The following is a 288,358-nucleotide window of genomic DNA, read 5'->3' on the forward strand; positions in this document are numbered from 1 at the left end:
GGCCATGACAGTTACTGACTTCATATCCCTCACAGGACATATGTTGCAACAAACCCCTTTACAATGGAAAATATATGAGTTTGGTGGTGCAACTGTAGTTTTGTCGTCTCACAGCAAGAGGTTCTCCCATTCAATTCTCGGCTAGAGCGCTTTCTGTGAGGAGTCTGCATGTCCTTCCCGCGGTCGAGTGGCATTCGAAAGACATGCGTGAATGGGTGCTCCTTAGTTGAAGGTTGGGTGTCGGGCTGGCACCTTGACACCATAAAAATTGACTGCCAATCATTAGTGGACTGGAGTTCCGCTGTGGCGACCCCTAACCGGGAAAAGCCGAAAGAAAAACAATCACAGCAACATGTCTATACTGGCCCTGTGTATGTGCTGTCAGCCACACCTCTGTCAACCTCTGTACATATGGAGTGCATGAAGTGGTGCATATGTGCTGTACACCATAAATAGTGGCATCATATCTGATAACAAGCCAGTGATATATCAGATTGCTACACATGTCATGTACAGTAGGGGTTATATTTCATGACATAAGCTGGACATTCTGTGGATGTTTGTACAGTACTGAGGTCTGTGTAGTGATGGTGAATGTCGGCAGTGTATGTATTGTTAATATTTACTTTAGCCTGTGTACAGACTGTGGTAGATGTCATTGTTCTAGCTCCCCTTCTATCAGATGTTACATGCTGCCCCACTGTATGGTATTGTTTTGCCGTACATGTTTGTAGGGCCATACACACAAACACATGTCCCATACCACAGACAGCCATCAGACCAAACTGTGTAGCAGCCCAGTATATATAGGGTCAGTCTGTGAGTGGCACATATGAGGATGGTGTAGGACAGATAGTCCATATACTGTAATATTATGCTAGCTTACCATATGTGGCTGTGGTTGTGTTCACATTGGTTGTGGCTGTGCACTATCACACAGGTCTATCTTACCTTGTGCTGTGACATGGCTGTTGAGCCTGCTATATATGCAGGCACATGTGCATTCCCCCATACGAGATGTAGGCCAGTGTTGAGCCAGTCTGCCTATAGCCTGCACAGTGCATTGTTACATGCCTAGCAGCTTAGTGTACTTAACCAGTGGGATGTCATGTGCAGATACATGCCAGATGTACTGCTGCTGGGCCTCCCTTAAAAGTCATGTATGTCAGACAGAGCAGTGGGATGCTGTACAGATGTATGTCAATATCTAGTTGGTAGTATGTGTCCATGGCACCCCTGTACTAGCAGTCATTATGTGTCAGGCTAGACAGGAGTGCGTGAATCCAACACCTATGGTGCCAAATGCATACCAGTCGTTATGTGTTATACCCATCTACATGGCTGTCAACATGCATATTGTCAGGCCTGGTACACATGTTGTGCATTAAGGGATTATGTGTATACCACTGGACTGTACAGGGTGTGTCCGAAGTTCCACATATAGTGTCCAATATCTCTGCTGCACTCCACAGAGGCATTACATGCTAGCAGCAGTACTTTACAATGATTTCCTTAGGATGTCTGTCAGTAGCCAGTGGCACACATGTAATAAGCAGATGTCACCTTCCACACACACCATGTCTGTGAAGACAATCCCAATGACAGTAGCAACAGTCTAGCAATATACCTGCTATACATACCTGACATCCCCTTTCTATACAACATTGGGACTATAGGGGCTGGGGTAGAGCTACACTCCATGTCCAGGACATATGGTGTAAATATATGCACATATACTTATCCAGATAGCTATATATATATATATATATATATATATATATATATATAAAACTACACATGTGTACTACTTCCAATTATCATTGTCATGGCAACAACCCACTACAAATCCCTACAGCATGTGGGCGTGGTCCCTTTACATTTCCTGTGTGATGGACATCCTTCCTGTGTGTGGGCATCAGTGTTACAGACAGCAGGTAGCAATACCTCTTACAGGAGAACCTGCACACTCAGAGTGGCCACATATTTTAGGAGGATCAGGAACTACAGGCAGACTGTGAGTAGAGTTGTGTTATGCTTTGCATAGTACTGGTGTTACAGGGTGTGTGTGTGTGTGTGTGTGTGTGTGTGTGTGTGTGTGTGTGTGTGTGTGTGTGTGTGTGTGTGTGTGTGTGTATACATACTAGTGTACCTTGGAATGCAGTCTGTCTGCATAGCTCACTATTGTGGGCCTATCCTCTTGCTGGACAGAGGTATGCCTATCATGTGTTGTCCATCCACCACACAGGTCCTATGTCAGATATTACACTGACAGTGTGTGTGATGCATGCTATTAGTACATGGCTCCATCCATTTCTATTTCTAACCTCAATTCTCTGACTAAGGGTATGTTGCAGACCATCCTGTAACACCAGCACCTTGCTTAGTGTATGGCAACAGTGTTCCACATATATGCCTGTGTTCCAGCCTCTGTCGCCCATCTACATACCAAGCTTTACGAATATGTGATGTTGTTGGGGGTTGTTCTGTAGTGAGCTGTGAGTATATCACACTACCATTGCTGCCATTAGTCCACTGCTGTTTTATCTCCCACACATACAGTGGGGCTAGGGCCATATATGTGTGGACGTCACCTACACATCACATGTGTGCCCTTATGCACTGCAGAGGCCAGTGTATGTAACAGTGGCATATGGGCCTGTATTATTGAGTCTAGGTGGGGAGCACCATAAATGACCTAGGCTGTTACAAACTGTGGGGGTATCAGGGGTAAGCTGCACAAGGTATCTGGATGTACAGTACCGTATACTTCACTTATATTCACATTACTTACATGAATTGGGGTACTGCAAGCCTACTGCCTCCTGCCATACAGACTGTTCTGTTTGTTATGCCTTGTTATGTACCGGTTACAACCCTATGGAGTTTGTACAGAGTGTAGATAGAGGCTGCAGAACTACACACCTGCAGTACATACTGTTGATTGTGTGGTATCCTGTGGCTCAGTCTGTCTTCACTATTGTACATTAGGAAGTGCTTGGCCTGGACAGCACAGTTGTGAACCTTTCCAGCATACTGTATTAGTGTAACTGTTTCACAGTTGCAGTACTCTGTTTATATTGTTGTCAGTATCTGTATAGCAATATGACATGGAATATAGAACTGTTATAGTACACAATTAAGGGATTCCCATTTCTGTAAACCTGTGTGTGGTGTCTTTCCTATGACCTGCCCGTGGGTATATGTTGCAGGCAATGATTGACAGTAGGGGTGGCCCATACAGTGTCCAGTTGTTCAGGTGTTAACTGTAGGCATAGTGGCTGTTCCATATTGTGTGCACCTTCTACATATGTATCTTACTGTACAAATATCTGTGTGTATGTGTAGTCACGTGTATATATATATATATATATATATATATATATATATATATATATATATATATCTGTATCTGCATATCTGTGTCTGTGCGTCTGTATCCTGGGGATGTTGATAGCTTCCACATATTACATGTCCTGTGGGAGGCAGACTGTACTTGGTAGTGTTTTGAAGGGCACATATCTTTGGCTGTGGAGGGGTTGCCTATTCGTACAAGACGTATAGTGTGTGGGGCCTCTCAACCCCATTAATGGTGCATGTGGACATATTTGTATTTGTTAATCTGCAATTGCTATCTACATATATATATATATATATATATATATATATATATATATATATAAAACTTCTTCTTCTTCTTCTTCTTTCAGCTGCTCCTGTTAGGGGTTGCCACAGCAGGTCAACTGTTTCCATTTCTTCCTGTCCTCTGCATCTTGCTCTGTCACACCAGCCACCTGCATGTCCTCTCTCACCACATCCATAAACCTTATCTTAGGCCTCTCTCTTTTCCTGTTACCTAGCAGCTTCATCCTTAGCATCTTTTCACAATATACTCTGCATCCCTCCTCAGCACATGTCCAAACCAACATAATCTTGCCTCTCTGGCTTTGTCTCCAAACCTTCCAACCTGGGCTGACCCTCTAATATACTTATATCCTAATCCTGTCCATCCTCGTTACAACCAGTGCAAATCTTAACATCTTCAACTCTGCCACATCAAGCTCTGACTCCTGCCTTTTTGTCAGTGCCACTGTCTCCAACCCATATAACATAGCTGGTCTCACTACCCTCTTGTAGACCTTTCCTTTCACTCTTACTGGTACTCTTCTCCACCCACTCCATCCTGCCTGTACTCTCTTCTTCACCGCTAACATATATATAACTATGTCCGTATATACCTACATAGATATATATCTGTGTACACATAAGTTATGTGCTGTGTATATGTAGACATATATGTGTCAACACATATATGTGTCGATTTAGGCATATGCATGTATATATGTGCATATATAGTGATATATATGTATATAGAGTTAGTAAAAATATATATATATATATATATATATATATATATATATATATATATATATATATATATATATATACATATATAGATATGTTGTATCTGTTTAGGTTTTAATATAGTTACACACACAGACATCTAGATGTTGGTAAACATTCTCTGTACTGTTGCATGACAGGACTAGATGATATGTTTCTAAAAACATTCAATTTCTGTGTATCTGTCATGGCTTAGTGGTACATCATTTTGTCTAGGGTGTGCAGGGTCCTTGGTTTGAGCCTTGTAAGGGCTGCTTATTTTGTTGCTGGGCAGAACACAGCCCGTTGGATATAGAGTGATTAAGGCACTTTAAAGCAGTTGTAAGCAGGTTTACGTGGGTTTGCGTGGAGCTAAGCATTGCCTACACAGGTCAAGCAATTTAGAAGCTGAGTGTATAAAAACGTAACCGGAGGTTAGCAGTGCTTACCATCCCACAAACCCACGCAAACCCACTTACAACTGCTTTAAAGTGCCTTAATCACTCTGTATCCAATGGGCTGTGTTCTGCCCAGCAACAAAATAAACAGCTTCTGCAAGGCTTGAAACCAGGACCCTGCACACCATACAAAAAGTGATTTACCACTAAGCCATGGCAGATATGCCTAATCATGATGTTTTCACATACATATCATCCAGCCCAGGTACTCAACATTACAGGGAATGTATTCCACCATGTAGATGTATTTGTGTGTGTGTGTGTGTATATATATATATATATATATATATATATATATATATATATTTATATATTCATATTTAAATAGATATAACATATCTATATATCTAGATATAGCTATAGAAATATATATATATATATATATATATATATATATATATATATATATATATATATATATATATATATCTATATATATATATATATATATATATATGCCAATATATACATATATACATAGATACGCATACATCTATAGATATATATGTATACATCCATATGTCCACATATATACAGCACTAAAAATGCATACATGTAAGCATATATATGGTTCACCTTTCAAAGAGAGAAATTCTTATCTCCGAAAGCTGGAAGGCTGAAAGTATGTTTTCAACATTGCACAGTCTTGCAATTAATGCATCGAATGTGCAATGAGCGAATGTCACTATGCATTAGCTCATTGCAGATTCGTCAATTTGGGTGCGGATGGCACTATAGTGGGGATGGGGAATATTTGCCTATCCCCACTGTAGTGCAAACTTGGAGTTAGTATATCACAGTAGGGGAGTTGTGGAGGGCCCAGCCCCACCAGATGGGGGGTTCAGGGAGGTGCTTTCCCCCCTGCATTACGATATGTATTCCGACTTGCAGTTCGAGAATCAGTGAAGCTGCCTTATGATTTTCTGTGTTTTGAACTGTGGTGCAATTAGAAATGATAGATTGGTCCTTTTGGTTTTCAGAAAGGGCCTTTTGAAGAAATGAGTGTCTCCCTTTCAAAGGTAAACACATATATATCTATATAGGTATATATGGACATACATCTGTAGATGAAACTGGGAACATAACCACAACATATATGTCCACATGCACCATTGATGGGTTTGAGAGACCCAAAAACATACATCTGGCACGTACAGGTATTCCCCCCCACAGCCAAATATGTCTGGCCGGCAATACACTACCAACCATAGCAGATCCCATAACCAGGACCCTATACAACAAGAGCAGTACATGCTAAAAGAACTCCATCCCACCTGTAGGATATCACGCTGGTATTAATAACATATCATGCAGTACAGTCAAGTGAAGTGTCATGCTTGGGTAAACCACCTGGGTAGGCGCAATACATAGCTGGGATCCCTCATACAATCCAGTAGGCCTATACCTGACAATGGATTCACCAATGTTGGCAAGGACGACCACAAATCCACCATGTCAACTGGGAACTACCACCCAGTAGCCTGATGACCCTGGTCTGCAGGGACATGGAACATATCAATAATGAACCCATGGCCAATACCACTGGTAATCTTAACACACGGGACCCTGCCAATGTTGGACTTGTCAAAGGCAGAGAATACAACCTGAACCTGGTATACCTCCTTGACGCAATCATGACAGGTGTAGCTGAGGGTTAGGAGGTGCACAATGCCTATGTAGATCATAGCAGGCTTTTGTACACCATTCCACATGTGGGAATGTGTGTAGATGTTAAGGGATCTACCTCCGTTCACAGAATATGTTTCCATCAGGACTGCTTGACAAATGCCAACATTCCACAGGTGCCATCCTGTGGACATACAGTCCTTCACAGGTCATAGATGTGTTAATGCCCTCCTCCACACTGTAGAGGTGTGCAGCACTAATGGGGTTGCTAATACTCACTGGGTGTGGCTGTTGTGGACACATCCGCCATCATTGCAGTTACTGTTGCATCTATCCCCCCACATAGCTGTCTGTAATACTGTACAGTGTATGTAATCAGGTTGTTAGTTGTTGTTTACACCATTCACAGTAGTTGAGCACCTCACACCCTCCTAAGGGTAGGGCTATGCCACCGGCATTGGCACACTCATGTTACTGAGGTAAGGATCGCAGTAGAGTGGGGAAAGGGACATACACCCTGCTGTTAGCATGTTCAATGTCATCCACATTGCAGACTGCATATATAGCAATGTGTGGTTGTGCCTATCCTGTCTTGGTGGGATTACATGGGTAACAGATGTGTTATCTGCACAGGAACATACCTCCATGTGTACAGTCTTGTACTTGTACTGCATCCAAACCAAAGGCTCTGCATGTTGTACCCATCCATGTCATGTGTACCACCCACTACACTTACTGGTGTCCACTGTAGAAGGCCTGCTGACACCACTACACCATTCAGCCATGTGGCACATGGACAAACACAACACAATCAGAATAGATAATGGTGACAACAATACAACATTGTTAATTACAGCTATGATGTATCATGGCTGCACAGCTACACCTTCCAAAATACTAGCATTTCAGTTTACTGCTGACAGCATGCTACACATCATTCCATTGCTACACTCTTGTACAGTCACCCTGTGCATCAGCACCATGTTAGCCTGTCCCTGCATCGATGTTACAGATGTCAGGAAGTGGCACAGGTATCATCATATGCACAGGGTGTGTTGTTGGTTTGCCAGGGGCCTAGGCTGAGCCTTACAATTGACAACATGTGTGTGTGTGTAAGGGGGCTGAATACCGTTATGGGCCAATGGTGATGTTGTGTGTGCAGGTATGTGGTTGCCCTAGGTTTGTTGTTTATGTGTGTGTGTCTGCATGCACACAGTTCCACCATGTGACTGCCTTATACAGGGATTTGTGAGATAGCTGCAGACTGTACCTGGCAGGGTTTGCACTTCGCCATCTCCAGCCATGGACACGGGACCTGTGCCTGGCAGGGGTGCTACAGGCAGTATCAGGTACAAAGCCAGATCGAGTACTGTCTCCTGAGTTTGACAGACGTCCACTGGATCCAGGTCCCTCCTGGGACTGGCCAGGGCCATCTGCACGTGGTCTGCTATGACAGTCTGTGGACAGCACCCCACCCCAAAGTGCTTGGCCTGGTACTGCCACTACGGGAGCGGCTGTGACTGGTGGGATGTCCATGGTGGCCTCCAGCTGCTGGTGTTGCTGGCATACATCCACGTGGCCATCGCAACCATCTCACCCTGTCCTGAAGCATGGACATGACATTGTGGATGAGATCCAATGTCTCACCCCACCGTCTATCCATGACCTTGGTGTAATTACAAATGGCACCTGCTAGGGCACGGATGCTGTCAGTTACAGAGGTGTAATGAGCCCTCTGTCTGGTGTAAAGTTCCATTCATGCATGTGCCTCCACGACAGCCTGGAACATGCGTGTAGTTGATATAGATGTGGCACGTCTGCCAGGGGCATGATGATCAACAGTGCTCCGACGAGCACCCCTGAACATCTGCCTATGTGATACCCCTCCAGACATCTGGCTATGGCTGCTGTGTCCTGACACACTTGCCATAGATATCATGCTGACCTGACCAATGTCGACCATAGACTTTCCCTCAGCTAAGGCCAACGGTGATAAGGTATGTAGAGGCAGTGTGACTGTGTGCGTGAATGGGGTGGATACTTGTGCGTTGTCAGTTGGTGGCCCAACAGTATCCCCTGACGACCCTGCCTGTGCCTCAACATACCTATCCTCATGGTCACAGTCTGTATCAGTGACGTCAGATTCCCTGCAGGAGGGACCCAGTCCCACCTCACCACCTGTGAGGGGAAAACTGGGAACAGACTGTAAGACCTGTACATCACCACTGAACAGTACATACACACACACACACACACACACACACACACACACACACACACACACACACACCCACACACACACACCCACACACACACACCCACACACACACACACACACACACACACATGTGTGCAGACATGGCCAAACACACATACATACACACATGCACTCGACATACATGGCAACCATGATACTCCACCAGACAGCACCTACAAACAGCTCCAGCACCCCCATAACACACACAATAGCAGGTGATGGTGCAGTACAGAATCACACACAAACCTGTAATTACACACATGTCAGCATGCAGGACATGTGGTGCTCAACAGCATGCAGTGCAACTGTAGTCAATCCCCATTACCAACATTATACATGGCTGTGATGTATGGCTTGTGTTAGTAGGTGATGGCCCTCCCCCTGGAACACACTGCACCCATGTCCTCAGCATTGCTGTGCATCTGTTAAGCACCCTGGCATGTACTGTGCAGCATACCTCACAGGTGTACACATCATTGCAGGATGTGTATCTGTGTGTCAGTTGTGTTTCCGCTGCTGCTCACAGCCTCTGTGTATTTCTGGATTACATGTGGACACGTATTTAGTGAATGCCTGATGTGTATTCATAGATGTCATCATCAGTGGTGCATGTATGAGTTATAGACTACCATTAGACCGACCATAGACACAATGTACTGTACCTATGGTGAGTGTAGTGAACATTATTGACCATTATTGAGCCCTGGCTGATGTTGCCTGTGGTACACATATGATCATAGGTGAGTACTGGTCTATTGGTCCTAGGGCCTACATAAGCCTAGCCACAGGGGTTCACAGCCATGCACCACCCAATAAAGTTATTACCCTGTGCCCTGTCAGGCTGTGGCACAGACATACTACCCAGGGTGAATTCCACATTTCCTATCCAGTTATCAATTGTTTTTGTAATGAGGGCCAATGAGTAGCATTGCCTGACATGAATGGGTAGTCCATTCCAGAGTGTGAGGATTCCCCAGGACAGGGCCCTATCCCTCCAGTATGTTCTGTGTAATGTGCTGATGAGGTTTAGGACCCTGGAGCGTGTGTTTGCAGAGAGAGTGGGATTTCTTTATATGTAGCATGTTCAACTGCTCTGTGTATGACATAGCTGTGTATGTTAGGCAAATGTCAGCTGTGCCTGGGCAATGTGCACTGAAGTGTAGCTACAGTTGTCTGAGATGGTGTGTGTATTGCATGTGTTTGAGGTTGGTAATCCCATTAGTGAGGTGTGTGCTGTGTCAGTGAACATGTACAGCATGCATTATGGGTAGGTGTGTTAGATGTGTACATGGCCTACACCTTAGCTATGACATGCACAGTGAATTGCCAAGCATGACCTTAAACCATACTCACCGGCATTTGGCCACTGCCTTGTTGGTGTCCCAGAGGTACCTACATTGAGATGAGATAGAATTGATGTCAGTGGCCACAGCTGTGGCATTGCTACAGGATGGCTGCAATATTACTGTAAAACAACAGCTGAAGTCCACAGTACTACAGATTATGCATAACTGCTTATCAGTACTACACAGCAACAGACTCCACATCTCACATATCCATGATCTACCTGTACAGATGCATACACAACAGTGGTCTACTGATATACCCTGGAACCTTACCTGCATGCTCCATGTCTGGTGTGTGTGTAGCACCCACCTCCATGACTGTATATGTCTGTAGCTCTTGTGGGTGGGCAGTTTCTACTAGGCTCATGAGCAGCTCCTCCACTCTAGTGATGGGGGATGGATGTTATGGCCCCCCCATTGTAAGGTGGTCACCCCACATGGCAGCTGCACGGCGACGTACATGGCTGAGCAGGTCACTGCAATGATGGCAGACCTGTTCATATGTATGGCTGTGCATCCCCACCTCATTCACCCTGTGGCCCACATCATTCCACATGGCTGTTTGCTCATGCTGGTCCTGGCTTGTCCATGAGAACAGCAGTTGGTAGTTCTGGATGATGCTGGTGAGTATTATGTCATCATCAGTGGTGCTGTAGATGGGATTCCTCAGGTGCGCCATACTCCCTGAAAGACATAAAGATGGAAATATGTCTGAGCAACTCATATGGCACGTTTACCATAATACAATACACATATCAGTCTCCAGCCAGCATATCAGCTCCAACTTAATGTTCACACAACGCAAGTGTTATGTCTCCGATATATGTACCATTGGGGCATATATTGGATTGTACAACAATTTCTGCTATGTGTTTATAGACATGCTCCCTGTGGGGACACTAGAGTTGCTGGGCTGTTTCAGAGTATTTCACCTGCATGCCATTGTCACTGCCACTATGTTTCCACATATGCATGTGGTATGCTTGCTATGTGATTGCGACACATCTGCCATTCTGTGTTATTGAGGATATCTATACATGCTGTTGGACATGTTCTGGGATTGTGTGGACTATTACAACCCACATATGTTCCATGAAAGTTACACAACAGTATGTGTAGGGGTTATTTGTCAGCAGGAACACTACTCCCACCTAATGTGCACATGTTACCAGTCCACATCACATCCATGACCCACCATGGAACCTTATTATCTACTGTTCTGGCACTACCTTCATGTGGAACCACCTCAGTGGATGGTGCCCCCCCATGGAGCACACACACACAGACATATGTCTCTCACCCAGTTAGGTCCAGGGTCTTGTGCATATGGAGCTCCACAGAGACATGGTGTATGTGCTACATCACCTGGAGGCATGCAGTACACATACACAAGGTTCGACATGCATGTTCCTCCTACTCAGACCACAGCTCAGGCACCTTTATGACCATGTAGATGCTGTAGTGACTGTCCAAGGATGGGCACCATGTTCCCTTTGTTCCCATATGGGGGCTCAATGGCCTCCACATTCCAAATGTAACTACCCATCCATAGTGTTTAACCATCACATGTGTCATATACCAGCCCTGTATGCTGTCTTGTTTGTCACCCAACCAAACCTACATACCAATATGTGTCTAATACCCTTCACCAACATATATATCCCACCTTCCCAATCAATTGCGATGTGTTCCCAACATCGGTTATACACCACACTCCACACTCCATTTTGCAGCCATGTACTGGTGTGTCAATATGTTGTGTATTGATGTGTGATGTTCTGTCACACATGTCATGGCAGGGGACATGTATTGACATATATATATATATATATATATATATATATATATATATATATATATATATATAGGTTTACTTGAAAACACTGACACGTCAAAACACCGATGACGAGAAGACCGAGACCAGGAGATCGACAACTGAGATGACCGACAGTTTAAAAGCATGAAACTTCACATGCCCGACAAACCACAATTCCAACAATCAACAAAACAAAACAAATACCTTTTCTGAAAAACACACACACAACACAAGCACACCAAAAATCTTACAAACCTACACTAAACTTTACATACACAACTATCTATGCACTAACCTTAACTCAAACCCTAAACCTAAGGTCCGTCACTATCGCACACTCACCTAACCCGCACCCTAACCCTAACTCACTTAACCCGCCCCTAACCCTAAAGTCTGTCACTATCACACACTTACCTTAACATGTCAGTGTTCTTAGCATCGGGCTTTTAAACTGTCGGTCATCTCAGTTGTCGATCTTCCGGTTTTGGCATGTCAGTGTTTTCAAGTAGACCTATATATATATATATATATATATATATATATATATATATATATATATATATATATATATATACGCACACATATATATATATATATATATATATATGTGTGTGTGTGTGTGTGTGTGTGTGTGTGTGTGTGTGTATATACCTATATGTATCAGTATTATGTATATGTGTGTATGTGTCTGTTTATATATATATATATATATATATATATATATATATATATATGTATACACATATGTGCATATGTGTGTAGATATCATTATGTGTTGTTTATATACCTATATATATATATATATATATATATATATGTATAACTGTCCGAGGTTCTGTAGACATACACAGCTGTGAATATGTATCACACATATATGTATCTGTATGTGGGGTGCATACAAACATCTAGTCCACACTCTTGCAACTCTCTTTACTTTACAGCTGAACTGTTCTGCCTTGCTGCAACACAGACAGGTGTCACACGTGAACACAGACTGACAGTAGGGGGGGTATATATGGTGACAGATTTTTGATAAGCATATTATACTGCTATGGCAGTTGGGTATGCTATGCTACACTTTAACATGACTGTCCTGCAGGTGGTTTGGTCTTACACCCATGTGTCTATCATGGTAGTATTAATACCCCCACCAGCTGTCGGCCACAGCAATGTACAGAACACAGATATCATGGGTCATATCTTTGCCATTCACTGCTGCTCTGCACAGTTGACAGGTATGTCCCACTGCCCACAGGGACTGACACTACTGTCCAGAGCAGTTGTTGAGCAGAACATCATTACAGGAACAAGTACTGATGGCACATATACATCCTTTCACATTATACATCCTATTAGTCTATGCCATATACTACATGCAAGTAAATGCATATCTTTTCACATACCTTTTATGTTTTTTCTGCTGTAAAACAACCCTGAGCTTTGTTACTTTTATTAAAGTTGTTTTTTTTTTAATTCTCTCTCTCTCTCTCTCTCTCTCTCTCTCTCTCTCAGTCTCTCCAGTAGAGTGATTGAGCTGGTTTGAATAGATTGCAGCATGCTTTTTTTGGTATTGCACATGATCAGGTGGTGGCCTCTGCACCAGTCAGTGTCCAACAGTTGCTAATTGCATGCAGCCTGCTGTGGAATACTTCGGATAACCACTGCCATGACAACCCTGTACTTTAAATTGCTGACTTCTGCAGGCATTGTCCCTTCACCTTTCCAATATGGATGACATTCTTCCCTTCCTGTGTGTGGACATCAGTGTTACATACAGCAGGTAGCAATACCTCTTACAGCAGAACCTGCAGACACAGGCCAAATACACATTTGGGTAAGGTTCCAGACCTACAGACAGCATGAGTAGTGTTGTGTGCATTGTATCTTGCTGGTCTTACAGGGTTTCTGTGTACATGGTACTTTTGCATGGAATGTTGTCTGTCTGCATTGCTCTCAACTGTGAGCCTATCCATATGATACCAGGGGGATTGGCTGTTAGGTTTTGTCTATGCACCACACAGGTATTGTCCCAGATACATCAGTGGCATTATGTCTGTGGAGTGCTATCAATACATGGCTACATCCATTTGTATTTCAATGTCGTATTCCTGCATAAGAGTATGCTGCAACAAATCCTGTAACACCAGCAATGTCCAGGGTGTGTAACAGCAATAATGCAAATATGGCCCTATGTTCCTGCCTCTGTCCTCCACGTATATGCCAGTGTTTGTCCTGCTGTTAGGTAATGGCCTATCATAATTTACTGCTAGCATTACTGCTATCATCCCAGTCATGTCACGGACTCCCACACCAACTGTTGGGCCAAGTCCATATATATGGGGGCAACAGCTGGAGAACACATATGTGCCCTTGTACATTCCAGAGGTAAGTGTGTGGTACACAGTGTTCCTTGCCCTTGTACAGCCTTTTATGGGGGGGGGGGGGTTCAATGCCATTAACCTAGGCTATGACACCTTTTCAGGGATATAACTATTAAGACGAGGGTCATTCAGTGTGATAGTGAGATGTTAGGTTAAACAATATGTACAATATACTGTGACATTAATACAAGTGCTACTTTTCCCCCCTAGGGCTTGACTACAGGGTGCAATTGGAGGCTGCTGAACTACATCTGTAATTGTTGATTGTTATGTATCTTGAAGGCAAATCCTGTTTCTACTGTTGTACTAATTGCAGGCCTTGGCCTGGACAGTATAGTATGGTATATATCCACATTGCTTGCATCTACTGTTTTGTGTGGGCCTTGCATTCATCACTGATTACATATTTCAAACCTTATGTGGTGTAAGTACTGGCATACATTATTGTATAGTACACAAATAAAGGTTATCTGTGTATGCATACCTGTGTGTTGTGTCATGTCCTTTGAATTGTGGGTGGGTATATGTTTAGTGTCAGTATTCTCATTTGTGGGAATGGTTCCCATACTACACATTTCACAGGTGGTAGTTAAACGGTTTGTGACAGAGGAATATACTTTGCATCCAGTACTTCCACACTACTTCTACATATGTATGGCTACTAATAGCTTTTGTCTGTGTGCATGTGTATGTACCTATATATATCTCATATAGCTATATCTATATATATGTATATATATATATATATATATATATATATATATATATATATATATATATATATATATATATATATATATATATACATATGAACATATGTATGTATCTATATACAGTTGATGTTATATACTTATTTGTGAGTCATACATAAATATATATATCTACATATAGCTGTCTATCCTTCTACATTTACAGATATATATCTGTTCATATGTCCATGAATGTTCGGCTCATATTTTGGCCTGCACCTCATTCTCTTGGCAATTGACATGGATGATCGCAGCAATGAAGTCAGTAACTAATGCCGACACTGTTGTGTATCAGACTTCATCTCCTTCTACATATGTGTTCTAATACATATAACTGTGTAACTAGCAACATTTTAAGTGTATTAGAGCATTAGTTGACATATATCCCTATTTGTACCCACAGTGTGGCATACTTTGTCCAGAATTCTTGCATTAATAGGTTGTGTGGTATGATATTGATACATTTCCTGTACTGTTGACTGATTGTGCTGGATGATATGTTTGTGAAAGCATCAGGTTATGTGTATCTGCTATGGTTTAGTGGTAAATCAGTTTGTGTATAGAGTGCAGTGTCCTGGATTCGAGCATTGGAGAGGCAGTTTATTTTGTTGCTGGGCAGAACAATAGACATTGAATACAGAGTGGTTAAGGCTCTTTTAAGCAGTTGTAAGCGTGTTTGCATGAGTTTGTGCGACAGTAAGCACTGCCAACCTCTGCTTATGTTTTCCTACAGTCAGTTAGCTTCGGAATTGCTCAACCTGTGTTGGCATAGCTTACCATCATGCAAACCTGCGCAAACCCGCTTACTGCTGCTTAAAAGTGCTTACTGCCACTTACCCCCACACTAATTTCTTTAAAAGAAAAGAAAAAGGGATTGATAGGAAAGTGGTGAAAAAAGGGGCACAAAGAGGGAAAGACAGTAGGGAAAATAGCTAGGCATGTGCAGGAAGGGTATAGGAAAGGTCCATAGCTGCCCATTTCTTTTACAGCAACAGCTGTGCATATACACTAAATTTGTAAGTACATTTGGACCCTCAAACCCCAGGGAGAGGGGTGAGGACAACATATATTAATTGTGATGCCAATTAGACCAGATTACATGTGTCCAGTGGACTTGTGTGCAAAATGGACAACTATGTATGGGGCAAGATTTTTTTGTGGGAACAGATTGCCTTTTTTTTTCAGGTGATAGTAGGATGTTGGGGAGGGATAGTATGTATATTTGGGGAGGTAGGTTGGGTAGGTTAACAGACAAGACAAATGAGATGCATACAGAGCCAGTATATGACACATGTGGGGGGTAAACACCTTCTACGGGAGGGGTGTTTGGAAGTTGCAAGTCCATGAGCCCCCAACTGGAAACAGTGGGACTGAGGTCCCCACCCATGGGCAGTCACCACTGCACCTTCACAGCCCCAAAGGTTGCTGTGCTGGGGGCTGTGTAGGAGGGGCAGACTCACCCTCTAATAGTGCCACTCAGCCCTCAAGCTGGCGTAGCCACTCTCGAGACTCCAGATCAAGCTCCCTATGTACCATGGCCCAGACCTGTTGATGGGTGACAGGTTTCCCTCTGTGCCCACTTCGAGGGGGGGTATGCCCCATCCCCTGCAGTGGTTCCACCCAAAGGTGACGCAGGGCCCATGGAGGAGGATGTCCCAGGCTGGGCCCCAGATGTGCTGGTGCCCAGTGCCATGTCCAGCTGAGATGGGACAGGTGGGTCTGCTGGGACCGGCCTTCCCATACGAGCTATGTTGTGACAGGTTTATGACAGATATGGGTTAGTAACAGTCAACAGCATTCAGGATTAGTTATAACAGCATGCATAGGTATTCCCATTAACCCAAAATACCAGATTTAACACAGTTGCAGAGCAAGCAGAACACATGCATATATGGAACAACAGTGGCCATTACAGGAACATGCAGGCTTCATTGATGGCAACAGGCCACCAATATTGGTGTATTTTAACATGGCACATGCATAGAAACAAATATGAATATTTATAAACCATTAGGACATATGTCCCAACAAAAGTTTGGAGTGTACACATACCAGTTGAGGAGTGTCATTGGGTAATTTTGCACATATGGTAGGGGTGAGAGAGAGAGAGAGTTCAATTAACAACTAATATATTCTTGTAGTTTTCACAACATTCTTAGTCACTGCAGTGATCTTTCCCTTACATGTATTATTACACTACCCAATGGTCTTATATTGGACACTGGTATGTTTATAGATTATTATATACGTGACCTGTGTCTTACATACAGGTGTGACAAGATGCAGGTGTTAATACAACACATGTTGAGAATTGCTGTCATACACTTTGGGTGAGTTGCTAGAATGACAGGTTTGTTTTCATATACATTCCATGACTATGTAGATATTTGACTATCAGTTATGTGTCATTAACAGCTGCCTACATTTCTTGGATCATCGCAGTGATTTTTCATGGGAACAGGTTACCAGGCTGGTGATATTGGCCATTTATCTGGACATGCTGGACAGATTGGAACAGTTGTGGGGTATGAATGTGCATACAACTTTCAATTTGAACATTCTAGCAAATTCTGTACAGTTGTTGGGTGTGATTATGCATACAGCTTTCTATCTGAACATTGTAACAAAATCTGTACAGTTGTGGGGTATGCTTATGCATACAGCTTAGTAGCACTCCCAGGATTCAAAACCCTGCTGTGTGTGACACTAAGTTATAGCTAACATCACAGTGCACTGTGCTGTCAGGGAAATGATGTCAAGCTTTCAACTGTTTTCTAAGTCTCTCTCACTTGTACAATATGACTGACCTCTTGGCACTTCCAACATTGCTATGCAGGACTTCATACACATTTTATCTGCGTACCACACTGTGGGTGACACTGCTTAAGATACAACAGTACTATTTATAGTATGCATCAGTTCCCCAACATATGAAAGAAGTGTAAACAGAAGCACTCCAGGGGTTATACCTTTATTCACAGACTATTACACATTTTTTTCTACTGTTACAACATTTCTAAGGCTCTTATATTTATTTGTTATTACAGTACATGTAGACTAATTACTAACCTGCCTCGCAATGCAGACTTTTCAACCTAGCATCATGGGCTTGCTGGTTTGCAGCCTGCTCATCTGCAGTTGCCAGAGAAATACAGTGATATTTAGCCATACCTATGCATAGTATACACAAGCTAGGCAATTATTTACTACTTAGTAGAATGGGTACTTAGTACTGGGGTGTTGGGCATCTGCCAAGACTCCTGGATCCACTGTTCCAGTACATCCCCCCTCCACCGCTTCAGGACAGCATGGTGGTGCCTGACCTGCTCACCAGTCCAGGGGATACCTGTGGCACTGGTGAGGTCATGGGAGAGACTGTCCCAGGCCTCCATTTTATACTGTGAGCCCTGGTACTAGCCCTGCAGTAGTCTCTGTTCATGGTGTTTTCCAGGAGCTATACCATGATTTTTTACTCCTGGATGCCCCGGCGCTGTGCTCTAAATCGAGTGCCTTCACCCACACCAGCCATTCTGCCTGCAGTAGGAAGCTACAACCAGTTATGATAAGTATTACCACCTGTGGGGTTTAAATACAGCCAATTTCCCACCCTTTCTCAGGATTGGCCAGTTTTGAAAAAGCTAAGCTATGGGCACACCTGCTTACATAAGGTTGGCACTGCTTAAAGAGGTATATCACTAGGCAGACTGAATTGGCTCCCCTACACATTGCTTGCACTTACTAACTTGAGCTGTGCTGCGGTTAGCATTGCTTAATAGTTAATTAGCACTATATTTGCCATTTGGCAATGATTTATTCTTCATTACAGGTTATATATGTGTCTGGTATCCGTGATTCATGTGAACATACACTGTATGGGGACTTCTACACTTTATTACAGTAACACCTCAAATATATGCTTACTGCAGTACTCCAGTTCACATATTTATGTTATGTAGCAGGTTATACCAATGCACACTGTACACAGATTCAGTTCACATGTTTGGTTTGATTTTCCTGTGATGAACATTAGTTTGCTGATACCTCATTTATATCTATTCCTATGATGGCTTAATGGTTAACTACTGTGACTATAGTGTACTGGGTCCTGAGTTTGAGCCTTGCAGAGGCAGTTTATTTTGTTGCTAGGCATTACATGGGCTATGGGATACAGAGACATTAAGGCACTTTAGAACAGTTGTAAGCGGGTTTGCGTGGGTATGTGCGACGGTAAGCAATGCTAACTTCTGGTTACAGTTTTTTACACTCAGTTAGCTTCTACTTTGCTTAATCTGTGCAGGAAATGCTTACCCCTGAGTAAACGCACTTAAACACACCTACTACTGCTTATTTGTGCTTAAACCTGCTTACTAGTGCCTTATTTATTATGAGACTGACACTTCACATGTGCATTTAATGCAGTACTCCAATTCACATTTAAATGTTATTATGTAGGTTATATGCCAAAAAGATGTAAAAATATGTTCATATACAGATTTCACATGAAAAATGATATGTGCTGCAGTGGCACTCAAATGGGGAATGCCTGTTCATTAGGCGAATGCTCTAACCACTACACTATTGCTGTACTGCTTCATTTGCATATATATTCCTTGTTATCATCTTCAGCCTTTTCCTCTGCTTTAACCATAGATAAGCGATGGGCAAACCCACGCACCTACGGTTAGCCATACTCGGGGTTTAAAAAAAAAAAAGAGTTTCTTCGTTTTAGTTAAATGTACTGTTGCTGTTGAACACATGGGGACTGTTGGTGGGGATATGCGGACACCTATGAGCGGTCTCACTCATTTATTTACACTTTCTTCTGTTCTACTTTTTAGGGGTGTGTTTATTCTGAGAGCTTTGCTCTCAGACACGCCCCCTGCACTCATCCATGGTCTGTGTTGGACTTGGAACTCAGGCAGCACGCCTTCATTAATATGCATGGCGCGCTGCCATCCTCCTCTTAAACTGCTGCTTCCATGCAGGACTAGATTAGTCCTGCATGGAGGATTAGTAAATCCAGGGGATAGTCAATACTACTAAAAATATGGAAGTAAAATGGATTTGGCATTTAGGAGCACATAGAGGTTTGGGTTTGAATGATAGTGTTCCATTGAAGCCAGTGCTAAAATCTAGAAGGTTAAAATAAAATAAAATAAAATAAAAAATAATACCATTTTAACAAGAGAAGACCACATAAACACATGCAGGGCTTTGGGTCAATATGATAGCATTTCTTGAACTGTTTTTAGCATAGATATCATTAAAGACAAGCATTTGTTGAGATGTATGTATTAAAGTGTATGTATTTACTAGGTGGACAACATGTGCATTTATTAGGCAGAATATATGTATTTATTAAGTTGTTGAGTGTGTACTGCTTATACTTTTATATATATATTCTATATATATTTTTATGCTTATATCTATGCACATAAGTAGTTACTAAATGGGGAATATGAGTATATGTATTTATTCATTGACTTTGTATGTATTTTATTTATATTTATCCACATGTCCTTGTCTTTACATTTTGTGCATGTGTTTTTTAAACAGAGTTTTTCTGACTTCAGCAATTAACTAAGGGCAAAATGTAACCATAGTAATTAATTGATTGCTGAGTGCTGAATTAACTTTGAGTGGTAGGATTGGTTGTTCTAGTAATGAATTAAAGTATTTAAGTGCTGTTGCTGTTTGAATGAACTGTCTGATGAAGCAATGGTTACCATTGCGAAAGCGCTCACCACTTTGTATTAAAAAAGATTTTACTTTGTCGTGGTTCAGCTTCTTTATTCCAGCTAGAATGAGAAAAAGCACATTATTTTTTCTTGTATCGTACTCTTTTGAGCATACTTTTCTTCTTTTTTTCATTGCAGTGCCTACATTTGTTAATACTGAACAAGGAAAAGGAGAAAAGAAGGGAAAAAACAGGGTCACCTGTCTACTTTAGTATCCCCATTGCACTAAACTATAACCAAGAAAACATTATAGCATGCAGATATCATGTACTATACAGCTATTACTGTTAAGTACAGAAGTTTGTTTTACTTAGTTAACTATTTTCTTCCTCTTCCCCTCTCCTAAATGTTCCTCTAAACATTGATATGAAGTAGAGCATATGTTTTAGAATCCCCTACAAGTTTAACAAAGTCAAAAATCCAGTATTGCTAGGTTTTCTTGTTCTTTCATGTTTCACAAATATAATCAATGCTTTATAATCCCACATTTATTTGTCAATTTCTGAGTTGCTGGTTTTATCCCTATTTATCTCTATCTCCCAAATCCAGTTTTTGCTTCCTTTCCAACTTAGTCTTGGTTCTTTTAATCATCTCTTGATTTTTTTTGTCTGTCAAGCATTTTCTTTTGAAACACTGGAAAAGGTTTCACTGGCAGAGTCTCTCTGTGGTCTTTATTACCAGAAGAACAAGAAGCAGAATCTCCTTCTGTTTCACAGCTCACTTTTTTCTTGGACAAACTTTTGTATTTCCTCCTTAGCATGTTCTGCATCAAAAATGATTTTGTCCCTCCAAGAAAGAATATTCTGAAGATAGCTGGATACAGCAATCTGAATTTTATGTCTCCTTCTCGACATTCCCTGATTAGTGGAATAAATGTACTCCTCTTCTTCCTAGGATACGGTGAATAATCATTTTCCACAAACACTCTACTCTGTCCCACTTTTAGTACTTTGTCCTTCTGCCATAGTTTTTGTCAAAATTGACTTTTTCTGCTGGTGGGACTGCATCTTTACTATTAAAGGTCGAAGTTGCTTTCTCATGGCTAGGTTTGGAGCATACATACCATGTGCCCTTTCAATTGACAATGCCTGCTGTAGAATAGTAGTCCAGTTGCTTATTTGTGCTTTCATAAAATTAATACAGTCTGTTCCTTCCAGCTTCTATGGTACAGCAGAAAATCTCAGGTTTTCCCTGCGTGCTCTGTCTTCTAATTCTATTATTTTTTGAAATGTCTCTTCTTGAGCAGTTTCTTTTTCAGCCAACCTTTTCTTAATTTCAGCCTCCAATTTTTCCAGTTTTATGACCTCATCTGAATATCTGTTTAAAGCTATTTACATTTTATCCAGACTTTTGTTATCTGAGTTGCTATACTCCATCAGTGTTTTGTTTATTTTAATCAGTTCTGAGTACATTTGACTTATTTTTTCCTCTAGGTGACTGGAAGTCATGTCTTGCAACAAAGCTGTTGCTTGCATTGTTGAACAGCTACAGAATTCCTCCTGACCTTTGTGGCTGATTTTCTTTCAGGTTCTCTGAATTTCTTTTTTGCTTGCATCCAGGCAGTGCACTTATTAGGCAGTTACTGAAATTTTCCCCCCAAAAATTAGTTCACTGCCTCTCTTTTCAGAGTTTCTGTTTTCACAGTGGGAGAACTGAAATTAAGGTGTTAAACAATGTGCAGTCATCTACTCCTCCTCAAATGTCCTTACACAGAGTTAGTTTACTGGGTCTGGCTCATGATTTAACTCAGGCTAGTAATCCTTCTTATAAGTTGTTTCTGTTAAAAGAAAGAGGGAAACCTGCTTTCCTGAAGAATTCAAGATTCTGAATTTGGACAGGAGGATGAAGGGACAGATACAAGGGGTCCACCTCAGATTTCTGATTCAGACTAAGAGGAGAGCTCATTTTCTGACTGTCACTGTGGGGAGGTCTCTTTCTCTGAGACTATTTCTAAAATGTGCCAGTGTTTTAAATGAGTGAACACTGAGGTTTCTCAATCCCTCAGAAAATACTAAAAGCTGTTACAGAAGGAATTTCCAGAACCTGCACCCATTCCTCCAGTTCTGTTTGCTGTGGAGGACACATGTGTTACTGCTTGTAGTTTTCCTGACAGTCAGCCAGCTGCCCCTAAAAAAAACAGATAGGTTGTTCCTCAATCTTTTACGTTGTTATACACTCTTCTAAAATCTGAAACAAACAGATGTAGCTTTAATTAATATTTCTGCTGCTAAACACCTACTTAATTCCAGTACTACACTTTCTGATAAAAATGGGAAGATTATTGATAAGTATGGGAAAAAAGTGTATGCTTTTGCCATTTTGATTTTCAGAATTTTGAATTTTCAAGCCTATATGTTAGGTGTGTTCAGACTAATTATGAAAATATGAGGAATATTTCATTTGCATTTTTTTCTTGTGAGGAAAAATCTGTTTTAAGTAATTTAATTTCTTCTATGATTCAAGTCATCACTTACAGTTTACAGTGTCTGTATGACTCTGTTGATCCTTCTTCAAGGGTTATGACCACTGATTCTGTTTTGAGGAGTTTGCATGTTGCATTCCCAGAACCTCCCAAATAATATTAAATGAGAGTTTTAAATTCTTCTTTGAATAGAGATTTAGTTTTTGGCCCCTCTGCTACAGAAGTTATCAAAAAGGTATAATGAAAGAAATAAGTTGATACAGGGAATCTCTATGATTGCTCAACCCTCCTTTTCCAGGTTTTGCAATGGATTTTCTAACTTCCCATCCAGCTTTGGTAAAAAAACAAAAAACAAAAAAAAAACAACAAATAAACAGTCTCAACAAAATACAGACAAAAAGGCATTTACAAAGAAATGGAAAGGGGTTCCAAGAAGAAAGAAGTCTGAAAACTCCCAAAACCAAGGATAGTCCTTTAAGTCAGAATGACCACTTAAGATACTTTGTTCCCTCCTACCTTCCTGGCATCCTCTTTTTTCTTCTAGAAAGTCTGAATCTCCACTTTTTTCTTGGGCAACAGATCGTTTCAAAAAATGGGTTCTGAAGATAATTCAAGGTTACAGATGGAAGTGGGATGAAATTCCTCCTTTCTAGGTAGTTCCTCATCCACCAGACCAGACTCTTTTGTTTACACCCTTCCTTCATCACATGATATTCCAGGGAGTGATATCCAGTTCCCTTTTCCCTGGTGGGAGAGGGGATTTATTGAAAGGATGTTTTTAGTACCAAAGAAAGAAAATATTTGGCAATCAGTTCTGTCTCTTTCTTTCCTAAATTTGCCTAAATTCAAAATGAAGTCACTTTACAATATGTTTCCTCTTCTTCATTCAAGTTTCCTTTTAACATTAGATTTAAAAGATGCTTATCATCACATTCATATTCATCCAGACTTCAGGCATTTCTTGAGGTTTTGTGTGCATGATGATCACATTATCAGTTCTCTGCCTTATCCTTTGAACTGTCCACTGCATTAGGAGAGTTCACAAAATGTATAGTTTCAGTTATAGCTCATTGCAGGCAACCAGGTATCCACATTTTCCATATTTAGACAACTTGCTTATCTTTGCAGAGTCTTTTTCAAAGTGTCAGGAATATGAACCCTGAGTGACAGGTCTCTTACACAAGCTGGGATTCTAATAGAACAGTCAAACGTTTTTTTTTTTGGGATGTCACCTAGACACCATAGCTCAAAGAGCTTTTCTTCCACAGGGGAAAAAATAGATCTATGTCTATTTTTAGGGTTTTCCACTCAAACTCCAGTCATTGCAAAGGTATACCTCAGGGTTTTGAGTTCCGTGGCTTCTATGATTGTCATGACACCCCTGGAAAGACTTCACATGAGAAAGTTACAGCATCAACCTCCCCCCCCTTGTCTTTTCAGATACCAGTGCTGGGGATTGTCAGAAGTGCCATCACTTGATGGAGACAACATATATCCCTAAATCCAGGCCTCCCCTTCTCCCTCCCTGTTCTAAAGCAGTCAGTTGCCACAGACACCTCAGACTTTGCTTGGGGAATAGTTTCAGGAGGGATAAAAGTGCAAGATATTTGTGACACCAGATACAAACACATAAATATAAAAGAGATACTTGTCTTGATCAAGCCACTCAACTCTCTGAATCATCTCTGGTCCCTGAGACCTCTTCAAGTTGTTACCAGCAATACTGCAGACATGTGGTCCATGAAAAAGCAATGGGGAGCCAGTTCCTGCCCCCTCTTCAGACTAGTCATATTAGCTTGGTATATAGCTTCACAGCATGATTTCAGTGTACAGGCATCCTACATTCTGTCAGAGCAAAACTATGTGTCAAGCAAGCCAAGCATGACAAGGACAAACCCTCACAAATGAAAACTAGATCAGGGTTTTTTTCAAGATTTGATCCATCTCTGGAGAGTTCCTCAGTAGGCCTATTTGCTTCCTCTCTGAACAGTCAGTAGCATGATTCTACTACAGGACTCTATGCAAGAAGGCCTGGAAGACATAACACCTTTTATTTTACTTAAACAGAAATGTTCTGGAATGGTTTTCCACACTTTCTAGTACTATCCAGGGTACTTCACAAGATTCAGATGGAATCCCCCAAGATCATTGCAGTGTCTCTCTTCTGGCCCAGGCAACCATGGTTATCCCTTCTTTTGAAAATGGCCAGATACAATTACCAGAAGCTTCTTCACAGACTGAATCTACTCACACAAGAACAGGGGATGGTTGATACAACCTGACACCAATTGAGTACAATTGACTGCCTGGATGATAGGGTCTATATTAAAAACCTGAACGCATACCTTATCGAATCTCTAAATGTCTACCCGTCCTTATTGAAATGTGAAAACATTGAATGTCCAGAAGAGCAAAACTGGAAACGTCGAATCGTCATGGTTGGCCTTCTGTGGTATAGCTCCGTAAGGTAAGTATATAATAGTTACGGACCTTAGGGTTAGGGTGCAGGTTAAGGTAAGTGCATAGATGGTAATGTATGTTAGATTTAGTGTAGGGATTTGTTAAGTGTATGTGTGTGGATTATTTAGTTTGTTTGAGTTTAGCTTTTTAAGGTAAGTGTGCGATAGTTACGGACCTTAGGGTTAGAGTGCGGGTTGGTTAAGTTAAGTGCATACATGGTGGTATATGTAAGATTTAGTGTAAGGTTAGAAGTAGGTTTAGTTTAGGGTTAGAAGTAGGGTTTTGGTTAGTGTATGTATGTGGTTTATTTAGTTTGTGTAGGTAGTATGTAGCGGGCAGTGGGGTGGGACATGTATGATAGTTCGACGTTTTGAATTTTGCGGTTTAGGGCATTCGGTGTTTATGCAGTTCGATGAGGACGGGTCAACGTTTAGGGATTCAATAAGGTAAGCATTCAAGTTTATAGTATAGACCCTGCTGATAGGCTGTTGATTCCCTTTAGGCACTTCTTTACTGAATACTTGCAGCAGGTACTAATGGAGGCAAGAAAGCCTGCTACTAGAAAATCATATATTAGAAAATGGAAAAGGTTTTCTAGTTGGTGCCAGAAACATAATCAGCACACATTCAGGACTAGCTGTTCTGTGGTTTTACAATATTTATGTGAGTTACTATCGTATGCACTTTTTACTCCTCTATCAAGGTTCATTGATTAGCTATTTCAGCATATGTGTCCATGGAGCCTCTTCTTTCAATGCATTTTCATGTCAAAATGTCTTTAAAGGGGGTTTTGCATAAGATGCCTCTGAAAAACCTGGTGGCACCTCCTTGGGATCTTACCTTTGTGTTAGAGAAACAAACAGCAGAACTAAACCTTCTTTTATGCTTAAAGTGTTATCTGCATATACATTAAGCCAAACTATCCATCTTCCTGTTTTCTTTCCTGAACCGAAAAATGAGGGGGAAAGGATACTCCCTACCTTAGATGTCTAAAGACAACTATCTTGAAAGAACTAAATCTTTCAGATCTTTGGATCAATTGTTTATTTCTTGTGAAGGTAAAAAGAATGAAAGAGTCTATAGTACATGTTCGACAGCTTAGGTTGTTGAATGTCTAAATATCGACACCTAAGCGTTGAAACCTTAAAATCGCGAACGGTCATTCTTTCCTCGGGAAAGAATTCGCTAGGCCATCGTGAAATAAAATAAATTTCTGAACCCAAACATAGTGGTGGGGGGGGTTCACCCCCCTTAACTAAATATACCAATTCCAAGATTGCTCTACATTGGGGAAAGGGCAAATCCCTGATAACAGCCAAGCAAATTACTTCCCAAGGAATGAATTTGCATATGTGGCCATTTGCGATTTTAAAGTTTCAATGCTTAGGTGTCGATAATTAGGCATTTGGCAACCTAAGCTGTTGAACATCTAACAGGAACCCGAATGAACAGCCTGTGTCAAAACAGACAATTTCCAAATGGTTGTCTAAGCGTATTACCTTTTGTTACACTCACCACAACAAAACTATTCCAGGAAGGGTCAAGGCCTACTTTACCAGAGTCTTGACTTCATCTATGATTTTTTGGAAAGTGTTGAATTCTAGAAGTATTCTAGAAGCAGCAACTTGATCCTCTGTACATACCTTTTCAAAGCACTATAAGATTGATTCCTTTTGTATGTTTAGGTCGGAGTTTGCTAGATCCTATATCTAGAGGCTCCTGGACTCTTCTCCTTCCACCTCCCAAAAGTAATAAGCTAGGGTAGTCTACCCATATAGATAAGACTACCACACCAGTGATCAATATGATGATCATAGCAAAGCTGTGTAAGTAAACTTCCCATAACAGTAGATGTTCAAATAATCACTGCTGCAGTAGCTGTTCACTCCCTCCATCCCACTTTTTTTTTTTTTTTGCAGATTTGTTTATGCCAGCATGTGGTTATTCATTTTTTATTCTTCCTAGCATTGTCATTTCTGGGCTTAGCCTTTCTCTGTCTCTGTAGGCAGAAAAACTCTGAAGGTCTTGGTGCTCAAACTTGTCTTTCATTCAGCTCAGCTTGTGCTGCCTGACAATCAGTTTTTGTAAAACCAAACTGGCTTGGGTCATGAATTTGTAGATTACCTATGTCCTTATTTATTATTTCCATAATGATCCTCTCCATAGTATTGCAGATTAGGCTGGTCAGACTTATGGTTCTATAATTACCCAGGTCTGTTGACACAACACCTTTGTGCAGGGAGATAACTGTTGCTGTTCTTCATTCATCTAGCACAAAGCCTATTTGGATGCTGATATTTGACAGATAAACTATACAGGATAGTATAAAGTAAGATCAGAGATGAGCTGTTTGTATTGATATCAGGAAGCAGTACAGCTGATCACATGTTGACAAAGATAGTGAAGAAGAAACTGGAGATGAGCAAAGAGTCCAACTGGGCATTCGTAGATATGGAGAAGGAATATTATAATGTTACAACAAAGATGTTGTGGGACACCCTGTGATGGTTTTAATCCCTAAAAACACTGGTATAATTAGTGCAGGCTACATTCAGGGACCCAATGACAAAAGGACAAACCAGTTTTTGGACTTACAGTGGAGCTCCCAGATGGGGTGAGTGCGCATCAGGGCTTAGCCCTGAATTTGCTTATGTTTTTACTAGAAGTGGACTACTTCAGCAAATAGACCATAGAGGACAAATCAAGAAATGCTGTTTTGTGCAGATGATATGACACTACAAACAGACTCTGAACAAGAAAATCAGCAAATTGTATGGGGCTGTAATCCAAAACTGAAGGCATACAGGATAAAACTGAGTACAGACAAGACTGTGGTCATGGCAGCAAATAGAGGAGCTACAAGGATGTTTATAATTGAGACAGAAGGAAAAACAGTGCAGCAAGTTAATATCAAGTATTTGGGCAGCATGGTTGAGAAGAGAAGTCTAAATGAAGAGGTCAGAGCTGGAATAAGAGGCACTGCAGCCAACTGGCACACAGTTTTAGTGGTAGAGCATGACAGAGAAATTGTGAAGAAACTAAGTAAAGAGCACAAAACAGTGATCTGACCAGTGCTTCTGTATATCACAAAAGCCAGGACAGTGATGGCAGAGCAGATGAGGAAGCTTATGGTGATGGAGATAAAGTAACTGAGATGTGTAGCAGGATGCATACTGCGAGACAGATGAAGACAAGAACATTAGAACAGAAGCCAAAGCAGTCTTACTGAGATGGTCAAGGAAAACAAGACTGATCAAATATACAGGAAAACAGAAAACAATTTGGTAAAGTAGATTTTGGAGACACAGGAGGAAGGAAAGAGTAGATGAGGAATTGTATACAAAAGATGGATGAATTGCTTGAGAGAAGACCTGAGATAGGTGACGTGCTGTCAAAGAAGGTAGGAGAATGTCTGTAAATACAGAGATGCAACACCCTGACAATGTAAAAATGGGAAAAAGAGGGTTCATCATAGTGTTGATGATGATTTCTAGCAACACTTTAGTCCAGAAACTGCCAGCCTCTCTGGCATCTACCCTTAGATCATATTATACAATTCTTCTGTATGTCTTTCCTTAGCATACTCAATGTTTTGGCTCCCACCCATGCAAAATGGTGAAAACCAAACTACCACCATGGATAACACAAACACTTACCATAATGAATAAACATGATGCAGAATGGAAGAAATACAAAATGTCAGAGTGCCTTAATAATGAGATAATATACAACATTGTAACTTTGTCAGATGCCAAGTCATTCACTCAAAAACAGTACTTCCATGGTAGACAATCCTATTGAAGAAATAATTCCCCCAAAGCTGTGTGGTCACTGAATGGCCCACTAAAAGCAGCACAGCTCCACATCTATGCCCATTACCTGATGAAACCCCAGTAACTATTGCAATAAAAGTCTGTATTCACCTGTTTCAAATGTGCCAAAATCTTACAGAGTAGGCTACAACCAAATCCAAAACTCCAACCATCTGAAGTGCAACCAGAATTTTTTACCAGCTCTCACCCATATTTAGACCCAGTGCCACAATCTATATTCTTACACACCTAAAAAACTCAAAATAATCTCTATCTGATCAGCTCTAATAACTTATAGCTATCTGAAAATCACAGCTACATCTATTGACTACTTAGCATGAAATCTGCTAAATCTTTCTGAAAGAGGTAATTATATCCTCATGGCATGGAAATGTGACATCATTATTCCACTTCATAAAAGTGGCCATTCCAGTGAACTCAGCTAATACAGACCGATTTATCACTATTGTAAATGTTCAAGAAGGTGATTTACCAGCAACTATAACAAAATATCTTCAGTAACTGCCCCCTAAATCTACACAGCATGGTTTTAGACATTAAAAATCATGGAAATGAAAACACTGTCCTTACTTTCATCAACAACATTAAAGAAGACCTATACAGCAGTAAAAGCAATCAGAAGCATTTTCTGAATAGCAATAAAGCAGTCAAGCACATTTTTTGATGTCTAAAAAACATTTAGCATGGTGAATCGAGTCTATATTATAACATTGAAGTCTTACAGCATCGAATGTTATAATATCGAACCCAGTAGAGTGAACGCTGGAAATAGCGAAGAGCCATTTCTGCAGCTTCGCTATTTCCTCGACTGTGGAGCGAAAGTTACGGACCGGGTTAAGGTAAGTGTGCGAACGATGGTGAGTGTGCAATTGGGCGTGGGTTAGGTGAGTTAGGGTTAGGGCGCAGGTCAGGTAAGTGTGCGATTATGTGGACGTGAGGGTTAGGGTGGGGTAGGTGAGTTAGGGTTAGGGAGCGTGTAAGGTGAGTGTGTGATAGTGAAGGACCTTAGGGTTAGGGTTGGGTTAAGGTAAGTGGATAGCTAGTGGTGTATGTATGGTTTAGTGTAGGGTTTTGTGAAGTGCATGTGGATTATTTATTTTGGTGTGCTTGTGTTGTGTGTATGTTTGTCGGAACAGCAAATTTTTTCCCTGGGAAAAAATTCGCTATTCTGAATGTTCGGTTTTCTGATGTTTCACTCTACTGGGTTCGATATTATAACATTCGGAGTTGTAAGACGTTGATGTTATAATATAGACCTGGTGAATCATGCTTTTATTATGACTCATTGAGCTACATCTGGGTGAAGCTACAGCTGGAAGAACACAACTGATTCCAGTTTGTGTCCGGATGTAAAACACAATAAAATTATTTTTGCAGTTGGCAAAACTCAAACCACCCCCATATGGGATATATCACCTCCCACAATCCTCCTTACTTATATGTAATAATGCTTTCATTGTACAGCCATGGAGAAAAGTGAAAAATGTCAGAAGTGGAAACTGTGAATCTTTGCCAACATACTAACTGAAACAGTGCTAGCAATGGCATTCTACAACAACCACAGCTGAGGAGGTCCAATTCATCCATTTGTGATTTACAGGTTCCAGCCTTTGTTGCTTTACCCTTGAGCATGTATGTGATACTACCCCAAATAAGTGTCTCATCCAATTTTACCTGCCCCCGTCCATCATAGCCTTGATCACCAGCTATCTGGTGATCACCAGCTATCTGGCATGCAGAGACAAGCTGTGAGATGGGATAACAATATGCCAGAACTCCAGGCATTCCATTCAGGTTTCTCTATAGAGTCAGTTCTTAGCCCATTGATATTCACAATCTTTACAACAAATAGTATTGCATAAGCATGTGAGCCCTGTAGAAACAATGCAATATGCCAAGGACGCCACTATAGATATAAAATATATAATATATATATATATATATATATATATATATATATATATATATATATATATATATATATATATATATATATATATATATATATATATATATATATATATATATATATATATATATATATATATAGGTTTACTATCATATTTTCGAATGGAACCCCATCGACTGCACTTTTGTTGAACACGGAAAATCGAAAATGGTAATGTCGAACTCGAAAGCCAACCTAGTAACGGGTTTTAACATGGGTCGAGATAGGTGTTCACTGATATTGCCAAACTACAAACCTCTCCCCTATCTCGACCCATGTTAAAACCCATTCCTAGGTTGGCTTTTGGAGTTCGACATCACTGATTTTGATTGTATGTGTTCGACAAAAGTCCAGTCGATGGAGTTCCATTCGAAAATATGATGGTAAACACATACACATATATATATATATATATATATATATATATATATATATATATATATAGGATTACTATCAGATGTTTGACACTTACCTTATCATTGGTCATATGGTCGAGGGTATGGGTGCAAAAGTTTAAAATCTCCAGTGGATATCCTGTTTCTTCCAAAAAGTTGGCACATAGCTTGCATTCGTGGTTTTGAGGATCACTGTTTACAATTGGATCTCACTACCCTTTTCCTCACTGTAGTGCAATCTCGGAGTTAGAATATATAATTATCAGGGGGAGTGGGGTATGCAGCCCCCACATGTGGGAGTGCAGGGAGGCATGCCCCCCCCTGCAAAATGTTTGTAAGATATCTCCGGATGTCCAGGTAAGTTGGGTAATATTGATAATATCAGATTCGACATACCAACATTATAGAGTTTATTGTTGTGAGGGAATGGTGTGCACATTTTCATCCTTTCTGTTTGACTAAGTCATTACTCACAAATCCAATTAGTAAACCTATATATATATATATATATATATATATATATATATATATATATATATATATATATATATATATATTGCATCACACTCAGCCTGCACCATTAAACTTCTGTGCACACTCCAAAAGCCAAACATCCCAAGCTTAAGCTAAAGACAATATTATCTTACCCTGGAAAAAATGAAAGAGGGTAGCCAATAGCTTAGCAATACTAAGCAATATGGAAAACACTTGAAAATGTATCCTCTTTTAAACTGCTCAGGATCATTCGTGACATCAACCTAAAGTTCTACTTTCAGATTAACAAGACTATTAATAAAATAAAGTGTAAGCTATGCTTCCCATAATGCACCCATCATTTCATCTCACCACAGGCCAAACTCGCCTCTGATGCAGACTTTTTATTACCCACCTGTTTCTATTGCTCCTCTGTTTTCATTATTCTCTCTCTGAATCACTCGCACAAATTTGAACAAGATTATCATTGTGCCTCTCATTTCTTTTACATCAGATCACTTTCAAAGAGCACATCATTGTATCTGTCTCAAATCAAACAACTAAATAGAATTAGTTAGCAAATTAGTCCAGCCAATGCTCATGATTACCACTCAGTTCTGTAATACTGAAATGACTGCCCATAAATCTGCTGGTGCTCCCCCAGTACTTATCTCAGGTCCACCATCAAGCTGCACAATCCAACTTCCCCACACAGTATTATGGCAATTCACATTTCTGTACTATAATATCAAAACTGTGGAATGATCTCCCCACTGTCTTAAGAAGCGTAATGATTCAGTAGACCTTCTAGTCAATTCTAAAGCACTTACAGGTTTACATAAGAAGTTACTAACACAGGAGCGGCCCCCTTTCACACTATTATAAAAACATTTTTTAATTGTAATTTCTGTTTTAACAAGCTAGCAAATAATTCACTTCTTCCACATTTAAAAAGCTTTTAGTAATTATACAATATTATACTATGTTCTGTGGAAACCACTGTGTTCATCTATATATCTTTTGTGTATATAACTGTGTCTCAGTTATGCAAAAATATGTTTTATTTTTCAGTGTGTATAACAGTGTCTTGGTTATGTCAAAAATCAGTTTCTACATGTGCTAACAATTTCAACCATTTAATAAATGTTGTTCTTCTTTCGGCTTTTCCCGGTCAGGGGTTGCCACAGCAGAAGTCCGGTTCGCTAATGATTGGCAGTAGATTTTCATGGACGCCAAGGTGCCAGCTTGACGTCCAACCTTCAACGAAGGCAAGCCCATTTACACGTCTTTTGAACGCCACCCAACCGCGGGAAGGACATGCAGACTCCACACAGAAGGAACTCCTCGCACTCCAGCCGAGAATCGAACTAAATAGTAAATAATAAGTAAATCTGCTTCTACATGTCCTAACATATTAAACAAAGTAGAGCACAGTGTATAACTACAACATATGACAACTGTACTTCCTATGTATATAACAGCGGGAGTTTTAATGTACCTTGTACCCCAGGTTATTTTCAGTTTATGCCCCACCCTACTCTGCAATAATAAAAGGATTTAAATATTGGTGAGATGCAAGCATATGTCCATGACAGGGGGAGGGTGTATTGTCAATATGTGTAAAGATGTGCACATTAATAGTATATCTAAATGTTTAAATACAGGGACCTTTACCTATATAAAGAAACAGGCTAAATTATTGTTACTTTTTATCACAGTCGACATCAGTAAAAATAAAGTAGTTATCTCAGGAAAACAACAATCTCAATGCAAAATAATACTTTAAAGTATTATCCCATGGGTGTAGAGGAAGTGTTCTCATCAGCTATAGCAGTAGTCAGGATGTGAGAAATGAACCTTGGTGCTAGGGTCCAGCTGGTGGAAGAATGCTGAGCAGCTTGTGGCTGGTTCTGGTAGATGGAGGAAGTCTGGCTGTGTAGTGTCTGACAGCTCCAGTGCTGATAAAGGAGAGTTACAGCAAACAGTCACAATGTTGCAGGACTAGAAGATGACAGCAGACAATCTAAGCAGGGCATATGTATGGAAGTATCCTTGTAGTGCCAAACTGACTCCATTCTGCTGATCATTTCTATTATAATATGCCACTGGCACGAATCCATCACATGGAAGCAGCAAAGACCACCAAAAAAGCAGAAACACAAATTGAGAAAGTTATACAAAAATCAGCAAAGAAAGGCAACAAGGTAGAGAAAGCCTGGCAGGTGGGCAGAGCTAATCATGAAAAGCAGCTGCTACATAATATTGTTCAGAATTCACAACAGAATAGAAGGGAGATTCAGGGGGCACTGTTGCAAGATTTGCTAAGTGATTGCATAAAGTGATGCTCAGTGAGGCTTACAGATAAAACTAGTGGCGTATTATAATAATGATGATTCAGGTAGCTTTCTGGGGCCAATGACGTCAGGGGGACCACAGCAGCTGTGAATACCATGTTACAAAACAATTCAGTGACAAGGCTTCTAGTCATTTAAAATGTTTATTACATTCAACATTAACTCATTTTAGTTAGATTATATGCTGAACATGACAGTTACTAACTTCATAAACTTTTTTTATTAAGTGTTTAAATGCCAGCTGATTTGTTTAGACTTAGGTGGCTGGAGATTTTCTCCTCGGGTCTCCACTGAAAATGTTTTTTTTTTTGTAACTCAGCTGGACCAGCCCAGTCAACAAATGTGAAATAAATAAATAAATAAATAACAAATATGTTTCTGCACATGCAGCATTGGCATGCGACCCTGCAACCTAATTATACACTTTGTGGTATGCTTCCTAGTGCTACTACTAATGTTCATAGGTTAAAAAAAAAAAAAACTTGCCATCTGTAAAAACAAGAAAGTCAGATGCTTGGGCCAGAAAGACTGGGTCAAAGGGGAAAGGTACATATGTACTACAGGTGCACATAATGTTACAGTTAATCAGTTTCACACACTTTAGGATTGCATTTGAGTCAGAGACACTGGGAGTAGAACAGGAAAGCTGCTATGTGTGTTGGGAGCTCCGAGTGGTGTGGCATGATATTAAAAAGGTCACATCAGTTGGGAAACAGACAAATAGGTAAAATGGCATCAAACTAAGTAACACCATTGTGCTATCCCTAAGGTAACTAATAAAAATGTTGAGTAAGTTAATATTTAATCACGTCTGTCCAGCACATTATTAAACTTCTTTTTCCTAGTTTTATTTTTGTCCAGTGTATTACAAAAGTCTACTAATGTGTTTTGGATGAAAGCACTTAATGACTGTGTTTGCATTCTCCACATTCCCCGTATCATGGTATTTTGTATTTCTTTCTCAGACATACAGACATAGTATTATTAGACAGATGCACAAATTATTGATATGTTGGAAGGAATGCCCCTTGTAAAAGTGAAGGGTTGGCCTCCATGGCAAGCCCATTGCATGACATCTCTCACTGCCTGGCCAACTGCATGCAGGGGGTTAAGGTCAGTAAGTAAAATGCCGAAGCACCACCGATAACTGACTGAATGATGGCCCGTCTCAGATGACTGTCACTTCAGTAATGGTGCAAAGATAGGCAACATCACTTTGTCATTTTTAAAATGATTTCTCAGATTTATGTTTTTTCATCCAATCTGGACTAGCTGATACCCATTCTGAAAACAGGAAATGGAAACAGCAGAGGTAGGTGCAGTAGTATATAATTTTGGATTCTGTAATACCTTTAGAGATAAAACAGAATTAGTAAATAAGTGAATGTTAGCAGTTAATACAGTTGATTGGCTCAGGTCCAGAGACAGGGGTTTGCTTGTAATTGGATATTTTTTTTAAATTCAGGGACATTTGAGAGAAAGCTAAGAAGCAAAAGCTAGTAGTATGTGGGACTCTAGAGCAATGATGGTGGGAGAGTGGATGTCATAAGAGGAGCTTGAAAGGGTGTGTACCCACTTACATTTAATTAGAGATGCCTTGATTTTCCAGCAGGGCAGAGAGATGAATAGAGCTACTAACATTGTGGAGAAGTATCCAAAATCTATGAGTTGGAATTTAAAAGAAGTTTCCTTAACAGTGAAGTTATTATTTGTAAGAGAGATTTATATAATTTTCCCAAAGCATTTTATGTAAGAGGTAAAGAAAAAAGATTGATATGCAACAGACAACAGTAAGCAAAGCCATATCCCAAGAAAGTGAGATATGATACTAATAGGAACAGAGGGAATATTATCTAACAGAGATCTGATTGAGTTTGTAATAAGCATCACCTAATTTAGCGTTAATCTCACTGAAAATACTCTTTCAAAGTTTAGACAAAAGCCCGAACAATGTGAAAAAAATGTCACAGCAAATATGATTTGAGATTGTATAGTGTGGATGCTGCTTCTATGTAAGGCAAGTTCATTGGTATTATATCCTCTATATTATATCGGTATACAGTTTGGTGTGTTATTTTTTTCACATTAAAATGTGACTGAATGTTATTCCTCCTATAGCAAAACAAATATTATATTCAGTAAATATTACAATAAATTATTTAATTGCTTAATTGCCATCTAAGCATCAGCTAGTATACCCGATTTTATTCTTTTATTCAGTAGTAAAGCCCTGTGAAATGCAGCACCAGGATGGATCTGTCTAAGCCTTGGGGGAACACACTTTGCTTTATTTTTGAGATCAGTCTTTGTGTGAAAGTGCAGTTATGCAATCCTATGATTGTTATGTCTTGTTTGGGGACTGAGGTTAGTGCAATCATTATTTCCTTATCTTTACTCACAGTTAAATCTCAGAGGTATGCACAAAAAGTTGGTATTCCTTGTTTGGAATTTGAAAACTGTTATCGTTCTTTCTTTAACTTTCCTTACTATCAAACATCAGCAGCATATACACAAAGGTCACTCTAGTTTGTGTATGGGTTGGGATAGTGTAGTTATTATTTCTTTAACTATCCTTATAATCAAACCTCAGAGTTGTGAACAGAAGGTCACTATAGCTTGTCTAGGGGCAGTGTATGCTTTAGGAACAACAAGTTCGACTACATTACTGTGATATAAATCCAAAACTGGATGAAGAACGAGGTCCCAGGTCCCAAAATTAAGTAAATGTACAAAACAAAAGGAAGGTACCAAGCATGGCTCGGATGTAAGCTTTATTATACAGTGAATGCTTTCATGTCAAACACGGACGTTTCTTCAGACTTTAAAACAACTTCAATTTCATTCATTAAAATAACACATTACTAATTAAACTAATAAACACTTAGCCAATCAAATGCTAGAAATGATCAACCACTCTGAACCTTATAAAAATTTACCTAACAAATAACATTCACCACAGTTACCACAAAGGCATATGTATTGGTTTAACATATACTAAATGCTCTAAAAGATGTTTATAACTTAGTGACTATGTCATATCAAATAAACAAATGTATATAAAAATTACTATGTATCCTGAAGTAATATACATATTAATGATCAGAAATCACTATGAAATGAATAAAACAACCATAATCACGTCTGAAATATGAACACATAATGTAATAACAATGTAAACACCTATATACATTAAGTAACAATATTAACTCTGACATTAAATTAATGAATGATTTAATGTCTAAGAGGTTTGTTAATCAAAAAAGGTTTCAGTGAAACTTTATCATTTAATCCATATGCCTTATCTGCTTGTAACCTTATGATCCATTTCATTTCGGATCTTTCAGTGTTATTCTTAAAATTACCTAATCTATAACTTCTATGGGTAATTTCTAAAACAAGAAAAGAAAACTTTGAAAGGATGGTCAAAGAGCATATATCATCTTGTCTGCCTGCATCATGTGATCCTTTACAATTTGCTTATAGACCAAATCGCTCCACTGTGGAAGCTATATCCCTGGCACTACATCACACCTTGAACCATCCTGAAGACAAAAATTGCAACATACATATGCTGTTCATAACTTCAGCTCAGCCTTCAACACTGTAATACTGCAGCCACTGTTGTCTAAACTAATTCAACTAGGCATAGAAAATACAGTCTGCAATTGGATCTTCAAGTTTCTGACTGACAGGCAACAAGCCATTCCAGCTAGCAAGAACCAGTTATGATGCATCACCCTGGACACAGGGGTTCCACAAGGAGGAATCCACTTCTCTTCACAATACTGAGCCATGAGCTCTGCAAAACATCAGACAAATCACATCATCAAGTTTGCCGATGATACCGCCATGATTGGGCTCATACGTAATGATGATGAGGGGGCATGCAGAGTGGAAGTGAACCAACTCACCAGATGGTGCACCAACAACAATCTAGCACTAAATGTTGACAAAACAAAAGAAATCATTGTTGACTTCAGGAAAAAGCAAGGGTCCCACGCACCCATCACCATCAGTGGTATGGCAGTGGAAAGGGTAAAATGCACCAAATTCTTAGCGGTTCACATCTCAGATGATCTGAGCTAGGCAACAAACACTTCCAGCCTTGTAAAGAGAGCCCAACAATGTCTCCGCTTCCTCTGGAGACTACACAGAGCAAACCTCCCCTCCAACAGCCACATGACCTTCTACAGGGCCATGATCGAAAGAATACTGACAAACAACGTGACAGTCTGGTATGGGAACTGCTCATGTGCAGAATGCAAGGCATTAGACAAGGATGTAAAGCAGAACAGAAAAATCACAGGATCAAATCCCCAGTCCTTATAGGACTTTTACTCTTGCAGATGCTATGGCAAGGTCATGAAAATAATAAAGGACAAGTATCATCCTGCACATGGACTGTTCCACCTCCTGTCTTCAGAGAAAAGATACAGACGTATCAGGTGTTGAACATCAAGATTCAGGAATAGTTTCTTTCCACAAGTGATCAGACTGTTGAACATCCAACCTCTACAATGTCAACACTCACTCAGTTCATGTGAATATCATAAATGCAATATGATGTCTTTACTGTAGTAGAATTAATTTATTATATTTTTCTAAGTTATGCAATCTGAACTAAATTATTACTTGCACAAGTACAGGAACTGTGAATTATGCTATGTTGCTATTCTATTTGAAAAATGGTGGTGGGTAAGTTATCTATGTGTGTATTTATATCTGTACTGTCTAGTATTTCTTCCATTATATGCTTCCTTCACCCTCTTGTGGAAACTGTTTTCAATGCACATGAGCCTGAAGTAATGAAATTTAATCCAGTGATACATTGCATTTGTTGATCTGAATGGCAATAAAGTTCAATTTGACTTTGAATATGACTTTGATTTCTTGTGCAGTGTGGTTGGCTGTGTTTTTAAATTAGATGAACACCACTTGACTCTCTTATTGTCACATGTTCATTGTTAAGATGATATTGTAAACACTGAATTACAAATATACTGTTAAATATTTAAAATACACTAGCTAAGTCTGAGGTTGGTTCATTGAAGTTGGAAGCACTTGACTCTAGCTTCCGAACTTTAGAATGCATTTCTACATGTGTTTACATTTTTTCAAGAGCATGAACTATCATTTGAGCTTCCTTTCTTCTTAGATGAAGAAATAATCTGCTATGGAGACTCAGATTCTTCTGCTGTTCCCACTTGCTGCTCCACTAGACCAGGCCTTACAAAAGTTGTCAGTGTCACAATCAGTGGTGTTTTCAAATGCCCACTATCAAATAGGGTCTGCTTAACTAAAGAGTTCCCTACAAACATCAGCCTTTTTATTTATTCATTAATCAGGTAACCTCCCTGGACACAAGTGTCCTAAGCCCACTACACAGGAGTTTCCTTTTCAAAGGCTACCTAAGACTTGTTCAGAGCACACAGTTTGCAGGTGGAAGTTTGAAGAATCAAGCTCAGGACTACAGGATGAAGTTTATTAAGAGCTCATAGCTTTAACATTCCAAGTCTAACTGCCAGTTTTCAAGTTGGAATTCTGTTTTATTTGCAAACATCACTGAGGGTCATGGTATGCAACCACGTAACAGATGCCCCCTGTATCTTCCTTCTGTTACATTATGAATATTGCATCAAACTATGTCCCCATGTTTTATCATGACTACTTTTTCCTACTACAAGCTTTTTTAAATGTCCAGCCCTTTCTCTGTTCTTTGCTGTTTTTGTATCTGTAAATTGATTTAGCTTCCTTCTTGAATTATACTGCCAATATTTTCTCATGTTGAGTCTGTGGCATTCTATTGATCTTTATTACTTCATATGAAGGATTTCTTGCAGTGGTGATTTGTAATACAGAGGACTTTTTCTTAGCACAAAGCAGTGGAATTAACTTACTTTGGCAGTGGCAGTATGAGGATGCTTCCACATATATGCCCTACTGAGATTGTCTACAGTCATCTTCTAGCTTGGCAACATTGTGCCTGTCTACCATAACTTTCCTTTATTCCCAGTGGAGTTGCCAAACCATACGTAAGCTAACCCCTCATCTACCACAACTAGCCACAAGCTGTTCTGAATTCTTCATTCAGGTGGCTCTAGCAGCCAGGTTCATTGCCCAGATTTTATTTCATTATTTATTTCCTTTATATATTTGGTAACTACGGTATATCCGACTGGGCAGGTGCCCTTTTCAGAGGAGGCCCAGGGAGAAAATCTCCATATTGAAAAACTCTAAATACAGAAAAAAGAAATACAAAGTAAGATACTAGAGAATAATCTTAGCTACTGCTTTAGCTGATAGGAATATTATTATATAGAATCAAATGCCCCCCCCCCTTTTTTTTTACAGCTAGTCTAAACATCAGCAGAGGTCCCCAAACACATAATCACCCCATCCAGTGCTCATCTCTCCTGACGGGGGCCTCCAATAAAAAGACCATCAGCCAGAATGAGCCCTTCAATAAGGCAAAAACATATGTGAAAACCTAATTAAAACTGCTCCACTAACTGTTGGCAGTTTACCTATGTAACGTTTCTGCTGATTGCTGTAAAAGCAATTACAGAATCACACACTTGCAAGCAAGCTCACAGACCTAAGATAAAACATCCATTCCATCCCATTCCATTCCCAATGCCTTCTATAAATTAGTCTCTATTCCACTAGATGGGAGCAAATTCCCAGGTATCACACTCCTGCAACTGATATCAGTAGAATTTTCTAGCCATTCCTTCTGCCTACCTGCTATCTATCCCACCTGTTTAGCTCCCTTCTTGGAACATAAAAGGAAAATCTGTATTAGGTGACCTCTCTCATCAAGTAAACTGTGCTGCTAACCCCCTACCCCTCACTAGCACAACACACCACCAAAATTAATCAGTATTTCAGTCCTCAGACCCTTGGTCCAGATAAGGCAGACTTACTTACCGGGCTGAACACTGTTACTTCATTGATTGCTTTTTGGTGCCAATTCTGTATTCCTGGTGTAGCCCCTCTCTATTTGCCCTTGTGTCGCTCAGGCTCATTCTGCTCCCCTACCCCAATTCCCACCACCACTACTTCTAGATTTATCCATTCCCCAACTCAGTTGACCCTCTGTGCCACACCCACCAGGCAGTCATACCTATCCATCCATCACCCACTCTCCAAAGAGCATTCCAACCCCAAATAGCTAACACCTCCCACACACTCCCCCATTCTGCCCTGGCCCCTTCTTCTCCAACACTTTCATCAACCACCTCTCCTCCCATCAACACCATGCCCCATTCTAATAAAATAACTCTCCTCCTCTACCCATTACAAGTCTATCATATCTCCTTTACCCCACCATCACTGACTTACTACTCCTCTGTTACTAGCCTCCCTACTCACATGTCTCACCATTGCTACCATAAGCACCACTTACCATTTTCCAACCACCCACTATAACAACATAAAATCCCACACCCTATGCCACAGTATTATCAACCCCCCTAGTCTTACAGGCATACTCCCAACACCCAACTACCACTCTCCCATCCATCGTACCCCCCTAAGTATTTTCCCACTCCTTCCAAAAACAACCAAATTTCCTATACCACTCCCTAATAATACAGCATCTCAGAACTATAACATCCATTACTATCCGGCTATTACTAGTTGGTGATATTCACCCTAACCCAGGCCCTACCTTCCATCCAAACAAAACCCCAATGACTTACTAATTCTAAACTTAAATATACACAGCATAATGAACAAAATAGAAGAGCTTCATTCCACCATCTCTTTATATAACCCCAACATCATAGTCATTACTGAAACATGGCTTAAACCACATATCAGGGACAATTCCCCACCCGATTATAATATTCTCAGGTCTGACCGGGTACATAAAAGAGCCAGTCGAATAGCCCTACATCACAAAACTAACTTAAAAGTTCAATTCTTACATAAAGATACCTCAGACTTCAAAAACACTGAAACCTTACTCACAAAACTCTCCTTAAAAATCTTAACTTAATTGGCATCTGTATACCTCCAGGTGAGAACCTATCCATCCTAGAAACTATACTCCACTGGGCCTCCCAGTCCCTTCCCCAGGACACCATCATATTAGGCAATTTTAACATCAACTGAAGATCTATCCATTCTCCCACTCCCACCTGCCATATCAGTCTATATAACTTCACCCAACTCATTCAGTCCCCCACGCATATAGATAAGGTCACTAAAAGGCAATCCACATTTGACTGAATCCTCACCAACCAACCCAATACTGCCCACTAATGTGGCTCACTGGGAAGTGCTCTCAGTGACCAGAACTCCACCTTTATCTTTAGACAAAATCTGAAAACCAACAACTCCCCCTCCCTTCTATAAACCCGCTCCCACAAACACTTCCCCAAAGAGGACTTCCTGAGAACCTTAAAATATTGTGACTCATCTCCCATCAAAACCCTTCCACTAGACAGAGCAGTTGAATACTTCAACTCCACATTTCTAAACATCCTCAACCACCTAGCCCCATCAAAACAATTAGGGTAAGCAATAACCCCTCCTCCTGGCACCAAAAAAACAAAAGAACCTTACTCCAAAATAGGGACAAAGCCTGGAAAACCTGGTGATATCATAAAATACCTGCAACTATGCAAGCCTTTCTTGAACTTCAGAATAAGGCCAAAAAACAGGTAAAACTGGATAAGAAAAATTACTACATCTCCTTACAAAACAAACATAATATCAACCCTCAGAAATTCTGGGCAACAGTAAATAGTATCCTTCAGCCCTACAAATCTACCACACTACCTCCAATACAACTGGCACATATCTAGACATAGCCTGCAGCTTTAACAACTATTTTACCTCCTCCATACTCAAACTCATAAATGATTTTACTCCCACCAACATCCCTCAAACCCCTAAGACCCAACAAAACATCATCCCCTTCTCACTCAAGCCAGTACAAACATCCACTACACAAAAAATCTTATTAAACTCAAATCTACCACCCTCGCTGTCGACAACCTCTCCACTGAATACCTCCAACTCGCATCCACAGTCATAGCCTACCCTATTTCATTATAAATTAACAGGTCCATTATCAAAAACACCATGCACACCTTGTGGAAAACCTCATTCATTATTCCCCTACACAAAGGTGGCCCTTCTACCGACCTCTCTAACTATTGCCCAATAGCGATCCTTTCACCCCTCTCAAAGATTCTAGAGAGGTGCATTCATCACCAAATCCTCCCCCACCTCCTCTCCAATAATCCCTCCTCAAACAAACACAGCTTCTGCCCATCCCACAGTACTTCCACTGACCTACTCAGATTCACTAACACTATAAACTCCTACAGAAACCAAGGTAAGCTATCTCAGCTACCTTCCTTGACTTATCCAAAGCATTTGACATGGTATCTCACAAAAAAACTTCTAACCTGCCTCTCTGACCTCAGATTTAACACCCCCACTCTGCTCTGGTTTAAGGGCTACCTAGACAATTGACACCAGTCTGTCAAATGGATCAACTCCCTATCCCCCACTCCCAGTCACCCTAGGCATACCCCAAGTTTCAATTCTCGGCCCATTTCTTTTTAATATCTTCACCAGCCAACTCTACCTAGCTACCACAAAAGCTGATATAGCCCAATATGCTGATGACACAACCCTCATATGCTCTGCACCCAACATCTAACTTCTACAACAAAAAGCCCAACTAGCCTTCACTGAAATTGAGAACTGGCTCAATAACTCACAATTGATATTAAATCCCCAAAAAACCCAACTTATGTTGTTTCATCTAACCAAGTCCAATGACCTCTCCTTTTCCATATTCTCTACCAATAAGACCCAAATCACCCCTATCTCAGAGGCTAAACTCCTGGGAATTACCATTGACCAACAGCTCAAATTTAACAAACACATATCAACAACCATCTTTAAAGTCCACAAGAAATTAGGCTCCCTCTACAGTTGCAAAAGGTATCTAACCTCAGAATCTTGTATTGCCATGGCCAGAACTCACCTCTTATGTACACTTCTATACACTTCCTCCATGCTAACAAATCTAAATAAAACTGACTTGAATAAACTTTCTACCTGCTATAACAAAATCGGTAGATTTGCTGCCAGTGCCAAATCACATTCCCACCATTGCCATGTCCTACAGACCCTACATTGGCTAGAATTCAAGGGCACCCACCGGCAGGTGCAAGGGGGTGCACTTGCACCCCACTGGAACTGGCTGGCAGGGAGATTAATTTTCTTTTAATTAAAAAAAAAAAACTTTGGCATTCATCTTTAAGGAAAGACTTGGCATCATAGGCGCCAGAACGATTGGGAGAGGGGGGTGGAGTGCCTCACTACTTTAGTGTCCTAAGCAGCTCACCCTGCACTTTAAAAAAAAAAAATAGAGAAGCTAAATACCTTCTTTATATTCACGGCTCAGCTGCATAGTTGCTTGCTGCTTGCTTGCCCTCCTACATTGTCGTTCGTGGTTGGCTCTATCTATCCCGCATTTCCATTGTGGTTGGCTCAAGAAAAAAAAAAGTCTGTGGTATATAAACGTCATTTCTGCAGTTGCCTACTCTTTCCCGCTCTGGTCCTGAACTTGCTGACCTGGAGCTGCACTGCTCTGACTGACTGTTTGGTGGGAAGAGTGTAAACCATCCACCACACCACATATCGCATCAGAAAGTAAGTGCTTAGAAGTTAAATGTTCATTAGTTGCTTGTTGTAGTTTAAATGGTCAAGTAATCACACACAAAAATATTGATTTTGCCTATTGAAGTTTCATTTATAAAGCCTATGACATGTTGTTCTGACTTAGGAATGGAGTAGTCCACGATTCCTGTGTCGTGGTATTAGAAATATAGAAACCCAAAAGACTTAAATTAAAAAGATGGCTGTGGTTTAGTGAGTAGGAATTTGTATTTCTATTGTTTTGTGGTGTTTCTTTAAAATTTTGTTCAGGTGCAAGACAGTGACTTTCTTTATAAACATAAGACTTTCCACTCTCCTTGCTTTTGTCTTATGTCTTTTAAATTGGGTGTTGCTTGAAATTCCTTTAGGGCATCTTGGAGGCAAAAGCTTTATGCTAGATGTAGTGGTGTTTCTGTTGGAACCAGTTTGAGGTGCTTTTGGTGTCTAGAAAAGCTGACAAAACCTGGTTTTGTAGCAACTACTGAATAACTATAGGTCTGCATATAAGTAGTTCATCTTTATCCTTTGTCAGATATGTTTCCTTCTTTCACTTGTCTTCTGTGTACATTTACTCGGGGAGCTGACATCTTTCAGTAAATTTGCATTTTGTAATAAAGCAGAGTAACCCCAGTTCTGTCAGTTTTTCTTATAAAAACATAGTCATAATTCTCTCTCTCTTCATACGTTATGGGCCCTTGTAGTGTCTATTTTGTGTGCTTTCACAGTTTCTAATGTTACTTATTGCTCTACTTTTAACTTCAGAAGGATGTTGTATCTTCTTGTTTGCTTTTAGTTGTTCAATCATGTTAAATGTTGTTTGCCATCTGATTTGAAACAGGAATTGTGATGTCAGAGTTTGATAAATTGAGTGTTCTACTCCTATGACAGCTTATGATCAGCAAGAATAAAACGCACTTGTTTATACTATTGTGAAGCTATTGTTTATAAATGGTATAATAGCTGTGTAATTGGTTAATAGTTTTCAGGCAGATGGAAATGCCAGCCTATCATACTTGATCCCCAGGATTCACTAACCTTTCGTGTAAGACTAAGTTAGTCTTACACAGAAACTGCAGTCTAAGAATAAGACGGCAGCGAGCCATGCATATTAATGAGGGCGCGCTGCCTCAACTTTAAGGCTAACATGGAGCATGCACGAGTGCAGGGGGGCGTGTCGGACTGCCGAGCAGTCCAAAAATCCACGCCCCTACAAGTCTCTCAATTGGGAAATGTCAACTGACATGAGCGAGTTCGGTCAAATGTGTACATACCCAACACTACACACCCCCACACTCTTAACCCCTGTACAATTATAAAATGTAAAACTTTAATTTTTTTTTTTTTATTATTCCTGATATAGCTGCCCATATTTGCACGTGTTTGCGCGAGTTTGCCCATTGCTTAGCTACAGTTAGCAGTTTAGACATCGAAGAGGATAATAAGAAACTTATATGCAAATTAAGCAAAATAGCGATAGTGTAGTGGTAGAACCTTTGCACAAAGAGGAGGCATTCCCAGTTCGAGTCCCACCACTCCCCTTTCTATTTTCTGTTGGAAATCTGTATATAAAAATAATACCTGACATTTATCATTTAAATTTTAGTCAAAAGCATTGAAATGGCCTATGTAGTAGTGAACAAATTTAAAATATATATATATATATATATATATATATATATATATATATATATATATGTATGTATTAAACGGGCAACAGTGGGCAACGTAGAACAATGCAGAGTAACGTTGGGCAACGTCGGGCAACGTAGAGCAACGTAGAGCAATGTCGGGCAAAGTTGAATAAAGTCTGTAAAACACAGCCACACCTCCTAGCCTGTCTGGCCAGTAGTAAAATAAAAAGCAATAACAGGCCTCGAACCCAAGATACTGTGCACCATAAGTACAGTACTGAACCACTAAGCCATGACAGCTTTTTATAAGCATGTACTTTCAACACACACATACATATCAATGGAAGTTTACCCATTGCTAAGCAGGTGTACCTTCAGCTGAGTTTTTTCAAAACTGGCCAATCACAAATAAGTGTGGGAAATGATGCATATTTAAGCTCCATAGGCGGGAATACCTGCCATAACTGATTGTAGCTCCCATCTGCAGGCAGCAATGGCCGGTGCTGGAGAGGGCTCTCGTTTTCGAGCGCAACGTTGGGGCATTGAGGAGTCAAAAGTAATGGTTTGGCTCCTTGTCCATAATCATGAGGATAGACTCCTGCGGGGCCAGTACCAGGGCACCCAATACAAAGCAGAAGCCTGGGACTGTCTAGCTCATGAACTCACCAGTGTCACAGGTGTCCTTCGGACTGGTGAGCAGGTCAGACACCACCACGCAGACCTGAAGAGACACAAGGCAGATCAACTGGTCCATTGGATCCAGGAGGCCCATGAGATGGAAAATGCTCCACTACTGAGTAAGTAGCCATGGAATTAAGTATGTAAGAATTGCTATTCTAGTGTATACTATGGATAGGTATGTCTCAATATCACTTCATTTACTTCATGGCTGCAGGTGTCTGTGCTGTGAATCAGCAAGCCTGTGCAGATTGGCTGCTAAGGCTGCGCCACCAGGCAGGTTAGTAATTATTCTGCTTGTACTGTTATGTAAAATAAATGAGAGAGCCTGAAAAAAGTGTTTTAACACAATAAATAAAGGTATAATAATTCTCTAATAATTATTCTGCATGTACTGTTATATAAAATAAATGAGAGAGCCTCTAGAAAAGTGTTTTAAGTCTTTAATAAAGGTATAATTCCTGGAGTGTGTCTGTGTCATTTTCTTTGATATGTTGTTGTACTCTTGCATTATAGAAATAGTACTGTTGTATTAAGCGCTGTTAACACACAGTTGGGTAGGCCCATATAAAGTGGATGAAGGGAGTGCCAGTAGCTTTTAAGCATATTTACAGTCCTCACCTGTTGGTTCATGCCCAGCATCTACAGGTTAATCTGGCACATGAGTAGCTTGGTATTGTGATCCCCAGAAATGTCATTGTGCTGGCAGAAATGTAGGGAGCTGTTAATATATAACTGATAATTTCACCTAAACATATCTAGATAAGTATAGGAAAGTAGAGCTGTCAGTGTACCATCTCAGCAGTAGTGTGCCTGAGCAACTCACAAAATATGTTGCAGTAACATCTGCATCCCGGACAGTTTGTATGTCAGATACAGCCCATGTATATAAAGATCTAGCAAAACCCATTTCACGATTTAAGGACAATCGGGTAGTGTAATAATACATGTAGGGGACATATAACTGAAGTTAATAGGAATGTAGTATAAACTAGAAGGATATATAAGTTGTTAATGGAGCTATCATTTTCCACCCTACTGTATGTGCATAAAAATGCACTTCCACACCTCAATGGGTATGTCTAATCTCAAAACATTTGTTGGGACATATGTCCTATTGGTTTATAAATATCTGCATTTATTTTGAAGCATGTGCCCTGTTCAAATACCACAATATTGGTGGCCTGTTGCCATCAATTAAACCTGCATGCTGTTGTAATGTCCACTGTTGTTCCATATATGCATGTGTCATGCTTGCTGTTCATCTGTTGGAACTGTGGTGTGTTGGGTTAATGGGAATACTTCTGCATGCTGTTATAACTAATTGGGAATGCTGTTGACTGTTACTAACCCATATTTTCATTAAATCCTCCTAAACATAGAACGTATGGGAAGGCCAGTCCCAGTGGACCCACTTGTCCCACCTCAGCTGGCGATGGCACCTGGCACCAGCAGCTCCAGTGCCCAGCCTCGGACCTCCTCCTCCATTGGCCCTGTGCCACCTTTGGGTGGAAGTGCTGCAGGGGATGGGACTCGTCCCCCCATGCAAGCATGGGTGGAGAAGGGCCACCTATCACCCTCCAAACGGTCTGGGCTGTGGTGCGTAGGGAGATCAAGTGTTCTGTCGCTGATCATCTATGCCAGCTTGAGGCACGAGTGGAGCGACTCACTGGTGAGCCTGCCCCTCCTACGCAGCCCCCAGCACAGCCACCCTCTGGGCTGTGAAGGTACAGTGGTGACTGCCCATGGGTGGGGATCTCAGTTCCACTGTTGCCATCTGTGGGCTCATTGGCTTGCTATTTTCAAACATCCTTCCCCGTCAATGGTGTTCACCCACCACATGTGTCATATTCCGCCCCTGTATGCATCTTGTTTGTCTTGTCTGTTTACCTCCCCAACCTACCTCCCCAAATATACCTACTTTCCCTACCCTACATTCCACTCTCACCTGGAAAAAAAAGAAAAAAAGGGCAGTCTGCTCTCAAAAAAAAATTGCGCCCCATACATAGCTGCCCATTTTGCACACATGTCTGCTGGACACATAAACTGATATTTAATTGGCAGTACAACATACTTTGTTGTCCTCAGCCCTCTCACAGGGGTTGAAGGTTTCATATTTCCCTCCAAATTTATTGCATATGCACAGCTGTTGGTGTTAAAGAAATGGGCAGGTATGGACCTTCCCTACACCCGTCCTGCACATCCCGAGCTGTTTTCCCTACTGTCTTTCCCTCTTTGTGCCCTTTTTCACCACTTTCCTATCTCCCTTTTTCTTTTCTTTCAAAGAAATGAGCGTGGAGGTTAGCGGGAGTAAGCACTATTAAGCAGTAGTTAGCGGGTTTGCATGAGTGTGCACTTGTGTGCACTTAGCTAAGCATTGCTAAGCATCACGCAAACCCACGCAAACCCACTTACAACTGCTTAAAAGTGCCTTAGTCACTCTGCATGTAAGGGCCCTTTTTCTGCTCAGCAGCAAAATAAAACACCTCTGTCAGTCTTAAACACGGGACCTTGCACACACTAGACTGCATGAAGTACCACTAAGCCATGGTAAACATACGACAAGTTGGTGCTGAAATAAATATATCATGCATCAGAATGAGTGAATGTAAAGGAAAAATAGGAATGCCATAACACAAATCTTGTTCTGTGGATCTTTACCAGCAGTTGTTGTGGAATTGCATTACATGACTGTGAAAAGAGAACCAGCCATTCTAGCAGGAAATAATGTTACAGCAGCACTTTACAACCCCCACACAGTATCATAGCAGGACAAACACTGGCATATCTGATTAGGGCAGAGGCCATACTTCCCAACTGTGACTAATTTTCAGGGATGTCCCTGATTTTGAAACAAATTTTAGCTGTGTCCCTCTGAATCCCTCTGAAAAGTACTGACGTTAACCAGAAAGGTGGGGAATTACACTTAATGAATAATGACAGCAAGTAAGAGTTAGACACTGCTTGTACTTCAGAAAAGGTGCACTAATCCATATGCTCTGGTTCTCTCAAAGTCTCAACTTAATGTCTCTAATATTTTAAAGGTGTACCTCACTTTTACCTATTTTTCCCTGAGTCTGTTCAAATATGTACCTGAGTGTTTGAGAGGCCTGGCAGAGGCAGAAACACACAGGCATATCAGCTTTTCTGCTGTTATACACTGTGCAAATAGCTTTGGAAGGAGTTCCAGAAGCATACCCTTATGTAGGAGTACAACACTGAAATACCAAGGGATGTAGCCATGTACTGGTAGCAACTGACTGTAACAATGCCATTGTACCAGTGCTGAAAAGACCTGTGCGTTGCACAGACAAAGAATAACAGGCTAACATCTGGCTACCATCTGGATAGGTCCACAGTTGGGAGCTATGCAGACAGACTACTTGCTCTGATAAACTAACAGGTACACAGTAACCCTTTAAGTCCAGCAAGATAACATTCACACAGTAATACATAATGGACTCTGTACGTCTGCATCCCTACCCAAATGTACAATATACCTGTGTGTTCAGGGTCTACCAAGGATGTAGGTAGGCATACTCAGTACTGGAATTGTCCAGTTTTCATGAGCAGCCTGTGCTAATGTCAACACTAAAATAGCAGAAACTGTTCAGAAGTGAGTACATTAATATTCACAGTATAGCAGTTTACAAACAGTTCATGTGCCAAAAGAATACATCTCAATAACTACTTTTGTATGGCAGTTAATTGTATAAGTAGAAAAGAAACTACATACTCCCATGTATCTTGTGTTAGCGTTTGCAGGGGTGAGTACAATTCTACACTGACAAGTGTGTACTGGAAGTGGCAACATTCAAGTCTGAGTACAACATTTAAATCACTGGCTACACCCCTAGCTTCAGATATAAGAACTATACCAACCTTCTGACTTAAACAACAGTGTCTACAGCAAACAAGTATGAGCCCCACTTTGGAAAGCTGAAAGGGCTATGCCTTCCTGATTTGCAATTTATAGCATTGGGTTGCTATGACAGTGTGTACTGCAATTACCACACAGCAAGCTGCATGCAATTACCAAATGGTGGCCACAAATTGGTGCTGAGGCCATCACATGCACATTTGCAAATACCTATAAAAGCAGGCTGTACTTGCTGCCCACACACACAATCACTCCATTGCAGACACTGAGAGAGAGAGAGAGAGAGAGAGAGAGAGAGAGAGAGAGAGAGACATTACCAGCAAAAGCAAACTCAAAAGCAAAAGGAATACGGAAATTAATAATACCAACACATACAAAGGAAAGGTATGTAACAGATATGTATTTACTGGCATGTAGTAGATGTTTTTGAAGAGTACTCTACATACTTTGAAACATCCATATGTGGCAGCAGTACGTATCTATGCACAGATGTCCAACATAACTACTGCCATGGACAAATCAGTGTGTAGCTGTGTGCAAGGGGATATAACTGTGACATATGTAGCTCAGCATTAAATGTCAAACATCTGATCCATGTTATCTGTGTTCTGTACAGTAGTGTGGACAATGGCTGTTTGGGGGAGTAGCACAAACAGCTATATAAACATGGATGTGACAGAGTAACACATGCATGATAGTCATATTAACGTGTAGCTTAGCATTGGCAACTGCTGTACCAGGCTAGTATGCTAATCTAGCATTTGTAGCTATATACACACCCTCTAATATTACTGTGTGCTCACATGTGACACCTGTTCATGTTGCAGCAAGGACCAACAGGTCAGCCATGAGGTCCAGGGACTTACAACAGTGTGGACCTTGTGTGTGTATGGCACACACATATGGAGAGATATATATGTGTCAGATATATTAACATCTGTACATGTGCATAGAGCAAGGGACATACTGCAACTGTATGTGAAGTGTGGACATATATATGTTGGTGAAGGTTGTTATGTGCATATTTGTATGTAGGTTGTAGTGTGTGGTAAACAAGACAGCATACAGTGCTGGTATATGACATGTGGTGGTTAAACATTGTGGGTGTGATTTGTTAAGTTTGCAATGTTGCAGCCAGTGAGGCCTGCTAAAGCTACATGGGCTGAGACCACCTTCAATGCATTTCTCATAAGACTGTGCAATATCATTACATTACTGTATACCTCACATCCTTTGCATAATTGATATTCCCACCATGAAAGGTGGACTGTATATGTGCCTATATGTATATGTATATGTACACGAATGGATGTGTATATGTATGTATATATATATATATATATATATATATATATATATATATATATATATATATATATATATATATATGGAGAGAGAGAGAGAGAGTCATATATAGTGAGACAGATGCCTGGTGTCAAAGCCATGGCCTCAGGCTCAATGCTGAAAACTGCATTGTCATCCCTTTTGGTAAAAACTCTGTACCCATGAACTGCCACATAGGTGGTAGTCTACTTGTCACATGACACACATTGGGTATGTGTGATGTTAAATGTTGCAGTTGTGTTGTAGCATGCCATGTCATGGCTGGCACTGGCATGTCCACAATATGTTCTACACTCACCATGACTACTGTACATTGGCTATGTGGACCAATGATATTCCAGCAGGTATACATGCACCACTGATCCTGTGTGTATACACAGCATGCATGGGCTAAACCTGTGCCCACAATTATCTGATAAAGACACAGATGCTGTAATCAGATATGGATATCTATGTGACACACAGATAAACATCCAGCCATGGTATGTATACCTGTGAGTGATGGTGCACAGGACAGTAAAGATTTGCAATTTATAGCATTGGGTTGCTATGACAGTGTGTACTGTAATTACCACACAGCAAGCTGCATGCGATTACCAAATGGTGGCCACCAATTGGTGCTGAGGCCATCACATGCACATTTGCAAATACCTATAAAAGCAGGCTGTACTTGCTGCCCACACACACACTCACTCCATTGCAGACACTGAGAGAGAGAGAGAGAGAGAGAGAGAGAGAGACAGAGAGAGAGAGAGAGAGAGAGAGAGAGAGAGAGAGAGAGAGACATTACCAGCAAAAGCAAACTCAAAAGCAAAAGGAATAATGGAAATTAATAATACCAACACATACAAAGGAAAGGTATGTAACAGATATGTATTTACTGGCATGTAGTACATGTTTTTGAAGAGTACTCTACATACTTTGAAACATCCATATGTGGCAGCAGTACGTATCTATGCACAGATGTCCAACATAACTACTGCCACGGACAAATCAGTGTGTAGCTGTGTGCAAGGGGATATAACTGTGACATATGTAGCTCAGCATTAAATGTCAAACATCTGATCCATGTTATCTGTGTTCTGTACAGTAGTAGTGGACAATGGCTGTTTGGGGAGTAGCACAAACAGCTATATAAACATGGATGTGACAGAGTAACACATGCATGATAGTCATATTAACGTGTAGCTTAGCATTGGCAACTGCTGTACCAGGCTAGTATGCTAATTCCAGCATTTGTAGCTATATACACACCCTATAATATTACTGTGTGCTCACATGTGACACCTGTTCATGTTGCAGCAAGGACCAACAGGTCAGCCATGAGGTCCAGGGACTTACAACAGTGTGGACCTTGTGTGTGTATGGCACACACATATGGAGAGATATATATGTGTCAGATATATTAACATCTGTACATGTGCATAGAGCAAGGGACATACTGCAACTGTATGTGAAGTGTGGACATATATATGTTGGTGAAGGTTGTTATGTGCATATTTGTATGTAGGTTGTAGTGTGTGGCAAACAAGACAGCATACAGTGCTGGTAAATGACATGTGGTGGTTAAACACTGTGGGTGTGATTTGTTAAGTTTGCAATGTTGCAGCCAGTGAGGCCTGCTAAAGCTACATGGGCTGAGACCACCTTCAATGTATTTCTCATAAGACTGTGCAATATCATTACATTACTGTATACCTCACATCCTTTGCATAATTGACATTCCCACCATGAAAGGTGGACTGTATATGTGCCTATATGTATATGTATATGTACACCAATGGATGTGTATATGTATGTATGTATATATATATATATATATATATATATATATATATATATATATATATATATATATATATATGGGGAGAGAGAGAGAGTCATATATAGTGAGACAGATGCCTGGTGTCAAAGCCATGGCCTCAGGCTCAATGCCGAAAATTGCATTGTCATCCCTTTTGGTAAAAACTCTGTACCTATGAACTGCCACATAGGTGGTAGTCTACTTGTCACATGACACACATTGGGTATGTGTGATGTCAAATGTTGCAATTGTGTTGTAGCATGCCATGTCATGGCTGGCACTGGCATGTCCACAATATGTTCTACACTCACCATCACTACTGTACATTGGCTATGTGGACCAATGGTATTCCAGCAGGTATACATGCACCACTGATCCTGTGTGTATACACAGCATGCATGGGCTAAACCTGTGCCCACAATTATCTGATAAAGACACAGATGCTGTAATCAGATATGGATATCTATGTGACACACAGATACACATCCAGCCATGGTATGTATACCTGTGAGTGATGGTGCACAGGACAGTAAAGAGCTTTTAATACTTGCACAGCAATGTTGTGTCCATGTATACATTGTGTTCCAGGGTGAGGCCAATCACTGAACAATAACACACATGCATCAAAGCCATGTATATTGTTAGTAGCATGGACTGTCTACACTCGCACTGCATGCTGTTGAGCAACACACGTCCTGCATGCTGACATGTGTGATATGAATGTTTGGCTTGTAATACTGTACTCCACAATCAACTGATATTGAGTATGTTCTGGATTGCTGGTGGTGTGTGACATGGTTTGACACTGTGCTGTGGGTGATACTGTTACTATCTGTCATTGGTTTGCATTCTGGTAGTATACATAACCTCAACAGTCTGACTATAAACAATCGTTAGATGATGTCTTGACAACTGACACACATATGTAGAACACACAGTAACATTTGGATCCTTCAGGTACTATACTATGCCAGTAACCAGTGGTATTCACCTGCACCTATTCCTGAGACCACTCCTGTTTGGCATATAGCTCTCTTAGATACAAGCAAACACAGTAGGGATATGTCCGTCCTCATCTGGAAATGCATACTGTGGGCTATAATGCATTCTCCAGATGACACACACATCCTCCATAAGGGTATCATACAGACAGATACCTGTTGTCAAACCCATGCTGTAAAGCTATAAGCCAACTAAAGCAGTCATCCACTTTTACAAAACATAATATCCCCACAGTACCACATAGGTAGTAGCCCCCAACATGTTGAACAGGTACCGATGTGTACATACAGCCAAGTGTTACATCATCTCTCCTTTGGTAATCACATTTCCAAAGGTATTTTGAAATCCCTCGGTGGATCACATAAGCAATAAGGGGTCTGCATGCATATCTACAAAGGTGGTTGTACACCTATAATGAATAGCCATCATTGACAGACTTTGCTGCATTTGAAAAGGTCTGAAATATACCTCGGCATAAACCCTCACTCACACTATTCAATAGAAACCGAAATGAGTGTGTGTGACACGGATGACCTAGGCCAGGGATCACTGCAGTGGCTGGGCTTGTCACAAGCATACAGATGTGACCTAAGGTCTGGAAAGCGGCAGCACACTATGGCAAAGATAACAGATGTGTTCATGGAGAAAGCAGGATTCCCACCTATGAAATAATTGAGGTCACATGTATGTATATGTATTTGCCACACAGCTACCTGACATGTGCAATGCACATACTGTTGTCATTGTGATATGTCATACAGTAGTAAAAGCAAAACCCACAACACACTCACCAAGTGCAGGATTCAAACCCCTACCTAAAGACTTGATGATACTAGAGCAGTACACATTAACACAACGTGCTATACACATTACTGGGAGTTAATTTTTCCACAGGTATATTTGTAGGATGGTGACATCATCAGACTTGACAAAGATGAGTACACCACTTTTAAGGTGTTTCAGTAGTCTTCAAAAAGGTTGCTCCGCTCCAAGGAGTCACAGACTCTCAAGTACAGGCTTTAAACCCCTCAACTACTTTATGAGACGAGAAGAGCACACATTAACACAATGTGCTATACACATCACTGGGAGTTTCCTTTTCCACAGGTATATTTGTAGGATGGTGACATCATCAGACTTGACAAAGATAAGTATACCAATTTTAAGGTGTTTTAGTAGTCTCCAAAAAGGTTGCTCCTCTCCAAGAAGATACACACAGTTGTCAAGTGCAGGATTCAAACCCCTGCCTAATTACTTTCTGACATTAGAGGAGTACACATCAACACAACACACTATACACATTACGGGGCATTCTTTTTTCCACAGGTATATTTGTAGGATGGTGACATCATCAGACTTGACAAAGATAAGTATACCACTTTTAAGGTGGCTTAGTAGTCTCCAAAAAGGATGCTCCTCTCCAAGGTGATACACACACGCTCACTCTCATACAGTTGTCAAGTGCAGGATTCAAACCCCTACTTAACTACTTTATGATACTACAGCAGTACACATTTACACAACACGCTATACACATTACTGGGAGTTCTCTTTTCCACAGGTATATTTGTAGGATGGTGACATCATCAGACTAGACAAAGTGGGTTACATTAGGTGACATTAGGTGGGCTACATAGAAGGAATTTCTAAACACTTTGGCAATGTGATCATCAAAGGATAGTTTACTATCTACCTCGGTCCCCAGGGCCATAATTACATTCTCCGTACATACTGGATTACCACCTATGTGGTAATTTGTGTGCACTTTGTTTTATCCAAAGGGGATGACTATGCATTTTTTGGCATTCTGCTTGAGGGCATTGCTTTGACACCAGGTATCTGTCTCTGTAAGACCCTTCTGGAGGATGTCTGTGTCAGCCGTAGAGTCTATTATGGACCACAGTTAGCAGTCATCTGCAAACTTGTTCAGCCATACTCCTCCCATGCTTGCCTGTACCTCTGAGCAGTATCTACTGAACAGGTGGGGTCCCAGGACCAAGACCTGTGGGATGCCATTTGTGACTGGTTTAGAGTCGGACATAGCACCCGCAACTCTGAACATGTGTGTTTGATCTGTGAGCCAGTTGGCCACCCATCCAGTGACATAGCTGTTAATGTTCAAGCTGGTAAGCTTGTCCAGGATGCCAGAGTGGGGAATGGTGTTGAAAGGCCTTAGTGAGGTCCAGGTGGGCCGTGTGGACTACTTTCACCTCCATCTACGTACTTGGTAACGGTTTCAAAGAAGTCAACTAGGTTTAGGAGGCAGGATCTGCCTTTAACAAAGCCAAGTTGGGTATAGTCCACTGTCTGGAGGTTCCCAATGTCTCTGTTTATGGGTTCCATGATAATTTGCTACATAGCTTTGCAGACCAGGCTGAGCAGGCCTATAGGGCAATAGTTTCCAGGTTCTGTTGTGGCACCCCCTTTGTGGAGCTGGGTGACTGTTGCTGTATGCCATTCTTTGGGTACATAGCCTGTGGTAAGGTTGAGTCTGGACAGTGAATGTAGGTGAGGGTGTAGTTCCTTTTGGGGTTGGTGTAAGACGCAGCCTGGGACACCATCTAGTCCCATTGATGCTGTGTTCCTAGCTTTGGAGAGGGCTGTTTTTACCTGCATGTCCATGAAGTCTAGGGCTCTGCATTCTTCTGGGATGGACACAGGCCTTTTTTGGGGGTGATGAACTTGTCCGCCAGGATGTGGGCAATGCCAGTTGGTTCATTGTATTTTTTTGCCATTTTGCAGTAGTTGACAGCATATTTGAGAGTTGCCACCTAAATGTTTGGTATAGCTAACGAAGGCTTTGTGGTTGTTATTCTTACATTCCTTCGCAATTTGTCTTTAGAAACTGGCCTTGGATTATTTTATGAGCGATCATTGTTTCTTCCTAATAATGATCAGTGATGCCTTTCCTTTTGTGAAATTTGCTCTATCATGTGTTCATTTCCTCCTTCTGTTGTATAGCTTATGTATGGGCAATGACCACCAGATTGGTTTCTTATTTTTGGAGGAGTGCATCTTGGTTTTATTTGGGATGTCTCGATCCATGCATCCCTGTAGATGCTCATAGAATGCACTTGTAAATGATTCAGCAGATTGTATAGCATTATCCTATAGCAAGGGGGCTTTGGAACTTTCCACTTTGGTCTTGGGAAGTGTGCAGTTTGCTTTTGAAAATGTCTTCACAGTGGTTTCCTTGACTGGCAGGGTGGGATGTGGATGTCCAGTGTGATTATTTTATGATCTGATATTACCAGCGAGAGGTTTATCTCTGTTGTGAATACTGGTACCCCATGTTGGTGATGATCAGGTCCAGTATGTTGTCACCTCTAGTGGGCATGGTGACCAGCTGTTCCAGGGCATTTGAGTTTTTAAACTCTAGGAAACATTGGGTAAAGGACGTTGAACACAAGTTATTCTCCCACTCAATGTTTGGGTAATTGTAATCTCCTCATATAATGGTGTTTGGTAGGACCTTTATATTTTCCACTGTTCTCAGGAATACTGAGTGAGGTTCCTGAGACAAGGTAGGTGATCTGTAGCAGGCTACAATCTGATAAGCAGCTTTGCCCAATGTTAGTTGCAACCACAAATTCGGAAGAACAGTGCTAAACAAAAACTAGTAAACAATCCACAAAGCACTGAGTAGAGGAGAGTATCGGCACGGACAGCAAAGTTTAAAAGTTTGTTGATTTATGCAATAAACTTTGCCATTTTACTTCAGCTGTTCTGTGCCTGGCTTCTCCTCTACTCAGTGCTTCGTGGAATGTTAGTTGCACTTACATGGTCTTCAAGGCCTCATGCTGTGCCACTAACCTGAAGGTGTGGGTATCCATAAGGTAAATGGATACACCCCTTCCTTTTGTATTTCACTTTGGGTTTTGGGGCCGAAAATCAGAGGGATTGTGAGTGTTTTACATGGAGCATGTCCAACAGCTCTGTGTTTGACATAGCTTTGTATGTTAGGCAGAGATCACCTCTGAGTAGGTGATATGTGAGAGAGTACAGCTGGAGCATTTTGAGACGGTCTGTGTATGGCATGTATTTCAGGCCACTAATGCTCTTTGTGAGGTATTTCTGCAGGCTTTCCAGTTGTTGTAGATGTCTTGTGAGGTACATAGCAAAAGGGGCATTGTACTCTATTATGGATCTAGTGAGTGATGAGTAGAGGGAGCAATGTCATGTTCTATTCTGCATGAGACACCTTTTGTGATGAGTTGTGCCATGTAGAAGGATTTCCTGACTACTGTGGGGATATGATTATCACAGGTGTGTCCACTGTCCACCTGTGACCCAAGGTATCTTATCACACTTTCAGTGTTAAGTATACTACTGCCTATGTTGTAGGTCATGGCTACAGAGTTTTTACCAAAGGGGATGCCAATGCACTTTTTGGCATTGAGCTTGAGGCCATGGCTTTGACACAAGGCATCTGTCTCAGTAAGGCCCTTTTGTAGGATGTCCACATCTTTAGTATTTACAATTATGGCTCCTAGTTTGCAGTCATCTGGAAACTTCATTAGCCACAGACCTTCCATGTTAAAGTTTACTTCAGGGAAGTAGATACAAAACAGGACAGGACCCAGGACTGAACCCTGTGGTACTGCACTCGTCACTAGTCCAAAGTCATACTTGGAGTCTGCTACTTTCACAGTGTGTGTTCTGTCAGTGAGCCAGTTGGCAACCCTTCTTGTGACATAGCAATTTATACCTAGTTTAGTGGGTTTATCTATAATTCCAAAGTGGGGGATGGTGTTGAAAGCCATGGCAAAATCTACATAGGCTGTGCAAACCACCTTACCCTTGTCTACAATTCTGGTGACTGCTTCAATGACGTCTATCAGGTTTAGGAGACATGATCTGCATTTTACAAACCCAACATGGTTGTGGTCCAGAGTTTGGAGATTACCAATGTATTTTTTTATAAGTTGTATGATGATACATTCCATGGCCTTGCAGAACAGGCTCATCAGGCTAATGGGGCGCTAGTTCCTGGGGTCCGTGGTGTCTCCACCCTTGTGTAGTGGGATAACCGTTGCTGTGCACCATTCAGCAGGCACAAAGCCTGAGGTGAGGCTATGACTGAACATGGTACGTCGGTGTGGTGCCTGTTCATTCTGTAGTTTGTGTAGAACACAGCCTGAGAAGTTATCTGGTCCCACAGATGCTGTGTTCCTGGCTTTGGAGAGTGTTTTTTACCTGTGCAGCCGTGATGACAGCAACTTTGCAGTCTTCCGTTATAGAGATGTGCTCTTTCATGGGTGAGAGGGGGGCAAAGTTAGCACTGATCCTATCTGCCAGAATGTTGGCAATATCAGTTGGGTCTGTATATTTAGTGCCATTGAGCTGTAACTCAGAGCAGATCTGAGTGTTGCTATGACATGGACCTGTCTGTTGGGCAAAGATCTCCTGAGTAGACAGTATGCAACAGAGTACAGATTGAGTTAAATTCAGTCTTGTTGCATGGGGCAACTGTTTGAGGCCAGTAATCCTCTTATTAAGGTACTTCAGTGGTCTTTCCAGATGCTGAAGGTGCCTAGTCAGATTCATCGCAAGTGTGTTGTGGTACTCTCTGATAGGTCTGATGACTGATGAGTAGAGGGAACCTCCTGTGACCTACATGCAAAGACCTTGGCAGTTTGTGGGAACACATAGCATGATTTTCTGACCACATTGTGAATGTGTTTCTGTAAGTAAAGATGACTATCCACATGTGTCCATAGATCCCTTATTATCACCTCCATATTTAGGGTGTTGGCACCTATGTGGTATTTGTATGACTGTAGTTCGAGGCCATAAGTTTGACACCACATCTGTCTGACTGAGACCCTTTTTAAGGAGGTCTCTGTTGTCCCAAACATCGATTATGACAACTTTTATGCAGTCACCCAAAAAATTTGCTAAACATAGCCCTCGTGTGTTTGACTGTATTTCTGAAAAGTATAAACCAGACAGGAGGGGTCCTAGGACTGAGCCATGGGTGACAGCAGTTGTTACCAGCTTGAACAGGAGACTGCAATTCTTACCTTGTGTGATCTGTCTGTGCCCCAGTTGGCAATCCATCAGATGACATACATATTTATGCACAGGTTGTTGATTTTGTGGATACGACATGTGTCTGGGATGTTGGAAAAGGGGTTTTCAAGGTCTATGTGGGATGTGTGTAGCTCATTTCATTGATGTATGTCCTGGGTGACTGCCTTGAAAACAGTCTAGCAGGTTTGGGAACCATGATCTGCTCCTGACCAAACCAAAATTGGTAGGGTTGGGTGCTTGTAGGCTCCCAATAGCTCTGTTTATGAGTTCCATCATGATGGACTTCATGGCCTTGTAGATCAGGCTTAATAGGCTTATAAGACAATAGTTTCCATGGTCTGTTGTGCACCAACACTTGTGGAGTGTGCCAAACATTGCTGTAACGCATTCAACAGTTTCATATCCTGTACAGAGGGTGAGTCTCAACAGACTGCTCAGGTGCAGGGTCTGTTTGTTTTGGAGTTCACATATGACACAGCTAGGGAAACCATGTCATCCCATAGACACCATGTTTTTAGGTTTGGAAAGTGCTGTTTAACCATTGTATATGTGATTTCTGTGTTTTCACAATCTCCAAGTATGATAATGGGCCCTTTATTCAGTGAGATGGGGGTAAATATGTATGAACCTGTCTGACAAGATGTTGGCAATGTCAGTCGTGTACATGTATTCATTTACAGTTTGAACTGACTCAGAACATATATGAGTTTACATTGATATTTATGACATAGCGAAAGAAAGCTTCATGGTTCTCTATGGACTCTTTGACAATATTTTCGCCAGAACATGGATTGAATAATGTTAGGAGTGCTCATTATTTATTGATGATACTGATCGGAGATTTATTGATCTTCTTTGAATTTTCAGTTACTTTGAACAACTTAAGTACTTGTAGTACATAATTTGATTATGACAGGAGTCCAATATATTATATGGGTCTGTTTTCATATAACTGTATGCGCAAGGCAGGATTGGTGAATAGTGACAGTTTTCTGGGGTAAGAACTGCAACTGCCAGATATGTGTGGCCCACTGCTGTACTCAGACATGGCCTAAGTGTGTGAGCATGCCCAGTATGACTTTTCAGTATGTTGTTGACTGACATTTGCTTCGTTTATTTAAGTGTGTGAGCATGCCCAGATATGACCTTTCAGTATGTTGCTGACTGAAATTTACTAAATTTGTTGAAATGTGTGAGCATGCCCAGTATGGACATATATACTATATGTGTGTGAAAAATCAAGTTGGTTTTTACTTCAGGGCTCACCTTTGTGTTGTACATTGACAGGAAGCATGCTGTGCCTGCAGGGCTTCCATGAGTCACTTTGCATAGACTTATCAACATTTCTACATATAGGGGGGATAGCTATTATTTGTATATTTTTACCGGGGGGGCACACCTAATTGTTACTGTGGGTGTACATAGGATGAGGGGTTCACCTGACACTTATACACATTTGCTAGGCCTGCACTGCTATGTCAGGTACTCCATTTCAGTCTGTACTGTTGCCTATCGTACTGGCTTGAGGCATACTACTATACTACAGATCTTAGCTTCCAATTTCACGTATATTAGTTTGTAACTTCATAGCCTACCCAATACACGTCACATTGCCTGGCCTGCTGTTATCTGCCTGCATAGGCCTGGGGGGAAGTTCAGAGGACATGATACAGCATTTGTTTGTGTTGCGTTAGTCTACAATTGTCCTGCTGTGTCTATGCCAGTGAAATGCTGTCTTGGCCAGTACTGTGACTGAGTTTGAGCCCTGTCACTGCTTTTTATTTTCCTGCTGGGCAGACCTGACTGGTTAAGGAACAGTAAAGAAGGTGTGAGCATGTTTACCCGACTTTGCTCGACTTTGCCTGACTTTGCCCAACATTGCGCTGTGCACAGCTGCATGTAATTGTGCTTAAATATGCTAACCAGTGGTAAAATGTGCTTAGCACTGCTTTATATTGCTTAAAATAGGGCAATCATGCCTCAGGTGGTGCTGCAGGGCTGCCTATGTTGGATGCTCATTGTACACTCCCTATACATGTTTGAAAACAGGTAGTGTCAAGTTAGGCATCCCTTTTATTGTATGTGCAAGTGATAGAGAGGTGTCATTTCCAGGGTTCCTACTGGGTCAGTGTATTTGCTATGCGTTGCCTCTTTGCCAGGGTCAAGGCATACTGGGCACGCCTCCTTCTGCCTACTGGGGCAGGCTCAGGTTGTTCCTCCTCTGAGTCACACTGTGCCTGTGCAGGCCTTGGCAATGGTGGGGGGCTGTTTTGCCCTGCCCCATGCTGTTCCTGCTGCAGCTGTTTTCGCAGGATCATATTGTGTAGCATGGCACATAGCATGACAATTTGGGTACATGTAGTTGGTGAGTACTGCATGGCTCCACCAGATGTGTCCAGCACTGGAACTGTGACTTGAGCATCCCAAACACACACTTGATTATGTTTCTTGTTTGTGCATGTGCCTCATTATGGAGTTCTTGTTCAGGTGTGTGTGCATTTCTGATGGGTGCCATCAGCCATGGCTCCAGTGTGTATCCAGCATCCCACACTAGGTGACCATCAAGGATGTCCCCATTGGCAAATCTCTGGTACAGCTGCATCAGATGCCAGATGTGGGAATCGTGATAGCTTCCAGGGCAGCCAGCACACACATTCATTATTATGTCCTGGGCATCGCACATGACCTGGCAGTTGATGGAAAGGAAGCCCTTGTGGTTGATGTAGACCCTACCCCGCTCACCGGTTGGTGCCTTGATGTGTATGTGCGTGCACTCTATTGCGCCCACTACCTCAGGGTATTCTGCTATTTGGTGGAAAAGATGGATATTGCTGGCCAATGCCTCATGGGATTTGGGGAAATATACATGCTCATCGACATGTGCTGACATGGCATCCAGGAACTGGTGCAGTACCCTGGATGCTGATGCCTGTGAAACCCCCATCATATCACCAGTTGGTCTCTGGAATGTACCTGTAGCTAGTATTCATAGGCCAACACATACCTTGGTATCCACTGGGATGTGTTCCCCTTTGTTGGTTCTGTGTGTGAGGTGTGGCCAGCACAGCTCAGCAATTTGCTGCAGGAGATCTCTGTCCACTCTACAGTGCTCCACTATCTCCAGCTCATGTAGCCCCTGGTAGGTTACCCTGGATCTGTACACTCTTCTCCATCTCCTCACTGTGGGTTGCTCAGCAGCATTTGCAATATCACCACCCTCAGCATCTTGCACATGTTGGCTTATGATAGCAATAGCAGCCCCTAACATTTTGTCTGACTTAAGCTTTTTAAGTTTTCACTCTTTGTATACTGCAGTGTTGCAGAGTTCTTGAGAAAAAACATGGGGGAATGGTGTTTGCAGAGTTTAAAGTGCTGGGCTGGGCTGGGCTAGTCTACTGCCTGTGTAATTGGCTGATTGTGATATATTTCACCTGGCAGCTCTGCTAGTTCTCCTTGGTTAACTTCCTACTACTTCTTTTCCTTCCATTTCCCTTTCAGTTTCCACAAGGGGCAGTGCCGCGCAAACATGCGCACATGAGCACACACGCATGCACACAGGCTTACACAGGCTTAGACGAGTGCACACGCACACACACAGGCTTACACAAGCTTACAGATGCACACATGCGCGCACACGGTGTAATCACATTTGTAAGAAATTTTAGATATATCCACGGCGTACACCTTCAGTTTCTTAGTTTTAGCTAGGACAACTGTAGACATGCCTCTTGCAATCCTGAACAACTCATGGCAAACACAAGCCACTCTGCTCCAATAAGCTTACAGTCTTTCAGACATACCCCCTCATGATGTCACCTATCTTCTACTCTACTACTCCTCTACTCCTACACTTACACTCTAGGGACATGGCTCACATACCAGGGAAAATTGGGATTCACTATCCTTATCCTCATTTGCATAGGATTGCCTACTAATGCTTGGTTACATCTCTCAGACTGAGCTTCCCCCCCTTAGCAACCACTACTCAGTAGCCATGTTGTCTTTAGCCTGCCATTCACCTGCATGGCAGAATAATCTTTTTATTAAACATGCCTAGTTTTGGCTATTTTTTAATTATTTTCTGGTTTTTAAAGTGCCGCACAAATGCGCTATGCTTAAACATCAGAGATCGGGGAAAAACAATAAAAATTAATTTTTATTCATTTTCAACCTATAAAAATGCCAATAGCCTTATATTTGGCCATTGGCATGCTTCCTCAACTGGATGCATCCTTTATTTGGAGCTGTCATAGCTCCATTTAGCTATTTGCAGAACGGTACTCCGTTACCAACGGAATACATTTCTGCAAATAACACTACTCTTTCACGGACAGGTTAGTGTTCCTGGATTGCAAATTTACCTCATTTGCATAGCTTTCAGCAGCAAATGAGGTAATTTGCATAACATAACACTGTCCGTGCAAGAGTAGTTTTAGGAGCTCTCATGCACGCCCCTGCCGGCTATTGCTGAATCGCTCGGCAGACATATTGCCTGTCTGATGCCTTACACTACTCTTAGACTCCATGCAAGCCTTCATGAATCCAGCCCAATGTTGTTATGGTGTGATGTCAAGTAGTTTTGAACTGCAGACTCTTCAGTAACCCAGAATGAAGGATCAGAATTTAACATTACAATTGTATGTGTAGTTTCATATTAAATGTCATGAATGAATTGTTACTCGTCTCTATATATTTAACATTTTGTCTTTTCGTAATATACTGTTTACTGGCAAACTTTTTTCCCACCAAGTCTGCCCTTCTCAGTATTCTTGTTACATTTTCAGGTGTTTCTGGCTTTTTTCCACTCTTTCATCGACACTAAAAAGGGAAACTGTCACATCAGAGTCTCCACAGCATTTTATAGTGGAAGCCTATTTCTTTAGCTGTGTGTATAGTGAGCAGGGACGTCGGGAGGCATACGCACTGTACTGATTTCAGTTACAACTATTATTAAGGGGGGCATTTAGCGTTTTTTTTTTTTTGTTTTTTTTTTACTGCACGCGATGCAGCGCAGCCAGCAGAGCAGCCTGGAGCGCACGCACGCCATTACGTATTTCAGCTCGCAGCGGAAGGCTCAATTCAAACAAACAAGTGAAGCGGGAGGATATGTACGAGGGAAGCGTTTATTCAAAGCGAGGATTTTTCTGGTTGGTGTTGGTCTTGGGGGGTGTTGGTCTCAAGGGTGGGTCAAACCTGGTGTTGGGTGAGTGGGTTGTGTGTGTGTTGTGTGTGTGTGTGTGTGTGTGTGTGTGTGTGTGTGTGTGTGTGTGTGTGTGTGTGTGTGTGTGTGTGTTGTCGTGTGGCCAAACAAGATAAAACATAATGTACAACAATGAGATGCACAGTATTAGTAAGAGGGAGTATTAGGAAATAAGGTAATTTTTTTTTATTTATTTTTTTTTTATTTTCATTTTTTTTTGTTTGTGTTGTGGGAGTTTCAAGAGTCTAGAAAGTGGTGGAACTAAGTATCAGGAAGTCAGATTTTAGGAATCATGATTTTTAAATGTAATAAATGTACTGTGAAAAATTTAATAAATAAAAATTTAATTAAATACAAAGTACACACATACACACATACATGTAGAGATTTTGTAGTGTGTGTACTAGTGTGTGCATATATGTGTATATGTGTATATGTATATATATTATATATATATATATATATATATATATATATATATACGTATATATATATATACATATATATATATATACATATATATACACACACACACATGGTGTGAAGTGGTATGTTTATTTCAACACTTGTAATGTGTGGTATGTGTCAGTACTTTTAAGTTCTTGAGAAGCAGCTATCATTTTCAGAGAGCAGCATCATTTTCCTTTCAGAGAGAAAGAGGCCAATATTTAAGAAAGTTATCTATCTATTTTATAAATTAATTGATTTTGTCTGATTTTTTAATAAAAAAAAAATTATATCTGTATTTGAAATTGTGAAATGAACAAGAAATGATTTAAAAATTATGTTTGTTTTTTTGCAATTAAATATTTATTGAAATTTTTTTTAATTTTTATGTTTTTATATATTTATATTATGTGAATTGTGTATATATGCAGTGTGTGTGTATATGTGGTGATGTGTATATGTAATGTGTGGTGTGTGTGTACTCAGGTGTGGGGTGATGTATTGTACATCTTGAACCCACCCCCCCTTACCACCACCATTAATTACCCATTTTTTACCCATTGCATGATGTTCATTAATGTGATATTTTTAATATTAAAATTTTGCTTATAATTTGCAGTGGTGAATGGTTCTGATAAATTTGAATATTTATGATTTGATGGTTTGCCACATTCTTGGTGTTGGTTTCTTTGTGGTAGCTGAGTCTGCCTTTGTCTTGGGTGTGGGTCTGTAGGTTTGTTGTTTGGGTGTTGTGCTTTTTTTGGGGGGTGGGGGGCTTCTTTGGGGGGGGGTGTTTCTTTTGTGTCCTCTGTGTTGGAAAGACATTGTCTGTGGGTTTTTTTAAGTTCCTCCTGTGTTATTTTTTTTTTTTTTTTTGTTAGAAGTAAGTTTTTGTGTAATTTTTTTTGTTTCTTTGATTAACAAATTGACACTTTTTTTGTTTTTTTTCAGACTTCAGGTTTTAATTGATTGACAGGCATTGAGGATTCAGACTTCAGGTTATTGTCAGTTTGCTACCTTACATGTCTGGTGGCCTGGTGGCTTGTGCCTTCTGCAGAGTCTGTAGGTTTTCTGGTTGTTTTCTTCATGCAATTTCCTGTCTAGGTGTAAAACATAAATTATTCTATCAATAAATATATAGCAATTTTTTTTTTTTATTCAATTTTTATATTTTTATTTATTTTTTGGGACTGTAATTTTTTTTTATTGGCTTTAAAGTTTTTTTGTGCTTTTGTTACTGGCTTTTTGTTGAACTGAATTCACATGTTATTTTTTGAGTTTGTGTTTCTGTTTTGAACACAGCTATGGATGTTTTTGATTAAGCTGAATATGTTTGAGTGCTAAGGTCCCCTCATTACTGGTTAAATGATAGCCATTTGTGCTAAGAGGTTGATAGCAGTGTCAGTGACTACTTGATTTCTTAAGCTTGCTAGTTTGGTTTTTGGCAGTAACCTGTTCTTTGCAGTTGTGCTGGCATATTGGTATGTTGTTTATTCTATTAGCAGCAGTGACAGATGCAGTATTGGTCAATGCATGTTTGTTTTTTTTTTTATGTTTTGTTCTTTCACTTTTTTGACATTTCCCAATTGATTGTTGTTTTTGTTGACCTTTGACCCACCCCAATAAATTTGGTTTTTTATAAAGCAAATTTTAAGTGAAGGAAGAGGAGTTGTTGGCTGATTTTTACAAGGTTGTGATGTTGGTGGCATGTTGTACTGCTTTTAACAGGCTGTTAATGCATTGCTTTCTAATGTCAGTTGTTAAAGTTTAATACTGCTTTTGTGAAAGCTATTTTAATAATGCAGAAGGTTTTGCCTACCATTGCCATTAATGCCTTTGCATCACTTACATATTAATTTATATGCATTTGTATTTTTAGATTTCCTCATTTATTCCTTCATTAGTATTATTTTATATTTTTAATAAAATTATTTATCAAGATTCCTTACTCTAGCAACCTCTTCATTAGTTAGATTTATTTATATTTACTTTACTTTTGTTTTATTTAGATTACTTATATATTTGGAATGATTTTTTTATTTATTTACTTCACTTTGACTGTTTTTAGAGATGGTTTACTTTAATTTGTTCTTTAATGGGAAGTTTATGTTTTCTTTGTATGTTTGCAATTGGAAAAAAGAAATGATTAATTTTTAGTTTATATTTTTTTGTAAATGTTTCAAAATTATTTTTTTTAGGCCAATGTTATTTTTTATTAATTTTTAATTTTTTCTTTTTTAAAGGTATGTTTGTGTTGAATTTAAATTTTAATGTTGTTTTTATGGCCAAGTTTTTTTAGTGAATGTCTTATTTTTTTTTTGTTTCAATGGTGTCAAAAGGCAAAAAAAATTAAATGCAAAATAAAAGTAATAAAAAGTAAATTGTATGTTTTCATTAATCAAATTGCAAATAAAAATAAAATGTTCATCAGAAAAATGGTAGCAAAGTGCAAAGTCATGCAGTACATGGTCATTCTATGGCATTGTAAAATGGAGTTTAATATTGCATAATATGTTGTTGGAAAGCAACCCATTTTTGCTCCATTTGTGCTTTTTTTTTTTGAAATTTTTAGAATTTCAGCAACAAATAGATCAATTTTTTGGTTTTTAGATTTCCTCACTTAAATGCAAATGATTAAGAGATATTTTTTATTTTTTTGGTTTTTTTATTTTTTTATTAATAAGATTCTGTAATAAATGCTAAACCTCAAAAGATTCTATTTATAAAATTTTTAGTTTAGTTTTCAGAAATTAGTGCAAATTCTATTTTGTGCTAATATATATTCTATTCTGTAATTTTATGATTGCAGAATTAGTTTTAGAACATTATGCAAGGTGCATGCAAATTGCTGGCATTTTTTTTGCAACACTTTGTTGCTTTTCCCCAAATAACTGTCTCAAATGTAAAATAAATTCAAATGAGGGTTTAAATAAAAGTAGAAATGATTCTTTTAATTTTTACTTTCTTTTTATAATGTTTGTAAATCAAACATTTTTTTTCATTAATTTTGAGAGTCTCTAATTTTGTTTATAAATAACTGTAATGATCAGTCTCCTTTCAATTTTTCATTTCTTCAGAAATGGCTATGAGCTCTTTTTGTTTTGTTTTTTTGTTAAGTTGCAGTTTATCACATTTTTTTGGTTTTCCAAATGTATTGTTTCAGATTTTCAAGTGGCAAATTTTATGTTATTTTTTCAGAAAATAATTTCATTTTTTTTGTTTCAAAATTGCAGTTTTTCTTAGAATTGCATTCTGAAAAAAAATTTTTACTACTAGTTATTTATTACTAAAAGTTTCTAGAATTTTTTAAGGGTTATGTTTTTGAAAATTAATTATTTTATTTATAAGTTTGCAGTTTTATTTATGTTAAGGTTTTTGTAGATGTGAGAGGTGTTTGTGTTTTGTATTTTTTACATTTTAATTGTTGCCCTTTATTTTGTTCTGTTTTGCAGAATGTTTGTATTTTTTTGGTCCTATTTTTGTCTGTTTGTGTATAAAATTTACACCATACTTTATCAATTTTTAGCAAAGTTGCCATATTTTTGCCCCATATTTTTGTCTGTTATTCATGTCCTTTTGAAAATTCATACTAGCACAAATTCTGTTATTCTAGCAACTTTCTAAGTTCTAGAATTTTATTTTTTGTTTATTTTGTCCTTTAGAAATATTTCAGTAGCATTTTTTCTGTTAGAGTGGTGTAGGTCTATTTAAAAATTTGTACATTTTAAACATAATAAGTAGTAATTTCATTTTTAAAAGCAATTTAATCATTGCACTAAGAAAGAACTAGGTAGTAAAGTGAAATAAAATTTATGCTGCATTTTTCAAAAGAACTGAATTTCAAAATAATACTCAAAAGGAAAACCGAAGTTATTATCAATAAACGAGTTTGGTTGAAGAGGCATTATACAAATTTGCTGCCTTCTTCAATCTGTAATCTTCAGCAATTACAAAAATTACTTTACGAGAATTGTTTGAATGGCTGGGGGTTTATACTAGGTTTGAGAGATTAATCGATTACGCTTTTGAAATGCTAAGCTACACCCCTGATAGTGAGACACCCATTATTGAGTTAATGTGTACTGACTCATTTCCATGTGTAAGAAATACATAGGTGAAGGTATGGGTGTGTGTGTATGTGTGTGTGTGTGTGTGTGTGTGTGTGTGTGTGTGTGTGTGTGTGTGTGTGTGTGTGTGTGTGTCTGTGTGTGTGTCCTATAAATAGGTAGGGAAAGGTATGGGTGTATCTGTAACAAATAGGTAGGGAAAAGTATGGGGTGTGTGTTTGTAAGAAGGAGGGAGGTGTGTGTGTTTGTTTGTAAGAGAGAGGGAGGTCTGTGTGCATGTAGGAGGGAAGGAGGTCTGTGTGTTTGTTTGTAAGAGGGAGGGAGGTATGTGTGCTTGTAGGAGGGAAGGAGGTGTGTGTGTTTGTTTGTAAGAGGGAGAGAGGTGTGTGTGTAAGAGGGAGGTAGGTCTGTGTGTGTAAGTAAGGGGGGGGGGTCATACCTCACAATTATCCAGAGTTTTGCCTCATATTTTCGGTTTCTCATAAAATTGTGTTTTTTCTTGCAAATCACTGAGGATTGAAGTCAAAATATTGGCAGACAGTTGAGTTTTAGACTTCATAACCTCAGAAAATGCATACTAATGCAAAATGTGTTCTTCTATCCACTTTCTAAGGAGGTAGGGGTATGAATGTGTGTGTCATACCTCAGAACTGTAAAGAGTTTCACAGAGTGTCCAGATTTTTGCTTTATATTTTTGGTCTGTTCCTCATAATTTTTTTTATTTTGACAAATCACTGGGATGAGCTAAGGATTAAAGTTATTAAATAATGACATATATTTGAGCTTCACACTTCATACTTTAGAAAACGCATTCTAACACAAATCTGATCTTGTAGCAACTTTCTAAATGGGTCCCTAGTTTTGGGCCCTTGTCCCCAACATTATAACAGGCTTTGTCCAGATTTTTTGTGCTAAGAGAGTGAGAGGTAGTGTGTGTGCGTGTATGTATGTATGTATAAGAGTGAGGTAGCATACCCTCAGCTGTCCAGGTGTTTGCTCCATATTCCTCCTAAAAGGATTGAAGTTGCTAAATAATAAGACATTTGAGTTTTAGACGTCATATCTTTTAGAAAAATACATACTAAAAATTCTGTTATTTTTAACAATTTTCTAAGTTCATGAGGGCAATATTTATAATCTGCCCCTGTATATTTTAAGCTTTGCCCAGATTTCTTGCTCTAAGACCATGAGGAATGTGTGTGTGTGAGAGAGAGTGAAATGCCCTAGCTAGAGTTAGCAGGTGGAATTTATTTTCAAGTGCATTTTTAAGGAATTGTGAGCTTCAAGGGAAGAGAAATTTACTGCTGCTCATGCTGAGTTTGCTTAAAATGTACAACTGTTTTGTTCAGCAAATGGTATCACTATTGTCATATAGAATTTTAAAGCAGTGCTAGTAGCACAGCAGGTAGCATACTTGCATCCTGGTGTAGAAGGCTATAGGTTCTACTTCCACAGCATGTAGACTTGTATTTTAAGGGGTTGGGGTACTGCAGTCCTGAGTATGTCCTCCTTTGGAGGAAATGCCTAGTAACTATGAACCTGTTTTTCAGCTTGCCACCCATTCCCTATTGCAATACACTAGCTTACCATTTTTCTTAATGTAGCATGGGCAATTTATTCTTTAAGGGCAGTAGGCACTGAATTTGTAGATGAAACACTGAAATATAAAGTTGTTTCCTGGCAACAACCTCTTCATTAGTTTCAGATCTCTTTAATGTAGAATTATTCAGATGACTTTTACTTCTGCAGAGATTGTGCATACTGACTGACATTGGTGGGTTTTAATTACAGAAGTTTAAGTGACCTTTTATGGTTGAAATGTTCTGAATTGGACAGTTTGTCATTATTGGTTCATATGTTTTGTTTCATTGCTTGCTGGAAAAGCATTCAAAACTATAAATTTAAAACACACTCTAACAAGTGGTGCTGTATTATAAAAGGGATACAATTAAATTATTTTATATTATAATTAATACAATCTGTATGTATTCATATGTATAATCATATGTATAAATATATACACTTCTTATCCCAGTAACAGTCAGGAAGGGATACTGTAATGTCTGTGTCACGAAAAAAGGTCTAAAGCTTTTCGTTAAGCATATAATGAAGTTGTTCACATCACTGATAATAGACCCAGTTTCATATAACTAAGGGTCAACCACACAAAAGCAGAAAACACCCAGAATTTCCCTCGCCCACTCAATAAACCTAATCTTGAAAAAAGAATTAATAATGTGCACATGTTAGAGCTATTGGAATTATCTTTAAAAAGATGAAGTGATGACTTGCAACTGTGTCAATGTTGGGATTATGAAGAAATGCTTGATTAAGAATTAATTAAAAGATATACATAATTTAGTGAATGCACACAATTTAAGTTAAATACAGCTATAATGTGTCATGCATTCAGAGCACAGAATGCCAGCTTTTATTTAAACAGCAACTTGTGTTACTGAGAGCTAATTTTGGAAGCCAAAGAACACTAGTGTTATAAACTAATCTGTTTAAATCTGTATAATCTGAACAGGCTCACGGGACTCAGTTTAGTGTCCTACAAGAGAAATACTGAGCTAATGAACACTATTCCCCAGTAGTTGTTTCTAAGTCACTTATAAATAAATAAATAAGACAAGAGGAAGTATTTTGAGATAAAACAAATATCTTGTCTTTATGGTAGGTAAAAAGTAAAAAGGAAAACTAAGTTAGTACCCAAGTAAATAAAATGATTATTAGAATTCAAAAGGGCTGCCAGCTGAAAGTTCCCTTGAGTTAGTTGCAATGTACATGGGGTATGTAAAAAAACTTATCACGGATTCCTAATTAAATCTAAATATCTGTAATCATTGTAGAAGTAAAGCATAAAACAGTATGCACATTAAGAATTTTGAACAGTGTTTATGGCAACTGGGGAGAAATAGCCAAGTAATGGGACCTTGTAATGGCTGTGTGGGGGTGGGGCTTTGTGGGTGGAGGGGGTGGGGCTCTGTGGGTGGAGGGGGTGGGGCTGCATGGGTGGGGCTCTGGGTTTGCACCCCCCTGCAAAAAATCCTGCAGGCTCCCTTGCTAGAATTCTCCAACTTACTGAAGTATCATCAAATCAACTTAGCCCACCAAATACTGTACTATCCTGAAAAAAACCCTGCCCAGGTCAGCCTTCTTAACTTCTAAAATTCTAATAGACAACTATGCTCCAGCAACAAAGCCTAAATTGAAACCATCTCATGTAAAAACAACTCTGGGGAATCTCTCTTTGCCCATGAAATTGCTAAAACCAGGAACAACCTCCCTCCTGACCTCAGGCTTCTAAAATGTAAATCCTCTTTCAAGAGTCTCCTGAAATAACATCTCTATACCAACCATTTATGCAACTGCAATGAACCTCCATAAAGTCACATATAACTACAGGGATATCTATGAACAACTTAAGTGCATTCTCTGTCATGGTTGCTCTATAAACGTATTATATGCTGTTCATTCTATGCAAAACCTGTCTGACTGCATCTAAGCTGCTCACTGTAAATATTGTAAATATTGTGCAAAATGTTATCTTTTCATCCATCCCAGAAATGGGCAATGCTGCAAACTAATATTTTTGTTGAGTTACACACTGTATATATTGTACAAAAATGTCACCTTTCATCCAACACAGGAATAGACAATGCTACTAAGTGATGATAGATTTTTCTATTGTTACATCTACCTGCAAATTTTTATCTATGCACTTTCATATTTTTTCTCATCTCTATTGCATTTTGTAACTTTGTAATTTCAGGTTAATATAATTTGCATGGTTTTTCTTCTCCTTCTCTCTTACTATTTTATGGAGCTTTTCTCCCCAGGACTCCGCTGAAAATGGACACTTGCTGTCCAGTCGGACTATCCTGGATAACAAATGTTAACTAAATAAATAAATAAATACTTCTTCTATACCCAGAGGATGCTACTTTAAAGCATTCATTTATGTCACATTTGTTGATTTGTTGAGATAATTACTCATTCTCATTGATGCTTGCTTTTGTGAAAAGACATAATAACGTAGCCAAAACTGCATGTATAGTCCGTGGATCTTTTATTTAAGTTTTTACCTTTGTTACAAATGGCACTGTTCTTTTATACCCCATCATCATACAGATATACTTGCATCACACCCATATTTAAGTCCTTTCATTACTGCAGTGAAGGAGGACCATGAATTGAAAACGGTTTGGGCACAAGCTGCACATAATGTGTCATTGGTTAAAGGTTGCCATGAGAACAATTATGTTAGCTATGTTCTTTTGGAATGGTTGTTGCAACTTTCCATTAGTTGCAAACAACATGCAGGTAGAGCTGTTGATGTTGACCCTGAGATGGTTTTGAAATATCCAGTTCCATACTATTAAGTAGTCACCTAGGAGTTTGGTTTGTAGTAAAGCTGGAGGAATTGTCAGAGAGCAGGATGAGTATGTTATTGATATACATGGTGATATTAATTCTATGATTATAAAGATAAAGTCATTAAATAGATGTGAAAGTGAAAGAGGCCAGCATTCACAAAAAATATTTGTATTGTGCTTATAAGAGACGTGTCATTATAATTTTAAAAAGTATTTTATTTTTTCAGGACCAAGATTTATTGCTTCAAGTTTTCTTTAAGAATAACAGTCTTATGGTTTACTGTGTCAAAGGCCCAAGTCATGTCACTGAAATGTCCATCTGTAAACAGACCCTTGTACAGGTTGGTGTCAGTGGTGTTAGTTACATGGTGAAGAACAAAAACAGTACAAAAATGTATATATATATTTATTTTGTTTAAAGAACAGAAATTTAATATCTGTCTGTGGTTTTGGGGATATTTAGGATTATATAGTTTGGGTAAGGGATTACATATGTGCATGTGTATTGTAATTAGACTGGAAGGTTTCTTGAAGTGAGGCACAGCATATGAGTGAGTAGTTTGGGGTGGGAGGTTGGCATAATGGTTAAGGTGTTCACCTTACAAACAGGAGGTCTGGGGTTTGATTATCAGATGGGGTAAATGGCTAGGCTTAGAATGGCCCACAAAGGCAGTTAGCCTAGTACTAACCTATGAACCTATAATTGAGGAAGGCATTTTTAAGGAATCATGGTGTAATTTATTACATTTGGAGGTTGACATTATGATTAAATTGTTAAGGAGGTTGAAAACTGCTTTGAAGGAAACTGTTTTGTAGTATAAAGTAGGCAATAGTCAAATGAGGGAACAACATTCATGGCGGTTCTGGAATTACTGCTGCTGTTTAACTTTTGCTTATCAATGGGTGTCATTCTTAAGGTTTTTCCTTTTTGTTGAGCCATGTATTATCTCTTTCTCTAAATAGGGATTGTGCTTCTGTACTCAACCAAAGGTATACCTGTCTATATATAGTGGAGGGTGGGGTGAGACAATTGGAGTGGGAAAAATCTCAGGGACTTAATAAGGAAGACACGTTTTAAAAAGTTAAAAAAGGTTATGGAACAAGAGGTAGAGAAGTAATGGCTCTGTTTACTATAGGCCAAAAGGTTGGGAAGAATATTGGAAAATGATTAGAAGAAGTGACTTTTTGTGGGGGGGGGGGACTTAATGCACAGGATGTAGGTGGGGGGGAGTTGAGAAATTTTCAGGAAGTGAGAGAGAGAGAGAGAGAGAGAGAGATAGAGAGAGAGAGAGAGAGAGAGAGAAATGTTTGCAAATAAGAGGCTTGGTGGTTGTATGGAGCACTACAGCAAAGTTGCGTAAGAAGGACTGAAAGGGTAAAACAGATGAGAAAATCAGAAGCCAGTTTGAAAGGGGATTGTTCTGAAATTAATAGGGAAGGATTTGTTGAATTGTGAGCACTTACAAGAGAATGGATTAGGAAGCTATGCAGTTAGTGAGGAGCAGATTGAAGAGAAAACTGCCATATGAACTTGGAAGAAATAGAGGAATGGAGTCTGGAAAGTAGGAGGTAAAGTCAGAAGTATAAATCTTCTATATGAGCTGGGCACAAGTCTATTATCCAGGTGGTACTGGATCTCAGCAAGATTGTGGAATGAGGGGTGCATACTTACAGCAGCATGTAGGAAGTATGCAGAATCCAAGGCAGATAATTCACTTATGGTGTTCTTTGGCCTCCAGACATCTGAGACATGTAGATATTTACTGAAGATACAGGGAGAGGTTTATGGATAGAAAGAGGAAACTCAACCTTGTAAGGTCAAACTGTATTTGCAGCCCTCATGACACAGGGAGTTGTGCAGCCTTTCTAATACTAAGTCCAAGATCACTGCCTTGAAATAGGAAGAATAGTCCTAGTTACTGCAACCTTGTATTAAATATATATTTTTCAATATTTGGATTTACAGTCTTACAAAGCAGTGGATCACAGCTGCAGTCCCTGGAAGTACAACAGGGCAAGTATGATCACATAGTTAGGGTAAGGGCTGAAAAATAATCTGATGATTCTACTCAGTGCTCAGTATAAAGCTGTAATTAATAACTGAATGTTCTTTATGCACAACAAGCAGTATAATGCCAAGTGGTTAATGAAATGACTGAATATTAAGAACAATTATGTTATAATTAAAAAAAAAATCCCAGAAGGAAAGTATCTATATAATATAAACTCATCCATTACTCATATGGATGTGATGGACTATAGTGGGATACATATGCTTTTCATGTTGAATATGAAAAAATAAAGAAGTAAAAATACATTTTGACACATGAAAGAAATTTCTTTGATATGCACATAAAAAAATAATAAAAAAAGAATTCATGCAGACAACTGAAAACTTCTTCATTGTCAACAAATGAAGTGCAATACTTTTCCTTTTCAGTTTTGCAATCTTTCTTACTCAAACTGCAGTTCATTTCCTGATTATTGCATTAACTAATAACAAGACTATTTCTTCTTAAATCAGAAGCTGAACTGGCATGTTTTGTATCACTTTTTTCTCCCAGTTTCACTTTCACCTTGTTCATTCTACTGTTGCTATCCTTATCATATTCATATTGTTTTTCCTGCTCTCTTTATTCATTATGATTGTATCCAGCAAGTACAAAGGGAAAAAGTGGTCAAACGCATGTTACAATTTACCATATATATCATAGTAAGCTCATGTTAGAATTTACCATATATATCATAGTAAGCTCATGTTAGAATTTACCATATATATCATAGTAAGCTTTCGGAGGTATGTTTTATCACTAAACAAACAACTGCCATACAAGAGCACACAGCACTTAAAGCAGAGTTTATTCCTGTGTTTGCATAACACCTCAGTGTACTCACTCCTCCATCAGCAAACGCAACAGGAAAGGGAAACAGAATTCAAGTGCTTTTCTTAGCTGCATTTTAATAACATTATTTACAGATCATGTGTTAAAAATAAAACACAGAGAGGATACTTGCATCATTTCCGAAAAGAGATGGTATGCTTTTTTCTTAGTGTTTTAGCTACATTTTTGCAGAATACTAGATTCAGTAATACAGCTGCAAAGTCACAGATTAGTGAGTGCTTTCATATATTATAAAAGTGGGAACTTGATAGTTTAACTTAAAGGCTTTGGACAAGATTTCAATGCACCTAAGGTTAGTAATATATATTCATGTATTTATCTTTCATTATCCATTTCATATTTCTGAAGGTCATGGGGATCAGAATGACCTATCCCAGCAGCCACTGGTCAAAAGGCAGAGAACCACTGTATCAAAGAATGAGCATATACACAGATACACGCACATGCATGCACAGACATGTGCACGTGTGTGCGCGCACGCACACACACACACCCTACAACACCATGGACTCCAATTCATTTGCTGGAATGACAGTGGAAATGGAAGACCCAAGTAAAAAAGTCCTTGGCATAATGAGAAGCAGATTCTGCACAGAAAATATCCCAGCTAGGAATATAACTGAAAACCCATGTACTGCAAGGTAACAGTGGTAGCCAATCCACTACCATACCACCAAATGTACTACCTACATTTAGGTTAATACAGCAGACAAGGATGCATTTTGTTTGCTCTTGTTTGGTGTATGAGGTGGGTAAATGAAATTAACAGTCTTCTGTATTCATCATTGCAGCCGCTATGAACTGTGCACAGTGTTGCTTGTCTATAGCGCTGCCAGAAGCATGATTCATGAAGAGAAATCTCAGCAATGACAGGACCATATATAAGAGCACAATGCTTATAAGTCTTTGATCTGGCCAGCAGTCTGTATGCTAAATCATTCATTTTTCCATAGACATGCTACAGAAGGCAGCTAAGAAAAAAAAAACATTGCCATTGTTAGAAAAATGACCAGCAAACAAAATAAACACACTGGCCAGAACATAAGGTTGACCGTCTTCATAACAGGTTAGTAATACAGCAACCCATAGGTTCATAGATTCATAGGTGAGTACCAGACTAAAAACCCTGAAGGTCCTTTTTAAGCCTAGCCATGCTTCCCCAATGTATTTGTCTGGTTTTCATGCCATTCATTTTATAGGGGATATAGCTTGGTATGAGTGGTCGAGCATGGAAGACCAGGGGCAAATTTACAATTTCACATCCATTGATCCAAGTTGTGCTTGAATAGGTGCAAGGAGGAACTATGACTCGCATCAATAGGAAGTCTGCTACAGAGAAGGTGAAGCCTCTCAGACACATACTGCCCCTCCAACATGTGTTATTTATGTTGCAGATGAGGTTTAGGTCCCTAGATCGGGTGTGTATACTACTGTTTGTTTTTCAGAAGTGCAACAGGTCCATAAGGACAGGATCATAGATGCCTTGAAGCCAGGCATAGATAATTCTCATCAGCATGTGGGAGAATACATATAAGGAAAAGGCTTTCAGGCAGTCCATGTAAGACATAGTGTCTATGCCATGTATTCTTTTGTGAGGAACCTCTGTGGACACTCCAGTTGCTGCATATGCCTGGTCAGGTATGTGCCAAAGGGGGTATTGTATTCAAATGATTTGTCTAATGAGGGATGAGTACTACAGAACAATGAAAACATCTTTATGAACCGAGCCAGGCATCTGAATAAAAAAAAATAAAAATCAGTAAATGTCAACAGTTTGTATCACAGAAACTAGTGGGGAAAGATTGCTGGTTCCCTATAGCACTGGATAGCCAAGATTTTATTTAGCATTCTACCTAATTAGTTAGGCTACTAAAATAATCAGCATACACAATTAAATAATCTTTCAACATAACACAAACTAACACTGCAAAATATCATAAATATGAATGCTATTACTTTTGCAAGCAGAATACACTCATCTTTTAACTAAAGATAAAACATATATATAAAAAAGGTTTAAGCTGATACTTCCATCTTATAGTCCATGTTATAACCATGAAAATGCAGCAGTTATTTGGAATAACTCAATATCCTTTATGGTATGGGGCACTTAGCTTTGCTTTTACTTCATAATACACCAGCTGCGTATGTAATTTTTACTAAATGCACACCCTATCTTTGTTTTTATATATATATATATATATATATATATATATATATATATATATCTATATATATATATATATAGTATATATTTTCCATTGTCTCATCAAAAATGCAGTTGTCCAAAATACTCATCATAACTCTAGGTGCTGGAATAATTGGATTATTGCTGCAGATCCTTCTTAATGAATGAGATGTATCTGCATGCAGACAACAGTATTCTTTCTGGCCAGAGTTAAGAACATTTCAACATCCCCAACTAAAATCCACTCTGAAGATGTCAGACAGAAAATCAGAAGTAAATGAAATAGCTTATATCATCTTCTGCTTTTTCCCCCTCTACCATAAAATCACCAACAAAGGAATTTAACCCCCTAGCTTCACCAGGCAGAGGGGTGTATAAGCAAAGTTAGTCTGATAAAAAAGATAGCAGTAACCTGGCACTTAAGCTAACCCATAAAGTACACAGATACAGCACATGTAAAAATAGACTCTCTTCCAATATGGGAGTGAAAACCCCCACTAACTTAAAAATATGCCCACTTACTATGTGCATAAGGCAATTACCAGCTCTTCTATTCTTGGAAAGATCCTGCTGAAGCTATGTAGTTCATCCAAGAAAAAGTGTAAGAAAGATGGGGAATGACTGATGGGAGCTCCTGATACAGCAGTGATGTTGTTATTTGAACTTCTATTGTTATGATGAGTACCTTCGCATTGTTAAATAGTGTTCATCATAAGGAGCATTATGCATTTCATTTAAGAGATTTTCAACCAGTGAAAGGTCACATAATCTTGGATGTGGCTAGCAGACTGCAGCATGATCTGTGACTTTGCTGGATGGCCTAAACTATCCATCCACTTCATGTTTTTTGTCTCATTTCAGACAGTTCTTTCTGCCTCTACCAGTCCACTCTTGTTTGCTTCCTATAAAAGGACCACTGTTTATTGAGGCACTACCATGAAATCTCTGCACAACATGGTTTTCCTTTTCAGTTTGAATTTCCTGAACATTTCTTGGAAGTGGCTCTTCCTTGCATTCTGCTTAGTGAGTATCATACATCTGAGACTAGAAGATGATAAATGTAGTGCACCCATTTTAGCCAGTAAAGTAATATAACTACCATACATAGCACAGGTATGTGATTCCCTCCCCTGCTCATGAATAAACTGAGCAATGGTTGATGCATCTCCTTGTATCTGCTACTGCAAATACAACCAGAATATAACTGATAATTAATGTTATTGAATAACTATGCATCTCTGCCTAAGAGCTCTGATATAATTTTTGGCATATACACTTACTATAGTTTATCTCAGTGAGCATTTAATGCTACCTTAATGTAGAACAGTTATACGCAATGGATGCTGAATGGAATGGAAAACAGACAATCAAATGATATGACATAAAGCAAATAAATCTTGTATGTATTCAAATATATATGCATGCTATTGACAGTTATATATTTGTAGGATCACAGACAGTCTAGCATCAAATTATCCACCTTGTATAAACCAGTGACTGAGCTGCCAGTTATGGATGCCAGAAGCTCCTTACTGGTGGTTTGCCATGATGTTGTTTTCTTCATCTATCAGTAACGGTCACAGATTTTACTGCAATAGCTCTTACAATTTTCATGTTTTGTAGCATGTAACTGCCACTGTCAGTGGCATTTATTAACTGCGTCTTTGTCCACCTATAGCAGTGACATATATGAAGACCTACTTCCACAGTTGTTTGCAATTCAGGTACATTATTCTCAGACACAATAGCCAGACCACTGTGAAAGACACCTGGCATCACAGTAAAGAGCCACACTGTTGTGATAGGCACTCAACATCACAATAAAAATCTCCTTTACTGTACAGAAATTCATGCAGTATTATGGTGAGCCACGCTGTTTTATCATAATACCTGTGTGGAACAAACACTACAGGGCCAACACCCATATCTACATGTATGTAAATATGGGTGGTGGTCCTGATATAGACCTATAGCCATTCTTTCACCACTAGCTAAAATCATGGAAAGATGCATACACTAACAAATCATGCACTCTCTTATTCAAAACAGAAAGCTCGCTGACTCTCAGCACGGCTTTAGGCCATTCCACAGTACCACCACGGCTCTTCTAGCTTTCTCTAATGTCATCAATCTTCATTGTAACAACAACAAACTATCTTCAGCTCTCTTCTGATGGTCAACCATCAGCTGCTGCTCAATACCCTACAAACCATCAGTTTAGACCAACATGCAATACAATGGTTTCACTCCTACCTAAATGGTAGACAGCAGGCTGTCTTATGGCAGAGCAAGCTGTCATCCCAACTTCCTCTAACCCTAGGTGTCCCACAAGGGTCCATACTAGGTCCCCTTCTTTTCTCTATCTTTATCAATGATCTGCACACCACCATCCCAGGAGCCACTTGCATCCAATATGCAGATGACTCAACTCTAATATGCTCCGCCTCCTCTCCTACACAACTTCTAACCCTCACCCAGACCACTTTCAGCATGGTAGAAACATGGCTAGCTAATCACCGCCTGCTTCTAAATCCTACCAAAACCAAGCTACTACTTTTCTCCCCTAACCGTAGAATTTCTCCTCTTTCCTTCAACATCAAATCTAGCAATGACACCATTATCTCCGCTGATGACCACACAAAGCTTCTAGGAGTAATCATAGACAACAACCTTACATTTGATAAACATGTGAATCACACTATTAAGTCCATCAACAAAAAACTTGGCTCCCTGTTTAGAGCTAAACCTTTCCTCACCCCCTAGCTAGGGTAGCTATTGCAAAATCACACCTCCTCTCTACCCTTATGTATGCCTCCACTGTACTCACCAACCTATTCAAACCTGATCTCAACAAATTATCAGGATGTTACAATCATATAGCCAGATTCGCTACTGGCATGGCTTTGAAGACCCATCATTGCCAGAACCTCAAAGCACTGGGATGGCTAGAGTATCCTACCCTTCCACAGCTCAGTATAGTAGCGCAAAAAATACTCCATCAACCTGAAAACACGCCTGCCCTCAAAAATATTTTCACCCCTCATTGTGCCACCAGGCCATTATGCTCAGCTGATAAACTAATGATACTGACCCAAAAATCCAACAATTCTGCAGGCGATGCTATATTTGCCAACTCAACTGGTAAAATCTGGAATCTACCTACCTACTACCATTATCAAGGAAACCTCACTACCCCTATTTAAAAGAGAACTCAAAAAATACCTCACATCTCATTGGCTGTGCTCTTGTTCTAAACCTGACTAACAACTTCACTAATACATGTCTTGCTAGCCAACCTGCTGTTTAGCCAAATATCTATGTCTCATAGTATATCAATGTCTAAGCATTGTGAATTATGAGATCTGATTGTATTGTATTCCATGTTTACATTTTCTGATACATGTCTGCCAATCAGATGTAATATCTGCACATTGTGTACATTGATATCCGCCTGTATTCTTTGTCTATATTTTTCTAAACACGTCTGCCTGAGTTTATCACTCAGTGATGTATGTACTGTCTCCTTTTTGGTATGTGGCGCTTTTCTCCCCAGGCCTCCGCTGAAAATGGACATATATCCAGTCGGACTATCCCGGTCAACAAATGTAAAATAAATAAAATAAATAAATAAATAAATACACATATCTGTGTATCTATATCTATATATCTATATCTGTGACTATGTCTACCTATATCTATCTAGCTACCTATATATATATATATATATATATATATATATATATATATATATATATATCTCAGGAACACCAAGCAAGTATCACCACGATGTAATAAAACAAACAGTTTATTCCAGAAAAACACAAGTATGCTCCTTCAGGTTACAATTTAAATGAAAAATTCAAGCATTCTTATAGCAGTACCAATTTCATAATCAAATCATTAAGAGAGCTTAAATTCCCGCTCTTTCTAGAATAATTAAACAATTAATATATGTATATAGTGGTTGTTTCCTTAAAAACATAGCCACACTTTTAAAAATATATTCAGTTAATAATAAAACAATGTGACTGTATTAAATCCATTATATAAGCATAAACTTCTTACTAAAACAGAGTTACACAAATATGAATATAAAATGTGAATATAAAATAGATATATAATAGATATATGTGTGTGTGTGTGTGTGTGTGTGTGTGTGTGTGTGTGTGTGTGTGTGTGTGTGTGCACGCGTACACACACACATATCTGTCTATCTATCTATCTATAGAGAGAGAGAGAGAGCAGGAGCGAGACAGAGAGAGACACACACTGACACATACACACACACACACACATATGGACACACACAGATCTGCATGTGTTTATGTCTCATACATTGGATGATGGCCAGCAATGTAAATTTCACAACAGTCATGGCCATGTATGCTTTACATCTGCCAAATGAGATATATGCACTCTTCATGTGGTCCTAGGAGTACCTGTTCTGCAAAAAGCATTATAGAAGTTAGTCTTCTGTGCACAATTCTCGGATTTCTAGCATGTGTCTGTTGCAGGCAACATTCTTGTGATGGTAATGCACAAATGTTCTTCTGCTACAATTTGTGATGGCAAGTATGGTCTCCCATGCAAATACTGCATGCAACCTCAACAAGACCCTGTCCCTTTTCTGTGTCTCTTACTGACTATTAAGGGTTAACCTATGCCTGACCTACAAGTCATTCACAAATCCAGTCCTGATGGAGTATGATGGTCACCTGATCTAGAGATCAAAACTTAATCAGTGACTCAAAACATGCTGGAGACACAGATATGTGTCTCAGAGTTTGCCCCTTCTTTGGAACAGGCTTCCTATTCACAATAGGCAGAGCCCTTCCCAGGCCCTCTTCAAATCCAGTTTGGATCAAAGGATGGGAAACTACAAATTCACACTTAGGGGAATTGCTTATGTCCCCTTTTGGACATGCGCAATCTGTTATGATATTCACTGCATAGGCACAATCCCATGCCACCCTCTTGCCCCTAGGGGCCATATATTTGGTAGAATCAGGTTATATTGACTTGGCTTATGAGGGGTCTTAAGCAGTGAGCCTAGTAATCTCATATGAACCTATGAACCACACACCCACACACACTTTGTATATATTCACATTTACACCACCTTCATTGCCAGAAAAGAAGATCTATTCACAATGCAAGTAGCTAACTAGATAACATAACATGTCAAAACTGAAGTCTGATTAGTTTGATATATATATATATATATATATATATATATATATATATATATATATATATATATATATATATATATATACACATATATATTTACACACACATTGTTCCATTGCCAGTTTGTTTAGTAATGCATTACAGTGACATAGTAATAGTATAGTAAGATACTATGGACTCCAAGGGAATGTATCCAGTTGAGTACAGTGAGAATACCTGAATATTCTCAAGATTCATACAAGTGTTATGTGCGTGGATGTAGCAGATCACTGCAGTTTATCCTAAACCACATGCTTTCCCACTAGTAGATGCATGCTAATAAATATGTGAATACTACAGTATTTACGAGCTGAGCGGTTAATGTAATCACTGCATAAACATTAAGAGTAGTAATTTTAAGTAGAGCATCCACACATACTGCAACAATTGAATCTAAACTGCTGTATATTTGTCTGTATGTGTATATATATATATATATATATATATATATATATATATATATATATATATATATATATATATATATATATATATATATATATATATATATATATATATATATATATATATATATATATACAGGTTTACTATCAAATGACTGAAAACCAAAAAGACTGAAAATTCAAAATACTGAACATATTTTTAATGCAAGAGGCAAGCCCCCCTGCTCCCCTCATGTGGGGGGCTGAGCCTGCTACACCCCCTGCTAACTATATATATATATATATATATATATATATATATATATATATATATCAACTCCAAGATCGCACAGCAGTGGAGAAGGGGCAAATTCCATCATTCAGTATTTTGCATTTTTAGTCTTTTTGGGATTCAGTATTTTGTTTTTCAGTCATTTGATAGTAAACCAACTCAAATGTTGTTGCTGTTAATTTATTAGTGACCATTGATGTTTGTAGTTGTTATACTAACATGAAACTTAGGTAGCACCTTGAATACCTTAGAGTCACTTTCTGTTAAAAAAAGAAAGAAAGAAAACATTTGCTAATGCCAAATACTGCCTTACGGAGCCCCGGCAGTGCTGAATTATTGTGAAATGGAATGATGAGATGATACTGCAGCTGATATAATGCAGCCTTGAGAAAGCTGCTCTGTGTTTTACTGCACGAGTATTAGAATGTCCACATGTGAAGCCGTATCACACTCAGAACAGTTCAGCATGTGGGAGCTTTGCTAAGTCATTTGCAGAGTCACTTAGCATATAGCTTGATTTAATTCTGCTGCTTTAATGTGCTTGTGAAAAAAGATGACCAATGAAAAGCAGTGTGTAGCATTATGTGGCCATTCTGTTGGATACTTCATAGTTCAAAATAGTAGCCATGTATAAGGAAGAGGAACACTTCATTTTATTTTACATGCTTGTGAATATTTTTGATGTACTATTTACAGGGAAGCAAAAGTAGCTGTGATTCAGAAAGGACTACCACCAATAGAAAGCCCTAACATGGGTGGTTAACCACTGGCAAATGCTTTTCTGATTTGGGGACAGGCCCAACTCAGGAATTCTGCATGGAATTCTGGGAGGAAACCTGTGCTAAGTTGCCATGTGCTGTTCCCCAGAAATGCCAGTGGGAAGGGATTTATGTACCCGAGTGAGTCTGTGTATAAATTATCAAGGCCGACAGTGTTAATTAACATAGCAGAATGACGTATTCCCTATTACTTCTAATGGGAGAGACTGCATTATAGGTAAGTATTGGGGAGCTTAGCTACGATGCAGTGATGGCAAATGTATACATCTGTATATGTGGTGGTAGCCTGTGTACATGTCTGCAAGAGTGTGTGTGTGTGTGTTTTTGTGTGTGTGTGTGTGTGTGTGTGTGTGTGTGTGTGTGTGTGTGTGTGTGTGTGTGTGTGTGTGTGTGTGTGTGTGTCTGCATGGGTGGTTGCAATAGAGGGTTAGTTAGGGGACTGATAGAGTAGGTATGTCTGTGTGTGTGGGGGGGTGGGGTGGAGGTGACCATGAGTGTAATATGTTAGGGGTGTGTGTCCATATGGTCTTCACTGAGAATTCTTGTGTGATACTGAAAATGTTAAGTGTAAACCAAGTATAAGCAATGGAACATTTTCACTTTATTGTACTGCAGTTGCTATTTGTTGCATAGTTTAATGGGGAAGCAGCTTACAAAATGTGGTCTTGTCTGATACGTGATCTGTGATGTATGCTACTGAGAAGTTAGAGCCAAAAAATGCAAATAAATAAATAAATAAATAAAAATAAAAATCTATTTATGTTACATATTTGTAAGCATCAGTTGTTTTACTGATATGTACAGTGACGATTCGACTTAGAGCAATATGATCTTAATCATTTGACAGTTTCTGTTCTATGATATTCAATATTAAGAAATAAGAACAAATATAAGAACGAGGATAGTTCACATTATTTCTCAGCAAATTTCATTTAAGTATATTGTTTACTGGGAAATAAACATATTATAACATGTTCTTGCTATTCTGTGATACAGTAAACTCTCAGTTAAATGGAACTCAAGCAACCAGCAAAAAAAAAAAAAAAATCAAAGAAATACAGTACAATTTTCATGTGCTGTGCTTTCTGTTTTCTGCAGACAGAAACATACCTTATGTTTTAGAGTTTTAAAAAGGAAGATAGGAATAAATGCCCTCTCTCCCCAACCTGAAAACAAGTCAAACCAAATGAGTAGTATAGGGTACAGTTAGTCAAGGATATTTTTAATAGTAATCCTCAAGCAACCAGAAAGTACAGTTATCCAGCATCTACGAATCCCCATGGGTGCCGGTTACTGTGAGTTTACTATATTAATAATAAGAAATAAAAGACTAATATAATCAAGAGAGTATTTCAGTTTATTTCAGATTTTTTTAACTACTTGAAATATCATCTTACTGTTAAGCAATATGGTGTTAATTGCATGTCAAGTGCAATTTTGTGACACTCAACAATATAAAATTATAGTCCATTATAAGCAAGACTGGAAAAGATATAGCATAATATAAGCAAGATGAATACCTCACTTTCTTTCACGTTTCAAGTAATGACTGGGATTAATTTATGCCAACACTAAGTGCACACCATTCTGAGTGAACACCCGCAGTGGTGGTGCTGCGGTAACATTGTAGCCTCACAGTAAGATGCTGTTCTATTCTCAGCTAGAGCGTCTTCTGCATGGAGACATGCATGAATGGGCGTACCTTTGTTGAAGGTTGTGCATCAGAACTGGTAACTCTGCATGCAAAACTCAACTACCAATCATTAGCGGACCGGAGTTCCGCTGTGTCGACCCCTAACCGGGAAAAGCCGAAAAGACACAACACTAAGTGCACACCATTCTGAGTGAACACACAACACAAGCATAACTCACACCTTCTTCCTCCTAATTCAATTTTCTTGCAGCCCTAAATATTGAGGAAGATTCATAAAAGTTACCACAAAATGTACAGTACATATACACATATACTGTAATCTTTATGAGTGATAAGAAAGCACAAACAATGTGGTAGGGCTGTTTCTGAATACAGATCATATACACTTAATGTAGACATTAATGAATCTGGCCCACTTGTGTGGTGCATACCTCTCAACTGTACAGATTTTTGCAGACTGTTCAGATTTTTGCCTTTTATTTTTGGCCTGTTTTTCACAAAGTTGTAGTTTTCTGACTAAGTAGTGGTTAAATCATAAAAAACTGAAGTTAGAAAATAATGACAGACATTTGAGTTTCAGACTTCATACACTTCAGAAAATTCATGGTAATGCACAACCTGTTATTCTGTCAACCTTCTATGTTTGTAAGAGTAATATTTAAAAATTGTCCCTATTTTTGGGCCTTTGTCCCACTTTTATTTATGGCTTTGTCCAGATTTCTTGCTCTAAGAGGTTGAGAGCTATGGTGTGGTGGTGAATTGGGAAACAACATAATGCAGTAACGTCTTGAACATTTGCCAGCCTAGACCTTAATTCTGTTTGCTGTTATGCACTATTGAAGCAGTGCAACCTCAGGTGAGGTGCTGTTTGCTTTCATGAATTAACATAGCCACCAGATATTCAGCTACATTGTACAGCTGTATGCCACTCAAAACATCTTTGCATGTAAACATTTAGAGGCTGTATTAGCTTGATTGTATTAATGGGCTTTTGCACAAATAAATGTCAGGAAGCAAAAACAGCATTATGATATTATCGTCTGATACCTGATGCTCATATATAACAGACAAATATGTGTAGGTGGAATATTCAATTTATTTTTATAAAACTACGGAAATCATATGGATGTTATTACAGTACTAATAAATCTTAAAACTTGCAGGTTGTATTATTTCTGGTACAGCATTATGTTTTTAGTTGCTTAAGAAGAATGATTTTGCAATTTGCAACATACACAAAGAATAAGTAAATGCAAGCAAGAAAAATATTGTAGTTTATTTATATTTTATATGACATTGTTAAAAAGCAGATGGTGAAATAATAATTAGATTTAGGTAGACACTTAAAATGATGAATGAATCTGTCCAGTGCGGAGAATAGGGATGGGAGAGCAAGGTCAGAAGCCTAAGAAGAGCAGAGACCTTCATCACAGCATTATTATTATTATTATTATTATTTTTATTATTTTTTTTGAAAATCTCCATTGTTTATTGACCTGCAAAATCACACATTCACAAACATATTAGTTTAATATCTCATCAGAAAGATGGCATACTCAAGAGTATAGCACCCACTTTATACTGCATTGCTGTGTCAACAATTGATCTACCTGGTGTGGGAATAGAACTTACAGCCTTCTACACCAAAGACAAGTGGCACTACTTGTTGTGCCACTAACACTGCCATTGCAATCGCATTATTGCTTTTTAAGATTACATAAAGTAGTATATCATCTTGGAAGCCATCCTCTGAAGACCGGACTAGGCTTATCCACACTAACGTTAGTATGCTGATCCAGAGCACTGTTTTTAATTAAAAGCAATCATTTTTACCAGGCTACTGTATTCACATCTCTTTATTCAAGTCCTGCAATTTTAGTTGAAAAATGGCATGTGAGGCAAAGTCACCTTGTTCTTACAAAAATATTGTATTTTTACATCTGTCCCAATTTATGGATTTTACAGTACATAATCCTATAGCTTGCAAGATTTATGTCCAGCTTAATACTAATTATCCTGATGAATGACAGATAAAGTTCTTATGCAGCAAAAATTAACAGGGGCTTGTGGAGGGAGTAGGAGACAATGTTCATTATATTGTCACTGCTGCAGTAGCCTTATCCATGTTGGTTCTATCTCTCATAGGATATGACAGCCAGCCAGCTTCTAAAGCTTCAGGGTACCTTCCATGCACCCAATCCATCTTGAGCTGAAATAACTAAAAAGACAGTTTGGGGTGCCAGGCCTTTCAGAGATTTCCTGGCTGCCACTGAAGGCTTTAGAGGATTGATTGTCAGCTTGGGATGTTCCTTTGCTGGGTAGATGAATTCTCTTTGGGAAAAAAAAACTTCTATTTTAAAAAAAATGTTTGTTTTATAGCATTCTCCTCTTCAGGAAAGTTATTTTAAAGTTAGGAGTTTGGGTCTTAATGGACAGTCACAAAACTGTATTGTACTTTTAAACAAGAGCACCTTTTTCCTGTCAGTTTGAAATTAAAAACTAGTAGCATATATGAGAAAGAAACAAAGGGTGGAGAAAAAAAGTGCTGAAAGTGCAAAGCAGCTTACTATGGAGAAGCTGGTAGAAACAATTATGTTAGAGACTATATGGAAGGAAATTACAGACGTTAAACAAACATTACTTGACAGTCTGTGAAGCCAAGAAAAGAAGTTGGAAGAGATTGTCAAAGGCTTAAATGAACATACAACAGTGAGTTAGAAAACCAGGAATTGTGGGCCTGAGTAAATTATGCTGAATGATTTCTGGATGACTTGGAGCACAAAGAAGTAGATCCAGAGGATCAAGCTAGGAGAAAGAATTTAAAAGTTATGGGAATTCTGGAGAAGACTGATGGAAGTGACTGTATGAAGATGATGACGGGTCTTCTGGAAAAGTGGATGGGCATACAAGAAGAGATTAAAATTGAATGGGCCTATTGCACAGTATGGAGACTGATGGCTGAAGTCTGGAAACCAGGGAAACAGTTGAAGGTTGGAGATAACATGATTTATGTGGATCATGATTACTCGTTGGAAACTCAAACCAAAAGCAATGACATGAGACCTGCAATCAAGGAATGTAAGAGTAAAGGATTAAGATGGTGACTGCTATCCTGCAGTACTTCACATCTTTGTACAAGGAACAGTGCAGTCCTTCAACACACCAGATGATGCAATGGAATTTCTCAGAAAAATCTATTAATCTGAGGTATGGCCAAGAAGACCAAAACAAGCAATTATTGAATCCCAGCATGACAGAACCTATAGGAAAGCTGAAGGGTTTGAATAAGGAGTTGAGTTATTTTCCAATTTTAATAAAAGACAGAAGTTGACAGAGAAGGTGCAACAAATTAGGGAAGCTAGAAAATTGCGTGATGACCAGGCTGAAGGAAACAGTGCTTTTGATTAAATATTAGATTTATTCGAGATTGGTTTATACTTTGGATTTGGTTTAAAGTAGCAGTAGCAAGAAGAATCTTTTTGGAAAAGGACATAAATCAATAAATGGACACATGAGACTGGAAAGAGAGAATGAGCAAACGTGGGCTAAGGAAGTGATAAAGACGGAAATACATGATTGGACATAAGGAAGATGGAGGATGGGATAGAATTAAAAATGTGAATTAGAATGCGGATCCAGAAAAAAATGAAACAGGAGATACTGAAGAGATGAACACATAAGGAGGCATTAATAGCAAAACTGGGGAGATTGCAAGAACATAGTGGAACAAGCAGCAAAGTAGATAGAAGGAAGGCGAGGGAAGTCAAACAGGAACTGCAGAGATGGGAGGACACCAGATTGTGGGAACAGAGAATAGAAGCAGAAAGACTTTTTGCTACACCCACACCATTAGCAACTAAGGTGTTAGCTAAAAGACTAAGACAAAAGGCTGTAGAAAGAGATATATTTATGATAAAAAGGATGGGAAAGGAACATGAGGAGGAAACACTAGAAGGAATATTGGATATGTTTAGGGAATATTATAAAAGGAGAGTCAGAGAAGGACCAACAAAGAAGTGAACTGAAGAGATTAAATTATAGAATACTAAAAGGAATTCAGCTGGGGCATAGGGATAAGGATATTCTTTTAGCACATACAAGTAGGGAAAAACTAGAAAAGGCCTTTGATAAATTAGTTAATGGGAAGCCATCTGGAAGTGATGGAATTGCTGAAGAATTTTGGCATTTAAATAAAGAGGTGGTTATAGAGAGATGGTTGATATTATTTGATAGCATATTGGAAGGGTCAAGTTCACCAGAGACATGAAAATGAGCACTAATTTCAGTGCTATACAAGAAAGGAAAGGACCCTTTGAATCCAGCCTCATATAGACCTGTATCAGTTCTGAGCCATGATTACAAATGTTTTATGCAGACCCTAACAGAAAAAAAAACTGGTAGAATCTTGAAAGAAAGAATAGGTTATGTTCAAACAGGATTTGTGGGAGGACAAAGAACAGCAGATAACATTATTGAAACACTGTTGATTAAAAGACTTCACAAGAGAAGGCCAACTCATTGTATCTGATATTATTAGATACTCAGAATGAATCTGATAGGGTGGATTGGAAGCATTTATTTAGGGTGATGATGAGGATATGGTTTTCCAAAAGAATGGATTAAACTACTAAAAAAGATGTATTCGGGACAACTGCTAAGATCAAAATTAGGGCTAGATTATCTGAGAAACTAATTATTAAAAGAGAGACTCACCAGAGTTGCTCTTTATCTCCACTTTTATTTGCAATTTATGTTGAACCATTCTCAGAATTCATTAGGACCTCAGATATAAAGAATCAGCACTGGGAAGGAAAGGAAAGGAAGATAGTTTTGTATGTAGATGATGTCTGATTATCTTTAAGCCACTGTGAACAAGCTAAAGAAACGTTATGGCAGTTGTTGGAAGACTTTGGAAGAGAGAGACAGGGTATAGAATTAATAAAGATAAAACTCAGGTTATTTGGGGAGGTAGCCAGGAAAGATGAAGGCATCAATAGGGCAAAGAATTTTGGGTAGATGCAATGAAATTCCTGGTGTTATGGCTAGTAGACAGTAGAGGGATCTAAATTATTTACATACAACAGGATTTATGACAAATGCAAACAACTATTACAAAAATGAAAGATATTGAACTTAGATTTCATGCAGGGAGTGTCAGACTTGCAAATATGAATATTGCCAGAGTTTAATTACGTAGGACAGGTATTTTGGGACCTACTTATTTAAAGAAGACAAAACAGATTTTTAAAGACTTATTTTGGGGTGAGAAAAAAACAAGAGTGAAAAGGGAAAAATAGTTCAAGACACTAACAGGGGTGGCCTAGGAATTCCAGACTTAAAGAATAGTCTGCAAGCAGGAATGGCTGTAAATGTATTAAGACTGATAGATGTTGGACATAATGCAGACTACAAGAGAATAATATGGGATAGAGAAAGACAGTGGATAGACAAAGGGGATATATTGACAACTTTGTTGGAAACAGCCGAAAAGTAGATAAAGACCAATTAGTTTAGATAGGCACAGGGCCTATTTAAAGAAAGATAGAAGGAAGACATGAAGTCTTGATCTGGAAGGGTGATTATGACAGGGGGATTAGAGAAAGACCGGCATATGGAAAATAACCTTTAAAGGTGGTGAATTAGACAAAAAAAATGTAAAATATTGACCAGATTCAAAGATAAAACTGTGGGAAGCAATAAACCAAGAATTTCAGTTGGTGGAAGACTTAAGGTAGGAGTATGAAACAGTACAGGATAGATGGCACAGAATGACAAAAGGAGTAAGGAAAGAGAACAGGATACCAAGAATATTACTAGAGACAGAGGGTAAAAGATTGGAGAGAAAGAATATGAATGGTTTACTAAGGTAGGAAAAGAATGGCTGAGGGAAAACGGAAAGAAACTAAATAGTAATTTGAAGACTATGTGGGAGAAAATGTTGGAGACTCAAACTGCAGAAGTGAAGTGGTTCAACATGATTATATTGCCAAAATTTGTCAGCAAAGCCAGGAAGTTTATGATTTTTGCTTGGAAATGCTTGCATAAGTATTTTTATACACCAGCTAGATTAACAAATATGTTTCCGAGGTTTAATGCCCACTGCTGGAGATGTTTTAGAGAAAGGGGAACATGGATACATTTTTGGAATGTCAGAAATTAGACCAGTATCAGCAGGGCATTGAGGAAATTCTGCAAGAACTCACCAAATAAAAAGTAAGGCAGAACCCTAAATTATAGTTGCTAGGGTGTGAAGAAGAAAGAGCTCTAAATAAGTATGATGTAATTATAGGCAAACTAATAATGGTTGGAATGAAAGGAATCACATGAAAGTGGGAAAAAAGTGGAGAAGCCCAAAGTAGAGGAGGTGAGGCAAATGATACAAGATACTGAACAATTGGAGAGACCTGAAAGGGTAAAGGGAAACAGTAGAGTTTGTCGAGCACATAATCTGGGGACAATGTCTGCAAAGAATCAAGGGTCAGGAAGACTGGAGATAAAGAGCAAAATGACAAAATGGGGCTTAAGGACCAGTTATGAGGTTAGTTGCACAATGATAAGAAAACAAAGGAAAAAGTAGATGTGAGAAGCCACAGGGAGGGATACATGTATATAGTTAGTCTGGACAAGTTCAAAGAAAATAGGGGATAGACAAGAGGCCCACAGGGCACATAAAGCAAGAGATAGTTTTGTTGCCTGAGGTTTAAGGCCGAATACCCACAGAATGAATGTGTATAAATTAGGTGAAACGATAACAAATACATTATAAATTGTAGGCCGGAAAAAATTGTGACCTTGTATTGAAACTATATATTTGATAAAATTGGATATCTTTTTCCTTTCCTTTTTCTGTAAGTTATATTTGATGCATATAGTTATTAATTTTAATCAATTTAACGTGTTGATTTTTTAGAAGATACTTGATATTTGCAAGATTTGATTTAATAAAGATACTATTGTTAATTTTTTAAAAAAGTGTTTGAAAAAACATTTTTCTGTGGAGAAAATGTGATTATTTTATTTTTTGCAATGGGAAAGCATTTTAAGTACTTTTTATTGTGAAAAAAGTGATTTTTAAACATTTTCCAATTTTACTTGCTTGTATTGCTTGTTTTCTACAGGAAAGAGACACCATTTATGGTTTGGCCATGGAATAAACTTTTACTCCTGCAATCAGTCCTTCCTTCAGCCACAGAAAGAAAAAAAAAAGTTAAGCAAACAGCCTTTGCCACCACAGCATGTTAGCAATTTGACTCAGCCAGAGGTGGGTGACTCTGCTGTGGCCATTAGCTGTACCTTAGATCACTCATATTTTACTCCAGAACTCTCTAGCATATCACCTGCAGTCACTATGGACCGGGGGTTAACCACATCCTCTTTGGTTGTTAGGGTCCCCACAGTGGGCAAGGGGGAGTCCCTTTTGTTGGATCCTGAGACACTGAACAGGGAAGGAAGACTTCCTTGTTTTGTCAGAATTTTGTGCCTATCCCTGTGGAAACTGCTGCTGCCATTAATAACACTCTTGGCCCCATTCTCCTGTCAAAAAGAAAAAGAAAACTAAGCATGTATCTACTCTTCCTCAAAATTACTTGGATAGGAGTAGTTTACTGGCTCTATCTCTGAGTTTAATTCAGGCATTTGATGACTCTTATAAAATAGTTTCTGATAAAAGAAAGAGGGATACTTCTTTTCCTGAAGAGATTCAAGATTTTGTATTTGTACAGGAAAATTAAGGGACAGATACAGGGTTTTCTCCTCTAATTTCTGATTCACTCAGGAGAGCTCATTGTCTGATTCACTCTCTGGGAGGTTCTCTTTCTCTAAGACTATTTCCAGAATGTGCACATGTTTTCAGTGGGAAAACACTGAGATTTGTCAGTTCCTCAGAAAATACTATGAGCTGTTACAGAAGGAATTTCCAGGACCTCCACCCAGTCCTCCAATTCTGTCAGCTTTGGAGGATGCGTGTGTGTTGCTGCATGCACTTTTCCTGATAGCCAGCTAACTGCCCCTAAAAAGGCATATATGATAAATGAATTTTTTCAGTCTTTGAAGTTTTTAAACACTCTTCCCAGACCTCACCCAGCAGCTATAGCATTAGTTAATCCTACTGCTGCTAAATATTTAGTTAATTCCAATCCGATTCTTTCTGATAAGGATGGGGAGATTATTGATAAGTATAGGAAAATTGTATGTTTTTGCAAGTTTGCTTTTCAGAATTTGAATTGTCATGCTCATATGTTAAAGTTAGTTCTGATTAATTGTGAAAGCATGAGGAATGCTTTGTCTACAGTTTCTTCTTGTGAGCAAAAATCTGCTCTAAATAATTTAGTTTATTCTATTGCATATAGCACTGCTCACTGTTTATAGTTTTACTGTTTTGAGGTTTGCCTGTCTGCATTCTCAGAACCTCCCAGATGATGTTAAAAATGAGATTTTCAATTCTCCTTTTGACAGAGATTTAGTTTTGCCCCCCCCACTGCAGAGGTCATCAAAAAGAGTGATAAAATGGCAAAATTGATGCAGGAATTCTCTGGGAGTTTTTAGCCCTCCTTTTTCAGTTTTGGCAAAAATAAAATAAAACAGTCTCAACAGAATGCAGATAAACAGTTAAGAAAAAAGGGCAAGGTGGGTTCCAAAAACAACTCTGGAACCTCTTAAAAGCAAGTCAGTCCAACAAGTCAGAATAACTATTTAAGCAACCTTGTCCCTCTCCTAGTACCCTGGCAGCCCCATTTTTCTTCCAGAAAGTCTGAATCTCCACTTTTCACTTTGGCAACAGATAGTTCAGACCAATGGGTTCTGAAGATCAAGGGGGTCCTTCATCACATGCTGTCCCAGGGAGTGATAGAAGAAGTTTCTCCTTCCTAGGTGGGGAAAGGTTTTTGTTCAAGTATGGTTTTAGTTTCATAGAAAGAAAATGCTTGGAGACCAGTTTTCACTTCACAACCTGTTACTTCTTCCTCATTCAAATTTTCTGGTAACACTAAATTTAAAAGATGCTTATCATCCCATCCCTAGTCATCCAGACTTCATGTATTTTTAAGGTTTTGTATGTCTGGATCACATTTTGGACTATTCACTTGCACCAAGAGTGTTTACAAAGTGCCTCACTCCAGTTATAACTCATTGCAGGCTACAGAGTATCCACGTTTTTCCATATTTAGACAACTTGTATTTTGCATAATGTCAGGAATCTCTCATACATGAGCTAGGATTCTAAGAGAACATTCAAAAGTATTTTTGACTCATTCGCACAAGATTGTGTTCAAAGAACTTCTCTTCCACAGAAAAAAATAAATTCAGATCTAGAACTATTTCTAAATTTTTCACTCAGATTTCAGTTACTACAAAGGAATTCCTCTTAATTCTGGGTCTCATGGCATCTATGATTCTCATGATACCCCTGGCAGATATCTGAGTGAAAAAGATACAAAGGTATTTGAAGTCTGGTTCCAGCACCTACATCCTTTCTTTTTTCTAATCCTAGTGCTGGGCTTTGTCAGAAAAGAATAACTTGGTGGAGACAGCAAGTATACTTAAATCCAGGTCTCCACTTTATCTACCCTGTTCCAAAGCTGTCAGTTAATGCAGATACCTAAGACTTTGCTTGTGGAGCAGATTCAGGAGTGATAAATAAAAGTGCAAGATGTATGGGACACCAAGGACAGATGCAAGCATATAAATACAAAAAAAATTGATTACCCTGTTCAAGGCACTCAACTCTCTGAATCATCTTTGGTCCCTGGGACCACTTCAAGTTGTTACAGACAGTACCACAGCCATGTATTACCTCAACAAGCAAGGAAGAACCAAGTTGTACAACCTTTGCAGATTAGCCATGTTAGCTTGGGGTATAGCTTGACAGCACAATCTCACTCTACACACATCCTACATTCTTTCATTGCAAAATTGTGTCAGACACGCTGAGCAAGACAAGGGTAGACCCTCACAAATGGAAACTAGATCAAGGGATCATCCGAGATTTGATACATCTGTGGGCAGATCCTCAAGCACCTATTTGCCTCCTCTCTGAGCAATCAGACGGAAAGATTCTGCTTTAGGACTCCATGCCAGAAGGTCTGGAAGACAGAGGTCTTTTTTCCTTGTACAGGAATGTTCCTGTATACTTTTCCACCCTTTCCACTGATATCCAGGGTGCTTCTGAAGATTTAGAGGGTAACCATCAAGATCAGTGTGGTGACTCCCTTGTGGCCCAGGCAACAGTGATTCTCCCTTCTTTTGTAAATGGCCAGGGACAATTACCACAAGCTTCCTCACAGACTGGATCTATTCACACAAGATCAAGGGTGTTTGACACATCCTGACCATAGGCAACTTCAATTGACTGTCTGGATGATAAGGTCTTAATTTCCTTTAGGCACCTATTTACTGAAGACATGCAGCAGGTACTAGTGGAAGCAAGAAAGCCTGCTATTAGAAAATCATATATTAGCAAATGGAAATGGTTTTCTAGTTATTGCCAACAACATAACAAGCACCCATTCAGGCTAATTGTTCTCTGGTATTACAATGTTTGTGTGCGTTACTGTCCTCCATCAAGTTCATTTATCAGGTGTTTCAGCATATTTGCCTATAGATCCTCCTCTTTTAATGCATTCTCATGTCAAAATATTTTTGAAAAGGGTTTTGCATAATGAGCCTCCAAGAAAACTGGTGGCCCGCAGATCTTAATTTTCTGTTAGAGAAGTTAAACTTGTTCTATTTGAACAGACTAACCTGGCTAATTTGAGGTTCTTAACATGGAAAACAGCTTTACTAATTTGTCTGACTTCTGCAAAATGGGCAACTGAGTTGCAAGCTCTTATGGTGAGCATTTTCTATAAGGACAGGGTTTCTTTGAGAACTAATCCTTATTTTATGCCTAAAGTGGCATTTAAGTTTACTTTAAGCCAAACTATTCATCTCCCCATTGTCTTTCTTGAACCCAAAAATAAGTAAAAAAGGACACCCTGTAACTTGGATGTCCACAGACAACTCAGGTACTATATTGACAGTACTAAATCTTTTAGATGTTTGGATCAGTTGTTAATTTCCTGTGAAGTTAAGAAGAAGGAACAACCTATGTCAAAGAGGATTATTTCCAAATAGATGTCTAAGGCTATTACCCTTTTTTATACTCACCACAGCAAAAGTATTCCAGGCAGGATCAGAGCCCACTCTACCAGGGTCTTTGCTTCATCTATAGCTTTTTGAAAAAGTTTACATTCTAGATGTATTTTAGAAGCAGCAACCTGGCCCTCTGCACATACTTTTACAAAGCACTATAAGATTGATTCCTTCTATAGGTCTAGATCAGGGTTTTCTAGGACCATTCTCCACAGGCTCCTGGACACTTCTCCTTCCACCACCCTAATGTAGTAGTCTAGGGTAATCTACCCATATAGGTTGTGTGTTGTTTATGCTTGGTGTGTATACTTATATTTTGTTGTTCCTAGCATTGTCCTTTCAGGGCTCAGCCTCCTTCTCTCTCTCTCTCTTGACATGAAAGCTCTGAAGAGCTTGGCACCCAAACCTGTCTTTTTTGTCAGCTCAGCTTGAGCTGACTAATAGCTTAGGCACATAGAATGTGCCCTGAAGCTTTGTAAGCTGGACAGCTTGTATATTTCATGATAAGTGGGTTGATGACCCAGCCAATTCCAACCTACTCCAGGGACCCATGCTAACAGTGTGAGGGGCGTATGTGCCCTTACTGGCTAGTGTGTGCCTACATAAAGCCCAGCAGCGCTGGTCAATAAGCTACTGGCCAGCCGGTGTCCAGTTGCCCAGCCTGGGTTACTTGGGATAGCTCTGTTGAAATAAAGCTGGAGATAAAACCAATCAACGTGCCAAACATGAACTCAGAATTGCTACATTAAATGTAGGTTCAGTGACAGGATGGAGCTTGGAAGTAGATGACATGTTGGTACAGGTACAGAGAAGGCTGAAATCCTATGTATCCAAGAGACAAGATGGAAGAGCAGTGCAACAAAGCCACTTGGCTTGAGATCCAGAGTCTACTACTTACGATGAGGACAGGCTAGAAATGGTGTGGGAATTGTGGTGAGGGAAAGACTTCAGAAATCAGTGAGGGATGACAAACTCATGGCAATCAGACTCCAGCCTAATGATATAACAGTATTCATAATCTCAGCCTATGCCTCACCCATGGGTTGTGATAGCGAAGAGAAGAGACCATTCAGACAACAGCTGCAGGCCCTCATAGGCAAAGCAGGACAACATGAATTGGTTGATAATGTGTGACTTGAATGCCCATATCAAGACAGACAGAACATGATATGAGAACTGCCTGGGTCCACATGGGTGGGGTAAAAGGAATAAAGAAGGAGAATCCATTCTAGACTTCTGTCTTGTAAATGGCTTAATAGTAGCTGACACATTGTTCAGAAAGACAAACTGTCACAAAAACACATAAATGAGTGGCCAACATGCAAGTCAGGTTAACTTCCTCCTAGTAAGGAAAGGGCACTATGGTAAAATCAGTGATTGCAAAGTCATCCCCAGTGAAACAGTCAGCCCACAGTATAAACCACTGGTTGCCACAATCAGATGCAAGCAGTGGTTAGAGAAGGCTCTATGGTTAACAGAGATCAGGCTGAAGACGTGGAAGTTGACTGAAGAGAAAGTACAACTGTTCAAGGAATTATTCAGGGCTCTATTACCATAAGAAAAGGAGGAAAAAGGTGGAGATGAAGAAGAATGGCAGTGCCTCAAACAGCATGTGCAATGACTACAGAACAGATATGTGGCCAAGCCAGGTATGGAAATAAAGTACATAAGGACAGCTGGTGGTGGAATGCAGACGTCTAGGAAGTCATCAAAAGAAAGAAGGAGTGCAGGAAAAAGTGGGAGATAGAAAAGATGGACCAGGCTAGGAAGGAATACTAGTTGGTTAACCAAGAGGCTAAGAAAGCAGTTGTACTAGCAAAGAACAGGACATCAGAGGCAGTCTACCAGGTTCTGGAAAGTGATCCAGTAGGTGGCACAAAGAAACTATATCAGGTTGCAAGGCAAAGACAGAAAGATAAAGAAGACAGAAACACTTCATAAAAGATGCCAGCCACAACCTGCTCACCAGTCAACAGGAATCAAAGGCAGATAGGAGTACTTCCAGCAACTTCTGAATAATAAAAAAAAACACAGTAGCTGTACTGCTCCAGACACAGCCTACAGTGTGAGAAGAAAAGGAGCCCACCCTAGAAGATTTAAGAACAGCACTAAGAAAACAAAGTCAGGGAAAGCAGCAGGCTCAGATGAGGTCACAGCAGATATGACAAAGATGCTGGGTAAAATAGGGGAGAAATGGCTCTTGAGGGTACTCATAGCAGTGTGGATAAAAAGGTATGTAAGTTCTGGAGAGGGTGACTGATAAACAGATATGCAGATTAGTACAAAATAAGATGAGAGATGAGCAGTTCTGATTCATATCAGGAGGCAGCACAACTGATTCAATGTTTGTAGTGAGACGGATAGTTGAGAAGAAGCTAAAGATGAAGAAAGAGTCCAACCGGGTATTCCTAGACTTGAAAACATATGAAAAGGTCCCAAGAAAGCTGACTTGGGCAGTCCTGAAGTGGTTCACAGTCTGAGAAGCTCTGGTAGAATTAATGCAGGCTTTGTGCAAAGATCCAATGACTCAAGTACGAACAGTGTTTGGTCTTACAGAGAGAGTCTCAGTGAGAGTGGATGTGCATCAGGGCTTAGCTCTGAGCCCACTGAGGTTTATACAGGTCATGGATTATATTAGCAAACAGGTCAGAGGGGACAGATCAACAAAGTTGCTGTATGCAGATGATGTGGCATTACAGGGAGACTCTGAGCAAAAACTTCAGCAAAGGATAGGGGAATGGAATGCAAAACCGAAGGCACATGGGATAAAACTAAATACAGGTAATCTTGGTGGTAATGCAGCAAACTGGCGAAATCAGAAGAAACTGAGGATTGAGATAGAAGGGAACATAGTGGAACAGGTTAACAGCTTCAAGAATGTGGGAGGGGTGGCTGAGGAGAAGAGTAGTCTGAATGAAGAGGTCAAAGCTAGAATCAGAAGTGCTGCAGCCAGCTGACAGAGAGTCTCAGATGTAGTATATGAGAGAAGAATGCCAAAGAAGCTGAAAATGAAGTGCACAAAGCAGTGGTGTGATAAGAACTACTATATGGTACTGAAACCTGGGCAGTAAAGGCAGAGCTGATGAAGCTTGAGGTGATGGAAATGAAGTGCCTGAGAAGGGTGGTAGGATGCACCCTGTGGGACAGATGAAGGAACAAGGACATAACAGCAAAAGCCAAAGTAGCGCCATTTGCAGAAATGATTAAAGAGAACAGATTACAGTGGTGTGGACATGTACAGAAAAGCAGAAGACAATCTGGTGAAGAAGATTTGGGACAGACAGAAAGTCAAAGAAGGCAGGAGTGTGGCACTGAATTGAGAGAGATGGTGACAGTTAACGTGACAACCCGAACTCATGTAGAAAACTGAAAAATAAAATGGGATTTATGATAATGATAATATAAACTATGTAGCTAAGGCTACTGCAGCAGTGATCATCTGACCATCAACTGTTATGATAAGTTTAAACAACTGTACTTTCTTCTTCTCACTGTATCATAAAAGTTCTTAAAACACATAAAACTAAATGGAAGTCATGAGAATAATCACATGATGTAGTAGTCTGTTTCTATCACTGAGGTATTTTCTCCCTGAAATACATTGGGACATCATGTTCCATTTCCCCTTAGTCAGTAGTTTCTGCTTTCCATATCAAATGTTGGAGGTATTCATTTATGTTTCAGTTTGGACCTCTTTTGTTAAGTCTTTTGATCTTTTACCCAGTCATTGACTGGGCTTACTTTGTGACAGCTTTGTGTGAGCCCCCCTTGTTGCTTCCTTTGTAGTTGGTGGCTTAATTTCACTTTACCCTATTCTGGTACCATTGATCTTGCTGTGTGATTAATCACTTTGTATTGCCAGTTGTTTGGCAAAAGTCATCATCAGCTTTACAGTCAACTCAATAGGTGATTGTCACTTTCTGTCCTTTGCTTGTTTCCTTTCACACTCAAGAGAATATGAGACTTATCCTGTCATTTTCCTCAAATTTAGTAGCTTCTGCCACCTCTTAAATAGCATTGACAAACAGTAGCAGAACAACATTACAGACAGTTTCATAAGTATTACAACCAATCCTTTTTTCACAGGACAGTCCTGATTTTAGGAGGTTTGTAATTGGGGAGGCATAAAAATGGCGAATGTCCCGAAATTCTAATATCTTTCCTGAAAACAGGCCATTTGTCTACTAGGACTAATCTGGTCAAGCAAGTGCAAATAAATGAATAATAAAATATATTTACAAATATCATTTGCTGCTCTGTATCACTTTGACTGTGGGAATGCACTTTTAAAAACAAAAGATGGCTATGGAGTAGTAAGATAAAGCAACATTTTGATTAAATGACTAGCATTGTTATATGATACCCAGCAGTAATTGATAATATCCAAATGAAATTATTTTAGATATTTACAAATATATTTTGGTATACCAGCTTTATTTTTATTGTTTAACATCATGATGTGTAGGTTGCTGTGATTGAGAGAAATAATACAGCATCAGGTTAAATCAGAATGAAGTAATACTACTTCCATATGCAAAGTCATACTGTATAAGATTAATTAATACAAACTCCAGGTGCTGTTCTGAGCATTTTACAATTAATTAGATGTATTTACCAACTGGCTGTTTTACTGAGTGCATTTTCTGATGAAGTTCCATGGAGTTCATTAAAGAGGACAAAAGCACTAAAATACATCTCAGTGGTCTCTGTCTAGTTTGAGCAGTGCTTTAGAGCCTATCAACCAAGATCAGTTTTAGTTTGTATTTTTGTCTTGGTTTGCTTAGGTGTGTTGTTTCTGTCATAGATGTGTATATGTATACGTGTGTATATATATATATATATATATATATATATATATATATATATATATACATATATATATATATATATATATATATATATATATATATATATATACATATATATATATATATATATATATATATATCCATATATACATACACATACACATACACACACGTGTGTGTGTGTGTGTGTGTGTGTGTGTGTGTGTGTGTGTGTGTGTGTGTGTGTGTGTGTGTAAATTATGGATGCCAGCCAAAGTAGCTTAAAGATGAATAAATACATTTTACTTAAATAATAAAGAAAACAGTGCAAAGACAAATTAAAATATGCAAAGGATGACACATACAAGGAAATAACAGTCATTAAAAACAGAAAATATATTTACAGAAAAATCTAAGTTCCAGATATCTAAATTGCATGGTGATATCTTACTGTAGAAATACTGTTCTTACCTGTCAGAGGTTATATAAATGAATAACTAGTACTCACAGGTAGGCCCACCACAAACAAGACAGCAAATTCTCATAATATAACATAGCACTAACTTACATACAATACTTTTTCCCCATCCTCCAGTAGTCATTCCATAGTATCATCTTCCTGTTTCTATCTACAGAAATAAGTAGGTAAACCAGTTTTTTTCTTTTGTCATAGAAAAGTTTCTCAGGAACAGAAGCTTAATCACATCAGTCCTGCAGCAATAGAAATTACTAATACATATCTAAGACTGCATCCTTTCCTTGGCTCCACCATTGTATGGCTTAGTGATATGTAGTCATTAAGTCCAGTAACAATTACATCTCAAGAAACAGTTCTTGTTCTTCCATTTTTTGTTACAGACAGAAGAGAATCCAGCAAGTCTGCAAATCCAACACAGTTCAAAAGGCATTCCTTTTTTGTTTTATTTACAATGACAAAAAGTGAAACATTTCTAAGCCATTACAACATGCACACTGATTGCAGATGAACATGAGAAAAGAAAGAAAGCATGCATTCTTTTTTTTAATCAATTTCCCTTAACCTGGCATTTTCTCTGGTATTACAGAGTGTACCAATGGCAGTACAGTTCTAGATGGTATTCTGTCATGGTAGAATTAATATAGATGGGAGTGGGAAACTGTTTTAGCAGAATTAAATTGAAACATTTTACTTTCTCCTTTATAACTGTAACAAAGGAACATATAACATTCTAAAATGATAACTGAGAAGCAATATACAACATTTTTTCTGGTGAAACCAATGAAAGATTAGACATATATTGTTTGTGGGGAAGAGAATGGGGATGATTTTTCTTTCAGCTTCTCTGGCAAGGCAAGCCTTTGCATTAATGTGAATGGTGAATTGCTTTTATCAGCAGCATATTATTCTGATGCTGTATGCACTTGCACATGACTTTGCTTTGATGTCAGTATATGGGTTTCACCTGATGTCCCCCCTCTGTAGAAACATTTGTGTGACTAAAGAAATGTGTTGTGTTGTGCCTGTATCAAATTTGGCATAAAATGAAAACTTCTCTTTTGTAACTACTTTATCAATCCTTTCTTGGTATTTATGGAATTGATTGTTAAGGGATATCATTTTTCCATGCAAGTATTAGATTTTCAGTAATATCAAGAAGAAAACTATGAGAGACTCTGTAAACTGTAATTATACATGTACATACATATGTTTCAATGGAATTTATTAGACGGTGATGATGGTAGTTTGTATTTAATAAAACCAAATGGTATGAAATCTATATAAATTATTGTATTTAATAGACATGCTGCTGTACATCTGCTGAGAGGACATATAATCAGACTGTTTGCATTACTGCCACTTTTGAATAGTTCAGGAATGTTTTGAGCTCTGCAAAACAGATGTAACAATAGGTTCATAGGCATATGCAAAGCTAATGAATTTCATGTCCTTTATAAGCCTAGCTATGTATCCCAAAAGTGTCCCACAAGTTATTTTGAGCCTCAGAGGTTATTTTAAGGGGTGTATGTAAGCTAAGGTATGATTTACAGACTGCCTCTGTCCATAAGAGTCAAAGGTGCTAGACCTGGGTTGAATTTCTGATTTCCCATCCTCTGGTTCAGGTTATGATTAAATATGTTTAATAATGAACTCTGATTCACATGAGAAGCCTGTTCCAGTGGAGGGGAATTTTCTGAGACACACTACTTTCCCTCCAACATGTTATATTTATTTTGCAAATAAAATTCCCTTGTGCAAAAGTATGATCATTGCAGTCTTTGCAGTCCTCCTTTTACATAGTACAAAGCCTGTCCGGAGGCTGTGGTTAAATAGTAACTCCAGAGGTCCAGATATGTCATGTTTCAGGCCACTTAAAAGGTATCCTTAAAGTCAAAGTCAAAGTAAATTCTAATGTCATTTAGCCTACACAAGTGCAGTCTAAACGAGATTGTATGCATCAGACTCGCTATATCCTGGGGTATCATTTGGGCCCATTGATGCTGTGTTCTTAGCCTTAAAGAATGCTTTTAGGACCTGCTCCCTAGTGACACTTAGGGGTTGTATATGATGGTATTTTATAGGATGCAACTAGTAGAAAGTGGGATAAAACTAGATCTGAGTTTATCAGCCAAAAGATTGGCTGTATCCTCTAACACTTATTTAATTTCTCCAAATCTTTTGGGTTTCTAATACCATGATGGGAATGGACCCCATTCCTAATTCAAAGTATGATTAAAGCACATGAAATTAGTATTGTTTCAGTCTTTGATATCATCCAGAAGTGCTCTTCACAGCACCCACAATGTGCCCAGTAATGACTCCTTCTGCAATTTGTACAGAGTTACATGTATCGGTAACATATCTAAATACGATTGTAGATTCTTATTTATATTTATTTATATTAATTGAATTCTTTTGACTGCTGTTTTAGCTACTTTTCTGTATAAATATATATATATATATATATATATATATATATATATATATATATATATATATATATATATATATATATAAAAACCTTTCCTGTAACTAGTGTAGTCCAGATTCAGATTTGCTGTATCCAGGACTGTATGCAAGCTTCTGAGCCCCCCCCCCCCAGGTGTTCTGTGTTTGAGGGGAAGCCTTATAGCTTATCAGTGGGAGTGGTAAGCACTAGGTAACCAAGCTACCACATAAGGAGTGGTTCTGGCCAAGAAATTGTAGCTATTGGCCATTTGGGCAGTTTTTCCATCTCTCTCAACTTTCTGATTTAAAAGCCCACATTTGCACTTGTTTCCCCCCTTTCCTGTAACTAGTTTAGTCCAGATACAGATTTTTAGTTTTAGCACTTGAATTTGCTTATTCGTGATCAGCACTTGTTCAGAACTTGTAAGCACTAAATAACCTACTAATTACTACAGCACTCAACCTTCCTCATTACCTAGAGGAAAACAGTTTTGGTACTTACTTTCCTCACTTGCTTAGAGAAAAACAGCTCTAGTACTCACTTTCCTCACTTATCTAGAGGAAAATAGTTTTTTATTCAGGCATGTCCAAGGGTCTGCTCCAGTGTTCTCTCCTGTCTATCTGATGAATCTGGGCATCTTGAGGCAATGTAGAAATTGCCTCATGTACACAGACAACCCTCTCCTCCTACCACCCAACACTACAACCTGTGAGAGATGCACTTATCTAGCCAAACTGGAGGTAAAGCTCTCTCCAATCAAGACTGAACTTGACAGTGAAGAAGAGAAGGTAAACACTTGCACCACACCACACTCATCACATAGTCTCACTAAATCTACACCACCAAAATCCACACATAGAAACACAAAAACATTCGTGGAGGCTCTCAATAATAATCTGCTCAAGCAACAGAGACCTCCAAAGCAGAAATGCAAGCAACCTCCACCCCCCAACACAACCCAAATGACACATAGCCCGCAGAATCAGTGTGCCACTCAACCACAGTCAATAAGGCAAAACAACGTACCCAACACACTAGTCATAGGTGACTCTATAGTCAGGCACACTGATATCCCACTCACCAGGCTAAACAAGGACAAGGTTACTGTCAGCTGCCTGTCGGGTGCCAGGATCTGCCACATAACCCATGCACTCAGGTCACTCCACAACAAATACAAATATGACTCTGTCATTGTCCATGTTGGTGTGAATGACCTGAGACGTACCTCCCTGGACTATATGAAAAGAGACATGGAAGAGCTCTCTGATCTTGTAGCACAGGCAGGTATGACCCTAGCCCTGAGTAGCATTCTGCCATCACCCAGAATGATGCCGCTCTGGTGCCATTCTAAAGGGATCCAGTATCTGTCTGCCTGGGATGACATGGTTGACAGACCAAGATGCTTTTCCAGAGATAGCCTGCACCTGTCAACCCTGGGATTCCGGATACTGGCTAAGGTTCTTGCCGCCCCATAGTGCCTTTTTTAGGCAAAGTTCAAATGACAAATTCACCACAGTAACAGGAACAGGCAAGCAAAAATTGAGGGTGATGCTACTCAATGCTAGAAGTCTAAATCTCAAAATGCACTCACTCGAGGCACTCCTTAAAATGGACAGCATCGATATCTGTGCAGTGACTGAGACCTGGTTCAAGGCTCCAGAGAGCACCCCTGCACTACCAGGCTATAACTCATACCACACTTTTCGTCCATGTAACCTGGGCCGGAACACCAAAGGTGGAGGTGTGTCCATATTCATTAAGGATATCCACACCTCCAGGCTAGTTGCTCAGCATAATGTAGACGAGGTTATCCAAGTGCAACTAACTGTGGGCAAAACTACAATCCAAATTATAGCCTGCTACAGATCACCCACCATGCCGCAGGATTCCCACTCCTCTTTTCTTGATGTACTGGAAAATATTAGGGTTCAAACAAACACCCTAATAATGGGCAATTTCAACTACCCTACCATTAACTGGGAAAACTACTCATGTACCAACTCCTTCACTCAACGCTTTCTGGAATTCATAAACTCCAATGCCCTGGATCAACTTATCCACACCCACCAGGGGCAACAATATCCTAGATCTAGTCATTACCAACATGAGTGACTGGTGTTCCACATCTGAAGTCAACGCCTCATTGGTTCGATCTGACTATAAGATAATTACCCTAGATATCCACATCCTGCTCCCACCCCCCATTAGGGAAACCATGGTAAAAACTTTCTCCAAATACAACTTCATGCTTTTTAAGACAGAAGTGGTGAACTTCATGACACCCATGCAGATGGACAATACAGTTACGACTACTGAATCCTACACAATTGAACTTTATAAGCACTTACATGAGTGCATGGATCGTGCTATCCCAAACAGAACCAAGACACTATCCTCCAAAAAAAAAGAAGCCAATCTGGTGGTCCCCTGCCATAAACAAACTGTACAACAGAAGGAAGAAACTGTTGCAAAAGAGAGTAAAATCCCATGAGTGGAGGAGCTCCCTGGTCAGCCTCAGTAAGAAGCTGCGATCCCTGATAAAATCATCCAAAGCTAGTTACGAAAACAAAATCGCCACTGATTCTAAAGACAACCACAAAGCATTCTATAGCTATGTCAAGAATCTCAATGGCAACACTCAGATCTGCTCTGAGTTACAGCACAATGGCACTAAATATACAGACCCAACTGATATTGCCAACATCCTGGCAGATAGGTTCAGTGCTAACTTTACCCCCCTCTCACCCCCTAAAGATCCCATCTCTATACTGGAAGAATGCAATGTTCCTGTAATCATGGCTGCACAGGTAAAAACCTCACTCTCCAAAGCCAAGAACGCAGCATCCATGGGACCAGACAACATCCCAGGCTGTGTTCTGCATGAACTACAGAATGAAGTGGCACCCCACCTAAGTACCATGTTCAATGTTCAATCATAGCCTCACCTCAGGCTTTGTGCCTGCCAAATGGCGCACAGCAACGGTTATCTCACTCCACAAGGGGGTAGCCATCACGGACCCTGGGAACTACTGCCCCATTAGCATGACGAGTCTGTTCTGCAAGGCCATAGAATGTATCATCATGGAACTTATAAACAAAGACATTGGTAATCTCCAAACTCTGGACCCCACCCAGTTCAGGTTTGTAAAAGGCAGATCATGTCTCCTAAACCTGATAGACTTCTTTGAAGCAGTCACCAAATCCGTAGACAAGGGTAAGGTGGTTCACACAGCCTATCTAGATCTCGCCAAGGCTTTCGACACCATCCCCCACTCTGGAATTATAGATAAACTCACTAAACTAGGTATAAATCCCTATGTCACAAGATGGGTTGCCAACTGGCTCACTGACAGAACCCACACTGTGAAAGTAGCAGACTCCAAATCCGACTTCAGACCAGTGACAAGCAGAGTACCACAGGGTTCAGTCCTGGGTCCTCTCCTGTTTGGTATCTACTTCTCTGAAGTACAGGCTAACACAGAAGGTCTTCGGCTGATGAAGTTCGCAGATGACTGCAAACTAGGAGCCATAATCGAAACTCCTAATGATGTGGACATCCTACAAAAGGGCCTCACTGAGACAGATGCCTGGTGTCAAAGCCATGGCCTTAAGCTCAATGCCAAAAGTGCATTGTCATCCCTTTGGTAAAACTCTCTACCCATGAACTACGACATAGGCGGTAGTATACTTAACAGCGAAAGTGTGATAAGAGACCTTGGGACACAGGTGGACAGTAGTCTCTCCTTTGATAATCACATCGCCACAGTAGTCAGGAAATCCTTCTACGTGGCACACCTCATCAAAAAAAGGTTTCTCATCCAGCAAAAAGAGGTCATTGTTCCCCTCCACTCATCACTCATTAAACCCATTATAGAGTACAATGCCCTTTTGGTATGTACCTCACAAGACATTTACAACAGGGTCTGCTCCAGTGTTCTCTCCTGTCTATCTGATGAATCTGGGCATCTTGAGGCAATGTAGAAATTGCCTCATGTACACAGACAACCCTCTCCTCCTACCACCCAACACTACAACCTGTGAGAGATGCACTTATCTAGCCAAACTGGAGGTAAAGCTCTCTCCAATCAAGACTGAACTTGACAGTGAAGAAGAGAAGGTAAACACTTGCACCACACCACACTCATCACATAGTCTCACTAAATCTACACCACCAAAATCCACACATAGAAACACAAAACATTCGTGAGGCTCTCAATAATAATCTGCTCAAGCAACAGAGACCTCCAAAGCATAAATGCAAGCAACCTCCACCCCCCAACACAACCCAAATGACACATAGCCCACAGACTCAGTGTACCACTCAACCACAGTCAATAAGGCAAAACAACGTACCCAACACACTAGTCATAGGTGACTCTATAGTCAGGCACACTGATGTCCCACTCACCAGGCTAAAGAAGGAGAAGGTTACTGTCAGCTGCCTGTCGGGTGCCAGGATCCGCCACATAACCCATGCACTCAGGTCACTCCACAACAAGTACAAATATGACTCTGTCATTGTCCATGTTGGTGTGAATGACCTGAGATGCACCTCCCTGGACTATGTGAAAAGAGACATGGAAGAGCTCTCTGATCTTGTTTACCAGGCAGGTATGACCCTAGCCCTGAGTAGCATTCTGCCATTACCCAGAAAGATGCGCTTCTGGTGCCATTCTAAAGGGATCCAATATCTGTCTTCCTGGAATGACATGGTCGACAGACCAAGATGCTTTGCCAGAGATAGCCTGCACCTGTCAACCCTGGGATTCCGGATACTGGCTAAGGTTCTTGCCGCCCCATAGTGCCTTTTTTAGGCAAGGTTCAAATGACAAATTCACCACAGTAACAGGAACAGGCAAGCAAAAACTGAGGGTGATGCTACTCAATGCTAGAAGTCTAAATCTCAAAATGCACTCACTCGAGGCACTCCTTAAAATGGAGAACATCGATATCTGTGCAGTGACTGAGACCTGGTTCAAGGCTCCAGAGAGCACCCCTGCACTACCAGGCTATAACTCATACCACACTTTTCGTCCATGTAACCTGGGCCGGAACACCAAAGGTGGAGGTGTGTCCATATTCATTAAGGATATCCACACCTCCAGGCTCGTTGCTCAGCATAATGTAGCCGAGGTTATCCAAGTGCAACTAACTGTGGGCAAAACTACAATCCAAATTGTAGCCTGCTACAGATCACCCACCATGCTGCAGGATTCCCACTCCTCCTTTCTTGATGTACTGGAAAATATTAGGGTTCAAACAAACACCGTAATAATGGGCGATTTCAACTACCCTACCATTAACTGGGAAAACTACTCATGTACCAACTCCTTCACTCAACGCTTTCTGGAATTCATAAACTCCAATGCCCTGGATCAACTTATCCACACCCCCCACCAGGGGCAACAATATCCTAGATCTAGTCATTACCAACATGAGTGACCGGTGTTCCACATCTGAAGTCAACTCCTCATTGGTCCGATCTGACTATAAGATAATTACCCTAGATATCCACATCCTGCTCCCACCCCCCATTAGGGAAACCATGGTAAAAACTTTCTCCAAAGCCAACTTCATGCTTCTTAAGACAGAAGTGGTGAACTTCATGACACCCATGCAGATGGACAATACAGTTACGACTACTGAATCCTACACAATTGAACTTTATAAGCACTTACATGAGTGCATGGATCGTGCTATCCCAAACAGAACCAAGACACTATCCTCCAAAAAAAGGAAGCCAATCTGGTGGTCCCCTGCCATAAACAAACTGTACAACAGAAGGAAGAAACTGTTGCAAAAGAGAGTAAAATTCCATGAGTGGAGGAGCTCCTGGTCAGCCTCAGTAAGAAGCTGCGATCCCTGATAAAATCATCCAAAGCTAGTTACGAAAACAAAATCGCCACTGATTCTAAAGACAACCACAAAGCATTCTATAGCTATGTCAAGAATCTCAATGGCAACACTCAGATCTGCTCTGAGTTACAGCACAATGGCACTAAATATACAGACCCAACTGATATTGCCAACATCCTGGCAGATAGGTTCAGTGCTAACTTTACCCCCCTCTCACCCCCTAAAGATCCCATCTCTATACCGGAAGAATGCAATGTTCCTGTAATCATGGCTGCACAGGTAAAAACCTCACTCTCCAAAGCCAAGAACGCAGCATCCATGGGACCAGACAACATCCCAGGCTGTGTTCTGCATGAACTACAGAACGAACTGACACCCCACCTAAGTACCATGTTCAATCATAGCCTCACCTCAGGCTTTGTGCCTACCAAATGGCGCACAGCAACGGTTATCTCACTCCACAAGGGGGGAGCCATCACGGACCCTGGGAACTACTGCCCCATTAGCCTGATGAGCCTGGTCTGCAAGGCCATAGAATGTATCATCATGGAACTTATAAACAAAGACATTGGTAATCTCCAAACTCTGGACCCCACCCAGTTCAGGTTTGTAAAAGGCAGATCATGTCTCCTAAACCTGATAGACTTCTTTGAAGCAGTCACCAAATCCGTAGACAAGGGTAAGGTGGTTCACACAGCCTATCTAGATCTCGCCAAGGCTTTCGACACCATCCCCCACTCTGGAATTATAGATAAACTCACTAAACTAGGTATAAATCCCGATGTCACAAGATGGGTTGCCAACTGGCTCACTGACAGAACCCACACTGTGAAAGTAGCAGACTCCAAATCCGACTTCAGACCAGTGACAAGCAGAGTACCACAGGGTTCAGTCCTGGGTCCTCTCCTGTTTGGTATCTACTTCTCTGAAGTACAGGCTAACACAGAAGGTCTTCGGCTGACGAAGTTCGCAGATGACTGCAAACTAGGAGCCATAATCGAAACTCCTAATGATGTGGACATCCTACAAAAGGGCCTCACTGAGACAGATGCCTGGTGTCAAAGCCATGGCCTTAAGCTCAATGCCAAAAAGTGCATTGTCATCCCTTTGGTAAAAACTCTGTACACATGAACTACAACATAGGCGGTAGTATACTTAACAGCGAAAGTGTGATAAGAGACCTTGGGACACAGGTGGACAGTAGTCTCTCCTTTGATAATCACATCGCCACAGTAGTCAGGAAATCCTTCTACGTGGCACACCTCATCAAAAAAAGGTTTCTCATCCAGAAAAAAAGAGGTCATTGTTCCCCTCCACTCATCACTCATTAGACCCATTATAGAGTACAATGCCCCTTTTGGTATGTACCTCACAAGACATCTACAACAACTGGAAAGGCCACAGAAATACCTCACAAAGAGGATTACTGGCCTCAAACAGATGCCCTACGCAGACCATCTCAAAAAACTCCAGCTTTACTCCGTCGCATATCGCCTACTCAGAGGTGATCTCTGCCTAACATACAAAGCTATGTCAAACCCAGAGCTGTTGGACATGCTCCACTTAAAGAAATCCCAATCTCTCCGAGCTACACACTCTAGGGACCTAAACCTTGTCACCACAATAAACAGAACATGCCAGAGGGATAGATTCCTGTCCCAGAGACTTCCCATACTCTGGAATAAACTACCTATCTATATCAAACAAAGCTCCTCATTAGCACTCTTCAAGAAAAATCTTGATGATTGGATGGGAAATAGGAAATTCACCCCGGGGATCACCTCTGTGGCTTTGCTCGACAGTGGCACAGGAAAATAATTTTCTTGGGTGGCAAAAGCCAGGGTACCTTTTTGGCTGGGCTTGTATAGGCCCCCAGGGCTGATAGCCTAGTACCTACCTATGAACCTATGAACCTATAACCTATTGCTCCTACTACTATTGGAACTGTCTGGGTATCTTTCTTCCACATTGTTCTCATTTCTGCCTGCAAATCCTAATATTTTATGACTTTGTGTCTCTCTGTATGCAAGACACTGTAGTCACTGGGTGTAGTGATTTCAGTGATCAATGCTACTTTTGTCTTCTTTTCATGGACCACTATATCTGGTTTCCTCGTATCTGTCTTTTGAACTGTTGGTAATGGGTGATCCCATGTGATGTAGACTTCATCATTTTCTATGATGCTTTGTGGCTCATGTTTTCCAGTGCTTTTCAACTACTTCAGTATTATAATGTTTGCACGATCCCCAGTGCATCAGTCCTGCCACATTATTATGCCTTTCAGTATGCAGTCCTTCTGCCATTAGTATGTCACAACCAGCAACAAGGTGTGCGACTATTTCCAATTCTGTTTTACAAAACCTATGTTTGTCTGTTTCTAACACATAAAGTCCACAGAAAGGTCCCTGAATCCAGAAGTCAGAAGGAATACAATTATAATATCATTGCGAGGTAGCAGAAATAAAGGTAGCCCTTGGTGCCAACGTATCCACTTTTTATTGAAATAAATAAATGAATACAAGCACTTTAATCTCTATCAATTTAAGGACTTTATGAAGATCCAGGGACCTTTCTGTGGACTTTGTTTTACTTGACTGGTTTGCGGTTTCTAGCACATGTTCAATGGACTCTGTCAGTTAATCTGGACGTAATCCACTGTCTTGAGCTGTCAATATTAACCTTTCATTCTTTGGTTTGAATTTGCCTCTCCTTATACATTTCTGTGCTCGATCCTGATCAACATGAGGTTGTTCCAGGAGTTTTCTGTACTTGCAACTATATTTATGCATTTACCACATTTCTACTCTTTTTATCTGATCCTTTACCTTATATTCTTTCTTTTTTTTTTGGCACATTCAGTTGCTGCCTGATTTCTTTCTACTTCTGATTTGATTTCCATTCCTGCTTGACACCAATATGCTTCTGCTAGACTAAGAAGGGAAGTCATCTTAGATTTATTCTCGTCATGTTTTAGAACTTTCACTATGTTTGGGTCTTGTGAGGTCAGCAGATATGTATTCAGTCCCACGATTGCAGATCTATACATGTAATCAATTTCAAGGAGGTCCATTCCTCCTTCAAAACTGAGAATATATAATCTTGGTATGCACTGATTTTTATAAATCATTTGATGAGCATGAAGCATCCTTTTGTTTTCCTCTCTAATCTATCCAACACCTTTTGGGGGCAGTCAGTCACTCCAAAACTGTAAGTTAGGACAGGATGAGCAAACTGGTTTATAGCCTGGACTTTGTTCCTAGATGTTACAGGATTACTTTAAGTCTTCTAAAATATTCCTGAGTTTTATTCTCATTTGTTCATGTTTCATTGTTGATCCTTCATCAGTTGCCAAATATTTATACACTCCCTCTTGCTCAAGTTTTTTTATATCACATTCTTATCCCAAACTGTTGTTTTTTTGGTGCAGCAGCTTTCCTGCCTAAAAGGTTGATTTTGCACATTTATCAAGACCAATGACATTTTTCTATCATATGAAACAGTTTTGACTACTTGCAGTTGTGCTTTCAGTTCCTGGTCTTATGACTATACAGCTTTAAATCATCAACAAAGTAAAAGAGCAGTGGTGGAGAGAGTCACCTTGGAATATCCAGGGACCTTTATCCCTGGAGTAATAATTTGTACTTTATCATGACTTAAGTGGTTTGCCACTGTTTCATGGCTGCTGTGATGTAGTTTATCAGTGTAGGGTGTATCTTATACATTTTTAAGCACTTTTTTATCCATGAATGTGGGATACTGTCAAATGCTTTTTTTAGTTTATCCATGCCATACATAACTTCTTCCCCTTTTTACAGTTCTCCACTATGACGTTATTTAAAAACAAATGATCCTTTGTTCCATATGACTTCTTTTTATTACCCTTTTGTTCTATTTCCATAATTGAGTTTTCTTCTAAATGACTATAAACTCTGTGTTGGCATCAATTCCAGTTAAGTATAGCTTGCAGATTCACTCTTAAATAGGAACATTGTTTTCCCTGTTGTTAGCCAGGTTGGCATCTGTTTGGGGTATGAATATTAATAGTTCTTACTCATGGCTAAATCTTTGTGCAAAGACATTAATACTTTTAGCCAGAAGTTAGGTGCTACATCTGTGCCAGGGATTTTTCAATTAGAGGCTTTTCTTAACTTTGTTTCAGTCTCTCTGGCTGTTACTTCATCCCATTTCATATCCTGTACCGTTACACTTCTTATTTTTTCTTTTTCTTCTTCTATCCATTACGCATCTTTGTTATGTTCCACGGGATATTCATAAATATTTCTCCAAAATGTATCTATTTCTTCTTTTTTTGGTGGTCTTTCATAGGTTCATAGGTAGGTACTAGGCTATTACCCCTAGGGTCTATATAAGCCTAGCCAAAAACGTACCCTGGCTTTCGCCACCCAAGAAAATCATTTTCCTGTGCCCCTGTCGAGCAGAGCCATAGAAGTGATCCCCGGGGTGACTTTCCTATTTCCCATCCAATCATCAAGATTTTTCTTGAAAAGTGCTAATGAGGAGCTTTGTTTGACATAGATAGGTAGTCTGTTCCAGAGTATGGGAAGTCTCTGGGACAGGAATCTATCCCTCCAGCATGTTCTGTTTATTGTGGTGAAAAGGTTTTGGTCCCTAGAGCATGTAGCTTGGAGGGATTGGGATTTCTTTAAGTGGAGCATGTCCAACAGCTCTGGGTTTGACATAGCTTTGTATGTTAGGCAGAGATTGCCTCTGAGTAGGCAATATGCGACGGAGTAAAGCTGGAGTTTTTTGAGATGGTCTGCATAGGGCATCTGTTTGAGGCCAGTAATCCTCTTTGTGAGGTATTTCTGTGGCCTTTCCAGTTGTTGTAGATGTCTTGTGAGGTACATACCAAATGGGATGTTGTACTCTATAATGGGTCTAATAAGTGATGAGTAGAGGGGAACAATGACCTATTTTTCTCTGGATGAGAAACCTTTTGTGATATACGTAGAAGGATTTCCTGACCACTGTGGCGATGTGATTATCAAAGGAGAGACTGCTGTCCACCTGTGTTCCAAGGTTTCTTATCCCACTTTTGGCATTAAGTAGACTACCACTTATGTGGTAGTTCATGGGTACAGAGTTTTTACAAAGGGGATGACAATACACTTTTTGGTATTGAGCTTCAGGCCATGGCTTTGACATCAGGCATCTGTCCCATTGAGGTCCTTTTGTAGTATGTCCACATCATTAGGAGTTTCGATTATGGCTCCTAGTTTTCAGTCATCTGCAAACATTATTAGCCAAAGACCTTCTGTGTTAGCCTGTTCTTCAGAGAAGTAGATACCAAACAGGAGAACACCCAGGACTGAACCCTGTGGTACTCCACTTGTCACTGGTCTGCAGTCAGATTTGGAGTCTGCTACTTTCACAGTGTGGGTTCTGTCCATGAGCCAGTTGGCAACCCATCTTGTGACATAGGTATTTATACCTAGTTTAGTGAGCTTATCTATAATTCCAGAGTGGGGGATGGTGTTGAAAGCCTTGGCGAGATCTAGATTAGCTGTGTGAACCACCTTATCATCATCTATGGCTTTGGTGACTGCTTCAAAGAAGTCAGTCAGGTTTAGGAGACATGATCTGCCTTTTACAAACCTGAACTTGGTGGGGTCCAGAGTTTGGAGATTACCAATTTCTTTGTTTATGAGTTCCATGATGATACATTCCATGGCCTTGCAGACCAGGCTCATCAGGCTAATGGGGCAGTAGTTTCCAGGGTCCATCGTGGCTCCCCCTTTGTGGAGTGGGATAACCATCTCTGTGCACCATTGAGTAGGCACAAAGCCTGAGGTGAGGCTATGATTGAACATGGTACTTAAGTAGGGTGCCAGTTCATTCTGTAGTTCATGTAGAACACAGCCTGGGATATTGTCAGGTCCCAGGGATGCTATGTTCTTGGCTTTGGAGAGTGTGTTTTTTAGACCTATTATAGATGGTCGACATTCAATTACGTACGCATGTGCTAAATGGGTGGACAATAAATTAAAACAGGTACTGGCAACAGAACAACAAATATGCCGTGACTCTTGGCATGTATTAAAATCTCTGAATGACATTGCCTTTGAACCAGACTTAAAGTTTTTAACCGCAGATGTTAAAGACTTGTACACTGCAATCCCACAAGATCTAGGTGTAGAATGGGTAAGAGAGTTTTTATTAACTAAACACTTAATAGGCAGTGATATAGACCTCATAGTCAGCCTACTGGAGATTGTTTTGAACAACAATTTTTTCATGTTTAAGAAACAGATTTTTTTGCAGAAAAATGGAACAGCAATGGGCTCCCCATGTGGTGGGAGCTTTGCTAATAGTGTAATGGCGTATTGGAAGTGTAATTTTTTGTTCAAACATAATTTATATAAAAAAATGGTAGTTTGGTATACCCGCTACCAAGATGACATCCTTATGGTCATTAAAGGTACAAAAGAAGAAGCAGATGAATTAATAAATGAGATGTGTACATTTTCTTCTTTTTACGTGGAGTCTAGTATTAATTATTTAGACATTCTTATTTCCAAAGATCTAATTGGCAATAGATTTGTTTCTAACATCTACAGGAAGCCTTTTTACAGTAATTCATTCTTGCACTTTAGTAGTTTTCACCCTTTTTTTCAAAAGAAAGGTGTCATAAAGGGCCAAATAGTCCGTGCTTCTCGTATGTGTAGTACTGATGACCTCTTTGTGGAAGAATGTAATAAATTATTCCTAATGTTTAGTAACCGAGGATATCCAAAGAAACTTATTCATTCCATTATTAATGAGGTCAGTATTAAAAGAAATAAGGGACTTATGAATCCTATATTAACATCTGGTTCAACCAAAATGAATAACCTAGTATGTGAAATAAATGTAAGTAGTCAGGGAACAGAAATCATTGACCAACCTAAAACTAACTATAATGTTAGTTTTCTGACTCAATTTAATGATCTAGCCCCCCAAGTCAGGAAAATATTAAATAATAACTGGAAATTGGTGTCTAATGATATAAATTCTATTTCCATACTAGGGTATAAACCAGTAGTAGTATATAAAAAGGCACCTTCTCTTAAGATGTTATTGGAATTAACTAATATTAGTTATAAACCAAATAAGGGAATGTTTAAGTGTGGACGATGCAATTATTGCAAGTATATAAAAACAGGTTCCTTTTTTGAGATTAAAAACAAAAGGTATTACTGTAATGATAAGTATAACTGTGAAAGCTCTGGTGTTGTTTATCTGGCTTCCTGTAAATTATGTTCTGCTTTCTATTTGGGGAAAACTGAGCGTCAGTTAAAACAACGCATATATGAACACATATATGCTATATCTAGGAATATGCCTACAAATGCTTTGGCAAAACATATTAATGAGTTTCCTAACCATAGTTTTTTATTTAATGTAGTAAATAAGGTCCATAAAAACCCTAGAGGTGGACCTTGGCATTTGAGGCTTGAGGAGCAGGAACTGCTGTGGCAATTTAAAACTGAAGCATATGTATATCCAGGTATAAATGAACACTGCTCAATTAAATGCCTTCTTAAATTAAAGGCTTTACAACGATAGATTTAGCAGTGTTAAATGTTAAAAAGTGGCAATATATAACATATATCTAAGTGCCCCATTAAAATGTGTTTTAGGAAATACTCAGAATTCTGGTTAACAATATGTGTTTCCATTTATTTATAAAACATGACAAAATTGCATTTATAATTTGATATATATTTGATTTTTAATGATTTTTTATGCAACAAAAAGCATTTAATACATATCTCTTTAAGTAGTTAGTTCATTAACTGTTTTAAATGTTTAATTGACAATGAGCTGTTGGGTGTGTGAACAAATTGGTTTCCTATATATGTTCCAGTCATTTTTTAAAATGTTGTCTGAAGAAGTGCATCTATCTGTTAATGCACGAAAGCGCTAACAGAACGGAATAAATTGCTTTATCTTTGTAGAGACTAGCGTGATTTGTTTCACAGTATCACTTTTTTTGTGTTTTTCCAAGTTTGTGTTTTGCGTTTTGGTTTACAGCCTGGGATATTGTCAGGTCCCAGGGATGCTATGTTCTTGGCTTTGCAGAGTGTGTTTTTTACCTGTGCAGCTGTGATTACAGGAACTTTGCATTCTTTCAGTAAAGAGATGGGCCCTCTAGGAGGTGAGAGGGGAGTAAAGTTAGCACTGAACCTATCTTCCAGGATGTTGGCAATATCAGTTGGTTCTGTATATTTAGTGCCATTGTGCTGTAACTCAGAGCAGATCTGAGTGTTGCCATTGAGATTCTTGACATAGTTATAGAATGCTTTGTGGTTGTCTTTAGAGTCAGTGTCAATTTTGTTTTCATAATTAGCTTTGGAAGATTTTATGAGGGATCTCAGCTTCTTACTGAGGCTGACCAGGGAGTTCCTCCAGTCATGGGATTTTACTCTTTTTTGCAACAGTTTCTTTCTTCTGTTGTAGAGTTTGTTTATGGCAGAGGACCACCAGATTGGCTTCCTTTTTTTGGAGGATAGCATGTTGGTTCTATTAGGGATAGCATGATCCATGCACTTGTGTAAGTGCTTATAAAATGCATTTGTGTAGGATTCAGCAGTCGTACCTCTATTGTCCGTCTGTATGGGTGTCATGAAGTTTGCCACTTCTGTCTTTTTAAGAAGTGTGAAGTTGGCTTTGGAGAAGTTTTTTTACGGTGGTTTCCCCAATTGGGGGTGGGGGCGTGATGTGGATGTCTAGGGTGATTAGCTTGTGGTCGGATCTGACCAATGAGGAATTGACCTCTGGTGTGGAACACCGGTTGCCCATGTTGGTAATGACCAGGTTTAGGATATTGCTGCCCCTGGTGGAGGTGTGAATAAGTTGATCCAAGGCATTGGAATTTTTGAATTCCAGAAAACGTTGAGCAAAAGAGTTGGTACATGAGTAGTTTTCCCAGTTAATGGTGGGGTAGTTGAAATCGCCCATTATTAGGGTGTTGGGTTGTACCCTAATACTTTCCAGTGTATCAAGAAATGAAGAGTGGGAATCCTGGGGCATGGAGGGGGTTCTGTAGCATGCTACAATTTGGATTGCGGTCTTGCCCAGAGTTAGTTGCACTTGGATAATCTCGGATGCATTATGCTGTGCAACTAGCCTGGAGGTGTGGATATCCTTAATGAATATGGACATGCCTCCACCTTTAGTGCGTCGTTCCGGGTTAGGTGGCCGAAAGGCATGGTATGAATTATAGCCTGGTAACAGAGGGGTGCTCTCTGGAGCTTTGAACCAGGTCTCTGTCACTGCACAGATGTTGATGTTCTCCATTTTAAGGAGTGCCTTGAGTGAGTGCATTTTGAGGTTTAAACTTCTAGCATTTAGTAGCATTACTCTTAGATTTTGCTTGCTTGTACCTGTTATGGTGGTGAATTTGTCATTTGAACCTTGCCTAAAAAAGTCACTATTGGGGTGGCAAGAGCCTTAGCCAGTATCTGGAATCACAAGGGCAACAGGTGCAGCCCATCTCTGGCAAAGCATCGTCGTCTGTCGATTATGTTTTCCCAGGCAGACAAATACTGGATCCCCTTAGAATGACACCAGAAGCTTAGCCAATTGTTGAAGTCAGTCATTTTGTCCTTTTACTGTGGTATCATTCTGGGTGATGGCAGGATGCTACTCAGGGCTAGGGTCATACCTGCCTGGGGTACAAGATCGGAGAGCTCCTCCATGTTTCATGTAGTCCAGGGAGGTACATCTCAGGTCATTCACACCAACATGTACAATGACAGTGGCATATTTGTACTTATTGTGGAGTGACCTGAGTGCGTGCTTTATGTGGTGGATCCTGGCACCTGACAGGCAGCTGACAGTAACTTTCTCCTTGTTTAGTCTGGTGAGTGGAACATCAGTGTGCCTGACTATAGAGTAACCTATGACTAGAGTGTTGGGTACTTTGTTATGCCTTATAGGCTGTGGTTGAGTGGCACACTGAGTTTGTGGGCTATGTGTCATTTGGGTTATGTTTGGGGGTGGAGTTTGCTTGCGTTTCTGCTTTGGAGGTCCCTAATGCTTGGGCAAGTATTGAGATCCTCCATGAATCTAGGTGTGTGTTTTGTTTTTCTATGTGTGTGTTTTGGTGGTGTAGGTTTTGAGGGACTACGTGATGAGTATGGTGTGATGCAAGTGTTTTCCTTCTCCTCTTGACTGTCTAGTCCAGTCTTGGGTGAGGAGAGCTTTGCTTCCAGTTGGCTATATAAATGCATCTCTCGCAGGTTGTAGTTTTGGGTGGTAGGAGGAGAGGGTTGTCTGTGTACATGAGGCAATTGCTGCATTGCCCCAAGATGCCCAGATTCATCAGGTAGACAGGAGAAATCACCGGGAGCTGACCCTTAGACATGCTTGGATAGGTGCTTATTTATTAAGTACTAAAAACTGCTTTCCTCTAGAGAAGTGAGGAAAGTTGAGTGCTGTAGTAATTTGCAGCTTATTTAGTGCTTACGAGTTCTGAACAAGTGCTGAGTTCAAAGAAACAGATTTTAGTGCTGAAACTAAAAAACTGGCTAGTTCTAAGAAACAAAATTAAGCTAGAAGGCTTCCCTCCAACACAGAAAGGCTTGGGGGCACAGAAGCTTACAAACAGACTAGACCACTTACAGGAAAGGAAGGAAACAAGCTTATTTTTTTTTTCTTTCCCAGATGATCTCTTTGTGCACAGTAGGAGTGCCTGAAATCAGAATATGATCTCACTGCACTCAGTTGAGTGAGCAAATGAGATAGGCCCAGAAGGAGTATCCAAACACAAATTTACAAGAGGTGCGGGCAGTTTCAAAGACACCAAGATTAACACCAAAACAAAACCACAGAGGGTGGGTGGGGAACTAACTGAAAAAACAGAGTCAAAACTTCCAGTTCAGTTAATTACTTTGACCTTGTTTCCCACTTCTCCATAAAACTTTTTTGGATCATCAATAAATTGCTTATTTTGTACTTTTCCTTAATTTTTATCTGTGTATCTTCTAAGTTTTTCTCCTTGTGCTGATATTTTTAATTTATTATTTGCGATAGTGCATGATATATCCTGATCCGTTATAATACCGTGAATTGCGTTTATCACATTTATCTTTTTGAGTATTTTTGTTGATTTGTTCTCTCTTCTATATTCTTCTAACAGTGACACTTCTTGTTTTAATTGCTTTATAGTTTTCTCTGTTTGATACTTCCATTATGACATTTGATTTCTTCCCATTCTTTCCCTTACTATCCTGTGCTCTTGTGGTAGGACTTTATTCGTTGTTAATTTGGCTGCACAGTAATGTATCCTATTTACTTCTGTTATATTGCATGGATCTTTATGGACAGTCCTAATTACTGTGTTCATTTGTTTTATCAAACTTCTAACTTTTTGGGTTTCATTGACCTTCTGCAGTCTATTTATTTAATCGATCTTAATATGTTTATCCGTCTCTATTAAATCAAGTAACTCTTCTCTTAGGTCACTTTCTTCTAAACAGAAGGCACATTCTTTGTTCACCACTTCCTGCTGGCATTCTGTAGAAAGTTCCAGAGCTTTTCTTGTGCCATGTTTTCTTAAGTTTCACCCTGTGTCATCTGTTGCTCTTTCACGTGGGAACTCACTATCACTGCATGACACTGACTGTGTCGGAGTTGCTACAGTTTCCTGTTCTTTCCCTTGCTGTATAGCTCCAACTGAACTTTTGTACTGGTTTCCTATGGGAGGCTTCAACGTATCTTCATATGTCAACAGATTAGATGCTTCCTGCTCCACTGGTTTCTAACACCGTGTAAGTGGTTCCATTAACAAGCAGTTCTGCACACTGCTGTATACTGCCTTTGAGGTTTTAGACATAGATAAAGAAAGGCTTGTGGTTGCCCTTGACCTGGGATTCTATTTTTACCTAAAAACTGGCTTTGGTAGGCTTAATTTGCCCTCTTAGTTGTTTGTTTAGCTTGATGAGATAGTTTTTATCCTGCTGGGCATTGCACTTCCTAATTTTAGCTATGACTTTTTCCTTTTCTTGCACAATCTGTTTATGTTTGAATTTCAAAGGGTGGTTTGTTTTTTAAGTCTGTTCTAGGCTTGTTTCTGGTGGCACAGCTGTCATTATGCATTTATTAACATGATTGCACTGGGAGTCTGTGTAAAATTCTGCATAGCCACATGTGTTTTCTGCATTTGGAGGGACTTGGAATTTTTCCAGGTAATTACTTAATAATAGGAAGTTTGCCTTAGAGTAGTTCCTAACTGTTGCAGGATTTGCTAGGGTCATAGCATTGATTTTATTTTAAAGAAGACAGTTTTATGGTCTGGTGTTACCAGAGAAGATGCTACACTTGAGGGTGGGGGGTTTGATATTCTCCCATATTTGCGCGTACCAAATCCTGTATATTTGCACCACTAATTGTCCAGAGTGTTATGTTTACAAAGTCCAGAAATCTCTGGGCCTGCAAGTTTGGGATCATGTAGGATTCCCAGCTTATAGATGAGGTAGATATGGTATCGGGTAGAATGGTAAGTGTCACCAGTAGGTCTTAGTTTGATATATGGGTTTTGTAGGTCATAGAGGGTGATCTATAGCTTGCAAGAATATGATATAAAACTCCATCTATGGTAATTTTGACAGGGAAAAGCTCAAGGGCATCATTCTGTTTGACCAACCTTAAGGTATACTTGTTTTTGATGTCTACCAAGACATCTGCACCTTTATTTCCTGCCTTTGCAATAGCTGGCTTATATATCTGGAAGACACTGTATCCCTGCAGTATCAGGGTCCTCTCCATGACTTTAAAAGATGTCTTGGTAACTGCATATATGTCTGCATTCTCCAAGGTGAGGAGGGCTTGGATGTAATGAAGTTTCGTGTTTAGGCTTTTGGCATTGAGCAGTAGCACCTTTAGAGAAATTGGCCATCCCATACCTTAGAAGGTCAACTTATCATCAATTGCACATGTTTTAGTACCTTTCAAAGTTAGCTGTTTTTACCCACATTCTACCAGTTAGATATTCAGGTGCTGTATATGGTTAAGGTCTCTGTCATTACAAAGTGATGGGCACCATGTTTCTGCATTGTCCTGATGTGTTAGCAAATATGTTTCTAAATATTTATTTTTGTGACCATGGCCTCACAGCACTGTGTTGATGTGATTATTGAGGTGGACATCAGGATTTAATAGCAGCAGCAGCACACTATTAATAGGTTTAAAAATATAGCATGCATTTGAACCACACCGATTCATAAGGCATTATACATCAGTTTATATCTTTACTGTAGGCTTGTCTGCATAGCTTGTCTATGATGGCACAGTGGTATAGCAGTTGCACTGTCACCTCAGAGCAAGAGGTTCTCCAGTTTGATTCTTGGCTGGGGTGCCTTCTGTCTGGAGTCTGCATGTTCTCCGTGTGGGTTTCCTCCGGGTGCTCCAGTTTCCTCCCACATTATAAAGACATGCATCTAGAGCATTTCTCCCCCGGCCTCTGCAGAAAACTGGCTTTGTTCCAAGTCAGACTTTCCTAGTAAACAAATGTTAAATAAATAAATAGAAGCAAATACCACAGTAGCAATACTTCTCTCCATCCATGATTAGCATGGGTGTTTGTAGTAGAAGCAGTTCCTCTCCCTGGTTATCCTCCTAGGTGTTACAGCTGTTTTACTAATGACACCCAATGTATTTTTCAGGCTGTCAGTTAACACATATTTGCATATTCTTAAAGTTAATGCATACAGTTCCATTTTTATGAGAACTCTGACATAATTTGAATAATTGTGCATGATAATTCTCTGTCTCTTAGATTAACAAGTTGACATGAAATAAACACACATAGTCCTTGTGCTGGAATCTCCCTTTTGCTCATTTAAAGATCTTTTGGCTGTGGCCTTCTTCATACTTACACTATCACAGGTCTGATATTTAGCTGGAAAATGTTGTTGTTGTCTTTTCAGCTTTTCCCGGTTAGGGGGTCGCCACAGCAGAACTCTGGTCTGCTAATGATTGGCAGTAGATTTTCATGAATGCTGAGGTGCCAGCTCAACGTTCAACCTTCAGGAAAGGCACGCCCATTTACGCATGTCTTTCGAGCACCCACCCAACCATGGGGAGGACATGCAGACACCACACAGAAGGCACTCCCCGCACATCATCCAAGAATCAAACAGGAAAACCTCTTGCTGTGAGGCAACAACGCTACTGCTGCACCACTGCGGCTGACATTTATGATAGTCATTAATGGAAGTCATTTCTGGAATGGAGCTAGTAATAAATCATTGTTTACTTTGTTAGTCAGAAAGTGAAGAGCCTTTTTTGTGGACTGCAAGGGTTAATTGAGGTAAAACAACCCTTGGGGCTGCTGACTTTACTAATTAATTAGTTTATTTTGTTACCTGAGTAAGTGGACTGGTCCAAAGACCCTTGCCAGCCATGACTCAGGCCAGTAGTCTGTTACATCATTAAAGATACAAACAAATAGTACAACTGATAGAATGCAGTGCTCATAATTGTGATTGATATAAAATCCATAAAAGAAGTATAGACTACATGTTACAAAAGTGTAAAATTCCTGAGTGCATTAAGGAAAGTTTGGTCACTTGTAAGTTGATTCCATCGGTTAATGTGGTATAGCAGCCTTGTGAATCAAATTGGCTGAAGTAAGTAGCGAGGTGATACAACATATCTTTGTGATGTACTGCAACAAGCTCATGACTACACAAAACTTGCCACTCAGATATGTCACTAATTGTGTTGCCTTTGATATTTATATATGTAATTTAACAGTAACATTAGACAATATGTCACTAAATGTGTTGCCTTTGATATCTATATATGTAATTTAACAGTAATATTAGACAATATTTATATTTGTTTATACGTTCTTATGTACATTTATTTTATGTTGAAGAAAGGAAGCCTTGCTTATTGACATTTCCAGAGTAGAAAAAGTCCACACTGTAACAAAAGGCGATACTGCTGGCCCATCTATCTGGAATTTTGTAAATACTTAAATGTCATTTGAATGTTAATATGATTTATATAGAAATGTAACAAAAGGAGATAACTGCCAGCCCAGCTATCTGGAATTTTGTAAGTGGTTGTGTGTCATCTGTGAATATCAGCATGATGCAATTGCTTGTGTTACAACTGTATTAGAACTGTAAGTCATATTGTACAGACGTGTGTGGAAGAGATATTTTGTAACATTGGTACGGCGGTAGCATTGTTACCTCACAGCAAGAGGTTCTCCTGTTCGATTCTCGGCTGGGCTTAGGAGTGCCTTCTGTGTGGAGTCTGCATGTCCTCCCCGCGGTTGGGGTAGCATTCGAATGACATGGTGCATAAATTGGCGTGCCTTCATTGAAGGCTGAGTGTCGAGCTGGCACCTCGGCGTTTCATAAAAATCTACTGCCAATCATTAGTGGACCGGAATTCCGCTGTGGTGACCCCTTACCGGGAAAAGCCGAAAGACAAATAACAACTGAGCAGAAATGTATATACACTATTGTAATTGTTTAGATGTATATGTATTCTAACAATAGGGACTGAAAGACAAGAAGTTAACTTCAGAAGAATAGCTGAAAACTTAAATTACTTTATAACCACATAATAAAGGAGATCTTATCTTTCAGTTTCAGTGCAACAGGAGACATAATGTCTAGACATATAAGTTTTTTGTATTGTCTTAAAATGTAGAGGAATGTAAATTATTTTACGACTTCCACAATTTGCCAAAAGACCTAAGGTCTATGTGTGTTCGCAGGTAGATGCTAAAATCAATGGTTGTGAGTCAAAACTACCTTAAAGTCTGGGTAAAAGGGGTCATAGCTAGTAAACCTGTGCCAGCCTTCCCCAGGTGTGTGTGTGTGTGTGTGTGTGTGTGTGTGTGTGTGTGTGTGTGTGTGTGTGTGTGTGTGTGTGTGTGTGTGTGTGTGTGTGTGTGCGTTTATGTATAAATCAAATCTCAAAGAGTGTGTATCAGCTACTTGGGCAGGCACATGAAACACTGCTTGGATAGAGAGGGTACTGGAGGTCTTGGCTTGGCCACTTAGCTGAGATCTCAACTCTATAGCTGTGCCTGTGGGGAATCTTATTGGGGGATCTGGAGAAAGAGGGAGAAACCAGCTCCAGACTGACTGTGGTCTCTATGTGCTCTTAAGGGAAATTGTATTTTACTGTGTGTGTACTTGCCATCCTCCCAGTGTGTATGTCCCCCACTTTTGCCAGTGGTGAGGACTGAGGCTCCTTGATTACTGAGCCAGTGATGGGGCATCACACACAAATGTAATAATCTGCTGAACAGTGACTGCTCAACAAAAAACCTTCATGATTTACTTATCTCTGTTGATATTGTACAATATTTGTTCCTGCTTACAAAGTAGCAGAGTTTTTTAAACACTACAAAACACTTCAATGTCTAAGAATGAGCAAGTAAGATAGTATCTGCACAGTATAGTTTGCCATTACAGCAATGATCATACCACTTGTAGACATTTGGTGCTTATTTGAAACATAGCAATGGACTTAGTAATCACTATTGGCAAAGTGTTCATTGTGCATTTAAAGGGTAGTAGATGCACACTGGTGTAAGTGATATAGATAATACAGGTCTCATATGTACCTTTCATTCAGGCCTTCAGGCACGGCCGGCCTTAGGCATAGGTGAACTAGGCGACCACCTAGGGCGCCGTACAGGCCGGCCCCGTAAAGGGCGCAATTTGTGTTTATCTATTTATTTTAATTAATTTACTTTTCTTAATAAGAAAAGTAAATTAATTAAAATAAATAAATCATAGGGCGCCAGAATCGTAGGGGGAAGCGAACGCCCCTCCCACTTTTACAGCTGCTGGTTGGCAGGACTGGATGGATTCAAGAATTAACAAAACAAAAAAAACAAAAAAAAAAAACCCTTCACTCCGTAGTAGTGGAGTCTTCTCCTTTAAGTAGGAACATGCATGCATGCGTCACATCCACGCCAAACGCGGAAATTCACTCCATGTGTACGCATGTGCACGTTTAGGAATTAGGCTGTCGGTATCAGTTTCAAAACCCCCTTAAAAGTAAGTATCCATTAACATTAATGCTATACATGTTAGAATAGTACAATATTTTGTACAAGATTCCAGTAATTTTGGAGAAATTAAGGTAGACTGAACTGCCAAAATATTTTGCAGATGGTGAGAGATGTTAATACAGCTCGAATAAGCTGTACTGCATTAGGAAATTCAAACAAAACTGATTCTCATTGGAATTGGTGTTAAAATATGACATACACTAGGTTGTTCTAGTTTATCATGCCACAGAGACAGCGAGACAGAAAGAGAGAGAGAGAGAGAAAGGATGCTTTCACAGAGACATGACGATATAACATAAATGCAAGAACTTGTTGGCAGGTGCTGCTAAACGATGACTGAAAGAACCCTGCCAGCGTGAATAACCACAGTGATTAAATAGCAACAGCATCAAACAGGTGCTTTTGTTTTATTTTTTTTTTTTCCTGTCCTTCCGGAGGGTTATCAAGAGTTTGAGGCACTATTTTAAAACAATAAAAATAAGGGAAACTTATACTTCTGCAGTCATATTTATACTGAATACAACAAAGTGCACACTGACTAAGTTATTCCAAACGAGTCGTATAATCCTGGTAAAATCTGTTTGTCTTAGGGTCGCTGTCTCTCTCTGACAAAGAGATGCAGTAACTACTATAGTCTGTGCACTTCTTTATATGCTACCATCTGCAGACTGTACAGGAGAGGTACTATAAAAGTTATGGGAGCTTATGATTAAATAAATGTTCCAGTAGCACTGGCATTTCATGTATATATTTAGATGTTACTATACCTTTAGACAAGTATTTTATTGGGCTCAGACTATGTCTAATAATTCTTCAGTAGCATGTCTTTCTGAAGTATACCAATTATGTCAAGAATAAAACAACACAGGATATGGATTTCCCATTCTTGCTTTCCTGTCCCGTCTGTATTTATTAAAATGGTAGTATATCAAGGTACTGAAGCTGTGGATGCTTTGGGATTAATTAGAGAGGTCTTTCCTACAGCCACAACACTCTTTCCTCACTGAAATTGTTGTCAGCAATTATCAAGATATGGGATTAAGGCAACCAGTGGGAAAATGTAGTTCTAAGGGAAGCGGAAGAAACATGGGCAGACACCTAACCTTAAGAAAACATTTTATGTTGGTTGCTCAAGGACTCCCTTGAGCTGCGACTCTGCTACTAGGTCTTCGGCTTTTCCCGGTTAGGGGTCGCCACAGCAGAACTCCGGTCTGCTAATGATTGGCAGTAGATTTTAACAATAGTTACTCACATACAAGAGATCTTTGTAAAGGGTGCAACACAATGGCACCAATGTTCAAAGTACTGCAGTCAGCATACTGCAGTGAGGGTTAATTAATCCCACACAAATATTAAGCAGTAATGAGACATAGAATAATTACTGTATTGAACAGTGTGTTTGAGCCACACCTTCAAGCAGCAAAGGGGGAAGTTCTAAGTTAATTGTATTTATTTTATTTTACATTTTTAACCAGGTAGTGTCTGGCTGGGCAAGTAGCCAATTTTCAGTGGAGACTCGAGGAAAAAAGCTCCATAACAGTAGTACAAAAAGATAATTTTACAACGATTTACAAAGACTGTACAAAAGGTTAACAGTTACCTACAATCACAGTTTACAAAAAGAGAATGTAAACAGAAAACATTGCATTTCCTAAGCCTTACTGCAGACCTTAATAGTTGCAGCTTACAAATAAGACAGGTGATACATATTTAAAATGAATGGATTTGAATGCTAAATAAATCTAAACAGGTCAGAAAGAGTAACATCACTGAGTGATTGTTCTGTGGCACTAGCATTAAATATTGTGTTCTCAAGTTTGTGTAACTAGATTTTTAGGGGTTCGTATCTGAAAGTAGTCGATTTGAGTGAGTGTATGATCAATCTGAAGACAATTTTAGAACCTTCTGGAGGGGTGGATTTGTCTCCCAGAGGTTACCACACCTGTGGAACAGACTCTCAATTCATGTAAAGCAGAGAACCTCTTTGGCCCTCTTCAAGCACAGTCTGGATGATTGAATGGGTAACCGTAAATTCACCCTGGGGGTTCCACCTGTGTCTCTGCTGGATACACGAGCAATAGGTGCTGATCATGGAAACAAGGTCAGAACTTGTTAGTCTTGTAAGGGCCCTAGGCTCATTAGCCTAGTAACTTCCTATGATATTATGATCCTGTGATTTAGAACTGCTAGGTGTAGAGAACTGATAGGTGGCAGCTATTATATTTTGCAGCTCTTAAATTTCTTACAGTCAGTGGACAGTAATTTGCAACTTAACAGACTAATGTAATGTCTAAAGGAAGTCTAAGCAATTCAGAAAAAAATGTTGTTCAAATACAGAGTTATGAGGGAGGTACAGGTTGAAGGCAAGGGTTGTAATGACAGATGTTTGAGGAGCCGTTTATGGTTAAATATTCTGAAATGGGTAGTTTTATCATTATTGGTTCATCCATTTTGTTTCATTGCTTACTGAAAAAATGTTCAAAACTACAAATGTATAACCTACTCTAACAAGTGTAAATGTTTCTATGTGAAACTAGCTGTTTTTTGTTTATCAAATGGCACATTGTGTTGTAAAATCTGAAAGCAGTGTTAGCATAATTGCCTTTGGTGCAGAAGGCTGTGGATTCTACTCCCACACCATCTAGATGGAGTGCTGGTATTGCAGTGCCCATATTATTATTGATTATTTGGTACATTATAAGGGGTGCTAGGGGTTCTACACTCCTGAGTATGTCCTTTGTATGAGATGCCTAGTGACTATGAACTTGTTGGTCATTTACTACTGCAGTATTATCAACTTATCAATTTTTCATGCAATATAGGCAGTTTAGTTCTTCAGGGAAAGCAGGCACTGAATTTGTAGATAAAACATTGATATGTGAAGTTGTTTTGCTGGTAGCAACCTCTTCATTAGGTATGGATTTCTTTAGTGTGGAATTCAGATGATTTTACATCTGCAGAGCTTGTGAGTATGGAGTAATATTGGTGGATTATAATGACAGAAGTCTTGAGTGGCCTTTTATGGTTGAAAATTTCTGAAATGGGTAGTTATTGGTTCGTACATTTTTTCACTGCATATAAAAATAATGTTTAAAACTACAAATTTAAAACACTTTCTAACAAGTGGTGCTATATTATACAAGGAATATAATTCAATGCAATCAAGAAGGTGAGTCAAAGAACAAATACACGTATGCATGGCCCTACAAAATGTGTGAAAGGAGTCTGTTTTGAAAACAGCCCAAAGGTAAACTTAATTCTTCACTGGCCAGATGCATTTTCTATGAATGTGGGTTTTCATGCTGTTTCAATGAATATGAATTTTTCCATTTCAATGAATGTGAGTTTCAAGGGCAGAGAAGTTTATTGCTTATGCTAAGTATGTTTTCATTGCGAGACTGTATTGTTTAGCAAATGGCTACCTGTGTTTGTGCTATTTTATTTAAATATCTGTAATGACTGTAGAATCAAATAAGAGAATAGTACGCGTGGCAATTGGTGAGAAATAACCAAATAATGGAACACTGGAATGGCAGAGGAGGAGGGTGCTGCTGGGGGGAGTGGTTTCCTGCAGGAGCAGCTGCTCTGGGGGGGGGGCAGTCTATTAGCCTGTCTAGGGCTCTGTTTGACCGTGATCTGGCTCTGGTATTTAAAATAGAAAATATTATGCAGAAGTAGTTGCAGATAAAGACACCTTGGAATGTAGCTATTCTTCCTATGCATTTAAATAATTTAAGGAAATGACTGGATTGGCTTTCTTGGGGAGTGACCCTGTGGGTGTGGCTCAAATAGGGGTGTTTCATGACTGTGGTGTGGGTGGGGCTTAAGGGGCGCCTGAGCACTACCTCACCTAGGGCGCCATTTCGGCTAAGGCCGGCCCTGCCTTCAGGGTATGTACCTGCAAACCTAAACCAGTTCTGCATTTTCATATATCAAGAGAATGCTTTCTCTGACTTAGAGCATAGTATTTAACCTCTTAAAGAAAATCTGACATACACATACTAAGATTACTCCGCAAAATAATTCAGTTAACTATTAAACTCATTTTAATATGCACACAAAATGTTATCTTTAACAGTATCTGTACTAAAAACATGATTTCTCTTTATTCTATGATTTATATGTTTTGGCATTACAGTATATAACCCTCCTGTCCCAAATTTCTGAATGTAGAAATAAAAGTTGTATGCCTTTCAATTTTAGAATAGTTGCTTAGACTATTCATGCAAGTTATGTAAGATTCAATGTTCATTTCTTTTACTTTAGCAAAAACAAAAATGCTTGCCTGGCAAATAGTACATATTTAGTCACTGACATACCACAATCGCCTAGTGGGACTAAGCCTGAAAAGAACGTGTAAATGAAAATAAATAAAATAAATGCACAATGTTGCTCTAATTCTGTAATTTTTGTTCTATGCTTTAAGCTGCAGCAGACAAGTATTTAAATCTAAATGTTTTTACAGCATGTGGAAGCAATGCTGTACATAATAGTTTCCGTCATCTGAAGCTGGACTTCCTGTCAGTTTCAAAAATTGTGCCTCACGCTGAGTAAGCATTGCACTGCATCATTTCCTGATTCTACTGATAAACACATAAATCCACTTGTTAATTAAAATTATCTGTTTTATTTTTTAAGATTTCACACATTTGCGTACACACACACACACACACACACACACACACACGTGCACACTCACCGAAATGCCCTGACCCCCACATTCTCACACACACACACACACACACACACACACACACACACACACACACACACACACACACACACACAGAGTCATGCATACTACGTAATGATGTCAGTGCATTACTTTATTACATACGTGTGAGGCACCAGTATGTATTTTTTGTTATGTATGCTAAACATTTTCAGATGTGAAACTGATTTTCAAAGCAATTTACACATACTCACATGCAAAAGACACAGCAGAGGTATAAAAATATTGTTAAGGATATAAACTTTCACTTCAGATGTCAGGGACATGAACATAAACATATAGCATATTCCTCCATGCATATATGATTTTAAAAAGCATGTGTATAACACTTCTTTGAGATTTAAATTTCTGTAATATAAAATTATCATACCTGAACTGCACAGCCCTCTTTGGAAAAGGGTCGAAGAGTGAGGTGTGAACAAGAGTGAGACAGTGTCACAATGAAACAAAAAGTAAAGGTATCTGTTGTGTGCATTAAGATTTGAACACAACACTGTGGCATCGCAGATGCATCAAAGTCACAGTGTTTTAAGAAACTAAAAAGGATATGGGCTGTGTTTTCATGTGTGGCCCATATTAATCATCAGTCAGAGACATGAGATAAAGCAAAAGAGGGTAGGATGAAGGAAGGATTTCATTTTGTTGTGTCAACAAGCAACTTGCCTACACTAAGCAGTTGGCCACTCAAGTGTCTTTGACATTTCACTTGTAAACCATATAATACAATTTTTTACCAGATACATGTCTGTATACCACAACTGCTTTATATAATTTTCTCTGTGTTTGAATTTTGTTCAAAGGAAAGGGTGATCTCTGAGAATACAGCAGTTAGAACAACCACTCCTCTATGCAGCACCTTACTACAAGTGAATATGCCTTCTCTGCCACCATCACAACTGTAACCCCTAACACCTTTATTCTCAACCAAAGTGCATTTAATCCAGCTCTATACTAGACTGAACCTACTGGTCCCTGATATAATAGGTCTATATTAAAATCTCGAAGTCTGACAATATCGAATACGATATTGTCGACACGAGAATAGCGAAAGCGCACTACATCGAACGTTTAAACAGAAAATCTCAGTAGGAGGAGATTTCTGTTTACTTCAATGTAGTGTGTTCTCAGAGTTGGTATATTTAAGTAGGGGGGTGTGTGGGGTGCAGGAGGGCTTGCCCCCCTGCCTACACACTATTTAGTTTTTTTGTTGTTGTTGTTGTTTTATCTAGGGCTGGATTCACGAAGGCTTGCACGGAGTCTAAGAGTAGAGTAAGACTCCATGCAGCCAACATGTCCGCCGAGCAATCCAGAAACAGCCGGTAGGGGCGTGCAAGAGAGCTCCTAAAATGACTCTTACATGGACAGGGCTAGGATATGCAAATTATCTCAATTGCAGGTGAAAGCTATGCAAATGAGGTAAATTTGCGATCCAGAAAACCCGAACCTGTCCGAGTAAGAGTAGTGTTATTTGCATAAATGTACTCCGTTGACAACTGAGTACCATTCTGCAAATAGCAAAATGGAGCCATGACAGCTCCAAAAAAAGGATGCATCCAGTTGAGGAAGCATGCCAATGGCCAAAAATACAGCCATAGGCAATGTTCACCGATGCAAAATAAAAATCATTTTTTTTCTTTTATCCCGATCTCCAAAGTTTAAGCATAGCGCAGCACCACGCAAATGTGGTGCGCTCTAAAAAACAGAAAACCAATAATTAAAATCCACAAATATGGATTTTATTGTAATTCCTAATTTACAATGCAAGGGAATGGCAGGCTGAAGACAACATGGCTACCGAGTAGAGGTTGTTAAGCGGGGAAACTCAGTCTAAGAGATGTAACCAAGCATTAGTTGGCAATCCTATGCAAATGAGGGTAAGGATAGTGAATCCCAAGTTTACATAGCAAATGAGCACAGTCAGTGGAGTGTAGGAGTAGGATAAGGGGAGTATCAGAGTAGAAGATAGGTGACATCACGAGGGGGGTATGTATGAAAGAAGTGAAGCTCATTGGAGCAGAGTGGAAATGTGTTTGCTGTCAGTTACTCATAACTGGAAGAGGTGTGTCAACAGGTACCCTAGCTAAAGATAAGAAATTGAAGGTGTATGCCATAGATAACACTAAAGTTTCTTGCTGAAGTGCTTGCAATGTGTTTGCACGTGGGTGCGTGCCTGTATATCCGAGTAAGATTGTGTGCGCATGTGTGTACCTGTGTGGGCGCATTTAAGCCGGAGTAAGCATGTCTAAGGTTGTTGAAATGTGTGTAAGCGCGTATGCACCTGGTGCATGCGTTTTAGCAAGAATAAGCAAGTTTTAGTCCATGTAAGCATGTGTGCATGTGTAAGAGCTGGTGTGAGCATGTTTGCGCTTGTGTGAGTGGCGCTGCCCCCCTGAGGAAACAGAAAGGGAAAAGGAAGCACAACAAATAGTAGGAAGTTAACCAGGAAGTACTATCAGAGCTAGCAGGTGAAAACAATCAGAATCAGGCAATTACACAGGCAGTACACTAGCCCAGTCCAGCTCAGCACTTAAAACTCTGCAAACAACTTTCCACCATGTTTTCCTCAGAGACACTGTAACACTGCAGTAAAGTAGTAGAAGTGAAAACTTAAAAAGCTTTATGAGTCAAAAAATGTTAGGGGCTGCCATTGCTGTTATAAGGCAACATATGTAACATGCTGAGGATGGTGACAATGCGAATGCTGCTGGACAACCCCCAGTGAGGAGACAGAGAAGAGTGTACAGGCCCAGGGTAAACTATCAGGGGCTACATGAGCTGGAGATAGTGGAGTGCTATAGAGTGGACAGAGACCTCATTCAGCAAATTGTTGAGCTGTGCAGGCCACGCCTCACACACAGAACCAACAGAGGGGAACCCATCCCAGTGGAAACCAAGGTATGTGTTGGCCTAAGAATATTAGCAACAGGTACCTTCCAGAGACCAACTGGTGATATGATGGGGATATCACAGGCATCAGCATCCAGGGTACTGCACCAGTTCCTGGATGCCATGTCAGCACATGTCAGTGATCATATATATTTCCCCAATTCCCGTGAGGTGTTGGCCAGCAATATGCATCTTTTCCAGCAAATACCCTGAGGTGGTGGGTGCAATAGACTGCACGCACATATGCATCAAAGCACCAGCCGGTGAGTGGGATAGGGTCTACTTTAACCACAAGGGCTTCCCCTCCATCGACTGCCAGGTCGTGTGTGATGCCCAGAGCATAATACTGAATGTGTGTGCTGGCTGCCCTGGAAGCTACCATGATTCCCATATCTGGCATCTGACACAGCTGTACCAGACATTTGCCAATGGGGACATCCCTCATGGTCACCTAGTGGGGGATGCTGGCTATGCACTGGAGCCGTGGCTGATGACACCCATCAGAAATGCACACACACCTGAACAGAAACGCCATAATGAGGTACATGCACAAACATGAAATGTAATCGAGCGTGTGTTTGGGTTGCTCAAGTCACGGTTCCAGTGCCTGGACACATCTGGTGGAGCCTTGCAGTACTCACCAACTACATGTACCCAAATTGTCATGGTATGTGCTATGCTACATAATATGATCCTGCAAAAACAGCTACAGCAGGAGCAGCATAGGCCCGGGCCAAACAGCCCCCCACCATTGCCAAGGCCATCACAGGCAGAGCGTAACTCGGAGGAGGAGCAACCTGAGCCTGCCCCAGTAGGCAGAAGAAGGCGTGCCCAGTATGCTTTGGCCTTGGCAAAGAGGCAACACATAGCACATACACTGGCTCAGTAGGAACCCTGTAAATGATACCTCTCTCTGACTCACACATATAGTAAAAGGGATGCCTAACTTGACACTACCTGTTTTCAAACATGTATAGGGAGTGTAGTATGTGCATCCAACATAGGCAGCCCTGCAGCACCACCTGAGGCATGATTGCCATGTGTTAAGCAATATAAAGCAGTGCTAAACAGCTTTTACCACTATTTAGTATATGTAAACAAAATTGCACACACTAACTAGCACAACTTTGGTCAATGTTGAGAAATATTGGGCAACGTTCAGCAATGTTGGTTAATGTTGAGCAATGCTGGACAAGCTTGGTCAAAGTTGGGCATAGCTGAACAAAAGCCAACATGCTCATATTTGCTCTACTGGCCCTTAAGCAGTCTGGTCTGCTCAGTATGAAATTTTAAAGCAGTGACAGACCTCGAACCCAGGATACTATGCACTATAGTCATAGTACTGAACCACTAAACCATGACAGTATTTCACTGGGCAGTATGTATGAAGAAATGTTGATAAGTCTATGCAAAGTATCTCATGGAAACCCTGCAGGCACAGCATAATCCCTGTCGAGTTATGACACAAAGGTGAGCCCTGCAGTAAAAATAGAACCTGATTTTCAACACACATATAGTATAAATGTTAATATTGGTCATGTTCACACACATTAACAAATGTAGTGGACTTCAGACAGCAACATTCTGTAAGGTCACACTGGGCATGCTCACACACTTGAATAAATGAGACAAATGTCAGGCAACAAAACACTGAAAGGCCAAACTGGGCATGCTCACACACTTAAGCCATGTCTGAGTACAGCAGTGGGCCACACATATACGGCAGTTGCATGTGTTAACCCAGTAACCTCTCACTATTCACCAATCCGCCTTGTGCACACAGTTATATGACAACAGACACATATATAATATATTGGAACCCTGTCATAATCAAATATGTTCTGCTGATACTTAGGTTGTTCATAGAAAGTGGGAAAGCAAAGAAGATAAAAAACCTGCAATCAGTATCATCAATAAACAATGTGCACTCCGAACATTATCATAGGTTCATAGGTTGATACTAGGCTATCCGCCCTAGGGCATTTATAAGCCTAGCCAGAGTGTGTTTGGCTTTCGCAACCCTGTTAGATTAGTAGACTGTGCCTGTGAATAGTAGGTCACACAAGATAGCCCTTTTATGTTTAGGTTATTGTGCCTCTGTCTAGCAGGGACCCAGAAGAGATCCCAGGGGTAAACATACAATCACCCATCCACTCATCAAGATTTCTCCTGTAGAGGGTCAGTGAGGGGCTCTGCCTATGTGGGACTGGGATCTTATTCCAGAGTGAGGGGAGCTTCTGGGATATGAATCTGTCCCTCCAGCGTGTCCTATTAATATCTGTGCTGAGGTTTAAGTCCCTGGAGCATGTAGCTCTAAGGGATTCGGATATCCTGAGGTGGAGCATGTCCATTAATTCTGGGTTGGACATGGCTTTAAACATCAGGCACAGATCGCATCCGAGTAGGCGGTAAGCGACTGAGTAGAGCTGGAGTTACTTTAGCCGAACTGCGCAGGGCATCTGTGTGAGTCCCTAGGTCCACTTGGTGAGGTACTTTTGTGGCCATTACAGTTGCTGCAGGTGTCGGGTAAGGTACATCCCAAATGGGGCATTGTATCCAGTCATGGGCCTGATGAGTATAGGGGCACAATGACCTCACTTGATCTAGATGAGAAACCTTTTGGGATAAAATGGGCTATATAGAAGGTCTGTCTAACCACTTTGGCGATGTGATTGTCAAAGGCGAGATTACTATCTACTCGGGTCCCCAAATCCCTAATAACTTCTTCCGTACTTAATGGATTACCACCTATGTGGTAATGTGTGGGCACTTTGTTATTCCCAAAGGGAATGACTATGCATTTAATGGCATTTAGCTGTAGGCCATGGCTCTGGCACCAGTTATCCATCTCTGTGAGACCCTTTTGGAGGATGCTTGTGCCAGCTGGAAAGTCGATTATGGCAACCAGTTTGCAGTCATCTGCGAACTTGGTCAACCATATTCCTCCTGTGGTAGCCTGTACATCAGAGAAATATATACTGAACAAGAGAGGTCCCAGGACTGAGCCTTGTGGGATGCCACGTGTAACTGGTGTAGAGTCAGACATGGCACCTGCAATACTGACCATGTGGGTGCTATCCCTGCTCCAGTTAGCAATCCATCTTGTGACATATGTGTTGATATCTAAGCTGGTGAGCTTATTTATGATGCCTGAGTGGGGTATTGTGTTGAAGGGTTTCTCAAGGTCCAGGTAGGCTGTGTGGACTACCTTCCCTACGTCTATGGACCTGGTAACTGTTTAAAGAAGTCGACCAGGTTCAAAAGGCAAGATCTGCCCTCAACAAAGCCGAATTGGGTAGGATCCAGTGTCTGAAGGTTCCTGATGTCTTTGTGTATGAGTTCTATGATGATACACTCCATAGCTTTGCAGACCAGGCTAGTTAGGCTTATAGGGCGATAGTGTCAGGGGTCCGTTGTGGCACCACCTTTGTGGAGTGGGACCACTGTTGCTGTACGCCATTCCTTGGGTACATATCCTGTAGTAAGTCTGATATTGAACAGTGACTTAATGTGAGGGTTACGGTCTTCATGAAGCTCATGTAAGACGCAGGCCGGGACACCATCTGGTCCCATTGATGCTGTGTTGTCTGCTTTGGAGAGGGCAGCTCTCACCTGTTCATCTGTGATGTCAGGGAGGCTACACTCTGTTGGGATGGACATTTGCTCTTTAGGGGGGATGGGGGAGACATTTGCACTGAACCTGTTTGCCAGGATGTTGGCAATGTCTGTGGGTTCAGTGTATGTTTTGTCATTTTGCAGTAACTCACAGCATATCTGGGAGTTGCCACCCAGGTTCCTGACAGAATTAAATAAGGCTTTGTGATTGTCCTTAGTATCTGGTGCAATTTTCCTTTCAAAGTGGGCCTTAGATGAATTCATGAGTGATCGTAGCTTCTTGCTAGTACTGATCAGAGATGTCTTCCCATTTTGGGATTGTGCTCTATCATGTAGTAGCCTCCTCCTTTCATTGTATAACTTATTTATGGCCAGGGTCCACCAGACAGGTCCCCTGCCTTTGGAGGAGTGAGTCTTGTTTTTATTTGGGATAGCACAATCCATGCATTCCAGTAGGTGTCCATAGAATGCATTTGTAAAGGATTCAGCGGTCTGAGCCGTATTTACCACTGTCCCAGGGTCTTTGAAGGATACCACCTCGGTTTTGAGAAGTGTGATGTTTGCTTTTGAGAAGTTCTTCACTGAGATTACCTAGGATGGGGGTGGGGATGGGATATGGATGTCCAGTGAGATAAATGTATGGTCTGACCTTACCAATGAGGGGCATACCTCTGGTGTGGAACATAGAGTCCCCATGTTGGTGATGATCAGGTCCAATATGTTTTCCCCTCTTGCAGGTGTGGTAACCAGTTGTGTCATAGCATTTGAGTTCATAAATTCTAGCAACTGTTGGGCGAGGGTGTTGGGGCTTGAGTAGTATTCCCAGTCAATGTTTGGGTAGTTGAAGTCACCCAATATAATGGTGTTTGGAGAGACCTTCATATTCTCCAGTGTTCTCAGGAAAGCCAAGTGGGGTTCCTGAGTTTGGGAGGGTGGTCTGTAGCAGGCTACAAACTGAAAGGCAGTTTTGCCCACTGTTAGTTGCACATGTATGGTCTCTGATGCTTTGTGCAGTGCTACTAACCTGGAGGTGTGTGTATCTGTGATGTATATGGATACTCCCCCTATTTTTGTTGGTCGGTCCGAGTCTTGTGGCTGAATAGCATGGTATGAAGTATAACCTGGTAGTGCTGGGGTGCTCTCGGGAGCCTGAACCAGGTGTCTGTTACTGCACAGATATCGGCATTCTCCATATTGAGGAGAGTCTTGAGTGCATGCATTTTGAGGTTTAGACATCTGGTGTTGAGCAGCATTACCCTTAGTTTCTTTTACCTTGTATTGTCTATGGAGGTGGGTTTGTCTTTTGAGCCTTGCCTAAAAAAGGCACTATGGGGGTGGCAAGAGCCTTAGCCAGTATTCGAACGTCCAGGGTTGACAGGTGCAAGCCATCCCTAGTGAAGCTATGTGGCATGTTGAGCATGTCATCCCAGGCTGACAGACACTGGATCCCCTTTGAATGACACCAATATGTTAGCCAACTGTTAAAATTGATCAGTTTGTCTGTATACTGTGCCATCATTCTTGGTGAGGTAAGATGCTACACAAGGTCAGGGTCATACTGGCCTGGGCTACATGATCAGAGAGCTCCTCTATGTCTCTTGTCATGTAGTCCAGGGAGGAACGTCTGAGGTAATTCACACCAGCATGGACAATGATGGAGCCATATTTGTACTTGCTTTGGAGTTACCTGAGTGCATGTGTTATGTGGCGGATCCTGGCACTCGACAGACAAGCCAAAGTGACCTTCTCCTTGTTCAGCCTGGTGAGTGGGACGTCAGTGTGTCTGACAATAGAGTCACCTATTACAAGTGTATTAGGTGTGTTGTTTAGCCCTAAGGGCAGTGACTGTGTGGCACACTGACTTTGTGAACTATGTGATATGTGGGTATTGTTGTGGGGTAGCAGTTGTTTGGGTGTCTGCTTTGGAGGTCTCTGCTGCTTAGGCAGATTTTATTTAGAGCCTCCAAGTATGTTTTTGTGTGGTAATGTATTTTGTTTGCTGTTGCTATAGGTCTATGTGAGACTGGATTTGTGGTGTGTGTGGTTACCTTCACCACCTGATAGACTGTGCCAGTCATGGGTTGAGAGAACTCAGCCTCCTGTTTGTCTATATAGTTGCATCTCTCACATATATCTGAGTTTGTTGGAAGGAGGAGAGGGTTATCTGTGTACATAAGGCAGTTGTAACATTGCCCCAAAATTCCCATATTCACCAGCTGGACTGGAGAGTACACACGAAACCGACCTTTGGACATGCCAGGATATTATGGTGAAATACTCTGTTGACTGATCAAAAAGGATCAGTAGGGTGTTAAGTGTGTAAAAGAGTATAACAGGGGTTTAGTGCTCAGGTTTGTCGGTGTTTTGGAAAGATTATCTGTGAAGGAGTCCAGACAGAACCATGACACTTCCTTCAGCTATGTCATAAATAGCAATGTACACTCAGATATGTCCTGAGTCAGGGCCAACTGCACCTGACTGACAATGCCAACATCCTGTCAGACAGGCCCATACATACATACCCACCTCCCACTGACAAAAGGCCCTATCATCATACCAGGAGATATCACATGTAGAATGGGTAAACAGCTCCTTTCAAAGCCGAAAACATAGCATCAATTGGATTACATTGTTTGCCTATATGTGTCATAAGTGAACTGCAGAACAAACAGACCCTGCACTTGAACAGTCTGTTGAGCCTCACCCTCTCTACAGGATCTGAAACTGTTGAATGGGATACAGCAACATATGGCACACCCCACAAGTGTTGGTGCACAACAGACCATGGGAACTATAGTCCTATAAGCCTATGAAGTCTGATCTGCAAGGCCATGATGTCCATTATGATTGAAGTCATAAACAGAGTTATTAGAAGCTGACAAACACACAACCCTACCAACTTTGGTATGTTCATGGACAGATCATGGTTCCCAAACCTGCTAGACTGTTTGCAAGGCAGCCACCCAGGACATACATCACTGAAAGGAGCTACACACGTCCAACATAGACTTTGAATAGCCCTTTATCAACATCCCAGACACATCTTGTATCCACAAAATCAACAATCTGTGCATAAATATGTATTGTCATATGAAGGAATGGCAATTTGTCCACAGATAGATCACACAAGCTAAGAATTGTGGAGTCCTGTTCAAGCTGTTAACACCTGCTGTCCCACATGGTTCATTCCTGGGATTGCATAAAACAAAGTGCACACACATTACCATGTCCAGTCTGATGATGTCAGCATCCTACAAGTATAGCAGGAGAAAAAAACCCACCCAGTAAAGCATATAGCATGTTGTGTTAATGTGGTCTCTTTAGTATCATAACAGAGTTAGGTAGGGGGTTGAATCCTGCACTTGCTGAATGGGGGTGTGTGTGTGATTTCCTTTGAGAAGAGTGCCCATTTTGGAGACTAGGAAAACACATTAAAATAGGTAGATTCCTCTTTGGCAAGTCTGATGATGTCAGTATCCCACAAATACAGCAGTGAAAACAAACTTCCCCAGTAAAGCATACAGCACGTCGTGTTAATGCGTAACTCTCTAGTATCATAACATAGGTAGGGGTCTGAATCCTGCAATTGCTGAGTGCGTGTGTGGGGGGTGTGTGTATGATTTACTTCGAGAGGAGTGCCATTTTTGGAGACTGGGAAAACACATTAAAAGAAGTAAATTCTTCTTTGGCAAGTCTGATGATGTCAGTATCCCACAAATACAGCAGTGGAAACAAAATTCCCTACTAAAGCATATAGCGTGTCATGTTAATGCATGTTTCTCTAGTATCATAATTTAGTTAGGTAGAGGTTTGAATCCTGCAATTGCTGAGTGTGTGTGTGTGATTTCCTTTGAGAGGAGTGTCCTTTTTGGAGACTGGGAAAATACATTAAAAAAGGTAAATTTCTCTTTGGCAAGACTGATGATGTCAGTATCCCACAAATACAGCAGTTGAAACCAAATCACCCAGTGAAGCATGTAGCACGTTGTGTTAATGCATACCTCTCTAGAATCATAACATGGTTAGGTAGGGGTTTGAATCTTGCAATTGCTGAGTGTGTGTGGGGGGGAGGTGTATGTGTGTGATTTCCTTTGAGAGGAACTCCCTTGTTGGAGACTAGGAAAACACATTAAAAGAGGTAAATTCCTCTTTGGCAAGTCTGATGATGACAGTATCCCACAAATACAGCAGTGGAAATGAAAACTCCCAGTAAAGCATATAGCGCGTCATGTTAATGTGTATCTCTTTAGTATCATAACATAGTTAGGGAGGGGTTTGAATCCTGCAATTGCTAAGTGCGTGTGTGTGTGACACTGTTGATCAATGTGTTGTGGGTTTTGCTTTTACTACTGTATGACATATCAGTAAAACAACAGTATGTGCATTGCACACTTCAGGTATCTGTGTGACAAATACATATATGTACATATATGTACATGTGACCTCAGTTGGTATCTGTGTGGCAAATACATATATGTACATGTGACCTCAATTAGTTCATAGGTGTGAAGCCTGCTTTCTACACAAATACATCTGTTACCATTGACAGTTTGTGCTTCTGCTTCTTAGACCTTAGGTCACATATGTATGTATGTGACAAGGCCAGTCACTGTAGTGATCTGTGGCCTAGGTCATCTGTGTCACACACACCCATGACAGTTTCTATAGAATAGTGTGAGTGAGGGTTCATGCCTGGGGTATATTTCAGACATGTTCAAACACAACACAGTCTGTCAATAATGGGCATTCATTATAGGTGTACAACAACTCTGTGGCATACAGACCCCTTATTGCTTATGTGATACACCGAATGACATCAGAATACCTTTGGAAATGTGAATACCAAAGGACAGATGGCATAACATGTGGCTGTATGTACACATCGGTACCCCTGCTACATGTTGTGGGCTACTACCAATGTGGTACTGTCAGGATACTATATATAGTAAATGTGGATGACTATGTTATAGTTGGCTTATAGCTCTACAGCATGGATTGGTCAACAGGTATCTGTCTGTATGATACCCTTGTGGAGGATAAGTGTCTCATCCGGAGAATGCATTGTAGGCCACTGTATGCATTACCAGATGTGGACGGACATATCTCTAGTGTGTTTGCTTGTACCTAGGATGACTGCATGCCAAACAGGAGTGGTCCCAGGAATGGGTGGCGGTCAATACCACTGGTTACTGGTATAGTATAGTACTGGAAGGATTCAAATGCTACTGTGTATCCTACATCTGTGTGTCAGTTGTCAAGACATCATCTAACAATTGGTTAAAGTCAGGCTGTTGACGTTATGTATACTACCAGAATGCAAACCAATTACCAATATTAACAGTATCACCCACAGCATAGTGTCAAACCATATCATACACACATGTGTACCCAAGTTGTAACATATGTGTAGTAAAATGTATACTGGCCACCAATAGGAAATATGAAGTGTTAACACTGTGTAATACAGGGCATGTCACCCTTCCCATGTGTCCTCTATGCACGTACACCAGACAGTGCACCTCCACCATGTTCACAAATGTACACCTGCAAATCTGTACTGCACACATCACACACGTACCGTCCACTCACCAACACATGCTGCCAGTACCACACACATCAGCCAAGTGGCACATGGATGGACAATACATTTCTGGAATTAACACTGGTGTAAACAATACTACATTGATAATCATAGCTTTAATGCATCATGCCTGCTCAGATATACCTACAAGGATATCATTACCCTTTACTGTTGACAACATGCTAGCATTGCTACGCTGCTATTAGGTCACCCTGTGCATCAGCACCATGTTAGCCTTTTCCTGCATCAATGTCACAGATGACAGCAGGTGGCACAGTTTCATCATATGCAGAGGGTGTGTTGTTGGTTTGCCAGAGCCCGACAATGACCCATTCAATCAACATGTATGTGTGTGTGTGTGTGTGTGTGTGTGTGTGTGTATGAGGGACAACAGTACAGCATGGGTCAATGTTGATGTAATGTGTGTGTGTATGTGTTAGCCCTAGGTGTTTGGTTTATGTGTGTGTGTGTCTGCATGCACACAGTTCCACCTTGTGGCTGCCAAATATGGGAGATTGTGGGTAATAGGTACTATTGTCAGAGGCAGAGGTATGTCGACTGGAACCATGTCCCTGCTGGGACTAGCCAGAGCAACGTGCACGTGGTCGTCTAGGACGGTCTATTGACAGCCCAGCCCCAACATTGCTGGGGCTGGTACTGCCACTACGGGAGCGGCTGGGACTTGTGTGTCGTCCGCGATGACTCCCAGCTGATGATGTTGCTGGCATACATCCACATCGACGTCTCAGCCATCCTGCACTGTCCTGGCACATGGACATTACATTGTGGAGGACATCTATCAATGACCTCGGTGTAATTACAGATGGCACCAGCAAGGTCACAGATGCTGTCATTGATAGCGGTGTTATGAGCCCTGTGCTCTCTTAGTCCCTGCCTGGTGTACCGTTCCATATGTGCCTGTGCCTGCATTACAGCCTGTAACATACCTGAGGTTGTGAGACCTGTGGGGGCACACCTGTCAGGGGCATTACGACCAGCAGTGCTCCCACGAGAACCGCTGGACATATGCCTATGTGGTACCATTCCAGGTGTCTGGGTATGGCTGCTGTGTGGGGTTGCATGTGCCATAGATACCACACTATCCTGGTCAATGCCTACTGTATGCTTTTCCTCAGCTAAGGCCATTGGTGTTGAGGGATGTATTAGCAGTATGAATGTGCACATAGATGGGGTGGAAAGCTGTGTACTGTCGATTGGCGGACCAACGACAGACCCTGTCAAACCTGCCTGCGCCACAACACATGTATCATCATGTCCACTATTCGTGGCAGTGACTTCAGGTTCCCTGTTGCACTCATCCAACAAAACCTCAGCACCTGTGAGAGGATGACAGGAAACACACTTTACAATCTGTACAGTATGTAAGCACACATGAACACATGCACACATGCACACATGCACACATGAACACATGAACACATGCACACATGAACACATGCACACATGCACACATGAACACATGCACACATGCACACAAATATACTACTCAGTCAAGTTGACACACACACACACACACACACACACACACACACACACACACACACACACACACACCAACAGCAATACAGAACATAATCATTAGTGGCTGATGGTGGAGTACAGTATCACAAGCCAAAGAGTCCTATCACACATGTCAGCATGCAGGATGTGTGTTGCTCAACAGCATGCAGTGCGAGTGTAGAGAGTCCTTGTTGATAACAGTATACATGTCTTTGATGCATGTGTGTTGTTCAATGATTGGCCTCACCCTGGAACACAATGTGTACATGGACACAACATTGCTGTGCAAGTATAAAACACTTTCCAATGTCCTGTGCACCATCACTCATAGGTATACATACCATGACCGGATGCGCCCAACTGTCAGGTGTATAGCAATGAATGCTATGTGTAGTACTGTAGTTACTGTAACTGGATGTAGTGTAGTACCATGAGCCATCATCAGGCAGCATCATGTGGTCACTCAAGGCCAGTAATGTATGCCACACTGGCAACTATCTTGATGTACCTGACCTGCACCACTTTGGCTACATTAACCATTTCACAGCCAGTTGTTACATGGGTATGTAAGATGTTCAATAGGGAGCACTGCCTAACATGAATGTGTTGTGTGTTGAAGCGTGTCGCACCACCCCATGATAGGCCTCTACCCCTCAGGTATAGTATGTGTGCTGTGTTGATGACATTTGGGATACTGGAGTCTGACCTTACAGCAGGTGTCTACATACACCATGTGTATCATATTAACACTTACTGCATATGACAAAGTGGTGTATGTTGTGTGCATGTGTACTGACTCTGCCTATACAATGTCCACTACAGTGTACCACAATTGGTTGGGATGCTCTGTGTATTGCATGTGTTTGAGGCAGCTACTCATGTTACTGGGATGTGCATAGTCCCACAGAGAACATGCAGAGCATGCATTATGTGTAGGTGTTTTACATGTGTATATGGCCTACAACTCTCCTATGACATGCACATGTTATATGCTATATTAAATATAGAACACTCACCAGCATGGGTCTGCTGTCTTGCTATAACACCAGAGGGACCTACAAGGATATGAGAAAGTTTGTCAGTGTCAACAACTATGGCATTGCTGCTGTGAGTTTACAATTTTACAGTAGTACAACAGGTGACAGTCACAGGCATACAGATTATGTACCAAATTATCAGTATTGCATGACACCAGGCTCCACATCTTCTAAATACACAGTACACATCTGATAAATGCATGTTCTAACAATCGAGCTAACAGTAGTCTACAGATATGCCATGTTACCTGCACGGTCTGAGTCGACGTGCTGGGTGACTCCAGCCTCCATGATGACACATGTCTGTTGTAGTGGTTGGCCAGGAGCCACCATGCTGAGGAACAGCTCTTCCACTCTGGTGAGGGGTGGACGTGTTGCTGCACCACTACTTGTGGCAAACTGTTGTCTGTGGACATCAGAGGCACGCTGCTGGACATGTCTGATTAAATCACTGCAGTGATGGCGTACCTGCTCATAAGTCCGGTTATGCATGCCTATATCATTCACCCAATGGACAACATCCTGCCACAGTGCAGTGCGCCCATGCTGGTCCTGGCTGGTTCTGGAGAACAGCAGGTTGTGATGTTGTATTAGGGCATCTAGGATGACTTCCTCCTCTTCAGGGGAATACGCGGGTTTTCGATTGTGAGACATGTCCCTGGAAGACAATAAAACAATAATTGTGAGCAAGTCATGTGGCACACTTAACATTCTAAAGTACAAACATCAATGAAATGCCATATATAGCAACCTATTGGCTGTCAGTAGATACACACTTTTAATACCACATATCACTGCTCAGCCCACAACTGCCTGACAGTGCCTGGCACATACTATATACCAAACCATGTTCTGCACAGCAACAAAGTGAAACTAGTATGTAAGACTATACAACAGTACATGGCACACTGTATGTGACACAATGCACCACCTAGCCACAGGAGGTATATATGAAGCTAATGCATACAGACATTTGTCATCCATTGAAATGAATGTAAAGTACAGTTACAGTACTGCCAGTACACCATGCTACTTGTTGATAGCAAACCCTAAGTAACATATGTGCACATTCATCAATATAGGTGGCATACTGCTGTACTACACTATACATGTTGCTAGATATGCACTTATATCCTGTGACACACATACCACTGAGGCCATGTTACAGGCATACCCACACACGCATCAGACATACCTACAAGACACAAAGGTATGGCAACCCAGATGAGTTTTACCTGTGTACCATACAGTACTGTGTGTCAGCACTTACAAAACCTCATGTCTGAGGTATGTAATGTGTGAGGACTACAGGTAACAAACAAAACAGTGTTTCCAAGCAATGTGGATATACACCATACTGTGCTGTTTAGGCCTACAGCTTCAGGTAGTACTAAAGTTCATACGGGATTTGTATTCACTAGTGTTAACAATCAATAAGCATACATGTACTGCTTTAGCCTACAATGGCACACTCCAGTCAACACCAAGGGACTACGTCACACCATATGCCATACTGCTTTTCCTGCCTAGCAATAGCATACATATCTTTTGCTGGGATCAAAGCTACAACACTACATACCATGATATAAACAGTTTCCCACTAGGCTATCACACATATACACAACTTTGACACATTCACCTACACATTCACCATCACACTCAGTCAACCTCACATAGCAAGTAATGCAACAAGTACATGCGTGTGTGTATCGGGTCCTAGGTAGCTAATAGGCTAATAGCCGTAGGGCCTATGGAAGCCTAGCCATATGGTACCCTGCCCTTCAACACCCATGTAACTTAGGTCTGTGTGCCCCTGTCATGCAGAGCCACAGAGGTGACTCCTGGGTTGTATTTCCCATCTCACATCCAATCATCATGATTATTCATAACAACTGCTAATGAGGACCTTTATTTGCTATTGATAGGTAGTTAGTTCCAGAGTATAGTATGTGTCTGAGATGATAATGTACCACTCCAGCATTCTCTGCTTTTTGATGTTACAAGGTTTAGATCAGTACAGTGTGTAGCTTGTATGGATTTTAATCTGTTTATATGGAGCATGTCCAACACCTGTGGGTTTGGCATAGCTTTGTATGTTAGGCAGAGGTTGCCTATGGGTAGGCGGTATGCAACACAGTGTAGCTGTGGTTTTGTAAGACAGTCTGCATAGGGTATCTGTTTGAGTATGGTAATACTCTTTGTGAGGTATGTGTCTGGCGTCTACAGTTGCTGTAGATGTCTTCTGAGGTACATACCAACAGGGCCATTGTACTCTATGGTGGGTTTTATGACTGATGAGTAGAGTGGAACACTGACCTCTTTTTCCATGGATGACACACCTTTTCTGATGACATGTGGACCGTACACAGTTTACATGACTAGTGTGGCACTGTGATTATCAAAAGGGACACTACTGTCCACCTGTGTCCTGTGGTCTCTTATCACACTTTTGGTGTTGAGTAGACTACCACCTATGTGGTAGTTCATGGGTACAGGGTTTTTAACAAAAGGGATGGCAATACGTTTACAACATTGAGCTTGAGTGTACATATGAACATCCATTTGTGTACATATAGATATACATATAGGCACATATACAGTCCACCTTTCATAGTGGGAATATCAATTATGCAAGGGTTGAGAGGGATACAGTTATGTAATAATATTGCACAGTCTTGTGCAGAATGCATGGAAGGCATTCTCAGCCCATGTATCTTTAGCAGGACCCCTGTCTGGAAGACTAAAATCCTAACAAATCATATCCACAGCGTTTAAACACCACATGTCATATGCCAGCACTGAATGCTGTCTTGTTTGCCACACACTACAACCTACATATAAATATGTACATAACAACCTGCACCAACATATAAATGTCCACTCTTCACAAACAGTTGCAGTATGTCCCTTGCTCTATGCACAGTTAAGATGCTAATATATCGGTCACATAAATATATCTCCATATGTGTGTGCCATACACACACAAGGTCCACACTGATGTAAGTCTGTACACCTCACGGATGACCTGTTGGGCCTTGCTACAACATGGACAGTTGTCACATATGTGCATGCAGTAATAGTACAGGGAGTATATATAGCTGCAAATGTTACATTACTATACTAGCCTGGTACAGCAGTTGCCAATGCTAAGCTACACATTATATGACTATCATGCATGTCTTACTCTGTCACATCCAAGTTTATATAGGTGTTTGCACTACTCCCCCAAACTGCCATTATACACAGTACTGTACAGAACATAGATAACATGATCAGATATTTGGCATATAATGCTGAGCTACATATGTCACAGTTATGTCCCACTGCACACAGTTACACACTAATTTGTCCATGGCAGTAGTTATGCATGGCATCAGTGCATACATACCTACTGCTGCCACATATGCATGTTTCAGAATATGTTCAGTACTATTCATAAACATCTTCTACTTGCTGGTAACTACATATCTGTTACATACCTGTTTGTCACTTTCAGGTCCGTCTGTGTATGCTTTGACAACTTTTTTTATTTATTTATTTTTTTTATTAATTAAGTAAAGTTTTTTTTTTTATTAAGTTTTATGTTTGGTTATTAATTAAGTATTTTTTTTCTTAATTAATATTTTTGGTCAGTAATTAAGTATATATTATTTTTACTTAATTAAATATTTTTTTATTAAGTAATCATTTTTTCTCACTACTCTCCAGGAGTTATATAGTCTCTGACACATGCAATGTAATGATTGCATGTGGGGATAGCAAGTACAGTCTGCTTTTATAGGTATCTGCGCATGTGCATGTGATGCCCTCTGCACCAATTGGTGTCCAGCATTTGGTAAATGCATACAGCCTGCTGTGTGGTAATTGCAGTACTCACTGTCATAGCAACCCAATGCTATAAATTGCTAAGGTATGTAGGCATAGCCCTTTCAGATTTCCAGAGTGAGGCCCATGCTTGTTTGCTGTGGACACTGTTGTGTAAGTCAGAAGGTTGGTATACTTCTTATATCTGGAGCTAGAGGTGTAGACAGTGATGTACATGTTGTACTTAGACCTGACTGTTGCCACTTCCAGTACAGAGCTATCAATGTAGAGTTTAACTCACCCCTACAAATACTTACACAAGATATATGTGACTATGTAGTTTCTTTTCTACTCATATAATTAACTTCCATACAAAAGTAGTTATTGAGAAGTATTCTTTGGCACATGAACTGTTTGTGAACTGTTATACTGTGAATATTTATGTACTCACTTCTGCAGGGTTTGTGTTTTTTATTGTTGACATTAGCACAGGGTTCTCAGGACAACTGGACAATTCCAGTACTGAGTATGCCTACCTACATCCTTGGCAGACCCTAAACACACAAGTATATTTTAATTGTGGGGGGGGATGCTGACATACAGAGAGCATTATGTATTATTGTGTGAATGTTATCTTACTGGACCTAAAGGATTGGTGTGTACCTGTTAGTTTATCAAGGCAGGTGGTCTGTCTGCATAGTTCCCAACTGTGAACCTATCAGGATGGTAGCCAGATGTTACACTGTTATTCTTTGTCTGTGCAACCCACAGGTGTTTTCAGCACTGGTACAATGGCATTGTTACAGTCAGTTGCTACCAGTACATGGCTACATCGTTTGGTATTTCTGTGTTGTACTCCTACATAATGGTATGCTTGTGGAAGTCCTACCAAAGCTATTTGCAGAGTATGTAACAGCAGAATAGCTGATATGCCTGTGTGTTTGTGCCTCTGCCAGGCCTATGAAACACTCAGATACACCTTTGCACGGAGTCAGGGATAGGTAGTTAAAAGTATGGTACACCTTACACATTATAGAGACAGTAAGAGTAGACTTGAGTGAAGCAGTGCATATGGATTAGTACACCTTTTATGAAGTACAAGCGGTGTCTACTGTTATTATTGTCAGTATTCATTGTGTAATACCCCACCTTTCTGACTGACATCAGTACTTCTCAGAGGGATTCAGAAGGACACAGCTAAAATATGTTTCACAATCAGGGACATCCCTGAAAAGTAGTCACAGTTAGGAAGTATGGCCTCTGCCCTAATCAGATATGCCAGTGTTTGTCCTGCTATGATACTGTGTGGAGGTTGTAAAGTGCCTCTGTAACATTATTTGCTGCTAGAATGGCTGCTTCTCATATCACACTCATGCAATGCAATTCCACAACAATTGCTGGTAAAGATTCACAGAACAAGCTTTGTGTTATGGCCTTCCTATTTTTCCTTTACATTCACTCATTGTAATGCATGATATATTTATTTCAGCACCAAGTTCTTGTATATCTGCTGTGGCTTAGTGGTACTTCATGCAGTCTAGTGTGTCCAAAGTCTGGGGTTCGAGACTGACAGAGGTGTTTTATTTTGCTGCTGAGCAAAACAAGGGCCCTGACATACAGAGTGACTAAGGCACTTTTAAGCAGTTGAAAGTGGGTTTGCGTGATGCTTAGTGATGCTTAGCTAAGCACACACATGCGCACACTCACACAAACCCGCTAACTACAGCTTAGAAGTGCTTACTCCCGCTACCCCCCGCACTAATTTCTGGGGAGATAGGAAAGTGGTGAAAAAGGGGCCACAAAGAGGGAAAGACAGTAGGAAAACAAGCTCGGGATGTGCACGATGGGTGTAGGGAAGGTCCATAGCTGCCCATTTCTTTACCAGCAACAGCTGTGCATATGCAATAAATTTGGGGTGAAATTTGAAACCTTCCACCCCTGGGAGAGGGGTGAGGACAACAAAGTATGTTGCACTGCCAATTATAATTATCAGTTTACATGTCCAGCGGACATGTCTGCGAAATGGACAGCTATGTATGGGCGTAATTTTTTTGTGGGTACAGATTGCCCTTTTTTTTTTTTTTTTTTTTTTTTCAGGTGAGAGTGGAAAGTGAGGTACAGGAAGTAGGTATATTTGGGGAGGTAGGTTGGGGAGGTAAACAGACAAGACAAACAAGATGCATACAGGGGCAGTGTATGACACATGGGGTGGGTGAACACAATTGACGGGGACGGATGTTTGGAAATCGCAAGCCCATGAGACCATAGATGGTAACAGTGGAACTAAGATCCCCACCCATGGGCAGTCACCACTGCACCTTCACAGACCCGAGGGCGGTTGTACTGGGGGCTACGTAGGACAGGCAGGCTCACCCGTGAGATGTGCCACTCTCACCTCAAGCTGGCATAGGGGATCAGCGACTGAACGCTGGATCTCCCTACACACCACAACCCGGACCCTTCGAAGGGTGACAGGTGGTCTTTCTCCACCCACGCTTGCACAGGGGGGGTGAGCCCCATCCCCTGCAGCGCTTCCACCCAAAGGTGGCACAGGACCAATGGAGGAGGGGAGCCCGGGCTGGGCACCGAACCTGCTGGTGCCAGGTGCACTTGCCAGCTGAGGAGGGACAGGTGGGTCCGCTGGGACTGGCCTTCCCATACGTTCTGTGATTAGGTATGTTTAATTACAACATAAACAACAGCATTCCAAATTAGTTGTAACAGCATGCAGTAATATTCCCATTAACCCAACACACCAAGGTTCCAACAGTTGAACAGCAAGCATAACACATGCATATATTGAATGACAGTGGACATTCCAACAGCATGCAGGGATGATTGGTGGCAACAGGCCACCATGATTATGGTGTTTGAACAGGGCACATGCATCAAAGTGAATGCAGATATTTATAGAACAATAGGACATATGTCCCAACAAATGTTTTGAGATTACACATACCCATTGAGGTGTGGAATTGCATTGTTTATGCACATACAGTAGGGTGTAGAAAGAAACCTCAATTAACATCTTATAAGTACTTTTAGTCTACACTACATTCCTATTGACTGCAGGTGTATATCCCTACATGTATTATTACACTTGCCAACATGCATTAGGTTGTGTAATGGGTTTGGCTAGTTCATTATATACCTGACCTATATCTGACATACTAACTGTCCAAGATGCAGATGTTACTGCTACATATTTATTGATTTTATTTATATTTCTTTATCTACATATCTGGATGTGTTCACATGACATTTTCAGTTAAATTTGTACAGAACCCTACATTTCGTGTAGCACACTCACATTTCTGGGGAACAAATTAACAAGCTACTCGTGTGCCAGATTTACTTATGCATGCCAGCCAGTAACTGACTGTTGAGGACTGTATATATGCTTCACAGCTACTGGCACTTCCATCAACCACTTTAGATGGGACTGCCCAACTGTGGGTTGCCAGCACTTATTAAAACAGTATTATTTGTATAATGGAAGGGCACAACAACATTTCAAAGTAAGTGACACAGACACACTCCAGGTTTTATACCTTTATTAATTACATTACACACTTTTCCAGAGGCTCTCTCCTTTATTTGATATTACAGTGCATATGGAAGACATATTCAAGACATATTATACCTTTATTAATAGGTTAGAACACTCTTTTTCAGGCTCGCTCACTTATTTTATATGACAGTACATGCAGAGATATTATTCCTGACATATTTTAACTTTCTTAATGGGTTACTACACTCTTTTTCTGGCTCTCTGACTTATTTTATATAACAGTACATGCAGAGGAATTATTCAGGGCATTTTATGGCTGTATTATTGGGCTACAACACTTTCATTCAGGCTCTCTCACATATTTTATATAACAATACATGCAGAATAATTACTAACCTGCCTGGTGGCACAGCCTATCTGCATAGGCTTGCTGATTCGCAGCATGGACACTTGCAGCTGTGAAGTAAATGAAGGGATATTGAGACATACCTATCCATTATATAGAATAAATTAGCATGTCTTACATACTGCATTCCATGGCTACCTACTCAGTAGTGGGGCATCTTGCATCCCACGGGTCTCCTGTATCCATTGGCTCAGTAGGTCCTGCTTCCATCTCTTCAGGTCTGCATGGTGGTGATGGACCTGCTCACCAGTCTGAGGAATGCCTGTGACACTGGTGAGGTCATGAGCTAACCAGTTCCAAGCCTCTGCTTTGTACTCCGTCCCTTGGAACTGGCCCTGCAGGAGTCTTGACTCATGACGATGGACAAGGAGCCAAACCATGTATTTTGACTCTTCAATGCCCCAGCGTTGCGCTCTAAAGTGTGTACCCTCTCCAGCACCAGCCATTCTAACTGCAGATGGGAGCTACAATCAGTTATGGTGAGTATTCCCGCCTATGGGGCTTAAATATGCCTCATTTCCTGCACTTTTTTGTGATTGGCCGTTTTTGAAAATTCTCAGCTGACTGCAGACCTGCTTAGCAATGGTTAATCTACCATTTATAAGTATATGTATGTTAACAGTGGCAGCTTATCCTAAGCTGTCATGGCTTAGTGGTTCAGTACTTTGATTATGGTGCACAGTGTCCTGGGTTCGAACCTTGTCATTGCTTTTTATTTTACTACTGTCCAGACAGGCTAGGGGGTGAGGCTGTGTTTAGGCAACTTTGCTCTACATTGCTGCGCTGGGTAAAGTGCTATTTAGCTATGGGCACCTTTATTGCGCCGGGTAAAGAGCTATTTAGCTATGGGCACCTCTATTGCGCTGGGTAAAGTGTTGCTTAACTGCAGGCAATTATATGTCAGGATCCTTTATAAATATACATTTTGTTCACTGATACATAGGCCATTTCAATGCTGTTTAGTAAGATTTTAATCATATATGTCAGGTATTTTTCATATACTAATTTAAAACATAAAATAGGAAGGGGAGTGGGGGGACTCGAACCATGAACGCCTCCTCTTTGTGCGAAGGGTCTACCATTACGCTATTGCTATTTGGTGCAATTTGCATAAACATTCCTTATTATGCTCTTCCATGTTGAGATTGCTAACTGCAGCTAAGCAATGGACACACCCACGCACACATGTGCAAATACGGGCAGCTATATCGGGTATTCCAAAAAAAAAAATTAAGTTTTACTTTTTATAACTGTGCTGGGGGTTTACAATGTCAGGGAGTGTGGTGTTGGGTACATGGACATTTGAGCGGACTCGCTCTTGTGTGTTGACATTTTACAATTCAGACACTTGCAGGGGCGTGGACCTTTGGACTGCTCGGCAGTCAGACACGCCCCCTGCTTTCCTGCATGGTCCATGTTAGACTTGGAGTGGAGTCAGTGTGCCCTCATGAATATTCATGGCACGCTGATGTCATACCATTCAACTGCAGTCACCGAGTAAGACTTATTTAGTCTTACACGGAGGATTCATGAATCCAGGGGTTAGTATTTTTTTTTTTAGGTTTCAATGGTTTAAGACTTCAATCACCAAAGTTCGATCTTTAGGAATTCGAAGTTTTAAACCTTCGAGATTATAATATAGACCTGATACAACAAATACAGAGTAGCACATCTTCGGTTAGTCCCTGCTCACATATTCAGTAGCTTATAGTGTAGCATGGAGGAAATGAGGCAATATAGATGGTAAATGCTTTGCATGTATGAGGTCCTATATTCAATCCCCAGCATCTATATAGTAATCTTTCCACAGGGGAGCAGATATCTGTACCCAGTATGGGCATACAGTCCCAATTTCTACCATGCCACCATTCATGGATCATTTCATGAGTAGAAAGAAAAAAAACTCTTCTAAGGTGTAGGCCACATTATCTGTGCACTGCTGACTGCAAACAGATGGAAATGTCAAGAAGTAAGTGGTCTGGAGAAGAAGGCATAGTAACCAAATTTCACTTAAAAGGATGTGACTGTAGTTTGCTAATAGCTGGATTGTTTAATTATTTGTTTGTTTGTTTTGTTTAAGAGGTGTTAACAAGGTAAGTGGGTTACTCCATAGACTGCTTTTAGTGATTAGCCAGACCACAATGGCAAGGGTACAGACTATTTATATAAAATCAGATAGATACCACTAATGCTGCTCTAACATCTGCACTAAGTTGGTCTTCAAACATCTTCATGTGTATTATGTCTTATAGGTAGAGGCTAAGGTGATGATAGCAATGTGTCTAAAATGTGTGTGTGTGTGTGTGTGTGTGTGTGTGTGTGTGTGTGTGTGTGTGTGTGTGTGTGTGTGTGTGTGTGTGTGTGAGTGTGTGTGTGTGTACATACACACACACACACACAAATCTCTCTCTATATATATATATATATATATATATATATATATATATATATATATACATATATATATATATATATATATATATATATATATATATATATACATATATATATACATATATATATATATATATATATATATATATATATATATATGTATATATATATATATATATATATATATATTTATGTATGTATATGTGTGTATAGACCTAGTAACAATTGTGGAATGTAATTACCACTGGCACTCAAACAAACTAAAAAAATTACAAGTACGCTGTCAGTAAAACTATGTTAATTGTTAGAGGGTGTGTATTTATAGGGTCAGCTTCAGTTTGTTTGTCATTCTGATGAAGTTTTTATTAAAGACGAAAGCGCTAAATCTATCTACTGTGTGGATCCTGATCTGTTCTTTCCTATTTGTGTGTGTGTATGTATATACATATATATATATATATATATATATATATATATATATATATATATATATATATATATCTAGTTACATGTCAGAAGATCGAACAGCTGAAATATCGAAGACCATATGGTAGAGACCATATGATCGATATTTCAGAAAATCGATCTTCTGAAATTGTAAAAAAAAAAAAAAAAACAGATAAAAGAAGACTTTACTGCAGGGGGGCAAGCCCTCCTGCACCCCCCTACTTAAATATACCAACTCCGAGATCGCGCTACAGCAGGAAATAGGAAAATTTCCCATTCCGCGCTGTATTGTCAATGTAGCGCGATCTTGGAGTTGGTATATTCTTTGATAGAAAACACATTTCACTGAAACTCATTTCGTTGAAGCCTCATTTCACTAAAAATGAATTGCCTGAGCACAATTCACTGAAAGCTCACTTCACTGAAAACTCATGTAACTGAAACTCATTTCATCTAAACAGGTATATGCCCTGTTCCCCACTGTAGTGTGATCCTGGAGTTAATATATATATATATATATATATATATATATATATATATATATATATATATATATATATATATTTATATATATATATATATATATATATATATATATATATATATATATATATATATATATATAGCAAGGGTGTGTGTGGGGGGCACAGCCTCCACATTGGGGGGTATGGGGGGATAATGTTGTAAACCATAGACATGGATTCTTACAAGTCATATGAATAATTCTTTCCAGAAAAGAATATATACCCAAACTATGTGGGGGGCTGTACCCCCCACATGCCCAGGTGCGGGGGATTGTGCCTGACCCCCCCGACTATATATACTAACTCCAGGATCGCAGTACAGTGGGGAACAGGGCATATCCCTGTTTAGACTAAATGATTTTCAGTCAAATGAGTTTTCAGTGAAGTGAGCTTTCAGTGAATTGTGCTCAGGCAATTCATTTTCAGTGAAATGAGGCTTCGACAAAATGAGTTTCAGTGAAATGTGTTTTTTATCAAACAAAGTAGACCTATATATATATATATATATATATATATATATATATATATATATATATATATATATATATATATATATATATCTATATGAACTTCAGTATAGCATTGTGGAGAAAAGAGAAGACTCCCTTGACACCATTGCCTGTTGGTATTAAACAAAGTCCATGTCTTCAAGTTTGCTGATGATGAGTGAATCAAACAAAATGTTCAACAATTTACACTTCTAGTAGGGTGGACAATCTATCAAATATGCTGCTTCCATGCCATATATATGTATTGTGTGTGTTTGTGTGTGTGTGTGTGTGTGTGTGTGTGTGTGTGTGTGTGTGTGTGTGTGTGTGTGTGTGTGTACGTGTGTGTGTAAATTGCAAGGAAAAAACCCAGCCAAGCTGGAGTTTTCACTGTGTGATATTTTAAGCCTCCTGTAATAGAGGCCTATGAGATATATGAAAATGATCTTTAAGGGCATCAATTAATTCATTTGAAAGTCTTTATGGTTACATTAAGGCTAATAAAGCTAAATCCCACTGTGGACATGCATGTTTCTGCCTTTCTATTGATCTTATCAGCAGAACATAAGTGGATAGTTTGCCTGTACATCAGAAACACAGGGTCTTTATGTTAAGTCCATAAATAACTCCATGTTGTGGTTGCTAAAGGAATTTTGTACTTCACCTATTACACCTAAACATATGGTCTGTTACCCATTAAATATTATTATTAGTTATCGTAACTTTATATTCATGCACCCTAAGTATAGGGAATGGAATTTTATTGTATTCCCTATAATTTATACTCAGGGTATGCTTATGTCATCTACTTCTGAAGGAGCTCATTTAGCTATAGATAATAATCTAAAGTACTGGTATCAGCTGATATCTGATAATAAAGTTAAAAATCTAGATTTCTTAAAACAAGAATTTGATCTAAGAGAAACTTGCTGGTTAGAGGTTCAGATCTTTAGACAACATCTCATTGATAGAATAGATCTAATGTCTATAACAGTTAAAGAATCTATTCCAAAACTGATTGATTACTTGATAATAAATTTACAGCATAAAGTTTCTGATAAAGGTAAACTTTCATATATACATAAAATTATCAGACAAGAAACTTTTTACAATGTAGATTCATACTGGAATTATTTCACCTCTATTAATGGGGACCCACCAACTCAACAAGATAAACAATATATATTGAATCTGCTTATAGAACTACATCTTCCATTGTCTGGAGACTTTATACATGGAAATTTTACATAGATCTTTTATACACCTTTGATGATGAATAAAATTAATAATAAAGATAATCTATGTAAGAGATGTAATGTAGAAATTAATGCTGACTGGGCTCATATGTTTTATGACTGTATGAAGTTGAAAGAATACTGGAAGTCAATTAATGAATTTTGCAGGCTCTTTTTACAGATAATTTCATTATTTCTAAGTCTCTTATATTATTCAACACACCTGTACCTCAATGTGTTAAAAGATTAAGCTTCCCTTGTTATGGTCTATCCTAGCAGTGGCTAGGAAAATAATAACTAGAAATTGGATTTCAGATACACCTCCTTCGTTCAATGAATTTAAAAATGTTATGAATATAATGTGTCATATGGAAATAAGCACAATTAGAATGAGAACAACTAGAAAAACATCACACTTTATTGTATGGGATAATTTACAAAATTTGTTAAAAAAATTCTAATTTCAATAGCACAGTATTTTAGTTTAATTAATTGATCTGATTGTAGTGGATGTCTTTGTAAATACTTTAGTTGTTTTGTTGAATATTATAATAATACCTATTTTTAATTATTTGTATAAAATTGTTATGATATTTCTCTTATATGTTAAAACAATAAACTTGTTTTGAAAAAAAAAAAAAGAAACACAGGGTCTTTAAACCCAGCTGATGTCCATAAACATTTAAGGTACCTGCAAAATATCCCAACTAACATACAAACCAAAGGATAAAAGATTACATAGACAAACCATTCAGAAAAAAACTGCAAGAAAAAACTAGCCAAGCTAGAGTTTTCACTGTGTGATACCAGTTTGGTTATATATGTATAAACTGGTGTACTGAAATTTATAAAAACATCAAACATTGATTTTTACAAAGTTGACCAGAAACATTGACTTTGCAAATGTCGACATGGTACTACTTATGCACCAAACAACCATCTCAAAATATGCAAACCATAAGCTAAAAAAAAAATTAAAGTAACATTGCTGTTGGAAGGGGGAAAGCTCCCCTGCATCCACATACACTCTGCTAATTGTATATACTAACTCTGAGCTCACACAATATTGGGGAAAGGACATACTCCTCTACCATGAATATTGTGCAATCTCAGACACCTGTTGACCATCTAGTCAACCAAATTTTGTCAGCTAACAGACACTGACCAACTATAGAGTCAACAATATTAAGTTGACCCATATTGAAAACATCAGTTTGACAGACTACTGCAGCCAGGAGTGAACACTGAAAAGAGCTTTGAAAAATAAATTGATCTAGAAAAATTGAACAAGCAAGAAAACAAAAACAAAAGGAAAAGAACATTTCAAAAATAGCATTGTTGAGGGAGGAACCCCCTGCACTCCCATGTGTGGGGGGTCTGGGCCTCTATAGCCCCTGCTAATTATATACACAAATTCCAAGACTGCACTACTAGCGGGAAAAGGGCAAATTCCCAACTGCTGTATTGCTTTCTTGCAAGAAAAGCTGCCAACAAGCAGAATGCAGAAAAACAGTGCTAAACAGACTTTGCTCTTACTAGCATTCACTAATAGCTATTGCACAAATTATACATGCATGCATACATGTAAATCTATATATATATATATATATATATATATATATATATATATATATATATATATATGTGTGTGTGTGTGTGTGTGTGTGTGTATATATATATATATATATATATATATATATATATATATATATATATATATATATATATATATATATATAGATAGATAGATATAGATAGATATAGATATATAGGCTCAGGGAGCCCTCCTGCACTCTTCACTCACACCACCCTACTGGGAATACATATACTAACCTCAAGGTCAAAATACACAGTAAAAGTCTGTCTCAACTGTACTGCGATTTCCCACAAGAGCAAAGCCAGCACTTCAAGAAGCTAATTTTCAGTCACGTATGCCAGCTTCTTTTCCTGTTTGAAATTAGCCTTCGACAACCTGTCTGTCAACTATATATATATATATAGATAGATACACAACCACACACCCCTACACACACACACACACACACACACACACACACACACACACACACACACACACACACACACACACACACACACACACACACACACACACACACACACACACACACACATATAATATTTATACTGAATTGTGTGGACAAGCACACACAAAAACAAGTGTTTCTGCAAGGAGGGTAAGATCCTTTTCAGCTTCCCATTCTCCTTACAGCAGATTCAATAAATCCTACATGGTAGCGCACTATTTTGTATTCAGTAAGCAGCTCTACACGGTGTGTAAAGCTGGGCAACCATGGTAAACATAAGCAGCTGAACTGTATGCTAATCAACCAATCCACGATGGAGGTGCTATTCAGCAAGCTATAAAGCAACCGTGTAGAGTCAGTGCTGGTTTTCTCAGTGAATTCCAAAACCTACTGGAATACAGCCACAGAAAAGAGTCTACACAGAAAGAATGTTAAGGGCTGCTGTTTCTCTAATTCATGTGATTGTGCAACAGGCTTAAATCTGTGCTGCTGCTGCTGTTAATAGACCATGGCTAAGAAGGAGAAGAGCTTTCAGACCCCAGTTAACTTGCCAAAATCTACATGAGACTGAAACTGCAGAGCTTTACAGGATAGCTAGAGACACCCTACATGAACTCTGCAACCTCTTTAGTCCTCATCTCAGAGCCAGGACAAACCGAGGGGAACCAATACCAATGGAGACAAAGGTATGTGTATCACTTAGAATTTAAGATACAGGAACCTCTTAGAGATCAACAGGGACATGCTGGGCATGTCACAGCCATCAGCATCCATTCCTGAATGCTAAGCTCCAACATGCCAGTGACCACATATTTTTTCTCTGTACTCCTGAGGACAGGGCCACAAATATGCAAGAGTTCTACTTTGTAGCACACTACCCTGAAGTACTGGGTGCCACATATTGTACACATAGAGAAATCAAGGCACCACCCAGGGAATAGGGAAGGGTCTACGTAAATAGAAAGGGCTTCCACTCCATTATCTGCCAAGTCATGTGTAATGCTAAGGGAATCATCTTCTGTGTGTGCTGGCAACCCAGGCAGTTACCATGACTCAGATATCTGGCACACCTCCCATCTGTATCAGGTGATCAGTAGGGGTGATATCCCACAGGGTCATTTACTGGGGTATGCAGATTATGCACTGGAATTGTGGCTGAAGACACCCATCAGAAATGCACACACACCAGCTGAAGAACACCATAATAAGGCACGTGTTCAAACCAGAAATATCATAAAGCATGTGTTTGTTTTGGCTGCTGAAGTTGCTGTTCTGGTGCCTAGATACATCTGGGGGAGACCTGCAGTACAGTCCACATACATGTACTGAAATCTTCACCATCTATGCCATGCTTCAAATAATCATCCTGAGAAAACAGCTTCAACATGATCAACAAGAGGGAGGGCCACACATCCCACCACTAATGATAAAGTCACCACGGGTCTATATTATGTCACCAAAACAGCATAAGAATGAATGCCATTTCAGCGACACATAAACCACGAAATACGAATACAGAGAAAGCCCAGGTCAGCGATTTTTTTTCCTAGGGAAAAAAATTGCTCAGCCATCGCCGTGACATTGCCTTTTACCCCACTGTAGTGCGATCTCAGAGTTGGTATATTTAGTTGGGGGGGTGGGGCACAGCCCCCTCTTTGAAATGTTTTAAATTGTGTGCTGTGTCTTGTTGGTCTACCTATTGTTTTCCTGGGAAAAAAAAATCAGTGACCTGGGCTTTCGCTGTTTTTTGTATTTTGTGGTTTATGTGTTGCTGAAATGACATTTGTTCTTATGCCATTTTGGTGACATAATGTAGACCTGGTCACCACAGCCATATGGAGGTGAGGAGTTGGAGGGGGAACCAGTAGCTGCTGTGCATGTAGGTAGGTGTAGTCATGCTTAATATGCCCTCACATTAGCTAAGAGTCAACACATAGCACACTTACTCACCACCTAGGGGACTAAAACCTTCATCCTATGCATATACATATAGTAACACTGATGCCAGGCAATACTCACAGACTTTACCTACCCATGTAATGGCTGTGTACTCCTAGCATCAGACAGACTCCACCCTGAACTAAAACTGTAGCAACTGCTGGATTTACAAGGTAAGTGTTGAACCTGGAGTGTTAAAACAGAATTATGTAATAATACAATTGAAAGGCATGTCCTTTTATGTTGTTACTTGATAAAGAAAGGAAGTAAAAGGTGGATGATTTGTACAGTATTGACTTTAACATGTGACAGCAGAGACTTATGTGAATACATGTATCCTCTATCAAGTAATAGGCCTCAGGCATCAAAGATGAACACATTCTTACCTCTCAAAAGTACTGATGGTCACCAAATGTCCTTCTTAAAAATACTAATGCAAAAAACTGTTTTGATGCTCTCAACTGTCTAACTTTCTAAGAACATAATATGTCAAAAGTACAATTAGCAAACAACATCACAAACACTGTTATACTAAGCACTAAGTCAGCTATGCACCCTGAGAATTAGTAACAAAGCTTATGTATCCCTGAAACAAAAAGATAGAAAACAAGGATAAGGCACAGTTATCATTGCTTGGCAGGAAGCCTAGAATGACACAAAAGGTAAGTGAGTGCATGTGAGTAAGAAAGAGCTAGAGAAGGAGACAGACATTTGAATAAAGTAACAAATGGCCAGTAAGACAGAATGAGCTTTAAGGCCCACGGCTGAATTGTGTAACTGTTGTGTGTGGATGTGTCTGTATGGGCCGTTCAGGTGAAATTGGTGCGAGAGTGTCTGCAAGAACACATCCAAGTTCTGTGCTAACTCTACATCTTGGTATGTCAGACAGGTGTGAGCCATGCATGGTAGAAGTGCCATTTCATCGTTGTCGTACCTGACCACAAGAACTGGCTCTGCCAGGAGTTACACTGGCACATCCATGCCCACACTCTGATGTACTGCTGTTACCTGAATGTGACTGAGGTCTGCTGGATGGGCTTCCCTCACAAGGATGCCCAGGAACCTGACCCTATGGCCTGCCATGTCTGGGTGTGGACACCTCAGCCACTGATCGAGCAGTGGAGGTAGTGCCACTAGAGGAGTGTGATCGAGCATGGCCACATTGGCTAACATCAGACGAAATGTCTGACTTATGCCAACATGGATGCCATCCTCCTCCCAGCAGATATTCCCCTCACAGACACTGCCCATTCTAGCAATTATTCATCCAACCCATGGAATCAGCAACACATTGGAGGCAGTCACACTTGTCAGCCTGTGCCACATCTACAACCCTAAGCATTTCTATGAAGGACCTATTAGAATGTGCCTGCAACTCCATGATGGCCCTAAAAATACTTTGAGTGGCATGGGAAGACACATTTGGATCAGGTGGAAGATGGACAGCAGGCCTCCTCCAAGCACCCCTAACAACCCTCCTTTACGGCACCTTGCCAACATTTTGGCTGTGGCCAGAATCAACAGGAACTAAAGCTGCAGTAACCACACTACCCTGATCTAGTATCTCACCCTCCACCTGTCAAATATCTGAGGGCTCACTGAAATGGGTCGGTGTAGGCCTATTGGTTGTGTCTGATGGAATTACAGGTGATGGCTCAATGTCAACCTCAGTGTCAGATTCAATCTCTGCACCCCCCAACTGTGCCTCTGTTTGGCCACCATCATCATCAGAGTCTGCTGATATTCTGACATCAGGCGGTAGGAGTCCCACACTTCTACTGTCAGGATCACTGTGATAAGAAGCAACAAAAACAGGAAAAAAATAATACCTACACTACTATAGTTATACTATGATATATATTAACAAACTAACACTGATGCCACTATTACAGACAGTGCAGCAATACATACAACAGTTATGACACCAACATCACAAACTAAATATTTCTTTGAACTGCTCATGAGTCCTCACATAAAAATATGTGTCTTACCATGTGCAGATGATTGCAGACTCCCTGTGGCAGATTCTCCTAGAAGACATTAAGCAAAAGGTAAGGCCACCATCATCACAATGTGCAGTAACACAGGAGGTTAAAACTTTTTGATCTTTATATGTCCATTAAAGATACTTTTAACAAGAACTTGGATAACAGGTCCACACCAAGCCCATGTGTAATCAACCAGAATGTGCTGTTAACTGTATCAATCTACAACTATTCCCCTCCCAAAAGAAATGTGATGTTAAACAGAACTTAAGTACTGCCATCAATATTTTACTATAGAAAAATTATTTAACAACTGAGATATGTAAATCTACCTTGAAACTTTTCCTGGAACATACTTGCCCTCCCTGAAACAGCAGCACCAATGTCAAAGATATGTTGTTGTGCACTTTCCAGTAAGCTGCCTGATTCCCTGACAGTGGACAGAAGCTCTTGATTTGGTGTTAGCAGTGGGTCTGTAGCAGGCCCTCCCATAGCCATCTGTTCATGGGCCATTGCAGCTGCTCTCCTCTGGGCCTATGAAATCATGTCAGTGACCCTATGGCGTACCTGATCATATGTCCTGCCCTGACCACCTACTGCATTCACATCAGCCACTATCTGCTGAAAAATTTGCTTTCTGCCAGACATATCCCCACATCCCCTCTCAAGGAAAAAGGCACCATGTTGCCTAAATGCTTCCACAACTTCATTCTCAGGGTCACTTAAGGGGGGGGTTGCGGGACTTGGGACACCTTGCTGCCATTGTCCTATGTGGTATAAAACAGAAAAGAAGAATAATACACAAAAGTATCACAAAAATAAAAGCTCTGCTTAGATATAACACATAAAAGGTAGTATTTCACTATTACCCACTGGAGAAACATAAACAGTCAAGATATTCAAATGTAAAAAAGGAATTGCGTGGTTGTAACATATTACAATCACACATAAAGCAAGGTTAGAGCCAAAACAAGAAGAGTAACAATATCAAATTTTGTTTGTGCCAACACAGAAATGCAACTTGGCTCCCTCACACCCAAAACAACAGGCAAATGATACATTTTGCTCAAAAATCACTAGTAAAATGTTAAAAGTGCTATAAAATAAACTGTGACTGAAACACGTGTACACATTTACCACAGAACATTCCATTTTATGTAATTGCCAGTCATGTCTACCTGTGGCTAGCAGTCCTCTGGAGGTGTGTATGGGCCATCCTAGAAGGCTAACACCCCTTGTCACTGACAATATAGGACATTTACATTTCACAAAAATAACAATAGAAGAGTGTAAATAGAAAAAGAGTTGTAACATTAGCACTTGTGATTGCAGTTAATAAGGATGTGTATTTGAGCAAGTAAAATTCACTGACAGACATGCCTATACTATCAGTACACTTCTAAGAAATGCATACAGATAAGAACAGCATTTGCTAATGCATATATATGTATATTTAGTAATATATTTTTCTTAATGACATTTCAGCATATCCAGTATATAGCTGAAAATGCAAGCATATCTTATCAATATCAATAGTCATCTGTGCAGATAAATCCCAAGGTAATATCTTCTTCTGTGTTATCCACATAAACAAGTCTCCTCACCTTCAGCTTCCTGAGCTACATGTTTCCATTTTTATAGTGTAAATTCAGAGCTGTGAACATGATGAAGAAGCAAATGAGATGTGAACTAATTAAAATTGCTGAATCCCAAATTATTGGCGTCGTGTTGCGGATGTAAATGTAGTGCAGGCACTCCCTCCATGTTTGCTGCTAATGGATTAGAACTGTGAATGATTACTGCTAGGGAGAAGGAAAACACTACAATAATTCAGACTCCCTTACCTCCAGTGGGTATGTCAGCCAGATTAGACTTATAAAGTGTAGAAATAATTGGATCAAGGTTTTAAATGTAAGTAAACAGCACACATTTCACAGTTTCTGTTCAGTAACATCCAACCTTCCCTTCATTTTTTGACAACTGCATATTATTGCCATTTAATAGCCTCACACATCTTAAGGACAGATTACCGGTCAGATAAGACAAAAATGAGCAACACAGAGAGATAAGACAGAGCTGTATTTATGCAAGCAATAGTCATAAATGGTTGTGTGATCACTCAGTGCACTACATCTGAACTTAAAACATGTGTGAGGACCCCACTATGGGCCAGTAATCAAGGAATCCTTGCCACTGACACTGGAGAGGGATGTTCACTCAGAATACAAATGGATACACTCAGCATTTCTAGATGCAGACCTGTCTGCATCAAGCATAATTTCCCTTAACAACACACAGGGCATACACTCAGCCTGGTGTCTGATTTCTCTATCTGTCTCCCTGCAGGTCCCCAATAAGACTCCCCACTGGCACAGCTTCTGAGTTAAGTCCTCAGCTGAGTGCCCAAGCCAAGTCCTCCAACACCCTCTCTGTAAAACCAGTGTTTCATGTCCCTGCTCCAAGCAGCTGACACACACACTCTTTGAGATTTAATTTGTACACATACACACACACACACACACATACACACACACATACACACCTGGGAAAGGCTAGCACAGGTTTACTAGCTATGCCACCTTCTGTCCAGACTATAAGGTAGCTTCACTGCCACTATTCAGTTACTATAAGGCTCTTAAAAGGGTATCCAATCATACTGAGTGAAGTTAAAATTAATACAAATGGTAAGGTTGACCAAACAGCAAGGCCTTCAGGAGTGGCCAGAGTAATCACCAAATAAATATATGCAAACACTTTTAAAGCTTAAATATTTTCTAAAAAGGACCAGCCACAATGACACAATGAAACATTTAAATATATTTAATAAAAATAATAAAAGAACAAGAAAACACTAAATATCTATTCACAGTAAACACTAGAGTTTCAGTCACAGGAAATACCAAAAATAACACAGCTGGAAAGATTCACACTGCTACAGAAAAACATTACATAACTCTTCTCACTATACCTTCCTAACTAATCCAAAGAATTACTATCTCTGGTCACTTACTAGTGCAAGGCAAGACAAAGTGGGTGTGTGGTCCTGTTTTCAGATCCAAGACAGAATACAGAATACTGAGAGCAAGCTCCTACTAATATCTAACTATTATTTCTGGCTTATGGAATGACATCACAGACATGTGGTCATCAGACTCTGTTTCCGGCATTTTCCCTATCAGTAGAAACTGCCAGGGTTTAACACCTACATGCTAAAATACACACTGGACCTTTAGCTAAGTTTTATTAAAGCATCTGGAAGTCATAAAACAATAAAACCATTCCACTCTTCCTACAGGAAGGAACTATTCTCTAGCACAGGCATTGTGTCTCTGGCTCCATTCAAAACTGTGGGACAAGATTTCAATGGCTTAACCCATAAAGTAATCCAACTTCAACTACCTCTCAAAGTTTGCTGCAGCTGGATTGTGACAAACCTCTTCCTTATCAGCATCCTCTGTTAAAACATATAGACCTATTTCAGTTACATTAATGCATGTGCATTTCTCTTCTCTCTAGCAGGACACACCCTTGATACATTTCAACACAAGCAGCACTGCATACACACTTTTCAACACAAGCATCTGTACAAATCAGCCTGATATACAAATAACATATAATTCTTTATAAAACAGCCATATACCCAATGCCCCACCCCTCCTGGCATGGCTGGCAGTACCTCCTTTCATTACAACATGTACATACATGTGTTATATGTTTTGTTAGTACTGTGGATGATGTTGCAGTTGGTTGTATGCACAATGATTTCAATCCTCTGCTGCAAAGCTGTTTGTGTAGCAAAGATGGATAAGACACTCTTACTGTGTTTTGAAGTTTCATTGGAGTGTGAGCTCAAATCCAGACCTGTGTAAAAATATTTCGTGTGCAACAACATAAATTTTGTAGTGTTATTAAATAATAGATATCTTTTATTAATTTCACCTAATTTTACTCTTTTTTTTTTTTCGTGCACAGCTTAGTGCATACAAGGGAAATGGAGACAGGCAATGAATGTCAGGTTTAGCTGTGCTTATCTGACTTGCACAACACTTAGCAATCTGCAAACCTGGACTAATGGCCCACACAGGAAGCAGATATAACACCTGTAGACAGGATGGAAACAGTGTAAAGGTCAAAAAGAATACATTGATGCAGTTTTTGCTTTCCATCACATAACACCACTAAGTGACATTGTGTGGCAGTTGGCAAGCTTCCCACCATATGGAGCCATTGAACAGCCTGTAGACAGGACACAGGCAGTCAACAATTTCAAAATGGATACATTCTATTAATTCTGTTGGGTACTGCACAAACAAGCTAAGTGGCATTGCACAGCAGTTAACACACAGAGCTTAAGAATGAATAGGGAATTATAGAAATGTTATATAACTATTTCTGTGGTAACAGGTGTAAGTGTAGGCCTGTAATATAAATGGTCCTGGGTTCTAATAGAGGAACTGCAACATATTTTTACTGTTGTGACAGCCCAGTTTATAGTAATGAAGAGGAAAATATAAAAGTGCTATTTAAATATTCCTGTGGCAACAGATGTAAGTGTAGGGCTACCACACACATGATCCTGGATTCTAATATAGGAAATTCCAAGACATTTTTACTGTTGTTCCATTTCACATTATATTAAATATAACTTATAATACTTTATATACATAATTATAAACAGTGGAGCTGATGTGTATTATATGTATGAGGAATAAGGCACCCTTACTTGTTTTGAAGTTTCACATGTATGACTGAAGGTATACTGTCCACTATGTTTCTGTTAAATATAATTCTGCTATCTGGACTTGGATGGCCTTCACACTTAAATAAGACACATACACAACTGAATGTATATACAAGGACCTTGTCAGATCATACACATATATGGTTAGCCCCTCAATCTGTCATCTGTATTTATGAATGTTTCATAACGATGTCTGAGAAGCACTTCTTCTGTGGCAAAGATGAAAAATCACCACTATGGAAGAAAGTGCTTTGTCCCGTATGCATAGGTTTGAGTCCCACACTGTAAAAATCAATTTTAGCAGTGTAGAAAGCAAAATAAACATGCGTGAGGTCAAGACATTCATAGCCCCAGTGCATGTCAGCAAAGTTAAATCATGTAACAGTTACAGCAGAGACCACTGAAACTAATGTCAATTGTCAGATTAACCTTCCAGTTTCAAAAATTGCTTTGCTCCCTGCTTAGCACTGTTGCTCTCTGCTTAACATCACATAAATGCAGTTGGCATCATTTCTCAGGTTTGCACACTACCAGTAAATGCAATAACAGGAACAAAAATTGCCATTGCTATTGTTTTGGGATTAGACATGTCCAATGTTAGTGGGGAAGGTGCCCAATTTTGGAAACAGAGATGGGGTGTTCAGGAGTCCAGAATATTTATTGAACTCCTGGTAAAGCACCAAAGTCAAAGGCTTCTGCAAGGGTACTACTTTGGCTCCCAGTACAAATCTGAGGCTTGGAATAGTCTGGCTAAGGCAGTACCCTGTCCGACTGGCATCCCATGGACTGGAGAACAGTGTAGGCACTCCTTCAGTGACGTTAAAAGGACAAGAGGGATGCAAGTAACCAATGGTTGCCTGAGTTTGAAACTAGTAACATCCCCCTGTTGTGTAAGAATGCTTTTAATCAGAATTTATAATACATAGAAAACAGAAAGTTAAATATAGGGAAGACTGGCATGCGTAATACTCTTCTGTTCTTTTCTTTTATTTTCATATCTAATCCTGAAATTGTGGCAAATAGGCAGGCTCATGCTGAAGAAAGTGGTATGTATGCAGCACAAGAAAAGTATTATTTAATCTTTTAAAAGTTAAAGAAAAATGTTTTTGCTTTCTATACAGTAGTAGCAAAGTAAGCATGCACATCCTAACTGTAAAAACAGGCATGCATGCATAATGTTGTAACACAAACCAATTTTAGGAGTCAAGTGTAAGAATGTAGTCAGAGGTTGTGGGTTCAAATACCATGGGTAACAATTATACAAAACTGCAATTCTTTAATAATATTACATAAATTAAAATCTATACAAGTGGCATAAATACCCTGCTGTTAACTGTAATCTGTATAATTGGACCAAGCACATGTGCAATATATCCACATTGCAAGGATTACTTCAAGCAATTTGTAATTATTCTTTGTAGTTGTTAGGAAGTATAATTAAATGTAATACTTCAGATAAAATAGTTGTGTAATTGTGACTACAAATACTTTTACTAACTTAATATAGTTGCAATTTACACTATCTGTCTTTGTATCCAATCTCTCCTGCTTTCTTTATTTCTGTTGCTGAATAAACAGAATTGACTACACAGTGTTCTTACTTATGAGAATATACAAACAGAATTACTAAAAATCTAACAGACTGGGTTTATTTTTCTTGTATTATATACCTCTAAATATGTATTTGTCTTGTATATCTACTTCAGTTTGTATTGTGTAAAAACTTTCTTGACTTTCAAAGTTAAGCTGATGTTATATAAAAATTTCTGTGATTGTATGGAGCTTTTCTCCCCGGGCCTCCACTGAAAATGAGTTATTGGCCCAGTGGACTTTCCCGGTTAACAAATGTCAGTAAATAAATAAATAATATGATGGTACTAGTTTTATCTATTTTTTTCTCTCTCCCTATCCCTTACCTCTTTTTTTTTTATTTTCTGTTATGTGTCGTCAAAATATCTCCATGTCATCTGTCTGTAACAAAATCACTAAATGCTTCACAGTACAGTATGGTAAGCCAACCCCAGTGGGTCAGCCTGCCCCCACTCCACCGGCTCCACCACTGACACCCAGCACATCTGGGATCCAACCTGGCAGTACTGCCACTGCTGCCCCTGCACTACCTATGCCCTCAGGTAGCACAACTACAGCAGCCGATGCTGTGGTACCCTCTGGGAGTACTGTAAGAGGTGGGGATTCCATCACTCACCAAGAGATGCCAGGGTTGGTGCAAAGGGTTGTGCACTGCACCATTAGTGTATGCCTATGCTGGATGAAGAGGCTGATGTCCCTCATGGTCAGTTGGAGGAGAAGACATTGAGCACTCATTTAGCCAGCAGAGTAAGGTGACAGCGATGACAGTCCTGCAGATGAGGATTAGATTCTCACTCTCCCCATGTTTGACAGTCATGAGATTGCATTTTCCCGTCTCTCACCCCAATCATGATTTCCCCAAACCTTTTGGATCCCTCACTTTCCCTGTGTCTTGCCTTGTTTGTCCTGTTTGCATTTGCTTCCTCACCAACCCAAATTTCCTGACCCAGAAATACCAATGTCCCTTGCCCAGTATTCCTCTATTACTGAAGTAAAAAAAAATGGGCACCTGTCCCACAAAGAAAAAAAAAAAACATCTCATACATAGCTCTTCATTTTTCAAACATGTCTTCTTGACACACTTGATTTGGTCCAACTGGCTATACAACATGATTGCATTGTTGTCACCCTTCTTTGTGGATGTGACAGTCCAAATTCAGCTAACATTCTGTACATATTTTCATTTTACACTATTGAATAAATGGATAGCTATGATTCTTTCCTACTTCCCCATATATTGTTTTCACTTTGTTCTTCTCCTTGTTTGCACCCCATTTCACCATTTTCCTATCTACCCAATTTTAATACCTATAATCTGGTCCAAAAATAGAATCACAAACAACACACATAAGTACCAAAAAATGATGGAGCCCTTCACTTTTTGGCCTCTGTGTTTGCACAAAGTTTGGCATCATGCACAAATGCCAAGTGCTGGTGAATGTCTCTCCTGTGGTACAGTTACCTCCACTCTGTGCTGCTTAAACACACTGCACTACATCAGCACACAGTAACACACAGTGAATGTAAAGTATAATTTCATTTAATTCATCTACTTGACTGCATTTTATCAGCTGTTTGGAAATTCAACCCTTTTGTATGTAAATCAAATTTATCTTTGTACTTTATTTGTATTTTTTACTTGCATTATCATTATGTGTTGTAACATTGTATTGTGGAGCTTTTCTCCCTGGGCCTCCACTGAAAACGGGCTCTTGAGCCCAGGGGACCTCCCCGGTAACCAAACTGGAATAAATAAATAAATAAATAAATTAGCACTATTTATTTAAAATCATTGCATACACCTGGATTAGAATCCTATATCATCTGGGCTCAAAAATGAAACGTGTCAATGCATTTATACTTGCTGCTACAGAGTCAGCTAAGCAGCAGCAAGTGTGTTTCATTCCCTCAGTACTGAGAACTCTTTCAATTTTAGCACTGAGGGTCACGTTTGCACGCTGCTTAACTACACTCAAACAGGGAAAGCAAAAAGAAATGTGTATCTCACATGTGCAAACACTGCAAAACCAGCTGCTCAGCAGTGAGCTATGCAAAGTGGACAATAACAAGTATTACTTGTGTTTATTGTCCATTTACTGCTCATGACATGAAACTCCTTGTGGAAACAGAAATAAAATGAAGGCTCTGTCTAAGAAAATGTCACATATTTGCAATGCAGCCATCTGTTACCTCCCCCGATGCACTGCAACCTAGGTCTGTCAGTACTTCTTCACAAATATATCAACTACACTACATAAATTAATAACAAATGTTGTGTTATATACCATGCACATCTTTAGAATGACAATACACATTCAGATTTTCCAGTACTTGTAGTAATGTGGACACCTATTTGCATACAGTTTGTAAAGCTGTCTCTTAAAATATACTTCTACATTGGAATGCAACCACCAAGTACTACACATTGCATACTCATCAGTCTGGTAACATGCAGAACTTGAAATTTATTGACAGCTGAACATGCCTAAACATCCATTTCATGCAGACCTCCCAACATCTTCTCTCCAACATCCAGTGCTGATGTTATCCAGCTGCAGCCTTGTAAAAGTCAGACTTGTGCCATGGCACTTGTGTAAAGTACTGAGTTCTCTAGTCTGTATATTAAGATAGGTAGGGGTTCTGTTCTCACTGTAATTAACTGGGAGGCATGTGTGTGTCTATCTAGTCAGAAGATTATAGCTGTGTATCCTACAGTTACCACTCCAATCCTATGGACTGCCAATATTTTGACATTTGCACATGGCTACACATCCATTTCATGCAGGCCTTCCAACATCCAGTGCTGATGTTATCCACTATAGGTTGTGCTGCAATCTTGCAAAAGTCAGAATTGTGCTGTGGCACTTGCATAAATGACTGAGTTCTCTAGTCTCTGTACTTAGGTAGGGATTATGATATGACTGCAGTCAACTGGGAGGTGTGTGTGTGTCTGTGTGTATGTGTGTGTGTGTGTGTGTGTGTGTGTGTGTGTGTGTGTGTGTGTGTGTGTGTGTGTGTGTGTGTGTGTATGTGTGTGTGTTTGTTCACTTGCTTGAAATTAGACAGAACATTTTACACAAGCACGTGGGACACTATTAACATCTTACTCTCACCAGACTCTGTTGATGTTATCAGCTATAACTGATTTGTGGATGTGCAGTATACCCATCAGGGCAGGGTCATAGACTGGCCTGTAGGCCAGGCACAAGTCACGTCATCCTATATGATATAGATTACAGTGACAGGGCTTTCAGTCTATCCATATATGTTATGGCATGGTTTGTAGGCCCTGTATTTTCTTGGTGAGAACCCCCTGTGGTGTCAACAGCTGCAGGTGTCTGGTGAGGTACATGCAAAGGAAGCATTATACTCTATTAGTGTTCTGATGAGGTTTGAGTACAGTGCTGTTATATCATCCTCAGAGCTGGACACAATGGCTTGACTTATGAGGTGCACAACATAGCCTTTCCATACCACTGTGAACACTTGGTTGTCAAAGTTCAGATTGCTCTTTATGTGTGTTCCCAGGTCTTGCACCACTGGGTTTCAATCTAGGGGAGAATTGTCAATGCTGTAATTAGCATGGAACTATACTTTGCAGAAGGCCAAAATAATGAAACATTTTTGTGCTTGTTGTTGTCGCCTCACAACAAGAGGTTCTCCGGTTTGATTCTCAGCTGGGGTGCCTTCTGTGTGGAGTCTGCATGTCCTCCCTGCATGTGTGTGGGTTTCTGCGTATTCCAGTTTCCTTCCCCACTCCAAAGACATGCATCTGGAGCATTTCTCCCCGGGCCTCTGCTGAAAATAGGCTCTGTCCTAGTTGGACATTTCTGGTCAACAAATGTTAAATAAATAAATAATTTGTAGACTGTGTGGCTTTGGCACCAATAATTTGTGTTAGCCCCTCCTGTAGTATGTTATCATCACTGGTAAACTCAATGATTGCACCCAATATGCAAGAATCATCAAACTTGAAGCCAAAGGCTGTATACTTTAGCGTGGGCTGTCGAGAAATAGATTCCAAACATAAACGGCCAAGCACAGATCCCTGGGGTATGCCAATGCTGACAGCTCTACTGATAGAGGTTGAGTCACCAGCTTTCACAGCATGTATTCTATCTGGGAGCCAGTTGGTTAACCATCTAGTGATATAAGGGTTAAACCCCATCTGAGAGAGTTCCTCAATGACACTTACATAGGGATTGTGTCCAAACCCTAGGCCAGATCAAAATAGGCAGTATGGACTGTCTTTACCTTCATCATGCAGAATCAATGGGCTGTGGCAACATTACAGATCACATATAGTGTGACTCTGAACATACATGTAGCTGACAGGGTTGGGTACACACTTCAACACACCCACATGGGCTATGTTCTTGTAGAAGGGTATGCATCAGCATGTATCAAACTGATTTGGAAGTGACAGCACCTGATGCAGGCATGTATAGATATTAAAACAATATGTAATTTTTTTTAGCTAGTGCAGTATACCAAGCAAAAACAGACAAGGTTGGGAATTGACATGATGGTTAAGGTGTTTACTTCATAGGGCTTGATTCTCACTAAGGGAAACTGAATAAGCTTAAAATGTTCCATGGGTGAGGCTAGCCTAGTACTTACCTATGAACATATATATGTGCAGTTTAAGCAGCATATGACATAGTCACTGTAATATGTAATACTGTTGGTGACATTTTCCAAATCATAATTCAGATAAATCTTTAGATAAAAAAAATGTTGTAAAGCTTTAAAGGTCATGAGTGAATATGAAAGTGCTTGACAACTTTTCCTTTTATTGGCCTGCTCCATATTTGTTCATGAACATGAAATGTAGCTTTTGTGTATTTATTGCTCAGAGATTTTTATCATCATGACTGGGGAAAGTGCCATGCTGAAAACCTTGTACAAGCGTCAAGAGTTTAGATGTGGTCCAACTTAAGTTTCTTACAGCTTGAATCAAGGTACAGTAGCTCTTCATTTTAAGGAAAGAGCTTAGAGCCAAGCATATGAGATATAGCCACACGTTTGTTTCATCAAAGATTGCTTTCCCTATATGTGACAGTGCAAAAATAAACGTGCACAAAACAGACGAAGAGCAGGAGGTACTTTGTTACAAACAGTGAAATGTAAAGTAATAGTTTTAATTAAAGCAAATACATTAAATTATATGAGTTTCTGTTCGGGCTGTAGGTTTGTGATACAAAATCTGACAGAAGTGGAACACTCTTTATACCATCTTTGATTACGAGCCAAGACAAATCTGTTTCAAAATCTTGAACATCCGATTCGATTATCTGATTTTTTTGTTTTTTACTCTTCTTGTTATTCTCTTTAGGTGAGTGCTGTACTCAAATAGTAGATTGCCAATACAGATGAAGTGATTTCAGAATCAGCCAGCTATGGTAGGTTGCTGTGGACAATGTTTCATCGGTACTGATCCATATGCCAATGATAGCCACTGGTTTAGTTCCCACATAACTTTTACTAGGTTAACAATGACACAAAGTCTTCAGATTTTGAATTACCAATGTCATTCATTCATTAAACTTTAAAGAGAAAGCTAGTCTCGATGTTACAACATGGAGTTGGTATAACAAGCACCAGCTTTAGTAATCTAACTCGCCATTCAGCCTAATTTATTGCACTGAACTTCAACAGTTAAGTTTTACAAAAAATATTTTTCTAGTTTTTTTTAAGCAGCAAGAATAGAAAAAATGTCCCACATTTTTCAGTCTTTTGAATTTTGATTTACTTTAGAGATGGTAGAGGAATAAACAAGCAGCAGTGCTTGCCAATCTGAAGTTGGGAGTTGGCATATGGATAAGTTGTTTGTTTCACCTACAAAAGCTACATGGTTTGATTCCTACCTCTGGTTATTGGTTAGACATATAATAGTAAGCAGAGTAATTACCTAGTATTTACATATAAATAATTAATCCATTTTAACATTACAGAAATGGTTTGTCACAAAAGTGCTGCATAAAAATAAAATTGTGCACCGTGAAAGATTCCAAGTCTGATTTTGTTATGTAAGCTAATGTATGGCATATTAAAAAAACCCTGAACATCTGCTGATAGCATACTGCAAGCATTTATAGGAGAGGAACTGCAGTCATTGCTATAAACCTGTAAAGGTACACACAGAGGTGATTATGCTCAATCAATCTTTTGCTTTCATCCTGAATAAAATTAATTTATTACTTTGTTGACCATTTATTTTAGCACTGTTTCTCTTTGAGCATTCTCTTAAATATCTTGCTAGTTATTTATATTTCTCCTGTGGTTTAGTTAACCAACAAATCATATTTTACATACTAAGGAAAGAAATAAAATGCACTATGAACACATGGTCTGAAACTTATTACTTTGAAGGGTGTTATACAGAATGCCAACATTTTGTGTCTGTAGTGTGCATATAACTTTTTAAAAGGTATATGAAATGAAGTGATGAAAGAACAAGTTCACAACATGGAATTATTAACTCAGGTCTGAAAGATTATTTTCTTCATACAAACTTTGACTGAGTTTTAAAAACATGCTTCATTAATATGAAACATTCAGTTCAGGCATTTTTCCTGTCTGTACAGTACCCATCCTAACTATGATCACCTCCCTACAAGTAAATTCATTTTGCAGAATTTGATGACTGCATGCAAATAACAGGATAATTCATTCATCCAAATAATCACAATACCTGCAAGAGGCAAAAACAACGCAGACATGAAGAGTAAACAGATGTATTGTGCAGCCTTGCAGAAATATGAACAGCATGAGTACTCACTGTCATGAACATGCCTTTTGTGCAATCCCAAATGCATGCTAGTGGCAAGAAGAAGAAGTTATGGGTAATGAAACTTGTGTACTGATCGTTTTTTTAACCAGATTAAAGGTTGGAAATGGGAAGATAAGAATGAGGTGAAAAGGGGGAAACAAGTAGAGAATAGGACATAAGTTAAAGAATTAAGGAATGATCAGGATAGAGGTGAGAAAGAGTTTTTTTTGGTAGCAAGACAACACAAATAAACATGGAAAACAAACAAAGCTGACAGGGGAGGTGCTGACACAATTAGAGATGGGGAAAGATGTTGGATAAGAAAGTATCAGGTACACAGAGGAAAGACAATGATAATGGGGAGGACTGGAGAAGAAACATGGGTGGGCATAGACATAAAACAGAGGGTATCACTGAGACATGGGACAGTATGGGGTGTGCAGCTGCACTCCTGCTAGCTGCAGCCCTCACCACTGGACCTCAGCTATGATGTTAATGTCAGTGCAGGGCAGGGATGTAAATCTACAAGTCGTTGAAGAAGGACATCAAGATGGTCGATTGCAGCATCCACTTGCTCATAAATAATCCCCCCATGCCACCAAAACAGTTGTTGCCTGTTTCAAGTTTTATTTCAGTACCTTTCTGAGCAGGGCTGGTGGCAGTGGCTGCTGCTGGTGCTGCCAGGGATGTGGAAGTGTTAGTGGCAAATGGGAAATCTGCTGGCTCTGGTGTTGGTAGTGATGGTGTAACAGCCACAACAAGTCTGGATGGTGGCAGAGAGGTTGGTCTGGATGCTGCTGCATATGTAAAAATGGACAGAAACAAAAAAAAAGTACTTATGTATAATGGAAAGGATAGTGACAAAGTGGGTGGGAGAGAGAAAAGTTCAAATATACTGAAAACATGAAGGTAAAACATCTGAGTGTGACGACTTTACCTGTATTACAAATCGAAAGTCATAAAAAAAACACCCCCCCTACTGTAACAATGACATGCCCTTATTCACCATGCAGGGGATGTAAACCATCAACCTTCTTCACCTGCAACTGCAAAGGCACTGCATTTACAGGATGTATTACATCAGCAATCCAAGAAAAAAAAATCACATTTATTCAGTAATTTCAATCCACAACTTTCATCACCTGGAATCTCAAAGCACTGCATTTACATATTAAGTTGCATTAGCTGTGCAAGAAAAACCTGCAGTGAAATATACAATTGTTGAATGAAAAAAAACAACAGTATACAGTTCCAAGAGGATTTGAATCTACCACCCATAACCTCAAAGGTACTGGGTTTACATGAGCAGACCAAGAAAGAATGATCGTAAAACACACAGTAATGTTTTGTGTCGCATACTTGTAACAATGAACATACTATGAACAGGTGAACTGAACACACTGCCAGCTTAACAGTGCCTCAACATGTTGAGTTATATGCATTTGCAAATAGCAGCCTGCAATCAGTAACAGCTATTTAATCATCTCTACACTGCTCCCATTCAGTACTAAATACTGGGGAAGAAAGTAAGAGGTTTACAGTAGGTAGCAGGGGAAGACGATCAAAACGGGCAGGAGTTTGGTGACACAATGAGGGATGGGGAGTGCAGTGGTAAAGAAGATATGAGGCAAACAGAGGGAGGACAATAGCGCGGGGAGGACTATATAAGAAACAGGGGTGAACATTGACACAAAAGTGGAGAACATCGGGATTGGGGACAGGATGTGGTACTGCAGTTGCTGTATCTGCTAGCTACAAGCCAGTGGAAGCTTATTCACCACCCCCCAGGTATAATCAACACTGATCCCTGTCTCAGACAGTGAAGACAATACTGGACAGGGATGCAGCAAAGTGAGTCTCCAGATGAGGTTTTCTGTGTGGTTAATTTGGGCATCTAACATATTGTTGGTTATCTCCTACACAGTGTCCATCAGCTGCTGATGAGTGACACAAGTGTCACGATTACTGGCACTGCTACTGGTGGGTACAATAGTCCCAGCATCCATTGCAGGGGCACCTGTAGTGGGTGGTGCAGGTAGGGCAGGAGTTAGTGAGGTGACTGTGGCATGATGGCCAGATGTTTTGAGTGATTTTTGTGTCAATAGTGGTGGTGGAGCTGCTGCTGCCACCTCTGGGGGGCTGACAGGCCTTGCCTGAGGGATGGGTCAAAATCTAGGTGTTGCTGCAAATAATAACAAAATAAATGGAGGTGAACAATGAACAAAATACATGTATTTAATAGAAAGGATAGTGGCAAACAGGGTGAAAGAGAGAGAAGTACAATGATAAAATGAAAGTGATATATACTTTTGCTATGATATAATCATACATAATACCAATAAATGAGCAACAAACACACTTCTTAATTTGTTAAGTCTATGAGCATAAACCAGTGAAAGGGAGACTTGAATCTACAGCCTTCATCATTCTCCTTCTAAAAAAAAAAAAAGCAAAGCATTAATGTGTTGAGCTACTTGGACAACTCAGCAGAGCGTTGCAGTCCAACAAGAATAATGGGCTGTCTGAGACAAATTTACATATATAAATAAAAATTGCTGCTCAAATATACATTCCCTTCAGATGTAATATACTGGAAGGAAACAAGTGTACTGAGAGTGTCTGTGACAATAATGGCCATAAAAAAAGGTAGATTATGCATATTTTTCACTTGTGATCTTGTAGTTACTATAAGAAATAGACACATCAAATTAAAAATGATATCAGAATACACATAGCCAATGAGAGGGATGGCACTGAAACAACAGGCATCATCACAATGTAAGAGCGCAGCCATAATTTCTTGAACCAGTTCTCCAAGTATCTGGTAGGGTGTCCACACACACACACACACACACACACACACACACACACACACACACACACACACACACACACACACACACACACACACTCACCGACAGTCATACTGCTACCTTTAAACTATAAAAGTTTGCACAGAAATGGAAGTGATGTATAAAAACTTTACTGTATGAAGCCAGATATATATATATATATATATATATATATATATATATATATATATATATATATATATATATATATATATATATATATATATATATATATATATATATATATATATATATATACTACCTGAATATATAATTATTATTAAAACCTGTATATTATGAAACAAGTATACTCACTCTAATACTCTCTGAGCACTCTAATGTCCTCCTGCACAGCTGCCTTTTCTCTCCAATAGCTTCAGGGGCTGTGGAGTCCAAAGTATCAGTGTGTAAGATCTGTGGGTAACATGCACTTACAGAGTGCATGTGTAGTTAACAGAAGTTCTACTTACACTACATAGGTAGTGCCTGCCATGTCACTTCATTCTCCTATCCGAGGATAGGAGATCTATATTGCCTTGCCTCATGTCACTATAATGGTGATGTCACAGCTCTCCATGCATAGGATACCAGTGGCACGGGTTACAACCTGGACTAAACTATTCCACTGTTCAGTCTTATACTGAGGCCCTTAACAGCCCTTCGGCAAGAACATCTGGCTATAATCTTTATGAAGGAAGCGAAGAAAGATTTTATGCCCAACCCGGTGTCACCTCTGAAAGGTGTAGTACCCTCTCCTTCTACAGCCATGATGTCTTACCATGAAGAATTTCAGAACACAATGGTAGAAGATTCATGCAAAACAATGGTCCTCGCATGTACCGTCTGACACACACAATGACAGTCATCAACAGTTAGCTTATTTACATGCTAGATGTCACAAAAGGGTAACAGACATATTGTATCATTATAGTTCACAATGGCACTTTAAGGTGTGAAACATGGCTGACTTGTATCCTTGCTTATGCAGTTAGGAAATTATTTTCAAGGCATGTGCATAGAGCTACTTGCAGGGACCCAGGTGTGTGCACAGGGTTGAGTAGAAATGAACACGATGTTCAGCTGATTATCTCAATACATCACTTGAGGGATTCACAAATAAAAATGAGTTGAGCCCTAATTAGTATAATTATCATTCCCAGCAAGATACATTTTTGTACTATAAGCACAAGAAAAAATACTGACTACCACTGTTCTATGGAAGAAGTCGTAGAGCAGCACTACTCCTGTAGTGTAGCCTGAAAGTAATTGTTAAAACATACTAAAACATTGCTTGTACAAGGCAAATGTTACTTTTAATATGTTCATTTCATCAACTATTCTTTAAAGTGCTATGGAATTCGCCTGCACTTTAGCAAGTTGGCCAATATTTTAGTGCTTTGAGAAGGTATACTGAGAGGGATACTGCAAGGGTAAGGCAGTCATTGGCTGAAGGATAGTTAAGCATAATGAGTGACACAAGAAAGAAGGTCTGCACTAATAGGAAAGTCCACAGCAGCTCCCCAAAGTAAAGGCGTAGTCAGCCGAACCACAGCAAACACCTTTTAATGTGTCTAAAAGACCAAACAAGCTTTGGGTGAAAAATACAGCAAACAATATGCCAAATGTTTAATACATTACAGCAAAGAATATGCCAAAGTTCAATACATTAAGAGCTTTTGCCCAGGTAATGTTCTACTGACTTCATCAGAAATGAAATGAAATAAGGAAACTGCATCACAATTTCTATAACCACTTATTACAATAGTAATTAAACCTTTAAAGGGACATACACCAAGAATAATTGAAACTATAAGATCTTTCAAAATGGACATAAAATGCACAGCAAATTAAAACCCATCCAAACATGAATGTCAAACATTCTAAAAATTACAATATACAGCGCAACTGACATAGAAACTCATCTGAAAATAAATACAGTCCTATAGATGTCTATCATACCTCTCAACCACTCAGTACAAGAAATCTGGACAAAGTCCAAAATAATGGGGGGATAAAGGACCAAAAATAGGGATGGATACATTTTAAATATTGCTGTTATAAACTTAGAAAGTTGCAAGAATAAAGGCTTTTTGTTACCATATATTTTTTGAAATATATAAAATATGAAAGTGAAGTGTCTATCATTATTTAGTGAATTCAGTCCTTACTGATTTTGCCAGAAAAACACAAATTGTATGAGGAACAGATCAAAAATATGAGGCAAAATCTGAACATTCTGCAAAAATAAACTTACTCCCAGGACAGGTGGAAAATCTGAAGATCTTTCTTTAATCTCTTTTGTGATGTATAACAATTAATATACTTTCTATCCAAAAACATCAACCAACTTCTTGCAAACAATAGTAAAATTGTTATCCTCTGAAGTCATCCAAGACAAGAGCCTTGCCCTTTAATCAATTCTTTCTAAATGTTAAAGGGGTGGCAACTGTCAAATGCAAATAACTATTACTGAAAATGGGTTTTCTGTATATAGTAGAAGAAAATCTTTCACCAAACCAACACAGCTTTGTACTCAAATAGTTAATTGTGTTTTTGTCAGAACAATTTACACATTTCAGGAACTTAGTGGTCTCATGCATAAATTTAACAAACAAATCCACTTCCTCTACTGGGTTTCTCTCTAGAATAAAGATCTCATCCAGATATCTGTGATATAAAGACCATTTTTCCACATCCAAAATGTAATATGTGCCTTTTCTCCCAAGAATACTTAAACAAGTTGGGGTTTAACAGGGCATATGCTGCCCTCATGGCAATTTCCTTTACTTGTTGGAACATTTCTCCCACAAGGAAAATGTAGTTATTACAAAGTATTGTTTCAATAAACTCCTTCAAAATTATGATGTTATTGCTGGTTAAAAATTTAGGGCGGCCACGGTGGTGCAGTGGTTAGCATTGCTGCCTCACAGCAAGAGGTTCTCCGGTTCGATCTGGGCTGGGGGGGCTTCTGTCTGGTCTGTCTGTCTCCCCTCCTGTGCGGGGTTGGTTCCTCTCCTCCCGGGTGCTCGGCTCCCCCCATCCCAAAAAGACATGCTGCAGGTGGATTGGACACTCTCTTGTGCAGTGTGTGCTGTTGTGTGTGTGCCTGTGGCTGGGGTTGCGCGGCTGGGCGTGACGACACCCACAATAAACACTGCCATTCACAATTGCTGGTTAAAAATTTAAGATCTAGTTAGGCATCATGATGCAATTCCATATCTTCCTGTAATGGGATACAACTAAAACAGGTTGACCACGTCGATGTTTAAGAAACCAGTTAAATTCTGCTGTAAATATGAAGGGAGTAATGAGAGACACACCCATCAACACATACTCGGAACACAATTCTACACATTTTGTCTGGGCTTGTGATATTAGTTTAATTAAAAAATGTGCCTGTTGTATACCTTAAACATATCTGTTATGTGCAAAAATGTTGTTGTAAACATATCTGTTATGTGCAAACATGTTTTTAATACTGAGAGACAATAATCATACCACCTTTGTCAATTGTAATATTACAGTCATTGTTATTTGGGAGACATTTGCTCAGTAAACTTACAATCCCAAGTGAGTTTAGAGATATATAGCTCTCAGGCACACTGACAGCATGCTATATGGGCAAGGGGGAAGCTGATGGTGTAAGAATGTTTCTCAGCCCATGAAAAAGATGTTAATAGTAGTGTTTTTGATATCTGCAGAGCAATTAAAAAAGCAAAAACACACTGAAAAGACAACATGCAAACCAAAGTTCTTTGATATAGAGAATGAGGTACTGAGGGGGCGGAGCCTGAATGGCTAACTGGTAGCAGCATTTTTTTAGAGCTCCACAAAACTAGTTCAAATAACAGGAAAATAATTAATTTCATCAAACAAAAATATCCAGCTATTATTGATAAACTTATGAACTAATAGTGTACTAATTCTGAAAGCTTTTTGTCAATATTTTCCTGTCAAATTAATCTGGAGACTACTATAGCCACCTGGAAATGAGTAACTCAAAGAACTCACACTCTGAAACAGCCTTGAAGAAGGAAATCCAATTGATGTCCTCTGTACTGCAGGAGCTGTCATTGAAAATGGATAATTTTAAGGACAACCTTGAAAATCTAAAAGAGAACTGCCAAAAACAAACAGATGTCTTTAAAGAATTATTACAGCAGCAACAAACAAAAATAATGGACATTGAAACATCTCTCTCCGATATAGATGGAAGGTTGAAGGAAGAAGAGAACCAAAGTAAATTTGTCTTACAACAAAATAACTGGTTAATCAACAAGATAGATGATTTAGAAAACAGAGAAAGGCACACAAATATTAGAATATTTGGTCTTCTGGAGAAAGCTGAGGGTGAGGACATTATTTTATTTTTAAATTCCTGGTTGCCGGAATTCTTAGACCTAAAAGAAGGACTGTCAAATGGCATAGAAAGGGCTCATCGAGCCATAGGAAAACCTGTATCATCATCTCCTAATACTTCTCCTAGATCCATTGTAATAAAGTTTTTATCATACCTTGATAAAGAACTTATACTAAACTTAGCATGGAGGAAAAGTCCTTTAAAGTATAAACAACACCAATAAGATTCGATAATGACTATTCAACCAGAGTGCTAGGTTTAAGAAAGAAAGCATGGCCATTTGTAAAATTCCTGAAACAAAACAAAATCAAAGCTCAGCTTGCATACCCTGCAAAAATCAAGATTCTTTACTCAAATGAAATGGGAACCTTTGAAAACGTAGATGAGGCATCTTCTTTTATCAAGAACAATAATATAATTACAATTCCAGAAGAAATGGACTGGTCAACATATAACCCACTGAAAAGATCCCAAGAAGAAAAAAAAATCCTGGACTGATGTAAAGAAGAAAAAACAAAGAACTGAAATTAAAAATGTAACACGTTTAATTACTCTCAAAGATTCTACTAAAAAGTGAAATATGGAAACTAAAACCAAAACGTATGTACATTTACTTTTTTTAGTTGTCTCAATATGCATAATATTGTTTATAATTCTTCTGTTTTTCTTTTTTAATACAGTGATGCTTTAACTCTATTTACTACAGGATGAATCTGCTTGTGTCAAGTGGTTAGCACAACGACACTCATATCAAATTTAAATATGTAATATTGTAGGGATTGTTTCTTTCAAAAAGCTCATTTTAATTACTTAATAGATTACCTTGATGGGATAGAATTGAGAATGGGAGGTGGGGAGAGGAAGGAGAATTTGAATGATCTGGGGGTCTCCATTAAGAAATACTGACATGCAGCTCATACAGATGGTTTGTAACCATTGGGTTTCATGTGGCTGCAAGATATTAAGCAATAAGCAGTAGGTATCGGTAAAAAAATATATAGTAGATATATAATTGATCGGTGTTGAACACTTCATTGTTACAGTTTAAAAGCATCATCTCTCTTTTTTTTTCTTTACATGAACTGTCTGAAGAGGATATGAATAAATAACGGCTGTTTACAAGAAGCCGCAAGCTCATTTCACAGTCAAACACACTTGTGAACACATGAATATCGATCTTGTAATCATTCAACACCACAGTAACACTAATAGCTTGCACTCACGCTCTACAAGGATACGATGATGTAAAAGAGAGAGAAAGAGGACAGAATACAGTATAGTCTTACTAGGGAGAGAGCAAGAAAAAGGAAAAAATAGTATGAACACATTCAGCTTTATCGGACTACAACAACTACAAAATTCAATGTGAAAAAAGCCCACTATACTAGTACTCAAACTAAATCACTAAATTAGAAATATAAATAAGAAAAGTTACTTTTACAGAGTGGTGAGTGGCAGGGATTCAGTGCGTAAACGGTTAAGTACCAAGAGTTTTCATGTCAATACAGCTGTATACTTCTTGTTAGTCTTAAAGTGACAATCACCCTCTAATATAGTCCTGATAACACACTGATTATTAATGTTCAAAACATTCAGGAAATGGTCAGGAAAATGTTTCGAATCTTATGTACAGAATTTATTTTATCTTCCAAAAGCTTCTGATTTCAAAGTTATATTTGCACCTTCTTGACTGTAGCTGTTGTACTGCTTATAAAAAACCCTGTGACAGATTTCAACATTGTTTTAATTAAAAATATTTACATGCCTGTGTGTGTGTGTGTGTGTGTGTGTGTGTGTGTGTGTGTGGGCGCATGTGTGTCCTTGTTAAAAAATAGTACAGGACAGATAACTGACCATTAACAGATTTTTTTTTTAGTGTATGAGGTATTTGCTAATTCCAAAATAAATGAAAATTCTGTAAGATGCCACCCTTCTAGCATGTGCTTGCATGAAATAGTTGGTTGACTAGCACAATGTATAATTAGATGTTAAAGACCAAACGCATTCCAGTTCTAACTGTTGTTTACTGGACAGGGATATCCTGTAATGTAATAGGCAGCAGTGTGTCATACATACCAGTTAATACCTGCATGCCAATTTGTTTCTGTAATGCATATACATTTTTTGGCGCAGGTATTTAAAATATATACATCAAAGTTCTATAGTGTGTATGGGGCTGTTCTACCACTTTATTATCTCATTATGACTTTCAGTACACCTGGCATAGCACATTCAAAGGATATATGGTTAATCAGTTGAGTGGATTTAAACATCAAATTCCAGCAATTTTTAAATACTAATGGACAGTTAATCTCTAAAATGCAGTGACATGATATTTTACAACTGACAACAGATACGATTTTAATTGCCCACAGTACTGACATAGAAAAGTAGACTACATTATGTACAGTTAGTGACAGGCATAACAGCCGATCATAAACATGCTGAAAATCTCTCTTAGATTGATGTTTAACTCTTTAATAGATTGTATTTCAAAAGGAGAATTGACTTGTATATTGTAAAGCTCTTGGATAGACTCAGAATATTTAGTTGGTATAAATATGAAGTACTTTATAATAAAAGTAATGATAAGACAAGGCTAAACAATAGGAAGAAATAAGTTTACTCAGTTCAGGAAAACACTGTATACTATGTAAGAATTAGAGAAACACAGTCAAGTGATTTATTTTACAAATCTCAAACATGGAAATATGAGTCTGTATGTGTCAATCTACAAATATGTGTATAAGCACAGAGATGAGCACAAAAAAGTGACAATACACAAATATGTTTATCATCTACATGGCTAGATTTGACAATGTGCACATATGCAAATACAGACATATCAGTTTTAATTGATTCTAGTTATGATTATATCTTTTATTTGGAAACTTAATTTACTTTTTGTCATGCATAGAAACTCATTTACTGCACCATAGCTAAGCTGCACAACACAGGAAATACTACAATGTGCTTCAGTGGGCATTCTGAGTCTAATATTTTTTAATCAGTAAGCTTATCCTAAATGAAAATATAGTTGGTTTAATAGTTTTTGTTGACAGAAAGTTAAAACTGTTACATTTGAATGAATAAACGAGATGGGTCTTATATAAAAAGTTTATAAAATGTTTCTTTAACCTATAGTAAAATCTATGTATTAAACTTATCGATTATATGAAAAGACAAAAGAATACTAAACATTGTAACACTCTAATATGCATTATAAACTAGGGTTTGAAGTATATAACCAAATAGTCAAAGAAACATTGGATATAATAAATAATTTATGAGTATTAAATTATCTTGAACAATAACTAGTTTGCAGAGCTTATCATATGTTTGCGCTAACAAAAATTATATGTTTTTTTTTTTTTTTTAGTAAAAAACAATATCACAACTGTGTATGTAATACAATTACTTGATTCATGGGAAATTTACAAGCATATACCATTCAATGATTTTTTTTTATTATTTAAATCTTAATGTATTTATGTAAAATAGATTTCATTATAATCAATATGTATTTGGAAAAGATTTTATTTATCATCTACTATTAGATGATTAACTTGAACATTTGATGCATATATTACTATGTTAATAGTTCTGTCATGTACATATATAGAAAATCTATAATCACATCAGATTCAGAAATGATTCAATAGTTGATATCAGTCAGTAACTATGAATGGTTCAATGGAAAAAGTATATAATAAAATACATATTTGTGTCTTTGCAAATTGTTCTTATACATAAGGGAGAGAGAGAAGGGGAAAAGAAGATGACATTAGAGCAATTGGATGTCGGGTTTAACTTATTTGAAATGAATATACTCAGCCATATGATTGATATATTATGAAATGTTCATAATAAGGAATGTATTTATATATATGTATATAGCCTACGATTACTTATATGTTTCACTATGTATATAATAGGTAGAACCATAAATATCATTCAACATATACTAGTTTATAATTTCAAAGGTCTCTTAGAATACAAGAATGGAGCATAAGGAAATCTGTCTACCAAACATGAGGGTTAATCTGGTAGATATTTTGTTTATGTCTATCAGATTAGGAATGTATATCATTCCATGTGTGATGGGGGTGAAGGTTGAAAGAAAAGATTATATTAGTCAAAGGAAACAATAAATCCAACCACAGGACCATAGATAAATTTGTAGTTAAGCGCTTTCACTCACATTACTCAACATGAGCTTCATCAGAACAACCACTTTACCAGTTTCAAATCCTTTATAAACTGTTAACAATTATGGCACATGACTTTCTTAAAGAAATCTAACATCCTATAAAAAATAAAATGATCAATTTAAATAAATGTGTAAATTCAATAATATGTAAAATAATGTAATATAATAAATAATGTATTGACAATCTACCTATAATAAGATATACACATAATAACTGTGCACTATAAAAATTGTCCACATAATAAACTACCTATTTCTGGCCATTGTTAAAAAACATTTGATGTTAATGGTACCATTAAGGCCATGAGTTTCGTCAGCAACCAAAACAGTTTGCCACAAGCTTTCTCTACATTCTAAGAAAGTCTTGTAGTCACCTGTAAACAAGTCAGAATTCACCCTTTTTAATATAAAGAAAGACAATTTCTTAAAAAGTGGGCATTCTGCAGCATGCACTGCCAAAACATTGGTTCCGTCCCTTTTTCTAATAGCTAAACAGTGCTCATAGATTCTCTTGTGTAAAGCTCTAATAGTTTTACCAATATAAAACTTGTCACAACAAGCATAGAAAAAGAACAAAGGAAAGGGGAAAGGTCGGAAAAAGAATTGACTTTTGGTATAGAGATTTTGAATCTTACTGGTGATGAACTTAATAATGATGTTGTTTCTGAGTTAAAACGTGTTTTTTTTTTCATACCTTCAAATACTGTGAACATCCCTAGATTGATAGTTGACTTCAGATTATATTTAAGGAAACTAAATTTGAAATTCATTTTTGATAATCTTCCTGAAGTCGGGAATGAAGTAACAATTTGCAAGAAAAATAGTACTTACAATCCTGCCTTAAATTCTACTATTCAAGTTTTTGGTACACTTTGTGAAAGAAAGTTTAGAACTTTGAGAGTAGGATCTTATGTTTCTAACTTGCCAGAAGGGGGAGGAAAGGCTCTTTTTGATTTGAGTAACAACAAAGAAATTCGAGTTATGAAAGCTGATAGGTGGGGCTCATTAGTTGTCATGAAACCTACAGCATATGAACTAGCTATGTTTTCCTTACTAGATGATGACAAGTGCTACAAAGCAGTTAGTAGTGATTTTATTCTTAACTGCTTTCAAAGGTTAGATACGACACTATTTGATTTATTTTGTGAGGTCAGCATAGATTTTGACACTTACAGGTTCCTACAGGTTGAATACCCTAAAATGGCTGTGCTTTTTGGTATTCCCAAAGTACACAAAGACAGAGTTAGTCCTTCTTTTAGACCTATAGTGTCAGCAGCTTATTCAAAAACTGAGCCTATTTCCATTTGGCTAGATAGTATACTAAATCCAATGGTCCAGGAATCAAAATTTTATCTGCATGATTCTTGACACTTGTTAGAACTATTAAGTGAACTTGAGGTTTCTGAAGTTTTTTTCTTTGCCAGTTTAGATGTTACTTCTTTATATACAAGCATCGATCAGGAGGTAGGTTTAGAATACCTGAGAGAATATTTGACACGATATACATCCAATGGGAGCAACACTGTTAATACTGTTTGCACCCTTATGGAGTTAGTTCTCACCAATATTTTTTTCAGATTTGGTAATTGTTTCTTTCAGCAGATATCAGGGGTTGCTATGGGGTCAAGAGTAGCTCCATCCTTTGCTAACATTGTAATGGCCCTCTGGGAGTTAAGATTTCTCTATGTTTTGCCTTTTTTTAGACAACATTTTGTTTTATAGGCAATACATAGATGACTTGATCTTTCTCTGGAAGGGCAATTATGGTAGCTTTCTATCTTTTGTGGAACATCTGAACCATAGCACCACTTTTATTAAATTCACTGTTGGAGGTTTTGGTGAGTCTACAGATTTTTTAGACCTTCATTTAAACTTTGACACTGTTTCTCGGAATTTCAAGAGTCAATATTCAGGAAGACCACTTTTGTCAACCAGTATCTACACAGAGAGAGTTTACATCCTGTTCATATGAAGGGTGGAGTGGTAAAAAATCAACTTATACGCCTCAGTAGGTTGGCAACTGAGTATTCTGTTTTTCTACACGAGGTAGAGAGATTGACACAGTTCTTTCTAGAGAGAGGCTATGGATAAGTCTGGCCCAAGAAGATTATTCAGGAAGTACTGGTACTTAGAAACACTTCTGCTTGTCCCATTTTGAGCATTAGGGACACACTTAAGGGAGTGTCCCTTAGTATTCAGTGTAAAGACTCTTCCAATTTTTCATTAGCTTTTCCCATTCCAATATGCAATGAGATGGTTTATATTAAGAGAATTCTATTAGATCATTGGAAGGTTTTGATGGGAAACACTGAACTAACAAAGATTTTGGGTCTAAGACCACATTTTTCCTACAAGAAGACTACCAGCATTAAGCATATTTTGGAGAATAAGAACAAAATGATGGCTTTGAATTCTACATCTAGGCTTGCTGGTAGTTTTTCTTGTGGAAGATGCAAACAGTGTGGATTTATGAGAAATGTGTCCAGCATTGAATTTAAACACATAGGGAGGAGGTTCTGGGCCAAGGACCATTACACCTGTAATACCACCAATGTTGTTTATTGTGCCACCTGTGATACATGCGACAAGTTTTATATTGGTAAAACTATTACAGCTTTACACAAGAGAATCTATGAGCACTGTTTAGCTATTAGAAAAATGGACAGAACCAATGCTTTTGCAGTGCATGCTGCAGAATGCCCACTTTTTAAAAAAAAATTATTTCTTTGTATTAGAAAGGGTGAATTCTGAATTGTTTACAGGTGACTACAAGACTTTTCTTAGAATGTAGAGAAAACTTGTGGCGCATTGTTTTGGTTGCTGATGAAACTCCTGGCCTTAATGGTACCATTAACACCAAATGTTTTTTAACAATTGCTAGAAATAGGTAGTTTACTATGTGGATTACTTATTATTTTTTTTTATAGAGCACAATTATTATGTGCATGTTTTATTGTTCAACACATCATTTATTATATTACATTATTTTACACATTATTGAATTTATATATTTATTGAAATGGATTATTTTATTTTTTACATGAAGTTAGATTTCTTTAAGAAAGTCATGTGACATAATTGTTAACAGTTTATAAAGGATTTGAAACTGGTAAAGTGGTTGTTCTGATGAAGCTCATGTTGAATAAAGTGAGTGAAAGCGCTTAACTACAAATTTATCTACGGTCCTGTGGTTGGATTTATTGTTTCCTTTGGTGTCAATTTGTTTATTTGGTTTCAAGTTCATTTTGAATTTATTTTTAATCATTGTATTAATCAAAATAATTTTACTTAAATCATTTTATACTTTTTTATTATGGCCTGAAATGAACATCAATATAAAAGTATTACAAAAGAGATTCAGTCTATTTATGATACATGAAATAAGGAGAATTGTGTTCCAAATACAATACTATAAAATTTACTTGAATATTAATATAAATTTTAGCAAGCATGAAACTCAACAACAAACATGGACTTAACACTACTCTCACTGAGCATACATGGTTTAAATAATCCAAAGAAAAGATCAAACCTACTAAAATATTTAAAATTAAACAAAGCGCAAGTAATATTTCTTCAAGAGACTCACTTTAAAGATGATGAAAAGCATTTATGGAATCCAAATGAGTATACAACAATAGTGCAATCATCATATAAAACCAAAACTAGAGGAGTTAGGATACTATGGAGAAAAAACATCATTAATCCCCAAATTTTTTATAGCTATGAAGATAAAGAGGGGGCTTATAACACTTGTTATAATACAATTCAATAATAGAATCTGGACATTAGTAAATCTTTATTGGTTCCGAGGAATAGGAAAAAGTACGACAAAGAAACATCTAGACTTGATTAGTAAAACATATAAAGGTAGCTTGATATTAGGTGGTGACTTTAATTGCATTCTTGATAATACCACCAACAAAAAAAATTACTTATAACTCCTATAGCAAAGCTACTCAAAAAATGGATTGAAAATCACAATTTAATAGATACATTCAATTTTAGAGAAATAACTCACTGTTATTTTCGCACCAAGATCACAGATTTACAACCCAAACAAGAATAGATAAAATTTTTGTTGCACAAGAACTTGATGCGAAGATAGTTTTACAATCATACCATGTTCATTATCAGATCACAGAGCAATCTTTATTAATATTCAAACAAATTTCAAAAAATTAATGCAAATGACAAGAATTCCAGCATATATTACGAAACTAAAAGAATTTAAACCTTGGCTACTCACAGAGTTAAAATTCTTTCTAGACACTAATCTCACTAATGAAATCAGCATAGTTATGGTATGGGATGCTCTAAAAGCCTATATTTATGATAAAATGTTCACATGGTACAAAAATAAACTAAAAGAATGGGAATCAGAATTACTCAACATACAAAATCAAATCATAAAAATAAATAATAATAATTTAACAAATGCACTGACTAATAAGAAGAAAATTAATTATCTGCATGAAAAGTTTAATGAAATTCTAACACATAAAACTAATATAGCACTAGAAAGATTAAAATTAAACTCATATGCTGTTTCTCCTAAACATATGCATAACCTGGTGATAAGAGTTAAAGTACAATCTAAAAGAAATAACATTACTACTATTATACATGAAGGAAGGAAGAACAAGAAAGTGTCAGATATAATTGGTATATTAGATGCTTTTAAGTACCATTTTACAGAACATTATAAGATGGAAGGAACTCAAACAAAAAACTTTAATTTAGATTTGAAACCTGAATTAATTAAACAATCCCAGAAAATTTTAAATTAGAACTTCAAAAGCAAATTACTCCTAAAGAAATTTCAGATAAAAATCAAAGAAAGCAAAAATAATAAAGCTCCAGGAATGGATGGTATTATAGCTGAAATATACAAAATCTTTCCATCACCTATAATCTCAGTATTCCAAAAAACCTTAATAGAAATACAAACACACAACACCATTCCACCATCTTGGAGATACTCATTAATTACTCCTATAATAAAAGAAAATAAAGATACATCAAAATGCAGCTCCTATAGACTGATTTCATTACTAAACAATGATTATAAAATCTTTATAGCTATTTTAGTCAATAGAATAAAAATATCTGTGATAAAAATTATAAATGAAGATCAAACAGGGTTTATACATAATAGGTGCACCTATGATAATATAAAAAGAATACTATTATTGACTAAATAGAGCAAAACAAGAAGCCTTAATAGTTGCATTGGATATAGAGAAAGCTTTTGGCTCCTTAAACTGGGATTCCTTGTTTAAAATATTAAAGTATTATGAGTTTCCTAGCTCCTTTTTTTCATTAATAAAGAACATATATAAAAATAATTTAGCATATGTAAAATTAGGACCTTTCACCTCTGAATCAATAATATTGACAAAAGGCACAAAACAAGGTCGTCCCATGTCCACCATATTATTTGCATTATCCATTGAAATATTTGCCATCTCAATACGAAACAACCCCAAAATAGAGAGTATAAATTTATATAATCAATATAATTCAAAAATAATGTTATTTGCAGATGATATACTTCTTACCACATCTACTTCTAAAAATTCATTAAAAGAATTAGATATACAAGTTGATAAATTTTATTCGATTTCAGGATTACATTTTAACAAAACAAAATCAAATTTTATGATATTGAATAAAAAATGATTTTCAAATAAATGATAATCATATAATTGGTAAACAATCTCTCACTTTAAACTATCTAGGTATAACATTAAGTACAACATTAGAAAAAAATTAAATATAAATTACAGGGAAATCATAGACACAATAAAGTCAAATATAATAAAATGGAACAAAATATATATAACATTTGAAGATAGATTGCAAGTAATAAAATTGATATTACTTCCAAAAATCTTATATATATAGCACAAGCTATTCCAGCAATACCAGACAAATATTTTTTAAAATAAATAAATACATTATTATTAAGAGTTCTTTGGCATCCTAACAAAAACAGAATAGCTTACACACACCACATTAGACCATGGAAACTAGGTGGAATCAATTTCCCGGATATTGAAACTTATATTAGAGCCTCCATTTTTAAAATAATTATAAATTGGATAGATCCGTGCTATTCTTCTAACTGAAAATCTCTCCACACTGTTATTTATTCAAATGAAAATACCATTTTAAAGAATTTACTGATAGACAATCATATTAATAAACCATGGCATATCTTATGCGCTAGCCTTCAATATAATCTAACAAAACCTACTAATCTAAAATACTTAAATGATATGTATAATTCATTTAGAAGATTTGTAACTTCTAATACAGATATAAAGTTATGGCTAAAACTTTTATATCCTTTCAACGTAACAAGAAATTTTCCAAACAAAATGCATAGGACGGTTTTCATTACTTGGGAAAGGGAACGATTAATTTGCTGGCAACAATGCATTAATGAACATAAGGTTTTGGATAGTCAACTTATAATAAAAACTTATAATCTCTCTACATCAGACTGGATATTATTACAAAGTATATTGCAATACTCACAAAATCTATGCAGAATAATTAACAATTCTTATTTTAGAGATAAACCTACACTTATAACTCATTTATATGAAATAGTTATACAATAATCAAAATTGGGAAATTCTGACATCAAAATTATATAAAATTTTAATAAATTATAAAGTTAAAATCAATCAAAAATTTTGGAGTCATATAACAAAAGGTCATTCAATAAATTCATCCCTGGAAAATAAAACCAAAATACTAAATTCTGTTAAATTGACATCCAACATACAATTTTGGAGAATTTACACATGGAAATTTTTGCATAGATCTTTTTTTACTCCAAAAAGATTTAAAAAATGTAATACTTCTAATAATGCTACATGTTGGAGATGCTTGCAGAGTTGTAAAGCAGATTGGATACATGTATTTCATGACTGTATTAAAGTTAAAACATTTTGGGAAGATGTAAGCAATTTCATACAAGCCATATTCTCAGATACATTTGTAGTAAGTAAATCTCTAATTTTGTTGAATGTTAATGAGAATTTAGTATTAAATAATAGCAATCACTGCCTACTATGGAACATTCTAGCAAATGCTAGAAAATGTATTACCAGAAAATGGAAATCAAATCTGGAACCATCATTTAAAGAATTTCTGTTAATATTGGAGGAAACTGCATTACTGGAAACCAGAGTAAAAGAACTAAGAATAGCACCAAGACGATGGAACAAGAATCCATGGGAAAAAGTACTATAACTTATTGAGACACTAAACTTGAATTTAAACTCTTAATGAGAGTGAAAGTAAAAGGAACAAATGATCTCTCATTAATATGATGTTACTCTGACTAGACTGATCAATATAATAATTTAATTTCAGACCAACTGTAAATATTGTACATAGTTAATCATACTGTTTTACTTATCAGAAAATGTATTAAGATTATTATACAATGGAATTATTTGAAAAATTAATAAAACATATTTGGAGAATGAGGTACTACTCCAGTTCCTTCATCTCCATGGCCAACAGCTCTTTGGTCTGGATGCTGCTGAAAGAGCCTTCTGAAATGGTGGTGGACATTAATGTGGTCATTGACCAGTATAATAGTTAATGGAATCATGTGCCACAAGGCCATTGGCATAACTCATACCATTGAACTAAATGCTCCCACTTGGCACAGAAAGATAGGATGATGAGTACTGGGTGAGCCTCCTTTGATGGAGATGGTGGAGTTTCTGGTTTCTGTCAAAAGCAGTGACACCTCCACATGGTTCCACAGTGAGATGCTGTATGTTGGAACAGAGCTTGAATGGCCAAGAAGACAATTTACTGAAGATGCCCCAGGAATGTAGAGCTTAATTATTTATTTATTGGCATTTGTTGACCAGGTTGGTCCAGCTTGGGAAGAAAACACATTGCCACTTTTCAAAGAGACCTGTAGATAAAGGCTCCAAAAAACAGTTTTTACAGAATAAGGCTACCTCTAAGTTCTTTTGACACATTAGTCACTGTACAGCTTATTAAAAGTGTCTGATTTGTGGTGTACAGGAACATCAGAGATTCTCCTTACATGGCCATCTATACAAGGTATGCAATTAAAATATTTATTTTTTAATGTCACTATTTGTACACCTTACTTTCATGAATACTTCTGGTGCTGGCTTATGCTTACATACTTACATAGGCTATTGTGCTTTGGTATACTCACAGGCAATTCTTTAGAACTGCAACTGCCTGATGTTGGAGGATCTGCAACCTCTAATGGTGATGATAATGATGGTGGTGGGGATGAGCAGGCACAGTCTGTGTCTGTGTTGGATGCAAGTAATGTAACCACTGCAATCCCTACACAGACCATGGACACAGTCTCTATGCCTGTGAAAACCTAGGAGACACACATACATGGGGAAGACAAGTTACTGGGAATGCTAGCAGTCAAGTATGGTATCCCCCCAGTGGATACATGTCAGAATTTACCCCTCACACTAATGGAGATGTACACAGAAGAGATGGGTAATGGTGCTTTATGGAGATATGGTTACCACCCTCTCCCAAGGTTGATATGTCAAAGGCCACAACCCAATGCATATAGGTCCAGCATGGAGGTACAGACTAATGCAACCACAGCCATGGTGGAGTAATTAAGAGTAATGCAGAGAGTGTTAGTTGACCTATGGAAATGGAGACCTCATTTGTGTGATTGCTTTGATATTCTCAGTCACATATTGGAAAGTGCCATGTCCTGTCAAGCTCAGTTAACAGGGGTGAGGCAGCATCCATAGAGCTGTTCCACTGCTACCTCTACAGATGGTAGTCACGGGGCAATGGATGACCTAGAATATACTCCCACAGTGCTAGCACTTCCACAGTTACATCTCTTGTGGAAGTGCACACATCCAGGAAAGTACATCTCCATGATCATGGCAGTCAAAGCAGCGGCACATCTCATAGCAGAAGTCTTTCACAGTCACTCAGCATATCAACATCTAGCCAGGTTCCTGGCACAGCTAGTGAAACTCCTGGTTGGACCATCTTTCATGGATGAGTGTGTACACAGGAGGTTCCAATCTCCACCATGCATGCCCTGGACATGCCAATACATCAAGCTGCAGTGATGCAACTACAGCTGTGGCTGTGTCCCAGCAGACACAGACACAGACAGACATAAAGACACACACACACACACACACACACACACACACACACACACACACACACACACACACAAACATGCACAAACTGACACTTCCACTGACACTGGCCATTCACAAAGCCTTTTGTAGTAAGACCCCCCCTCAAACACACACATACAACAGCACATTTTACTTTAATAATCCTCAGCACTCACACATTTCCATGTAAAAGACAATGAAGCATGTGCTCCCTTCCCCACCTGTGCAAATAATGATAACTGTGCTCTACCTTTTGTACAATGTTACTTGGATTGCCTATGTCTGATGCACAGATTGGCCAGCCCATGCATGCCTAGGTAAGTATAGCCTTGTGCTGCTTTTGCATGTATCATATTTGCTGTATCTGCATTACTCCAGTGTACTATGTTCTGAAGTTATATGCATGCTGCTGCCTTTCTGCCAGTGCCACAGCATACATTGTCCACCTCCATCTGGCACAATCATCTCCTGCTGCTTGATTCTTCACTCCTCCACTCCTCATCTGACTCAACCTACACTGCCTGGTGTGCTGGGACTGCTGCTTCTGCAAATGCACATACTGTTGCAACTGCTTCCTAGGTATTATATTGTATAACACTGTACACACTGAAAATATTTACGCACACTTACCAGGGTCATACTGTAGTGAACCAATGGATAAGTCCAGACAGTGAAACCATGCCTTCATCAGCCCTGGAAAGTGATCATTAGTGCTCTTTGTCTATAGTCAGGCATGGATGTACCCATGATCTGTTTGATTTCTGAGTGTCATCAGCAAGGGTTCCAGAGCATATCCATCATGACCAAGATGCCCCTAGGAGAATGCATTCCTCACAAAACATTTGTACAGGCCATAAGTGTGCCATACATAAGAGTCAACTAAAAACACACTGCAGATGATACTCTATGCATTACAAATCACCTGGCAGTTGACAGAGTGATACCCTTTGTGGTTCATGTACCTTTTTCCAAATTCACTAGCTGGGGCCTTTATTTCTATCAAGAAACTGGTATAATATTCTGAAGGCAAATGCCTAAGATACTCCCACAATGTCCCCAGTAGGTTGCTAAAAGGCGATTTATGTAGCTAATATACATAAAGACACACATACCTTAGTGTTCGCTGGAACAAGGACTTTATGACTCCCATGGTGGCGCCGATGAGGTTGACACATGTTCACAGTTTCTTGCATTGTGTGCCATCCATATGGTACAGGTCCACAGTGTTGGTGTCGTGGAGTCCCTGAAATATTGAGTGTGTTCAGATGACCCAGTGTCTCTTGGGGCAATGACGTGCATCATTGTGCATGACTGCTCCCACAAATTTCTCTTGCAGATACACATTTACTGACATGAGCAATTAACTGTGTGTATCTCATTTGCATAACTTTTATATGCTTATAAATTGATTATCTGTCTTGACTTGCCAAACTGGCATATTGCTAACTGTAGTAATGTTGCTCATTACCATGTCATTATAAATCCATTAGCATATAGCAAGTTGGATCATGCTGCTTACTATTATTGGTAACAGTACATTTCTTTTTGAATCACATGCACCTTGGCATAGCTACTCTTTGTGCAAATTCACTTTGCATGATGCAGGAATTTTTTTTTTTAATCTGACCCATTATTTGCTTCAATGCTTTTCATCTGATCTGCACATCAGAGATTAAACTAGCCTTGTTATTGCATCTATCCTTGTTATTGCATGATCACAAAGGGCTATTTATAGAAATACGTATTAAATTTGAGGAATTAAATGCAAGCAAATATGTATCATATCAAGTTACTTTTTCAACCCCAGAATACATTAAATCCCTGAGAATAACTTGCTTTATAGGTCTAGAAGTCAAATTCTTCAAAGATCTTTGGAGAGAAATGGTTACTATTTAAGGATAAATAAATACTTTTAAAATGGAAATACCTTTAATGAACTCAAAAATTGCAGTCATGTTAATATTAAAAAAATAAATTATCTGCTAAGAAATGTACAAGCTGTATAAAAAGGAAACATATAGGAAAAACTGACACTTAAATGCATAAAATAAAAATATAAGACAGGTGAAAATGGAACAGCAAATAACTATGCAGTGACTCCAGATATTCAGGACAAAAAGAGTATATCAGAAATGCTTGGAACATTAAGGAGTTATAGAATTCAAGGAAATCTATGTATGAGAATATAAGTCATGTGTGATTCACTTTGTGGAACGTGAATGTAAAGACATCCAATGAGTGTGAATTTGAATGCAGAGTACAGTGAAGCTGAAGTGATATGCATACTTGCTTCCAATCAGTTGTATGAACATGCAACGTGTGTTGATGCCCCATACAAATGGAGATGTACCACTCAGGATATAAACAATCCAATATGATGTGCTCCATACCAAGAATGATAATGGAGTGTTAAGGTTGGACTTAGAACCATCAGCTTGTGATATACTGTCTGTGTAAACGTGATATAATTATAACTTGAGATTCTTTTTTTTCATAACTCCTACACCAGTTCATCACAAAAATAAAACAAAGCAGGTATATTAGGACTGCATTTTCTCACCAAAATAGAGTAAAAAGCATTTAATCAACATTGGAGCACATATTTATGTTGCACATAGAGTTGCCTATCTTCACATACATTTATTTCTGCATTTTGTGCAATTTTATTTATTTATTTATTTTTTTAACAAAATCTATTTGCCTGTAATTTCAGCCTGGTTGGTGCCATAGTCACGTGTTCACAATAATGGGAGTATTGTGTTTTACTGCAGGATCTTTGCTCCAAACAACTTTCATAAGCAACTATTTCACAAACCCTACCTTTTTACCTCTTTAATGCTAATAGTTACTGTACTTGCACTCTGCCTGGTCTGGTGCCATAGATGTGTGTTTCAGTTGAATAACATGAGTAGAGTGATTTACTGCAGGATCTGTGCTCTTTTATAAACATTTATTTCACATTTCTTTAATTTTTTTTTACTTCATTCTAGCTAAAAGTAATTGTTCATAGGTTCATAGGAGGTTATTAGGCTAATGGCCACACAAGCTGGCTCCTTTATAATCTCTCTTTTTTTTTACTTCATGCCAGCTAAAAGTAATTGTTCATAGGTTCATAGGCGGTTATTAGGCTAATGGCCACATAACATTTACAAGCCTAGCCATGTAAAAAACCCAGAATATCCTAGTTAACAATAATTATATGGTTGTTGTTTGCAGAGTGATATGATAAGTAGCACTTAGTGCCCCTGTCCATGAGGGCCATAGTTGCCAACTCCAGGGTGAATTTACGGTTTCCCATCCAGTTTGTCAAGGTTGGGTTTAAATAGGGTCATTGACGAGCTCTGCTTCACATTAAATGGGAGCTTTTTCCAGAGGAGTGCCAGTCTCTGGGAGACATATCTGTCTGTCCCACAAGTTCTATTAATGTCACAGGCTAGACTGAGATCCCTGGAGTGAGTGACCCTTGTCCAATTTGATTTGCAGATGTGCAGCATTTCCATTAGGGTAGGGTCAGAAACTGCTCTGTAGACCAGACACAGGTTACCTCTCAACAACCTGTATGACACAGAGTACAGTGATAAGGCATTCAGTCTTCCCATGTAGGTCATGTCTTGGAGGCCCTGACTTCTCCTCTTTAGAAACCTCTGTGGTCTCTCCAGCTGCTGTAGGTGTCTGTTGAGGTACATATAGAAAGTAGCACTGTACTCAATCAGTGGTTTGATAAGGATCAACTACAGTGGAGTTATGACTTGCCTGGACTTGTACACAATTCCCTTATTTATGAGATGTATAGTGTAGAAGGCTTTCCTTACCACTGTGGACACATAGGTTCATAGGTTCATAGGTTGATACTGGGCTAACTGCCCAAAGGCATATATTAGCCCAGCCATGTTGTATTCACCACCCCTTTAGTAGTTCCCTAGACCCTTGTACTAGCAGCTAGTACCCTTGGTCCCTATCTAGTAGTGCTGTTGGTGTGATCCCTGGTGTGAACTTTCTGTTACCCATCCACTCATCAAGGTTCCTCTTGAAGAGTGATAGTGAGGGGCTCTGTCTTATGTAGATCGGGACCCTGTTCCATAGTAAGGGAAGTCTCTGCAAAGGGAATCTACCCCTCCAGCATGTTCTATTCATTGTTGTGTTGAGGTTTATATCCCTAGAGTGTGTAGCTCGAGTAGATTTGGTTTTGCTAAGATGGAGCATGTTCAACAATTCTGGGTTGGACATGGCTCTGTACGTTAGACAGAGATCGCCTCTGAGAAAGCGGTATGCAACAGAGAACAGTCTTAGCTTTTTCAATCGTGCTGCATAGGGCAACTGTTTCAGACCAGTAATCCTCTTGGTTAGGTACCTCTGTAGTCTCTCCAGCTGCTGGAGATGTCTAGCCAGGTACATTCCAATTGGTGCATTGTACTCAATAATGGGTCTGATGAGGGTAGAGTAGAGGGGCACCATTACATCCTTAGATCTTGATGCAAACCCTTTTGTGATCAGATGGGTCACACTGAAGGATTTTCTAAACACTTTGACAACATGGTTATCAAAGGAAAGCTGACTATCTACTTGGGTCCCTAGATCCCTTATTTCTTCTTCAGATTTCAGGGGATTACCTCCTATGTTGTAGTTTGCGAGTACTATGTTTTTTCCAAAGTGGATTACTATGCATTTTTTTGCATTTATCTTGAGACCATGGCTTTGCCACCATGCATCAGTCTCATTTAGGCCCTTCTGGAGGATCTCCATGTTGGCCGGAGACTCTATTATAGCACCCAGTTTTCAGTCATCCACAAACCTAGTCAGCCACAGCCCTTCCATGCTTGCCTGTACTTCTGAGAAGTATATGCCAAACAGGAAAGGCCCCAGGACAGAGCCCTGAGGCACACCACTCGTTACTGGTCTGGATTCGGACATAGATCACGCTACTCTTACTTTATGGGATCTGTCTGAGAGCCAGTTTGTGATCCATCTTGTGACGTAAGGGTTTATGCCCAGGCTGGTGAGCTTATCAATAATACCTGAATGGGGAATGGTGTCAAATGCTTTAGCAAGGTCAAGGTAAGCCATCTGTACCTCCTTTCCCTTATCTATAGCCTGAGTAACTGTCTCAAAGAAATCCACCAGATTCAGGAGGCATGATCTGCCCTTGACGAATCCGAACTGTGTGGGGTCCAGCGACTGGTGGTTCCCAATCTCTCCATTTATGAGTTCCATAATGATTCACTCCATAGCCTTACAGATCAGACTGGTCAGGCTTATTGGTCGTTAGTCCCCAGGGTCAGTTGTGGCCCCACCCTTGTGTAGCGGGACCACTGTTGCCGTGCGCCATTCTATGGACACATATCCTGTGGAGAGGCTGAGACTGAACAGGGTATTAAGACGTGGGGTTAATTCCTTTTGGAGCTCGTATATGACACAGCCTGGGACACCATCTGGTCCCATGGAGGCAGTGTTTTTAGCTTTAGATAGAGCCTTGTTAACCAACGTATCAGTAATAATTGGACTTACACAATCCCCTAGAATGGTAATAGGCCCTGTAGGTGGTGAGGGGGGGGGGGATTTGCACTGAACCTGTCAGCCAAGATGTTGGCAATGTCAGAAGGGTCAGTGTATTTTGTTCCATTTTGTACTAGCTCAGAACAGACCTGAGCATTGCCATTTAGGTTTTTGACATAGCCATAGAAGGCCTTATGGTTATCCTTGGCATGCTTGGCAACTTCCTTTCAAAATTCGCTTTAGTTGACTTGATGAGGGCCCTCAATTTCTTACTAATGCTGATCAGGGATGATTTTTCTACTTGAGATTTGGCCTTTTTTGTATAAGTCTCCTCCTTTTATTGTAAAGTTTGCTTATGGCCAGGGTCCACCAGACTGGTTTCTTCTTGCTTGAGGAATGAGTCTTGGTTTTATTTGGGATAGCATGGTCCATGCAATACTGAAGTTGCATATAGAGTGCCTTGGTGTAGGATTCCGCATTCTGGATATCATTATCCTTCTGCAAGGGAATAGTGAAGCTTTCCACTTTGGATGCAAGTAGTTTGAAGTTTGCTTTGGAAAGGTTTTTGACTATGGTTTCTTTGACTGGGGGAGGTGGAGGGGTGAGGATGTCCAGGGTTATCAGTTTGTGGTTGGATCTGACCAAGGAGGGAGTGATAATGGGTGTGGTACAATGGGCTCCTATATTTGTGATAATTAAATCCAATATGTTGTCCCCTCTAGTGGGGGAACATACTAGTTGTTCAAGGGCATTTGAATTTATAAATTCTATGAATCACTGAGCATAGGAGTTGGAACATTGGTAGTTCACCCAGTCTATACCAGGGTAGTTGAAATCACCCAAGATTATGGTGTTGGGTAGGACCTTTATATTTTCCAATGTCTCAAGGAATGCAGAGTGAGCATCTTGGGACATGGTGGGTGATCTATAACCGGCTACAACTTGAAATGTGGTTTTGCCTGCTGATAGTTGTGCATGGATGATCTCTGGGGCATCATGCTGCGCTACTAACCTGGAGATATGGGTATCCTTGATGAATATGGATACACCTCCACCCTTTGTACTGTGATCTGGTAACTGAGGCCGGAAGGTATGATATGAATTGTAACCTGGCAGTGCTGGGGTGCTCTCTTGAGCCTTGAACCAGGTTTCCGTCACTGCACAAACATCGATTTTCTCCATGTTGAGGAGAGCCTTGAGTGTGTGCATTTTGAGGTTGAGACTTCTGACGTTGAGTAGCATTACCCTTAGTTTTTGGTTACCTGTGCTGGTTATGGTGGTTGGTTTGTCCTTTAAGCCTTGTCTAAAAAAGGCACTATGGGGACGGCAAGAGCCTTGGCCAGTATTTGAAAACCTAGGGGTGACAGGTGCAACCCATCTCTGGCAAAACAGAAAGGCTTGTCTCTCATGTCATCCCAGGCAGACGGACACTGGATCCCCTGAGAATGACACCAGAAGCTTAGCCAGTTGTTGAAATTGATCATTTTGTCTTTGTATTGTGGTATCATTCTAGGTGAAGGTAGTATGCTACTCAAGGTCAGGGTCATACCAGCTTGGGCTACATGATCAGAGAGCTCCTCAATGTCTCTTTTCATGTAGTCCATGGAGGTACGTCTTAGATCATTCACACCAACATGTACAATGACAGCATCATACTTGTACTTGTTCTGGAGTGACCCAAGTGCCTGTGTTATGTGGCGGATCTGAGCACCCGACAGGCAGCTGACAGTAACCTTCTCCTTGTTCAGCCTGGTGAGTGGAACATCCATGTGCCTTACTATAGAGTCTCCTATCACTAGCATGTTAGGTATGGTGTTTTGCCTTAAGGGCTGTTGTGAGGCACACTGCTGAGGTGAATTATGTGTTTTCTGGCTTGTGTTTGGGGGTGCAGGTTGCTTGCTTGTCTGCTTTGGAGGGCACTGTTTATTTTTCAGATTGGTACCTAGTGCCTCAGAATATTTTTTTTGTATTTATGCATATGTTTTGCCGGTGCTTGTTTTGTAGATTCATGTGTGACAGGTGGTGTGATGCAAGTGTGTCCTTTATTCTCTTGACTGTCTGTTACAGTCATCGGTTGAGCGCGCTTAGCCTCCAGTCTGGCTGTGTATTTGCATCTCTCACAAGTGTTTGTGTCTAGAGGTAAGAGGAGAGGGTTGTCTGTATACATGAGGCAGTTGTGACATTGCCTCAGGATGCCCAATTCCACCAGATGAACTGGAGAGTACACCTGAAGCTGACCTCTGGACATGCTTTGAAGAGTAAATTGAACTTAAGTCCTGTGGACGATCGAGAGTCTTATGCTATATTATAATAGTGCTGTCTAGGAAATTTGGAGAATAATAGTGACATGATGATGATGATCATGGTGATCAAAGATTAGATTGCTATCAACCTGTGTTCCCAAGTCTTGCACTACTGGGTTTGAGCTTAGAGGAGATAATCTATATCATAAATAGCAGGTGCTACTTCTTTACCAAAGGGGATAATGAGACATTTTTTTGCATTTAGTTTCAGTCCATGGCCCTGGCCCAATCATTGTCTGTGTCAGTCCTTTCTGTAATTTATTGGTATCACTGGGAGACTATAATAGCACCCAGTTTACAGTCATATGCAAACTTGGTAAACCACAGGCCATCTACTTTTGACTGGACTTCAGAAAAATAGATCCCAAACCATAGAGAGCCCAGTACAGATCCTTGAGGTACACCAGTACTAACTGGCCTACTGGTGGAAGTAGACTCCCCAACATTAACAGTGTGCATTCTGTCTGTGAGCTAGTTTGCTACCCATCTAGTGATGAATGGATTTATAGCCAGTTTTTTAATTTCTCCATATCTTTTGGGCTTCTTATACCGTGACAGGAATGGACCCCATTTCTTAGTCAAAGTACAATTAAAGTGCATGAAATTAATATCGTTTCACTCTGATGTCAGCCAAAAGTGCTCTTCACAGCACACACAATGTGCCCAGTAATGACACCTTCTGCAATTCATATGGAGTTACATGTATTGGTAGCATGTCTAAATATGATTGTAGACTCTTTTTTATAAGACCCATTGCTCCTACTACTATTGGAACTATTTGGGTATCTTTCTTCCACATTGCTTTCATTTTTGCTTGCAGATCCTGATATTTTATAACTTTGTGTCTCTCTGTATGCAGGACACTGTAGTCACTGGGTGCAGTGATTTCAATGATCAATGCTATTTTTGTCTTTTATTCTTGGACCACTATATCTGGTTTTCTAGCATCTGTTTTTTCAACTGTTGGTAATGGATGAGCCCATGTGATGTAGACTTCATCATTTCTGTGATGCTTTGTGGCTCATGTTTCCAGTGTTTTCAGCCACTTCAGTACTATAATGTTTGCACAATCCCCAGTGCAACAGTCTTACCACATTATTATGTCTTTCAGTATTCAGTCCTTCTGCCATTAGTATGTCAGAACCAGCAGGAAGATGTGTGACTGTTTCCAATTCTGTTTTGCAAAACCTACATTTGTCTGTCTCTCCCACATGTTCAATGGACTTTGTAAGCCAGCATGTAATTAGCCCACTATCTTGGGATACCAATATTAACCTTTCATCTCTTGGTTTGAATTCACCTCTCCTTAACCATTCCTGCATTCGTTCCTAACCAACATGAGGTTCTTCCAGAAGTTTTCTATACTTGCAACTATATTTATGCATTTTCCACATTTTTAGCCTTTTCATCTGGTCCTTCACCTTATATTATTTTGTTTGTTTTTTGGCACATTCAGTTGCTGCCTGATTTTTATCTACTTCTGGTTTGATTTCCATTCCTGTTTGATGTCAATATGCTTCTGCTAGGTTAAGCAGAGAAGTCATCTTGGATTTATTCTCCTTGTATTTCAAAACTTTCACTACATTTGGGTCTTATGAGGTCAGCAGATATTTGTGGAGTCCCATGATTGCAGCTCTATACATGTAATCAATTTCAAGGAGGCCCATCTGATGGTGATCCTTCATCTATTCCCAAGTATTTATAAACTCCCTCTTGCTCAAGTTCTTTTTTATCACATTCTTGTCCCAAACTGATGTTTTCCTGGTGCTGCAGTTTTCTTGCTTTAAAGGTTGCTTTTGCACATTTATCAAGACCAAATGACATTCTAATATCATCTGAAAAAGTTTTGACAGATGTGCTTTCAGTTCCTTATCTGATGACCTATACAATTTTAAATAATCAACAAAGAGAAAATGAGAAGTCTTTAGACGTTGTTGTTTTCTAGGAGTTAGATTATAGTCATGGCCTAAGCTGTTCAGTAGACAGCTTAATGGGTTAAGGGCAAGGCAGAATAGCAATGGTGACAGAGAGTTACCTTAGAATATCCCCCTTTGAATTTTTATTCCTGGGATAATAATTTGTCCTTTATCATGGCTTAATTGCAAAGTGATCTGCCACTGTTTCATGGTCATTGTAATGTAGTCAATAAGTTTAGGGTGTATCTTATACATTTTTAAACACTCTTTCATCCATGAATGTGGGATATTATCAAATGCTTTTTTGCAGTCAATCCATGCCATACTTAGATTCTTCACCTTTTTACAGTTCTCCGCTATGACTTTATTTAATAATAAAAATGATCCTTTGTTCCATATGACTTTCTTTTATTGCCCTTTTGTTCTACTGACATAATTGTGTTTTCTTCTAAGTGGCTATAAACTCTGTTGGCATCAGTTCCAATGTATAGTTTATAAGTCGTCAGAAGGCAAGTTATTGGTCTAGAATTTTTGGGGTAGCTTGCAGTTGCACTCTTAAGTAGAATCATTGTTTTACCTGTTGTTAGCCAAGCTGGTGTGCATATAAATAGTTCCTACTCATGGTTAAATCTTCATGTAAAGATGTTAATACTTTTAACCAAAAGTTAGGTACAGCAGCTGGGCCTGGGGTTTTCCAATTTTCTTAACTTTGTTTCAGTCTCCCTGGCTGTTACTTCATCCCATTTCATATCCTGTACCTTTCAACTTCTTATTTTTTTCTTTTACTTCTTTTATCCATTTGGCATCTTTGTTGTGTTCCACAGGATCTTCATACGTATGTCTCCAAAATGCATTTATTTCTTCTTTTTTGATGGTCTTTCCATTCCTTTTACCTTGTTTCCTAATTCTCTATAAATTTTTTTAGGTCATCAATAAATTGCTTATTTTGTACTTTTCCTTTATATTTATCTGTGTATCTTCTAAGTTTTTCCACCTGTGCTGAAATTTTTAGTTTGTTACTTGCGATAGTGTATGATAGATCATGGTCTGTTTTAATATTGTGCATTGCTTTTACAACATCTCTCTTTCTTAGTATTTTTGTTGATATATTTCCTCTTCTATAGTCTTCTAACAGTAACACTTCTTGTCTTAATTGCTTTATAATTTCCTCTATTCGATATTTCCATGATGGTATTCGATTTCTCCCCTTCCTTTTCCTCACTACCCTGTGTTCTTCTGGTAAAACTTTATCAGTTATTAGTTTAGATCCACAATAATATATCCTGTTTACTTCTGTTATATTGCATGGATCTGTATGTACAGTCCTAATTACTGTGTTCATTTGTTATTTCTTTTGTTGATCTTAATATATTTCTCTATATCTATTAAATCAAGCAACTCTTCTCTTAGCTCATTTTCTTCCAAACTGAGGACACATCCCTTGTTTTCCATTTTTGCAGGCATTCTATAGGAAGTTCCATAGCATCTTCCTGTGGCACCTACCCAGCTGAGTTTGTCAATGATCCCTGAGTGGGGAATTGTATCAAACACCTTGGCTAAAACAAGATAGGTGGTGTGTACTGCTTTCCTTCTCATCCACAGTTTGGTGACTTTCTCAAAGAAGTCCTCCTGGTTTAATAAACATGATCTACCCTTGTCAAAACCAGACTGATTTGGGTCAAGAGTTTGAAGGTTGCCTATGTCCTGGTTGATAAGGTCCATGATTATTTTTTCCATGGCCTTGCAGATAAGGCTGGTTAGGCTAATGGGTCTATAGTTTCTAGAATCAGTTGATTGACCCTCTTTGTGCAAGGGGGGTTACTGTTGCTGTCTTCCTCTCCACCTGCACAAAAAACAGTACTCAGGCTGTGGTTAAAGAGGCAGCTAAGTGGTCCCATTAGTTCTTATTTTAGATTGTTTAGTATGCACCCTGGGATGATATCTGGTCCCATGGAAGCTGTAATTTTGGCCTTGGAGAGTACTTGAATAACGTGTTCTTTTGAGAGAATCAGTAGAGGACAGATATCAGGAATGCTATGGGATATGGTTGGTGGGGACAGGAGATGAAGTTGTCACCAAATCTGTCAGCTAGCAGGTTGGCAATTTCTTCAGGTTCAGTGTGAGTGGTGCCACCCTCTATAGGTATGGCACACAGCTAGGTATTCCCTTTGAGATTATGGACATAGCTAAAGAATGTCTTATGATTGTCTTTAGCTAAGGATGCCAGTCTAGTCTCATAACAAGCTTTCAGGACTTTACAAGGTTTCTGATTTGCTTGTTTTTTTAGGCTGTGTAGGGTAACCTTCCTTTGTTGAGTGCACTTCTTCTTGTTCATAGATATAAGTTTCTTTCTTTTGCTGTATATCTTATTTATAATCAAAGTCCACCAGGGTGGCTTGTTTTTATGAGAAGACCTGGTTTTAGTCCTGTCACGTACAGCCGAGTCAATACATTTGCTTAAGCAGCTGTTAAGGTATTTGTGTACTTCTCCACATAGTAGTCATTGTTGCCTGTGTTAGCAGGGCCTTTGAAGCCTTTATTACATCACTTAGGAGTAATAGGAGGCGATAGTTTGCTTTGGAGAAATGTTTCATTTTTTTTCCCCTCTGGGGGTGTCAGGTCTGATCTTTACTTCAAACAAGACAGATTTATGGTCTGCCCTAACTACGGACGGCAGCACACTGGGGGTAGTGCAGCAACTACCCATGTTGCTGAGTACTAGTTCTAAGAGATTTTAGCTGCTTCTGGGAGTGCAGACTAGCTGTTCCAGTGCATTTGAATTAACAAAGTCCAGGAACCTCAAAGCGATCATGTTTGTGCTCATGTAAGTTGCCCATTTGATTGATGGTTAATTGAAGTCTCCCCTGATCAAGGTATATGGCTGTATACTGAGAGTTTCAAGCAAGTCCAGGTAGGTGGCATGTTTCCATGGTTCATGGTGGGGGACCTGTAGCTAGCTATGATGTGGTAGTTTTCTTACCTATAGTTATTTGGAACTGAAGTAGCTCAAGAGAGTCATACTGTTTCACCAGTCATGAGGTGTATTTGGATTTAATGAAAATGGACACATCCTCACCTTTGATTGTTTCATGCTCATTTTGGGGTCTGAATGTGTGGAAGTCATTGTAGCCCTGCATGGCAGGGCAGGGGTACTCTCTGTGGCCTTGAACCAAGTCTCAGTGACAGCGCAGGCATCAGCATCTTCCAAGATGAGGAGTGCTTCTAGGAAATGCAGCTACTATTTAGGCTCCTAACATTAAGCAGCATGACCTTGAGTTTTTTTTTTTTTTTTTTTTATGTAGGAAATTTTCTTATTTTGACATAGCCTAAAAAAGGCTCTAAGGGGGAGGCAAGCATCTTTGCCAATATCCTAAAGCCTTGAGGGGCAGGTGAAGAGCATCTCTGGCAAAGCTTTGAGGTCTGTCGACCATGTCTTCTGAGGCTGACAGATACTGGATCCACTTGAAGTAGCACCAGAATCTAAGCCAATTTTTGAAGTCGATAATCTTTTGTCTGTACTGTGGCGTCATCCTAGGTGAAGGTAGAATGCTGCTTAGGGCTAGGGACATATCTTCTTGCACACATAATCTGAGAATGTGAAGTTGTTCTCTTGCCTTCATTCTCACTGATGTGTTCAGAGCTGATCCTCAGCTCTGACTCATCCAAATACAAAAGCTCGAGTTCTTCAAGCAGTTCATGGCCCACTCCCTATCCCATGATGCAGTGGTGCTTCCCTCAGATCTTGTTTGTCACTGTAGCAGATCAGGAGTTCTTCGACAGCTCTGGCCAGTATTATTAAAAATGTCTTTATATTTCTCAATAGTTATTATATTCCTGGATATTTTTCTATAGCTCTTGCTGTTTTCTTAGTTTCTAGTGAGTGTTAGATAGCTAAAGCTTAGAGAGTACATTATTTGTTCTGTTAGTGGCTGTTATGTTTTTCTAGGCCGATTTATAACAACTCATTTGAGTTAGAGAGTTGTTTAGTCAATCTTTGTTCTCCCTATCCTTATAGTGTGTGCTGTAGAGTTAGAAATGGAGTGTGTTAAGCTTGAGCCCAGATTTTTTAGGACAGTAGTGCTTTCTATGTGCTGTAGTGTTAGAAATTGTAGAACTTAGTTAGAGCCCTGTTGCTTGTTAGGGCTGTCTTATGCATATATAGTATTGTGCGCCTTTCATAGCTAGTCATATAGTGTGTGCTGTAGTGTTTAAATATTATAGAGTTAGAGCCCTGTTTTTTTATTGGGGCTATTCTATATATAGCACTGTGTGTCTTCTCCAAAGTCAATCATATAGTGTGCTTTGCCTGTTAATTGTTACTTTATTGTAAAGCCATGTCTCAAAAGAAAGCTAAGTCTGGTTTCAAAAAGTGTCCCAAGTGTGGACAAAAGATGTCTATTACAGATGGTCACACTGTGTGTTTATTGTTTAGGTGAGGTTCACCTTCATGAGAATTGTGTCATCTGTCATTCGTTTAGCTCTTGTGTTCTCCACAAACATAGGAGCAAATTAATAGCCAGGGGATTATTGAAGTCCACTTTTCAGGAATCTTTGGATAAGGACAAACCTGCAAAATCATCCAAGATTTTGTCTTCTATCTCGTCTTTTGGGTTGGAGGTGAAAAAGGGCTCATCAACATCCAAACCTAGTTGGACTTCCACCTCGGCTCCATTGCCTATGGAACCAGAGGTTGTTGTTGTTAGTAGGAGCCAGTCACCAATATTGGAGCTGGTATCTCCTACTCTAAAGTCTCCAATAATGCAATCAGTGGCCTCTGATATAGCTTCTTCCCGGTCCTCAAGACTATCTGATAAGGATGTGGATTGAGTGGTGCAGAGGCTTCTGCAGACCCAGGCACCAGCAAAAAGACTGTCAGGGCCAACCCTTGGGGCTTCAGAACTGACCAAGACCCAGCCCATTTCTATTGTTCCTCCTCCGATTTGATTCAAAGTTTTAGAGCCAGAGTGTTTGGAACTGGTGATTGTGGAACTGCTGGAGTCGACACCCCTTCCAGGTCCACTGGTTCTGACTACTCTGACTTCTTCGGTGACAACCTTAGAGTCTAGGAGCCGATACTCACCAGTTAGGCCTGGAGAGCATAGTCGTACCAACCTTTCGGTTCTGACTTTGTCTCTTGGGGCCTCGACTTGGGTAAGTTTGGCACCTAGCCCAGGCTCGGAGCTCACCGCTTTGGTACCGCTGAGACTGCCTGTTTCTGCAGATCCAGGAGTTTCCTCAGATTGGAACCGGGGGGCCTTTGATGCCATGAAGAGAGCATTGTCCTCTTGGGCATCCACATCATCGATACCAGCAACCTCCTCCCCTAAAGCTCCTGCAGCTGTCTCTGCTTCACTGATCCCTCAAAAGTGTAGAGACCCAGAGCCTCAGGTCACCCCATTGGGTGAGCCCTGCTCGTCCGGGACCTCCCCAAGAAGCTCCCACTGAGGAGGTCCCCAGGAAGAGGCTTTGCAAGAGGAAGCATCTGGATTCCTCACAGGAATCAATCACATCAAATACTGACTTAGATGAGTCAGATGGGTCCCCAGGGTCCTCCTCTAAAGATATCTCTTTGGCGATATCTTGGAAATACTGAAACAGAGGGGTGGCTGGAAGCTCAGTAACCCTACTGATGATGAGCCAGTACTCCTGAAGGCTTTCGGGTCTCAACCCTCCACCTCTTGGTGACTCCGCCTTTTGATGAGCTCATAGACCTTCTTTCTGGAAAGGGTGGGAGTCCCTAGATACCATGGAACCTGTCCCTTGGAGGCCTAACAAATTCATAACATCATCCCAGGACAAGGCTTTCCTTACCAAAGGAGTACCCATTGATGCTATGGTGGTGGCGGCTGCCAACAAAAAGTAGTTGTCAGAGACCGCCAAATCTATTCATCCTCCTAATAGGGATTCTAGGATCATGGACAGATACAGAAAGGGAATGTTTAGTTCAGCGGCCTTTACTCTTTGATCCCTGAACTATCTTACACATTTTACTAGACTACACAGAAATCTCCTTAAGGAGTTGGGAGATACTCTATAGGGTGCAGTAGCTGCCGGGGTCTCAGACAAGGTAACTTCCCAGCTTGCTACCCTAAATTCCCTCATAAACTCTTCCATGCATCTGATTTTGTATGCAGCTGATGGAATGAGCAGGACAGTGGGTACAGGAATTGCTCTTAGGAGACACTCCTGGATGTGCTTATTTTCCTTTGTGGAGCCCTATAAGTCATCCTTTGTAAACACCCCCTTTGATGGTTCATCCCTTTTTGGACCGAAAGTGAAGGAAATGCTTACCAGGTGTGAGCAAGATGGAAAAACTCTGTCTGCTGTAAGAGTTCTTTTTTCCACCCCTACCAGACCTTATCTTAAAGGTTGGAAAGGTGGGAAAATGTGGTTCCGTAAATCCCAAGGAGCTTTCTTTGACACACATGGTGAAACCCCCTCTAGAGACAGAGGAGGGGGCAATAATGGAAGATGCCATCCACGCAACAGAGGGGGCTCACAAAATCAGGGCAACAAGGATAAGTTCTTTGGAAAGCCCTATCAGTACTCCTGAAAGGATGCCTGTCTCTCCATCTCTGGAGGCAGTCGTGGGACGCTTATCTTTGTACCCAGTCACCTGGCTAAAAATCACAAAAGACCATTAGACAAAGTGTAATATCCCGAGGTTACTCCATTACCTTTGCCACCCCTCCACCCCTTGTGAAAAATGTCCCAGACTTCCCACCCAGTCACAGGGAACAAGTGACCATAGAAGTTACAAGGTTGCTAGAAAAAAAGAGTCATCCAACCAGTCCCAGCAGACCAGAGAGGATCCGGACCTTACCCAAGGTTCTTTTTAGTTCCAAAGAAAAAAGGGGACTGGAGACCCATTTTGGATCTCAGCAGATTGAGCAAATCTGTCAAAAAAACAAAGTTCCAGGTGGTCATGCTACAGTCTATACTTCCCTTTTTTGAGAAAGACAATTGGATGTGCTCAATAGATCTCCAGGATGCGTACTACCACATAAAGATGGCCAGACTATCCAGGAATCATCCGTGCTTTCAGCTGGGAGCCAGTCACTTTCAGTTTCGAGCTCTGCCCTTTGGTCTCACTTCAGCGCCCAGAGTGTTCAAATGCATGGCAGTAGTCATGGCTCATCTGAGACGTTTAGGATTCCAGGTGTTTCCTTACTTAGATGACTGGCTTCTTACTGCCACCACCAATTATCAACTCATACAAGCAAGGGATATGACCTTAGATTTTGCAGTCCATTGGGGATTACCATAAACTCAAAAAAATCTGCCTTATCACCATCCAAGCGTACCATTTTTATAGGAGCAGATCTCAACACATTTTCCATGACCATAAAGCTTCCAGTGGAAAGAGTTGGGACCCTTTGACAACAAGTTCTATATCTCATCTCAAAACAAAAATCCCCAGCTTAAACAGTGCTCAAGTTATTAGGGATCATGGCGGCAGCCATCATAGCCATTCCTTTTGTTTGAATGCATATGTGGATACTACAATGGCTCCTGTTCACACAATGGTCCTTTCAAGAGCTTCCAATGTCTCATCCAATTATAATAACGAATTCATGCAAGAAGGATCTTCACTGGTGGCTGACTTCTCTGCAAGTAACAATAGGACGTCCCTTAGTTCTACCCACTCCTGTTGCCACTGTGACCACAGACGCCTCCCTGATAGGGTGGGGAGGGGGATTTTCAGAGAAGGACAGTCCAAGGCACATGGGAGAACATGAGGCTCATCTGCATATCAATGTCCTAGAGATGAGAGCAGTACTTCTAGCGTTGCAGTCCTTTCAAGACTTTCTTCCTCTAGGGACTATTGCAATACAGATGGACAACATGTCGGTGGTCTAGTACTTAAACAAACAAGGAGGACCCAGATCCTGCCCCCTATGTCAAGAGGCCCTGAGAGTATGGCAGTGGCCAGTATCCACCCAGCACTTTTTGGTAGCAATGTACATCCTGGTGAGATCCAATGTGATAGCGGACAAGTTGAGCAGAGCAATTCTATTGCCTCATGAGTGGTCCCTGAAAGAAGAAGTAGAAGAAAGGATTTATTTTTAATTATTTTACATTTGTTGACTGGGCTAGTCTAACTGGATATATGTCCATTTGGTTCCACTTGAAACCGTCAAATTACCACATCATCGAACCTTAAAACATCGAGACCAGAACATCTCAAACTGAGATCATCGAAAACTGACATCATCGAGACACGTAACATCAAAAACATGCTCCCTACATGTTAAGTGTGCAAACATGCCTAAATACAACAATCCAAGTATCAAACAAAACATATTCGATGTTATGCGTCTCGATGATGTCAGTTTTCGATGATCTCAGTTTGCGACATTCTGGTCTCAATGTTTTAAGGTTTGATGATGTGGTAATTCGACAGTTTCAAGTGGAACCATCCATTTTCAGTAGAGGCCCAGGGAGATAAGCTCCACGACAAACTGTTAACATAAAAAATTACAAAGAAATATAAAAAATGAAATTATAGTAATATATACACTGACAAATCTGGTTAATAGAAAATCATTTGAAGAAGAGCTATCAAATACAATGAAAACTGGAGTTTCAAAAATGACATGGAGGTACATTCCATAATGCAAAAAGGAGGCATACAATCTAGTTCAATGTACAGGTAAAGTACATCACTTAATGGCAAAGAAAAAAAAACAGGAGGTATACAGTCTGATGCCATATACAGTACATTACACAATGAAAGAGGCTGCTTAATGATCAGTAGTAGTAATAATTAGTTACAAAGAAAAATTAATAATAAAATGTTTTTAATAATTTTTTTTTTTTTTCAAATAAGTGAGAGAGAGAGAAGGAAATTAATGAGATACAGAGTATAGAGGCCATATATTGTTAAAAAGGAAATGACAGAAGAATTAATTAAAAGAAAAAAGGGGAGACAGAGCATAATTTGGGTAGAGGACAGGTTTAGGCAGGTTTAGTACAGTGGCATGACCAGTGTGTTTTGAGAAAAAGTTTCAGTCTTTTTTTGTAGAGTGAAAAAGAGGAAATAGAGGAAAGAGAGGATATTCCGCAGATGGGGCCAGCCTTGCTGTGACCTTTTTGCAACCCTCACCAACACCAAATGCAACACCTACTTTGCCCTAATCATCAATACGGGGGATACCCAAAGGGATGCACTTGTACACAGTTGGCACCTGGGTCTTCTTTATGCTTTCCCCCCATTTCCTATGATACCCAAATTCATACAGAAAGCCAGAGCTCTGGAAAGGATCATCATTCTAATAGCCCCTTATTGGCCTTGTCAGATTTGGTTCCCCTTTCTTCAGCCTCATCTACTGGAGGAACCATGGATCCTGGACCTGGTTCCAGATCTTCTGATTCATTCATCAGGGGTTGTTCATCCTGCATTTCATACCCTCAGAATGACAGCTTGGCTGCTCCAATTCCAAGAATAGCCAGGTTCCACAATCTCTCACCTGCAGCTCAGAACATCTTAATCTCCTCTAATAAATCATCTACCAGGAAGCTATGCTTTAGCAAATGGAAAATATTTTCCATTTGGGCATCCCAAAACAATGTTGACCCATATTTGGCTTCAATTTCATCAATTTTAGAGTTTCTGACCAAGCTATTTAATGAAGGGGCAGCTGCAGCAACCATTAGGGTTCAGTTGGCAGCAATTTCTAATTTTCATATTGGTGATCAGGGGACTTCTATCATGTCACGTAGACTTTCTAAAGCCTTCCTTAAAGGTACTATTCATTTGAGACCACCTATTAGATCCCCAGCTGCACCATGGAACCTAAATTATGTTCTTTCCCGAATCTCCTTACCCCCTTTTGAACCAGCATCATCCTGTGACTTGAAATACTTATCATGGAAAGCTATCTTTCTAGTAGTTATTACTTCTGTTTGAAGGGTCTTGGAATTACAGGCCTTGTCCATCAAACCCCCATACTTAATTTTTCACAATGACAGAGTCTCACTAAGAATAAATCCTTCATTTCTACCTAAGGTTTGTTCTGAGACAAACCTCAACCAGACTATAGAATTACCTGGGTTTTTCCCCAAATATACTAACAAGATGGAACATATGCTCCACAAACTTGACATCCATAGGCAACTTCGATTCTATTTAGAAAGGACTAAGGACTTTAGAAAATCAGAACAACTTTTTGTCTCCTTTTCAGATTCAAAGAAGGATACTCTGGTGGTAAAAACCACTTTGTCAAAGTGGCTGCTAGATTGCATTTCCTTCACATATAGCTCTGGGCCCATGTCACTAAATCTTAAAGTTAAGGCCCACTCAACTAGAGCTGTTTCCACATCTTCAGCCTTTCTTGCAAGGCTACCTGTAGATGCCATTTGTGCAGCAACCACGTGGTCTTCACCTGATACCTTTATCACTCATTACAAATTGGATAGGGTCTCCAGGAACAGGGACTCCTTTGGTTCCATTGTTCTGAGGAATATACTTCCCTGAGCCACGCAAGAAGATGGTGCTTGGAACACTAACCCATCAGTGAGAATGAAGGTGAGATAGAACAACTTCACATAAAAAAAGTTATGTACTCACCATAATGTTCCATGTGAGTTGTTCTTCTTGCCTTCATTCTTTCATCCCACCCACCACACCCCTACCATGAATTGTTTGAGGGCTGGGAAGTTGAGACAAATCTTGGTGATAATTTGTCCTTATCTACTGTATTCTTATTTTTCTTACCAAGGTAGTTTAGCTATGAATATAGTTGGCTGCAAACAAGATCTGCGGGAAGCACCACTGCATCATGGGATAAGGAGTAGGCCATGAGCTGCTTGAGGACCTCGAGCTTTTGTATTTGGTGGAGTCGGAGCTGAGGATCGGTTCTGAACCCATCAGTGAGAATGAAGGCAAGATGAACAACTCACATGGAATGTTATGGTGAGTACATGACTTCTTTTTTATCATGTCTGTCTTCATATAGTCCAGAGAGATAGGTCTCAAGTCATTCACTCCAACATGAACTATGACAGAGTCATAACGATAATTGCTGCTGAGTGACTTGAGTGCATGTGTGACTGGACAGATCATGGCACCTGACAGGCAGCTGACCGTGACCTTCTCCTTATCCAGTCTGTTGAGAGGGACATCTGTGTGTCTCACTAAAAACAACCAGTATATCAGGAACCTTAAACTCCAAGCAAAATAACACTTTATTGCACCAGACAATACGGTTAAACGCTTTTGTCTCACATTTAAGACATCATCAGAACCATGAGTAAAACCTAAATGAAAAGGACACACCCCCAGGTAGCAACCAATCCAGTGTAAATATTGCTGACAACGGGAAAAGAGTTAGAGGAACAGCCTTGAAAAAGCATACAAAACATAAAAAGTATACAGAGTGTACACTTTCCATGCAGATTAAAAACATAAAGAGAAAATACAAGAGTAGTCCAAGTATGTACTTTAAAGCACCAACAAGTCACAGATTGCTAGCTAGTCACAATTTGCTAGCCCTTCTTTTAAGTTCACTGGAAATAGAAATATTGTCACTAAGGCCAGGAAAGTTGGCTGCATCCAGCCAGATCTTACTCGTTTTTTCTTTTTTGTTTTACTGGTCTTTACTGAGTGGTTCTGGTTATGTCAGCTTCTAACTCACAGGAATTATTTCAGGATGCTGCCACTTTCTACACACTGGAACCAAGCAATCTGACCTTGCTAGTCCAGCAACTTACACAGACTCTTTCACAAATTTATCATGTCTGCAGTGATTTTAGATGGTGGTATTTTACACAGAGACCAGGCCCCGTTTCATTCTGTGAATTAAACTGTTGTTAATAACACTGTGCCTGCTTCTGATCACACTAATGATTTTTCTTGCACTGTAAATCTACACAAGTGGTTGGATAAAGCTGAACATACCAACCAGAAGGAAAATATTCAGTCAGTGGATGGCCACTATCTTTCTTTACAGGAACAGATATCAGCACTTGATAAAAGTTTATACAAATTTAAGTCATTACAACTTGATAACTATTTTCTGGGACACAGTTTCAAAAGACTCCACATTCCTAAGGGACTTTGCCTTTGGAAGTTCCCACAAGGTTTTGAAGAAAACTTATCTTTTCATTTTGAATTATTAGAACTTTTTGATCGGACAGGTATCGAGCTTACACAATTGCTGATTAAAGAAAATGAAAGATGTATGACATGACACAAACAGGAGATTATCAAATTGGTTGAATTCATTACAGCAGATTTGGAATTTTACAAACACAAAATGGATTTCAACAATGTGTTTCAGTCCATTGTCAACAGACTAGTTCATCTGAGGAACAGGAATGATAAGAAATTGTTAAGAGATGACTACTTAGAATACCAGAACGGAATAGTATACCTGAAACCTTCAGGGAGTGTGTGCAAGGAATTGTCTACAGTGCCTACCAATGATGCCTATTCCAGTGACAACAGTGATGACATTCCAGGTTCTGACATCCCTTTAGAAGAGATTCCACCAAGGAGATTGGAAAGGTTGGCCAACAAACAACCAAAGAATGGGTACACCTTTGGGAACAACTCCCATGGCAAAGCGAGGAGGTGGAACAACAGGAACACATGAACAAATTGATCCCAGAGATAGTGACTTTTGGCTCATATACCCAGACCTCCATCAGCTCCCTTCCTTCCAGTACTGTAAGCATTAATTCCTTTTTTTAGATTTAACATCTACAGTTACATAGACATGATGATTGGCCTTTAGCACCACAAACTATTTTTGAAGGGTTTTAACTTCATCCCTTCAACCAGGGCCAGTGTGAAGGATACCCGTCTCAATTTAAAGCTTTTTACTTGCAAAATGAATTTTCAAATTTTATTTGGGGACCCACACAAATCTAATGTTAATTTCCCCAATAGGTACAAGAGATAAAGCATGGCCAATCCCCCATTGCACCCATTGATTAACATATATGAAAAAGCATGTGAAAAAGAAGTTTGTGAATTACTTGGTGGCAAGAGCAATAAAACTTTTTTCATTTGTCTGTAGAAGACAGACTGACCCTCAATAACATCACACAAAATAGAAATATTCGGTGCATGAAACCTGACAAGGGTGGGGGCCTGATCATCATGGACTTGCTAGACTACGTAGGCCATATGGGTAACCTCCTTTATAATGATGCAGTAAATACAGTTGTTTCAATTACGATCAACATTTCCTACAGAGCCACCAAGATGGCCATTGATGAATTATTACTTTTTGATACCATCTCACAAGGCCTTTACGATTACCTTAAAGTCAAGCACCCCATTATTCTAAAGATTTTTGGTATTCCTAAAATTCATTCTAACACAGCTGACCCTCCTTCATGCCCTATAGTGGGTGCTGGCAGCTCAGTTACAAAACTTCTGGCAAAATTTGTTGATCAAAAACTCAAAAATGTGTTCATTTTATTCTCACATATTATTCATTACTCTTGTGACCTTCTGAACAAATTGAAGGACATTGAAGTGGGCCTAAACTGTATGCTGGTGACCTGTGACATACAAAGCCTTTTCACTGTCATACGACATCACCTGAGTCTAGAATGGTTTGGTGAAATTATGCTCAAACACGTCTCCCTCACTGACATTGACACTTGTTTGGTTTGTGGGTTCATGGACATAGTTTTTAACAACAATTTTCTGTCCTTTGATGGAGAGTACTATAAACAGCAGCACGGAGTAACTATGGGGGCTGTGTGTGCTAAGATGGGAGCTTGAAATATTGTTCAAACTCCCTTTATTCACAAAGCGTTCTGGCTATTTTAGGTACCTTGATGATTTGTTGATTATATGGGAAGGTACAGTAAATGACTTGAAAGAATTTATTGCCCAACTGCAAAACAGTGTTTCATTTTTGAAATATATCTACAGTTCAAACAAGTGATGTATTAACTATCTTGATATTGAGATTAAGAAGCAACCTACTGGGGGATTTGTGACACAGATATACAGAAAACCTACATTCTGTGATGTATTCCTTTCTTTCACAAGCTGTCACCCCTTTCATAAAAAGAAGGGGGTCATAAAAAGCCAGGATATTAGAACCCCGCACCTGACGTCAGATGATTCTATTTGTTTACAATAATTAAATACTTTGAGATCATTGCTTTTGGACTGAGTCTACCCAGCTTCCCTTCTTGACAAGATAAATGAAGAAGTTTGGGCAGAAAGAAATAACAAATATGTGCCCATTATCCAGAATGGGTTCCAACGGTTGAACAACAAGATGGATGATACACAAAATCATATGGTTTTCAACAGACATGCTAATATGGTTTTACACTATACATTTGATGCAAAAGAAATAGAGAAAAATTGGTTTCTTTTGCAATGTGACAATGAGATCAAATTATAGTTTACAGGATCCACTTCCTTTACTTACAACAACAAACCTAATATTAAATGCATCCTTGAGAGGTCTGTTTGTTCTAACCAGGGGCTTGTGTCTACAAGGAAATGTGAGCATTGCTATCAGTGCCCATATATTGACTCATGCCACAATGGCTCCTTGTTGAATAAAATAAAGACAACTAACACCAGTGGTACACACAACTGTTTATCTGAAAGGGTTGTATACCTGGCATCATGCACATCCTGTTCTGCCTTCTACATAGGCAAGACTAAAAATGCCTTAAATAAAAAGATATACCAACATATTTATAGCATTCAACATAAAGATAAAAGTGCATTAGCCAGGCATTCCAGTGTTTGTAAGAGCTTCAACAAGTGCCTGTTTTTTGTGTTGGAACAGGGGTAAGAAACTGCATTTGCGGGTGACTGGCAAAATAAATTTTTACACTGTGAAATGTTTTGTTAATTTAGACTGAATACAGCCAACTTTCTTGGCCTTAATAACAATATTTCTATTTCCAGTGAACTTAAAAGAAGGGCTAACAAATTGTGACTTGCTGTTGCTTTAAAGTACACACTTGGTCTACACTTATTGTATTTTCCCTTTATGTGTTTAATCTGCATGGGAAGAGTACACTCTGTATACTTTTTATGTTTTGTATGTTTTTTCAAGGCTGTTCCTTTAATTTTTTTCCTGTTGTTAGCAAGCTTTACACTGGATTGGTTGCTACCCAGGGTTGTGTCCTTTTCATTCATTTTAAAAGTTCAGTACTTGGTTTTACTCATGGCTCTGATGATGTCTTAAATGCGAGATGAAAGTGCTTAACCATGTTGTTTGGTGCAATAAAGTGCTCTTTCGCTTGGAGTTTAAGGTTCCTGACATATTGGTCATTTTTTATTTTATTTTAATTTGTTTTTACCTCCAGTTCCAGATCTTACTCACTTGTCTTGTTTGTGTATCTCACTATTGAGTCAACTATGACTAGGACATTTGGTTTTCAAGTGTTTTATCTTAGGGGCTTAATTGCTGAGACACTGATATGTATGTTATATGTGCTGGTGGATTCTGTTATGTACCAGTATGTCAAGCTTGTTTGTGCTTGGGAGGTCTCTGGTCTTTTGGTAGGATCTTGGTGAGTACCTTTGCTTATATGGGGATTTATGTTTCTTGGCTTTATCTTGTGAAACAGAAAAGGTGTGTGAGCTGTCAACCTTTTTGATATCTTGTTTATTGTTATGTGAGAGGACTGATTTGAGTTTCATGCTATAGTGGCATCTCTCACATGCTGTATTTGTCTGCTTTAGGAGCAGGTGGTTGTCAGAATACATGAGACAATTGCTACATTGCCTCAGGATGCCCATGTCAATCAGGCTGGCTGGACAAATGTTGGGAAACTGACTGTCCATAGCAACAGGTAATTCCTAGTTTGTGGGAGGGCAAAAGATCAGCTATTACTCCTGGATTAATAAGGAAACTTAAATCTATATAGAATGAATGAAGATAGTGGGGCAATGCTATTTAGTGCTTAGATGAGCTGTCTACAGTGCAGCAGTGTATAAGTGAGTTACCTGAAGAGTAGCAGGGAAGCTTGAGAGGTTTTCACTGAGTGGTGTTTTAGGGAAAAAAGTGATTCTAGGCATTTGCGTCTATACAAGACACTGCTACCCCCATTGTACGGTGCACAGCTACAGTACATCCAAATGAGGTGCATAAATACAAGTAACTTTAAACAATTCTAACACAGTCTACCAATAAGAAAGCCCCTCACAGAGCCTTTATTCCAGCAATCTCCAACTCAGATGGTACCTGAACTATACACTTTTGTTACAAGGGTGCATGGAGGCCCTCAATGTAAGATGGCTAGATTTAGTGCCCAAGTGATGCCACACAGTCTAGATTCAGCAAGTCTGAATCTAGCCAATGCGATTTAAGGCAGAAGAAGCAAATACACAACATGCAGAATAAACTAGTCACAGCAGGAAAAAACAGTAAAAATGAAGCAGCAGTTCAAAGAAATACAGTGCACAAATGCAAAAATCAGACTTAAATTCTACTTATTTGTTGAGCAATTCAGTGGATGCTTTGGATTTTCTTAAATGCACTTCAGTTCTCTGGCTAAGAATGACAAACTCTGAGCAGCTCCAGTAAACTGCCTGACCTGGTGACAGTCTTTTTTTGTTTGGTTCTCAATAGTTGAAGTACTGTAATTTTGCTTTAGGACCTGTGCTACATTACAGAACTTTTTTTTTTCATCTACAGTATACTTGGGAAGCAATACTTTCTGCTGGCTAGTGTCTACATAGACTGCAGTTACTATTTTGAAACAATTGTTATTCTTCTTCCTGTTTCTTTTCTGTTTGTTACATTGTTTCTGCTCCCCTGTCCTCTGTTTGATAAAGTTTCTACTGGTTTCCCTGCCCCCACAGAAATAGCTATAATAGTTTAAAATTTCCGCCCAGCTATGAACAATTACTTGTTACTTAATTTCTGCCCCCATAGAAGAAGGTACAGTTGGCTGAAATTCTAGCCCATTTAGGCCAACAGATTTGTAGTGTAGACTTGCAATGCTGGACGCATTGTAATTTGTTGCAAAATCTGTGTTACAGAGCACCATTATCTCTAGTTTCTGGCTTTTTAAATTGGTTTAATCTTCTTGCTCATCCCCTACAATCTGTGCTGTGTAAGCAGCTCAGTGCACCTCTGCTATAGTTCTCACTTAACAGTGGGCAGTGTGCTTAAAAGCTTTTTACATATGAAGCCATGCTTGACTCATTCAACTGCTCTGAGTGCTAGTAAAATAGATTAGAAGGAGAAATTAAAGTAATCTCTCAGCTAATCCAAAATAAGTAAGCACTCCTTGAGCAGATAAGACACTAGTGTGTCTCCTCAACAGCCCAAGAAAATGAATCACCTTTTTATAAGTAGTCACCTTAAACTCCTACCCACATAGGCATCACCAAACTGACAGTCTCTGTATCCAACCAAACTAATTCTCCACCTAAAACAACCACCAGCCCCCATGAATCTGGCAAATTAGAAGCATGGAAAAGCACTCTCCTGCAATATTTGTAGTCTGCCTGATTGAGATGGGTATCCTCCACATAGCTCTGAACTGTCCAGCTTTTCACAGAATGCCCAGATTTTTTAATCATATTTTTGGTCTATTTCTTATAAAAAATGTAGTTTTCTGGCAAATCACTGGCAAATCATTGAGAACTGAAATCAGGAAATAATGGTAGACATTTTATCTTCAGACTTCATGTCCTTCAGAAAACTCATGCTAATGGAAAACTGTTACTCTATCAACTTTCTAAATTTGTAAGAGAAATATTTAAAAAGTGTCCCTATTTTGGGGCTTTTGTCCTCCCATTATTTGTGGCTTTGTTCAGATTTCAAACTCTAAGAGGTTGACAAGTACCATAAGACAATGTAAGTATTGTCTCATGCTGTCTGAGGACTAACTACTACTCAAACAGCACAATGCAGTGTGTAAAATATATATTTATTGAATGTCAATGCTGCCTAAAGGCTTGCACACTGTCACCACTGATGCAAGGATCACCAGGAGCTTAGCCCACATTACACATCTCCACAACTCACATAAAATAGATTGTCCATTGTATGCTGAGGTTCTAAAGATTAACCTACCCAAACCTCAAAAGAATTACAAAATATGACAAGGGCATTAAACACACTCTGCAAAATTCTAAGCCAGCAACATGAGCAAAGCCTACCACCTCATATAGTGACTAAGGTCACACTGTCTCAGATACTATGCCTATAAGGCAAGTATCCACACAGCCTAATATTCTAGTTATAGGTGACTCCATAGTGGGACATACAGATGCACCACTCATCAGGCTGAGAATGCAAAAGTGATGGTCATTTGCTTGTCTGGAGCCAGGCTTTATCAGACCAACCAGACATTAAAGTATTTAAACACCAAAAAAGATTCTGACTCTAGCACAGTTCATGAGGGTGTTCATGATGTCAGATTCACCTCCCTGGACTACATCAAGAAAGCATGGATGCCAGATTGGTGGTCCCAGGCAGGTGTGAGCTTGGCATTAGGCAGCTTTCTACCTTCTCTTAGGATGATAACTCAACATACCTCCCAACCATACCAAATTACAAATTTTTTTCCAAGTTTTGAGGTCCAAATAATGGGCTGCCATGATTCCTGAGAGGCATCCCTTAATTTCTGACTTTTTCCTAGCTTTTTTTTATTTTTAAATTTTTTTCCTGGTTTTGGGCTGATGTCATCACATGTGCGATGACGTCAGCTCTGTCAGGGCTACCAGTCTGTCGGAATTGAGCTCAAGGGCTCAGATGCTCAGTGCACACATTTCTGGACATTGAATTGTTCTATTTCTGCTAGATCAGTGACCAGGAAACAGTATTATTTCAAATATGGATCTATTCTGCACAGTGACCCACAAAACTGAATTATGAAATGGTTAATTGCTTCTTGCACTTACAAGGGTTGACTTAATATTGTCATCACATTCATCACCAGCTGCACTATATTTCTTGGGAATAAACCATTTTGTTCACTAGTACCTTTGTTTAGCTTTGGTTTTATGAAAAAGGCTGCTTTCCTCTTGTGTCACCAAGATTGCAATTATCCAAGGATGCGCTTTGAGCTGCTACTGTTTTAGAAGCGTTGTTTGGCTATTATTGAAAATCTTCTTACGGAAGAATAACTGAATCAGAAGCTCCAGTTTGTGGATAACCATGCTTCAGTAGATTAAATGCATTAAAGGGGTTATTGCTTCTTCAGTCCCATTTGCAGAATCCAGGAGCGCATACCAGGCACTGCTGAACTTGGGCCTCCTGTTGAATTAATTGCTGCCTATTTGTTCTCAAGGGTCAAACCGCTCACGGATGAGATGGACTTCTAGACTAGAGGATAAAGACATTTTGTAAGCATTTTTTACACTGTATGAAGGCTTTATCTAGGAGGACTGTGGTCTATCACTTTGCAGGTTTCCTGGGTTGCTGCTGCTATCTAACCTTTTCTTTTCCAAGAGTATTTACATCTGTGTGCATCTCCGGAGTTACTTTCTGAGGTAGGCCTTTAGAATGCATGGAATTTTGGATCCGCATTAAGTGTAGGTCCTGGTTCTGGCTGAATGTCTGTCTGCCTGTTGCAGTTAGTGTGGATGTTTGATAACGTGGATCAAAGAGGCACATTTGGTGTATAGAGGAATTCTGGCTCCTGCAAACCAAGTTTCTTTTCTAAATGCTGCCAGCTTTCCCAAGTAGCTGAAACTCTTTAAATACAATGATTTTCTGTACCCTGGCCAAACAGTAACTAGCATGACAGTGAACTACCTTTTCCGGCAGATGTGGAGGAGGAACTCGGTACATTTTAACCCCTCCCCGTCCCTCACCTAACCTTGTTTTTATTCAGAATACTTGACTATTAACCCAGCAAGGGTTAAAAATAAAGAGCAATCTGGCTAGATTCTGTCCAATACAGACTACATGCACTGGTTTTGTGGTTCTCTCTATTAGTTGTGTTTCTGTTTAGCTAGCTGCAGGTGTTTTGCACTGTGCAGGTCTAGTACACCACTGACCTCACTTTTGTTTTAGCTTTTCCAAAGAAGAAGATGGTAGATCTTGCACTGTAACACTATTTTTTCTCCTCTTTTTCTCTTTAAGTACATCTGCAATGCCAGAATGGGTCATTACTGCCTGTGTGTTACTCTTATTTGTCCTCTTCTGGCCAATTAAGCTTTGTTTTGGATCTTCCTTTATTGCTAATAGGATTAGGAGGAAAAAAGACAAGGAAAAGAAAGAAGGTGCTCCTAGTTTGGCTCACTCTGACACACGGCTAATTTGCAAGCAGTCTGCGCTTGCCCAGCTACTTGCTTGAGCACTGTGTTACTTTCACTGACTTCAGCAAACCTACCTTTTGGCTTCGGAGAATCTTTCCTTCCTTGCAGACTTTGCTGATCATTATCTTCCCTTTGGAAAATAAGGTGCACTTCATCATGGACCACCTACAGATTGCTGATGAAGGGCTAATTGCCTTGGACAGGGTGGTAGGACAAGCGGAGGAGGACTGCCAGCAACTCCAGTTCTCATGTGCTGCTAATCATCCCCAATTCCTTTGGGAAAATAACCTGGAATGTGTTAAAGATAAACCATTGTTTTGTGTTGCACTTGAATGTCATCATTTATCTTTCATAAAGGGGAATTGTTTTGTAGTAATCAGGTAAGGATAGGAAGTGACACAACATTTACCTTTTAATCCTGTTTGAATTCTGCAGAGTGAGCTAGTTTCCCTAAATAAAGTAATTTTAATTGTCTTGGCTGGGAACGAGGGCAATTGGCAATGATATATAGTATTCATTGCTTATTCTGCACATATGATGTGTACTTTAATTGCAGAACTTCTTAGCTTGAGTTTTTATTGCCCTGAGAGGTGTTAGATCAAACCTGTTTATCCAGATACTATGTGTTGTTTGGAACATACTCTTTCTTGTGCTTAGCATATATTTTGTGGGTGTGGAAGTAGACATTTATGATGGACATGTTCTGAATTGGGCAGTTTTGTCATTATTGCTTCATGCATTTTGTTTCATTGCCTACTGGAAAAATGTTTAAGTAATAAATTTAAAATGCTCTCTGTCTAACAAGTGTGCTGTATTATACAGGGAATATCATTTAATAAAGTCAGGAAGGTGTATCAAAGAACACATGTATGTTTCTTGTTTTGTGTGCAAGGGACCAATGATTTGAAAACAACCCAAAGGTAATCTTTATCCATCACTGACCAGATGCATTTTCTTTGGATGTGGTGTGGGTTTCAATGTTGTTTCAATGAATGTGAGTTTCAAGGGCAGAGAAGTTTTAATGCCAAGTCTATTTTCATTGTGAGACAGTATTGCTTTGTTTAGCAGCTTTGTTTAGCAGATGTCTATTAGTGTTTGTGCATTATGCTATAAAATGTAAAAATAAAATCCAGATAATCATTGTACAAGTAAAGCAGTATACACACATTAGTTTTTATGATAAATGGGGTGAAATAGACAGGTAATGGGACATTGGAATGGCTGCAGGGGGGCTCAGGTGCCATATTTTGGATGTCTGTTCTTGAGTTTGCGTTTGTAAGTTGACATCCCATAATGCCATTAGAGTGGGTGGGGTTACATAATTATGTATGCAAATTTGATGTTAATCATCTTACAGATTTGTACCTATTTTTCATGGGTCTTGTCCAGATTTTTGATGTTTCCAGGTTGAGAGGTATGTAACTCAATATAAGCAAAATATAATTGACTTCAATACTTGTTGTCCTTCAAGGGGAAGGGGCATAAAATATCTCTTAACCTGGGAGGACATAGTCAACAGACCATGCTACTTTGCCAGGGGTGGTATGTGCCTGTTCCCTCTAGGTTTTTATATATTGACTAAAACATTATGCATCCCTACTGTTTTATGCAATGCCAACCAGATCAAATTACTTACATAGCAAAACAAACTAAAGAAAACTTAAAGGTACTACTGTTCAATGCTAGTAACATAACCAAAAAAACTTCAATATCTGCAGGATGTCCTCACATTAGAGGCATAGACATATGTATAGTGCCAAATACATGGTTCAGATCAGCAGAGAGCACTCCTGCAGTGCTGGTCTTCTATGCCTTCCATGCATTTAGACCAGCCACTACACAAGAGGGAAGAAAGGTGGAAGTGTCTCAGGTCTCATCCAGACTGTCCATCAACTTTGAAACTGTACCCCACTTAGGCCTTGTGAATAAGTCTGCCAAACTATGAATAAACACAGGAAGTCAGGATAGGGCTTTCAACCTCAAGAAAAAGACCTGTCATGTAGGATCCCACAGGGTGATGTTCTGGGGCTACTCTTATTTGGCATCTACTTCTCAGAAGTCAAAGTAAACATTAAAGGCCTACAGATGACCAAGTCTGAGGGCAACTTCAAGGTGGAGAGTGATCAATGACTCCTCCAAGGTCTCAGCTATCCTATAGGGGTGCACATGCCAAACAAATAACTGATGTCAGAGTCATGGACTAAAACTAAATGCCAAAAAGTGCATTATTGTGTCCTTTGGAAGATTGACTATCAATGGAAAGGATCACATTGACAATATACACAACAATGAAAGGAACAGGAAACTGCGGCAACTCTGATGCAGTCAAAGTTGTGGAGTGATAGGCCAGTGATTTCTGATATGAAAGAGCAACGGATGACACACGATGAAAGTGAAGAGAATGTGCCACAGTAAGATGCTATAGAACTTTCTATAGAATGCTCGCAGAAAATGGAGAATAAAGAATGGGCCTTCAGTTTAGAAGAAAATGATCTAAGTGAAGAGTTGCTTGATTTGATAGAGATTGACAGACATGTTAAGATCAATGAAAGAAATAGACTACAGAAAGTCAATAAAATAAAACCCAAAAAGTTAGAAGTCTGATAAAACAAATGAACACAATAATTAGGACTGTTCTTAAAGATTTATGCGATACATAAGTAAATAGGATATATTATTGTGCAGCTAAATTAATAACAGATAAAGTCTTACCACAGAAACACAGGGCAGCAAGGGTAAGGAAGGAGGGAAATCGAATGCCATCATGGAAGTATCGAATAGAGAAAACTATAACACAATTAAGGCAAGAAGTGTCATTGTTAGAAGAGTATAGAAGCGGGAATTGATCAACAAAAATACTCAAAAAGACAGATGTGATAAAAGCAATGTGCAATATCAGAACAGATCAGCATCTATTGTGCACTATCACAAATAATAAACTAAATATACTAGCACAGGCAGAAAAACTTAGAAGATATGCAGATAAATATAAAGGAAAAGTCCAAAATAAGCAATTTATTGATGACCCAAAAATATTTTATAGAGAATTGGGAAACAAGACAAAAGGAATTGAAATACCACCAAACAAAGAAGCAATATATACATTTTGGAGCAATATCTATGCAGGTCATTTGGAAAATAGCAAAGATGCTAAATGGATAGAAGACATAAAAGAAAGAAAAAAAATTCAAATGTACAGGATATGAAATCAGATGAGCTAACAGCCACAGAAATTGAAACAAAGTTAAGAAAAGCTCCTAACTGGAAAACCCCAGGCCCAGATGCAGTACCTAACTTCTGGCTAAAAGTATTAACATCTTTACATGAAGATTTAGCCACGAGAAAAACTATTTATATGCACATCCTGAACAGATACCAACTTGGTTAACAACAGGAAAAACAAGAGTCCTCCTTTAGAGTGAACCTACAAGCTATCCTACAAACTATAAACCAACAACTTGCCTTCCGATGATGTATAAACTAGACACTGGAATTGATGCTGACAAGAGTTTATTGTCACTTAGAAGAAAACTCAAGCGTAGCAATAGAATAAAAGGGTAAGAAAAGAAAGTCATATGGAACAAAGGATCATTTGTTGTTAAATAAAGTCATAGTGGAGAACTGTAAAAAAGGGAAGAATCTATGTATGGCATGGACAGACTATAAAAAGCATTAGACAGTATCCCACACTCATGGATAAAAGAGTTCTTAAAAATGTATAAGATACAACCTACACTTATCGATTACATTACAGCAACCATGAAACGGTGGCAAACCACTTTGCAGTTAAGGCATGATAAAGGACAGATTATCAGAGACAAAAATTCAAAGGGAAATATTCTAGGTTGATTCTCTGTCATTACTGCTGTTTTGTCTTGCCCTTAACCTGTTGAACACTCTACTTAACAGATTATGTCAAGGCTACAATTTGGCTCCCAGAAAACAGCAAAGCATAAAGACTCATCATCTTTTTTGTGGATGATTTTAAAACTGTATAGTTCACCAGACGAGGAACTGAAAGCACAAATGAAAATGGTGAAAACCTTTTCAGATGCTATAAGAATGTTATTTGATGTTGATAAATGTGCGAAAGCAACCTTTAAAGCAGGAAAGCTACAGCACCAAGAAAACATCAGTTTGAAACAGGAATATAATATAAAAGAACTTGAGCAAGAGGGAGTGCATAAATATTTGGGAACTAATGAAGGATCAACAATAAAACATAAACAAATGCAAATAAAGCTTAGTAAGGAATATTTTAGAAGACTAAAATTAATACTGAAAACAGCATTGACATCTAAGAACAAAGTCCAGGCTGTAAACCAATTTGCTCTTCATGTCCTAACTTACAGTTTTGTAGTGACTGACTGGCCCCAAAAGGTGTTGCATCAGTTGGACAGAAAAACAAAAAGAATGCTTCATACTTATCAAACAATTTATAAGAATCAGTGCAAACTAAGACTATATATTCCCCTTTCTGATGGAGGAATGAACCTCCTCGAAATTGATTGCATGTATAGATCTGCAATTGTAGGACTGCATACATATTTGCTGACATCAGATGACCCAAATATATGAAAGCTTTGAAACATGAGGAGAACAAGTCTAAGATGACTTCCCTGCTTAGTTTAGCAGAAGAATATCAGTGTCAAGTGGGAATGGAAATCAACCCAGATGTTGATAAAAATCAGGCATCAACTGAATGTGCTAAAAAACAAAAGAAAGAATATAAGGTGAAAGATCAGATGAAAAGGCAAGAAATGTGCAAAAAGCATAAATATAGTTGCAGTGTTGATCAGGATCAAATGCAAGAATGGTTAAGGAGAGATACATTTAAATCAAAAGACAAAGGTTAACATTGGTGGCCCAAGTTGACTACTTGCATGTTGATTTACAAAGTCCATTGGACATGTTGGAGAAACAGACAAATGTAAGTTTTATAAAATAGAATTAGAAACAGTCACACATCTTGTTGCTGGTTGTGATATAACAATGGCAGAAGGACTGTATACTGAAAGGCATAATAATGATGCATGACTGTTGCATTGGGGATTGTGCAAACATTATAATACTGAAGTAACTGAAAAATACTGGCAACATGAGCCACAAAGCATTATAGAAAATGAAGTTTATATCACATGGGATCAGCCCTTACCAACAGTTCAAAAAATAGGTGCAATAAAACCAGATATAGTAGTTCATAAAAAGAAGACAAAAGTAACCATCGATCATTGAAATCACTACACCCGATGACTATAGTGTCTTATGTACACAGAGACACAAGGTCATAAAATACCAGGATTTGCAAGCAGAAACAAGGGCAATGTGGAAGGTTACCCAGACAGTTCCAATAGTAGAAGGTGCAACGAGTCTTATAAAATGAATTTACAGTTGTACTTAGATGTGTTACCGATACATGTAACTCTGTACAAATTGCAGAAGGAGTCATTACTGAACCATTACAGGTGCTGTGAAGAGCACTTCTGGCTAACATCAAAGACAGAAACAATACTAATTTCATGAACTTTAATCATACTTTGACATAGGAATGGGATCCATTCTCATCATGGTATTAGAAATGCAAAATACTTTGAGAAAGTAAAAGAGAGATGAACCATGACTGTTAATGTGTGTGAGAAGCATGTTAAATTGAGGTAGCTTTGCTGTTGGGAATGATCTTCTTGTAGGAATATGGGGAGGATTTCTAGTTGTGTGGAAGAACCAGAGAGATTTGACTGGAGAATGTTCACATATATGGATGGCACAGTGGTACAGCAGTTTGTATTGTTGCCTCACAGCAAGAGGTACTCCAGTTCGATTCTCAGGTGGGATGCCTTCTGTGTGGAGTCTGCATGTTTGCCCTGCATTCATGTAGGTTTCCTCCAGGTGCTCCAGTTTCTTCCCACATTACAAAGACATGCATCTTGAGCATTTCTCCCTGGGACTCCACTGAAAATCTTCTTGTTCCAAGTTGGACTTTCCCTGCAAATAAATGTTAAATAAATAAATAAAAACATAAGTAATTAGAGACTAAGTCAGAGTAAATGCCTCTGTATTGCATACTGTTTATGATTAGATCTAGAGATGAGCTTTTACTTTTTTGTATAAAGTCTTGTACTTATGTTAACAGAAGCTGAGTCTTTTCCTGTGACGCTGCTATCGAAGTCACCTAGTAAGATAGTGTTATCACTGATCCCTTTAGGGAATATGTTTAGTAAAGTACTGTTGATGAGAGATGCCAAAGAGGTAGGACGAATAGATACTGATCTCTTAGGCTGATATGAGCAAGGATCCAGTTGGGACTCTTATCATCCTTAGACTTAGATGGGAAAACATCAGTTAAGTGGTTGATTGTTCTCTCTGAGTAGCTGAGAGGCTCCATCACTATATCTTGGACTGGGTCTTTTATCACTGAAGATGATTTATGTAGTTATTCTACATACAGGGAAATGTGTTTATTGCACATATTCATTGTCTGCCCTCTATTTGCACAGTTGTCTTGATCAAATTTTGTTTCTTGTTGATGTTTGTTGCACATTCTTATGTAGATTCTTACTCTGCATATATGTCTATAGCATTTAGCACATGTTGTGTATATACATTGTGGGCAACATCTGTCTAACAGAGCCTAATAATTTCAATGTGGTAAGCTGCATATCAGTCATTGTGATTTAGTGTGTTAGTGCTTCTAAAGATATTTGCTTTATGCTGTCGAGATCATAGACTTAGATGGATGCCACAATGTAGTATATATTGTACTCACTGTATTTAGTTTGTACTATCTGGTGTGATGGAATTAAGATGCAAACAAAGTTCCAGTAATTCATACCATGGCTTTACTTTATGAAATTATTTATATTCAAGCACACATGTACATGCATTTGCCAGGTTTGCTGAGGACATATATGAGTCAGTTCCTGTTGCTCATATGTGGTTCTTTGGTTGATGCTCTGAACTTGAAGCCTGCCAAAGATAGAGACACAATGTATGCTTTTAATGATAGCACTTTCTCCAAGAATCAGTGGCTTCACTTCATTATTTATTAATGAAAGCCTGAAAAGCTGGCATTCCTACAGGATGCATTATTGATAATATATATCTTTATATAACTACCTATATAACTATGGGCAGGATTCACGAAGCCTCCGTGTAAGAGTTACAAGGCTTACACGGAGGCTGCAATTAAACGGTGTGACGTCAGCATGTCATGCATATGCATGAGGGCATGCTGAATCACACCTAAGGCTAACACGGTCCATGTAAGACAGTAGGGGCGTGTCCGTAGGGCGAGCCCTGCAAATGGACATGCCCCCAGAAGAGTAAAAGTCTCGAAAGTAAACGCCCACAACAGAGTCCGTGGAAATGTGAATAAACACAACACAACACATGCCCCCACAGACTATGAACATAAAATGTATAAATGAACATCTTATATTTTTTTTATAAGTTGTAAAGATGTTTGCCCTTGAGTGAGCTCGTTTGCGCCGGCGTGCTCGGCGCTTAGCCACAGTTAGCAGTCAGTGGAAAAGCATATAAGAACTAAATATGCAAAATAAGCCAAGAAGCAATAGCATAGCGGTAGATACATTGGCTGAAGAGGATGCAGTCATGGTTCGAGCCCCCACAACATCAATTTTTATTTTTAGTGAAATAAGCACGAAACAATTCCCTGACATATATGTACATATATAAAATTATATTTTATGTAAAATGTAATGAAATGGGCCATGTATTTTGAAGAAATGTGATAATAAAAAAAAAAAAATGTCAGATGTGCCTATAGCCGAGCTACAGTCTAACAAGTTGAGTATATCTGCCTGTAGGTGAGCAGTGTTTTAACAGGTTTAAAATGAGTGCCCGTAGGTGAGCAGTGTTACAACAGGTGTAAAATGAGTGCCCGTAGGTGAGCAGTGGTTTAATAGTTGTAAAATGAGTGCCCGGGGTTGAGCAGCATTTTAACACGCTGAAACTGTGTGCCCGTAGCTGAGTTGAGTGTAATATGCGTGCTGACAGACAAGCCACGCATAAACCAGCGTGACCCGTTTGCGCGGAGCTGCGCACCGTGCCAACAAGCTAACCAGCGGGCAACGTTGAGCAAGCTGTACCAAAACTGCCTTTACACAGACACACCTCCTAGCCTGTGTAGACAGTCATAAAATATAAAAAGCAATGGCCAGGTTCGAACCCAGGATACCATGCACCATAGTCAAAGTACTGAACCACTAAGGCATGACAGTTGCACTTAGAAATGCAGTAATAGCATATATATAGGAATGAATAGAAAGAGGAGCATGACAAAGCAGGTTTTGTGAAGCTGATACAATTCCAAAATGGCCAATCACAAATAAGTGCGGGAAAAACGGCATATATAAGCCCCATAGGCGGGAATATACAGCATAACCAATTGTAGAACCGACTTGCAGCCAGGATGTCAGGTGTAGAAGAGGGTAGTTGCTTCCGAGCACATAGGTGGGGCATTGAGGAGTCCAAATATATGGTTTGGCTCCTCGTCCATAATCATGAGGCCCAACTCATGCAGGGCCAGGTCCTGTGGGGAGCATATAGGGCTGAGGCGTGGGACCGGTTGGCACATGATCTCACCAGTGCCACAGGAATACCAAGGACTGGTGAGCAGGTCCGTCACCACCATGCGGACCTGAAGAGACGGAAGCAGGACCAACTGAACCGTTGGATCCAGGAGGCCCGGCAAATGCCCAATGCCCCACTACTGAGTAAGTTACATGTAATTATTTATGTAAGAAATTAACCTAGCTGATATTATGGAGATGTGTATTCCAATATTACTTCATTTATATTACAGCTGCAGTTGTCCGTTCTGCAAACCGTCGGGCCTATGGCGATAGGCTGGTGTGGTTGCACCACCAGGCAGGTCAGTAATTCTCTCCCTGTAACTGTAAATAAATATATAAGTATGACAGTTAACAAAAGAGTGCAGTGTAGTCACTAATTAATAAAATGTGCAAGTAACAGTGTAAGAGGGTTTGCAAGTATTGCTTGATTACAAAAGTGTGATGCAGCCTGTAATCCAAACATAAAAATGAAACAAGTCTGAAATAAAGATGTCCCACCTGTAATATAATAGTACATAACCTGCAGCAGGCTGAAAAGTACAGCTGCAGAAGCTGAGTAAAACACATGTGTGAAATATATCCCTGTTGAAATTCAGAAACATGACATAAATGAGACTGTTGGAAAGGATTGTTATAACTAAAGGTAAAACATGTCAATAAAGCCTAGAATTAAGTACCATCCTGAATTGTAAAAATAAAACAAGTGAGAGAGTGTGAGAAAGAGGTATGAATCCACCAATAAAGTAGTAATAACTCCTGAATAAAGTATACTGCAGTCAGTACAGAATGAAATGAATGTGACAGGCAGAACCAAACAGCAACATGTGTTGAAAACAGTACTGCAGCTGGAATGTAAGTCCCAAAATCTGGATATGTTGCTCTCAGTCTGCAATATGCAGATAGTATGGTAGTCTGAAATAACAAACATCCACAGTTGTCTATAGCTATATAAAGCAAATGTAGCAGGATGATGTAGTTGAACAGAGCCAGATATGAATGTGTATGAATAAATATGAAATGTATATTGATGTAGCAGTAACATTCCTATCACCAACCTGAAGTAGTTATCACATAGGAAACTGTAGGCAGAACTGTAGTGTGTATATATCTGCAGCTAGTAGAAATGTACAGCATATGTATTGGTATTTGAAGTTGTTAATTAAATATTTCTTCACCCTACCCTATAACCACAAATAATCCATTCCACGTGAAATTGGTATGTGCAATCACAATTAACACCCCTGGACATTTGTCCTGTTGGTTCATACATATTTGCATGTACATTGATGCATCTGCCCTGTTCATACATCCAAACCTGATGGCCTGTTGCCATCAATCAACCCTGCATGTTGTTGGATTGTGTATTGCTGTTCAAATTATGCATGTGTTATGCTTGCTGTTCAATGGCTTGAATTTATGGGTGTTTGGTTAATGGGAATACTAATGCATGCTGTTACAACTAATTGTGAATGGTATTGTACGTTACTAACCCAAACTGTCATACATAATGCAAAACATAGGACGACAGGGAAGGCGGGTTCCAGCGGACCCACCTCTCCCACCTCAGCTGGCGAGTGCACCTGGCAGTAGTGCCCAGGCCGGACCCTCCTCTGGTGGCCCTGTGCCACCTGCGGGTGGAAGCGCTGCAGGGGATGGGGCTCGTCCCCCCTCTGCAAGCGTGGCCGGAGGAGAACATCCACTCACCCTCCGTAGTGTCCGGACTGTGGTGCGTAGGGAGATCCGGCACGCTGTGCTTGGGCCCCTACACCAGCTTGAGGCACGGGTGGCACAACTCACAGGTGTGCCTGCTGCCCGGCCTACACAGCCCCCAGCACAGCCCCATCCTGGGCAGTGAAGGCACAGTGGCAACTGCCCATGGGTGGGGATCTCAGTTCCACTGTTGCCATCTGTGGGCTCATGGGCTCGAGATATCCAAACATCCGTCCCCCCCCACCCCCCCCACATGTGTTATACACTGCCCCTGTATGCGTCTTGTTTGTCTTTTCTGTTAACCTACCCAACCTACCTCCCCAGTTATACTGACTTCCTGTACCTGACATACCACTCTCACCTGAAAAAAAAAAAAAGGGCACTCTGTACCCACAAAAAAATTACGCCCCATACATAGCTGCCCATTTTGCACACATGTCTGCTGGACATGTAAACTGGCAATTACAATTGGCTGTACAACAAGTATTATTGTTGTCCTTACACCTCTTTCAGGGGTGGAAGGTTTCAAATGTCACACCAAATTACAAACATATGCACAGCTGTTGCTGATGAAGAAATGGGCAGCTATGGGCCTTACCTACATCCCTCCTGCAAAACCCGAGCTTGTTTCCCTACTGTCCTACCCTCTTTGTGACCCCTTTTTCACCACTTTCCTATCTCCCCATTTTCTTTCTTTCAAAGAAAATAGCTGGTGTGCGTGAGAGTAAGCACTTTTAAGCAGTAGTAAGCGGGTGTGCGCGAAGCTAAGCGGCAGTGCGCATGCGTGACCTCCGTGTAAACCAGCGCTAACCCGCTTACAACTGCTTAAAAGTGCCTTAGTCACTCTGAATGACAAGGCCTGTAGTTTTCTCAGCAGCAAAATAAAATACCTCCCTCAGTCTCGACCCAGGACCTTGGAAACACTAGTCTGCATGACTTACCACTAAGCCATGACTGCTATACAAGAACATTGTGCTGAAAGAAATATATCATAAAATAGTAGGAATTAATTTAAAGGGAATATACAAGTCTAGTACACAAAGCATGTCATGTATATTTACTGTCGAATCTAGTGGATTTGTAAAATAGTACTGTGTGCTAAGAAACAGTCATGCTAGTTGGTAGCTGCTAGGTAATAATGTCACAGTAGCATCTGGCAAACCACACACATACTCAGAGCAGGATAAACACAGCCATAGTTGAATAGTTAAGAGTTCAGACATAGCAACTGTGACTGAGTTACAGGGATGTCCCTAATGTGAAAACAAATGTCAACTGTGCCCCACTGACACCCTGCAAAATGTACTAACAGTAGCTTACAGAACAACATGCATTTCAGTGTCTACAACACAGCCTGAAATATGAGAGACATACCAACCCTTACACTCACAGAACAGTGTCCACAGCAAACCAGCATGGTCCCCACCCTGATAATCTGAAAGGGCTATGCCTACCTAACAGACCTTTCTATAGCACAGGCCTGTAATCACAGTGAGAACTGCAATCACTACACAACAGGCTGCATGCAATTAGTAAATGCTGGCTAACAATTGGTGCAGAGGCCATCACATGGACATGTGCAGATACCTACATAAGCATCCTGTACTCCCAGTCCACACATGCAATACTGTCATTGCACCCGCTGGAGGCAGAGAGAGAGAGGGACAGAGAGAGAGAGAGAGAAAACAAAAAAAAGACAGAAAGAAAGAAAGAAAGAAAGAGAAAGAAATAACAAACCTGAAACATCAAGGCAAAGAGGCAGACAGCAGGCCAAGCAACTGCAAGCCTACACAAATAGCTGCAACAAACACAGGTAATGTAAAGTACTACTATAATACTCTACATACTGTGAACCCTCCAGATGTGTTATTGGTCTGTATCTATGTATATGAGGATGTGCATAGGGACGGGGACATACTGAAACTGTCACTGAAGGCTCCACATACATATGTATGTGATGGTAGCTATGTGCACATAGCAATGTAGGTTGTAGTGCAATGTACAAGTAGGTGGTACAGTAATGGGTGTTCAGCAGTACGTTACTGTGTGTATACATATGTGGATCTAAAAAGGAGTATATATATATATATATATATATATATATATATATATATATATATATATATATATATATATGTGTATATGTATATTGAGAAATGTATGTGTATGTATGTATATATATATATATATATATATATATATATATATATATATATATAATATGCATATGTGTATACATAGATAGAGAGGGATGTAGAAATACATGGAAAGATATAGTTTCACAGTAGCATAGTTTAGTACTGGGCTATCTGCAGACAGTGTATAGAATAGATTTAGAAACCTGCACCTCTGTATAGTAGTGACACAGTGAAGACTCCCCTACATAATAGCATTAGTGTACTGTGCCTCTGTGTAGTAGTGACACAGAGAAGACCCCTGCTGTAAACCTATGATCTCCCATCCACTTGTCAAGAATGCACATGAAGAGTGTCAGTGAGGGTCTCTGCCTAACATGAACTGGGATCCTGTTCCACAGTATGGGAAGCCTCTTAGTGATGGATCTGTCCTTACAGTATCTCCTATTCATATGTGTGATGAGGTTTAAATCTGTAGCTGTTGTGCTTCTGATGGATTTGGATTGTATGAGGTGGAACATGTCCATCACTACCAGATTGGACATGGCCTACTACATCAGGCACAGATCACCCCTACGTAGGCAGTATGCTATGGAATAGAGCATGAGTTACATTAGTCTGGCAGCATATGACAGTTGTTGCAGACCCTTGATCCACCTGGTGATGTACTCATGGGGTCCCCCTAGCTGTTGCAAGTGCCAGGTGAGGTACATACCAAATGGGGCATAGTACACAGTCATGGGCCTGATAAGGGAGGAGTATAAGGGTACAATGACCCCTTTTGATGTGGATGTGAATCCCTTCATGATAAGGTGGGCAAGATAGGAAGTCCATCAAACCACTTCGGCAACGTGGGTGTCAAATGAGAGGTCAGCATTGCACAGTGTCACCAGGTCTCCGATTACTTTGTCTGTACTCAGTGGGTTATTGTCTAAGTGATAATATGTAGGTACCTTGTCCATCCAAAAGGGTATGAGTATACATTACATGGCATGCAGTGTCAGGCCATGACCCCGCCACCAGTTGTTGGTGTCCGTGAGGCCTGTCAGTAGGATGTATGTGTCAGTAGGTGTATTGCCTATGGCGCCTAGTATGCAGTCATCTTTGAACATTGTCAGCCACTACCCTCCCATGTCTGCTTCCACATCTGAGAATGATATGCCGAACATGAGCAGCCCCAGGACAGAGCCCTGTGGGACACCACATGTGACTGGCTCTGAGTCTGACATGGCACCAGTGAGGTTGACTATAGGGTTTCTATCCATTAGCTGGTTTGCAACCCATCATGTGACATATGGATTTACATGTTAGCTGTTGATCATGTCTATGATGGCAGAGTGCGGTATTGTGTCGAATGCTGTAGGCAAGTCCAGGTAGGCTGTATGGACCGCTATGCCCTCAGCAATGGCTATAGTGACTGATTTGAAAAGGTCAACCAGGTTCATAAGGCAGGATCTGCCCTCTACAAAGCCAAACCAGGTGGGATCAAGTGTCTAAGTCCCCAATGTCTCTGTGTATGGGTACCATAATGATCCTTTCCATAGTGTTGCAGACCAGACTGGTTAAGCTTATGGGGCGGTAGTTACCAGGGTCTGTAGAGGTGCCTCCTGTGTGGAGTGGGACTACTGTTGCTGTATGCCAGTGTCCAGGTACATATGCTGTAGTAAGGCTACGGCTGAATAGCATGTACTGTGCATGTGTAGCTCCTCTTGCAGTTCATGTAGCATGCAACCTGCAATACCGTTGGGTCCCATTGCTGCTGTGTTTACAGCTCCACTGAGGGTGGTTCCCAGCTGGACATCTGAGATGACAGGGAGGTTACAGTCAGCTGGGATAAGTAATTCCACATGTGTGGGTGAGGGAGTGTAGAAACCTGCACTGAACCTGTCTGCCAGACTGTTGGCAATATCTGTGTGTTCAGTGTAGCGTATGTCACTGTGAACTAACTGTGAACACAACTGAGGGTTCCCACCCAGGTGTGTAACATAGCAGAGGAAGGCCTTGTGGTTATCTGTAGTGACCATAGCGATGTCCCTCTCATTGTTGGCCTTGCATGTTTGTACGACAAAACCTATCTTTCTACTACTGCTGATGAGAGATGCTGTAGCTCTATGGAAGTATGCTCTGCCGTGCAGTAGCTACCATCTGTTGTTATACAAGTTGTTCAATGCTGGGGTCCACCAGACAGGATGCCTGCCCTTGGTGGAGAGGGTCATGGTTCCATTTGTGATTGCATGATCCATGCATTCTTGGAGATGTCTGTAGAAGCATATGTGAGGGTGTCTGCATTGTGGGAACTGGATTACACTGGCCCAGTGGGCATTAAGAATACCAACTCAGTTATAAGACGTGTAAAGTCGGCATGTGAGAGGTTTCCCACTGTAGTCTGTTGTGTTGTGGGGGAGGTGGGATATGTATATCTAGGGTGATTAGTCTGTGGTCAGATGTGACTAGTGAGGGGTATACTTCCAGTGTGTAGCACATTGTCCCCATGTTTGTGATGATCAGGTCTAGTATATTATCTCCTGTTGTGGGAGAGGTGACTAGCTGTTCCATTGCATTTGACATAGTGAATTCCGGGAACCTTTGGTCTAGGGTGCTTGGGGTAGAATAATGCACCCAGTGTATGTTAGGGTAGTCGCACTATCCCAATATGATGGTGTGTGGTGGGACATTCATATCCTCCAATGTCTACAGGAAGGCCGACTGTGGTCCCTCAGATCGGGAGGGTGGTCTGTAACATGCTACCAGTTGTATAGCAGGTTTGCCTATGGTTATCTGCACCTGGATGGTCTGTGATGCTTCATGTGTTGCCACTAACCTGGAGGTGTGTGTGTCCCCTATGAATATGGACACACCCCCTCCCTTTTTGTTTTGTCCCGAGTCCTGGGGCCAGAATGCATGATACGGGATATAGCCTGGTACCACTGGTGTGCTCTCAGGAGCCTTGAACCAGGTTCTCACTTACTGCACAGACATCGAGATTGGTAGAATATGTACGTACAGATATATGTAATACACACATACATATATAGATATCTGTAGAGACTTACACATATACAGATAGATCTGACTGACAACAGATATGTCTGTATATGACTATCTCTCACTCTCTGTCCCACCCCCTCACACTCACACTCACCCTGTGTCTCTCTCTCACTCTCCTACCTCTCTCCCCACATCTATATGTATATATCTACATCTATATATACATATGATATATACATATATACAAACAGATATATATCCATATAGATATAAATATATCAATACATATATATATATATATATATATATATATATATATATATACATATATATACATATATATATACGTATATGGACTGTGTGAGGCACATGTGTGCAGATGTCTTGCTAGACGTGCCTGGTGTCACAGGCATGGAGTGAACACCAGTGTGGATACTGGAGTACCATACCCCATTCAAAAACACTGACACCAGTAACCACCACATATGTACATGCCTGCCCACCACTGCATGTGTCAGGGGGGAACAGGGTCAACAAGTGTACAATAGGCTCCACATCGATACACACAGTGGCACACTAGTCCTGTAATACCTGTACATGGAATGTGTCAGCGGACATGGTGTGTCAGCTATGGACATGTAGGTCACTGTACCCCTCCACACCCCACAATGTCCTACACGGTATGTACCTCCCATGACAGCTACAGATATGGTGAAGGACACAGACATATGCAAGTAACTGTGTCAATGCACTCAAACACCACAGAGTGCACACAGACTACCTACATAGAGGTTACCACTGCTGGATATACATAGTTCGGTCACACCCATGACAGTTGTCTCCCAACCATGGTAACACCTCCAACATCCACAACACAAATTACCTACATCTGTTGTCCTTGTCACTGCAGTATAGAGCACATGGTGGAGGTATGGGACCCTACCCACAGATATGACATACCCTGTAGTAGACCACACAGAATTAAGAAGCAAGCCTCCCCATGAGTAGATGTCAGACATACCCCTGCTGAATGTTATGCTGATAGGTAATATGCCATATGAGTCACCCTGTGTAACTGTTTGTAAGGAGCAGGTACGATCATAACACATGTGTCACAAGGGGCAGGGTAGCATGACAGTCTGCTGCTGTAGGCCCAGGGCCAAAAGCACACTACCTACCTAGGACACAATGCACACCCATTAACACATTGCAAATGGAATATGTGAGGTGGAATGAGTGTGTTAGTGACTGGGTGCATGTTGTGTACTGGTGTGATTGCTCACCATGACTGTCTGTCTGTCATGGTAGTGTGTGTCCTTGGTGTGAGGCCAGAGACAGGTGTGTGGGGTATTGCGATCAACACATACTACATTGCCATATGTTGTGCTGTGTTACCCTGTATGTCACTGTGGTGTAGGTAGGGTTATGGCAAGTAAGAGTAGTGTGCAGTACCAGTGAAATATGTAACGTGCATTGTGTGCAGTGCATGGGCTGATAATGTTCCCCATACAGTACCTTGATTCAAATCCCCAGTGTGAGGTTGTGTATTGTACCTGAAACAGTGCGTTGACTGCTGCAGTATACTAGTCTGTTGTATGGAGTGTGCCAGGTACTGTTGCACAGTTGTTGGATGAGCACTGATATCTGGTCATGTACATGTGTATCCCCCAATAGACAGACAGATGCTATATATGGTACCTAAGTTATATCACTGCAGTCAAGTATAATGTATATTATGTGTGCTATAGTCTGCTGACAGATATTGCTGACATATTTCCCTTCTCCTTTTCAGGGACATGGTTCACCAGCGGAACCCAGTCTACTCCGCTGCAGAGGAGGAGGAGATACACCAGAGCCTGGTGCGGGATTTCGCTGTACTCTTTTCCCGCACCAGCCAGAACCAGCAGGAGAGGGCTGCACTGTGGCAAGACCTGGTCCGTCGGGTAAATGACATAGGCACACATAACCGGACATATGAGCAGGTACGCCATCACTGCAGTGATTTAATTAGAAATGTCCATCAGCGTGCATCAGATATCCACAGGCAGCAGCTTGCCACAGGTGGTGGGATGGCTAGACATCCCCCCTCACCAGACTGGAGGGACTACTCCTGAGTGTTGTGGCTCCAGCACAGCAGCAACAACAACAGCATACATGTGTAATGATGGAGGCTGGAGCCACACAGCAGCAGGACACTGAGCATGCAGGTAACATGCCATGTGTATAGTGACCATTCTGTACACTGTTAGGTTATGCATGTGTGGGGTGTGTCCTCGATTTGTAGCTGTTATCTTGGTAATTATTGTGCATTAGTGATAACCTCATTATCTGCAGTACACCTGTGGAAGCTAACTGTTGCACTACTGAACTGTAACATGCCCACAGTATCAATGGCACAGTTGTGCCCACTGACAATAAATGTCTCTTTTCTGCAGGTCCCTCTGGTGTAACAGCAAGGCAGCCTATCCATGCTGGTGAGTGTGTAATACCATTACCTTCACTACTCTGGATACTAATAGTAATAATAGGCTGAAGCAGTAGTGCTATGTGTTTGATTGCAGGTGTGTTTGTGTCTGTGGGTTGATATCTCATATACTGAGGTGTGTGCATGTGTGCATGTGTGCATGTGCCCATGTGTGCATGTGTGCATGTGTGCATGTGTGCATGTGCATGTGTGCATGTGTGCATGTGCCCATGTGTGCATCAGTGGTGGCATTGTGTACACATTGTAAACTGTGTTTCCTGTCTTACTCCCACAGGTTCTGGTGCTGCTCTGGTGTCATGCAGCAGGGAACCTGAAACAGCTGCTGTGGATAGTGATGATAGTACCTGTGTAATGGCACAGGTAGGTGTGCCAGGGTCCATCATTGGTCAGCCAATTGACACTACACAGCTGTTGACCCCATCAATGTGCACAGTCATCCTGCCAATACATCCTTTGTCACCAATGTCCCTAGGTGATGGACAGGATACAGTGGGCATTGACCAGGGTAATGTGGTACCAGTGGCACATGCATCCCCACACTGCAGCCATGGCCAGGGCCCTGACATGGTACCGCACAGGCAGACATCCATGGGTTCTCGTGGGAGCATCCGTGGGTGTACTGCCCCTGTCAGACATGCCCACAGAGGTCTTTCAACCCCAGCTATGTTTCGGGCTGTAATGCAGGCACAGTCACATATGGAACGGTACACCAGACAGGGTCTGAGGGAGCTGAGAGCATGTCGCACAGCCATGAGTGACAGTATGCGTGATGTTGCGGCTGCCATCCGCAACTTCACCGAGGTCATTGACAGACGTTGGGGGGACACATTAGATCTGTTCCACAACTATATATCCATGAGCCAGGGCAATGGTGGACGGTTGAGGCGTCGACGTGGCCGTATGCCAGCAACAGCAGCAGCTGGCAGCCATCGCGGACGGCAACAGGGCCACGGCCGCTCACATAGTGCCAGCAGCAGCCCCAGCAATGCTGGGTCTGTGCTGTCATCGGACCGCCCTAGGAGACCATGTGCACATGGTGCTGGACAGTCCCAACAGGGACCTGTCTCCAGTCAATGAACACCTGCTTCTGATGACAGTACCCAGTCTGGATTGGTACCTGATACGGTCCGTAGCACCCCTGCCAGGCACAGGTACCATGTCCGTGGCCACAGACAGTGATCTGTATGTCCTGGCAGGTACAGTCTGCGGCTGTCCACAAACACCTGTATATGGCAGCCATGAGGTGGGACTGTGTGCATTCATACACACATGCAAAGTGATAACACCTAGGGCTACCGCATACACGCACACACTGCATCAACATTGCCCCATCTTGTACTGCTGTCCCTCACCAACACACACACACAGACATGTCAATTGGTTGTATCAGTGGCAGACTCAGGCATACCAGGTACACACCCTGTGCATATGATGAAACTGTGCCACCTCCTGCAATCTGTAAGATCATTGCAGGAACAGGTTAACATGGTGCTGACACACAGGGTGATTACATAGACGTATTGTAATAGTATGATGTTGACAACAGTACAGTGTAATTATAGCATTGTGGGTATATACCAGCATGCCTGATGCAGTTACTGTATGAATGTCATTGTATTGTTTTGTACACCCATACTAATTACCACATGTTCTGTCTGCACATCTTTGCATACTGGTGGTGAGGCTGTGAAGGGATGGCCACCTACATAGGTAGCACAGGGGATACAACAATGTGCATATTGATACTCAATGATGGCCATGTCAACTGTGAGTTGCATGCTGTCCACACACGACTCTGCAATGCAGATGTTTCAGGATGTTGATATCTGTGCAGTACTACACAGCAGGTTCAGGGCTCACAAGAGCACACTAGCACTACAAGGTCACACCTCATACCATGCATAACAGCACCAAAACACAGTACTAAATATGACAGGAGGGAGAGTGTCCATAGATGTCAAGGATACTGTGGTGCCAGGACAGGTAGCATACATCATACTACATCTGGAATTGCTGAGTGAGGGCTCAGTGTCTGTTATTTGACATGTGTATTATTACAGGTATGAGCACTTGGGTATCAGGCCAGTTATTCAACATTATGAAGGTACGTGGTCTATACACTTGTGGGGGTTGCGGCTGGACCCAGCCCGTTTGACCTGGGAATGTCTGGGTACTGGCTTAGAGTGCCTGCATATATGCACTGTTACATACTGGAAGTCGTACACCTTGTTTGTTGTAGCATAGTCTACATACAGGCCTGCTGACTGTAGCTTTGTTTGCATGCATGTTTGCCTGTTATGTTCCTGAAACACTGATTCCACCTGCGGTGCAGATATACAGTGCCTCTGTGGATCCCTAGTGACATCTGTGTTGCTTACTGTACTGATGTCCATGTGTCACTTGACAGAATGTCACTGTTTGTCCTGTTTGCATGTAGCTTGCCTGTAACACATTGCATATGACGTACCTCATATTTGCTCAAGACAGCATTCATATATGCCAGCACTAACAATTCAGGAGCACTACACCCTCACATAGTCACCTTGAGTACCTTGTTCCCCATTGGCCCTATGTGTCGTTACTTAGTATGGAGTCACAATGCTATAGTAGCATGTGCAAAGGTCACCTGTCGATCTACTCTCAGGTCCAGTTGGTGAATCTGTGAGTCATGTGGCAATGTTACAGCTGCCTCATGTACACAGACAACCCTCTTCCCTTCCCATACATGTACAACACATGTGAGAGATGCAACCACATAGCCAAACTGGGGGCTAAGCTCTGTTTACACAGCACTGGCATTCCCTGTCAGGTGGAGTGGGATACTACAGTGAATACAGTACCAGTCTCCCATAGACCTGCCACAACCACAATCCAAACACAGACACACACAGGTACATTATTGGGCTCTCAGAATAGCATCCTGCCTGAGAAGCTGACACCTGCAAAGCAGACACACAAGCAAATATTACGCCAGAGCAGAGCACATGCGACACATAGCTCACAAAGCCTGTGTGCCAAACAGTCAGGCCATATGGCTAGACAACACACCTGCTACGGCTGTATGAGGTACCTCTATTGACATGTACACGGTGGTCCTGCTCCCAGGCTGAACAAGGTGACGGTCACGCTGAGCTGCCCATCGGGCACTATGATCCACCACATAACACAAGCAAAGCAGTCACTCCAAGGCATGTAGCAGTATGACTCAGTCATTGTCTGTGCCAGTGTGTATGACCTCTGACGCACCTCCCTGGACTACATTTTAGGGGACATGGAGGGGCTCTCTGAGGTTGTGGCACAGGCTGGTATGACCCTGGCTTTGGGTAGCATCTCACCCTCACCATGAATGCTGCCACAATATGTAGACAGGAACATCGGTTTCTGCACTTAATGTATCTTTCAGTGACATCCAAAGGGGATCCAGTGCCTGTCAGTGTGGGATTACATGCTGGACATGCCACATTGCTTTGCTTGGGACAGCTTGCACCTGTCACCCATGGGCCATTGTATATTGGCAGAGGCTGTTGCTACACACATACTGCCTTTGTATGCAAGGCTGACATTAAATAGCCACCTACACAGGTAGCAAATGGGATGGGACACTAATAGCAATGCTACTCAACAGCAGCAGTGTAAACCTCAAGATACATACAGTGGAAACTGTCCTTAGCATGGGGTACAGCAATATCCGTGCAGTAACAGACTCCTGGTACAAGGCTCCCAGGTGCACACCATCAGTGCCAGGTCATTCCTGATACCATGCTTGTCATCCCCTACACATGCACCAAAACAGAACATGGGGGATGTATCCAAAGGCACCTCAGATACACACACCCCCAGGTTGGTGGCACTGCACAAAGCATCAGAGCCTCTCCATGTGCAACACACAGTGGGTTAGACTGCCTTCAGGTTTATAGCCTGGCACACACCACACTCCCATACCCAGGAAACCCACTTGGCCTTCCTGACAACACTGGGAATATGACAGTCTCTACACACACCATTATATGGTTGTACTGCAACTACCCAAACATACAGTGTGAGCATTATTCTAGCTGCAAGACCCTATCTGAAGGTGTCTTATCATTCATTCCCTGTATTGCTATGGAACAACTTGTTACCACTCCCACAAGTGGTGACAACATGCTGCACCTGTTCATCACCAACATGTGGACTATATGCTCCAGACCAATCATGTATCCCTCACTGGTGGGATGACACCATCTACAACCCACACTGTATAGTCACATACCACATGCAGCCCCTGCACAGAACACCCCAGTCATACAGTTGTCTGATGCATATTCCATGTATTCACATGAGGCAGGCTTTGGACATGGGAACTCTTGCAGTTCACAGGTACATATGTGTAGGTGGCACACACATACATCATGTGTGCATTGACATTACTGATATAATGTATGTCATGCAATATTGGGAACAACACCCCACACACATGGACAAACTGTGTGACAAAATTACACATGGAATTTGTAGGATACAAACCTCTACCTAACTATGTTATGACACTAGTGAGAGACACATTAGCAGAGGGCGCTATTTGCATTACTGGGGGGATTGTTTACTCCTGCTGTACTTATAGGGTGCTGACATCATCAGTGTTTAGACAGTGGAATATGCAGCATGTGTTGTGTAGTACTAGTTGCCAAAAGGGACATTTCTCATATACATGGAATTGCACACACTACTCCCTCATAGACAGTCACACACACACTGGGCACTTGCAGGATTCAAACCCCTACCTAACTATATTATGACACTAGTGAGAGACGCATCAGCGGAGCACGCTATTTGCATTACTGGGGCGATTTCTTTCTCCTGCTGTACTTATAGGGTGCTGACATCATCAGTGTTCAGACAGTGGAATATGCAGCATGTTTTGTGTAGTACTAGTTGCCAAAAGGGACATTTCTCATACACATGGAATTGCACACACTACTCCCCCCATACACAGTCACACACACACTGGGCACTTGCAGGATTCAAACCCCTACCTGATTATGTTATGACACTAGTGAGAGACGCATTAGCAGAGCACGCTACTTGCATTACTGGGGGGATTGCTTTCCCCTGCTGTACTTATAGGGTGCTGACATCATCAGTGTTTGGACAGTGGAATATGCAGCATGTTTTGTGTAGTTAAAGTTGCCAAAAGGGACATTTCTCATACACATGGAATTGCACACACTACTCCCCCATACACAGTCACACACTGGGCACTTGCAGGATTCAAACCCCTACCTAACTATGTTATGACACTTGTTAGAGACGCAGTAGCAGCGCGCTCTATTCACATTACTGGGTATAATTTCTGCTCCTGACATATGTATAGTGTGCTGACATCATTATGGATGAAGAGGTATGTACATCTGTTACTATCCATCAGTAAGGGGGAGAGCATATCTATGCATTAACTTTGCACAGGCACAGTGGCCTACTGTACTGTTGTGACAGACGCCAAACACACTATGGATAGCCTTCTGTATTTCCTAGGGAGAACGGTCAGGTATTGCACTCTATGGCCATATGTTTACCTGTCAGATGCATGTATATGTTGCTCATATACTGTTTGTGGGTCTTTATTGCCATAGCCTTCCCTATCTCTATAAACAATGTGTGTACTGTGGGAGATGTTTGCATATGAGTGGGATCCAGTACTTTACTTATGTCTCTGTTGTAACTTCACTGTGTGCACTGGGCAGATGTCTGTATTGTAGGAGGTTCCTGTGTTAACACATAGAAATGCCAAATATGTGTGTGCAACTGCTGAACTGTGACATGGCCTAAGTGTGTGAGCATGCCCAGTTCACAGTTTGTATGGCTTCTTGACTGCCACATCTCATTTATCTAAGTGTGCGAGCATGCCCAGTGTGACCTTTCCTTATGTTTGGATCTGTGGACCACCACATTTCTGTTTGTGTGTGGATGCCATCTATATATCACATGTACAGTTGAGTGTTGGACATCAGGTTGTGTTCTTACTGCCCGACTGCTGTGTGTCTGAACCTAACAGGCATTATGCTGTGCCTGCAGGGTCACCATGGGATAGTTTGCATACAGTTGTCATCATCCTTTCCTGCTGACCAAACAGTTGTATTGTTGTCTAGTGTACTGGTGCAAAACTTTCACTGTGGTGGACAGTATAATCGGTTTCAGTCCTATCACTGCTTGTAATGTTTATAGTGAGCACACCAGACTGGTTGAGGGCCAGTTGTGCAGATATGACCATGTTGCATTTTGTTCAGATATGGACAGCTTAGTACATGATTGTCTGACATTGTTAATGTATTCCACAACTTGTGTGGTCAGTGACAAACAATGGCCATGTGCCCTAGTCCATTTGTAATGCTAGTCAGAGAGTGTTTGTCCTTCAACACACATTTACTGGTGTTTGCCATGACATATGTCACTGTTAGTGTGCTGTGCCTCTGTCTACCCATGACATACAGGTGATATCCAGGGTACACCTGCCATATCCCATCCAGTCATCATGATTCCTCTGGATGAGTCACTGAGGGACTCCCTGGATATCCTGTACTGGGAGTTTAGTCGTGAGTGGAGTGAGCTTCTGGGTTGTGGACCAATCAGTACAGCATGTCCTGTTTATGTCTGTGCTGGGGTTCAGGCCTGTCAGCTGCATAGGTCACCAGCATTCAGTGTTTACATGGTGCCAAATGTCCATTGATACCAGGTTGGTCATGGCTCTAAACATCAGGCACAGTTCACCTCCAGCCAGACAGTATGGCACTGTGTGGAGCTGCAGTTACTTTACTTAGGCGACACATGGCATCTGTTACAGCTCTGCAATCCTCCTGGTGGGGTATTTGTGTGGTCATTCCAGTTGCTACAGGTGTCTGCTATGGTATATCCCTGAAGGGCCATTGTACACAATTGTGAGGCTGCTGATGGATGACTGGAGAGGCACATTGACCTACCCTAACCAAGCTGTGATTACCTTCATGATTAGGTGGGTATATGGTATGTTTCTGTAACCACTACAGACACATGGTTGTCACATGCAGGATATGTATCACCTTGCGTCCCCAGGTCTCTTATTGCTCCTGATGTACTTACTGGGTTAACACCTATGTGGTAATTTCTGGCCATGTACTGTGTTTCCACAGGGGTTGACTATACCCTATTCTGCATTTAGCTTGTTGACATGGCTGTGGCACCACTTTTGTGTTTCTATGTGTGCCTTTTGTAGGTTGCTTGTGTCAGCTGGAGGGTCCGATATGGTGGCCAGTTTGTCGTCCTCTGCAAACCTGTTCAGACAGAGTCCTACCATGTTGGCCTGTACCTATGTGACATATATAGCATACAAGAGGGTTCCCAGGACCATGCCTTGTGGGATGCCAGTTGTACCTGGTTTGCAGTCTGCCATGGCTACAGCATGTCTGCCAGGTCAGTTCTGTCCTTGAGCTGGTTTGCAACCCTTCTACTTGCATAGGGGTTTATAGTTAGGCTGGTGAGCTTATCTGTACCGCCAACTAGGGTATTGTATGGAAGGGTTTAGCAAGGTCCAGATAGGCTGTGTGATCGACATTCCCCACATCACTGGGCTTGGTGCATGTTTCACATGAGTCAGACATGTGTACGGGTCAGGATCTGCCCTATGACAGCCACACTGGGTAGGGTCCAATGTCTATAGGTACCCAATCTCGTTATTCATGGGATCCATGATCATCCTCTACATTACTTTGCCAACCTAGATATTCGGGGTTGAGGGGTGATAGTTTGCAGTATCCATTCAGGCACCCCCTTTGTGGTGTGGGACCACTGTTGCTGTACACCGCTCTTTGGGTACATATCCTGTGGTAGGACTGATAGTGCACAGTAATGCTATTTGCTGTTCCATTCTTCTTACAGTACTTGTTGGACACAACCCAGGACACCATCTGGTACCATTGATGCTGTGTGCTGTGCTTTGTGGATGCTGGCTGTTACCTCAGCATCTGCAATGTTGGGGGGCCAGCACTCTCCTGGGATAGATATTTGGCAGTTAGGTGCTGGTGGGGAGTTTGCAAAGAACCTGTTAGGTAGGATGTTGGCAATGTGTGTGGGTTTGGTGTATTGTTTGTGATATTAGAGTGCTGCAGAGCATATCTGTGGATTACCACCATGGTTCCTACCATCAGGTAGGACAGCTGTGTAATAATCCTTTGTGTCCTGCACAATTTGTATCATCATAGGTTCATAGGTTCATACTAGGCTATCTGCCCTGGCCTTGTTTGAGCACGGACAGACTGTGTGTGGGTCTCAACACCCCTTGCAATGTGCATATCATGCCCATGTAGGGTTTACTTTCCTAGATGTGACACAGGGATGGCCCCCAGTGTACACCTGCTATCTCCCATGCACTTCAGCGGATTTCTCTTGTTGAGTTTGTGTGTGGAGCTCAGCCTATCATGGACTGGGATTCTGTTCCAGAGTGTCCTGAGCCTCTGGGTTATGGATCTGTCCCTCCAGCACATCCTATTAATCTATGTGTAGAGGTTCAGATATCTCACTGTGGTGTGTCTGCTGGATTTGGGGTTTCTGCAGTGGAGCATGTCCATTCATTCTGGATTGGGCATGGCCTTGTACATCAGGCATACATCACCTCTGACTGTGCAGTATGCTTCTGAATTGGGCTGTGGTTTCTTCAGCCAGGCTGCAGATGTCCAATGTTTGGACCCTTTATCTTGTTGGTGGGGTACATTTGGGGTCTTTCTGACTGCTGCATGTGTAAGGTAAGGTACATGCGGACTGGGGCATAGTTGTCATGTATGGGCCTGATAAGGAAAGGGTATGGGGACACAGTGACCTCTGTAGCTCTACATGTGCATCTTTTCATATTAAGGTTAGCAATATAGCAGGTCTTCCTGGCCACCTTGGCAATGTGTGTGTCACATGACAGGTTACCGTCCACTTGTGTCCCTAGGTCCATGACTACTTCTTCCATACATAATGGATTGCCACCTATGTCATACTTTGTGTGTGCCTTGTTTGGTATTTGTTGGGACATTCATACTCTGACTTGTCTTCAGGAAGGCTGGCTGGGGTACCTGGGTTTGTGTGTGGGGTCTGTAGCAGGCTTCAAACAGGTACACAGTTTGAGACAGTGTTACTCGCCCGTGGATAGTCCATGCTGCTTCTTGCTGTGGTACCAACCTGGGGGTGTGGTTATTCTTGATAATTACTGGTAGCCACACTCCTATTGTCGTGTGTTCCATGTTTTGGAGCTGTAGAGCATGGTATGAGGCATAACCTGGTAGTATTAGGGTGTTCTTCTGGGCCTTGCCCAGGTTTCTGTTACAGAACACATATTACCATTCTCCATGCTGTGGTGGGTTTGGTCTGCATGCACCTTGCAGGTTAGATGTCTGGCATTGGGTAGCATTACGTCCAGGTTATTATCCCTTGTGCTACCTATGTTGGTGGGTTTGTGTTTCCAGACTTACCTATTCCAGGCACAGTGGGGGTGACAGCAGCCTTTGCCAGTATCTACACAGCCAGGTGTGCTGGGTGCATGCCATCCCTAGCAGGTGGGGCATCATGTCTTGCTCGGCATGTCAGCCCAGGCTGTCAGCCATGTGTTCCCCCTTGCTAACAGCAATACCTCCGCCAATTATTGTACTTGATCTTGTTGTCTTCATAGTGTGGCATCATGCTTGGTGAGGGTGAGATGTTAGGTTGGGTCTTCATGTTTGCATATACTAGATGGTGTTACATTGCTTAACACATGGCAATCATGCCTCAGGTGGTGCTGCAGGGCTGCCTCTGTCGGATGCACATACTACACTCCCTGTACATGTTTGAGAGCAGGTTATGTCATTTTAGGCATCCCTGTTACTATATGAGTGAGTCAGAGAGGGGTATCATTCCCAGGGTTCCTACTGAGCCAGTGTATGTGCTATGCATTGCCTCTTTGCCAAGGCCAGGGTATACTGGGCATGCCTCCTTCTGCCTACTGGGGCAGGCTCAGGTTGTTCCTCCTCCGAGTCACTCTCTGCCTGTGATGGCCTTGGCAATGGTGGGGGCCTGTTTGGCCCGGCCCTATGCTGATCCTGCTGCAGCTGTTTTTGCAGGATCATATTATGTAGCATAGCACATACAATGACAATTTGGGTACATGTAGTTGGTGAGTACTGCAAGGCTCCACCAGATGTGTCCAGACACCGGAACCATGACTTGAGCAGCCCAAACACACGCTCTATTACATTACGTGTTTGTGCGTGTGCCTCATTATGGTGTTCCTGTTCAGGTGTGTGTGCGTTTCTGATGGGTGCCATCAGCCACAGCTCCAGTGCATAACCTGCATCCCCCACTAGGTGTCCATGTGGGATGTCCCCATTGGCAAATGTCTAGTACAGCTGCATCAAATGCCAGATATGGGAATCATGGTAGCTCCCAGGGCAGCCAGCGCACACATTCATTATTATGCCCTGGGCATCACACATGACCTGGCAGTTAATGGAGGGGAAGCCCTTGTGGTTAATGTAGGCCCTAACCCGCTCACCAGCTGGTGCTTTGATGCATAAGCGTGCAGTCTATTGCACCCACTACCTCAGGGTATTAAGCTATTTGCTGGAAGAGACGCATATTGCTGGCCAATACCTCACGGGCATTGGGGAAATATACATGATCACCGACATGTGCTGACATGGCATCCAGGAACTGGTGCAGTACCCTGGAGGCTGATGCCTGTGATATCCCCATCATATCACCAGTTGGTCTCTGGAAGGTACCTGTTGCTAGTATTCTTAAGCCAACACATACCTTGGTTTCCACTGGGATGGGTTCCCCTCCGTTGGTTCTGTGTGTGAGGCATGGCCTGCACAGCTCGACAATTTGTTGCAGGAGATCTCTGTCCACTCTATAGCGCTCCACTATCTCCAGCTCATGTAACCCCTGGTAGGTGACCCTGGGCCTGTACACTCTTCTCCGTCTCCTCACTGTGGGTTGTCTGGCAGCATTTCCATTATCACCACCCTCAGCAAGTCTCCTATGTCTCCTTATGACAGCTATGGCAGCCCCTAGCATGTTTGGTCTGAGTGCAGCTTTTTCAGTTTTCACTTCTACTAGCTTACTCCTGTCTTGCAGTATCTCTTGAGAGAAACATACTGCAATGCTGTTTGCAGTGTTTTCAGTGCTGGGCTGGGCTTATATTTGGCCTGTGTAATTGCCTGCTTCTAATTGTTTTCACCTACTACCTCTACAGGTATTCCCTGTTAGTTTCCTACGATTTCTCCTGCTTCCTTTTCCTCGCTGTTTCCTCAGGGGGGAGCAGCGCGCATACCAGTGAAAACACGCTCACAGTGGCTACCACATGCGCACACATGCTTACACGGACTAGAATCTGCTTATTCGGGTTAAAACGCACGCACGCCAGTGCAAACAGGTTTACAGATCTTTAAACAGGCTCCTACATGCTTACTCTGCCTTACACGCTTGCACTCTGTATTAATCACGCCTTCCATTTCTTGACTTTCCCATGCTTATCTGTTGACACTCCTCTTTTTCTGCTGTGTGATTGCTATGTTTCACATACCACTTTGCTCCAATGAGCTTGCTTTCTTCCTGACATTCCCCCCTGTGATGTCACCTATCTCCTACTCTGTTACTCCCCCTTATCTAACTCTTACACTACACGGACTGTGCTCATTTGCAATGTGACAGTGTGATTTACTATCCTACCATTCATTTACATAGGATTGCCTACTAATGCTTAGTTACATGTCTTACACTCAGCTTCCCCCCTTAGCAACCACTAGACGGTGGCCATGTTGTTTTTGGTCTGCTAGTCCCTGCATTGCAAATCCATGCATTACATAAAACCCACATTTGTGAGTTTCTAACCTTCATTTTTCAGTTTTATATAGTGCAGCCCATTTGCGCGGGGCTGCGCTGCATTTAAACATCGCCGATCTCCGAAAAAAAAATTCTTGTTTTTCTTGTTTGCATCAGTTTACCATGCCAATGGCCACATATTTGGCCATTGGCATGCTGTCTGTAACATTTGCACACTTTATTTGGAGCTGTCATGGCTCCGTTGTGTTATTTGCAGTAACGTACTCAGTTGTCAACTGAGTACATTTCTACAACTAACACGAATCTTACACGGGCTGGTTTGCATGACTTTCGGCTGCAAGTGAGGTGATTAGCATATCCACGCCCTGCCCGTGTAAGAGTCGTTTTAGCTTTCTCTTACATGGGATTTCGGGCTGTTCCTGGATCGCGATGGCTGCATGGAGTCATACACGGATCTTAGACTCCGTGCAAGCCAACGTGAATCCTGCCCTATATCTATACCTATCTATCTATCTATATATCTATATTTATATCTATTTATATATATATATATATATATATATATATATATATATATATATATATATATATATATGGGTCTATATTACATAAGTGAACGCTTAAAAAAGCAAACACTGATTTATCAACCCCATATAAGCGAAAGCTTACAATCCCAAACACTTGGAACAGTGATTTTTGTTCCACAAAAAAAAAAAATTAAAAAAATAAATAAATAAAAACTTCAAAAACAGAGGCACCCAAGCAATTTCTTTCCTAGTGAAAAAAATTGCTTACATGCTGTTTCGCTATTTTGCTGTTTCGGCCTTTCAAGTTCGATTATATAATAATAGGAGCCATATATATATATATATATATATATATATATATATATATATATAGATATATAGATATATTTATATAGATCTATTTATATATATATATATATATATATATTTATATATATATATATATATATATATATATATATATATATATATATATATATATATTTGTGTAAATATATATATATCTATATATAAATTTTATAATGTTGAATTTCATAACATTGAGACCATAACATTGAAAATTCAAAACACTGAAAACCCAAAACACTGAAAACTCAGAACGTTGAAAGTGTGCTTCATAACATTGAAAATTACATTGCACAAGTAAATAAGATGCCTTCCACCTATAACCACATCTAACTAACAAACACACTTTCTACTATGTTTCTGCAGGAGGGCAAGCTCCCCTGCACCCTCCCATGTGAGAGGCTCTGCCCCTCCACTCCTCATAAATTAAATATCCCAACACCAAGATCGCACTAAAGTGGAAAAAAAGTTAATTTCCTAACCTCAGTGTGGTTAGGAAATTAACTTTTTTCCACTGTAGTGCGATCTTGGAGTTGGTGTATTTAATTTACTGGGGTGTGGGGTGCAGAAACATAGTAGAAAGTGTGTTTGCTAGTTAGGTGTTGTTATAAGTGGAGAGGATGTTATTTACATATACACTGTAATGTTCAATGTTATGAAGCACACTTTCAATGTTCTGAGTTTTCAACGTTCTGGTTTTCAGTGTTTTGGAATTTAAATGTTTTAGTCTCAATTTTATGAAATTCAACATTATGAAATTTCAATGTTATGAAACAGACCCCTATATATATATATATATATATATATATATATATATATATATATATATATATATATATATATATATATATATATATATATATATATATATATATATATATATATATATATATATATATATATCTATAGGGTCTATATCAGAAACCCAAAAGCCAAATTAAGTGAATCTGTGTATATCGACACATAAAGGTCGATGTACGAAATGAGCGAACACCGCAAATGCCGAAAGGGAGAACGCCAAATGGATTTCCTCGGCTAGCAGGATGATTGTGGGGATGAAGAAGTAAATCCTTTTTCCCACTGTAGTGCGGTCTCAGAGTTGGTATATTTAAGTAGGGAGGGTGTGGGTGGTGCAGGGGGGCTTGCCCCCTGCAAAAATGTTTTAAAAGTGTTTTACTTTAGGTTTTTTGGATTGGGTTTATCTTACTTGTATGGCACTGTTGCTTCTGGTATCATGTTCGGTGTTCTCTCTTTCGGCGTTTACGGTGTTCGCTCATTTTAGTCATCGACCTTTATGTGTCGATGAACTCAGATTCACTTAATTCGGCTTTCGGGTTTATAATATAGACCCATATTTATAGATATAGATATAGATATAGATATAGATATAGATATAGATATAGATACATCGATCGAGTCAAAAATATTGAATGAACCAAATGTCAGCATGTATAATATTGACAAAATTATTGACACTATATGTGTCGACATGCCACTATGCATGCACTGAGCAGCAATCTAAGAGCATGCAAAATAACAAACACAAAAAAAAAGAATACATAATTTTTCTTTTCAGTAGGGCTGCCCCACCCTTCATCCCACACACACCTTGCTAATTATATGTACTAAATCCAAGCTTGCACAGTTCTTGGGGAAAGGACACATTCCCCAACCTCTAACATCTCTGCTCTTGCACAACTTTTGACACCCGTTGACCATCTGTTTAGTCAACCAAATCTATGTGTGTGTGTGTGTGTGTGTGTGTGTGTGTGTGTGCGTGTGTGCGTGTGTGTGTGTGTGTGTATGTGTGCGTGTATATATTTGTATATTTATGTGTAGTACTAGAATGGCCATGTCATCAACTAATTTCATTTTTGTGAGACACTTGCCAAAACTTTAATGAAGCACACATCACTTCACCCCCCCCCCACATTCCCTCTAAATATATATACCAACTCTGGGATCATACTACAGTGTACAAAATAGCAGGTTGGGGAAGTGTTTACTTGGCCTGGGAAAAAATATGTGTGTTTGTATATATCTATCTACACACATTATATATATATATATATATATATATATATATATATATATATATATATATACACACACACACACACACACACACACACACACACACACACACACACACACACACACACACATATGGATATATATATATATATATATATATATATATATATATAGGTGTGTGTGTGTGTATATATATACACACACACACACACACACACACACACACACACACACACACACACACACACACACACACATGTGTGTATGTCAAAAGATTTAGTTTTTAGAAACTTGAAATTCATATGATTGCGACCATATGATTGAGTTGCTGAAACTTGAGTTTAAAAAAACCCACAAAAAACAAAAATCTACCTTTTTTATGTTTTTTTTTGCAGGGGAGCTCCCCACACCATTTGCAAATTATATATACCAACTCCGAGATCACACTACAGTGGGGAGAAGGATAAATTTCCAGATCCACAGCAGAAAAACTAACTTCAGCCAAGGTTGATGATGAATTCTATGAAAAAGTTAGTTTTTCTGCTGTTAAAAAATCATATTGTTTTATTGATTCCCTAATTGAGTAATGGTTTTATACAGGAAGGATCACAGAGGATACTAAGAAATATATTTCAAATGCAGCTCCTAAATTTAGTAGAATTTTTGGCTTGGCTAAAATACACAAAGATCTGGAAGACCCTATGTTCAGGCCTATAGTAGCAAGTGAAGGGTCTAAAATTGAAGCCATTTCTATTTTTGTAGACAAACATTTACAAAAGGCAGCGGTCAGAGGTAGTGCTTATATCAAGGACACCTTTGATTTTATGGGACACATCAAAAAAGTGAATGTTATTGAGTCAAACATTTTAAACACTTTAGATGTGAAGTCTTTACACACAGTTATTCCCAATGAAGAAGGAATGGAAACAGTAAAATTAGAGCTTTTAAGTTCAGGTTTGTTTTCCAACAATACTATTAGTTTACTTATGGAAATGTTAGATGCTATTTTGAGCTACAACTACTTCAAGTTTAAAGATGATTTTTTTTCCATCAAAAAAATGGGGTAGCAATGGGTGCAGTGATGGCACCCAGTTATGCCAACATTTTCATGAATGTTTGGGAGAAAACACATATTTTGATTGATACATTCAAAAACAATATACTTTGTTACAAATGCTTTATAGATGATTTGTTTATTGTTTGGAGAGGGGGGGGGTTGGAGTCCCTTGAATCTTTCTTGCTTTATATAAACAGGGTCTGTACATATTTGCAATTTACTTCAGTTTTGAATGAGAAAAGTATTTCATATTTGGATGTAGTAGTGTATAAAGCAAATGGCAAGTTAGCTACTAAAATTAACAAAAAGAATGTGCAACAATGCATATTTACAATTTCCAAGCATGCATCCCAGATATATGAAAGAAAATATTGTTAAGGGTCAACTGATGAGGGCACATCAACTTACTTTAGATTATGCTGATTTTATTAGAGAGCAAAGCTATATGTAACAAATTTGTAGCTAGAGGCTATTCAAATGAATTAGTGAGAAGTAAATTTAGTGAAGTCAAAAGAAGTAGAGAAAATCTAGAAGTTTTCTCTAAGAAAAATATTAATAATGATTATGGAACTGCTATACAAATATCGAATAGTGTAGATTCGGAAGCCATCAAACAGATTATCAGAGCAAATTGGAAAATTTTGAAGAGCAGTGAAGAAGTGCTAGAAGCAGTTGGCAATGGTCGACACTTTCTGTACAAAAAGGGAAAGAGTTTTAAAAACAAGCAGTTTGAATCTCAGGTCTTTTATTACAAGAGGCAGGATGGAAAAATGTTTGGCATGCAATTTCTGTGATTTAATTTATGAAGGAGTCAGTGAAATTGTTATTAATGAAGTAAAAATATATGTCAACAAGGTTTACACATGCAAATCAAAGTATGTTGTTTATCTAATTGTATGTCAGTCTTGCAATGCATTCTATGTTGGTCGTACTAGTAGGGAGCTGTTCAAAATGATGTATGAACATAAAGGAGCTGTGGAAACTGGCAATGAAGCTAATGCTTTAGATAAACATTACAAAATGGGGGGTTGCAAAATCAATTTTAAATTTCTGGTTTTGGGAAATATTGGTGACTATGAGATTAAGTTGAATGCTGAGGAGGAGTTGGGATGGTTGGAATATACATGGCAGGTTAAGTTGAATGCCTGCTATCCCCCTGGGCTAAACAACAGAGAAGATTTTGTAGCCTATTTGAAAAAGAAAAGGTTAAGACATTAATTTGGAATGTCATGTGATGATATCTTTTAGTATTTAATGAATGAAGTGAGAGGTTTTAATTCAGTCTGAAGAAGTCTTGTGTATGAAAAGACGAAAGTGCTTACTGGATTTTTACTGAATTTTTGCATTAAAGCACAGTTTGGTTTATCACTGAGTTAATTATTTTTGTTAAGTATATAATCTGTCTAATGGTGGGCTTTCCAAAATGGTGATAAGCTAGTAAGAAGCGTTTTCAGTTGATACTGCTTGCTAAGATTTATTTCTGCAGATTTTCAATAAATACATAGTTGAATATCTCCCTATTACATTAATAAAGATGCATAGGGCTGTTGAAAAAGCTTGAAGTCTTCAACTACCTTTGAAATCAGATCCTCAAGAAGAAGATATACATGCAGGGGAACATAAAGACAAATAAGAAGAAAGCAGTCTCACCAACAAGCCCTAAATGAGATGTGGAAATTGAACTAAAAGACATGAAGCCACTCATCTAAAGAATAGAATACACCTAGGTTGTAGAGACTCAAAAACTGAACCTGCCTGAACTTTGCATGGTTTAAACATTTGTCCTACTTCAAAAATTAATAATTTCACTTCTTTCTGAGATGTATGAAACAAAATCTACAATAGCTGAATAGTTAGACAATAATGAAACAATCATTTCTATCCTGGAGGACAGGATGACTTCACTGGAAGCAGAATCATTGAAAAATATTCCAGCTATATCTCTTAGCTCCCTGAGAAATTAGTTGATTAGGAAGGCAGAAGCTTCAGGTATGTTTTGACTCCTCATAGACATCTGGAATCTTCCCCAACCGACATTATGTTGGAAATGGTTCAGAACATGTTTTATATAGTTTAGACCAAATTAAACCAAAACAACAGATATTTACTGAAAAGTCAGAGTTCTACATTTTTCTTAAAATACTGTTAAAACAACAGATGTTTTTCAAACTAAATTTCAAAGCTATTCTTTTTTAAAATATTTGACTGAAATATTTTAAGTAAACACAGCCACATATAACTCTTTGTGTAAGTATCTGTAAATATACATGATAGATATTTCCAAGCATTCTATGTGCATTGAAGGGAGAAAGGGAAATTGGTGAAATTATTACAAAATGCTGGCATAAAAACGTTACACAAATGATTGCACCAAGAACTAATTAAAACAAATCAGGTTTCAAATGAGATGACCTGATATTTCAGTATTAATTGTCGAAGCAGTGTAGTATTCCTTTGATTCTTTTTCAGAAAGCCTCCAAGCTGTTATACTATCTAAGTAAATAATCTCAAGTAAAGTTTATATTTGCTACCTGATGTATGTTGACTGTAAAATGACTGCAAACTGACTCATCCTAGACTTGCCAGTACTTATTTTTGTATGCTGAACTTTATTCATGAGTAAGAAATAAATGGATTGAACAGGCAAAACTTTATGACTGCATCAAAATGCTGCTCTCTAAACAAACTCTATTTCGTTACACTTATCTTTTCTGTAAAAATGTTCACATGCACTTTAGTTGTAAAGTTATTTTGGTTTAAATTTTATAATTGAATTGGCACTTAAAGTATTTTCAGCCTTATGAATGTTTCATCATTATTACTCATTTTCTTTTAAAATGCATGTATTGTTTTCAGGTTTAGCCTGTAAACATGACATTTTATTCTTAAAATTTCACTATTAGTAAACATTCCCCTTTCATTTTATTGACATTAAAGTCCCAGGAACTTCAGTAGAATAAAATCTATAACACAAAGCTTGAATTCAATGAAATCCATAACAGAAAGACTTTTGTAGGGGCAAATCTTCCACACGGTATGGGGGGCTTTACCTCCATACTACTTACATAAATACAGATGAGTCTACCTGACTTTGCCAAAATTGCATATTATCGAATCTTACTTTGTTGACACTCCCACTTCATTTAAGCAGCGGAATTTTGAAGATCTTCCCAGGACAAGTAACCTGTTGTGTGAGATGGTGAACTTTTTCCTTTTCCCAACTGTAGCGCAATCTCAGAGTTGGTATATTTAGTTAGGGGGTGTGGGGGACACAGACTCCATTATTGGGGGCTAGCCCCCACCTGGGTGGGTTGCAGATGTTGCAGTTTGGGTTTTGTTTATTTTTGGGTAAGTGGTTACTTACCCTGGAAAGTTTTAAATAGTTCTGTTGCTTCGATGAGCTGGGAGTTTGATATTTTGAATGTAGACAAAGTGAGAGCTGATAATATGTGATTTTGACAAAGTGAGGTAAATCCATGCAGACGCACAGAAACACAAATACATAGAAATAGATCGATAGATATATCTATAGATCGAGCACTCTCTCTATCTTATCTATCTATCTATCTATCTATCTATCTATCTATCTATCTATCTATCTATCTATCTATCTATCTATCTATCCATCTATCTATCTATCTATCTATCTATCTATCTATCTATCTATCTATCTATCTATCTATCTATCTATCTATCTATCTGTCTATCTATTTGCATATCACAGCTGCACAACCTTAGAACCAGGGATATAAGACAAAAGCACTTACAATGGAATCTCTGAATCTCTCTGCTGGCATGAATCTGTGATTTTCTGTAGAGAACACCTGGGGGAGTTCAACATTTGAGAACTGAACTCAACAAGTTATAACCTGATATACCTTACACCTGACCAAGAGTAAGGAAGCTATTAGTAAGCCATCACTTGCCTAGAGACTTTGTATACCCAACAGTTAAGAGCTCTTGCATATAAATCTGTTAATCTTTAGCCTTGGTGTATATCACTGTACTATATATCTCTTGCAGGACATTAAAGGTTGCACTGTTAATATCTTGTTTTTTTATGTTGTGTTGAGAGTCTTCATAATCCTGCAGTGTATCTGGAGTAGGTTGTTTTTCCTTCACTGTATAATGTAGTGTGTGCTTTAAATGATTGTTTTATTTAATCAAGAACTGAAAAGTGAGCAGAATTTTCTGTTATTAATCAAAGCTAACAAAAAACACAAACCAGTGACCACCATGGTTACCAGATAGAATAATATTTTCCTACAGAGGGGGAAAAAGTCTAAAGAATTTTCAGTAAAAGGCAAATTTATTATGCCTCCTATTAATTTATACAATGTAAGGTTGAGCTTAGGTACACAGGTTATGTGGGAAATGCAAGGCCTGTAAGCATATTGTTACTAGTTTTGGAACCATTAATGGGTTAAAGTTTACAGTTAAGGGTCATTTTATATGTGATATGGATGGTGTAGTTTATGCCCTAAAATGTCCTTGTGATAAGTTTTATATTGGGCAGTCTAAAAGGGCATTTAAAACCAGATTATTAGAGTATATATGAGACATAGAAAATGTCAGGGTCAAGTTCATTGGCAGCACATTTCCAGAAGGTACACCAAGGTACATCTGGGTTTACAGGGGGCTATTTTAAAAAAAAAATTGAATATGTTTCCACAGATACTTGTTTTAAAAATAGACTTTTGTATAAAGAGGCTGTTTATATACTTAAATTTGATACTTTAATACCTAAAGGCATGAATGGTGAGCTTTATTGGAGAGTTCTCCTTTAATGGAAGTGTTAATTTTTTTAAATTTACATTTTAATTGTTTAATTGAGTGTATTATAAAAAGTGATTGTTTCATTTGGTTTGTATCCTCCTTGAAGACATTTCAGCCAAGATGCCAGAGAGAGAGAATAAAGATTTTTACTTTTATTGGTGGTCCCCATATCTCTCAATCATACCAAATTTCTCAGTTTTCACTGGTTTTGAGGTCCCAAATAATGGGGTGCCACGATTCCCGAGTGGCACCCCTTAATTTCCGATTTCCCACCCCGTTTTCAAATTTTTGGACTTTGACTGACATCATCATATGTGCAATGATGTCAGTCTGTGAGCCAGCCAGACAGAATTGAAAGTTTAAAGCATTTACGGCTGTTTCAAACAAGTGGGAATGCCAGCTCCAAGAAAGAATATGAATGAACCATCAGATTTGACTTATTCCAGTGAGCACCGAGAGGAATTACTGTTATTTGCAAGTGATGCTTGCAAATATGGAATATTTATTTATTTGGGCCACAATTCACCAAAGGAGAAGGGAATATTAGCGACGGACAGACGATATGTTATTTGGAAACTCACACTGTAGTCAATTTGTGAATCAGGGAACTCTGTGCTGTGAGCAGCGATGGAACTCGATTGCAAGTAAGTATAACAAAGGGTGTGTGTGTGTGTGTGTGTGTGTGTGTGTGTGTGTGTGTGTGTGTGTGTGCCAAGTACTGATATTGCAGTGCCACTTCATCTTTTATTTTGATTACCTGGCCTTAAACGCCTTGTGTGTGTGTGTGTGTGTGTGTGTGTGTGTGTGTGTGTGTGTGTGTGTGTGTGTGTGTGTGTGTGTGTGTGTGTGTGTGTGTGTGTGTGTGTGTGTGTGTGTGTGTGTGTGTGTGTGTGTGTGTGTGTGTGTGTGTGTGTGTGTGTGTCTGTGTGTGTGTCTGTGTGTGCATGTGTGTGTAATGCCCCATGCAAATATACCTAGTGGCTAGAGTTATTTAGACTCAAATCCTGTGCCTTGAGTACCGGTAGCAAAAGCCTGAATTCCCTACCCACCACCACTTCTAACAAAATCCAGATATTTGCCTAATATTTTTGCTCTGCTCCTCATTAAATCTGTGGTCTCTATGGCAAAGCAGTGAAGGATTAAATTCCCTAAATAATGACAGGCATTTGAATTTCAGACAATATTCTTCAGAAAATACATGGGTAACACAAAACCTTTTATTCTATCAATTTTCTAAGTTTATAAGATCAGTATTTGAAATCTGTCCCTGTTTTAGGCTTTTTGGCTTTGTCCAATTTTTTTGTGCTAAGAGGTTGAGAGCTGTGTAACTGAATTCACTGAATATGTGTGGGGGCTGTATTCCCCCGTTATTGGCTTTGTCCAGGTGTTTTGTGCTAAGATGTTGAGAGCTATGGTGAGAACTGAATTCAGTAAATGATAGTCATTTAAGTTTCATTCTTCCTATCTTATAAAGAAAGAGCTGATTTGGCATATTGGTATGTTGGTTCTGACTGTAGTGCACAGGGTCCTGGGTTCAAGATTTGGCAGTGAAATACATGGTGGTAACACAACACTTTAATTTCTTTCAACTTTCCAAGATTATGCAAGCAATGTTTAAAATGTGTCCCTGGTTTTTGGGCTCCCCCCAATACATTTTGCCTTTTTCCAGATTTCTTGTGCTGCAAAATTGAGAGATACAGTTGAATGTCAAGTGTATTTTACAAGGAGCTAAGAGCTTCAGGGGTATAGACGTTTAGTGCTGCTTATGATGGTGAGTCTGCTTGCATTGTTAATAGCATAACAGGTTGAATACTTGATTTTAATGAAAAAGGCTGTGGGTTTTACTACTCCCACACTATGTAGATGCATTGCTGATACTATACTGTGTTGTACTTTTAAATGGGTGGATGCAGTCCTAAGAATGCCCTCTTTGGTGGCGATAACTAGTAACTATGAACCTGTTATCAGTTTGCCATCCATTCCCTATTGCAACATTACTAGCTTATCATTTTTTTAATGTAACACAGTCAATTTATTCCTCAAGGGCAACATGCACTTTGTAGATGAAACAATGAAATATAAAGTTGTTTCCTAGCAGCAACCTCTTCATTAGTTACATATCTCTTTAACGTGGAATTAGTTAGATAACTTTTACTTCTGCAGAGATTGTGCATATTTACTGATACTGGTGGATTGTAGATGTTTGAGTAGACTTATAATAGAAATGTTCTGAATAGGGCAGTTTTGTCATTATTGGTTCATGCATTTTGTTTCATTGCCTACTGGAAAAATGTTTAAATAATAAATTTAAAATGCACTCTAACTTAAATCTAACAAGTGTGCTGTATTATACAAGAAATATAATTTAATAAAGTCAGGAAGGTGTATCAAAGAACACATGTATGTTTCTTGTTTTGTGTGCAAGGGGCCTATGATTTGAAAACAGCCCAAAGGTAATCTTTACCACCACTGGCCAGATGCATTTTCTTTGGATGTGGTGTGGGTTTCAATGCTGTTTCAAAGAATGTGAGTTTCAAGGGCAGAGAAGTTTTAATGTCAAGTCTATTTTCATTGTGAGACAGTATTGCTTTGTGTAGCAGATATCTATTAGTGTTTGTGCATTGTGCTATAAAATGTAAAAATAAAATCCAAATAATCATTGTAGAAGTAAAGCAGTATATACACATTAGTGTTTATGGTAAACAGGGTGAAATAGCCAGGTAATGGGACACTGGTATGGCTGCAGGGGGACTCTGGTGCTATGTTTTGGCTCTGTTCTTCAGTTTACATTTGAAAGTTGGTATCCCACAATTCCATTGGAGTGGGAGTGGTTATGTAAGTATGTATGCAAAGTTTATGGTAATCAGCGTACAGATTTGTACCTATTTTTCATGGACCTTGTCCAGATTTTTGATTTTTCCAGGTTGAGAGGTATGGTGGTCACTGGTTTGTGGCTTTTGTTATTTTATTCTTCTGTTTTGTTGTTTTAAATCTTATTAATCAAAGCTAGTATTCAGATTAATGTCTATACAGGGCTCTGAATTAGGGCTTTTCCTATCTCTCACTATCTATCTATTTATTTATCTATCTACTTCTATATATATCTGTCTATCTGCCTGTATATCTTTTTATCTATCTGTCTATTTATCCATCTAATCTACCTCTCTCTATCTTTTATCTTATCGTACCTATCTATCTATCTATCTATCTATCTATCTAGCTATCTATCAATCTATTTACCTACACACTTATTTGCTTATTCTTTGTTGACCAGGGTAGAGCACTGATCCAGCTGGACCACTTTATCGGTGCATTTTTGGAGAGGTTAATTACATGATAGCAAAAGTGAAAAAAACACAAACTTAAAAATTAGAGAAAAAAAGCCATATAAAACATTGGATGAAAAAACAATATCAAATATCAGTACAAAAAATATTAAACATTAACTCTTCTCTGTCACTGCATACCTCACTATTTAGATCATATATACAGACAATTATCCTACTACTCTGAGAAACTGACTCTCTACTGCTTAAAATCCTTAAACCTTTTGTCAATTGCCTAATATTCCACATATGCTCAACACTTACTCACTCTTCTGTAACTTGCTAACAGCTGATTCACTGTCTCAAGCAACTAACGTACCTTATTGCAACTTGTAAATAATTAATCCAATGTTTTCTAGTAGGAGTATTGGGACTAAGCTAGTGCGATACTATTGTTAATTAAGTGTACTTAGAGCATATACTGCTTCAAGTAAATAAGAAATGTCTGATGTACTGAACTGTATTAACTTAGATGTACTCTATGTTATTGTACTTATTATTATCCGTTACTATATTTTGTATTGTTATGGAGTTTTTCTCCCCAGGGCTCCACTGAAAAAGGACTTTTGCTCAGTCGGACACTCCCAGTCAACAAATATCAAATAAATAAAATAAATAAATAATAAATAAATTAGTAAAACTATTAAACATTAGCAAATACAAATGAACTTTAGAAAGGTAAATAGTAGAAGAATAGTAAGATAGTCAAAGATGTAAAACAATATGCAGACCTTTGTGAAACAAATCCTTATAAGATTAACAGCCTTGTGAACAGTGGTGTGTACAGAAGGTATAGTAACAGTATGTACAAAAAAGAAAAACACTAACAGTATGTACAAAATAGAAAAACAATTTGGGGAGAAGAAAGGATGGTGAAGGAAGGTTTAGCGAAGTGGAGGTAATGAGTGAGAAAAGGATAAGGAGTAATTTGAGTTGACATAGAGTGAGAGAAGGAATGGAGAAGCTGTTAAATAAGTCAGTATTACAGAGATGCCTGTGTTAGAAGAAAGGGTGGGAAGTGAGTGGGATGGATTTGTTAACAGGTAATGGCTTAAGATGTACATGCTGCTTCTTGAATACATGATTTGTAAGGTTTTGCCTAAACTTATTGAAAAGAGAGGTGAATTGTAGTTTAGTTGGTACAAATTGTTAGATCTGTGGAGACATTATTAAAAAACTGTCATCAATGGAATGGAGTTTGTTTCATTGAATGCTGACATTAAGGGAGGACTGTGATATTAGGTTATATGTTGTGGATATTTTGATGAGATGGCTAGTGAAAAAGAGAAATGTTTTGTTGGGCATTAAATTAGCAAAACAGGGAGTAGTGGGCATCTTTGTTTTATAAGAAGCCATTTGACTTTGATTAGGACTGCACAGTGATGCTGTTTTGAGGGGGGCAAATATGATGAACCTATAGATGAGGTGTGGTGTAATTGGGAGGGTGGCCTGTTTTTTATTTGAAGCTATAGCTATCATGTGAACTCCATACTCAAGCTTATAGCTATCATGTGAACTCCATACTCAAGCTAGGCAAGTAGGACTACTTTTCCTATAACTCTACTGCCACTGGGCAAGAGGAAGTGTGATTTTGTTTAGCCCAAAGTAGATCTGTGCTGATGATGGACTTTGCCATTGAGGCATGGTGTTGGAAGTTCAGAGACTGGTCTAACTAGATGCCTAAGTGTTTAAAGTATGGGATAGTTTCTATGAGGGTGGCCTAATGGTTAAGGTGCTTGCCTTAAAACACAAGGTGCATGGTTTGAGTCTCACAAGGGATAATTGGCTAGGCTTGCAAGGGCAGTTAGTTTAGTACTAATCTATGAACCTATTCTATGAATCTATGAGTTGTTTCCTAATATGCAGGATTGTCCATTTTGGGGGGGCTTGTGATACATTTTTGTCTGAGTCTACAGATCATAGTTTTGGTTTTCTTAATACTGAGGATGAAGTTGTTAGATTAGAGCAACTGAGAGAGTGTAGCAAATCTGTTTTCTAGAAGTGTTTTATTGGTGGAATGTGATCTGCCAGATTTGCAGTTGACTGTCATTGGCATAAAGAAATATAATGGTATGTGAAAGGTCTGCTGGTAGGTTGTTTATGAAGAGATAGACTAGTAGGTGTGAAAGAATGATCTTATGGGTATGTCTTTGAGAGTGTCTAGGTCTGATGCACGTCTGCCTCAGACTTGATAAACATGTTTGTCCAAGATAAACTTCTTCAGGATCTGAAGATGTCCATCATTTTGAATAAAAATAGCTTACCAGTTAGATTTTCCTGTTTGGTGCATTCATATTAAATTATATACTGTTTTTCTGCACTACACTAATACTACTATAGGAATAATCACCACCTGGCACATCAGTCATGTCAGTTTATCCATGTCAAGTGCAATTTTGAAGATAAGGCCCAGCTGGATAAATTGTGATGGGGATGCATGAATTAGCATTAATGATAGGTCTGGTGGTGTTTATTACTTTTATACACTGGATTTTCTTATCAATGTCTTCCTTACTATGAATCCAAAGATATTGCAAGGTTAAATTAAATATTAGAAAATGTAATGCAATTTTTTCTTTCTCTTCTGTCTTGCTCATCTGTAATCAGTGTATTGTTCTCATAGCTAGAGGAATGTGTGAATTTTGCATTTCTGTATTGCTATTTCCTCTTGTTATTATAACAAAGATGAAAGACCAAGAACTGTCTTACTGCGGGGATGTAATTGTTATAATCACTTATGAATTTATGAACTCCTTTGAAATAAATATAAATATAAAGCTAGGACTTTAATTTAACCCCCAAAAGTTTAAAAACTTTTATAAGTTTAACTATCTCCTGTTAAGCAGCTACCTCTTGTTAAGCAATGGCATAGCTAATTTCTTTGCTCTCCTAAACCCAGAAAATAAGGAGGCCTAAGCAGAGGTGTACACAAAAGCACTGTACAACCATGTAAACAGCTGCAAAGAAACATTAGTACAAGACCAAAATAAACCTAGGTCAAACTGCAAAAACAAGCCTCCCTGGTAGACCCCTGGTATAAATAGGTTGTACAACAAACCAAAGACAGTCCTGTCCAAAAGTCAGAGAGGATGTGTACAACAGGGCAAAAACTCTCATTAGTCTAAACAAGCAACTTGCGGGACTAGTCGATTATTCAGAAGACAATTTGAAGGCAAATATAGCCTCCCAAGTAAAGGATAGCCATAAGGCATTTTTAGTTTTGTCTGCAGTCTTAAAGGCAATACCCAATAATGTATATAGTTATTTGTAAATGACACCACCTATATCCATCCAGAAGATATAACAAATCTGCTGTCTGATAAACTCAGATCAAATTTCACCTACCATCACCTCTGGTTACCCCCCTCCCAGAAATACCCTCTACCTGTTTTGACAAAAGAACAGGTTGTCACTGTTTCTAAAACTAAAACACTCCCTCAATGAGTTCCAACAATATCCCAGGATGCTTCTTAAACAGCTTGAAACATGACTTATCAGGCCCACTAGTATCTCTGTTTAACCACAGCCTTCAAACAGGCTTTGTCCCCAGGGAGTGGAGGGCAGCAAAGATCAACTATCTGCATATTGGCAGACCATCAACAGACCCAGGAAATTATAGATCAATAGGTTTAACTAGTCTCATATGCAAGGCCACAAAAAGAATAATGATGGACATGATAAACAATGACATAGGAAATTTCTGAACATTAGACCTAACTCAGTTCAGCTTCATCAAGGTCAGGTCATCCTGCTCAATCTGGTGGACTTCTATGAGAAAGTCACCCAGGCCATGGATGAGGATAGAACAGTGCATATTGCCTACCTTGACTTGGATAAGGCATTTGACACAATTCCCCACTTGGGTATTGTAGATAAGTTCACAAAATTGGGCATGAATCCCTAGGTCACCAGATGGGTAGCCAAATGGCTCACAGACAGGACATATGTTGTTATAGTGGAGGAATCCAGATCTAGCAAGAGGCCAGTTACTAGTGGTGTAACACAACGCTTACTGCTGGGAACTCTCCTGTTTAGAATATACTTCTCTAAAGTCAAGGCTAATGTAAATGGCCTTGGCTGACTAAGTTTGTTGATGACTGCAAGTTGGGGACAATTGCTGAGTCCCACAATGACATAGATATCCTTCAGAAAGGTCTGACTAAAACAAATAATTGGTACCAAAGTCATGGCCTAAAACTAAATGCATAAAATGCATAATTATATCCTGGAAGTTGAATGTCCTTGCAAATTACAACATTAATAGAACACCCCTGTGAGTGGACCCTGTGGTGACAGATCTAGCTACACAGATAGACAGTAATCTGAACTATGACCACCATGTGTCCATGGTGGTGAGGAAGTTCTTCTAAGTGACATTGCTTATAAGTGAGGGCATGGCATCCAGATCCAAGGAGGCTATAGTCCCACTATACATGGCCTTCATCAGGCCAGTAATTGAGTAGAGTTCCCCTTTCAGCATGTCCCTGACCAGGTACTTGTAACAACTGGAGTGGCCTTAGAGGGTCTTTACAAAAAAAATGTGGGATGTAAACAACTTCTCCTTTGTAGATAGCCTAAAGCCTTACCCCTTTACTCTGTCTCCTACATACAATTAAGGGGGATATTTGCCTAAATTACAAGACATTTTTATTTCAGTCCTGATGGAACTGATGGAAGTGCTGCACATTTGCAAAACAAACAACACGAGGATTATCCAATCTAAGAATCGAAAGCTGGCCAGTGACATGAGCAAAACATGCTGGAGGGACAGATATGAGTGTCAGCGATTACCCCTTCTCTGGAACAGGTTTCCTATTCACATGAAGCAGAGCCCTTCCCTGACCCTCTTATTTATTTATTATTTATTTATTCGTATTTCATTACTGGAAAAGCCCACTGGGCCAAGGTGAGCCCATTTTCATTGGAAGCCCAGGAAGCAAAGCCCAGGTTATAATCAGTCTTAACATAACAGTTACCAAAAGTTAACAGAAAAGGTTGCAAAAGACATTTACAAAAGAAATTTACATGACAAATTATACAGAAATGAAAAAATCATAAGACATTACACTAACAGTGAAGTTGAACATGGTCAGGTACTATCAATTATATCTTGAGACAATACAAGCCAGAGAATGGCAATGCCAAGGCAAACATATGAAGCAGGTCCTACTTAAGATAAGCAATAAAAACATCTGTACATGTGTATATGTATATACATAAATGTACCTATAAAGCATGGGAGGTCATAAGAGGAGGACGTTATAATAGATAGACAAGAACGAAGGAAGAAGAAAGAGAGGAAAAGGAAGAAGAGAGGGAGGTGAGGGGATAGTAAGGGGATAAAGAGATAAGAAGAAAAATGGAATAGGAGAGAAAGGAGAAGAAAGAAAAAATGAAGAGGAACAGAGGAGGAAGAGAGGGAAAGAAGAGAGAAAAGAGGGTGGTAAGGGGATTAAGAGAAAGTAAAAGGTAGAATTTATTAGTTTAAGTTCATTGCAGATGCCAAGAAAACCGAAAATTAGGTGATGGCAGAGGAAGGAATTGAGCAGTTACATATCTTATTGGAAAGGAGATGATTATACAGTGCAGTTTTGAAATTATAGGGACTTTGTTGTAAGTGGATAGCAGAAGGTAGATTATTCCATTTTCTGGCAATATTCCAAGAGTATAATGACTGGCCTGCAGGTGATTAAGGTCTATGAACTTGAAGAAGATGTTGTTCAGATCGCAGAGACCTAGTTGGGTTATAGCGGGTAAGTAAGGAGCTAAGCGCAGGGCAATCTAGTGGTTTATAAATAAGTTTATGTGTAACTGTGAGCTGAAGTAGTAACAGGTAGTGAGGGAATTCGGGCCATTCTAATTTTTTTAGGGCAATACAGTGGTGGGTAGAATGGCAACTGTTGGTAGCAAATTTAGCTATCTTGTTATAACAAATTTCTAGCTTTGAATTCAAGGAGAACTGCAATTTGGTTATTAGAGGTGCATCATATGTTAGGAAGGGTAATATGAATGACTGAGCTAATACTTGTTTAGTATAGAGGGAGAGTAACTTATTGTGTGTATAGAGCAGCCCCAGTTTTTTATGGGTTTTACTTATGTTACTTTGAATGTGCAGATCAAATTTGAGGTTTTAATCTCTTATTACTCTTAAAAATTTAGTGTGGGTAACTAGGTCAGTTTTAGTGGAGTTAAGATAGAATATGTTGAGATCAGTTTTATTGATATGGGAATTTCTTTTAGGTGTGAAGATCATAAGATAATTTTTTGGGGGATTTAAAGAAAGGTGATTATTATGAAGCCAAGTATACACAGAGAAAAATGCTACTTAAGTGTTATTCTGTAATAATTTTGGGTTGGGTGTAGAGCAAACCATAGTGGAATTGTCTGCATATTGGACTAATGATCTATGCTGGATAACTTGATGGAGATTATTGATGAAAATGCTGAATAGTAGAGGGCCTAACATTGAACCTTGGAGTATACCTGTGTGGTTGTGAAGATAAGGGGAAATGGAATTTTGCCATTTAACAGCATACTCTCTGTTGGAGAGACAGCTTTTAAACCAATTAATTGACTGGGGAGATAGACCTAAGGTAGAGAGCTTAAAGGGGATGACAGAGTGAAATATGGTATAAAATGCTTTTCATAGGTCTAAAAGCAGGGCAGATACAATGTGACCTTAGTCTCAGGCTTTGTTGATTATGTCTAGGAAGGGTATTAGTGCAGTGGTTGTGCTATGCCCTGGGCAGAACCCATGCTGATTTGGGGAGAGGATTTTATTTTTTATCAGGTAGCCTAGGAGTTGTTTTTACACACATTTTTCTAGTATTTTAGATGGGGGAAAGTATAGCAGTGGGTCGGAAGTTGCAGATATTGGCTTTGTGAAGAGGAAGGATGATTGCTTTTTTCCAGAGGCAAGGGACATGGGATTGTTGGATAGATCTGTTTATCAATATGCTAATAGGAATGAAACTTGGCAGGAATTCTATCAGCTGAGCATGAGCAGGGTTTTAGTTTGAGGAGAAATTTGTTAATGGTAGAGTTGGAGATGGGAGAGAGATTGAATTCTGGTTGTCAGGATTGTTGTGTAAAGTAAGGAGGGAGGGTAGTGATGCTAAGAGTAGCATGATTCAAAGAATCTGAATTACTATTATTATGGAAGGTGTGAGGTAAGGAGTGTTGCAAGGGGGAAGGAGAAGAGGAGCTTGTAGTAATCATATTATTTGGGAGAGGTAGATAAAACGTAGCAGTGATGTTAGCAATGGTATCAGTAAAGTAGGAATTAAGCGTGATAGCGATTTGTTCAGGTGATAATTCAGGGTGTGGACAGGGATTCGGTTTAGTGCCAGGCTTTAAGAGATTATTTATGGAAGACCAGAACATTGTGGGGTTATTTTTTGCTGTTTGTCTTTAGAGATGAGTTAGCATCATCTAATGGAAAAGTTTTTAAGTGCATTTCAGTTAATGTTTTTGAGGAGGCTAGTAAATGTATCAGGGTTGAACTTTGATAGGTTTTGGACAATTCTAATATTATGGACTTTAGGGGATGATGAATAGGCACATATAGCATAGGCATGGAGTTAGTCATGGTGCTGGAAGCTATGCACTTTGAGGGGTCTGAGACTAGTATCCAGTCTAGGATGGAGCAGTCATTGCTTCTGTTGTTGTACCTTGTGGTGGTAGAGATAAGTTGGGTGAAGTGAAAAAAATTTATGCTGGCAGGTGTTTGTCTGGAGGAAATGAAAGCTCAGTCAATATTCATGTCACCAAGGATGATTGTTTCATTTTTTTATAGTGTGGGAGATATAGGAAAGGATATCTTCTAAAACTGTTATATTATTACCAGAGGGATGTATAGGACAATAATACAAAGTTTTTTTGAGCTGTTAATTTCTAAAAAGAAGATTAGAATCTCTGCATTTTGGAATTAAGGGGTAGATTCTTTAAATGGTGTAGTGTTGAATGTATTGGGGAAGATGATGGCAACACCACCTCCTTTTTTATTACAATTATCTGTCCTAATTACACCAACGTTTGGTGGGAGAAACTCAGAGTCTTGTATAGAGGGTTTTAACCAGGTTTCTGTGGTGGCTAGGATATTGGTATTGTTTTCAGAGAGCCAGCCATGCAGCTCAGAGGTTTTATTGCAGATACTTTGAAAATTTAAGGTAGTTATGTGATGTGGTTTAGAACATTTAAAGGAGATAGTGCTAGGGCAATGGATAGTGGTAGTGTTCCCAGGTTTAAGGTGGATGTCCCTGGAATGGATGAGGGAAGAAAGGGTATGGGAAAGACTGAGCAAAAATGTATGATAGTTTAGAAATGATATAGTGGAGAAAGTAGAGGTGAGAGTTGGATGTATAATATAGGAAATAGTTTATGGAGAAGATTTGTAGTTTTGCACAAAGAAGACAGTTTGTATGATTTAGGCTGGGGCTAATGGAGTATGAATTATGCGAGAAGAATGTAAAACTAGTTGGCAAGTTTGTTTTTGGAGGTAAGGAATGAGGTTTTAAAGATGTTGCTTGTAAAAGAAGTAGGAGCAATAGAGAGAGAAGAAGTAAGAGTAGTGTTTGTGGTATGAGGAAAGACATTTTGATAAACTGCTGTAAGTATAGGAATCAAAGACATGTCGTTAGTGAGGAAGTGTAGTGGAGGGAGTGAGGGTGGGTGATTGGCTGATGAATCATGGGGGAGTGGCTAGTAGAGTATAAATGTAATGAAAGAAGGGGTGGGTGGGAATGGGAGCAGGGCAGGGGGGCAGAGTAAGCCCAAGCATAGCGAGTGTGAACTGTGCTCATAGAACGTGTGGCCAATAGTATTGTTTCAGAAACATCAGTAAGCTGTACTATGGTAAGAGAGAATAGTTATGCTGTTTCACACAATCAATCAAAAACAGACATGAGTAAAACGTTTTCTTTCTGTTATAAACAATGTTTGCTTAAGACCTGAAAGTGGAAGGTCACTTTTAGTGAGATTAGTTTTCAACATGACCAAGTCTCAGAAAACATTCTAAATATAAAAGTGTGGGCTAAGGGGGAGGGGGGACTTATGCTAGTCGCAGTCACAGTTATGTGTACACCAGAGACAGGGACAGGAAAAAAATAAATATTGTAGTGCATACAGATAAAATTAAAGACTCTGCAAATTCAGTTTGGATCAGTGGTGGATGGGAAATCAGAAATTTACTCCTGGAGTTTTGCCTATGTCCTTTATGGACAGGGGCAGTCTGTAAAATACTCAAAGGCAGAGGCACAAACCTAAGCCATCCTCTATTGCTTAGGTATGAAAAATCTGGGTAAATCTGGGTAATAATGTCTAGGTTTGTAAGGGCTCTTGAGCTGCTAGCCTCGTAATCTCCTGTGAAACTATAAAGTTAATATTTTGGATATCATTAAGACATGGCATTCTCGATTCAAAGAGAAAGAAACAGATTTTTATGTGTATTAACATGCCTGCTGTATTATGATAATACAAATGGTTTCAATACTTGTTTTCTGCAGCAACAGGATGATTGTGTCATGGGTTGAGATGTAACTGTGTATGCAAAAAGATGATAGATGTTAGCTTCACTTGGTCATGTGTCCACTCGTATAGAAACGGTATTTTATTATTTTATAATTAGCGACTGTATTTCTATAGCAAACATTAGCCAGAGAACATTGGTATCAGTAGATTAGGTTTTTAGTAAGTATTCTGTCTGTTGTGTTGCCTTTTATTTCATTTCACCGTGTCTGCCAAACTACATATATTAATCTGCATTTGGACTATTTTCTTTATTTAATTAACATTCATTTATTAACCTTTAAGCTCTTCTGGTTTGCAATTATTTATAAGTGTATTGAGTTTATCTAAACAATCCTGTGTTGCTTTGTAAATGACTGTGCAGTTGCCTGGTAAGAGAAAATTTATTTGGATTTATATTTTATTTTTTACCACTGATTTCATTGTTTGTAAGAAGAAAGGGATAGCTTGCAAACAAGATTTACTTGGATTTATATTTTGTTGTTTTACCTCTAATTTTCACTAATCTTTGTTAGAAAGGGATAGGTTTTAGACAGGCAAACTCTACCCGTCCCAAGAGGCCTAATCACCTGTAAATCCACACAGACTGTAGACAGGACAATCCTGAGCTTATCTAAACAATCCTATGTTGGTTTATAATATACGGATGTTTACTGTTAAATCTAAACTGTTAAAAAGAGGTGTGGCTGTGAGTGATAATGAGCAGAAGCGACTGCATGCATTTACATGTGATAGGAATTCCTGATTTTGTGCAACTTCCACAACTGGTACAGTCAGAGCTATGACTTTACTCTAGTAATTTAATATTTAGTCGTATATTGTTTGTGTGATTTTTCTCATAGAAGTTGATTTAAACATCTCTTTGAATTGTGTGGTAGCTGATTTTGATTATCCTTTTCTTTTAAAATGTTTATTCATTTGCAGCTGAAAATGGATTACTTTGCTCTTTGCTAAAGCACAAGTATCTTGTACTGTATAATAAATGCTTTGTATATTTAAAGCTAATACCTGATAACACAAAGATGACAGTCACAAGAATAACAAGAAAGAAAAAGAAACTGATTCATGTCTATAAAGTAAAGTGAATGCACATTATAAAGAACACTGCTTTGTTGTGTAAAAGACGGATTACAAGGACCAATAACATTTCTCTACCATAAAACCTTCAGTCTACAGAAAAATGCATCACATTTCCAAAAGAGAAGCTAGAAAAAAGAGGCAAGAGGCAGGTGAAATGAAAGAAATCAAACCTGAATGTGGAAGGACTGAAGAACATCACTGTAAGAAAAAGAAAGAGAAAGGCAGACGTTGATAACATGGCTCAAACTGTGGATGTGCAAAGCCAGCTGGATGAGAACTGTATGTTTGCAAATGTAATAAGCAATTAAAACAGTGGGACTAATAAGACTAATGGTGATAAAGAGTATTCTTTTCTAACAATTGATAGAGCAGATATTACTGAAATAGAAGATGAGGATTCTTCAGCTCTGGTCATAAAAGATTCTACTGTAATTGGAGATTCAATTATTACAGGAACTGATACTTATATCTGCAGAGAAGATAATGAAGACAGTGTTATGCTTGCCAGGAGCAAAAATTGAGGATGTTAGAAAGACCCTAGAGCACCTTAATGACAGGAAGTATGGATCTGTTTTTGTTCTTGTTGTTAAAAATGATCTCATCCAAAAGGACTCTATGACTGTTTTAGAAAACTTACAGCCCTCTTAGACAGCATAGCTTTCTGCAGGTGTTGGGACATATTTTTCCCAAATCATATATAGAAAAGAGAGTGAGAGTACAGTGAATGAAAAGATTTTTGGGTAAACACCTACATGAAAAATGTTCCAGTTAAAAAAAATGGAAATGTGCAGAGCATCCAAGCCTAATTTTGGACACGTGTTTAGATGGGGTGGCCTGCACTTATCAAGATCTGGGAAGATAATTTTTGTAAAAGAAATTATGCAATATTTGATAGACACAGGGCAGGATTTTTGCCAGGTTGAAAATTTAACAGTTCATATTTACCAACATTTGATGCATCTCTGATAGTTGTTAATGCTAAGAGTATTAATAATAAGTTTATTTTATGGGAAGATTTGCTATGTTCCCACAAGACTGATGTTATTGTTTGTGAAACATAGTTAAAGAATAATGACTGGAAACTATTTCAGTCAGTGTATATAATGTTCATCGTGTTACCCTGCTGCAGTCATCACACTTGGGTTATCCTGTCGTCAGGCGGTCCCGCAGTCGGCCGGATTTCCAAAGTCTTGGTCCAACGTCGGTTGCTGTTGCCTCATCTCTGACGTCAGTGCGCCAGGGGTACATATATTGCAACCGACGCCATTTTCTTCAGTCTTTCTTGCCGCACAGTGCCCGAAGTAGAAGCAGTTCACAAGTGCCGGTCGGCCAACTCCTAAGATTGCCGAATTCGAATTTCAGACCAAAGTCTTCTATAAAGCTAAGTACCCCATTGGGGAAACTTTTCTTGCCTCAGACCGATGTCAGAAAAAGTTAACAATTGTATTTCTTGTGGGAAGCAAATACCTCATAAGGATTTTCATTCTTATTGCATACCTTGCCTAGGCCCTGATCACGATGTCTCTTCTTGTCGTTTTTGTGCTAGGTTTAATAAGCGTACTATTAAAAGATGATTTGATTTCGCACGACACTATTTTGGTAGAAAATTTAACTATAACATGCCATCGGAGCTACCGACTACTGGCGTGCACAAAAAAACGCAGGGACAAGGACCGCCAGCCCTGGCCTAAGCCCGATTCCGAGGCCTCAGTTGATCCGGTCTCCGGTTCTCCGGTTATCAGTGAGGCTCCGACGCAGCCCCTGACTACCGCAGTTCTGGAACCCGAGACCGCTACGGATATTTTGATGGAATGCACTAGGCCAACGCAGCCTTTTACTTCAGGCCCTTCTGACGATTTACCTTCTAAGGACGTCGGTGCTTCTGAAACGCCATCGGTTTCTGAAGGCGTTTTCAGACCGACGACTCTCACAGTCAAAACGTTTTCTAAGTCGAAGACTCCTTCTAAATCTAAAAAGACTACACTTCAGTCTCCTGTTCAAGGCCCTATGCCTAAGAAACAGAAGCTCAAAATGGCTGAAGATTTGATTTCTCTTATCAGGGGTTCACAGCCTCCTCCTGACAAAAGGCCTAGACAAGAGGAAGATTCTGCTTCCTCTGAGCAACTGTCTATTTCTTTGGATTCTTCTGAGGACCAAGACTATTCCTACTCTCCTTATGAAGATTCTGATGCTGAGGACTCTATTCCCTCAGCTTCCCCTCCTGAAGACTACTCTTTTGGGGAAACTTTACACACTATGAGGGAACATTTTCACTGGGAAGGTCAGGATTACTCTGATTCCAAGAAAAGGCTCAGAGAGTTTCTTTTACTCCCCCAACACAGACCTCTCACCATCCCACCTGTTTTGGACATTGTGGATGATGTCTATTTAGAATCCAGTTTCAACCCAGACTCTCTACCTCCTGCTCCGGCTAAGCCTGACAGATACTACAGAGTACCTGATTCCCACAAATTTATTTACAAAAGCCCAGTAGCTGACCCAGAGACTATCTCCCAGGGTCCCAAGGGGGCTAAGGCTTCCATGGCTAAAAACCCAGTGCCTTCTGAGAGGGACTCAATAGCACTAGGCAGGTGGGGGAAAAAGGTTTACACCTCAGCCACATTCGCTATGAGAGCACTTAATTGTCAATTTCAAATGCTTAAGTATCAACAATTTCTAATCTCTCAGTTAAAACAAAAGATAACCTCCCTCCCTCAACAATCTGAATTGAAAGAAGTGAAGGATTTGTTGCACGCCACCGAGCAGGTGGGCAAACATACCTTACAATGTAGGTTTGATTCTTTGGAGGCCTCCTGCAGAGCAGCTGTCACTGGATCAGTTATACGTAGGCATGCCTGGTTAAAAGAACAAAGTCTGCCTGATCATGTTAAAGCAAAACTACTAGATGCTCCCTTACAGCAGGATGTTCTTTTTGGAGTTATAGCAGAAACATGAAAGATCCCCACGAGTGGAAACTAGACCCACAAATATTTACAATGATAACTCAAAAATGGGGCCTTCCGAATACAGACCTGTTTGCCAGTCCTGAAAACTACCAACTGACAAAATTTTGTACAAGGACATTCCACCATCAAGCTTGGAAAGTGGACGCTCTCTCCTTCAGTTGGAAAAACCTGACAGCATATGCCTTTCCTCCATTACCTCTTCTCACAAAGGTTCTTTTGAAGGTCAAAAAGGAGAAACCTTGACTGATTCTAATAG

The sequence above is a fragment of the Protopterus annectens genome, chromosome 7.part1 (assembly GCF_019279795.1).
Source record: "Protopterus annectens isolate FY-2018-M chromosome 7.part1, PAN1.0, whole genome shotgun sequence".
NCBI classification, from domain to species: Eukaryota; Metazoa; Chordata; order Ceratodontiformes; family Protopteridae; genus Protopterus; species Protopterus annectens.